Below are 272100 nucleotides of genomic sequence, written 5' to 3'. Positions count from 1 at the left end.
CTCTTTCACTCTCCATCGGACTGTAAGAAAGAGCAGCAAATCAAGCGGAGCACGTACTTGAGCCGGAACTGAAAACTCCGTGGCATACGAGTATCCTCAGTTCTGTTGGGTGGTGGGGGCACTCAATCTCTCCCTCAAATAGAGATGGAAGCGTAAATAAATATTGAAAAAGGCGTCAGCGTGCCCTCATTGCCCTATTGTTATATGGATCTGATGCACCACTCTCAACCATCCAGCACTCCCCGAATTTTTAACCGCAAATGGCCATTGGAATTTCTTTTACACAATGGAAAAGAAAACCGGCGACGAGACGGCAGCACGTTTGAAAATTGCACAAAATCGATGGCGAAGAGTTAACGGAAAATAAATAAATAAATAATATGGGTGTACGAGTATGTCTTTCCGGTTCCCAACGACGACTGGCGGCGTCAATAGGAGTGCCGTTCCCCATCCCCATTCCCTTCAAGGAAGTTGAGCAAAACTCTATTGTTGTTGTCGACAATTTTTGGCACTTGACACTTAATGTGCATCATTGCGCAGCTGACAATTTCAAGCCATTTCCGTGGTGCCAGCCAGAGCCTTCCCAGGCGGCACTGGCCACCCTTCTACACGGTTTCCTCCGCTGACATGCCAGTGTCTGTCATTCTGGAAGTTGAAGTTTTGCATGGCCATATAAAAATCGAAAAAATCGAATAACAAATTGCTCACAAACGCAACTGCAACTGCAACTAGCTTGTAAGTAAGGAGTGGGGTATATGGGGTTGGGGTGTTTGTATCTGACATTTTTATGAGCAGCTGCAGAAGATTTCTGGCGTTCGTTGGATTTCCCCCGCTGTCTTGTTTTCCACCAGCAAAATTTTGTTGTGCGTGAAAAGTTGTGTGCAGATCTCTCCATATAGATTGGACAATTCTCAGATTCTCTATCTCTCCTTTTGTATATGTGAGATTTGATGTGACATTTGTGTGGGCTTGAGTTGCATGTGGCAACTTTCTGACACAAAAAGTAAAAATATTGTCAAGAGTCTGGCCCGGACAACTTTTGATTGACAACGAATTTATTGCTAAATGGTATATAAGTTAGTTAGTTCAATTAAAATTTGAGACAATTCACAGAAATGTAAATGCAAAATCTCTCTCTTGCAAATGCAGTTACCTGTTCCTGCCCCAAGACCTCAAAGTGCAGCAGCTGTCGCTAATTTACAGCCTGGCTGGGAACATAGTGTGCGTTCGGGGCAAACTTTTGGGCTGCCTTGGCCTGAATGGCCTGGATGAGGTGAGGGCCGAACTTTCAATTAAGCTTAAAAGGACACACAGAAGTTGGCGTAGTGGCCGGCCGCTGCTGCGGCATATTTCAATAAGTTTTCGAACTCAGGAACGCCGCGCTAAAACAACATAACTCATACTTAACTCACCGAAACAGTTTCCCGACACCCACAAAAGCGGCAGTGGCAAGTGGAATGTGGCAAGGTCTGGCTGCAATGAAAAATGGTAGAAATAGAAATAAAATTACATTAGTGGTGCGTACACTGAGACTTAAACTTTGACTAGAAGTTTGTTTCACTTAAGTTTATAGAATATATACGAGTTTTTCCCTTCTTTTCCCAAATTCACAAATGAATGGAATCCTTGAATTTTCTTATCGGAAAAACTGTATTGTATTGTTGAAGATTTTTTTTTCGCCGTGTACATAGATTTCATGGTGTGTGGTAAAGTTCTCAAAGATGTTGCTGGGCCGCCTCATAAAATGAAATCAAATTTATGTACAGTTGCAAAGTTGCACACGGTGCGGAGAGGGGGGCGGCGCAAAACTTTCAAAAGGCAACCAGGAAGTGGATCTAAACACGCGGCCAGCCCATCCTGGCCGTAATTCAAAATTCGAGTGGCAGTTGCAGTTGCCGCCGAAAAGCCAAAGGCGCAGGATGCACCGCGCTGCATCCTGTTTTTTGCTGTGGGTGGGATCTCTCTGTTCATGCTTGTTTTCACTGGGCCGTAGCGTAGGCCCGTGCCCGTTGCCCGAAACTTGGCCGTGTGCCCTCCGGGTGTTTGCGGTATATGGGTGGGGCTGGACGGCCACAGCCACCCTTGCCTGTCATTTGCCGGCGGCTGCAGCGGCAACAGCAGATGCTAGGGCCGACAGTTGATGGTTGTTGTTGTTGCTGTTGTGGTACCTTGAAGGAAGTCCCAAACTGAACCAGCCCAAAAAAAACAACCATCTCGCAGAGAGAACTCTGTAAGTGTAAGCGCCTGGAGGCGAATGCGTTTTCGAATTAAGTTATTGATTGGCTGCCAAGGGATTCCTCAACTGTGATTTTAGCCAAAGACACTTGAATGGGATTCCTTCTCCCTTGCTTTGTTTCCTTCTAATCCCGCAAAACAATTGGCAGCAGCAGCAGTGGCAGCGGCAGAATCTATTTTAATTGAATTTCCTGCAGAATCAATGCTGCAAAGTAAATACCGCCAGAGGCCAAGAAAATCCAACTAAACTCTGAGTGGATTTTAAAGAATGTGCCGGCGAAAAAGTGGTAAATGTGGGTAAACTCCCTTTAAGTTGAGACAAAAATACAAATAGACGTATGTATGTATTCAAATAAATTGGTTGAGAATCCTCATGTGAACTTATTTTTACAGCACTCTTATCTGATATCTCTAATCTAAGTGCCAAACTCTTTTCCGACTATTATTTATGGAACAGTTTACCAATTACAAGAGAATATTTATGATTTAAGTATACATACATATACTACATTTATTCATTGAAACATGCTGCAATGATATGGTTGATAGTCCTGACTGAGGAATACCCATTATAAAGATCTACAACCCTCTCCAAATAATTTGAGGAATTATTATTCTTCTATTTATCCTCGATAGTGATAAAGCTGAAGGACTAAAGGACATACAAAAGACACGAGAGCCCTGCAGCCCAGTGGGCACAAAAAAGGGCACTGATTCACTGTAGATGCCATAACTACGGGCAATGAAATGAAGTAAGCCCGGACAGCAATGCGAACTCAAAAGAGATACCAGCACGTATATTGGTTGGGTATTGTAAAAAAAGGGAGTACAAGTCCGTTGCCGTGTCCTGGCCCAGGCATTGGGTCTGAGTGTATGTGTGTGTGCGTAATTGGCAAAGAAAAGGACTTCGGAGCTGTCCGTATGGGAATTATTGATAAATTCCAATGTACGAGTCTGCCAGTTGACAAACATGTTGTCCTCGTTATTGGCCCCAATCGCAACCCACTCTCACAGCTACCCACTCGGGGACGTTTCAATTGTAATTACGTTTATTGCATTGTTTTGGCTTTTGGAAACATATTTTTTCTTCATTTCCTTCTTGTTTGTACCATTGACTGGCTCTCGTCTTGGTCGAAGAGGAGCAATAAATGAGCTTCGGTAGGCTCCATCCCAGACGCAGATACAGATATACAGATATGGTAACAGCCAGAGCCTGCGATACCGATACAGATACAGAAAAAGCCACAGGCATTGCCTACGAACGAGCCAAGCATATTTGCAACATTCTGTTCGCAAAAGTATGCAATGAAGCAACTTCGGAGCAGCTGAGATTCTGTTTTTAAATGGTGAGGGTGTACTCTGGAGAAATACATCGTGACTCTGGGAATGCACTGTAAAGGAGTCAGGAGGAAACCCGATTTTGAATGACATAACTGGACGATTTGATCAACTAAATATTAAAGGTACTTTTGTTGGGATCAGTGCAGAATTTATTTTTCCCTTAAGAAGCTTGTCTTATGTATGGCATTTCATAACCTGAGAACGGTTCTGTCGTTATATTATAATGAAAGTGATATATGATGCCCAAGCGTATGTGCTCCTCTTTGCAAATAATCTTACACTTGAAAATAAAGAATAAAGATATAAAGAAAATATGGTATTCTTATATGTCTCTGTAACTAATCATAAAATTCGTAAGTCTTAACATAGAATTCAAATCCCTAAAATACAAATTTTCCGAGAATACTTGTCGGCAATTTCCAAGAGTTAATAGCTATTTTTGCAGTGTAGTAGCCAGAGTGTGCGTCTCTGTCCAACTGCTTAGGGGAGCGAGCACCTTTTTGGCATGCAGTCCGCAAAAGTATGCAAGTGCGAGTGCGGTGGAATAGTTTGTCTGGCTTGTGGCACGCAGCAACAGTCCGGATTCAGGGTCCAGGGCCAGGGTCCAGGGTCCGAGGCGTTGGTCCACACTCGAAGAGCTTCTTGAGCAGCTGGGATTTGCAGGCTGGAGTCAAGAGGATCACTAAGGTACATACATATGTGCCCCGGTGAGGGGTAAAATCTGGTTTCGGCTTCAATTGGAACGTGTGTGCTCAGGAGGCATGAGTGCAGACCCAGACTTTCGGTTGGTTTCGGTTTTTTTTTGTGTTTGTCTGCTGGCATAAATATTTCATAGGGAATTCCATAAGATTGGCCAAAGTGGGCCCAAAGCAAATCAAAATGAAAATGCTTTTAAAAATTGCATCTCCACTGGACATTAAAATTTAACCAGCCCATATAATATGTTTTGACAACTTTGCTGTGACAATGCGGGGCCGGGTCTCGTCTGGCCGGACCATTTGTGGAATTGCATTTAAAAATCGTTTACTTTTGCATGAGTGCCCCACAGATAGCACAGACAGCCAGCCAAGGGGGCAGAAAGGGGAGAGTGCTGATGCTTGGAGTGTTTATGCTGCACTTTGTTGCAAACGCACGTAGCAATTCCATGGCCCTGGCAATCCAATTGGCCAACAACATTGTTTTTCTTCATTTTGCTTAACTTATGAAAAATACATTCGTGTTCGGCAGACACAGAGGTATATACTACACATGTATATACTCGTACTCCTACTTTGTTATATACATTTTTGGGGTCATCTTTTGGTCAGGTGTCCCTGTTGTGTATTTGCAACATTGCTGAGAAAAGAGCTTAGGATTCTGAGTTTTTTCCTTGGGTAAAAGCTGCTGAAAGAAGAGCCAACGCACAAAAACTCATCTGGTTGTGCGAGTGTGTGTTTGCGGGGAAATTGTGTGTGAAGATGTCAACAAGCTAGTTAACTGCATTTGATCTGCACTTTCCCGGCAACACAAACACAAACACCAAGCCATCTCTCATTGTCATGGCCAGTGTGTGTGTGTGTGTGTGTGTGTGTGTGCGTGCGTGTGAGTATGTGTGCGTGAATCTATTATTCCTTCAGTTCTGGCACCGGCTCCGCTCCGCTCCGCAGTTATGCCACACAAAGTATGTTAGTTTTGCTTCGTTTTCCCATTTTTCCAACGTTTTTTCCTTTGTTTTTTCTTCACTCACGTCGCCTAATACTCGGGCTTCACCATGATAGTTTTCTCCTAGTTTCCCCCACACCCGCTTTTGTCATTCCATGGCCAAGACTGAAGCAGAACTAATGCATGTGTTTGGGTGTAATGATGTCAAAATGACAGAACATTTTGCTGAAGTTTAAGTAGCATGAACACACACACAGAACGAGTGGCACGCATGTCTAGGTTTTGTTTTTGGGTAGTGCATGACACGCCCTGTCATTTGCAGAGACTCTGAGAGGTCTCAGAGGATGGTTCTTGACTTATCAAAACCATTTAACATTAAATTGTAATGTGCTAAATAGATAAACAATAAAAAAGCGGAGTATGTTTACCATTTATCAACTAATTCCCTCTGAATAGTATACTCTGCCATTATATCTGCCATTTAAATGAAATTTGCCTCAATTAAAAGTCTAAAATGCTAGATAAAATTCTTAGAATATTTATATGCATAAATGAAAATGAAACGAACACGAATTGTGAAAGTCCAAGAGCTTGTAAATTATTTGTGTATTGCTGTGTGTGTTCTTGAAGGCAAAAGCCAAAAATTATTGCCCTCCAGAAAAGATGGGTTTCTGCCGAAATAAATTTCAAATGCAAAACTATTTAATAAGCATCAAACTGGCCGACCATAAATAAATAAAGCCATGAAAAGTGTGCTTAAAACATTCAAATGTTCTCAAGAGCACATTCGACCAGAGCAAACAAACAAGAAAATGTGTGGCTCTACTTTAAGTTAAAGCTTTTAATTGCTTTGTTTCTGCAGCAGGCTCCCTCATCTCTTTTTTGGGGCATGAGCTGCAACCGTTTCATGAACACAGAAAAGAATTGAGTAGAGAATATATAAAGACTAGGGCATACGCTTTACTCAGATTGGTATGTTCAAGAAAATAGCTGCGATTCAGAATTGATCCTGCTGTTCATCCAGACAATATGGACATCGGTCGGCCGATTCTCAGATAGAATAATCATACTTACTCGTGTGCTGTTGAAAAAACTTTCGTGAGGCTGTTAGATTAATTTCAACTGGTTCCAAAAGCCCCTTGGCTCTGGCAGTACTGGGTATAAAAACAAAGCCTAAACGGAAGTGTCAGTGGGCTACTCTTCTAATGTCTGCTCAACTGAGGCAGCAGCAAAGGCAGCAACAAATGCAGCAACAAAAAGCTGTTTGTTATGCTCTTGTGCCTCACTCTCTGCTATTTACCCCCATCCCATTCCTGCAGCAGACACATTTGGGATCCTCAAGTATGGCAAAAGATGAGAAAGAACTCGTGTCTCTCCACTGCTATCCCTCTCTTTCTGTTGTAATGAATAAGCTCTCGTTAGATTGAGCACTGGGCGGCAGGAGGCTGGGTGCAGTATGGGGCTGGGCAAAGCCCCTAGCAGACAACTTATTTATGCTCACGAGAGGGCAGGAGAGGCTGCCGCCGTCATTCGTCTGGTCATGTGTCCAGATGTCTGACTGATTTGCATCTTTTCTGCATGCATTCATACATATACGTACATTCAGCCTGCCCACTCACACAGATACTCAACACACACACACACACACACACAGAAGCGCACAGATGCAGCAGCAATTATTGCATTTACGAAATTCAGCTGCTGCTGTTGGTGTTCCTACTTCACAGATACTCGCTCGCTTTTAGATGCTTCTTGCAGTCTCCCTCAATTATTGCACTCTCTCAGAAGGTATTGTGATTTTACCTACAAAAGGACTCTATCCAAGCAAAAGTACAAACATGACATAGATCTATCTTTGTTCCGATTAGATACATATAATTGAACACAAGCAAAACACTGTATCGATCAGTCAGGGTATCTTAATATTCGGCCCGGGGGCTAACCTTTTTTTCTTGTTTCGTTCTACAGCACGCTTGGTTGATCTCGTCCACCCACAGCCAGGGCAATTATCATTGGCCCACAGCAGACCACCATCTCTACACTACTTCCCTGCACCTCCATTCCAGTCCCGACGAAGCCCCTTCACCGACCGGGTTCCCAGGCTCGTTCAGTTTGCGGCTTGGTCTTGCGGCAGACGACCCTTTTCGGGGGCCCTTGTCCGGGGTCATAATTTCTGAAATGTTTTGACTTGCATTCGCCTTTTATGCTGATTTACTGGCTGTTGTGGTTTTGTGACAAATCTGTTTTGCTCACTTCTGATGTGATTCTCATTCTTTGGAGCCTCGTTCCCGCCCCGTTCCTTACCCTCGATGACATTGCCATACCGATGCTTTGGGGCTTAAATCTGCCGAAAAGTTTTATTTCAAGCAATTTAGTTTTGCATTTGTTTGAGTTGCTTAATTTGCATATGTATTTTGGAGAGCGAGGAATGGATTGTGCAAAGGCGGAACCGAGCGGCAAGAGAACAATTTAGGCTCAGTCATTAGGCATAAATCAGTGTCTGTAAAACTCATTAAATCACGCGCTTAGCAATGGAGTGGGCGTGTTCCTTTTGGGCCTAGACAAAGTCCGCCCCTACGGAGCGACCTACAATACATAATCGTATCTTTTTTGTAGTTTATGGTGGTTCAGGCAGTTCCTTTGATCTCTGAGGGCTTTGAGTTGGGTTATCGGATAGTTGGGAGGACCCAGAACTTGATGCACCACCACTCGAAGATGGATGCTCGCTGAGTTGCCCGAGCATTGGCGTTTAATTCAATTTACGCCATCCACACCTGATGCCGCCGCTCATCTCTCGCTGACCAGGACAATAAAAACCTTACCAAATCGCTTTGGTCTTTGCTAATTTATTGGCCATGCTCTTGATGATGATGAGGATGATGGCAGGGCAGAACCGAAGCAAGGAACAACAATACATGCCCCCAGAGGGCATCACGTAGCCACGGCCAGGTGCTCTTCAAGGTCGTCTTTTGCTGTGGTCGTTGCAATCTCGCCGTGGCGATAATAAATATATGCATTTTGTTGTTGCCGATGCCCCGAGAGACCCTGGTCCAGACAGGTCCAGTGCCGACTGCGGCTTTCTGCACTGAAGAAGTTATAAAAGTTATCTTTCTGTGCGCAGGTTCTTGGACTGGTGTTAATTCACGCAAATTGCTGGCGGGTAATTGTCGTTGTCGGTTGGATATTGTGCCCATGTCCATGTGGCTCTGTTGGTGCAGGTCTGGGACCCATCTCCTGTCGCCCTTTGCTTACAATGAGGCTCATTTGTGCAACAAACGAGGTTGCAATTTTGTTACCATTTCTGGAACCAAGGACAAATCACAGTCTCTGTGAGGGCCAGCAGATACGTCGCACATACGTCAAGTAATTGGTTTTTGCTAGCCATAACCAGTGCGTACCCAAAATCCCACCCCAAGACTGCAGGCTCTCCAACCAGGCCCCTGGAGCTCCTTCCCAGTTCTGTTCTGTTGTCATAATTGCGGTTTTCGGTTGCCAGCCTCGTTGTCGTCCGTGTCCTCGTCGTGGGTTTTGGTTTTGCATTTTAAGCCCTTAAGTATTTACACATCGTTAACTTTGAATTACTCTGGCATAAAATGTATTGAGTGGCTACTCCTGCTCCTACTTCTGCAGATCCTTCAGATCCGGATTTCGGGGTCCTCTTTGGCTGCTCTTTGGAATGCAGGGGACAAGTTAGTTGGTGTAATTCTCTTTTTTTCGGTCTGGTCAGGCACATGCCGTAGTAGATTTAATATCACAGTTCTCTTCAGCTATCTATCTGTCCTCTCCTCTGTCCCGTTGCCATGTCATGCTTGAGGTTTTTGTGTAATGAAACCGCAATTTTATGACCCATGGCCTTGCATATTCTTGGGCGATTTAAAGCGCTTTTAAATCCCATAGTTTTGCATTGATTTCTCTTTTATATGATTTCTCTCTCGCTTTGCCCGGACTCGCATCTCTTTCCCGCTCATTCTTTATGGGATATATTTTTTAATAACATTTTTTACTGACCATATAAGGGTGTTTCTGTGTGTGGGTTTGTGTGAAAATCGGAATTTGTGGCATCTGCGGCCTTGTGTCCTCCGAATCCCATCCTCTGACCCGTTCTGGTTTTGGTCCTGGTCTTGCTGTTTGTGCGCTAGTTATGTGCGTTTTATTATGTCAACATCGGGCCATTGTTCACCGGAGGGAGCTCTCTGGGATCATCGCGGGGAGGAGGGGCTATCGTGGGGTATGAGTCTATCCCCAGTTCGGCTCTGCCCGCCAGCTGTTTTTCTGGTATTTTGCGAATGTTCCAGGCTTTTAGCTTTGATATATTTGTTAGTCTGACCATAAGCTTTATGTAATAAAATTGTTGCATTTTGAGCCCGTAATTGTCTGGTTGATGGAGTGCATTTTGATGAGTACTCGTACGATATTAAAATTGCGGAAAAAATAAAGAATTGAAGAGCACACAAAAGGACATCTGATTTCTTTATCAGGTTTTTATGAATTCGCTAAGCATCATATGCCTTTCAGCTTTATTTTGTTTGAAAATTGGTCATTAAAATAGCTTGAAATTTCCCTTAAATCTGTTTATTTTTCAATCATCAGATAATGGAAATAATCTATTCTAATGGGAAAAGCCTAGTGCCAGGTGGAAACACTTCTTTCTTTCTGTCAATGTAAAGGCAATTTCCTTTGCATATCTTTTATTTATACGAGCATTCATCATGCCGGAAATTAGGAGCAGAACAGCATCGAAATCTCTCTAATCTGTGCATCTGGTCCCAGGCGATCCATTTTGTGGTGACTCATGTCAATGGACATAAATCGAAATGGAGCTCTGACAGAACAAAAATCAGGCTTATCTACGGCCTGCCAATGTGACCATTACCACCTGGGCCGGGGTCTGAATCCCCCCAGAATGGCAGGGGAGTGGGTATCGTACAAGTAACAAACAAACAAATGGCAAAAGCAAGTAACTTAAATGTCATGCTTCCATTTTAGAGGCATCGTCAAGAAAAACACAGCAACAACGACAAAATCTGCAATTTGTTTTATGTAATAGATTAAACTCTTCTTCCAGATACCTATGGCATGCTCGGATCCCTGACCCCGGCAAACTGCCAACTGGCATTGGCACTGTCCGTGTCCCGTGTCCTCCGCCCCAATCAAATTGAAGAAAATTGCATTTGCACGAGAGACAATTCCGAAACAATTGCAAAACTGTTTGACATGCTGTCTCTGTCTCTGCTTCGGCCCAGAGCCAGAGCCAGAGCCAGGGCCAGGGCCTGGCCCAGACCGGCCTGGCTCTACCTGTGATGCTGCCAAACAGTTTAGCAGGTAATGCCTTATATCGATATCGGTCGACACACACTGACTGAAACTGAAACGAGGAGTAGCCGAGGGAGAGGGCAGGCGAAACAGCAGCCGCTCTTGGCAGGCAGTTTGATGCAGTTTAGTTGACTATTGACTGCCAGGCAAAGCCAGAATCCACTCCACTCCACTCCCAGCCTCGACACCGACCCCGGCTCAGAAGTTGAGGTTGGAGATATCACGTCAGTTGCAGGCATTGAAGTTTTTGGCACATTTCAGTTTAAGCCATTTTGCCCGTTTTGTCCATCCTTCCGCCTCTGCTTCCGCTTCCGCTTCCACTTCCAGTTCCGATCAGGAGCAGCAGCAGCAGCACCAGCAGCAATTCGAAGTCCAGAGTCCCTGGCCATGTAGTAGCTATAATTTAGTTAAAGACAAAACGTCGCTGTGTCTGCAAAATCGAACATGATGCCAATGGGCCAATATTCTCTCCGTCAATGGCAGCTTGCATGGCTTGTGTTTGAACAGGCCATTTTTGGGGACATCTGGCCGAAGCAGAAGCTGAAATTGGTATTGGTATCTGCATAAGGCCAGGGACTGCGACTACTACTCGACTGGGTACTGGCTACTGGCGACTGGGACAATGTGTGCCGGCTGCTAGCCAAAGCCGGCTTAAATGGAGTGCCAGGAATGCACACTGGGCTTGGGTGGTGCATGGTAAAAATGGCAAGTCAAGTGCATAATTACTTAATTTCCTCTCTAGGTTTATTTCGGTCACACATGGCTACAGTGGCTGTCCTGCCCCCCGATAGGGAGCCTTTTCATTTGGCTAATTTTGAGTGTGGCCCTCTCTGGTGGCATTTCGGGGCTCAATACAAAACGTGTTTGTCTTTTTAGTGTCGAATTTGATGGCACAATCTCGAAGATTTCCCCAAACGACTCCACTCAACCCAATACGTTTGGCGAAAAACTGTAAATTTGCACAATGACAAGACTTAAGAGGCCGGGACCCTGCACGTAGCAACCTCACCGTAGGACAATAACACACAAAAATTGACAGACGAAAGCCAACGGCTTGAGCTACAACTCGTACAGAACAGAACAGAAGAGCCAAACAGAACAGAACAGAACAGGACAACTGGGCAATAGGGACCAGGGATCAGGCACCGGGGATGACCCAAGACCGTTTCCGACTTCTGGGCTACCGAAATTGTCAAAGCCAAGCTAAGACCTGGTCGGAATTGGAGGAGCACGTGTTCAGGGATCCGCTTCACACTCGCTTTCTGTGTGTGTGTATTTCTGTCCTTTGTGCTGTCAAGTCGTTGCTGTTATTAGATAAGGGCACAAGAACAAGACCAAGACTGAGACTCCGACTAGGGCTAGGGCGAAGGCCAGGTCTGCTGGTTTCTTGGCTCACACACAGCTTGGCCTACACCTGTTGCCAATTGTTGTCTGCCCGGGCCGGCAGTTTATGTTTATGTTTATGGCTCTGCCTGACAAGACAACCTCTCGGCTTCCGCCTAGCAGAAGATATAGTGTCCACAGGATTTTGTGCATTTTCTTTCCTCTACCACAGCGTCTCCCTCTCCGTCTTGCTATTGCTGCTGCTGTAGCTTTTTTTATTTGTTTTAAATAAATTTTACACGGAAGCTTTTATGTAAATTTTATGGTAATTTGCCTGGCAGATTTTTGCCACTGCTCGTTGCATAAGTCTGGGGCCTTGCCCCGAAGATGTTGCCCAGCAAAAAGCCGGCCGAGTTGCTTGTCTTTTCAGCACTTCACGAATCCGAGAGCGGACCACAGGCGGATTTAAGTGTAACACTTTTTATTTTTATTTAAATTTGTATTTCTTCTCTCTCTTCTTTTGTAAGCTGGCAATGCTGATTCATGGGGCAAGAATTGTGGCGTTGTCTGAGTTGATCGCATAGGAATTACATGACCAGAAGTCTGCCTCTCATTTCGCTTCAAAGCGATCTTGACTTTCGCCCATTAGCAAAGTGCTCGCAAAGATACAGATAGAGATACTGAAAGAGTCACAGCTGCGGTGTGGAGACCTGTTTGCGTGAGTGCCTGTGCCTGTGCCGGTGGCAGTGCCGGGGCTGGGATAATGGCTTCATCTAATCGATTACATCATTGAGGGTATCGCGTGCCGTCTCAGCAGTTTGCGGAGTTCAAGTTGAAGTTGAATTGTTTAATTCGAGCGTTTTGCTTATTTGTCTAACATTTTTTCACTTTGTTTTCTTACTTGTCTCATTGTTTGTTTGTTTGTTTGTTTGCCTTTTGTGCGCTTCGCCTCGTTTTAATTGAAATTGCATCATGAGCGGAGTCATGTCATGGAACCCAGATCGGGCCGGTCTGCCTTGAGGCAGAGAAAGCCTTTCGCTGCCAAGTGCCAAAATGTGAAATGTGTGAAACTTGGCACTTATTCGGAATGTTCTATTGACTGTTGATGGATTTCGAATGGATTTTGGGCTAATTATAGCCTCATCTATGATATCATAGAAGTCCACAATAGTAGGTCGATCTCGGCAAAAAATATAGTAGATGATGCATTTTATGGTCTTACTTAATTGGCTGCGTTGCTGGCTTTTTCTGTGTGGTCTATTTTAAGTTCCTGTTTTATTTTCGTTAACCGAATTCATCGCAATTTGCATAAAGCAAACAAAATATGCAAATGCCGGGCAAAAGACCCAGAAAAATGAAAAGAACTTGACCACTTGACTGGCACAAATCATGTTTACACATGAGCAGCAGCAGCAGCCACTTCAGGGTTCGTCCCCATTTGACCAAGTAACCCAAAAAATTATTCGAATACCCGGCACCCCCTGCCACAGACCCTCTTTTGCTCTCTCTGCTTATTGGCAGATAATTGACACATAAAATTAGCATAATTTGCGAGCAAGTGAACTGGTCAGAAGGCAGACGAGCAGGCGATAGCCATCGGAATGCATAATGACCAACAAACGATATCATTTCACTTTTCTTTCTGGTTCTTCTTTGGGGTGTGCAAATATTATTAATATTTATAGTTGTTGTGACTGTGACTGTGGTTGTTGTTGAGTTAATGGATGGAATTTAAATTAACAAATTTTCACAAAATTTTGGGGTGTTGTCCGTGCGATTCTTATCTATGCAGATGGTTGGCCGTACCCACGGATATACGTATAAAGAAAGTGTGGTATTGTTACAGTTTGCTGTAAAAGAGAGACACAGAGTGGACAGTCCTCTTTCCGCTTTTGATTTTTATTGATTTTACAGGTTAGAATTGGACAGCAGATATCTGAAATCAAGAGGGTTTCACTCTTTCCCGTTCCTGCTCTGCTCTTCATTGACTTTGATGCATTGTATTGCAATTTGTTTACAACAACTCGCCATTGACGGAACTTAGCCGCCTATTAGGGCCACGCCCACACATAAATCGCTGGGCAAAAGTTGTCAACATTTAACGCTGCCACTGGGACTGCCACTGACGCTGTCAATGTTGTCCTGTGACAAACAATTTAATTTATGGGAATCGTTGAAAACTAAAGCAGAATGCCAAGCAAATTGACAAAGTGAGCATAAAGAGGATGGGCATGAGGGCCAAAGTGAGAGCCAGAAGAGCTGACAAGAAGTCAAGTTGAAATGCAGAACGGGACCGCGTCCGAGGAGCACCAGGAGGAGCAGGAAAGAATCCTCCGATTCAAGTGCAAGTGTGTAAGTCTTTTTTTTATGCTTTTTTTTCCTTTATCTTTCCTACATTTGACACTTGAGTGCGCTCTGCTTGTTGTTGGTGTTGTTGTTGATGTTGGGCAGTTTGCGCAACGAATCAAATTTAAATTTCTTGATTGTGTGTTCGAGTGGCAGGCCCAAGCAGTAACTACTACAACTGTCAGGGATATAGACACGGACACAGACACACACCAAGGATAGATAGGGAGTGAGTGCGGAGTGGAGTGGAGTGCGAGATCCTTTTGCGATTTTGCGCATAATAATAATTTGAACAACGTGCCTGGAATTGATGACCGGTCAGCGATGGCTGCTCCAGCTCCTGCTCTTGCTCCTGCTCCACGCAGAAGTGTCGCGCCGGCCCCGAGTGACTGATGGACTTGTGCACTGACATGGCTCAGACGGAACCATCTCCCCCACTGGGTCGCCGCTCGTTATCTGCTCTACGTTTTTTTACACCCCCACCGCTTTTTTTTTGTCTGTCCTGTGCGTCTGTCCCGCTGACTGCCAGCGCACTCGGCGGCAATCTATGGCTGTTAAATGGAGCAAAAAGTGTGGCCCGAACAATGGTGTCAATTAAAGTTTACATTGTTGTAGCTACATCTGCGGCAACAGTGGGAGCTCGGGGAGCTGATGGACTGGAAGCGACCTTCAAATTTTGAATGCGTGTGCGTAAAATTCACAACCCTAGTTCTGCACTTCTAAACAATAAAGCACTCTGGTCAAGTGCTTGAGGATTCTGAGGTTTGGCCGGTCCCTTTTCGGACTGCTTGGCCATTTGGATTGATGTAGGTCCTAGAGTGACATAAAAATAGCAAAGAGGTTTCAACCTCCTTCGAAGAACTGTGATTTGTCTGGATTGTTTCAGTTAAAAGTGGGACTAAATGAATCAAATTTGTTCGAGGACCGATGCCCAGGCGTGGGACTCTGGGGAACTGAGATTTCGTTGAAACAGTTTAAGCCTCGAAACAATGACCAATGATTCAAATTGATTTTCTATATGAATTTTATTTATTGTATTTATTGGTAATAACTTTGTCAGTCCTTGATTTATATTTCAGGTTTTAACCGAATTTATTAGCTCTGATTGCATTGACATAAAAAATGTGCATATACGGCTATAGTCGTATTTTGCAATTTTCGATTTGCATTGAAATTCATTTTTAATATTTTATATTTATATACAGATATTTCAGGCGGGACTTCTTTATGGCACTCACCACTTTTTTGATTGTTTTTTTATTGGGTCTTTTTTCGAATTGTTTATCACACGCGTAATACTGCTGATATGACCTAAACGGAAAACACTTCACTAGTTTTGGGGGTTATCCTGCCGTCAGGATAGTTCTCACCGAGCGCTGCTGCAGATTGCGCACGCGTAACCGAATCGAGAAAGATTTGCTGCAATGGTCAGTGGGGCCGGGTTCTTTTATACCCTCGTGTCCCTTGTGGCAGAGCTGAATTCTGAATTTCTTCTGCCGCCGCTGCCGCTGCCGCCGCCGCTAATGAACGTCATGATGATGTTCCATTGCGGCAGCGACGGCTACTCCGACCGCGACTGCGAGAGCTTTGCCGATTCTGGGCAGAATTCGCGCTGTAATGAAAGCCCAGCCAAGCGTCGGCGTCGGCATCGGCATCGGCATAAATTGTAAGCGAACCTCTGCCGAGGGGAGATTCTCCAGACGTCGACGTCGACGTCGCGGCCGCTGCCAGTACCACTGCCGCTTTTGTCTTTGCAAAATTGTATTTGCGGACTGCTCTCTCCCTCTGCCACTCTCTTTTTGTCTCACAGTCTGATTCTGGTTTTGGCCAAAAGCGTTCTTCTTTCTGGCCCAGGCGGCTTCTTTTTTGGCCCTGTCTCTTACGATTGGCCAACTGGAGCTGCCCTCAGCTGTTTGCCAGAGTTTTTTATTCGTTCGGGCATTGCGGTTTTTGTTTTGTTCGCTCATTTGCTTGATTTATGCCGGAAAATACGAGTTCTCGTATTTGTTAACCGTTTGTCAGAGCCGCCACAGAAGAGAGCAGAGCAACAGGTGATTCATGAGCCTCCATTTCGTCGGATGCTTTTGTTTCGGGCCAAGAGCTGCTCATTAGCTCCCATCCCACTCCCAGTCCCGATTTGCCACTTCCATCACTCGACAGCGGAATGTTTCAATTGCCAATTCAATCTGAGCCCTGGCTAAGGATCCGCCCCAGAAAACAGAAAATTTGCCATATCAGCGATGAACGTGCTCTGATTTTCGCCTGGATCCCCTGCCATCCCATTGATTGGGAGAAATTGAAATCCTCTCGACGATTTTGTCATAAACATGAAGATAAAAATGTATATAAATATATACATATATATATATTTATCTGAGCGAAATTAATTCCAAGAGAGCTCTACGGTGAAAGCTTTTGACAGAATACATTTCGTTTGGTTTTGGTTTTTGTATTGCTTTTGGTTTCTTTCCACTGAACCACTTCCTTGACTGCGTATAAAATTTAAATTTGGCTTGATTTTGATTCCCCCTCTGTGCCGCCGCTCACAGGCAAACTCATAAACGCCCACACTTCCAGCTGGCCTAGAAGAGTCGGCAGAAAGTTCAATATCGGTGTCAGGTTCAATGGAGCATCATGGGGGAGGAGGCTGTAGAGGCTGCTGGGTATCTCAGTATCTTTGTATCTGTATCTGTATCTGTGTCTCGAAGCCCAAGACGCATAGCGCAGGTGTCGTCGTGTCGTCGTGCCGTCGTGTGTCGGTGTCAGGCGGCGCCAGAAGGCGGACAGCCCAGACTTCTTGCTGCTTCTGCTGTTTCTGTTGCTGTTGCTGCCCCGCCAGTTTATGCCCGCACGTGATTTGCATTCGCAAATGGCCAAGACAGCACTCGGATGGCAGTACTCATGAGTGGCTGTGTGAGTGTTTGATATACAAATGCTAAAATAATAAATTGCCTCGAATTATTGGCACTTTCGCTGCGATGATAAAAAGAATGTGTCTTGGTAATAACAATAATAATGCGACAACGACATTGCCAACATCTTTTCCCCTCGACTGCCCAGAGAGCAGCCCCGTATCGCAACGCATCGCATCTCCCATCGCACGCTCCTAAGTCTCCTAAGTCCACCCCCGGCCCAAATGTGTGAGCCATAAAAATATTATTATGCTTTTCAATAATCACACGCATTAAATTATCATAATGCGAGCATTTTCAATATTTCCACGCCCCAGCAACTTAGGGAGCGGGGGCTCGCCGTGGTTCGGGTTGGTTGCCGCCACTGATTTTCCAATTTGGCTTTCTGAAAATTGAAAATTCTGCTCCCGGTGGGGGCCCACCCGGAGTTGCTGGCACAAAGAAGATGAGCAAGCGTATTATTTTTTATGAATATTATTTAGCGGTATCCAGACTAATTTGTTGAGATTTGTCTGAACAAATTATTGTCCAATCCCATTTGACTATCATTGAGGAAATTGCATCCTTAAATTCAAGGTGATTTTTCTGATATTTGCTTTAGGGAAAGTTCTTTCTGGTTATTTTTGATAGCAGTAATCAGCAAGGAAAATTTGTTGGGCTATTATTATATAGGTCTACTTGTAACCGTTTTTTATTTCTTAAAGAAATAATTTTACGAATTTACTAAATAAATATATATATTATTTAGGTTAATTTCTGGAACTTCCAGAAGAATCCCTTTACATTAAAGCTGTGAAATATTTGGGCAGATAATTTTAGACTGGCTGCTGTGTCACCTCCTCAGGTAGTTTACCTGCCAGCCATCCCCGATTAACGTCATCAAAGAACAGTCGTGCCAAAAGCCTCAAAAATACTGTAACCCCATTTCCTCCAGCCTATAAACAATTCAGTTTTACAGGCACAACAGAACGGGAAATAAAATATAATAAAAAGTACAAATAAGCGAACGATTTCTAAGAAGAGAACTCTTCTTGGACCACAGCTGACAGTGACTCATCAGAAGCGGCTTTCTCGACATCTCTCCTCTCCAGACTTCTCAAAAATACAAATAAAATGAAATCAAAAGAATGTCTGACAACAACAGCGAGCCCTCTAGATACATTTAAGTACATTTTGATGTTTTATTTCCCTGAAATCCACTCGGATGGGAAATCCACAAGAAACCCCCCCAAAATTGTTCTTATCGAGAACTAAGCACTCCATCCAGCCTGCGAATTTGAGTGTAGGCCCACACACATTGCGGAACTGGGCTCCATATCAGCACTTTCACCGCTCGACTCGACGCCTTAAATGCATGCTGATGAGGACCAAGACGGTGACGCGGACAGTGGCTAATAGAAAGTTCTTTCCCCAATTAATTGTTATTGAGAAATTGCCAAAAAACAAAACAAAGCAGAGCAAAGCAAAGCACAACGAAATGGCACAGACTTATATGGATGGTAGGGGACTGCCACTGGGATACGGTCAAGGCAGGCCATTAAAAGTAAATCCAGTGCAAGAAGCTCGCCCCGGCCAGGCAGGGCCCGGGACAACATCTGAATTTTTATAAACTTGTTGCAGACGTGCCGCACAGATTCCCCTCCTTGGTGCTGTAATTGTTTATAGTATTGTATTTGTTGTTTTATTTTTTTGAATTATTTTGGGTTTTGTTGTGGTGTTGTTTTGTACCCACACCCTGTCAAAAAATTCTGTGCCAGTGACCGAGAAAAATTGGTTTTGCCGGCAATGTTCAGCCGTGCCGACGCCGCCGGCTATGGCGGGGCTTGAGCTGGGACTGGGACTGTGTCTGTGGCTAGAGGGATCGTCGCTGTCAGATACAATTGGGCATGGGCTACCAGTTTGCTGATTGATTTAGCCAAAAATATTTTGCGCTCCCACTGAACTGCTTGAACTTGAGCAGTTGCTGTTGGAACGGTATAAACCGGTTGGCGCTGTAATTAAACCCGGCCCGACTTTGTTTTGTTTTAATCAAAGAAATATCTTAAATTGGGGTTCTTTAGTTGGTCAACGATCACAGCTAAATGGATAGAGTCATAAAACAACTAAAAAGGAATTTAAACATTTCTTTAAAGCATTTTCTCTGCGTTAAACTAAATAGTGGGATGAATCTCTCTCAATAAATGTATCTATGATTATTTTTAAGCTTTTCTTAGTTATTTAGAACAAGAAAAGTCCATAAGATGACTCTAGAAGGTGTTTAAATCGTTATATATCAATCCAAGTGCGTTCTGATATGATTCGGGCAGGTATCATTAAGCCACATAGGATATAATGCTCTTATGAACCTATGGATCTTCTATACTTAAAGAGTATTCCACGGTCATATAACTTTTATAGCTCTTTCTCCAATCTGCTGTCTTCCTAACTAGGCAATATTCAAATCATTCCCGAACTGAGGCTTAAATGTTGTGCTAATTTGCATGCTTTAAATCAGAGTTCAAGCGAGAGAAAGAGCTGGTGGCCGGTCGTTCCTCATTCGATGCTAATCAGTTCTCCAGCTGACGACAGCTTCCAAGAAGCCAAAACCAAAACCCCACCTTGATGGTCACGCTGTGATAGGAGTCCGGGGTTTTTGCATTGGGAACCGATACGAGGAAGACCTCGCCCCTTGTTTTGTTCTTTTTATGGCATAATTAATAAACATAAAAAATTATGACGTATTCATGCTAATTGCCTTTGTCTAGGACCAGGTGATTGCTTCATTTCGCTCAGTTCCCCACCTTTCTTTTTCAATAATTTATGCAGAATGGAATTTGCATTTAAATCGCTCTCGCTCGTGTTGAATACCCGCATGTTTACTTTTACTTTTCCCAGTTAGTGATAATGTTGAGGGATACATACACGAATTATGCGGAGTTGTAAGTAGTAGACTATCAGCTAAATCAAAGACAGTGTCTACTTAGTCCAAATTACAGCAATTTGAGCAACATAATCAAGGCGTTTGGTCAGGTTGGGGTCTAAATATAGACACAAAAGACTCGAAAACACCAATTATAAACGTTGGTTTTGTGAAGGACGCTGTAGATGCTACAAGAGAATCTTACGGAACGCCTGAAAGACGCTGATGATGATGATGATGTAAAGAAGGAATGCTAAAGGACAATTAGCGTTGGTCAGACTCGAACTCGAAAGCGAACGCGAGCCCAAACCTAGCCAACGTTTGCTCCAAGATCAAAGCCCATAAAAGGCGCAGTCGGAGCAGCAGCTGTATCTAAATTTAGACAGCCGCATTGCGCCTTCTGCAGATACTTCTGCTACTCCAACGGATGCTGCTTCTGCTGCTGCTTCTGCTGCTGCTCCTGCTTCGGGAACGAACGTCAGCAGATGTCATAGATTGTCATAGTTAGCTGATGATGACTGCTGTCTGCCAACCCCTGGGACTCGACTCGGTCGTGAAGTGTCGACGAGTGCGGACGAGTGTTTGTGGCATTTCCGCACTGCGGACGGCTAACTAAATTAGCCAGCCGTCTTTCCGCCCCCTTTCCGCCCTCTTTGCACAGCCTGTTGCAGTTGCAACTTAGGCTATAATTAGATGAAATCATTAAGTTTTCATTTGCAGGCATTTTTTGATTTCATTATTTTGTATTTTACGGCGCCTGGCTGGGCCCCTTAAAGCCCCATTTTACGAGCCTTATCTATGGTTCCCATATCAAAATATCTCACAAGTGACTTGAGTGCATCTGAAATGCCTGTAAATGGCTGTCACAGCGGCTTTTGTCGGTTGTCAGATGCAGCCTGGCTCTGGTTCCGTTCCAAAGGAGGTTTTTTCAGTCCTCAGTTCTCAGTAAGTAATAAAATTGTGGTCTTATCATAAAATGGATATTCTTATGTGTGTTGATTTGAATTTGAGCATTTTTCTTTGGTCAGTGGGTTCTGCGGCTTTGACTGGCTCTTGGCATGTAATGTGCCCGACTGGCATTTAAAAATAATATCTTAAGTGTTGTATTTACGATGCATTTTTATGCCCTAACGTTTGTAATTTGCAATCATAAAGATTGTTATGTTGGCGGGATCATAAAGCTATGATTTTTCGCATGTTATGCTCCTCGTTGTTGGGGGACCACACTTCGCATTCGCTTACCTGAGAATTATTCGAATATCTGCAATTCATTTGTAGCTCAAATCAACGAAGCGAACATTTTTTTCAAAACGATTTTGCCCAAAGGCATTTTGCCCATTACCATTACATTGGGGAGCCTTTGAGTCCGTGCCATGACATATCCCCACATATCTGTTTGTGGTATCCACTTCCCCTGGCGTGCAAATGATTACTTAATTAGCTTTTCCCTTTAAAATTGTCCTCATCTCATTGCTGGTTCTGTATTCTGTTTTTTGTTGAGTGTTATCCCCTGCCACAGCAATTTTTCAAATGCTCACCGAGGAGTTGTTTGTAATTTATTAAATTAAATCATGATAAAAGGCGACGTGCCCACGCGGCGCAGGCAGACCATAAATAGAAATTATGACACATTTCGTGTGGACACGGAAGCCGTCTATTGGTCGGTTTTTGGGCGGGTTGTCAGGTGGCTCTGTTTTGGCTTATTAATTAGGCTAAATTTGTGTGTGGTTACAGATTGTGGTCTCCCATCCTGCCACATACAGCACTTCTTTTCCTCAGCACGCATACGCTAGGTTGTCAGGTGGGTTTTTCAACTCCATTTCCATACAATTCGCATGGTTCTGACCATCCCTTCGCATATCCATACTCGTACTCGTACTTCACTTTATTTAAGGGCAGAAAATTTATTCATATGTATTCAGATATTTCATTGCAAATTACATCTTCTGTTGTGGATGTGCAGGTTGATTAACTGTTCCGAAAAATATTATTATCGTGTGATGGTTGAACAAAGAATCGGCCCGTACATTGCACATGAAAATACATTGTGTTTTACTCTCCGTGGGGCTTCACTCTCTTCTTGTTTTCTCTGTTAAAGATGTGTAAAGATTCGTTGGCATGGCTGTGACAGGCTAAACACAACTTTTGATTGTATTTTAATATAGTTCACAATTCGTCAACGTTCTCCCTTTCATTACCCGCACATTACCCAACTCATTTGCAATGCTCTGTGAGCCGGGAGCCTGGCCATAGTCATCGCCGTTGCTGCCCTGCAAATAATTAAATTGTTTTTTTTTCACTTTATTTTTTATAGTCAGCACGAGTGCACGAGAGAGCACAGGGAATATTGGTTTCTTCTGACTAGATATAATAGCAAATAAAGTCAATTTTAATCATATTGAAGAGCATCATTTTGGTCTGATTCTGCATCCTAAAGCACATCTGTCAGTCTCTCGATAGGTTTATTTTCTTATTTGATGATTTCTCCTTAATGAAGTGCTGCTAACGGGGTATCTTCCGATCGAGACTACCGTTGAACGTGCTCCAACTTGTTTTACGCTTACTTAATGACATCACTTCAATGGGCACGCGACAGTTACGAGCCCAGTGCTGTCTCCCTCGGCTCTGCCTTGGCTGATTCTTTAATAATGTTGTCATTTATATTTTCACTATTATAGCAGACATTTTTTGTTGCTTCTGTTATTGTCATTATTCATTATCCTTTTCGACTGTGGCCGAGTGTGTGTGTGTGTGTGTGTGCTGTTTGTGTACCTTTGAGGTGTGTCTCTGTAAATGCGAAATATTTTGTAATAATTTCCAGGAACCTTTTGAATATTTGTTGCGCAAATACTGGGATCCGTGCCGCGTCGGCACATTAAGTGAGCCATTACCATTAGTTATGTGCATGGGTGTGAGGGTGTGTGTAACTGATGGTCAGGACTCCTGGCCATCCCCCAACCCACTCTTGGCCGAGTTAATGTTAATGAGCCGCAATCACATCAGCATCGGGGCTGCCAGCGGCAGAGGACAATGTCAGCCGTCAGCAGACATTGTTTGTTTGTTGTTTCATTTTGCGGGGAGGTTAATTTTAAATTAATTAAAAGTTGTTTGTTTGTTGTTTCACTGTACGCTTTTTGATACGCCACCGCCGTGAAGAGTTAAGAGCTACGACAGCGGAAGGAACAACTCTTGGGATTCCGTGCATCGCGTTTCCGAACAATCAAGTTGAGAGAGAGATAGGATCCAAGGAATTAACACAGTACAGTTAAAAGAATGGATGGTCCGATGATAGAACTAATTTCATTAAAATATAATGATTACTCATTGAAAAATTCCATTCAAGCTCGCGCAAAAAGGTATTTTATTATTTCGAGTTGTATTATATTGCTGAAATGCACTGTATATCGCATGCAAATATGAAAATTACTCTGTCAATTTTCGGCCTGACAGAGATGCCATCTCTGCAAGTGTAAGTGTTGAATCATTTGAATCTTTTCATATTTTAATTTTATTTACGGCTTCATGAAACTGCCTGCGATTGCTCTTTAACTGTAAAGAGAGTAAACATACATATTTCAGCTTGGCCGTTTTCTGGGGATTCATTCAGATACGGCCTCAGTCAACGCTTGTAAAGTTCTGCCCCTCTTCTGCGAATCTTTCATCCCAATTTATGCCAAAAGTTTATTATTAAAATCAATTTGCATACCTCACACACACACACAACACAACTCAGACACTTGATTGTCTGTTGCTCATTTTTGGTAATTACGATGACACTTTGGTCTTAAATATTCCACAATGGTCCGCTCTGCTCTCCTCTCCCCTCCCCCAACCGGCCAACGCCCACACAAAGGATCCCGAACAATGGGAACAGGTATGGGAGGGGGGCCTGGGGCACCTTTTTGGTGTATTTGCGCTCATTTATCATGCGGCAAAGTTGTTAAGCAGCATTTTAATTTTTTAACAGTTTTGTTGGGGCGCAGTAACAAAATGTTTTGATACCCTTTCCTCCAGAGGGTATTATGTATGTATATGAAGAAAATTTTTGGAAATAAGCCAATTCAATATTTTTTGTTTTTTTATCCTAGTACGCCTTTAAGAACAGAGCTGCTAAAAATTCAATATTTGAATATATGTTAAATTATTTCCTTTCGTTAGTAATTCATTCAAATTATACCAATTGTATATTAAATTTTTTTTAAATACATATGTATGTGGCAGCAATGAGTGTTCAAGGGTATGTCAGGCTTCGGGCCATCAAGCTACCATTCGTCCTGGCATGTTTTTGTTTGCGGCGAAACGAAATGCATGAGACAGCTTAAGTGAGCTCCACTAAGGTGGTGGTGCTGCTGCTGCGTTGCGGGGCAATGCGGATGTGGATGTGGATGTTGACAAAAACAAAAGGGCTGCCAGGAGTGCCTGAGCAGTGGGGGTGAGGGGGGGAGTGTGAATGGGTAAGTTTTCCCAGTTTTTGTCTGAGTTCGTTGCTCGCCATTTAAGTGCAGAGACGAGCGTTGTCCTGGTTATCCCCATCGTCCCATCATCCCCTCGACCCATCATCGCATCCAGCTCTCCGGTTTTGTATTGTTGTGATGAATGACGCTGCATTCGGTCGAGTTTTTGTCCCGTCTCTGACAACTTACAAGACACGGACATTAGCAACAGTACAGGACTCGCAGAACACACCACCCAACGTGAGGTGACCTTAATGGTTTTATGCAAGAGGAAAGGATTAGTTTGTTGTGTCTGCCACAGACACTGGGCCTCCGACACTGAATGCTCATTAATTTCTTGGTTTTGTTGGTTTTTTGGGGGAAAATCAAATCAGGCCACCAGAGATCAGGCCCATGCATTGCCAAAACAAATGCCGGATCATTCAAATGAGTCATTGTCAGTTTAAAGTCGCATCTTTGGCACACATCTGTCGGGGACTGATGTCTAGCACTTTGCACAAGACATTTAACACCTGCAGCACCAGCGTCCCTTGGTCACGCCCCCAACTGGAGCTATCTCTGCTCGGGTCCAATCAGATTTTTCAGCAGCAGCAGCGGCTGCAGCTGGAACGGGAGCAGGACAAACGCACATCAGAATAATTTATGATGCACATCAGGCAGAGCAGTAGACCAGCGGGGGAGCAGAGTGTTGCTGCAACACCTTTATACACGCAACGTGTGGCAGTGTCCAGGTTGAGCTACAACTTCGATGTCCATTTTGTGGCCATAATGCTTGGCCATAAGTTTTGCCCGGCAAAAACATAAACAAGCTAAATCAAGTCAAATGCGCCAATAAATCTTTGAGACCGTCCGACGTTGTCGACGCTGTCGCTGTCGCCGTTGACGTTAGCATGCAAATGCCAGGCGTGATTCTGGGTCTCGGCTTCCACCCTGCGTATACTTGATATTAAGAGCCATAACAATTTAAGTTGATTTACGCTGCAGCTGAGGCTGAGGCTGAGAGGCGCAGAGCGCGAAAAAAGTTAATTGAGCTTGGGTCCGCCTGACCTTCTAATTGCTAAGCAAGACTGGAAAGTCTTCTCCGGGCTGGGTAATTGAAATGTACACGCATAATTAATTCCCCTAGCAAGAAATCTAATTGTCCTCCAGTTCACCGCCCCAGTGTGGAATCAATTGGAGTTCTTGTGCTCGCCAGCGGAGGAGCGGTCTGCGGGGATGTTGATGTTGGAAATTATCATTTCATTGCTGGGGACCGCAAAACTGGGGTATCGGGCTGGGCTTTGCAAGTATTATTGTTGGCACAGCGGCTACCCAAGCAGCTCGTTACCATCAGCAATAACAAGCTGGGCAGATCCGAGCGTAGTGGAGAGGAGTGGAGCGGAGCTGAGGACAGCTTAAGTCATATTGACAGCGACGAATCCGATTCCGGAGTTGTGTAATCCGTCGCATCAGCTGCCAGGAAATGATCTGATCTGAAATGTGTGTGCGTGTGACTGCACTCCCGGATGGATTGCGGATATACAGTGTTTTGGCAGCATTTGCATAAAGCCGTCTTATGTCTTTAAGGTTCTGGGTCAGGCCACATCATTGGTAATACTATAACTGTAAATGCACTCCAATCACCTCTGCCCCTCTGCCGAATTCGGGTTAAGTCAATGTTGAACAGGAATACGCGAATATTTTGAGTAAATTCTGTTTGTTTTTCTGGTCCTTCTCAGAGCGTGTGTCCCCCCCCATTGTTTGCTGCTGAATGAATCGCTTGTTCTGGCGCAGCACCAGCACCAGCCAGAAAATGTATCTACAAGATGCACGCCCGGCCACCGAAAAAAAAACCAGTCGGCTGCCACGGATTCGCTGGAGTGTTGGAATTCCCGCACGTTTGACGCGCGCCCGTCGGTGGCTCACATAAATTCATCATTTTATTCAAAATTTCACATTCGCTGACAATTTCATGGCCTACGAAATGAGGGCTCGATTCTTTTGTTCTTTTACTCTCTCTCACGCTATCACCCTCTGTTTTGATACCCTTGCATGGAGTATAATGATTTTGGTTGAATTGTTTGTTGATATGATAGCAAGAATGTAATAGGAACGATTTGTGGAATTCTTTTTAACAATTTAGACAAATATTAGACACTTATGTACTTGCGAGTTCACCAGATTTGTATGTTAGGACTTGTTTGTATACATTCGCCATCGCATGGAGGGTTCCGCAAGGGTATCTCAATCTTCGGACACAGAGGACATCCTTGCCTCCCTTTCTCGTTCAGCTTGTTAATGGCGCAGTGTCTCTGGCCATTGTTTTATGCGAGCGTAAAAATATTTGCACAGTTGCCTTTGCTCTTTAAATGACGTATATGTAATATCAGACTCAGACTCAGACTCAGACCCGTGCCCGTGCCTGTGCCTCGTTGGTGGGTGAGAGTTGTTGCCAGGAGGAACCTTGGCAGCGCCTGGCACTTCATTCTGATGCCGCACCGCGTGATAAGTGGGTCAGTAAAACGCGCAATTCAAAAAGAAACGGAGAGAAGAAGAGCGAAACTGAAACTGAAATAATAAAAAAAAGTGTCACACCTGCTTGGGCCGGGGTGGGTGCTCGCCCGGGAACTTTACATAAATGTTGTAAATATAATAAAAATAAAAATCTTATTTACACGCTTTTGAAAAGAGAAAGTCCAGAACAGCCCGCGCATACGGATCGTGCATTCATTTACTTTCGCATTTGGTTTTATTTCCTTGCTCTCTCAGCCCCGCCTTGCACCCCTTTCGGGGTAAACACTTGATTTCGAGCAATTTATATGTGAGAATTTCGAGCAGGCGGTACACCATGTACCTCGGGCACCCCGTGTACACGGGCAATAACACAACTTTTATGGGCAATTTTTTGCTTGCCTCGTTTTCGGGTTACTTGATTTGTCAAACGTGTGTTAAATTTGGCAGGCTGAATGTTGCCGGACCCGGAAAGTTCTTTGTCACAGTGGGATCGCAGGTATTAAATATCTTAAGATTACAGTTGGGCGATGGAGATCGGCAAACATTTGATGGTTTCCCTGTTTTCTTTTCTCACGCAAAGTTTCTAAGATGGAACTGTGAAAGAAACGATAAATAAACGGTTATATAAATAACATAAAACTAGAAACCGTACCCAAATGGGGATAGTCGCCGATTTTAATACTCTTGCTGCTTTTTATTAGGGTAAAATAAATCATTCGGAAGGCCGTCTTGCTCTTATTTAGACGGTTATTGCTTTATTTGACCAAAAATAGTTCCAGAAGTTATTTTTTCCAACATCTGATGACGAATGTAGAGGGATTCTTTGATCTTTTTTAGAAAAACATTAAGATTAATGTTTTCTTACATTAAAAAAACACCGCCTTGAAGAATCAGTTGTATATTTAATCAGTTTTAGCATTTTTAGGGTATACAAATCGTTAAGCGTATGCGAATTTTTAGATTTGGTGTTAAATAAAACATTATAAAAGTAGAGTTTCGGTCAGTGAACTTTAAGTGGGTGATTCTGTTAGCTCTAGTCGTAAAGAACTTTAAAGGCAAGGAAATGCTTTTTATTAACATTTGGGGAGTTCTTGTTTGCCTTTGGAAGATTATATGCAGATAAACAACAGGAAATAGTCCGCTTTTCTAATGAGAAAAACGTAGTTGATGAAACTCTTCTTAGAGTCTAATCTAAGATAAGGGATCTCAAAATAACTTAACAGATACTTACTTTGCTATCAAAAGGTTAGAGTGTTTTCAATTTCAATCGGCAATTTCAAGCAGGTACCATTTCAGGGTTCCATTTCAAGTTGAATTTCAGCCATGAGTATAATTAAATTACTCTTCTATCTTGTTCTCAATCGGTCAGCAGACACACCCAGCGTCGTTGACATTGCTTTCGGTTTCAGTTGCCATTTCGATTTCAAGGTTGATCTCGACCTACATCCTGCTACAAATAACTCGCTATAGCCGGCTTGGCTGCCGCACATTGCACTCTGGTTCCCAGCTCCTGTGGCGGTGCCTCGGTCCGGTCCAGAAAAAAACTGTTGCACATTTAATGAAGGCGCCCCGCCGCTTCACGCCGCCACTCTGCCCTGTCATTCGTAATTTATGCTTATCTACAGACCGCACATAAGCGGCACATAAGCTGACAAGAGTCCGAGCTGCGGAGTGCGTGGATAGTTGTCCAGGCGATTGACAAAATGACATTTTAAATGCGAAATGCCAGTAGCCAGTAGCCAGTAGACGGCAGGAGTCGGCGGACAGGAGCAGTCCGCTGTTGGTAGCGGCAGTGGCAGTCCTCCGTCCGCAGCCCGGTGCAGTTAAATATGACAGCGGGAGCAACAAAAAACTAGCGCCGATTAAAAAACAACCTTTACGTGAGCTCCATTCTAATTGGCATATCAAGCCGAGCCATGCAATGTGCCCCGTGTGCTGCTATGTGCGGGGCCAGAGCTCAGTGTGGATCCCAGCTTACATCGGATCGGATCGGTGACGACCTTAGAAGCATGTTTGAGTCACTGGCACGCGTTCCCTGTACCGGCTCCATTTGAAGTGTCTGGAAGATTGACAAACGCCAGTTGGCAGTGGGAAATCGTTTCAGCCCGCCGCATTCCGTGTTAGAGCCAACTTGATGAAGGTGTTAATAAAACCAAGCTGTCAATGCTCTGCGGTGCAGCAAAGGCCGCGGTCAGACACAGTCTGTGGCATTTATTCGAGAGCCCTCAATTAGCTTACAGCTGAAATCACTTAAGTTCTCATTGCCTTTTGCGCATAAATTGTTGCCAAAATATGAGTGGATGGATGGCAAAGCCCAAGCCCTGCTTTTGGCTCCGTTTTTCCTCCGTTCCTGTTGTTCTGGTTCGGGCTGTTGATGCTCGGTTTGGCCTGCTCAGCATGCAAATCTCGTTGCCAAAGAAGTGGGGCAAAAACTTAGTTACAAATGTTTCTTTTTAGTCATTTTAAATGCCCTTGTCGAGGAAGGTCTATGGATTTTGAAAAGAAGCATGTTCTAAGTGCTATCATTGTAAATAAAGAATTTATATTCTTCGATTCTATACTAGATCTTGCATAAGAAATGCAGGTATTTTTGAATTGATAATACGTACTCCTGCATTAAAGAAGGGCATTCAAAAATTTTGTATTTTCCATTGCAACCTCTACTCTTTTGGCATTTATTCAAATTAGCCTTTAAAACAAGCAAAAGCAGAGCATTAAACATACAGTATCACAATTGTGTTTTATATACTTACATATTTAACTGTTAAGGTTTCTCTGGCTCAACTCTCGGCGGACGTAGAGGCAGAGGGGGGCTAATTGAAATGCAACAAACGTTATCGCAAAGGGGAGCGGAACGCCAAAGATGCTTAACTTATTACTGGTATTATAAAGAACATTGGCAATGCGAATTGGTCAGAGAATAAGTTGGTTTTTGTTCGGAAACCCCATTAAAAAGCAATTTAAGGCCGCTGTCTGCTTAAATTGAAAATGCTTAATTAAATGTGCATTTAACGTCATTTAGTTTCATCAAATATTATAACAAATTGTCATTACTTGTTGTTTTTGGTGGGAGCAGTCTGCTTTTGCTTGTTGTCCAGTCTTCTTGGGTCTCCATCTCGTTCCCGGTTCCCAGTCCTCGGTCCAACTCACGACCTATGGCACTAATTACGTGCTGCTGTTTGGTTGCCAGCTTAGACATAGTGACGGCAACGACAAAGTCGCCAGTCGCCTCCGTCCTCCATCCCCCACACACTGTCGGCTTCGATGCGCGCTAATCTATTACCAGAGTCATTAATCTAATGAGCTGCTGCTGCCCTGCCGCTTCCACTGCTACTGTCAATGCCCGATGCTGCCACTGGTGGCATGTGTCGAGTTTCTGCCCACTGCCTGTGCACTTGGCCATCGAGTTGTGTGCTCCAGTTTACTTCCACATGTCAACATCATGGCCATCGTCCATCACCTGATCCCTCAATGTGTTAATACATAGATATGCGATTGTGCGAACACCACCCCCCCCCCCCCCCCCACCCACCACCCTCTAACCCCATCTAGCTCACGTTGCTTTGTCTTCTGCTACTGCTGCTGCTGCTGTTGTGGCTCGCTCGTTGTTCTCTTGTTTGCTTGTGGCAATTAACTGGGGCTAAACTGTTATCAGCTAGTCGTTGAATTGTGGACTGGGGATTGCGTATACGCCACGTTGGCTCATGGACATCGATGCATGGTGCACGCACACCATTCTGTCGAAGTTATCCTTTTACTTAAAGAGAATAAAGTTTTGGTAGAGAAAATAAATTGCAATTCTTGCTTCGACAAACATGTTAATGTTGATTGAGCGAATTCCCAGAACACATGCACAGCCAACACTTGAGCTGCTAAATCTAAGTCCCTGCACTTACCGCTCTTCCTGCTTCCTCGACGAAAAGTTGCTCCTGCCTGAATAAAATGTTGTGTCGCCGAAATGCTTTTCTTTAATTTTTCTGTGATTCAAAAATCTTCCAAGTATATGTGTATGTATGTGTATGTAAGTATAGTTGTGTACACTTATTTATATGTATTTTCGTTGCTTTTTAGAATTCTGTACTTTCTATTTATTTTGCGTCTGTATTCAGGCTTGGAATGTTTTTCTTTGGCGCTAGAAAGTTTTGCGCAGGAGAAACTTCTGGCCAGTTGCAATTTCTGGTGTTTTGCTACAATACGATTACACATAAATACCAGCTGAATACAGTCGAAATTCTCCAGTTCAAACAAACCGCAGCCACAAAATACTAAATCCCCATGAATCTCCAAGTTATTGGGAAGCGTAATCCTTCTCTGTTATACAATGAATGTATTTGAAAATGCAATACAAAATTATTTTTATTAGTAGAACCTATAGGCTATACTCGTACGTTATGTATAATTAAAGTTTCATAAAATAATTTATAATTAGATTTAAATCAAACTATTTGTTAAAAAATCAGAATAATACCATTGCATATATATGTATGTATATGTCTCCATCTGCGGCAGTTATTTTTGGTTCCATATAATTTTTCGTTTTGTCTTTATTATTTGTATTTAGTTTGGTACGACTTGCTTGTTTTCATTTTGCATCCGTATATGAATGTTTGTGTAGTATTTTAATGCAAAAGCATGATAAATTCGTGCTGATAGTTTTCAAAGACACAAAACGGCGTTATTTTTCTGCCTTGCGAGCTTTGAATGACCGTCGCCATGACAGTAATCGAAGAGTACAACTCTGCTTGCCGTTAGGGTTGTAAAAGAGCCCTATCGGAACTTGTTTACACCGTCGTGAAATGCAGCTGCTGTCAATGCTCGTGCCACCTGTTTTTCTTCGGCATGTCAAGTTGTGTCGTGAACGTTTAAATTGATTAATTTCCGGCTTCAAATATGGAATGAAACCCATTGAAAGATATTCCCTTTCGCAAGAAGTGCGCAACTTAGGGAAATTCGACTGTATAACACCACCACCACACATTTAGTGGAAATATATTCGAAATTTTGGCTGTACAAATAAATATATAAATATGTATAGCAAGATGTAGCTTTTTGCGCCCATGTTGTTGCTGGCAAGCATTTCCGCACTGGTCCGGCGCAAAATTGGAGCATTTCCGGTGTTCCTGCGAGAGACAAAAACAAAAGCAACGCTTACTACAAAAACAAAATGCAAAAAAAATTAGAAAGTAAAATAAAAGATCCAAAAATGTTCTCAGCTATGTCTTGCCAACTTTGTTGCAGCTGCATTTCGCGTAAACTTTCAGCACCAGACTGAGGAGTGAGAACTGGGGACTGGGAGCTGGGGACTGAGCTCTGAGTCGAGTCTCGAGTCTCGATTTCTTTGATGAAGAAACAACAGCCACAACAACAACAACGAACCGCAGCCACCGCTTCAGAGTTCTGTTGAATCCGTGTTCACTGTTCCAAGACCACTCTGAAGGAAACAAAAAACAATTACAGCAACTAATAAAGAAACATTTAAAAAGCAAAAGTTTATGCTGCAAGAGCAAAGCTGCCGCTGCCTGAGCGAAGATCGGACGGTGTCAGGAGGAGCTATGTTGATGGTCGGGGGGTTGGGTGGTCGGGGGTTCGGTGGGTCATGGCTGAAGTGCTGAGCCTTGGGAACAGAGCTGAGCTGAGCTGAGCTACGCTGTCCTGTCCTGTCCTGTCCTGTCCGGCAGCAGTTTTCCTTAGCGGTACATGAATAAGCAATTAAAAAGTTGTTATTAAAATTATTATGTAAAATTGTAATGAAAGTGTTGTGTTGTGTTGCGTTGCGTTGTGTTGTGTTGTGTGTGTCCCAAACACTTCCCTACAGTGCAGTGCAGTGCAGTTTAGGGCTTTCTTGTAGCTTCTGATGCTGCCTCTTCTTTTCAATCAGTTTTCCAAGTTGCGTATACGATAATTAAAGGGAATTAAGCCCAGGGGGTATTTGAAAGGTCTCCGGCTGATTGTTGATAATTGTTAAAAGGGAAACTTTTGCCAGAGTTCAGTGTACTGGGTAGTCCAGCAAATTGGTAACCGCATAGGTTGGGCCCCGGGGTATGATCTGCATCAGAGCGTGTCAATGCCAGACCTGGGCAGGTCACTTCTATCCGCTATTTACCGTTTGCTGCTCGGTGTGGTTGAAGCTCAACCTTGTGCCACTTTCCTCATCCAACAACCAGCCGCAAACTGACTTTCCTGTCCCGAAGCAGGGATGGGATTGCGTACCTGGCTGCCAGTGCTGGCCAGTTGCGGGTTTCTGGCATTTTGTTTATTTTAATTAGTGGAAAAAATATGTTCTAGGCACACGCAATGGAGTGCTCCTCTCGGCCAGCTCGCCTGAATGCGTTCCACACAGCCGCAGGTCGACTCAACAATGCAGCTTTGTCATGCAGCAGCAGCAGCAGCAGCAGCAGAAGCGGTAGCAGTAGCAGAAGCAGAAGCAGGAAGAGTGCCAGCAGAAGTGGGCCGTGGGTGTGGGAGAGCCGGCTCGGGGTCAGGCCAAGCATGAAAGATGGCAGATGCGTTAACGTTTGTGGTCTATCTGTCCCAGCTGCAGCTCCCTCTGCATGTGACCCCAAGTCCCACCGACAGCGACAGCGACAGAACCAAACCCAACCCCAACCCCAACCCCAACCCCAACCCCAACCCCATCTCATCTTCAGCGCACATTGTCGTAATGAGCACACCGCAATTTGTGTCGTGTGCTGCGGGCCGTTTGCCATTCATTTGGTAAAAATAACAATTAAATGTTTTCGTAATGGCCTCTGTCCCAGACTGGGTCGGGTCCTGTCCTGCTCCTCGACGCTCTGGCTCTGGCCAACAATTCACTTTTGTTTTTGGCCTTGTTTCCGCTGCTATGAAAATAATTGCTGTGCAAATATTCTTCTAAATTACAACGTTGTGTATTTATTTTAGTTGGCCTGACGAACAGTCGCCGCCGGCGCTCCCCAGTGAAGAGTCCCTCTGCAGATGCTAAGGTGCTCCTGCCAAGGCTACTCGTACTCGTACTCGTACTCGTACTTCGAGATGTCATACACATTTCCTTAAAGACTTGAAGCGGCCAATAAAGCAAGTCGGTCACACCACACCTGTTTGCTGTGCCACGCCAACCTCTTCTCGGGTAACCACTTATTATGATGATGCATTTGCAGCAGCGCACCCCACATGTGAGCTTGGTTTCTGTGGAATGGGGTGGTGCGGCTCGTTGGATCCAAACGAGCGCAATTTTGTTTATTTCCGGCACAAAATAAACTTTCAAGGATAAGCAAACTTTTTGGCTGCCGCTGCCGCCGCTGCATCCTTAAGCAAATTCCATGAAATAATATTTTAGTGGCGCCATGGGCAATATGTGGAGCCGTGGCACACACATCCGCAACCTGCGGCATCTGCCCCCCCCCGCCTGCCACGTCCGCCATCACTTCCTGACAGCCGTCAATGGGACGGGACGGTATGGGAGTAGAGCATCGTCGGGGCCAGGCAACCGCACAATATTTTTAAGAGCATTTAGTGTTTTATGCACCTCTCGTTCCAAAAAAATCTTAATTTATGCAGCTTGGAATGAGGTTTTTATCTGTTCACCGCATCCTATAATATTTATATAGCTCCCTGGCTGGCCAAACACTGCTCAAGTCTTGGGAAAATATTTGGCCGTCTGCATCCGTTGCAAGTAATTAAAAAGGGGGTGGAGGCACCGAGGATCCAAATAAGGTTAATTCAAGAATCAGCAGTTAAATAACAGTTTTTTGTTTGCCAGGGCATACTCGGATGTTTGCTTAAGTATTCATCAGCTTAAATGCTAATTCTCCGCATCACCATCAACGGTTTCGGCCGCATCCGATCTTCGGTTCTACCGCAACGCACTTGAAACATTTCATTTGCTAAATGTGCGGTGCGCTGTGACACGCGTCGTCCCACCAGCCGCACCCATCAACTGTGCCTCTTCTGCCATTGTAGTTCTGTTTGGATCTCCCCCTATGCAGCCAACCCCCATTCAAATTTCTCTCTGCTAATGAAGTGTGATTGAAATTTTGTTAATTTGCTCAAGTGCTCTCTCGCCCATACCCCACATCCACATCCACATCCTCGCAGGCATGTGCTTACAAGTATGTGTGCTCTTGTAGATTTTCTTATTTACATAATCTCAAGAATTTAGCATGAATTTCTAAAGATTCGCTTAATTGAATGCAGAAATAATTTGTAAGGTCTTCCGTAAAGTTGTTCGCATAATTTGCTCTCCGAACGCAGCATCTACAACCGTAGGAACAAGTATTTTCCCATATAATCGTAGATGCCAGGAATGAAAATGGAAATATTAGGTTTGGAAAATATGCATAAGCCCCTGAAATTATTTGAATAATCTTTGCATCCATCAGAGAACCAGCTAGAAACGGATTGGTTCGGATTTCTACTCAAATTATCTCGTAAATGGTAAAACCCCAGGTAAGCCCAAGACACTACAACTATGAAGTATTCTGCCCAAAGTTTTGTTTAAATTCATTGAAAAATTGTAAAGGAAATCCCTTTGTGCCTTCGGGCCACAAAGCATCGGTTACCTCATTGGTTTGCTTTCAACTGGAAGGCGAAGGCTACCGTTTCATATCCTCGTCAAATTAAATTTGCCAGCAATTTTGGGGGAGAGCAGTTCGGCTTTAATCGAATAAAATGCGTAAATAAAATTTGGTAAAGGAAGAAACCAAGCAAAGCGGAAGCCCACCACAGAGGGGAAGACAAGGCAACGGAGCAAGTGTGCAAAACACACTAATATTTTGCAGAAATGTTAACAAAAAACTAAATCGGAATTGCACGGGAATATTTCACGTTTTTTGAAGGTAAGAAGCGCAGGGCAGACCAGACGTAAAAAAGGAAATAAAAAACAATTACGAGACGCTAAGCACTGGCAGGACAATACACTGCCGTGCAGGACAACACGTTGCCCGGGCACGGAAATGAAGTTATTATCCTTGTTGCCGCTGCCACTGCTGCTGGCAGGCAGGACTGTAGACCATGTCCTTACGGCTGAATTTAGTGCGGCCTGGGAGTCTTGTGGGGAATGTTTCTTGCTCTTTTCTTTTTGTATATCCTGTCGCGCTGCCCATTACTTAGAGGGGAGTATAAGCACTGTTCCTCTGCATCTTGTGCAGCTCATTTTGAGGTATCAAAAATGTACGTTCTCCATGCGCTGGCTGCTGGCTGCTGCAGAAGTTTCTGTTTCTGTTTCTGCTTCTCCTGACCAGAATAGAATTTATAGGCAACGGAAAGGCGCGCAAATAAAATAACATTGACAATTGCCAATTGAATTGCCAAAGAAATACTCGCTCTATGCAATTTCAATTGGCTTAGACATGCCAGGAGAAATTCGCGCTTATAAATTTGCTCATGAATCGATCGCCTCTGAGACGGCGACACGCGCTTTGCGTGGATACGTGGTTCGGCTTTATTGTCCATGATAAATCGTAAGGATGCCAGCATTCAGCTGACACCATTCAGCATCCAGCAGAGGCAGCTGCAGCTGCAGGTGCACCTGCGACGCTGTTGAACTTCAACTGAAGGTTAGCCACCGACACCGCCAACGCAGTAAGCAAACATGACCCGGACAGGGCCAGAGACTGGGGCAGGGGCAGGGGCAGGGACTGATGCAGGTTGCAGAACCAAGACCCGGACAGGACCACGTCATGACGTGCATGGCGAGGCGAGTACGTGTTTTGGTCGGGCCTGCCAGCGAGCCAAAACTCCCTGGCAATTGCCACGCATTACAGTTGCTGCTGCTGCTGCTGCACTGCAGTTACTTTTGCGGAATGCTTAATTCATGCGTGCGACTGTGGTCCCATCGTTTATGATGTGGTTATGCTGCTGCTGCTGCTCTGGATGTTTCTGTCTTCATCCTCGTTCATGGCATTGTTTGCTCCGTTGTCACACGGCGTATGCGTAATGAGCTTACGTACCTGCATGCGTGGGCGGGGCTGCTGGCTGCTGCATGTGCTCATGCCACAATTAGGCATTCCGACTGTGGCACTTGCATTGAGTGCAGACAACTGTCCACACTACGTGATCCTGCACGCCGTGATGGTGGTGCCCCAGAACGTAAGCATGTGCGTAAATTGAAAACTTTAAAACGCTCCGGATCAGCATTGGGCATCGGTTGTTGCTGCATTTCGTGGTCGACTGGTCCGGACCTCGAGCTCCGGAGTCCCGACCTTTGACAGCTTTGCCAGCATTAACTGTCAACACTCGCCTTCCACATCGTGTGCCCAGAGGCACGGCATGCTGCCATTTCCACAATTATGACAAAGTGGAAAATAAAATCCAACATTTGTCCGTCTGTGTGCCCACACAGAGAGGCGACTGGTGGATCATCCTCTGGAATGCACCTGGTTGCGCGGAGTGATGATGTCACCAAAAATAAGAGAATTATTCGGACTTAAAATTAAAATCTATTCTGAAATAAACAACCTTTTTCCAAACCCATTTCGAATTATGGAAAAATATTCCTAAGCTAATAATTTGTTTTGCTGTTATTCTCAATTTTGAATTAAGTTCCTCAAGATATTTGTGGCATCTTGTTTGGCTTCTTAGCTTGAAAGAGCAAACTGAATTCGTTGACAGCCGCTCAAAAAGTGTTTGTTTCTGCTTGCGGTCTTTGGGGTCGAGTACTTCCATGACTCAGACCTGTCCTGACATACTCGTACATACATATGTATATATCTGACTGTCCCCGAGAGTCTGTCCATTTGTTCGACTGTTGATTACATGCTACTGCTGCGCTGCGGCTGTCATCGTCGTCGTCATCGTCAGCGTCAGTCCCCGTAACCGTCCCCGTCCCCTGGCACCCTGACAGGTCGATGATGGGCCGCAAGTCGAGCGGGCTTAAACGGCGCTTAAATACTGCGGCTTCCGCGGCATTTGGGCGGGATCTGGCCGAGGGCCCTGGGACTGATGCTGGTTTTATCACTTGCATGGCCAGCGATTGCGATTGTGGACTGAACTCGCATTTATGTCTATTTAATTAAATGGGCTACCACACACGAGTCCCAATCGTTGGTTGTTGTGAAATATAATTTAAAATTTGCATAAAGCGAAATTAAATGCAAATTACTAGAGCAAACACACACGCAGTACAGCACAGCACAGCAAAGCACAGCACAGAACAGAAATTAGTACGCTAGCTAAAGCTAGCAAACAAGATACATAGATGCGCAATTTCGGTTTATTAAATTACATTTAATTTTTCCAGAACAACAATGAAATCGGTGTGTGTTTTGAGTATATATTACATTAGCCTGCCGCGATAATACATTTTCGCAAAGCTTTCTAGCGGCCTTTGTCAGCCTATTTTTTTTTTGGTACCAAATAAAATAAATTAGGTTGTATAATTAGCTGGTTGGCTATTTTTGGCATCGGAATTTATGCCGTGTAATTACTGTTTTGCGAAATTATTAATTAAATTGCTAGTTTTATTAGCTGTCATTCCAGTTTGCTCATACACTGAATATTTGCTTTGTGTAGCAAATTGCAATTAAGTTTCAATTCCATAAAATGCGAAATGCGAAAAGAAGAAACCCAAAAGGAGAAAAATCAAAGCAAAATTACGTGGAGATATAAAAATCGAATTGTGTGCCTAAATAAATTGAATTTTGATTGCCGTTCCTGCTTCTGCTGCTGCTGCACTAACGAAGCGCCATTGTTGCCACGCCCACAGAAAAATAGCACACCTACATACACACTTTTAGTCATTCAGTCACTCAGTCACTCTTCTAGGAGGGTTTATTAATGACGATTTGTCAGCCGGCTGCACGTAGCTGGCCCCAACAATATCCAATGCAAATTTCATGCGAAAATCTCATTTGCCCAATTCAGGCTTGGAATTATATAAAAAAAAAAAAAACTGGAGTCCCCTTCGATCCCCCTTACGATCTACTAGTCGAAGTGGTGTCGAAGGGTGGAGCGTGCCGATGTTAATAAAATATTCATGGCATCAATCGGGCCCTGACACATGCCCCTTGTGTGTGCCTGATCCAGGACTCATCCCATAACAATGGCTGGCCAAATTTATGCTAATGTATGAACCGGCACTGGCGTAGTTGAATTAGTAAAGTTCAAGCTGATGGAATCATCTGGATAAGTATAGCTTCGAGCATTAGAAGTCCATTTCTATGGGCATACATATGTATATACCTAATCCAAAAATTGTGTCATACAACCATTAGGAGGCTTAACCTAACCCCCGTTTGTGGACCACGTCACTCTACGAGTATATGACATATGTATGTTATGCATTTAAAATGAAATGAGCGTGTTTTAAATTCTAACGAAGCAATTGTATGCACAAATGGAAGAAGCATTTAGACACAACTTTCACTCACACTCACAAAAAGTTTCTAAACGAGGAGTGGGTACGGATCAGAGGCAAACGGAGAGATTCATTTGCCATTAAAAGTCAAATTCAAAAGGCCGCTTGACCACTGCCATTGCCAGAGCCATGAACTTCGCCAGTCGAATCAAATGCCTTTCACAATATGTCATTGCATGTGGATAGGGATTCCCTCCGTCGCCATCTCCATCGCCATCTCCATCTTCTCCCAGCTTGAGTGCCTAGTCCTGGTCTGCTGAGTGGCTCCTGCTGTTGGCTCAGTGATTATAGCAATTCATTTTGTTGGCTCGCCATCGTTCTTCCCTTCCCCGGATATGTGCCCCTGTGCTGTCCGGTGTCTGTGCTGCTTTCTCTGTACAATACGAGTGTGCTCAGAGGATGGTCCATTCAATTTTATGGCCGTATTGTGGAGCAGCTCGGCTATTTTTTGGTAGGCTTCAATTAATTAATTGACCTGTAATGAGGCTCCGTTTGTCCAGGAATGTGACTGACACTGAGTGGTATTTCCCAGAAATAAGGGAAGGAAGGGAAATATTACAATTAAGTTCTTGTGGCAGTAATTACAAGTTCAGGGAATTTACTGGGGGAATTGAATGTGTTCTTCTTCAAAAATTATATATTTCGATTACCAAAAGCCATTCAAGTACTTGAGCTTTCTTTCGCTGCTGAAAAATGGCATTCATGGCCAAATCGGATCTCCCTCCTTCGCATTGCAGCAGCGCTGGCTTCATTACGAGCAGAGTCTGGCCCGGCTTTATAATGTTATCATCCCTGTTGCCTTATGAAGCATATCGTATGACCATATATCAGAACTGCTTCCTTTTGAGTGTACCAATTTGGGCTTTAATGCTGTGGCATAAATCATTTTTTCGCAATTCGTTTCAATTGCATAAAAATATTTCATGCTGGTGCTGCTTCTGCCTCTGCTTCTGCTTCTTCTGTTGTGTACATTGCCCGAGGGCGTGGCTGAGAATGCGAGCGGAACTCGCTCGGTTGGCTGCTGTCCTGCCCCGAACCTCCGGCAAAGGATGAGGCTGATGCTGTGGCAGTGGCAGAGGCAGAGGCAGCTCGCCAGAGGCTCGAATGATGCACGTTAACATACAAGCAAATGCATTTGCCATCTACCATCAACCATTTGGCCATTGCCTGCCGGGGCCACAACTTGGCCGTGGGCCAGTCGAAAGTAATGAAAAAATGCGTTTGCCAAAAAACCAAATACATGGCCACCAGTAGCAGCAGCAGCAGCAGCAGCAGCAGCAGGCCACGCTGTTGGCCAAGTGGAGGAGCTGATTTCTGCCCACTTATGCAAGCACCGAGGCGAGCGAGTGTGCGGCAAATAAAGAGCCAGCTCCAGCACTGTGGTAGCTCCAGCGCCAGCTCCAAGGCGAGCACCGCAAAGCGGAAACGGAAATCGGAAACTGTGCAACTGTGCAACTGCCACCATCAGAGGCAGAGGCAGAGGCAAAGGCAAAGGCAGAAATAGGCGGCACCGGCACCGGGACACAAGGACAACAGCAGGCGGGCCTGGGATGACGATAAAAGTGTTGCAATTTATGGTCAGGCTAGATGGCGCCCAGGCCTGGTCCCAGTTTCAATTTCGGCCCAAGCCCCAATCTCAACCCCAAAACGCAAGCGAAGGCCCAGACCATCCATAGACAGAGACAGAAACAAAGTCAGCTAAAGTTTCTGGCTAATTGATTTTGTGATTTTATCTTTTAATGACTTTTTCGGAAAGTGCAAAACTACTCTGCGCGGCGCCTGCCTCGTATATATTTGATTTTAATTGCATTATATGCACTGCTTGCGGACCGGCCCCCTCCAATCAACTTCTGCAAGCAGTTTATTTAGAAGCCCCAGCCTAAAAGTATGCCCCGCACTTTCATTCAACACGCAGGGGCGGCTAAAAACGCGTGTGAAACGCGTCGTAAATTGAGTTGTAAATGAGGCAGCTGCTGCTCTGTTTGACAATCGATTGAAAAAGTCTCCGACTTGCAGCTGAGCACGGTGTTAAATCTTAAAGAGCTCAGCTGAATACTGAAATTACTCTTTCCGGAAATGGATAGAAATGTTGACAAATATTTGTACATGGTTTTAATTAAAAAATCTTTTTAACCTTCGGTCTGACTGGCAATACTTGACTGCCTGGAATTTTCAGCTCGGACCCTAAATTAAAAGTGCATTGCTTTTGTTGAGTAATAATTTTAATTTTAAAAAGCTGCAACAAATACCAAAAAACCTTGTATCACATACGGGAGCTTTTCTACTTTGGTTCCTTGGGTTGCCGAACATAAGTCGCATGCAGGAAGAGGTTGACTACCCACACTGTAGGAAATAGCATCTACCATCAAAACATGCCCTTCTACATTTGTGACAATGCCGATGAAAAGCCGGTTGGTATTACAGCAATTGACCAAGAGCATAATGATAAAAATAACGCTTTGATTCAATAAATTTTACCGTTGAGGTAAACTGAAATACTTAAATTGAACCATAACGAACAGAGCCAGCAGCTTTAGTATGTCCAATCAGTCCGATCGAGAATGTTGCGCCTCTGGTTGCTTCTATTGCTGCTTGGTGTAGGTGCGGGTAACAGACAACGGAGGCATGGAAAAGACAGGCCTGATCCCGAGGAGGTGACTAATTACAGCAGCATCAAAGTTAAACACTATGGGACATTTCTCGACGACTGCACAATGGCCAAGAAGGATGGCCTCTATACAACTTTCTTTAAGGGCCAAAAAAAAAATTCAACAGTGCGGTGCGTGGCCAGCTTCTTTGGAGGTGGCTGGACGGTGATCCAACGCCGGAGGGAGAACACTGTGGACTTTCGGAGGAATTGGGTTGACTATCAGAACGGATTCGGGGACCTAAAAAACGAGTTCTGGTACGGACTGGAGAAGATCTATCGCATCACAATGTCGGAGCCCACGGAGATCTTTTTTCTAATGCAAAACACGGAGGGGACTCGAGCCTATGCTATGTACGATCGCTTTGCCATTTTCGGCCTGAGTAAGAATTACACTATCCGCACCCTGGGAGAGTACAAGGGCGAGGCGGGTAACGGAATGCTGTACCACCTGAACATGCCCTTCTCCACCTACGACCGGAAGAACAACGGCCCAGGCCAAGATAACTGCTCGAAGCTCTTTTGGGGCGGCTGGTGGTACAACAACTGCTATACCAGGTTGGTCGATGTGGCTCAGAACTCAGATGATCAGTTAATATGACACGGATTTCTTTACAGCAACCTAAACGGCAAGTATCCCGCGAAAAAGGAGATGCATACCAAATGCTATCGATGCATTGCTTGGACCTACTTTCAACAATACCGACCCATTACATTTGTACAAATAATGATGCGTCCCATTCGTGTAAAGACCTGATGTATGGTTTGGAAGAACACTTTCAAAAGATTCTGTGAACACCCTAACATTTATTTTGCCTAAAAAGCCTACAACGATTAAAAGACTACAAGATTTAGTAATAAAAACACAAATGCTTACCTTTATCGGGAATAGAAAGTTGTGTAAATGCCATGTCCCTTCGTTTCGGCTCTATTTTCAAACTATTTTCAAAGTAGAGATAAAATTCAGGCGATTGCAAATAAGTGGGTCCGCTATAGTTTAGTTTCTTGGCTAAGCTCCAAGTCCAAACATTTGCTCAGAATATACAAAAAAAAGTCAGTGGCGAAACTAATTTGATTAATTATGCTTGTTTATTCTGGTTTGAATGTATTTTGTTTGTCTTGACATTGGCATTTTTATTTGTTACAATTGTTGTTGCATTTGTTTTTTAATCGTTTCGACGATTTTCATGGCTTAAACTTTAAGTTGATATTTGCTTGTGTGGAAGCTAAATGCAAATGAAACATTAATACTTTATCCAATATTTTATGCGTCATTAAATAATCCATTAATTAACAATTAGTCGTACATGTATGTGTCTGTGTTTCAGTGTGTTTTTGTGTGTCTGTGCGAGTTCATTTACGTGTACCCGTTTACATCATTAAAGCAAATATTTACAGTTTTATTGTTTAATGCGCGTGTGTACTCAACAGGAATCGCATGAACATATACTCGTGCATACTGCTGGATGTGTGTGAGTGTGTGTGTGTGTGTGCGCGTGTAAATCAAATGGCATTCACGAGAGATAATTAATGCGGTTCACGGCCGAGAGCTCTAATCGTACGCGCTATCGATAACACCCATCACTTAGGCTATACACTTTCCATATCCGGGCAACATCCGTGTCCCGAACAGACCCATAGCCAATTCGAATGTTCTGCATGGGGCTGCATGTCACCTGCATTTAGCTGCTTCGGCTGCAGTTAATCACGAGAGCCAGCGTGCAGAAGAGCCAGATAGTTATGCCCCCTTGCCAGGCGACAGCCGCCGTGGATGTTGTGAAATAGGCCTCCAAGAAGCTGCGCAGTCCCGTGCCCGATGACAGCGTCACTGAAATGGCCAAGAATATGCAATTTCTACGGCTGCTACATGCTGTTGCTGCTGCTGTTGCAGTTGTGGCTTACCTCTAGCCGGCACCGGATCCTTTTGTGGTGTGCCCAACTCGATTTCCTTGTACTCTTGATAGAGATCGCCAATTTGCGCCGTACAACGCAGTACGAGGCCTCCGCCAGACCCACTCCCGCTGCCGGTGACCAGTGCGTTCGCTATGCCATTGGAGTTCCCGTTGCCGTTGCCGTTGCCATTGCCATTGCCATTCACATTGCCATTGCCATTGCCATGGCCATTAATACCGGCCACAAAGTGCACCGCCTGCAGCTGCAGCTTCAGACTGAGCCGGGATGCTATTAAGTTGTCAATCGTTCGTATGTACTGCGTTTCCTCCGTGGGTATCTATCGGAGAGAGGGAGGAAGAGACAGAGTGCAAAGAGGACAATCAAATCAATCGCAGCGTCCACAATATTGTTTTGGTTTTTTGTCATTTGAATACTAATCAAAGACTGCCTGAAGCTCGGTGCCGGTGCCGGTGCCGGTGCCAGTATCGGTGCCGTTCCCCCAAAATGTGCCTTAAATTATTCATGGCGTGCTTCCAGCTGCAATTGCACTTGCAACTGATTTTCCCTACCGCTTCCGCCCCCGAGCACAAGTCAGAAAATAATGTTCCAGCATGCATGCAGCAAGGAAAAATAACAAAAAAAAAGAAAAAGGGCATGAAAACAGTACGAATACTGAATGTCGAAATAAATATACCCTATAAACTCCGCATTCTATAATGCACCTAAAATAGAGCCACTGAAAAGCTATAACCTCAAATATCCCTCTCTATCATACAAAAATATTTGGGATTGGGCCCAAATTACAGGGTTATCTGCTCTCGTTCTGATGTGATTTATTGGATAATGTCTCTCGATATCGATCAAAATTGGAATAGAAAGGGGAGGGGGACATGCCTCGATCGGCAGGGGTTATAAAGCTGATCAACATCAATACGATTATATGGGAGGGCGGGGAATGGTCCCACTCGCCGGTACTATCATCTGACCTCAGCTATGCTTCCTTTTGATAGTGTATATAAAACGTAATGTTTCGCTCCGAGTTTTGTCCGACTGCATATGAATGGCAATTTGTCGTCTGTCTCCTGGTCCCCCCCACTCGCAGTGGGTGTGTATGTGTGCGGAGGGGTTATTACGAGCATGTTGCACTTGTGGCAATGGCTGGCTGCCAGTGGCGAGCCTTGGCCGAGCAAAACAGAGTCGAGCCGGACAGAGCACAGCTGAGCAGAGCCACTTGGTGAGTGGGAGGGAGCATTCGCAGGGGCAGTGGCAGGCGGCAGGGAAGCTGGCAATGGCAACTGCAATGCTAGCCAAGGAAACGGACACTGAAAGCGAGCGAACGGACATGGCATGTCATATTTTGTTGTTGCTTGTGGGAAGAGTTGTTGCTGCTGCTGCTGCTGCTGGGCTTTGCCATTTAAAAACGAGTTTTCAATGTTGCACCGTAGCAGAAACAGCAACAACAGGACGACAACGACAACGACAACGACAACAACATCGAGAGACACTTAGTCACTCATCCGCCTGGTTGGTTTTTTTCGCCTCTGCAAGTGTCCGGCGTTTTGTTTGAGAGTGTCCCTGTCCCAGTCCCTGTGTCCGTATGTGTGCGTATGTGTGTGTCCATCTGAAGTTTGTTTGCATCGTGTTCTTGTTGCTGCTATGCAAACTGTTTATTTGATGCTTGCATCACAGCCTGCCTGCGTGTCTGTGGTAGCGCTGAAAATTTCATTTCCGCCATGACACCAGCAGCACCAGAAGATCTCTGCCTCCCCCGCACTGACATGCGACATGCGCCTCGATTGTCGAGATGTACTATATGCACATATAGTTGGGATATATGTATAGTTCGCTTATGCGTCACTCCTGTGCATTCTTTCCGCTTCATTTGGCTAAGCTTTCCCTCTCGCACACACACACACACCACGATTTCCGTTTAGCGCATCTTTCCCGCCGAGTGCGAAAAGAAAACTCTAAACTGCCGTGCAATGCTTTTAGTCGCAAATGGCGCATCGTCCATTGTTGCCCTGCCTGTTGGCAGTGGAAATGCAGACGCCATTTTGAAAACGGTCGTGTTGCCATTTCCGTTCTACTGCATGTCCTGTTGTTGACTCATCCTCAGCACCAGCCTCCTGCGTCCCTGCCTTCCGCTCACAGCTAAGTTCACATGACAGCCTGAGCTGTGCTCTAAGGCCAGCGAAACTCGTTGGCAATTTAAATACAATAAATATGCATTTCATTTCCACTTACAAACTCATTTGAGCTCCATTTACTTATGCATGTATTTTGGCCCGCCTGCGCGCCCTGCCCGTAAAAAAGGTGTAAGATATTACAGGTCTGCCTGTTTTTGGGTCAGTTAGGGTACACTTGGAAAAAACGTCTAGTCAGTTCTACTGAGTCATCAACAAAGGAGCTAAAGAAGACAGTCATGAATCTTACCATTTACAAATTCTATTTTAAATGCAGAATAAGTTCTGTTGAATAATATTGAATTTATTGGAGGGGATTGGCAGAGTTTTTCCAACAAACATTCCTAATCTAGTTTTGGCAGAACAATTTAGTTCTAATTCCAATAAAATGTGTAAATTTGATCGGTTTTTTGTTAGTGTAAAGGGCTCTCAAGGATATCTCGCACTGCCTCTTCGCCTTTGGGCCCACCTTGCCCCATCCACACACCCGCAACATTAAAAGCAAAAGCGCTTCATTGCTGTGCTTCGTCTCGCCTCTCGCTCGGTCCCTGTTGTTTTTGCTGTCGCTGGTCGCCTTTTAACCCTTTTTACAACAGCATCACACACACACACACCCACAAACTTACACGTTCGTACATATACATTTTGTTTCGGGTTTTGTGCGTTTTTTGGCTTAGCCTTTTTATTTTATTTTATTTGAATTTTATTTTTATTTTTATGCTGGCTGGCACAGGAAAAGCCGAAACGCAGCGACATAAAAAGTCGTTTTCAGTTTTCTCTCGCTTTTCCTTCTACCTTACCCACACCCACACCCTCACCCTCGCCCTCAACCCCCTCTGCTGCCTTCTTCGTATCCCTTGCCGCTACCAATTTAATGCCGTGTAATTTACGAGAAACTCTTAAGAAGCCAAGCGCTTTAATTAAGCATGTGGCTGGGGCAGCGACCCAAAAGTGAAAATACCCTCATATTTCTTGTGATTTACCTTTATGGGATCACCGCCGCCGCCACCTCCGCCGCCACCTCCGCGGACCACCCCTGCGGGCAATTAAATGAACATTTGGCATTTGCTGGCCTAAACATTTTGCCAGCAAATTGTTTTCCAACAGCATTAGCATGGCCCAGTGCCGAGCTTGCAGAAACTTTGTTATTTTCGTACATTATCTTCGGTGTGGTCTGGTCTGGGCCGGTCTGTGCTTCGTTGGCCAAGTCTGTTGTGATGCCCTGGCAATTAATATCGACTTGATAATTTCTGCCAAGAAAGGATTATGCAAATTGAGGGAAAAACTTTTGCCAGAACGCAACGAAATATGCAACTCAACAGAACAGTCTTCCACCGAAGAGAATACTATATGAAAATTAACAAATATTTATACAGACCATAAATTGCAGAAGATTTTTAAAGTTTCGTCTATTTCGTTCAGTTTTCGGTTGTATCGATTTCCCTTCATGGGACTGGACGGGCCATCCATTAATCAGCAGCATTGAAAGCCTCGGCTAAGCTAAGCTTTAATTATGTTCTTAGTTTTCTGTGCTCAATAAATAATTTATCAAAAATCGATTGCCACACAAATCCAAATGTCTAATGGCCCCCGTATCGTACCCCCAATGCTGCTGCTGCTGCTGCTGGCCACGACAGTCCCTAATCCCAACTAATTCCCATGAATCACCCAAAAAAGCACGAGGCAAGAAGACCAACACATTTTGAGCCACTTTTCCATTAATATGACAGAAACTTTTTAACAAATTATGTTGGTCGTTAAAGTTTTTTCTTCCCCATCTTCCATCATCCCCATCCCCACCCCCATCCCAATCCCCCTGTGAGCCACCCGTTGTCTCAGTGGGTCACACACATGCTCTCTCTCATGTGCTCTCTCCCTGTCTGCCTGACTGGGCTGGGGGTACGTTGAGGTTGCTTTAATCTCGAGTTGGATTCTCGCCTCGAACTCAACACGTGCTGGGTCAATGCTTTCAGCCAGAATTATTTATTGCATTGTTTTGTGTGACAGCAGCCACAGTGGAGAAGAGATAGAGCATTATCCCGGCCTTTCCATCTAATTTAAAGAGCGTGAACAGCTCCAGAAGCCAGATCATAATTCAATATCAAAAAGGCATCTAATGCGAGTATACGTACACGAGTATGAAACTAAATTGCACGGCCATTGCCGCGAGAATGGATGCTGTATGGTGTACACGATGGTCTGTCTTTTCTGTCTGTGTCTGGGCCAACATAAACACAGTAGATATAAAATTTTATGTGACAAGACAGACTGAGGAGACCCTACATTCCCAATCCCCAAGAACCCCGATCCGCCGCACAGCAGCGTACTTTTGTCTCGGCTTTTGTCATTAGTTGGCCTGGCTTCAAAGAAAGCGGCAAGCGCCAAGCGCCAAGCGGCGTCTAGATAAAATGTTAAACGGCCTGCATATGAACGGTGAAAGCATGTGTGTGTGCCCCGAAAAGTAGACTATTGCGGAACGACAGATATAAAGCGACAGGATAAGACACACACACAGAGTAAGACAGAGAGAGACAAAGCAACAGACCGACTCGGGGCAGAGGGCGAAGGACGAAGGACGACGCAGGTCGCCCTGCTGCACGTTATGTCTGATGATGTGGGTAGACATAATATAAAAATTTATGAAGCGTTTAATAAGTTTTCTGTTAGCTGGGCCAGAGGAGAGCGAATCCAAGAAAGTTGAATTTGGGGCGTGTCAACTGAAAATTTGTTCATCTCGTAAATTCATTTGAAACCGTTGTCTTCTTTGTTCTGTCCGTTGTCCTGTCGTCCATTGTCCCGTCCGGCAAATTCGTTTTTGCACGAAGTTTAACGTAATTTATTTTATGTCGTGGCTATGATTAATAACAGAAAAAAACGCTTTCGGGTTAGGACTGCCCGGGGTCTGCATTTGCGTCTGCGGTCAAAGAAATGTTACGATTATTTGGAAAATGGCGAACGCCTTGATTTGCTTTAAAATGATGCCCGGGGGCGTAATGTCCGGAACGGGACGGGACGGGACTGCCATTCCACTCCTGATTTATGCAACTGATTAGCGGCAGTCGCAGAATTGATGCAGAAATGGAAACGCTCTCGAATGAGTAATGATGTTCCAGCCCCCCATATCGCACGAGTATATGCATATGACTCTGCTGTCACATGTTGGGCTCCACTCCACTCCCCCCGTCCATTCATCCTGCACTCACCCTCAATCTTTATGATAAATGACAGAAGGGAAATCGCACAATCAAATCAGAAGACAGGCAGAGGCAACCCTTTTTGGTTTATTGACTTCATTTGCCTGGAAGGGATTTGCGTTTGCGTTTGGGCTTGGGTTTGAGGTTGAGGCTGAGGTTGAGCCGCTTCTTGCCGGGAGACGACTTTTAATTAAGTAGGTAAGATGAGGAGTCCCTTCTAATTCGGTTTCTTGGCTCTGATTAAATTACACCATATTCATAAATAAAGAACAAATTTTATGAGGCACGTCGCCCGAGATTATAACCGGAGCCACATGTGCCCGAAACGAGCACAGCAAGTGGTAGATGCCATTATAGAGGATTTACGATGCCGTTAGGCTGTTCAAAGCTGTTTAATTAGGCACATCCCTAAACTTGCTCCCCTTCATGTTTGGAGAGCCAAAAGTGGAGACAACAAAACATTAATTAGCAATCAATGCAATGCTTGTGCATACATGGAATTGAGGTCTTAATTGCCAGTTGAGCTGGCATTATGTAAAGCGTTTGGCCTCCAGCCTTTAGCCTCGAGCTTCGTAATTGCCAGGGGCTGGGGCAGACCCCCACTTACCGGCACGTTGTTGATGGTGAAGCGGAGCTCGGACCGCGGCCGCGAAGGTGGCGTACTGCAATTGGCGCGCAGCACATCGCCGGGCTCGTAGCGGGTGTGCTCCGTGAACAGCTGCGGTCGCTTCTCCGGGAACTCTGGAAGGACGAAATGAAAGAGACCTTCTTTAAACGGTACACTTGACTTTACTTTGAAACGCAAGACAGCGGAACGAGGGTTCGGGCTGTAGAGTGTTTATTCAGGATTTTAATTGCTGCCAGCGGAACAACAGAGCAGCTTTGCACCATTGTCGAGCACTAGAGCACTGCTTGTGGCTGTCATGTCAATGCTGTGCTGTCCCCGGAACGCCGCTAATGAGACAGAACTCTGTCGTCGTCGTTGTCGTCGTTGTCGGATACTCACCCACAACTTGCATCTGGGCATAGGCCGTGGCCGTGGAGTAGAGCGGCGCATCGGCAGTCACCTCGCAGCTGAATTGACCGGACAGGCCGAAGCTGACGTTGCGTATGAGCACCAGGGTGGCGTTTGAGCTGCCCTCCTGCAAGGATAAGAGCAACATTTTCATTTCGGTGCACAATGGCCGGTCAATGGTCGGCACACTTGACTTACGTCCACCCTGATGCCGGGGTACTGAAAGACCTTCGTGTGCGGATACTCCCCGGGCGTGTAGCGGTAGAACTCCATCTGGCCGCGGTAGAACTTGATGGAGTAGAGTGGCGCTCCGTCCAGCTGGTAGTCGCACCGCAGAGCCACCGACTGGCCGCGCCGCACCGCAGGCGGTTGCACCAGCAGATTGACATCGCGCAGCGTCGCCTGCCCGGCATCTGAAAGAGTGCAAGAGGGAGAGGAAGGAAGGGCGTCCCATGAGATTTATTCAAATTGATGCGGCGTCATAAAGGATATCCGGGCAGGCTCTGGCTCTGGCTCTGGTTCGGGTTCAAGTACAGGTAGCTGTCGGCTGTAGGCTGTCGATATTGCTACATACTGAAGGGGGTTCCCTTGTTTATTTTAAAAGCTTTCGGTGTCGGCTCAAACGGCAGCCTGACGGCCACAGCATGGACACGCATTTGCATAGTCGTTCAGGAGCGTAAAACAATATTGAATCTCTGGCTGCATCACCATAGTTACGTTATGTTACGTCGTTGTCGTTGTCCTCGTCGTCCTTTTCTCGGTTCTCGCACACAAATCCATTGGATTAAGAATTGCATCCGTTGGGCCCGCCCAGCAAGTGCAACATGCAAACTGTAGCATGTAGCATACTTTTAGGCGCTTAAAGCCTTAAGAGTTCCCAGCCAGACCAAGCATCAGCACCGGGCAGAGCACAGCACAGCACACCATCATCATCAGCATCTGCATCGATGATGGCAGCAGGCAGAGCAAAGTTGACTGACTACATCAAAAAGCAATTTTCCATTTGTTTTACAATATGCCCGACCCCTCTGCTTATCCCCCCCCCCTTACACGCACACACTCATACTCACACTCACAGATTGTCGCACACATAGCCATCTGGATGTACGACTTCCATGTGTGTGTTTGCGTTCAAAGTGTGTTTGGCTTTCCATAAACTCGCAAATCGCTTAAGCCGCCTTACGAGAAGTTGTAAACCTCTTTGCTTCCTTTTTTTCTGCTCTCTTACTCTGACTGAATCCTTCTGCCTCTGAAGCAACCCGCACTCTGATTCCTTCCCTTTCTCTGCAGCCTTTTCTCTTTCTTGTGTTGTTTTTCCACATGTGCCTGGTTTCAAATAGAAATCGTGATAGCAACGCAGCATAATCAATGCTGTCAAGGCAGTCTGCGCCTCGTGTCTGCTTCAATTTCGTCACAGCTACTAGGAATCGTATGCCTACACCCACGTCCACACGCCCACATCCACGCCTCTGCCACACCCTCTCGAGAAACAATATCCGTTTGACTGCTGCTTGTTGCGCTGTTCCTGCTGCTGCTCCTTCTACTTGTACTTCTCTTTCATTTTCATCGACAGCTTCCACAATGTTTTCTTTCTCTGTTCTCTTTCATTTTATTCCTACTATTTTTTTTCGCACTCCTGGCCGTAGTTTAAGCCCGGCCCTTACGGCCATTTGCCTTTCGGAAATTAGGCCGGGCTTAGGTTTACGGCAGCCCCTGCAGTTTGAGTGGCTGATGCAGATTTCCACATGGAACATATGCCACATATGGCAGACCCACTGAGGGTTCCGGCTAGGCGCTGGGAGCAGAGCGATGATGAATTTTTGCGAGTAGTGATTTGGTCTGGCAGCCAGAAACAAACGGAAGAAGAAAAACTTTATGGCCCTTCGATGGATTGCCAGGGATATGCCCTAAGCGAGAGCATCAATTCAGGCTTACCAAGGCACCAGCAGCTTATCCGGATTTAAAGCCATTCCATCCCAACTCCAACATCAACTTCCACCCAACCCATAATGACCTTAAATTTTTGCAATGGCTCTCAACGGTTTACCGCCCCCTGGCAACTTTTATGCAACTTTGCCACGACAAAGGATGAAAAAAACGAGCAAAAAACGAGAGGAAAATTGTGAAATATGTGCAGCTGTGATCATAAAACGTTTATTGACTGCAAAATTCAATATATCATGCATTCACCATTATGACAATATGCAGTTGCACAAACACACTCGGGTATGTGAGTGAGCTCCACGGGCGTAGCTCTAGGAACTGATCAAGATGACTATCCCTTATAGCTTATAGCCTTATAGAATCCATCCAAAAGTCTATTATTTTGCGGACAGTATGACTTTAGAGTACATATTATAAGTCTTCTTTGTTGGGATATTTTCGCTTGCCAAGTAACCGTGTACCCCTTTTTGGGAACAGCAATAGCTACGCCGCTGGCTAACACACTCATACATATGTATGTATGAACGTATGCTAGTAGTAGGTGGGGGGCTACCCGCACACTCATAAACTTTCAGCCACGCAACTGAGTTGAGCTCGCACAGATTTAGTTACAAATGAGCGCGGTAAATGCAATGGGTGGAGACGTGGGTGAGATGGGGGAGCAGCTGCTCGGCAAACTAGAGGCAGACGAACTTTTTACAGACACACGAGACCGGTTCTGGGGGCACTCAATGGAGGAGCAAGTGCAAGCCATGTGATGAACTCACTTGTGATAATTTATGGGTAATATTTTTATTGTCATATAGAGCGGCAGACGCTGGGAGCAGGAGAACAGGAGAACAGGAGCCTGGAAGGAGGCAGGAGTACTGTGGCAGACGCCACGTCGCTACCAAACTAATTTAACTTATTGTCTGGCTCTCAGCCCTGTTCCTGCCTCTTTTCTTGCTGCATTGGTTACTGCCTCGACTCCTTGCCAGCTGCTTATCCCGTTGCGGCTTTCTGGAGCATGATGTGCAATAATTTCAAGGCGAAAAAATTCCTTGCATACTTCCCAGCGCCACGATGAGCCATGAGGCTGGAGGCTGGAGGCAGGCGAACGAAGTCGAGTTTGCATCTTAAATATTTTATGTTAGTTTTCAAGTTTTGTTTTCTCCGCTCGGCTGTCAATTGCCGCAGTCACCCCTAAGCGCTTTCTCGCACTCTCCCCTATTTGCCCCAACTGCAAATTGGTTTTCCGGATGATAATACGAACATCCAATAAATGTTTTAAAGTTAAACAATTTACGCGCCAGACAATAACAAACTTTTACACATGAATTCTTCATGTAATTACGCGTGGCCAAAAACGAACAAAATTAACAAAAAAGTATAAATTGCGCGGTTGCACAAACAAACAGGATCCCGCAGACACACACAGTCGCTCATGGCTCTGGGGCAGAGATATATGTACAATATATTGTGGGTTTTTGTGATAATTAACGCAATATTTCTGCCGCACAAAATGCTAAAAAGGACCAGCAATATCGAATAACTTCCGCGCCAACAACAGGCACAACAAATTCTTGCAATTATTTAGCATAATGCATAAGCAAAAGCAGTATACCATTCCATGTACGAACATACATATGCACAAACGTATATACAGAAAAGCGAGAATATATTTGCATAATTTTAGAACAGCAAAATTTGAGTTGAAATTACAATTTGAAGTGGGTGGAGTGCTGGAACGAAGTGAGGAGGAGTCTGAGAGTGGTCTACGGTCAACGTTTTTGTAGACAAATTGGCGCTGTTACAGTTTTGAAAAGTTGCTGACATATTTCGCCAGGCCAGGCCAGGCCAGACAGGGACAGAAAACAGTGAAAGATAGAGATAGAGAGAGATAGAGAGAGAGCTGGGCACTGCCATGATATAATTATGTGTTGAATTATGAATTGAAATGCTGAAAAGTTTTTATAGTTTTTATGCGCTCTGAAAACTTGCCATTCAACTAACATTTTCGGTCAACATTTATTGCTAATTCTAACTTCTGCGTGTGCGAAAATGTTTTTAGATGATTTTAATGCACTCAGATCCTATTTGGGCAGAGTCAAAGTTTATCGAGTGGCACAGAGCATCCGAGAAGATGGCGACTAAAAATAGCAAAAAATTCAGGGACTTTTCTTCGTTGTTTCTCCGATGATGGAGTATTATAATTTGATTAAAAGCAGAGCAGACCAGCTTTCAGCAGAAAAGAAAATGATAAATCATACATTATTACCCAAAGACACGGACAAACTCGGATTTATTTGCATTTCTAGGACAAAAATGAGCTGGTATTTACTTGGAAATACTTGTTGTGTTGTCCTGCTTCTGTTTTTCTGCTCATTTGGTTGCCTTTTCATATTTATATTTATATTTTCGTATCATTTTTATTAAAGTCGAGCGAAAAACAGGAATTTTTGCATTGGGCGAACAGTCATCAATAAGCTTGTCAGAGGACATGTGCCATCCGTTTCAGTTCCAGCTCCATCTCGGGCTTCATCTTCATCGTTCGCTTCCTCTTTATCTGCAGCTTTTGAGCTTCTTCGTATTTGCATGTGTCCGTGTTGCCAATAAACATAAAAACGAATGCCTGCCATGTGGGTGTCCATTGTTGTCCTGGCTGGTGCTTCAGGATGCCGACGCCCCGCCAGAATGTTTTCGTATCAATTCAATTATATTTGATATCACACAGTTGCCACACAAAAGCCTGCATCAATGGCTGATGCCGGGTTTAATATTGCTGACAATATTATTGCTGTCCCGTGGATAGTTTACGAGACGAGTATGTGCTGCCCCTGGATTGCCCCTTTGAACTCTGCTGAAGTTTCTTGAGATGCTTCAATCAGTATTCTATCCAACTGAACCGTTTGATTCGCTTGGATCGATCCCGGGGCCGTTGATTATCCCAATCCCAGCTGTTTTATAAAATTGATTGTGTGGCTAATTGTGCAGCAGCCGCAACACTTGCCACACAGATTCCTTTGGCCTAATCCCTTTAATTTGGCCCAAAAACACACTCACACAAAGACAACAAAGGTGTAGCGTAGTTTGGGCGTCAGTAGGTTGCGTGTTTCGGCTCTGATAACAAATTGCAGTGCAGGAAGGGGTGGGGATGTGTTGCGTGGTGGGTTTCAGGGGTGTTGTCGGTGGGTGAGTGGTGGCTGAGTGCGGCTGATGAGCCAAAAATAAACCACACGAACCTTTTGTAATTAAATGTTGAAAGCAATTTCACGCCCAAAACCAATTCACGCAAGCTATAATCAGGTGTGGGTCTTTTTCGCTCTCTCTCTCGCTTTCTCTCACTCTGTATGTGGGTATATGTGTGTGGTAAGGGGCGTTGTTTGGGCCGTTGGTTTAAATAAATTTCAACAAAATGTGCGTAATTAATGCGCCAAACTGGACCCAACAGCATGAGGGCTCTATAAATCGTTCGCTATCAATTTGTCTGTCTGTCCATTCGGTCCAGAAGAGTGTCTGAGTACGTCAGTGTGTGCATGTGTACGTGTGCTGTGGTCTGCCTCATGTTGCACGCACAATCAGTCGCCTTTCGGCTCTTATCGACTGGCACTGGCCATTGATTGCAGTTCATTAAGCACGCGCAGGCCCAGGCACTTTCCATCCAGGCATCCCTCAGCGGCTCGCGGACCCAGAGGCACTTTTCCCAGGCGCCAAACCGACCCCGACCCCAACCCCAGCCCACCCCAACATCGACACCTGATAACTTGGCCAACTCATTAGCTGGCCATCTCTTTCGCTCCTTCGCTCCTTCGCTGGATACTGCTGACCGTTTGCCGTTGCCATTGCCATTGGCATTCCTTGAACGTCTCCCGTGCCTTAACCTTTTCGTTGTGCATATATTTTCATAATATTGCCATCTCGCTTCCCACCATTTCTCTCGATTCCCAGCCTTCTCTTTCTCTTTCGCTCTGCATCTGTATCTGTCCGTCTCTCGTTGCTTTTGGCCATTATTGTTGATTGCTTATTCATGCATTCATTCATTTATTCATATGCCCGAGTCTTCGGCGATGAGCACTTTACTTGTTTGCCTTGTTATCAAAATGAAAGTTTTTCCCCAACCCCCAACCCCCACCCCCAGTCCCACCCCATTAGCATCCCCTCCAATCTCCACTGGCAACAACTGGCCAAAATTAATTGCGGCTGGCTTCGGTTGGCTGTTTATATTTTAAATTAATTATAAATATTTATTTATCCTGATTAGTTAAGTGGGTGGTGTACCCCTTCCATGCTCTGGTCTGGTATGGCTTGCCATGCTCTGCTGGAAGATGGCTTAACCAAATTGATTTCAGTTTATTTTAGCATTGCACAGCACTTTTGCCCCACCGCCTCCATGGATTACAAAGCGCTGGCTTTAAAGCCAGGCCAAAACCGAACCGAAGCCAACAATTCAGCCAGCGGCCAGCAGCCGTCCATTACTCTTGGCCGTGGTTCCATATCTGTTCCCCGCTCCCGGCTTCTTGCTAACCGAATTCATTTCTCCCGTTCTGCTCTTCTTTTGTGGTTTCCTATAATTGATAGCAGCATCAATTTCCAAACGAAATAATCAAGCAATCCAGTGCAGCAGATACACAGATGCACAGAAAAAAGATACAGATACACATGAGACCAGCTCACGTGGCTTGATTTGCCGTGCTCTTGCCTCCTTCCTTCCGCTGCATACTTTCGTGGGCCAAAGTTAATTTCAGGTTTAAGTGGCAGCAACAGCAACGTACAGGCAGTGGCAGTGGCAGCTGCTGCTGCTGATGTTGCTACTGCTGCTGCTGCTGCTGCTGCTGCTGCTGCAGAATCAGGCAAAATTATTGAAGGCAGCCAAGGAGGAGACGTGGATGGAGACTGGGCAAAACGTTTAAATGAAAAACACGAGTCAATTTATATTGCGCTGCCATCGCTGCTGACGTGCCCCTTTTCCTAGTCAGTCCCTGCCCCACTGCCAGCCGTTTAATCTTCCTCCGTTTCTTGGCGCTATTTTCAAATGTTTTTCCTTTGCTGTTTAGCCATTTTTTCGTGCTGTGGCAGTTGTAGCGTTTTAGACGTGGCACAAAAACCAAATCCAACCACACACACGTCGCCTTCGTTCATTTGGCCATGTCTGTATTTTTATTTTTTGTTTTGGCCAAAGCTCTACAAAAATCTGCACAAAAATGCACGGAAATTCATCTTGATTTGTGTTGAGCGTTTTTATTTATTTTTTGTTGCTTCTTCTGCCCCACTCTGTGTCCTTCTGTCTGCGTCTCCCACTGTACGGGTATCTGTGTCTTATTCAAGGGCCCAAACTGCTGCAGTTTTTGTTCCTCCGCACATCCCAGTATACTTCAGTTTTGCGGTTTGTTGGTTTGTCGGTGTGTCTGTCCCTTTTTTGTGTGTTTGTGGGGCGTGGCGCACTAAATCAGAGACATTTAAGCGCATTTTGTTAAAAGTCACTTACTGCGCTGGGCCATGGCCATGGCTGGCTTGTACTTACCACAGAAGACGCAGAGCAGCAGCAGCCAGTGCAGGAGGCTGCCACCGCTAATGTTGCTGTTTTTTTTGATAGTGTGGCTATTGTTGTTGTTGTTGTTGTTGTTGTTGATGGTGATGGTGATGTGGCTGCCACAACGACACCTACGCGCGACGGTCGCTGCTGTCGCGATGTCTGTTGATGGCAACATGTTGCTTGTGACTCTGTGACTCTGCATTTCCGCGTGGTAAGTGCTGGCTTTGGCTCCTCGCAGTTTTCCCTTCTGTCGATGCACCCCGCACCTGCAACCGGGCGGGGTCGGGGACTGGGACGGCGACGGGGGCCACCCCGGGCCAAGGATAGCCGCCGTGAGTGATGTGGATAGAGTTGATAGCGTCTGCCACATTGTCACCGTTGTTTTGGCCACTTTGCGAGCGTTTGTTGTTGCTGTTGTCCTCTTGAATGCCGCCCGACTGCTCTTCAAATTAGACATTAATTAGGAGGGAAATTTGTTGTTTCGTTTCGGTTTTTGATTCTTTGCTCTCTCGGAGCTGTACTAAATAAAATTCCCCTTTACTTTACAAGCACTTGGTTACGTATATCTTTTGATTTTCTTCGCTAATTTGATTTGCTGTTTACGTACATATGTATTTTCCATTTGTTTTTCACACTTGAGCACTCGAAACTTTTCCCGGTCCTGATACTCGCGTCATTTCGTTCTTTCTCTGTCTTTGTCTCTGCTGCACAGCGAACGCGTCACACAACCGTCGGAGTCGAATGCCGCACGAAGTTTGCTTGCGACACGAAGTTGTTGTTGCTGCTGCTGCTGCTGCCGAGCGGGGCAATGCCGCAAATGTTGCTGTTGTCAATTGCCGCGGATGCCACTCAGCAACATGTTGCCTGGAAAGTGTCGGTGGCAGTCAGTCGCCTGCTTGGGCCTCGGCCTTTCCGCGAAATTGTTTGTCACTCGACATTTATAGGCGTTTTTAGTGTTGCCCCTAATTGCTTCATATGCCTCATCTGCTGCATCGCACTCGCACACGCCCGACCAGTTCTTTGGCTTCTTCCTGCCCTGCAACGGGATAGAGAGAGGAGAAATGTTTCAATTAGTTGTTGACAAAGCGGGGGGCAGGCAAAATATTAATTTTATTGCTCGTCGTAAAGTGTACAAAGTTCCTGATAAATAATATACGACTACTCGGCAAATGCACCAGGGAGTCGGTCGAAGAACTCGGCAGCACATTCTAGCGATCGTCACGTGCCGAGACCTTGCCGCTCCGGACTGATTTATGGGGCAGTGTCTGTCGCCCGCGATTGGGCCTGGCCTGCCCATTGACCTTACTCAATCGCCGTGGCGGAACGTGCCCCGGGGCCAAGAATGCGACCCAAACTGGAGAGTGCTGGCTAATTAGCAGCCAGTCAGTCGTCCGCCAGTCTCACAGTCTGCCACTGTCATCCGCAACAATGGCATCCAATTTGGATTTGGATATTGCGCCGGGGGGCTATCAATGGGGTTTGCATTATTTATGGCATTCCCGATTCCTGAGCTGCTCCATTATGCGCGCTTCACTGCCGGAAATACACTATTTCCAATCCTTCAGTCGCTCTGTGCGATCCCCAGCGCTGGAAAAAAGAGTTGCACGCTTCCTGCCTCCCATTGTATCTCAATTGCAGCCCGCACACATTCACTGCTGCCTGAACAAAGATTCGGGATTGGTTCTGGCCCCATAGAAAGTTTGGCTAATTGCTGAGGGTGGCAGCACCGCCATTGTCTGATCCCACCCATCCTGGCAACAGCCCATCATCCTATTTTCTGATGGAAAATCGTGCACTGAAACCAAAAATCACTTCCGCTTGGTCATCAATTGGGGGGAGACTCATCCTCAACCCCTTGAATGGGATCTGCTGCACTTCACACATCATTTCCTCTGCTCAACATTTATTATGCCATTTGTGTGAGACCAAATTGTCACAATTAGTCGGCAGGAAGGAGGGCGGGGCGACAAAGGCGCACCAGAAGGGCAACAGCGTTGCATCTATATTTAGTCCCTGTACCTCTCTCCATCTCCCCGTCTCCTATTCCTCTTTCACCCTACTATATGCCTCTGTTACATTGTCGAACCTCTCTCCGATTCATTTATAATATTTTGTCATTGTCGGGGTCTGTGTCTGTGTCTGTGGGTTGCTGTTGTTGCATTTTATTATTAATTTGTTTGTCATATTTTCACGTTTGTTTATTGATTAAAATGTGCGCACAGGCGGCTGAAAAGAGGGGATTTTTAAAGGTGGGGGACGGGTGTGTAATGTATGCTGCCAGCCGTTGTTATACCCTGTACTCGTTAAGCCTAGGGTGTATTGTATTCATGATAGGGAACGCGTTTGGTATATTGTTTGGTATGAAATATGAACTTAGAGATAGAAGAATGTACTTTTAAGTATGAAATTCGTCGGAAATTTAACCTCAATTATAAGTATAAATATATGCACATATATATCAATTCATCAATAACCCTTGATTCGAATTACGCCTAGAAATTACAAGGCAGCATATCCATCGCTTTGGTACTTATTCTAAGAGTGTTTTTAATAATCTTTTGTACTGGTTAATTTCCATTAAACTATAGGTACCAAGAAAAATATTAAAGCACTGGGTATCTCATAGTCGTTATGCCATCTGTAGCGCTCTACTTGCTGTTTCTGCGGTGGCAATGCTTCTTTCGCCGCTGATGCTGCCACTGTTGTTGCTGCTGCCGAAAACATGTGTTGCCAGCAACATTATCACTGCTGTTGCAGCATTGTTATTTTTATTCCCCGTCTGTCCCGGCTCCACCTTCACCCGCTATACCCGCTACCCGCTACCCACTGCCGCTGTCTGGTATTTTAAATAAAACATCATTTTTTGTAATTGTTGCCTCTGCGTGAAACATTCTATTGCCCCAGCAGTCATCTGTCGACCCATTCCCAGACCCCAGACCCCAGTCCCATCCCTAGTCTTTCCTTTGTTCACCTAGCCTCTAGGCCCGGCCCCCATATCTGCGCCCCTCGCCACTCAGCCCAGCCCCTTGGTCTTGTTTGTTTGTACAAATTATTATGAATGATAATTTTGTCTGTCGCATTTTTCATACATTTTTCCATCCTCTGACGCTTTTATGGCTGCCATTGTTGGTTTTTTGTATGCCTGTGGCTTTGTTTTATGAATTTCATAATTAATTGTGTTTGACAGGGACCTAGTGTTTTTACAACGACCAACCATTTTTACATTTTGATTGATTCTACATGATATTTTGCCATTTATCATCATTGTGTACCGTAGTTTGGAGCAGAGCAGATTGAGATGGAACAAAAGCTGGAAATATTTATAAATACTCCAAAATGAATGCGCATAGAATGCTGGCCAACCGTACTCAATTCTATTCATTTTAATTAGCCAATTGCGGCTTTACTTGACATAATTATTGGTCTTAACATTTGCCTCTCAGCCCCAGCCATTCCCAATGTGTCACTGTCAGTGTGGCAAAACATTCGTATTGTAATTGTCATTCCTGCCATTCTTCTTGGCAGAAAATTGTCACATATGTATCTGCATGCTTGTCTTTGGCATATTTCGGGCCAGAGACAAATGACAAAAGCCGCCAACGAAAGACAATTAGCCAAATGGAGACGGAGCGAGCGGGAGAAAGCCGCTTAGAGTCCTTTCATTCCGCGTTGCTTTTAATTAAAAGCAGATTAGAATTGCGCGTGCAACGTATTATTGTGGGGGATGGGGGGAACCCAGGTCAGGGCCTCAGCCCACTCACCCCCTCGCCTCGCCCCACTGCTACCCCAACCAGTAAGAACGCTTTCTTCTACCATTCCAGGCGCATTTGTCTGTAGACATTGACAATGACAGCAGCTCAAGAGTAGCTCTGACTGAATGTCGTGTGTATCTGTGTATCAGTGTCTCTGTGTGTGTGGGGTTAACTGTCTCAGACAACTGCGGGAATAAAGCCAACGCCATTTGGAGTGCCACACTCCACCCCGCACTTCAGTCCCAGCTCTTTCCACTCTTGTCGTTACTTTTAATTCGAGTGCTTGAATGAAATATTTTTATGCATACTTCTTGGATGCACTGCTACTGCTACTGCTCGCGGGGAGGAGCCACTTCTGGGGCGGACAACAGGGAGCAAGAGGGTGTCTTTGCCTTCAGGGCCTCGCCTTGTTACTCGCCACATCAGTCACCGCTCACTTGACACATTTCGCCTGCCATGATGCAATTGGCACCGAGACATGCCCAGCACATGGGCAATAAAAGTTGCCGTTGTTGCTACTGCGGGGTGGATTTTGCTGCCGCCGCTGCTGCTGCCACCGTTGTTGATGAGTTAAAAATAGCTACAAGTTTTTCACACCAAATTGCCCGAGATGCAGCCTTGCTGCACAGCCACGCGATGCGTCGACAACAAATTGAAATGTTGATTTCAAAGTTTCGGATCTTCGCGCTGCATCGACAGGCCTTCCAGCTGTCAGGTGAGACCCTAGGATTGTCATAAATCTGTCGCCGCAGTCGATGACATTTTCGGCATTGATCTGCGGAGTGCAGTCGGTTAAGCTTCCTGTATTTGGGGGCTGAAATTTAATTGCCTGCTCGCAATGTTCGCACCAAGTCAAAGATTTTCACATCAGCTTAATTACGGCACGGACCACGTGCTATCCGTGCAGCATTCCCCATCAGTCCCATTCCATCAGCATTTAAATTCAGACATGCACACACGGACTCGGCAGAGCAACATGAGATGGGGGCTGTAGCTGTGGCTTCAGCAGCTCGTTGCCTCCAATTTGCTGCACTTAATTGCCACAAAATGCGCATAAATGCGTTTTTATTAAATTCGCTTTAAAATTGATTTTGCACGCCCCACGATCGGCATGTGGTTGCACAGTCCTGCCCCACATCCCAGCACTTTCCCACATTTGCGGTTGGTTCTGCTCTGAGCCTTTTGCATGAATGGCTTTTATTCATAATCATATTTTGTGAATTCATGTACATTTTCTCTCTCTCTCTGTCTCTCTCTCTGTCTCTCTCTCACTCTCTCTTCTGTCCCGAGCGTTTTGCTGATTTCGTTTATTGCATGCCGCGAGGCAACTTGACTTTGAATCTTTGGTGCCGCTTCTGGCTTCTGTTTCCACTTTTAATGCCGCGAATTAATTAAAAGCCTTTCGCAGAAGCTTAGAGAATGATGTGCATTGTTGCTGTAGCTCCGTTTTTCATGCTGGTATTGCCGCCACGCCCATTTGCATTTAATCTTGGGAAAAATTAATGCGAGCTGCGATTCGCCGAGCGTGCGAAATTTATAAATGAGGCAAGAGAAATAAGATGAAGATTAAGGGTCAGAACAGAAACAGTGTGTTGTATCGGCATTGGGTTCAGAAAAGGGATTGCAGTCGCTGATGGAGATACCAAGGCCTCAAAGATGCTTCTCCTTCTTCGGAACAATCTCTGACCCCCAGCTAATAACATTTGGCATTTTCCTTTGCTTCTTTTCTCTGCCCAAATCTCACACAAAATCCAATTACGTAAAGAGGAAGAACCCCAGCGAAGGTCACAGCTCGACCTCTGCCCACCTACCCAAGCACTCACTCACTCTCCCACCTAAACAATCCCCCCTCCTATTTCCACCCACAGAGAGCACTTGAAATCCAATTTTCATAATAAGCATGAAAGGCAAGCGCCAAAAAAAAGAGGATAACGGATGCGAATTTAATAATAATATAATTTCGGCACAATTATCTCAACAAATTAAGCCAAACCGCCGGGCAGTTCAGTTCAAGTGAGCAGATCTAACCTTGTTGTTGCTGGTTTGCTGAGGGTGTTGCTACTACTTCTGCCCCTGCTGCTGCTGCTGCTGGTGCTGCTGTTGTAGGCTCTTTGACCCAAAACGACAGCTCATTTTGCGGGCAGCTCTCGAGCACATGGGCCTGGGGTCGGGTCGTGCCTTTCGAGTATGGCCCGCTCTATGTAATTAAATTGAAATTTCAATATTGCGAGTGGCTCAGAGGATGCCAAAATGAGTGCTGGAGGGGCAGCAGGCAGCTGGCAGCGGGCAGCGGGCAGCGGGTGGCGGGCGGCCAGAAGGCAGTCGGCAGCTGTCGTCCGTCCCTTCGGCGGAACTCTGCTGATTTATAAGCCGTGGCCAAAAATTGCTGCAAAATTAAAGTGTAATTTATGGGGCAGGCTCGCAGGCAGACTCTGCATATCCTGCGGATCCTGTTTATCCGCCAAGTGCGTGAGCCTGCTGCTAGGCGACCTTGCTACACACCTCCCACCCTCCCTTCCGTCCACTCACCCAGTCACACCGAATCAGCGATGTATGCGAAAAAATGAAAATACTTGGCGGGCTTAATGTTGCCTGGCCAACTTTGACCCGCCCCGGCGGCTCTTCACCTGCCACCCTGCCACCCTGCCACCCCGCCAACCCAGCCCATACGCAAAGTGTTAATGTGTTTATGTGGATGGCGATGGCGATGACTCTACCATACGTCCATGTGCCTGATCCTGGCTGACTGCCTCTGCCACTGCCACTGGCCCAGTAAGAGCAACAGCCCCTGCCATCCTGTGCCTACTTCGAGTGTCCTTTGCTCTTTTGCGTCGTTTGCCACTTGAGTTATTTAAATTGCGAAAGTGGCGATGGCAGCAGCGGGGTTGTTTTAAGGCCCGGCCAGAACAAAAAGATTGATAAAATATGTTAATTGCGCTTGTTGTGTCTTGTGTGTCGGCGGACCAGCCTGGCGGCAAGTATCTGCTGCAGCAGCCTCCAGCCTTGCTTGAAATTGTCGCCAACAATGCTGAAAAGTTAATTTTCTTGGCATTCTGTAGCGTAAATTTAAGGCGTTTTAATTATGTTTATTGCATGCTTCAGGACCCCGGCCCTGGGCTTGTGATTGTGCCTTTGCCTGTGCCTGAGACTATGCCTTTGTCAGGACTTGGTTAAGGCCGACCACAGTTGCCATGCGGCTTCTTTGTTGCCCCATCCAGAGGCACTGTAGCCAATGGCAACACCAACAACAGAAGCAGTCGCGGATTTCCCGTGGGCCATGGACTTCAATGGAATGGGCATCCATATCCGCGTTGCTCACCGACCATCTAATTAACCCAATTATTAGTTAACGCTGGTCAAGTCCCAATTCCAATCAATTCAACGGAATTGTCGTTTGCGGGATGGGGTTGTCTTGTATCCACATTCGACTAGCCACAGATACATATATTTTCTTTTACAGTACTACAAGTAGCAGTATGACTGCGCGGTGTGGCTTATGTTCCCAGTGTGTGTTCATTATAATTTATAATCATTTCTTTGGCAACAGACGTGTAACTGTTGCCCAAAGTTTAATGAGCCCAGCAGGGGCTTCCACAGAACAGCTGCTCACCTGCTGCGATTATTGTTCCAAATATTAAACAATTATTTCAATTATAACTCAATCTCATTGCAATGTCTGTTATCCCTCGTTCCATTGAACATTACAATAGCGGGAGGTTTCTCTGTTAAATAAGGAATTCGTAGGAATGGGAAGGGGAGCAAGCGAAATGCTCCCTGGAGGAATTCATATAAAGGAAGGCTACCAGAGAGAGGATGGTCCCACAAAAATCACACTCAGCGAAAGAATGCTACAAAAGAATAGTTTGAGAGAATTTGACAAGCTTGAACTATAGATCTATAATTCTGAGTTTTCTTTTATTTTCTTTTGTTTTTTCTCTGCGTTGAAACCAACATTTGAACCCCTTTATATTCCCAGTGCAGCAACAGAAACATTTGCACAAAATCAACAATTTAAATATAGTAATGCGAAGTACGTTTTGACCGCTTTCACGCTTGACCCACAATCAACACATTCTCCCCAGTTTAACCTTTGACTCAAGCACACGCTCACACACACTCAGTGAGTTATACACACACAACACATGTACAAAACAGACCGGAAAGGGACAGCGCAGGGCATGGACAGGGCAGCGTTGCTATGTTTCTCTGTTATTGGCAGCCAATCGAAGGCAGTTCCCAGAGCTCTCTGGGGCAGCAATTATTCGTGAGGTTTGCATGTGTTGTGCTTTGGTCGGTTCCCAGCCAAAGGTTACATAATCAAGGCTCAGGCAGGGCAAGCTGTAGCACGGGCAGTAGCAACAAAAACGAGTAACCAATTCGAGGCATCTTTTATGTGGCTTGACTTTTGCAAGCGACCCCAACCAGGCCAAGCAGCAAGCAATGCCAAAAAAACTTCCGACTTTTGGAGCTTTCTATTCACGTGTGAGACTGTGTGTGTGTGTGGGAAGTGCGTTTGTATTGGTGGCTTGTGTATATCCTTCCTGCCTCTTTCCTGGCGTCTTTGGCTTTTGTTGACTCAATTTCCGCATTTAATGACCCGTTGCCAAATATGCCTGAAATTTTCAAACCGATTCCAGCTGCTGGCTGCCTGCTCTGCTGCCGTTTTACCCCTCGACACGCTCCACTGAGAGTGTTAGTGTGTGTGCGTGTGGGTGTATGTGGTTTCCTGATTGAGTTCACCCCCGACCTCTGCCTCTGGCCCATTCGAGTGGGGGTAACTTTAAGACTGCACACTTTTGGAGGGTAAATCAAGATTATACATTATGAAGCGCAGCAAATGCAGAGGCTCAAGGGCTCAGAAGCTCATCAAAACATATTGCAACATCAGGGGTGCCGCTAATGATATCCGAAGCATTTGCCATTCCGGAATACATATAGCCTATTCCCCATTAGCGGGTAGCCCGGAGTCACTGTGGACGTGGAATGGAAACAAATAACCGAAATGCGATACGCAATTATAGCTTAATCCCTGGCAATAATCAGATGCTATACGAATGGCCCCGGCCAGATCAGCTGGGTGAATAGCACCAAGACCAGGACCAGGACCAGCGCCATAAGCAACACGGTTGTGTGTGTGAGCGTGCTCTCCTTAGCCGTATCAGTGTGGGTGTCGCATTGCTTTTGATAATGGCGCATAAATGTTTTTTAACAACAGCAAACAAAGGCAATCGAAAAGCCCCGAAAACGAAATCAAAGGAGCCTGAGGATTGGAAATTGTGGGGAAAGCATCATGGCACATAAACAACAATAAACACGCATGTCCGTCCCCTGCACTTCCCCCCCCGGTCCGTGCACCCCCTTCTATTGACCATATTATATTGGAAAAAGGATATGGCAACCAGGGTATTTGGGGATGGGACATCGACTTTCGCATGCATAGGGCGTCGTCGTCTTTGTCCTTTGGCCGACTCTTGTTTTCAATCCTTTGGACAAATAAAGTTTTTATGATAGCTATTTGTAACCTTTTTGGATTTGCCACCGCCGTCACTCTTACCACTCCGCACTCAATATGGCCTAATAGCGGTTAGGTTTCTTAAGGTTTGGTCCCCCCCTCTCCCCTTGTGCTCCCTTTGCTTTGATTTAAAAATATGTTTTATCCCCACATTGGTCTCTCCGATCGGACATTTAAAGCCCTTCCTTGTCTCATTTTGTCCCTTCTCTGTTTGCCGCCTGACTTTGTAGCGCATAATTTCAACATAATAACGTTGTCTTCGTGTTTGGTGTCCTTGGTCCTTTGTTTGCACTTCCCTTGTCATGACCACTGCGATTCGAGATGTCTGTAGCCAGCCGGCAACACGGGCTTTCAACACTTCAAGCCGAATGCGAAGGCCGTTGTTTACATTGCAAATTACATTTAACAGTGTTAATTTTTACCTTTCGCTATAAAAATGGCATTTCCATTCCGTAATTTATTTACTCTTTATTTCAAAAGTTGAACACACAATTATTTCGTATTAATTACCATTTGTTTGGCTGCTCTGCATGTCATTTCTGATTAATTGATGAAATAAATGGCGTAGTCTGCTGATAATTTTAGCCCATTTTTGCTTATTCAATAAGCAAATAATTAATCATAAAAAATGTATATGAAGGGAATATAAAGTTATGCTGTGCAATAAGTTATCTAATGGGAAATACGAGTGTATCCTCTGCAATGTCTCACATATCATGAAGCTCTTAAAACTCTTTGGTACACACACCAACACACACAGCAGAGGCAATAAAATCCATGTTAGCCATCATCACTTGAGGCAACTTTTTATGTCTGAGCCTCACTTAATTTGGCCATAAAACCATGTTTTTTATACCGTCTATTGTCTATTCCACCTACGTCTACGTCTAAGTCAAAGTCAAAGTCTTGCCTCGTCTCGAGTTCTGCGATGATGTCCGAGAATATTTATTTCTTTACAAATTACGCCTCACAAAGGAATTATGTGCTTATGCGATAAATTTTGTATGTTATGCCCAAAGTTTTTTGTTACTTTTAACATTCTCATGTAACGCTACATAAAACGGATGGAATGCTAAGAAGAAAAACACTCGGAAACTACTAAAAAGTCAGTTCACATGTCACCGAAATGAACAACAACTAACTAACAAAACCAATGACGGGGCCAGAGTCTTAGGCAAATGAATAAATGAATTGTTAGATGGCATATCAAAATCCGTCGATAAAAAACCATAAAAATATGATTCAAGTCGTGCATGATGAGCAGAGCCCCAATCCCCAGGCCCTTGCCACCGCTCCATCGATATCTCCTTCCCAGTTGGTTGCTTCATCAACGACGACAACATGAGCATTATTGTCATTCGCATTTGAATCGAACAAATATACTTATGTGTGTATATGTGTGGGTGTCTCTGTATGTATATACGGTAGCTTGTTTGTCACACATATCCAATAAATTTACATTTTTATCGAAAAAGTTTCTCCCTTATGTTGTTGTCGCTGCTGCTGCTGCTGCTTCACCAAAGCGGAAATATCAAAAATAAATCTCTGGCTTGTTTCCGTTGTTAGAATGCGAATAACAGCGTCTAACGCTTGTAATTGGCACACACACAAACACAGGGACACACCCAGCACACATGCAAAGACAAACACACACACATACACACACACACACACACGATGCCCACGATGGCTGACACATTTGAAACAAAAACATCAATTTGCGACTTTTAATGGCATCATCATTGACTCAATCAGTAGTGAAACTTTCATTTCATGTGCCACATCTCTCCGCTCAGGAGACAGCTCTGGCTGTCAGCAGCTCCAAGGACCCACTACCCATGGCATTCATTGTCTGCAGCTCAGGTTTTCCTCTTTATTGCGTTTTTTATAATTCCGCATACACAAATGAACGAGAAAATAAATGAGTTCGTGGCGGAGGACCACATAAGGAAACTCCTGGCGGTCTTCTTATTAATTCAGACTCAGAATCAGGTTGAAAATTGCCAAGTTAATGGAATTACGCAAGAACCCATCGAAATGTTTAGCTCTGGATGCACTGACCCAGGCATTCCTATGCGACTGTCAACCCTGCTCTTAAAATACTTTTTCGTATGGAAAATTAAATGATTTGTGACTTTTGTGCGACTTTTTCTTTGGTTCCCTCTTACGGATCGGATGTTTTACGACTCCCATGTGGTTTCTGTGCCACAAAGTAGGCAAAGTATTCGCCTTTGTTTTGCGCTCTTCGATTCTTGAGCTAGTGGCAAAGTATGCACATCATGTTGTGGTTGATTTTGCTGCTTTATTGCGTATTGTCTTCGGCTAGTTGGGGCACACAGCGTGTCAATTGAAAGCCTCTGTATTAGTCACACAACTCGTTCTGGCACCACCACCACCACCTGGCTGCTTCGGTTTACCCATTACCCAGTCCAGTCCGCAGTAGGCAGTCCTTGCTCCAGCCATTCATTGCGCCTGTCATTCAGCCATTCATGGCTGGGAAAACTACCACCCTGCCGCCCTCCCGCCAGCTCTCTGCTAGTGTCATGGAAACTAGTGTAAATGATGGGTGGAGTAGAGTCTGGTCCTTGTTGTTATTTTCCTTCTCTCCGTTTGCCACTTCTTGGCGGTCGATTGCGTGGGCGTGAATGAGATGAGTGAGCTACATGAAATGGAGAGCCCACTGTTTTGAGGCGTAGGATCTCCAGACACTGATGGATTAAGACTTGGAAAAGAGTTGAATTTTGCCCAATAATAAAACTAAAGTGAGGAATTTCGTAAAGTTTTTAAGCGGCAAGTACTGCAAGGGGATACCATACCCAAAAAGTGGCCTTAAACAACTTGGCGGATGAAGCTTAATCAGGGTATCAGGGCGGGTAGTATCCGCATAGGAGCCAGAAGAGAAATTAAAAACACTCATGCATAGATAATACCGGAATCGTGCTGCAGTGCACCCCTCCGGCCCCCCAGGTAGAAGCCAAAGAGTTTACCTGCCACCAGCGCAAGTCGATAAGCCAGCTGGAGCTGAGGATGTTGGCAAGATGAGAAAAAATACGAGTGTAGGGGAACGAAGAGAGCTGAAACCATGGCCATATTTACGTAAGCTTAAATCGCACCATGTGTCTAACTGGGAGTGTCTGTGGGGTATTTTCGTACGAGTGCTTGGAGGAGGACGCTTCGTCCGCCATGTGTTGCAAATTTTTGCAGCCCTTAGCTGCTCCCGCTTCTTGCTCCTGCTCCCTGCACGAATAAACTATGCGGCGGTGGCGGGCGAAAGTGCCGCCACTCGACTGCCAGCCAGTCCTGTCCTGGCCTGGGCGCGCCACAGTGCGTATGAGTTATGTAGATAACGCCCGGCGCAGCTCGACTGTGGCTGGCGGGCGGGCGTGCGGGCGACCGCAGAAAGTGTTTTACTCAAAGGCATCGTAACTCTTGCGCGGCGCGGAGCGGCGCTTTCTTTCTGACTCTCTCTCCTGGTTAGCATCTTTCCCGGAAAGAACTTCAATTTCTGTATCTGTTCTGCGACCCGCCCTGAGTTATTGGCAACTGGGGGAAGAGGGACAAAGAAAAAGAGAGCCGAAATCCCACTCCCCGCGCGAGATCATATTTTTTATCTGTTCTGCGCGTAGCTGCTCAAATTTAAATTAAAACTTCGGCACTTTAGCATTTTATCCTTGACTTTATAACTCGGGGTTAACATGGCAATGCGTGGGACGTCTTGTTTCTTGCTACTCCTACGGGGGGAGGGGCGCGGGGTCCCGGGAATGCGTGTGAAACTTTGTGTCCACATTTTGCGGTTGTAAAGCGTCAAACGCTTAAAACTTAAATAGTTATTTTTTCCGCTCTTCTTGTTGCTTCGTTATTTTTTATTGTTTTATTTTGCAGTCACTGCTGAAACGTTCTGGCTTTTATGGATCAACTTTGAGGGTTTGGTTTTCCATTAGGAAAAAAGTTTGGCTGAAATTTCAACACCGCACGGCGCTGATCCCACCCCGCCCCGCTTTCTGCATTTTGCTTAATTTTATTAAAATTTTGCATATTTCCGTAATTTTTTGTGAGACACTCTCCCACACAGCCGCAGATATTTTTTATGAGTCCAGGGCTGGTAGAGGGCATGCGAGTACTCGTATGAGTATTTCCGTATCGTGGTGCTAAAATGTAAAATGCTTATTTGAATATTTTATAAATTTTTCATTCGCGCCTTATTTCGCAAAATATTTTGCTCACATTCTTTGGAAAACTTTGACATTGGGGGGCGTGGCGGGGCGGCATGTGTGTGTGGCTATACGAGTATGCTAAATGTCTGAAACACGTCTGTCTATTTTCGCTAAGGGCCAGCACACATTATGGTCTGGACCAGCAGCTCCTGCACTTGCCCCAGGCTCGGTCACCATTCTCCAGCCGCAAAGTAAATTTGCATACCCATACATACGCGTGTGTATATGTGTGTGTATGTGTGTGTGTGTGTGGGTGGCTTGGCATTCATTTCCGGATGAAATTTATGCAATGGCTTAAATAAGCGCAAAAAATGCCATTTTACCCTCAGCAAGTGACAAAATGTGTGTTTCGTTGGGCATAAAAAAATAATTATGCAACGAAATATTTGGGAGAGGAGGACGAGAGGAGAAAATCATTTCCCAAGAAGCAGAGAAAACCAGAAGCAGAAACCAAAAGCAGGTGCTCGAGTACTTTGGACAAAATGAAACTTTATGCAATTGGAAAATGTTTTCAGGAGCATTTGCATGTGGCCTTTGGCAACTTTAGCATCAGCAACGAGTATTTACACATCCGTCAGGGGCCGGGGCTGGGGCTGGGGCTGGGGCTGGGGCTTGGGCTGGGGCTGGCATTTCTGAACAAAGCCCTGGGTCAAAAACACCACTGACCGACCGCATTTAGTTTTGTTGTTGATTAAGTGCTAGAGTGCAAGTTGCGGCTAGGGAAACTTTGCCCTTGCCAGTCCATGGTCAAGACAGAGCTCGGACGAATAGTTTTCAATGAAAACAAGATGTGTAGCTTAATCTCGCATCTTGCTGGGTCTTCCGTTTGAAGTTTTTGCCACAAGGCGGCACAACTCCACGGGGCAGAGTCCCCCTGTCAGATGCTTGTAGAATACACACAACGTGTCGTACACTTGATTTGATATGCAAAGTACTTGCAGCGTTTTATGTGAGATTCAATTTCATACACTTTGAGCCGCAGCTTGCTTGCTGCTTATGCAAAATCAATAAGGAGCATGAGCGAGAGGAAACTGTGAGGAAACAGAGTGCAAGAAAAATATTTACGCATGTCAAAGGGGTTACAACACCTAACAGGGGCCAGGGCTCCGGGCCAGGACCCCCACTAAGGCAAGGCCGTGACGCAATCGAAACGAAAACAAAAGCAGTACAAAGTGTGTTGTCAAACGCTCTCCCTGAAAGGGTTCCATTTCTTAGAGGAACGGAGAGAGAGTTGGGCCCATCAGAAATCAATTTCCTGTGGCAGAAAATAGAAAGCGAAAACTTTGCCGAAAAGTTAAAGCCAAAATGAAGGAAAGAAAGTCTTGGAAACTTTTTCTTCTTTTCGTGCCTCGTGTGGGTATAACTTTTACCTGTCGCTTTCGCAATAAAAACACTGGCATCTGCTGCCACAATCAGTCAAACCATCAATAGTTTGATTAGGTCTCTGTGCCACATGTTGACTTTAAGCAAAAAATTAGCTCTAAGCTCCCAAAGTTGCCTTGCCCCAGCAACAAATAAACAAAAACGAAACTTTGAACTGTTGCTGGCTATCTCGTAGAAAACTTTGACAACAGCCAGAGATACAGATACAACTACAGCTACTGGAGCTGGCGCTGGCGCTGGAGCTGGAGTGGCACTGGCTACATATGGTTACTGCCCCAAGCACTCGAGTTGACATTTAGCACTGCGTGTGCAACAAGGAAAACAACTCAAAGTCAGAATGGCCAAAATATGCACATAAATTTCATGGCCAAAAGTTGGCAAAATAACAGGCAACAACTGGTGGGGCATCCAGAATGGGAGAAGAGCAGAAAAAGTTGCAAATGTGCAGAGATAAGCGCATACAAGGCAATGGCAACTGCAAAACAACATCAGCGACAGTGAAATATAATGAAATTAAACAAATTGCTTGGATTTACCTTGGCTGCTGATGCTGATGCTGCTGCTGGGAAACTCTTGCTGCCGGGGCCCGAATCATTGTCAACGAGTGGCAAAGTTTTGCCCTTCTGACAAATCCCTGGTCGCCCTGCGACACGCCCAACCCCAAACCCGGCCCCCTGTACAAATGAGTTGTACTGGAGAAAGGTGGATGGGTTGGGCTCTGCTGCATAGCAAACGACAATTCATGTAAATTGCTTAATTTATTAGACTTTTTCAGAGGCAGCCCGGCCTGCGCCTTAGCCCAGAGCCCTGTCTGGTACTTCCGCCCGCGCCACGCGGCTTCCTGACTTTGACAGCGTCTCGCGACTTTGGCTTAAGCATTTCCAATTGTTGTTGGGGCTTTTCTATTTGCGCTCCGCTACAATTTCCCGCTTGTGTTCTGTGCTCTGACGGGCTTTTGTTTCGGCACAGAAAAAGTTTCGCAGCATTTTCCTAACGCTGTTTTACTTTGTTTTCGTGCTTATGTTTCTCGCTTTGGCTCAGATCGGCTCTGTTCTGCGAATTTGTTATCTTAATTCTTGTCATTTAAAACAAAAACACCAAAATAAGCGAGGAGAACCTGCCACCATTTGTTTTTAAATAAAACTCAAGGCAATTGAATACATTGGAGGAAGGCGTACAACTTTTGTGTAATACGCGTACAGATTAAAACTTTTGGCCCATGCACGCATACGCCTCGTGCGCCATTCGCCCGGCAATTTCTGGTCTCACGTTACGCATTCGCCCCGTTGCCGTTATAAAAACAGGCAGGCTGCTGTTGCTCCTGCCGCGGCACGTAATGGAGGACCGTGCCAGGGAATCGCTGTCGTTGTGCTTGTGCCGCCGTCAGCTTAATGGCAGCATTCATACAAATCACAGAGTTGCTCGCCCGCCCGTCGTTTCCTGGCTGCCATTGCACTTTTCCGAGCTGTTTTCTTGTTTTCTGTGCTTTTTTGGGTGGCGGCATGAATAATATACGGAAAAATCCAAGAAAATGTAATGCACACACAAATACACCGAGAAAACTGGCGGAAAACAGCGCGCCAACGTAAAGTGCAAGAAAAGCGCGCCAGGATGAACACGAGCACGCACACTTTTGCACACAGCAACATGTATACGTAATACGTACATATATAGGGGAACGTACAGAGTCTAGAGTCTGGCATTACAAAAAACTAGGTTACAAGTTGAAACTTGAAACTTGATGGCGTTACTTTTAGTGCCGGTTCCTGCCACCAGCCATCCTCGAAAAGCTGCTGCTGAGATGCCGCCTCCTCCGGCTCCTGCTTCAGCGTCAACAAATCCCAAATGTAAAATGAAATTCATGTGCAACATACCCGACACAGTACACAACAATCTTTCGATGAGCAAGTCCCAGATGCGGGACTTTTTTCTGTGAATCCTGGTTCCCTTTTGATTATCACATTAGCCGGGATTCGGAGGAGCACAAACAGAGGATTCGCGTCACTTGCTACTTGCCGGCTTTCGCAGACGAGGCTCTGGGTCTGGGCCAGAACTGCTTCACTTTGTTGGCTGCTGGCAACTGGCACGATGCGCTGGCCACCGACGGCAACTGGGTGACGAGGCGACTATTGCCATTTGCCGGATTCGCCGCAAGGGCATCGGCATCGGCATCGCCGGCTGCCTCGGCTGCCTTGGCGGAAACGAAACGAAGCGAGTGCTGCGAAAAGAGAGAGAATCTCGGCTCTCTCTTAGCTCTTGTATAACAGTTTCCATCGTTTGGCTGCTCCAGTTTGCCTCGGTGTTAGTGTGTGGGTGCGTATTTCACCCGAATGTGCCTGTGTGAGTGTGAAATTGTGTCATTAGGTGCATTTGTTTTCGTTGTCCTGTCCACCTTGTGCTTCATACCCATACCAACACCCCTGCTGTCCCGCTCTTTCCCTAATGCAGTCCAGCTCTTTCCCTGTCGCGTCCCCTGCTCGCCACAACATGGCGTATTTGCTGCCTCTTGTGCTTTTGTTGTTGCTGTTTATTTGCTTCATCTTCATGCCGTGTCACTTTTCGAGTGCCAGAGTGGGGCTGTATCCATGTGTGTGTGCGTGTGTGTGGATGTGTTGCACTGGTGTCTGTCAACTTGGCGCCGCTCATCTAACTAAATGCCAACAATTATGTTTTGGAGTCTCATTAGTTGCAACTTAAAGTGTTCTAATGTGTTGCCGTGTGTGAAGAACGATGCCGTTAATGATGTAAGCATCCGCTGCCGCCACCAGAATCAAGTCAAGTGGCGGGCTCTGCTCTGTATGTAATTTTTGGGGTCGAGTTCGTGTCGCACGGCGTTTTGTTAATTGGTATTACCTGATACTGGGACGGACTTCTCACCGTGTGGTACGAGTATGGAAATTTGTGTTTTTATTTGTATTTGTGCGCTGTGTGCCCGTAACCCCAATGGACCGATGACAATGCCAGGCCAGGCCAGAGTGAGCGAGAACAAAGCCTGCACAATGTGGCACAACTAATCACGCTGACGTTGACAGAAAATACACTAAACAAAGAGCCAAATAAACACAACCCCGAACCAACTAACCAGCCAACACATACTCGTAGCGTCGTGAGAGGGGAGCAGCAGGGCCCGAATACGAACAGGGCCAGAACACGGCCACGCCAAACAATGTGAACGGGAGCTATAAAAATCGCATGCGAGCAGGCGAGCGAGCTGGTTTAATGAAAGCCCAGGTCCAGGTCCAGGTCCGAAACGGAACCAGCACACAGGTTGGCAGGTCGGAAGGTTCGCAGGTCGAAAGGTTGCCAAGAGTTCAGGTTGCTCATGTAGCTTCTCTTCTCTTCCCTTCTCCCGCTCCAGCCAGGAGCACATCCAACTAATTTAAGCTGCGCCTTGTTATAATTACAGCGAGCAGCAACAAAGCTGTTGGAAAATGATGCGCACGTGACATCCGGCACTGTCTCTCGGTCGGACCCACTCCTGTCCTGTCCCTGTCCAGGGGTTGCGCGGCACCATCGGTCTCGCTGCTTCCAGCCAAGTCAAAAGGACAAAGTGCACGGAGGAAAAAAAGGGGAAGCAGAAGAATGCGGGGAAATCAGCCATCAGCCAACAGAGAAAGCCACAGCGGCTAGAGAAAAAACAAAGGCCAGGCGAACGAGTCACACGCGCCAAAAGCAAACAGAGAGCGGAGTGCATTCTTCTCCGTGGGTGTGAGGGTGAGGCACCAGCACCAGCACCATCCACCCACCTCCCATTCCACTCCGTTTTTAGAAAATTATGAGTGGGAGGGTGGCCTGGCTTTTTGCATTTTTTATACAATTTTCTGGGATTACGGAAGAGGAAACACGAGGAACGAGCGTAGGACTCAAGAAAATTAGTCGCGCTTTACGCTCGCGTCGGAAGGGAATAAAAAATATTACGAACTGAAGCTGAAGTGTAAATTTACTTCCGCTGCAAAATGTGGGCGTGTGACCAGCTGACAGCTGGCTGGAGGCGTGGCCAGTAGGTGGACAGACAGGGAAAGGGCGCCGCTGTTGCAGCAAAAACCGGAGGAGGAAAAAATGCAACTTTTTCTAATTAAGCGTACGTGCGGCTGTCAGCGGCATCAGCAGAGGGCAGTGGCAGCCGCAGCGGCAGCGGCAGTGGCAGTGGCAGCGGCAGTGGCAGCGGCAGCGCCAGCTTGCTCTTTACTTGTATAACTTATTGTCGTTGACAATAGTTTTAATTGAAAAGCACCCGGGCTCCATTGTGGAAGTACGTGTACGTGGACGTGTACGTAGTAGCGTAGTAAAGCCAGCTTCTGCTTCCGGCCCTGGGCTCACCTCTAACAATTCAATCAACGCTACAAATGCTGACTAGTTTATTTTTCAAGACGCCCAGACAAGTGGGCGCCCGGCAGCTACATCTTCAGGTTTCACAGAGAACCATCTTCCCTCTCGACATTTGTCTTTGTAAGTGCGTCTCGCCTGGAGCACATCACTCGGCTGCCACTTGGCTGCCTGCTGACCAGCTGCCACTGATGCTGATGCTGACGCTTCCAGCAAAATCTTCAACTGTCCTGCCAGGGAGTCTGCCCTAATTGAAGTCCTCATTGACGTTGCTGCTGCTGTTTGTGAGGGAACGGGCGCTCGGGGTATGTTCGCTCCGATTAGCGCTGGGAGGGGGGTCGCATAACTCAGCCGCATGCTAAATCAAGGAGCAGCATCTCAGCTCGGAATCCATTTCCCATAGTCATGCACTAGCAGCGCACATTTATCAAGATGATGGCAGCCGGCACATGCACAGTTTACCTGTGTGCCATAAATAAGTAAGCCATCCCCATGCCCAGACCTGCCACACATCCCGGCGATGCAATCAGCGCCTGGTATCCCCAGTACCCCCCAATACCAAGCCATCCCTCCTCGGGCCTCTCTTCCTGTCTGGCTCTGGGTCTACGTCTGAGCCTGAGTCTAAGGAGAGATGGCTGCAAGTTTCTTAATTTTCGTTTGCCGTAAATTTGCTCACACACTCGCCTCGTCGTGAACGCCTACTCCTGGATATTGTTGTGCAGCTTGGCGTAGCAGAAAATCGCTTAAGATGCAGAGGCAATGGAAAGTTTACCCTTTTTTGGAGCTCCACCTTGGAACACTGCCTCTGCAACTGCAACTGCAATTGCGAGTGCTGCCTCAGTCATCAGTTTTGAAGTTTGTGCCAGGTTTTCACGGCGTCTCCCATTTGGCAGCTCGTATCTCTCTCTCTCTAGTTTGCCCTTCGGGTTGTGCAGCTCCAGCTCCAGGTCTGCCGCTGGCTCAACTTTATCGACAACGTTTACTTTTCGATTCGTTTCGTTTCGTTTTGCAATCTGTAATTACGAGAAGCAGCCGCTTTTGATGCTTCTGGTTTAACTTTCAACAGCTGCCAAGCAGTCCAGGATATTCCTACTTGTTCCTCTCATCTCAACTCAATTCCCATCCAATCCGATCCGATCCGATGCCTCCTATCCTCTGCCAAAGTGGAAATATAATCGACAATGTCGATTGGTGCGTTTGTTTTTGTGGTTTTTGCGTTGGAAAGTTTCTTTAGTTTTGTTAGGCTGGGGATTTCTAATGCCTGGTGGATGGGTTTCTGATTGCGCCGCATTTGCGTGCTCGAGCAGATTGCATATTTCATGCTAGTGTTTCTCTTGCCACGCGGATGAGAGAGAGAGAAAGAGTTCCGCGAGGCGGCTCATTAAGCCGCGTTTGATATGCATACGAGATCCGCAACAGGCTTCGGCTTGAATTCTTAAGAATCCGCTGGCTGACGCTAATTAGAAAAGTTGCTTCAATCAGGGGTAACACTTCCGCTCGGCTCCATCTCCTTGTGGGCCCGGCCGCCATTAACGCAACATTGGCGCTAATAGAGTCTTCGACTTTATTGAGGACTTTGGCAATAAGAGTTTGCCAACAAGTTTAAACTTGTCTGCCCATGCCCTTCGACATTCGCCAGGAAAAAAGGGGTAAAAAATCAAGGCGCAAATGACGGTTCACTTAATTTGCATTTAATTACAAAGTTCTACAAAGTCCTGCAAAGAATACAAAAAAAAAAGAAAAACCAAAAAAAAAAAAAAAAATAAGAAATGAAATGAAACCCAAGCCCGGATCAATGGCGGCTCCATGGCCGAGTAAATATTGCCACAGACAGGCCAGAGATAAAACATAAAATAATAAATAAGCAGAGATATATTTATATACATATACGAGTATATTCTTTATTTGAGTTGGATGTTTGCCTTCCTTTTGGATTCATTTTACTCACATGCAGCGACGAGGCTTGCCCACTTATTGGTTCCGCGGCACTCAAAAGATTAAAAAGCCATTTGATGCGGATCGCGTGGGGTATGGGTCTGGGTCGGGGCATGGGGGTCTCGGTATGGGGCAGTGGCAAGACCAGTGGGTAATCATCCCCGGAGCAAAGTTTTGCGACCACACCAAAGAACAAAGAGCAGTGGGCGGATGGAGAGGATGGAGAGGGGCTTCGTGCCACACTGTACAATGAAACTTGATAAACAGCTCACGCAACAGCATACTTGTACAACAAATTGAAGTATAAATGAAAAGCAACCAGTGAAAACATGAATTTCGCTTAAATATATATTGAAAAAGTTTTGCTTATGATATTTTTTTAGAAAGCACCATTCAAATTGGTTTTCGAGCGCCTCTTCCTCCCCTGGCATGGCTTCTTAATGAAGTGGATGCTGCTGCTGCTGCAACAACTAGGGTAACCACAAAAGGCATTCAGAAATTAGCATTAGCACGCATCTCCATCTCCGTATCCATCTCCATTACCATCTTCTCTTCCTTGACCCACATTGAGCCGGGGCCCCACTCCCACTCCTACTCCCACGCCGGCTCAAATTCGAGTGACGTGCGTGAACTTGCGCATTTCGTGCACGTCCTTGTCGTGTCCTCAATGTTCCTGCTCCTGCTCCATCTCCAGCTCCAGCTCCAGCATCTGCACCCATCACACTCCATCCCATCTTCTGTCGCTCTGCGGCTTGCGGAATTGCGCTGGCAAAATGGAAACCATTAAACGAATGTACCACCCACCCACCGCCTACACCAGGCTCTCGTTCTCCTCGGAATAAAATGAATATTTTTATGCTGCAACTTTGGGCGAGTTCCGCTCCTCATTGGAGTTTTGATTGATAAATGTATTATTTTTTATTGCCGCGCTTTTCGTTTTCCACTCTCCATTTGCCGTTCGCCGCTTTGGTTTGGTTTTTTATGAGTCGACCTGAACGTGAATCTCGCCCAGCAGTTAATTTTCAAATTAGCTTGGCCGCCCGAGAGGTTTTTAATTACAAATGCCATGGAGTCGCTATGTCGTGGGTTGTGCCCCACCATCGACCGAGTGGCAGTCCTTGCCACAGCGACAACGGCAGCGACAGGGGCAGCAACAAATGGCAACAAATGTCTGATTAAATAAATTGACATAAATTAAAAGAATATGCTGCCATGGCAACAATTAAATCAAAACTCTCGAGTAGCACAGCAGCCGGCCCGCCCAGCCCACGGCCCCCACCACTCCACCGGAGTCTCTGTCGTCCCTACTGTCTTTGGCTGTTGTTGCTTTTGATTGCATAAAAAACAAGCTAATTATGTAAGCAAGGAAGCGGTACGTTGGGCCCAACCATCCATCTGTCTCGGTACCAGCCAGCTCCTTTGAAGTCTGTTCGGTTCGTGTGCGGGGAAGACACTTTGGCATATGTTTTAATGTCAATTTCCATTTAAATTAGCTGCTAGGCAAGGGCTTGTGGCTGAGCCATGTCGGCGATGATTGAATACGCTCCGCAGGAAGGCTCATTGCCGGCTGCCTTCATATTTCGTATTTACAACGAATTTAAGCAATTCTCGCGTACGCAAGCCGATTGCAAATTGACTACGAAAAACACGAATAAAAACTCCTGCATACCAGGAGCGTATGCCGAGGGGGAGCGAAAGATAATGGACCGAATGGTAATCTTGGGGCCAAAATGATTTCATGTATATTTTCACAGTTTGTACGAGTATGTGTATATTTTTATTTTCATTATGAACTTGTACACAACCAACCAATCCCTCTGTCGGATGCTGTCCACGCTACTGATGCTTATTGTCCATTTATTTACGGATATTTGTATGGATACCTTCATGTATGCACAGGAGGAATAATCGACGAGGCAATGGAGCGTTCTCCCAATCGATTCGAATGGCTATAGCTGGCATAGTCTACTTTTGTGCGTCCAGCGTATGAAAGTTTTTAATTGCCAGCCCCGGGCCGCTCCTGGTGCTCGACCTGTGAGGCTGGTTCTTGGGTTGGTCCTGGGTCTGCCACTTAAGCGCACAACAAGCAGCGAAATCAACTCGTGCACAAATCATAAAAATATAAAACGAGGCCAAGCATTGCATACTCGTAGTAATATGAACATGCAATTATAAACAACATGTACGGTACACACATAAAGGCATCTATAGCTGGGTGGGTCTGAGTGCACATTGTTGTAAAATTCGACTGCGAAACGAGCAGACGAATGCCAGGGAGAGAGTCCTGCAGCGACTTCCACCTGGCACAATGCTTAATGAACTAAAAGCTAAGCAAATGAACAAAGAATTGCATTAGAACCGAATGCAAAAAGTTTGTTTCTCTTAATTTGTTTTTGTGCACAAGGGCTGGAGCACAAAGGCCAGTGAAGGACACGGCCCTGGTCGGTGTCCAAAATCTCTTTGGCAGTGGAAAAAATTCAATTTACATTAATTTCGCCCGCATACAGACCCTCAGATGAGTCAGGTGTATGGAAATGGTTTGTCTCAATACTGCAATGTACGTAAATAAAGCCGTTTTGACTACTCGGAGATGGAAAATATCTGACACATGTAATAATCCTCGTAATAATTGTGGGCACAGAATATACAAACCACACTCTTATATATGAGTGTGCCACATGTAAGCATTCGGAAAAGGCTGCTCTTAATGGAAAAGGGGTAAAGTTGATTGGAAATATTCAATCACCCGTTAGCTTTTGACTTTTTCTAGCAGGTTTGTGGCTGGATGCAGAAAATGTTCAACATTTGCCAATAAATGATGTGCTGGCAGGAATTTTAGTGCCGGGAGTGTCAAATATGCACCTGTGTGCATTGCCCAAAGAATGCTTTTGGCAATGGTGCGGTGCTGACTCTCTCCTGGCCGTGGCATATATCACCAATAAGCAGAAAGTGGCTGGCTTGTGCGACTCGGGGCTCATTGTTATGCCACTGGCGTGTGGCTGCCGTGTTCATGCTGACAAATTATGCTGTTTTATGCGTTTGTCGCCACCGTCAGCCTCAGCCTCAGCTTTCGCCCAAGCCCCAGCACCTCCGCACACACGAAAGACTATACGCACACACAGCGAGGCATCTACATAGTTAAACGCACGCATGAGGCATGGCGACCCCAGACCGTAACGATCCGGATACGGGTGGCTGGGAGCATCTTGTTTTTCTGTGGCCTGGCTGTATTATTCTGCGCCTTTCCTGGGCCTTTTTCTGGGTAGGCTCAGCCAGAATCAGCCTCTGAGCGACCAGTTCCCTGGAGTATTATCTGTCTGCTAAAAATATGATATACTCGCAGGGGGCCAGGACATGGGGCATCATAGGAGCTGTTAATATTTCAGTTGCCACAAAGTCACAGAGAGCACCTACGGCGACAACAGCCAGCGACGCGTAAACAAATTGACAGCTTATAAAAACCTGGACGTCATGTCCCCACCAAGCAAGCGTTTTATTATGCAATCCAAGTTATGTGCGACACGTATTGAATACGCCGATACTCTTACCATCGAGGGGTACATTATAGTCGTGGATAAGTAAGTCTTACGGTGGAGCTAATATAGAAACGTGGTAGGATACCAAGAACCATAGATAGCTGGAGATATCTTACACTAGCAAGTTTCTGTTATGTAGAGCAGATCCATGAGATACCAAAAATCTGTGCAACAAGATACTTTTGATAAAGACATTAAATATCCAATTTAAATGATACTAAAAGCATATACATAGTATTTAAGAAGAGAAATCTCAGAGTCGACTACAGTTTCTTTACAAAGACGACATTAATTATTAACAGCATCAGGAACGTGCCCATAATCTGTTATAAAATCACAGGAAGGAGGGAATCGAGTCTGTTGACGCGTTCCAATTGAAGTACCCAAAATGTAGTTAAATTCCAGCATCTGTAGAGGAGAATTTTTAAAAGTCTTGCTGATTTAATTATGCCCACAATTCGTCTGCAGCTGACAGTCTTCATTTTTCTACCTGACGATTGTTAAATATTGCAATTTCATTAACGGGAATGCATTGTTGCATCACGCTTATGCAGGGATTATGGTTTCAGCGGGCTAGCAGAGGAATCCCCGCAATAATCAGCTTAATTGGTTGTAAATTAAAGCGGGCTCGTTTGATTAAAGGCTGCATTTCTATTGCGGTTGGACTGGAGTTCCTGCCGTGCAACATCGACCCCTCTCAGGCACCTGTTCAGGATGGAGATGCCAAGGGCTTGGGTTCTCTTTGATCTTGGCAACTATTGACAAAGGCTTGGCCGGGCCTGAGCAAACATCTGAGCGGCTGTGGGTGCCATGGGAAATGCAAACAGATTTCCAAATGGGAAAGCAAATAAATAAATCGCGCGTGCTACCTGCCCGAACACTCCGAACACCCCGATCCCCGATTCCCTATCCACTATCCCTTCTGGGGGTTATTTCATGGTTTATTATTTATGTTTTGGCTTGCACCCTTAACGCTGTGCTGCTGTGCATTTGGCCGGTAAATATTATAAATCTAATGCCAGTTTGTGTAATTTAATACCTTCGACTAACAGCATTTAATGACAATCGTTTCTGACACTTTGGGTGCGGCGCGGCGCCACTGAAATTTCGTTCGGTTATATAATATTTGATTTTAGCTGCCGCATGAATTTGTAATGGCCCGTGCAAATTGCTGGGGTGTGGTCGGCTCATAATTCGAGTAATTATGCTAAAAGTCATCGGGGAACACTCATATATAAATTTTAATATGATTTTTAACACCGCATTACAATTGTTTGTATGGGTTGCTGTCAGTTATTTGCCAAATAAAATAATGTGATTTAATGGAATAAATTGGAGCACAGCCAGAGTTCAATGACCGCTCCCAGCAGGCGGTCACAGCCTTTGAGTCGGTTAAGGCATATCCCAAATTGTGTAGAGTCGAGGCCCAATCCCAATCCCAATCCCAATCCCTGTCAGTGCCACACGAAACCAGGCAATATGGCCGCTGACGAAGCCAGGACACTGGTTCAAAGGCCGTCTAGACGTGAGCATATTAGATTTGACATTATGGGCAAAGGATTCTGTTATAAGCCCTTTGTCACTCCTTTGTGCTGTTAATTTTTCGCACTCCCCGAGCACGTCGGGCCAGAGGTGCATTGCCTTTCGCTGCAAATGTTGAATGTAACTCGATAGCTTTATTGGAATGCCATACATACGACTATGTGCGAAACTGAGATCTTTGCACAGTGTGAGGATGAGGATGGCGCTCCCCTTGTGGTAAACTGTATTCCATTCTTCCATTGAATTGATTGTAACCCACTCCAACCAGCCCCCACACGCATCTCCATCAAGCCGTCTACTCCAACGTATTTGTTTTCCAAGTCCAAATACCAGACCAGGCCAGAAAGAAAAAGGAATGTTTGTCTATTTATTAAATAGGCTTGCAAATAGGCTACTCCGTCCTTGCCCTCGTCCGCGTCGTTGGTCCGGTCGCCTCGGCGAAAATGTATTCGTTCAGCTCGGTTACTTATCAAATGCTCACTTTGATTTGTTGGCTCCCGAACAGAATTGGCCACAATCAAATGGACCAAGTGCTTGGGGCTGGGACTGGGGCTGGCTCTGGTCCGGCCTGGCCTGGCCGCAAGCTGTTAACCCAAATAATTATGGCTTCATTAACTTTATTGTGTGTGTAAGTGGTTTTTTGATAAAGCTACTGAGTTATAGCCAAAGCACTTGCTGCCTCACCCGCTGCCGGCAAATTAATTGCCACGAATTGGGCCTCCACAAAACGAACAAAAAATCGAAATCGTTTTGCTAAATGACACAAATTTAGCAAACATTAAACTACAGATTTTTATATTTTACTGTTAGTGTGTGTGTGTTCCCTAAGCAAAAGGGTTTTTTTCCGTATCCACAGTCAGACAGCGGACACAGGGTGCCGCGGGCAGGATCATAACAAGGCTCCTGTCATGCTGCCGTTCGTGACACATGGACTTGGCTACCCACTTGTCGGTCCTCAATATGCGAGTATGTATGTATTTGCGGTAGGTTCCTCCGAAAAAAGCCAAAAAATATCAAGGTAAAATGTAGGCAACAAAAGCCGTCTATGCTGAGAGGACAAACAACCGCACTATTATTTTTAATGGCCAAACATTACAAGCCACGTGGCCAGGGCAGGGATGGGTAAGGATGGGTAAGGATGGGTAAGGAGAAAAGAGAAAGGAGAAAGGGATCTGGAAGCGAAAGCGAACATAAAAATAAATAAGAGCAAATTGGCAGGCAAATGTTTAGTTTGTGGCAACATGTTGCCAACCAGCGCAGTCCTCATCCTCTCCTGCAAGAACTTAAAAGTTGGCACTGCCACCTGCCTCCCGTTGTCGCCATATGCCCATCGCACTCTCTGTGGCGGCCATCCTTTGAGTTGCCTTTGAGCTATTTTATAATTAGTCCCAGCCATGACAAAAAGTTTTTGGCAAAACAACTTAAGCGCCAGCCGCCGCTCCACGGGGTCCGTTTAGCTAACCAACCGCATACGGCGCACGTGAGCCGCCCCAAAAGGAGTGGAAATCGTCCCAGCCACAGCACCAGCACCATCACCAGCACCAGCAATGAGCTACTGTCGCAGTCCATGTGTGGGTGGTGGGTGGTGCCTACTGGCTGGTGGCTGGCTGCTGTGGGTGGTGCACGGCGGTGGCTGCGTAGTTTGCCCCACATTAAATTCTACGGAAAATAATTCTCGACATATGTATGGCAAAAAAAAAAAATCTGTGTAAAATCAGGAAAAGTTTTCCGCATGCTCCACTGCGCCTAAATTAGTTTGGGGAACAGCCAAGGTTTGTGGGAGGCTTAGTTTTTGATTTCGCCCTCGGGGGATGGTGGTGCTACCAACTCCCCTTTCCACTCAACACGAGTCGGGCTGTTAAAAATTTGAAAACTGCTAATTGGCTGTGGCCAAGCGTGGGCCATATATATGCTCGAGGTTTTGATTTTTTTGCGCTCTTTTAATAATTGGCAGCAGCTGCGTTGAGGTCTAGATCCGCTCTCGGGGCTTTGGAGGTGGAATGCATCATTGTGGTGAGAGCTGGCAGTGCAGCAATTTCCCAGAGACTTGGATTTCGATTGCGATGAAAATAAACAGGGTGATGGGGATGGGGATGGCGATGGGGTGGGGTGGGATGAGCAAACTTCTCAGTCAAATTGCAGTTGGTTCCTTTCCTGCCCCGTATATTTCTGCAATGGAATCGAATAATTTAAGAAATGCATTACTTACTTAGTTCGGCACTCCTTGGGGTCGTGTCTGTGCTCTTCCTTTACAAATAAGGCATGGCATGACTGTGGGGGTGGTTCCGCTTAAGTGTATGAAATGCATCAAGTGTGTCAAAATTGCTGTAAAACTTGAAGCCAGAGCACCCACGGACAGAACCTGAAGCTTGCAACCTGCGACTGCAGGGATAATGTGCACATGCCATACATTGTCGGAAGGGGAAACAGGACACGGAGATGGAGATGGAGAAGAGAACGGACCACTCCCCACTTTCTGTAGGGGCTGCTGTGGGTTTGTCTATATAAATTGCAACATTTCATCAAGTGCTTGGTGATTACGCAGACGACTTTGCTGCAGGGTTGCAGGGTTGCTGGATTGGATTGGTGAGCGCACAGCACTTCGAATGTGATTACGTGTCTTATGAAATTGAAAGGATTTGAAGGTGCAAAAGAGCATTAAATTACAATTTTCCTTTACTGCTGCTTTACTGTTGCCTTACTGCTGCCTCTGCTACTGCAGTCAGTGACTTTTCCAGCATTTTCTTCAATCTACAGTTCACTTTTTGCAACGTGCATATGTGTCCGGATGGGAGTTGAGTTGCGTTAGGAGTGTCTTATTCTTAGGGACAGAATTGATAATTTATTGCGTCACTTTTGCATTCCATTAAAGAAATTTTCAATTTTCTTCTCAATTAGGCAGCTGAAAAAGTTTCGACAATTTGTCTTCGTTACCCGACGACGACATATTCCGGTAGATATGTACATATGTATGTGTATGCTGTGTGTGCCCATGTCCTTTTCCGCATCCGGTCCGTGTCAAAAGACTTAAATGCTGTTTACGCATATCAAGAGCGTTTGACGATAAGTTTGTCCAACTCTTTCAGGCTCCAATCGAAAGTAAACAGACAAAGAAGATGCCTTTAAACTGCAGCTCGGGTGGCGGCGAAGGGATACGAGTCGAGTACCTAAAGGAAATTGCTGTTGGGGCCAAACTTTTGTGGCTGAAGACAATTTCCTATAAATTGCCAATTAGCAAAGTCAATAATTAGTGAGACGACAGGGCCGTTTCATGATCTGTGTGGAGAACTCATATCCCCTGCTGGCGGGCTGGCTGTCTGCATATTCAATTCTAATTACACTTTCCTCGTGCTTCGTATGGGTGTCTCTCCCTTTCTCCTACTGGCAAACTTCTCTCGGAGTGTGGTTTTGCATACACATTGACTAAAAATTGATAGTTTTGCATATACGACAACGCATATCCGTGCTCCTTACGGTCCTGCACTGCTCTCCTCTCCTCTGCGTTTGCTTTGGCTTTTCCTCCGTTCACTCATCTAGTCGAGCACTGTGCTCCACTCGTTCTACGTTTTTGGTACCCGATACAGTTGCAATATCCTTTAAGCTATTTCCGCTTGTTGCTGTTCTGTGTCGTGCATGGAACGGAAATAACAATGCACCAAGTGGGACTCCTCCGGGTTGGAAGCTATCCTCTCCATAACAATGCTGCCTTGGCACATGGCATCATGTGGGGATTTATTTGTCGAAAATTGTCTGGCTTGGACGACGGAACCCACACCAGTTCGAGGCGAATGGAGATGATCTGTGTATCTGTGTATCTGTGTATTTGTGCGTCTGTGTACTGGCAATTAGTGCATTAGGTGGCACAAGGAATTCATAAATAATCATGAACAGCACCTTCAGCAACTGACGTAATAATTATACGAGTAGCAGGCCCCCCTCCTCCGCCTGCTCCTCCCATCGGAAGGATCTGCGACTACTCGCACGATGCGTGTCAGAAAGTTGGCAATACCGAACAGCATAAAGTAGAGTAACTTTCGGGTAGTCAAGTCGGATGGAGACTCTCTGTCCGGGCACCGGGGATGGCTCTGGTCTGGCAGAAGCTGGCGCCAGTCAACCATTTTGCTAATTGTCTGCATTTATCAAGCGCCAAACAAGGCGGCGCGGCACAAAAAAGCACATAGAATTTATAACAATTGTTTTAAAATTTTACAATGAAAAAGGAAAACAGCAGAGCAGAGCGAACAAGAGGGATGTCTCCACTTAGGCATTGTTGTCTGGCGTTACTTTTATTTTCGGGCGTGGCGCCACTTCTATTTAATATCGTGGAAATTAGAGCAGAGCAGCAATCCGGCGGAAATATTTAGCCAATTGGCAACATTATTTAACGGCAGGCCCCGATGCAGGCGCCTTGATTTATGCTGCAGCCTTTTGCTTTTCTTTTCTGTTTCCCCTATTCTGTAACTTTTTGTAAAAACTTTGCCTGTGCGTGCCTGTGAGTGCCTGTGAGTGTGTGTGGCTGCAATTGTGCACTAATTTGCAGTCGGTTTAATAAATTTTTCACTGCGCCGCGCCACATGCGTGTGCGGAAAAGTTCTGCGAGTGCGAGTGCGGGTCGCAAAGTTTTAATTTCTTGTTTTGGCAGGGCCATTGTGTCATAAATTCTTACCGCTCCACTGGCCAAGGCAGTGTAAAGTATGTGTGGAGTGACCTACAGTGTGATAATTGTATTGGTAATTAATTCCACTGGCAACAAGGCCTAAGCTGGCCCCATAAATACGGCCAAGTCCGGCCGAATGGCAATTAAGCCACGGAAACAGTCTCTGCTCGATAAGAAGGTTGACGCTTTTTTCCCTCTTCCCCGATTTCTATGCAAATTAAGTGCAATCAGCTTGCAGCAGCAGCAGGAGAGGAAGCAGCAGTTGCAACAACCAACAAGAACGAGAACGAGAACAAGAGCAATAACAATGGCGAGGAGAGGCAAAAATGTTAACATGAATTAGCCGGCAAGTAGTATGCAGCCGAGATGGCAACAGGAAGCGGATGCAATAAAGTATGCACCAGGAGCAATAAAAAGCGCCAGGACGTGCCCCAAGAAGCTGGCTGGCCCACATTGAACTCCCATCGAGCTGCTGCGTGCAGTTGGGCTTTGGGCGTTGGGAAACAGAAAACGGGAAATGGAAAATGGGAAACTACTAGAAGCACTGGGTGCAGAAAGAGCGATAACAGAGCCCGAGAAGAACCAACAATTAGATGGCAAACGAACGCCTTAAAGGAACTTGGGGAACTCTTGAAGAGAGATGACTCCGTCCTGATGCCATACCATACCATACCAGTGCAAGGAGTCGGGGCAAACGATTCTCGTATGCGACACTTGGCCACATCCTGAGAGCGACAAACACAAGGATTATGCAAATGAAGTAAGGGGTCCTTTGAAATTCATAAACATTTAATATTTCATGGGGCATTCATGAACATTTAGGCGGCCCTGCAAGTGCGTGTCGGTGTGTGGCAAAAACAATTCCTAGTTGTTGTTGTTGTGTTGTGTTGCCATTGTTTGAAACGGTACTGCTGCCTGCGTGCATGTTTATTTGTTGTTTTTCGCTCGAAACTGGAGGCAGGAGACGCAACACACACACACACACACACACACAGAACAGCGCAGCACAGCACAACACAACACAATTTATGTACTACTATGTGCCCATGCACACATACATATGCATACATACATATATGCACACACCTACAACCATATGAATATCAAAGTGTTTTGCATGAATTTCTTGTGCTCCATTGGTGAAATTTTACTTGTCATTGTTGCGTCTTGAATAAAAGATGAGGGGCTTGAGGATGCAACCGGATTCGTGGAGGGATTACCAGTATTCCCTGTCTCTGCTGAAGTCCACCTTCACCTCCACCTTCACCTCCACATCCATGGGCTAATCACCCAATTCCGTTGCAGAATTCAATCGAAATAAAAGTAGCAGAAGCACAGTAGAACAGAGAGAGAATAGAGAGATAGGTCCCGACCCGACTGCCATTCACGCAATTAACTAACTTGGCCCAAATGGCACTAAAGCTTTTATCTTATTATCCTGGCAAAATACCCAAAGCGCTGACAAGCAAACACAAACAAATGAAGCAGGCAAGATGGCAAATAGTCAAAGCAGCAGACGGCGGAGCGGCGAACCAAAGGAAGAAAAACAGAAGGCCAAGAGGGGCCGTGGCCGAGCTGGGCTACAACCAAACCGAAAATGTCCGCAGGACACGGGGAAAAAAGCACACCGAATCGAGAGCGAAGCGAGCGTCTAGTTCCCTGCCCAGGCCGGGACGGGGCAGGTCGGGGGCCGTTTGGGGCAGCAACAGCAGCGGCCAAAGCGCATTATGTCCTTGTCTTTGGCTCCTTTTTTCCGCTATCTCTCTCCTGTGGCCGCTTTGTTATTTCGATTTTATTCTCTAACGATTTTCCGCCTTTGATTGCGCACCTTTTTCTAGTTTTTACTTTTCACCTTTCTTCCTTGCCTTGCCTTCACTTGTCTTCACCGGCCCTGCTTTTGCCTTGCGTTGTCATTTGGGGGGGTTATAAATATGAGCAAACATTTCGCAAGATATCCTTAATTAAAGCAATTTCCTTCTGTCAGGAGCGGCAGAGGGCAAAGGCGACGCTTGAAATGAAATTTGCAGAGGACGGCCAAAGGAAACAAGCTGCCTTGTCCCCGCCATAAAGGTGCGACCGAAAATGCCAGGACAATGACCTGTTACGCACACTTCCACACTCACACACAGGCCAATACGGACACACTCGCACACAGACACGCCCCCGTGGCAAAAGGGTTAAGAGCGAATCTTCGTGTGGCCATTAACATGAAATTTTTACCAGCAGCCGCAAAAAGAGTGCCCGAGCGGCAAGGATTTCGGTGGGGTCACGTCACGTGGCCCTCCATTGTTGCGACTCCTCTTCTGTGACTCCTGCTCGTGCTCGTGCTTGGGATCGGGCTCGTCCTCCTCCACCATAAGCAGCGCCGTAGGAGCTGAAACAGCTTTTGTCTCCTGGTCTCAGCCCGGCTCCCTCCGCCTCTCCCTCCTGTTTTCAGGAGCGACAGCGAGAGCGAGCGAGCGAGCAGACATGGTTTTTGTTCGTAAGCCCGCTTTTTCATAGTTCCTCTTGCTCCGCTTTAATCCGGCGCGTATGTCCTTGCACAACATCCTTTGCATTGTTTGCGCTATAAATACACGATGCTGGAGGTGCGCAACGAGCAGCACCACAACGTGCACCACCACACCCACCCACACCCACGCCCACACCCACTCCCACGCCCACACCAGCCACAGCAAAGGCTTATCCTTGGCGTCTTCGACGGCGTCGCACAGGATGCCCCGCTTATTTATCGCATTTTTATGTGAAATAAACGATTCGGAATTGGCTACGTAAAACATTAATTTTATTGTGGGGGAAATTGAGATTGCAAAACGAAATAACAACAGCAGCGGCAGCATCCTCCACCTCAGCGCCTTGAAAATTGCGAAAATTCCAATTCCCTGGAAATGGATTCACCTTGGAACAGATCAGCTTCCGCACCCTTACCGTGCCTCAAAGATGTCTCACTAGCCCTGGCATACACCACAGCTGGCCGGGTCGAATTGGTTTGTCACACCTGATTACTGCTAATACCGATGTAATATCCATCCCGATCGTGCCTAAAACAGTCTTCAATATCTTCCTCAACCGGATAGTTATGGGGTCTGGGCAACTTAGCTTGGGTTGCCTGCTGCTGATTGTGAGCTTCACTGTCCACACAGTTTCAGGAGCGGTCTGCAAGAATACCCAAATTCTGACTGAGAACAAAGGCTGCGTTGATCGCGAGGGCTACTTGGAGCGCGTCCTACTGCGCACCTGGGTCGCCGAGGATCTCGATGATGCCAAGAAAGACGCTGGGATAGGGAAACACGTTCGCTGCAATGCGGACGAGATTTTGACGGCTACTGGGTGCAGCCAGCAGACGGAGGCCCCGCGTCAAGCAGAGAGCTTCCGGGTCCCGGCTTCCCACAGCAAACTACAAGGCGATCAAGTGGTCAAGTCGGATAGCTTTGTGGGTGGTGGTGGAGGTGGAGGTGGCGGTGGCGGTGGCGGTGGTGGAGGTGGCGGCGGTGGCGCCTCTCACGTCAGTGCCCCGGCGCCACAACCGGCGCTGGCCCCGCGCACCGACCAGATCCAGGGCAGGACTCAGATGGGTCGGCCAAAGGTCATAGGTCACAATCGGCCGCGTAAATTTGTCATCCTGCCGGGCAGACAGCTTGAGTCTGGACGAAAATGTCGCCCCTACGAGGTCCACGCCAAAGACAATCGCTGTGTGCGCAAGGCTCCCCGCAAACCGACTCCCATCTACAGGCACAAGGACCATAGGTACGGACTACAGCTGCGACATCGTCATCGAAGCAAATCGGGCTGAAAATAGGAAAAAATAATCAGTTTGATGGAATAGGCCACGTATTGCATTAAATATATTGTCTCTTGAGCCCCAACCCCTTCTGAGAGCCATATTGATCCGGATCGTATTCAATTTTTCTAATTCGATGTGAAAATAGCGATTTACAGGCAATTTTTGCGGTCGTAACTTCTTGAGGACTTTCTCGGACCGAAATTTGGCAGTGAAAATTCATTGTTCACATCTTCCACATATTGCCATAGACTTAATGGGCTCTGCTCTCCCTCTGCTCGTCTAACCCTTGGCTAATTTAATTAAAATTTATATTGTGACTGGTCGTTCTATTTAACGAAAACAACGACAAACCCTTTCATGAGGCCCATTGAGAGCAAATTGCTTCCTGGCTCCGAGCTGGAGACATTGACAATGGATTAATCAAAATAGATAGTTGATCCACGTACGTGTGGGTGTCTGTGTCTCCTTAAGAGTTACTGGTGTTTTTGGGAATGGAAAACATGGAAAAGGATTATGAATGTAAGGCATAATTAAACGGGATTTGCGCCTTGGGGTAACAGTTTGAAATTGTTTCCGGCCCAGCAAGGCCGCAGCATATGGATGGCTTTGACATGCTAATTAGTTAACCTCTCACGTAGCCGTAGCCACAAGCCAGTCAACGTACAAATGTGAGTGTGGGTGAGTGGTTTTGGGCCGCATTGCTCATACGCCGCGTTTGACGGGACAAAAGCGCCGCAACTAAGTGGCTGCCACCCAAGAGCCTGAGCCTGAGGGAAGCACCTCAGCATGATGAATAGTTTTGCAATAATTACATTACATGGCAGTTTCACGCTCAACTCGGCCGAAAGAAAGTCACACGTGGCTGCCGCTCGCTGTGCTGGAGTAACCGAATCGGTTGAGACCTCGGTTTGGGTTGAGTTTGCTTTGTAAATTCCCCGGCATCAACGAACAGGCCGCATTAATCATATTCGGGGCTAATTAGCAATTAATAACGTTTTGGAAACTGTAAATTTATCGCCAGCTCAGGGCCAGGCGAGAAGCCTCGTCTTTTCAATGTCCCATCATAAATTAGGCTGCCCAACTTATTAGAATTAAAGTCATGGGCGGGCTGAATGTATTGAAAAATGATCCAATCTGACAATCAAACGTCACAGCCCTCGAAATGTGTCTGGGCCAATGCAGTTTTCCAACTATTTCGCCTGACTTTTGCCCTTTCTGAACTTATTGATTCGTTTGTCACTCTCTGACACGGCCTGCGCATTCCCAGTGCATGCTTAGAAAGTGTGCGTGTGCATTTGTTCGAGTATGTTTGTATTTTTTGTCACAAATTCCAAGTTAATATGATTGATGGCCTAATTCAATGTTGGCTTAATTGCGGTATCTCCATTTTCGACATGAAGCTTTTTGTAAGCCCATTGAATTGTCGCTCATCAGAGCTCTAAATTTAGCATAGGAAATAGTAACAGACAAACCTAATTTAGGTAATCATCCAAATAAAGCGCAAGTAAACTTAATATCGGATTATTTTTTTTACCTACTTTGGACCGCTCCTAAGCGGCCAGGTTTGTTAATATATCGCTGTTAATTATTTTCTATTCGTATGACCACTACAACATACATATTTTCACAGATGCTTTCCTCCCTACTTAATAATTATAACCATTACGATATCTTTTACCAGTTCAACAGCTTAAAAAAAGCAAGTTTTGCTTCTTCACAATTAAATGCACACTAGGTGGGCCGGTGTCTTAAGTCTTAAATCGTTTAAGTCGGATGCAGTCAGGCAGGAGTCGGGGTACACCCTAATTTATGGCCTTTGTAGGGTGCGAGAGCGACGCGTGAAATTGGCTTCTAATTGGCAGCGAATGAAATGTCACAGCCTTTGGAGAAGACTGCGACGCGACCCGACTCGACTCCATGTCGAATGGGAAGGCAGAGTGGGACAAATCAGCCGAAACTCATTTCGATACACTTGAGTTGAGTTGATACGATTGCGGTCAGAAGAGGCGGCAGGGAGACGGTATGTATTTCCATTTAAAATTAGACATGGATTTGAAACTGGTGGCAATGCCAAATCTTGTCATAAATTCTGTGGCCAATTCAAATAAATCAGAGCAGTGATTAGTGGTGGGACCTCTTTTATTTATTAATGTATGCACAAAGAATTTATTTATAGCGCCGCCTTCACTCATTCATGTTGCAACATTTCCAGTTCCAATTCCATCCCACTCGCATCCCCATTCATGAAATTCACTGAGCCACTTGGCTGGAATTTATGCGTCATTGCACCTGCCCGAAAAAATCGAACATGCAACACTCGAACTGCTCCTGTATGTGGGTGGCAAAGAAGGGAAAAATACGAGTATTACTGTGTACAAGTATATAAAAAAGAGGATGCACATGACACTGGCACTCGTTTGATTTATACACAGTCGCTTGACACGACAAGTGGCAATTACAAAAATCAGTTGGCAATCGTAGTCACAGTCGCTGCTCATTTGGCATGCCACATTGAGTGGCATTAAAATGTTGCCGTTTCCCTCTGCATTTACCATCACTCTGGGCCACGTATGTGTGAGACCCAATTACCAATTCCAGTATATGTCCCAGTCCCCGCTCAAGATTACAGTTTGATACGGAACTCAAATCAATTTGTGCTTTTCGGGCTTCCTCCCCTCAATGCATATATTCAACCAAAATATGCTCGATTAATTCGAATTATGTGTGCTCAGTAGGTGGCTTTTGAAGCAACTTCAAATGCCCAACTAAGTATTTGGGCCAGTCCTCCGCTTTCGAGCAGTTCCAATCAGCTTCAATTAGCAGCAGATACTGGCCGAGCAAGCTCAGTCTTTTTTATTGCCTTATTGATTCAATTGTTTGCACGTGTAATTAAGTTACCAGCACAGTAAATGTGTTGATGATGTGAACAAATTTATTTATCATAATATTTGCATGTGTTTAAGCCGAGTATTTTTTGCCGCCCTTCGCTGGCGGTTATTACTGTTATTATAGCAGAGATTCGTTGTTGCTGCAGATGGGACTGGGACTGGACTGCGAGTGGGGCTCAGGGTGCGGCTTTGTTCCTGGTTTTCTCGTAAATATTTATGCGGTAGCTGCTGTATTATTGTCGGAATTAAAACTGCAAACATGACACTTGAAAAAATAATAAAGCAATCAGTTAAGCGCAGCGGGGGCTATGCGGGTAATTATATAAACTGTTTGCCTTTTCCGTAGGCACTCTGTATGAGTATGTGTGCCTGTGTATGGGTGTGTCCGTCTTTATTTGCTTGTCTGAGGGCGAGTGCAATGAAATTTTATGTGCTTATAGTTGTGCTTAGCCTTACATTAAAATATGTACAAATATTTACAAGTGACTCCTCCATGGCGATGATGTCAAGTGCGATAAAAACACGCTCGTAAATGTTACGCATACGACATGTCGTGCATGCCAGGACGACGCCATTTTGCCTAGATGTTGTCAAACATTGTCGGACGTGAAGCCGGACAGGAACACCTCACTCGTTGGCTTAACCAGAGAGAGAGAGAGAGAGAGAAGAGCCCTCATATACTTGCGCCATTTTGAAGTTGTAGATTGTGGACGTTCAAAGGGGCGATGTCGTCCTGCACGGATCGGGACCAAAGCGTGTTCCGTGTGGCTGTGCAGATAATGTTGATGATTTTGATGTTCGTGTCATTGTCATTCGAAAGCGTTACGCGTGACGAAACGGAAGCTCTTAAAAAGCACAATGAATAAACGGTCAAAATGAGGCCAAAAGCCGCCCAAAAAGGACAGAAATGGAGAGAACTGAGAGTTGGTCCTGGCACTGTCAGTGGTTCTGCCCCTGCCACTGCCACTGGCTCTGGCACTGGCACTGGTCTGTGGCCTCCAGTGTCCCAGCATTGTCCTGCTGCGGTTCGCCATGGCACATTAAGAAGGACTCGGCTTCTCTTTCTGGTTGTAAATTTCACTGTTTTATGCGCATTTCGTTACGCTCAGCTGCCGACAAAGCCAAACTGCCTTGGCCGGAGCCGGAGTTTCCGGCAGCGCAATTGCCACGCCCCGCAAATATTTCCGTCAAAAAACAACCTCGGAATACAAAACGTGGGAGGTGGGAGAGGTTGGGGGTAATCATTATTTTAATTAGATGCGAGCCCGGTCGGATGATGACTTTGTGTCAAGTGGATTGGGGTGATGGCGATGGTGATACGAGGGACAGCTGCTCCACATCTAATTGAATTAAATCCCTATGTGATGTGCTAGGTCCTGCCTTAGCTAGGTCTGCCTAGCTAGGTTCGGCAGAAGGTTAATGCATTTTTAATACACCCAAATGCCAAATTTACATATAAGCACTGAACAACCAGCATTAGCATAATATATAAGCACAATTTACACATACTCGCAGCATACTTTTGGCCAAAGGCAAACAGCCGAGCGATGGCAGGCAATTTGCTCGGCTGCCATTTAAATATCAATAATCCAGTGCGAAGTCAGATGCCCGCTGACCACAGAGCCATTCCTCACGCCGCCTCTGGCCGAGACTGAGACATATTGTCCACGGTCCACACTGCCACACCACCACAACTCCACACAGTCCCATCCGGCCATAAAAAAATCACAGGACAGGCACAGGACTGGCACAGGCAGGGGCTGACGGCGTAGTCTATCTGTCAAATACATCAAATCTTGCTGGTCGGCCCCCCTGAGCAAACACAGACCAGGCAGCGAAAGGCAACCAAACGGAGCTGAGCCGAGAACTGAGAGCTGAGCTGAGCTGAGAACTGAACCAAGTCTGAAATGTGTATATCATTTGGATTGATTGCTGGGGCCACCCGAGCCAAACCCCAACCCCCAACACCAACCCTAACCCCAACCCCAACCCCAACCCCAACCCCAACCCCAGCCTCAACTCATGCCATGCCATGCCACACCAGAGTCGGGGTCGGTTCGGTTGTGGTGTCTTTGTTTGTTTGCGTCTGTCGGTCTCAGTTTGCGGGAGTTTGTGCGTGCGTGGCGGATAGGACGGGATGTGTTCTCTACAAGCGTACGGCAACGGCAACGGCAACCGGAAGGTATACCGCCGGCCACCAGACGCCGTCGGGCGTCGTCTTCGTTGTCACACTCAGTTTGTTGACACGTGCAGCGGCCAAAATGAGTTATGGGAAGTGGGCGAAATGGCCAATGGATCACTGCACAGTCATAGTCACGGCTTAAAGTTGGGCAACATTCGAGTTTAGCAAATGATCATAGCGCGGCGGAGCAGAGCAGCACATCGGGCCGCAAATAAAAAGCCATAAATAGTCAACTTCAAGTTGGAAATTTCGGCTTTACTGCAGAACAATGCACACAGAGCACACAGAGAGACTGCACTGCTCGACACTGAGCCAAGGAAGAGCCGTGCTCTGTTGTGGCTCTCGAGGAGCAGCCCGAAAGATGTCGACGAAGTGCAAAGCGCTTCAAACGATTTTCCGCAAAGTTGACTGCCTTCTGCAGTGGAAGGTGTTTTGAGTGTGCACTGCCAACCACATCCACATCCCCATCCCTATCCCCATCCCTATCCCCATCCACATCCACGCTCTCTGTTTGTGCGTTGTATCTCTGTGTATTGTGTGGGAGTGTGCATGTTTATGGCCACAACAGCAGCGGAGGCGACTGAAATAAAATTCTCGCCGAAAGCCTTAAGGTATTCCGCACCAACAAAATATGCGAGCATGTAAGACAGACCGGAAGGAGAACGGAGAATGGAGTAGAGAGCAGAATGAAGGAGCCAACGGAATGGGTTGCCAACTTCACACCCAATGGCGGCAAATTTTTGGCAACAAACTTTTGTGGGAGCTGGAGCAGCAGCAGCGGCAGGAGAAGTGGTAGTGGTAGAAGGAGCTAAAGAAGGAAGAAGAAACTGAAGACAGCCAAACTGAAGGAGGATAGGGAATGGAGCGAGGAATGGTGATGTGGCCGAGGCTTGGCGGAATGCGAGTGTGGAGGAGAGTGCTGTCTTGTAGGTGTGCCAGAGTGGGTGTGGGTGCGGGCGAATTTATTGCCTAGGGAAGCATATCTTGGCGCGACGATGCTTCTTCCGCTTCTGGGACCTCTGCCCGAGGCAGGGGCCGGGGCCGGGTCCTCGGCGGGGGCTGCAACATGTCGCAAACTTGTCGAAGCGCGCTGCCTCCTCTAGCAACAGCAGGGAATAGAGAGTTTCAAGAAGTTGTCGGCTCCGAAAGAAATAGGAGGAGCAGCGGCAGAAAAAAATTAGAAGCTGAATATGTTTTAGTGGCGCAACTGCGCTGACAGTTGTGTAAAATATACGCTACGCTCATAATTTATATCAGTTTTGTTAACTCAACGTGACTGCGTCGCGGGATCGCCAGGATAGGCTGCCAAGTGTCTGGAGTCTGGAGGCCGGAGTCCGGAGTCCGCGGTCTGCCATGTCCCAGTGCCAGTTCCAGCCACTGCCGCGGATACCTCAAGCGGATTCAAGAGCAACGGCCGCACGTTCGTGCAATTAGCCAAATGGCACCACCATCTGACTTATTGCCCTTCGTGTGCTCTTTTCGGCCCACTTGTCGGCTAGACCCAGTCCACTGGCACTGGCACTGCCACTGCACTATGGCTATGGGTATGGCTATGTCAAAAGCAGATGCCAGGCATTGCAGGAGCAAATATTTGCACTGCCTCAGGCCTCAGGCAGAGCTAGCAATTGAAACATTTTTGCTGCATAGCTTCCGGCTGATGCCAACCTGGCGTATGCGTAACATAAAATGTTCATTTTTGGCAGCAGAAACCGCAAAATGCGAACGAATAGTCTTTTCTCTCCTCCCTGCCCCCTTCAGAGACCAGACCATAATAACTGCAAATCCCAAATGCCTGCCATTAGTGGTCTCGACCAGAAACCTCTCCCATAGTTTCTGTTTAATTAACTAGCATGCATAAAGGCGGTGGGCCACCGCCCCTCGCCCCACGCCTCTCGACCCCCTTGGAGCCACAGCCCCCATACAGGCATTGTTAATCCACTTTGAGAACTCAAAATGCTGTAATCTTTAAATTTGTATGTGGGGGGATGGCCGACCACAAGAGCCACCGCAACCCATAATGACAAAGGAGAGAATTTGTGCTCCTTAACACCATCCCTTGCCCATCGCATTCGCATCCGGTTGGTACGGCCCTGGCCAGGGCTCGTTTGGGCCCGTTACAGGGCTGGCTGCTAATCAAATTACTTTCATTAGCCAGTACTGGCCATTACATGCCCGGGTCATGTGTGGCCGAAACGGAGCTTTGTTTGCGGTTGTGCAATCAGTCCCAGCCGAGATTCCTGACACCAGTCAATCAGGCAACAGGAATGCCAGTCAGAACCAAAAACCGAATCGAAGTATGATGGAGAGCTGAATACTGAAAACTGAATACTGACAAAATGAAATCAGACACAAGAGTGGGTGAATGCAATAAGGAAGAACAATAACAGTAAATCTCATTATTCTTCATTTGATTTCACATTCGCAGACTCTTGAAAGCAGCCATGAGAACATCCGAGCATCCAAACAGCCAGCAGCCAGAGAATGAGTCTTGCTTTTCACACGCAGCTCGGTGCTCTCACGGCCCACAGATCAGAGCTCTGCTCTGCCACTCTGGTAATGTTATTTACCCAGCCATTGTTGTTATAAATTTCAATTAAATAAAAATCAAATTAAATTATATGATGGCTATCGATGGGAATCCAATGATGGTGATGACGAGCCGGGATAATGTGGCCATCATTCTGCAGCCAGTTGCAGCGGGCCCGATGTCGATGTCGATACCGACTCATAATTGAAATCTTCAATGTGCTGAACTTAATGGTCGGAGTTCCCATTGAGCTGCTGTCATTGCAATTACTCGTACCCCGAATCCTCCGACTCTCGTCAATGGCAATGATGGACCCGCCTTATTTATTGCTTTGTCTTTGTCTTTGCTTGGTTTTGGCCAAGAAGGATATGGACTGGTAGCTGTAATGAGGAGCTCTCTGGGTTAATTACTTTATATACCGATAGACGATGGTTCTGCACTCAATTCTATATCGATTTGCAATCAGGCTGAGAGCCAGAGCCAGAGCTAGAGCCCGACTGACTCGACTCTCCTCTCTTTTTGTGGCATGCAGCCTTTGTCATGTTTTCGTTTTCATTTCCAGTTTTGCAAACCCAATTCGAATTTGATTTGATTGCTGGCATTTCTATCTTCTCTCCGCCACCCTTTCGCCCTTTCGATGGCGTTTGTTCCGTTTTCATCTTTTTCATTTTGCGGCAACAATTTAGTGCATTTTACATTGTTGGTAATGGTAATGTTCAGCAATGACAGTGGATGGTGCTCCAGATGCAGTTGCAGTTGCAGTACGAGTAAATGTCCTTTCATAATTCGACCCCAGAGAAACCCCCAGCCAAAACATACCCAACAAAGTTGACATTGTGCCAAGTGCAATTAATATTTGATTGCGCGCTAAGACATCGCGTGGACGCTTAGTACGTGAAGGCCTGCCTGCCTGCCATGTATTCGGGGACTCCTGCCACTCCCCGCTTGAGTAACTTTGACTGCTTTGATATTTTAACTGAGTGAATGACGGACTTTCGGCAACAAACTTTTCCATTTAACGGTGCCGGAAATTATCTCGTGGCATAAACGCAAAGCGCTGCTCACTCGTAAATCCTAATAACTCTGCTCAACCCACTCCTCACCAGCACTCATCGGACTAAGACCCCCGTCAAAGCAGAGCAGAGCAGAGCAGAAACGACACAGAACAGTAAAAGGACATGGAGGGGATAGACAGTCAGGGTTCGCATGCCCTGCATAATGGCAAAGTTTTGCATTTTGCCAGCTCCGAAATGAATTAAAAATGATTTTATAGTTGCATCCAACACTGCTCCGACACTGCTCTGGAAACTGTAGATAAACATGGGCATACTCGTGCCATTCCATGAGTGGCCCAAAACCAAAGCTAAACATAAACTGCGTGAAGCCGCACAGCCGTAGTACGGTCTTCTTGTGGGTGGACGTTGTTCTGGCACGCATGCCATTTGCCAAATGAATTTCCTTGCAAATAAACAATTGCGTTGCCAACTCAATGCCAGACCAGTCCAGTGCAGCTCAGCTCCGTTCTTCTCCAGGTTAGAACAGGTCAGTTCTGGCAAAGAAATGCTAACCAAAGAGCATAAACTTGCTCACAATTTTAATGCAAGCTGTGGGGGCCCTGCACACGTCTCTTCCCGCTCTAAGCTGCTGGCACTCGCAGCTTCCGACCAGGCCCGCGCTTGATGTATTAAAGCAGCTGCGGTGCTGACGACATACAGGGCGTATGATTCATATATGCACCGATGCATGCGGAGAGCAGATAGCTGCTATATTCCGAATTCCATGAATTCCGTATGCGAGTGAAACCAATTAAAGGTCTTGCTGATGGACCGGAAAGGCCACGTTGAAAGTTTATTGCTTTGACTCTGTGCCGTTCAATTAAATAAATGTCAGAAGCAATACCGAAACCCTTTGCCCCAAGGGTGTGGGTGTGGGTGTGGGTCCCTCCATCGTTGGTGTATGAGAGTGTCGGTGTCTGTGTGTGTGCATAAATGGCCACAAAGTTAACTTATTTCAGCTGTTTGGCGTTGGCGTGCAAACGTCAGTTTGGCGCACTGTAGGAGAAATTCTGGTAAAACTAATTAAAGGCATTTAACAGGACTGGGCTGGCCATTACGGGACCATAAGGCAGAAATTCAGACTCCGGAAACCCTGTAACGAACCAACAGGATGTACAACAAGTTGCCCTTAAAGTTTCCAGAACTGCACTCCAAATCAAATGCTGGCCAACATTCGGTCAAAAGTGAGTGGACTCGCTGAATTAATTGTTAAATCAACGATAAAGAGAGAAAAATTTCAGCAAAGGGAGAAATATTTCTGGAAATTGAAGCGAACATTTAATTCCCAGACAGAAAGGAGCAGCGAAACGACACTCCGCGGGAGAGGAAGAGGCACTGGGAATGGGAGTGGGAGGCGGTGGTCCTTGCAAAGGATTTTGGACTCGAGTCGAGTCGAGTCGAGATTGTTGCCAACGCAGCACCAGCTGCCACTCGTCTCGTGCTGTTGGCACTGCCACTGTTGCCGCTGCTGCTTCTGTGGTCTCCCTGCCGTTATGCTTTAACTAAATTGCGGTGTTTGCGGCGAGCTGGCTCTCGCCCCTTTTAATTCCTGCCTCTCTCTCTCTCTCTCTCTCTGCGTGTGTGTGTGTGTGTGTGAAACAAACACTCAAACAATTAAAAGTAAAAATTCCGCAAAAGTTTTCGCATTAGTTTTACGTTGATGATGCGCCCGACCATGGCGGAGGCGGTGGCAGCAGCAGCTGAAATTAGCAGCAGCCCCAAATGCGCAATACCTAACTGTATAAGTATGTATATGTGCGTGTAAGTGTGTGGGTGTCTGTGTAAATGTCTGAACTTATGTGTGTGTATTGGTAGGTGCAGCAAAACGCATTCGCCTGTGCTTAATGCGGCGCGTCAGTGCTAAGTGTCGCGGTTGCGACATAACGCTCGACTTGCCTCGACCGATTTCGGCACTGCGCACTGGAAACGCTTGCCACAATTTTTGTGCTCTCCGAGCCACCTTGCAGCCAACCGCTGGCCTACCGCAGACTCCGCAAGTCTTAAAGTGGCCCACTGGCTGGCTGGCTGCTTGGCTGCTTGGCTGCTTGGCACACCTGAAGCATCAGCCTCATCTGTGGTGAGCCCGAGTGCGGTAGCCCAGGCATTTAGAGAGAGAGGGAGAGAGCTGCCACGACTGGCAACCGGCACCGAGTTGATGATCGATACTGGCCAGCTCGGACGCCGTGCATGAGTGGCATACGCAATGATGGGACAGGACCAGGGCTAGGGTCATGGCCAGGAATTCAAGCCAATCGTTGCACGCACCGCTTGTGGACATGCCTTGAGTCTAGGATTGACTCTGATTCTGCTTTGTCCCGTTTCAATTAAGCTAATTAGATGTAGGTAAACATAATTGCCCAGACCAATTTACGACTCCTGCTCAGCCACTGCCACCAGATGCTAGCCAACTGATTTTCCCCCGGAATTTAATCCGAACTGGGGGCGGTAGACATTGCTCTGTGCAACTCTGCTCACGTAGCCATCAAACTGGCCACACAATGACACATCGATGACATTGACAAATTTTAAGATTAGTGCAAGACAAGACAAGACACGAATAGGGGGCAGGCAGCAAATTTCATTAATCTAATGACAACAAATTGAGTCTGAGTTTAGTGGAGCTGGTGCCAGAGCTCTGGTATTATGGTGGAGACTGAGCCTGAGACGGGCATAAATTGCATTGCATATTTATAAGCGAATTCGCACTGGCAGGTGAGACAGCTGGGTGAGGGTCCTGTCATAATGGGCTTACTCGTATTGCCGATAATTATGATAATCGAATATCTCTTGACAAGGCCAATCGGCAGGCACTAATTGCGCATATTGATGGTGCACTAATTGCTGAGAATTCGGGCATATAAAGTTGCAGTGTGAGAGCGTGATGTGATTTTAGCTTTGAACTTGCCATTTGTCGAGGGCGGGCTAAGGAATGAGGGCTCTGGGCTTAGGGACACGACGATGCGAAAATAATTAACGATTTTACGACTGCAAAGCAGATTGTAGCCGGGTAGTAATTGCAAAAGTTTTAATGAATTTTAACTATTTACGCTACACGTATGAGTCATTTCATATTTAGCTTTGGCAACGGCACAGCACAGCACAGCACAGCACACAAAGTTTTATTGCCATTTGCAGCGTTGATTTCCCCGCTTTGAAATGCGCACTCACACGTACACACAGATATATACATGAATTTCGAGGGGGAAGGGGCAGAAACGAGAGCTGGCAGGCAACCTTAAATGCAGTTAACGAAGCGTTCAAGGTTGGCCCAGAACAAGTAAGCAGGCGCAGGAACATGAGTTGCAATTCAAGGAAATTTATTTCGCACGAACTGTGTGAAGACATCCGCACAATGCTCCACAAAGTGGACAAGGCTACTACAATAGCAGTAGGCCTGGTCCAAGGCTACTATTGGAAGGGATGGGCGGTGGAAGAATGAATGGTTTGGTGAGTAAGCAAAACCAGGAAAATAGAATGAAAACGAACTTGTACTAGTAACAAATATCACACAGTAAGCGCCAAATGAGCGGATGTATTCTGCATTTCACTTTTGTTGTGGATCATAGAAATTGTGCGTCCCGCTTAGGGATAGTGGAACTAATCGCTTTCTAGGTATGAATATATACAAAGATTATACTCAAAAAGATATTGGATGGACTTAACGATACAGCTAATGTACGGGAATATTATTTAGCTCGATAGGGTTTAGTTATAGGTAGATTATGTTTCCATTAAACCCATTCAGGGGAAAGAAAAGATAATTTGTATCTTTCTTGTTGTCAAATTAATGCGAGTACTCGTAGAATAAAACTACTTATAATTCGTACTTCGAATGCATTTTTTCATAATTTTCTCGTTGCAGTTTTCAACACTAATAAATTGTATCCTGGCGACTCGTGTAGCACTTTGAGAAGTTCATTCCACTGTACATGCACACTTGTATTTGCACACCTCGCTGCTTTCTGGGCTCCTCTTTCCAGCTGTGAGAGCTGGGTGTCAGGGCCATATTTTCGTTATCATTTTTCCAGCATTTCATTCTGCCAGTCACGTTGCTGTCATTGCCTTTCTCACAATAAATAAGGCAGAGCCAGAGCCAGAGCCAGAGGCAGAGCCTGCTCCCTGGTGTCTTATTTCTACTGTTTGTCTTTCTCTCTCTCTCTCTCTGTCACTTTCTCTCTGTCTGTCTGTCGCTGTTTGTCAAACGATTAATTTGGCAGCGCCACTTACGAGTGTAGGTGCATTAACTACAGGCCAATAAATATGAGTGTGCACAAGTGCGTGGCCAGTAAAATGCTCATCAAATTTTATTGGTTTCGGACATTAATTGCGGCCTTTCGCAGTACGGGTGGCACTACGGTTTGTGTGTGTGTGGTGTGTGTGAGCCAATGAGGCTAATGGAAATTGGTAGGCATAATGAGTAATTTTCATTTGCCAGTTGGCATTGCGGTAATCATTAATTGCATTCGTGTCCTGGGGAAAACTTTCTGTCAGATGTCTCCGGGGCCCCGCCTGACAGAATAATTTAAAAGTCGAATAGAATTTGCAAGTATTTCGCCAGATAGTTTTCGTTGATTTCTTTTTGTTTTTCCATCGCCGTCGCCGTCGCCGGTGCCGGTGTCGGTGTCGGTGCTGGCCATTCCCGAATGTCCGTCTGGGGAACAGAGCAGAGGGCAAAGCAATATGCGAAATTGCCAGACAGTTCGATAGATAGTTAAACTGGCAGCCAAAGGAGCTGCAGGCAGGCAGGGGCAGTCGGACAGGACAGACAGCTAGATTTGCGTGTCGAAAGTTGCTGGCTTTTTAAATTGGCGCTTAAGTTGAAATTGATTCATTTGGACAACACCGATCCGATCCCCCAGTTCACGGCAATGCCAACTACTTTCATGGAACGGCGTGATAATTTAATTTATTTTCAAACTCAATTTCAGCAATTTTTTTCGCACGCCCGAGCATTTTACTTGATTTTGAGCATCTCTCTCCCTTTTCCTAACCGAACAGAACAGAACTGAACTGAACGGAACAGAACAGAACTGCAGTGGACTGAACAGGGAACAGGGAACAGGGAGCTGGGAAAAGGGAAAAGAGCGGTAGATAGAACAGAGGACTGGACTTAATTATGTCTATCCGGCTGTCGGGCAGATTGTCTGCCCCAACCATGCTGCTGCATACCAGTGCAAAGCGGAATTCTCGCTAAAACAGTAAAAATTGCAATGTTTTCCCGGTCCCGAGAGGGAGTTTCTGTTTCGATGCTGTTCGCTCGGTGGCCTCGAGACGCGATTTCATACAGCGGGTCTGTCGGTAGCGCCGGCGAACCCCGAAATGGAAATATTTTCGCTCTGATTTATTTCGCCTCTCTTCACCTGGCAATTAGTTGGAAATCATTGAGTGGGCCTTGAGCTTGGGAACACCGGTCCAGTCCAGTCCGGCCGGGCCGGGCCAGTCCGAGCCGTGCCGTACCGAGCCGTCAACGCCTGCGGCTTGCGGGTTCATGTGTGTTGGCCAAATTGAATTCGCCATTCACATGCAAACACCCACAATGTGAATGCACTTTTCATCGGGCACTTACATACATAAGTGTTGACCATGGTTGGCTCAAAGGAGTGGAATTGAAATTGTGAACCGCACTTCTGCGTGGCCAACTATGGAGCGGTATCAAATCAAAATTCCAATGCAATATACAAACAAGTGTGCTGCCAGTTTCTGGTAAACGGAAGCAGCCAACGGCCCTCGAAGTTTTCCCATCGGTAGCGACTATTTTCCGCTGGTTTCCGCGAAGTTGCCTAAAGTTTCCGTTTATCAATCAATTAACATTGGAAAATTTATTCGAACAAGTATTCGAATCATTTCTCGCCCAATCTGCATTCGATTCAGGGTGGCCACAGAATATTTCAGACATTTCTGGAGTCGCATTCCTTTAAGATTATATAAGCTTAGTTGTGGATTTCTTTTGGCGTGTATTTTGTGGGGGAGTGGCGCCTAAGTCGGTGTGATTGATTGCCTGTAAAATGTATTATATTCGCGTATTAAATTTATTGACATTCGAGCGCAAATAAATCACGACTTGGTGTGACATGACAGCGGAGCGGAAGTGGTGTGGATGGGTCTGTCTACCGCAGTGTGGGTGCCGATGGGAAAGGATTTCTGCGCATTATCGAGACAGACAGAGGTAGAGAGACAAAGAGAGAGAGAGAGACGGAGAGCGGTAAAGTAATTTTCCAATTTTCACTACAAAACTTGGCAGCAAATTAGATTTTCCAAATGACACGCTACACGCAAAACTTGTCATTAGTTTGTGTCGGGCTTAGCCCCGGGCCGTAGCCCTTTCAGTCCGTTAAAAACTTGATTATGCCAGGTCATGGAGCTCCGCAAACAAACCCATAAATGCTCACTAACTTTCTTGCATTATTTGTTTTAATAGAATTTCACATACACAAAATTTGTATTACCCTTCGTGCACACTCCACACCTCTGCCATCAGAGCCATCTGCCACATTCGGCTTTGACTGGCTGCAAAATCCGCTGGCGGCAAAACCAAAAGGCAACCATCGTGCGAGTGCGAGTATGAGGCAAGTAAATCCAGGCAAATGGGACTGACTCCTCCTCCGAGCAGCAGTCCGGCCAGGGTCCGGGTCCGGGTCCGGGTGCTGCTGTATTTGTTGTTTCGGAGCATTTCTCAGCAAATTAGATTTGGCAACTTAAACTTTTCTATAACTTTACTCATGTAGAACTTAAGCCTTTTTCGTGTAGTTTTCCAAGAATTTCTTATTAAATTAGCTACTTTTTGAAAAGAAACGAAGGAGCCGCACCACAAGCGGATGGGTTGGAAAAAAGGCCAAAAAGATGTAAGAATTTTCGGGGGCGCTTTCACAGAGTTTCCTCCCAACCCCATGCCCTTGCCAATGGAAACCCGAGGGCTTCAGTCATGAGTGGTGTCTGCGGATGTGTGTGTGTGTGTGCGTGTGTGTGTGTGTGTGGACTGGGCCTGGCTGAATGCTGAAAAGTTTATTACACGATTTCGGACACACGCAAAAGTTGCAGTGACAAGAGAGCTTCGAATTATCAGCAGCATTCGGATGGAGCCTTGCACAACTTTTGGCCAAATTGAATAGCTAATTGATTATGTAAGCCAGCTTCGAGAGTTGGAAATTAACTTTAAGAAGATGGGTGCCTCAGCGCTCCGCTCCGCTCTGCTCCGCCTGCTGCCTACTCTCTTCTCTCAGAGCCCTGTCCTCAACTTGTCAGCTGTGGATGCCTGGCTCTTGGCCGAGAGCCAAACCAAAAGTGTCCTGTTTTGTGGTGATCTTATCTCAATGCCTGCACACAGCAACAACAATTCGCTGTGCCATATTGTGTTGTCACTAGCTGCCTTTCTGGATTGCCTTTGTATGGGTATGGGTATGGGTTTAGTGTTGGGAGAGTACGCCGACGAGTGTACGAGCGTGTGTATATGTGTGGGGGCAGGCTGGCCTTGGCATCTTGACTTGGCCCCCACCAGCCCCTTCAGCTTCAGTGTCTCTTGGGCGTTGGCCCAGGCGCAATTTGGCTGCAACTGCTTGGAAAATGACAGAAACCAGAAAGTGCGCCACTGGAGCATCTGCTGCCCCGTTGTTGTGGGTCAGAATTTAAGTTGCCTAGCAGGCAGGCGCACTTTTAGAACGCATAATGATAACCCTTGACTTTCACATAAGCAGCAGAACCAGAGGCAACAAAGCCAGAAGAGAACAGGCCAGGACAGAGCTGAACAACATGTGGATATGGTTTGGGGTAATGGGGGCGTGCAGTGGTGCAGGCCAGAGCAAAGCAGAGCACAACAGTCAAACAAGTGAGGCCTAACGAGTGAGCAGCTTTTTATGCGTAAAGCTCAACAAGCGGCCACTGACTGGCAAATGATGTCAACGAGAGGTTGCATGCCACAATCTGGGAGAAGATATCCAAGCACACAACACAGACAGAGAGAGTGAGAGGGAGAGAGAGAGGGAGAGAGAGAGATAGAGAGGCAGAGACAGAGATAGAATGAGAATGAAAATGCCAGAAGGGGAAAGAATTCCAGCAAACAACAGACGCTCAAGTGCCTTCAGGCATTGGCAAATACTTGTAAATCACGACACAGCCGAACGGGTTCGTCATGGTGGGGGTTGGTGGTGGCATCCCACTGGGATGGTGGTGGCTGGGTGGCATGGCTAAAAGCATGCAAATGCCTTTGTAAATGGCGCTAATTTGAGTGACAGCAACAATTGCCAGGCACTCAGCCGCCCCAGCCGATAAACAGGAATCTGAAATCCGAAGAAAGAATAATAACCGCATCGCTTGTACTCGTATGCAATCCACTTCTGCGGCTTTATTTTCCAGTACGGGATTTCTGAAGAATGGCGCAAATGGGCCACCGTCATTCGGGAGAGTCGGGAAAGGGAAAAAATGAACCCACTCAATGGCATGCCATATAATATTTTATGCTGATAAATTGCCTTTTTTATTGCATTTGCTTTTGAGTGAAAACATTTTCTTCGGCGGTGTCGGTGTCGGTATCGGAGGAAAAGCTTGAGTGGGTGTGGGAGTGAGAGTGGGCAGGTCAATGGTCCTGCTGAGAAATATGGCAGCCCAAGACCCAGAACCAGAACCAGACCCAGAACGAGACCCAGAACGAGACTCAGAACAAGAAGACCCAAAGCGTAAGATTGGCTGGATGGGATGGCAGGGACAGCAGCCACATTTTGGGTCGCCTTGGTCGTTTGTTATGTTGCTGATGTTTGATTATTATGTTTGATGGCATTCGCCGGTTGGGGGGCAGGGCGGCTTGCTGATGGCTTTGATGAATGATCCAACACTTTGCTGCAGGCAGCCAGTGCCGCCAGTGAAACTGGAAACTATCCGGAGCAGCAGCAGCATTCCGGCAGTCCGGCAGTCCGGCATCCCGGCGGTCCGGCAACTTGTCCAGATCCCAAGTGCATTTCGGCGTAACGGGTTGCTGGATGCTTTAAACCGCCAAACCAAACAAAACAGAACAGAACTCGAGCTAAAACTCAATACAAAAGCGGGAAAACAGAACGGCGAGCGAAACAAAAGTAAAAGGACACAAATGTAATAATATCCACTTTCAATTCAATTTACATGCCAAGCTCCGCACAAAAGGCACAAAGTAAATGAGCAGCCCAGCGCAACAACTGCTGCAAAAATAACAATGTTTGCCCCACCCCCAACCCTTCCCCAAAAGCCAGTGCTCCAAATCCCTGATGCGGACCCAGTACCAGTCCCACAGAAACCCCTTCGTCTGGCTTTACGCTTTGTCCGATGCTACTTAAAACTAACTTTTGAACAATTCCAGCAGAAACAAAAATAAGCGAGTTGAAACGGCGTACTGCCGTCACTGACAACGTTCGTTTAGCTGGCATAATGCGCCACTTTCGAGGCGGGACGAGCGAAATAGATTTAGATCATTCACATCGAAAATTCGGAGAACCCATAACATTTAAGAATTCCCCGTACTCTTACGGAAATGAACAAATTCAATAGGTGGCTTCTAGCATAAAACAAAGTTAAGCTTCCATTTGTAGGAAGTTTACTCAATTGCTGTTCATTTGGCGGGTCTCACTGGTCAACATTGGACTGCGCCCTATGGTAAATGATTGCCTCTAAAAGGTGGCTTCTAACGTACAGTCAAGTGTCCTTTTTTGCGCCTGGTTAGCTAGAGAAATTTAAATGGTAATAGCATTTACTTTGCTATTGCCATTGCTGCCTGTTCTCCTGGCCCGGCCCGGACCGGCGCGGCCCGGCCCGGTTGCTCTTGTTGTTGCCCACTTGTTTCAAGTGACCATCAGGCCAACCTCAGCACCAGCACCGACACCTCCCTTTCCCTCTCATCCTCGCCGCGACTGTGGTCACAAACGCTAAGCGACCATCGCAGTGGGTAGTCGGGACATCTGTGTTAGTGAGTATCTGTATCTGCATCTGTATCTGGTATCCCCGTGTGTCTGTGAGTGTGCGCGTTTTTTGCCGCGCCAAATAAACGCAAATTGTTTTGGCATGAAATATGCACAGTTAATTTTCAATTTAACCCAAAACTCTCTGGTTTGATCGCACAGCATAGCGACACCCCACCATATCCATGTCCCCATCCCACCACTGCACCGCACCGCACCGCACCGCACCGTACCGCACAAACAAAACAGAAAAAAAGAATAACTGAATGGAACAGAACCGACTGTTCCACTGTCTGTCCGTCTGCCAGTGGACTGGGCTGACATTTTAATTGCTGCGGCGTCTGACAATCAATTACGGGGTCAGTGGAAGTTGAGACGATTCCTGCTCCTCAGTGGAGCCCCGCGATGGCTTTTAAAAGCCACTTAAATATGCATTCCAATGGGATGGTAATGGTTCATTGCGGGGGTTGGGTTCGGTTGTGTCGTCTGACCGAAGGACAGTGGACAGATACAGGACCCATTCACAGTCGAATTGACAGCAGCTGCAACGCTATTCAATTAAAAATCTTCATTTGGCCAGAGGGTGCAACCTGTCCGAGGCGGATCCCCTCCATCTCCATCAGCCTCCAGCCCCATCTACATACCCATCCCCATACCCAATTGCGTTGCTCGGTTAAATGCAAAAGCAGCAATTTCAATAAAAATGTGATTTATTCTGCCGCCCTTTGCCCTCTCCCTGCCTTTGCCCGTATTAAACTCATTTATTTTATTATCAACAACGGGGTCGGGCATCGTAAACATAATTTTAAATTAACGACACACCGCCAGGGCAGGCAAACAAATCGCAGCCGTGCAATGCCGCGCCGCCATCCGACAGCCGCCAGCCGCCAGCCCGGCGTATGCGCAATATTACATAGTTCTTCATTCTTCTTTCCTTCTGGTTCCTTTTCCTGCCTTCATTTTTCAGCATGCTCGGCCATATTTCATGTTATTTTTGCTTAGGTGGAATCGCCGGGATATTATAATGGAGCATAAATTGCGCTTAGATGAGGGCCAGCTACGCGAGGACCAGCTCCAAGGAGCCGCAGCCGCAGCGGCACGGGCAGCGGTAGCCGCAGACGTAGCCGCAGCCATTGCCAACAATTACTGCAGGCCAAGTGCTCATTTAGGCTATAAATAAGTGGCAGGGCCACTTAAGCTAAAGTTCCTTCTGCCCAGGCCAACAAAAGTCAAATAAAATTAAATGGTTTTTCATACATCTTCGCGGCCCCTGAAACATTGAGACATTGAATGTCTAGGGCAAGGGCAAACCAAATTGAAATATTACAAATAAATCAATTTATTTTACCGCTTGGGCATCTAGGTGGCATGGGCGGCATTCCCCAGAGATGCCCGTGTGATAAATATAAAGCCATCGCATGACAAAACATCCAAATGCCAAGTCGACAACATTGTCAATCAAATCTTTTCGACAGCGGCTGGTACAAGGCGGAAGTGGGTATAATTTTAATGGATAGATCGATTACAATAGAACGTTTTACAGCACCTAATCCCCTGCAGAAAAAATCACATTTCGAAACGATCAATGTGTCTGCCAAGGGGATTTACTGCCGACGGCTAACAGTCAACAGTTAACAGTTAACGGCTTAAATGAATCCAGCAAACAATAGGGGCAGTGAGAGAGTAATTTATGTAAAGAGCAGTATTTATGCTGTTTCACACATTTGCCAGGCACATTTATTAAGTACCCGATACGTGACTTGCACATAAATAGGCCTCAATCTGGATGGCAGTCGGCTATAGGCTGTTGCCTAAAGGCTGTTACAGGATAGCCAGTACGAGCGTTTAATAAACTCTTGTCGCAATTATTACGCATCGTAGTGTGGGATACATTCATTAACTGCCAGCTGGTCTTACAATTGGTAGAGCGGGACCTCAAAACAACAATATGGAAAAGTAATTTAAACTTTATATGGCAGTAGGGCTACGTATGTGTACGGATTACGTACGTGTTAAGCTTCAGCAGGGTTTCTTTTTACAACAGACAGCGAAAAAGGTGAGTTATCTACGAAATTTGAAATGTCTGGTGAATTGGGCCATGCCCCAATGAATGAAAAGCTCTGGAAGAAGTGCTCCTCTGACTAATGAAAGAAGTTGTACAGAGTTTAGTTGCTTTTGTTGTCTCGCGCCTTCGAAATTCCACTTCCCGCTTCCAGTTTCCTTATCGTATTATGCAAATATTCAATAATTTGAGAGTATTTCAATAATGAAAGTGCTCGCCATGAGGACAGAGAGAGAGAGAGAGAGAGAGATAGAACCCTTCGCCCTTTCCCTCTTCAATCTCCCAAGCTCGGCCAACGTTGAAAATGGCGCAAAATGTGCGTATAACGAGGTCTGCTTTTTATGCAAATCAATGCATATTATAAGGCAGTAAATGAGCCAGGTTCTGAATGGGGATTCGCACGGGTAGGGGATGAGTGGAAGGTTGGCTTGAAAACTGAAGCTCTCAGCGCTGTTGCTGCATTGAAATGCAAAGCACGAATCGAACAAATTTCATTTATCCAGGAACGAGGGCTGTTACTCAGCGAGTGGCAGTTGTATTGTGCACTCGGCTGGGCGGGCAGGCAGAGGCAGGTGATATGCAACTGACTCAACACAATTTAATGGGCAGAGTGCAGTTCTCTCTGCGGCATGTTTCAAGGCGGAAGCAGCTCGGCCGTGTCGTGCTCTATCAGCCGCTGCATCATCATCACTATCATCAGACTCAGATGCCAATGAACGAGCCGAGTCCTCTGCTTTGTCCTTAAAAATTGTGTCAATAGCTAACGGAGATTGCTTAACATTAGCGGGCTATGGACTATGGCTGATGGCCTAGGGCCAGGTCAAAGTTTACCCCTTAACAAACTCTAATCGGCCGTCAGCAGCGCATTTACTAAGCTCATATTTCAAGTGCAGTCTGACGAGCAGAAATTTGAGGTGCAACACGTCAAAGAAGGACGAAGGAAAGAGGCGCATAAATACTAACAACATGCAGCTATTTCCTGCTCGAGTATACAAATCTGCATTTATAATTCAACATTCAACACCTGGCAGCAGTGAAGCTGAGCAGAAAAAATGCACAAGAGCAAGAGGCACAAAGCAAAGAGCAAAGGACACAAAGATGCTGATGAAGTGGGATGGGACGGGATGCGATGGGAGGGGGCCTAGAGGATAGTGCAGCGGAAGCCAGAGCTAGTGGAGCATCAAGAGCGCCCAAAGCACTTACACACACGCACATACACACGCCACACACAGACACACTTTGGAGGATATTCCGTGAAACAGCACTACTTTGAGGGCCAGGAATGCTTTTTCCAGTGACTTTTCACTCTCAAAGCTTTGAGAGAGGCCCATCTTTATCTTCCTTCGACACGGTCGAGTCACGCATGGGGCATGGGGTAAGGGGCATGTGTGACGACTCGGAACAAATTAACAGAAACATTTGGAGAGGTGCTAAGGCGCAACAATGGCAGCATCCAGCATCCCATCGAATGAAATTTTGCATCGTGTGGTGTGGTGTCCCTCACAGTCGACATTTTCCGTGGCAGCAATAAAACTATCCACACAAAATGGCAAAACAGTTGCCAAATATTTTCAGACACAGGAACAGGACATACAGAAAATCGCAGCACAGGGCTTGCCAGCACTGCCAGACTGTGGTCTGCATGGGATTAGCAAGGACATTACATGCATGCCTGCCTGACTAGCTGCCTGCACTTGTGGCCAAATGAATTGGCAACATGCAACATGTCAGGGGTAGAGTCAGGGGCAGGCGAGAAGTGTAAACTGCCTCCCTAAAAAGAATGCAACAAGAGAAAGGATAGGGACCAAGGGACAGGGGGGCTTGCGGCGCTTGGGGACCCATGCGAATCCCAGATAAGTTAAAGCCAAACCAATTTTTGAGCGGCTTGCGATTTTGCATATCAAAGTCATCAAATATTTATTACAAAATGTCAGCTTGTTGTTCCCAGGACACATGTCACTCCCACAGAAGCTTGTGGCCTCTCTCTCCATCTCTCGCCCTATTCCAATCTCTCCATCCATTCATCTCTGCCTCTCTTGTGCTCTGCCTCTTTCTCTGACCCTCTGGCACCACAAATATTTATGAATGGAACTCGAGCTGCAGCTGATGATGAGCATGCTGACAACATGGCTGCGACAAGGAAAATGAAAACGAAAACCAAAATGATGAAGGAAAATCGAAGGAAGAAAAAACAGCAACTAAAATCTCAAAGGACATGCAAATCGAAATGCCAACACAAAGGCAACGGGCCAAGATAAATTATTACATGTAAATCGAATTGCTGAAGGAATCCCAGGATTCCGAATTACTCGTTATGGAGAGGGTTAGGAACACTCTAACCCCAAGCTAGTCTGCAAATTATCTCGCTCCTCTAAGAGTGTAATTCCAAATTTCACGCCTGCATGCAACAGGGGCAGGGGCGTTCATGGGTGTGTCAGTGCTATGTCCTCTCCTAAGGCAGGGGCACGGGCACGGGCACGGGCACACAATCCACTGTCATCGCAGTAAAGTTCATAACTTGGCACAACACAACACGACTCTTGTGCAGCCTGCCCGGGCAAGGAAGCGTACGGCTGACGAGTGGTTTCTGTATGCGATCATAATCCAAAAAAAAAAAGGAAAACAGAAAAAAACGTAGTAAAAAATTCCAAAAACACTTCATGTGTGAAGCACTTTTCACATGCGATTTGTGTTGAAAGGCGTCGTGGGACATTATTTAAAGGTGACAGGCGACACGAGATCTCCAACGCAACGCTCTCTCCGGCTGCAGCCTCCGCACAAGCAATGGCCGTGGCTGTGGCAGCCACAGCAACAGCAACGGCAACGGCAGCCCAGGGAAGCATCTCAGGCAGTGTGCCACAATGTTTGGCCATGCCAACCAAGGTACCATCCAGCCCGAGTGTCTGCCCCTACCCCTACCTCTGCCTGTACTGTGCCTCTGCCCTCCATTCCGCCACCATTCCATCCGCCTGCCAGTTGCATGCAGGCGAGGGCGAGCCGGCCAAAGTTGGACCAGGTTGGTGCATTCTAGCGCTCACAAAGGTCACTTAGTCAACGAGCAACTATCAGGGCAAGCGATGGTTGCAGATGGAGAGGCTGATGCTGAGAGCGAGGCGAGGCGAGGCGAAGCAGGGCACGGCTGGGCTGGGCTGGGCTTGGCTTGGCTTGGCGCTTGTCAACTTGAGTGAGGCTGCCTGTCGGTCCGGCAGTCGTGGGATGTGCTGCTGTGCTGTTGTGCTTGCCGAGGCTAAGGCTAAGTGCTTGTGGCATTTGTTGCTGCCCCCGAAAAGGAAAACGGAAAACGGAAAAATAAATAGAATAGTTGGGGGAAATGGTTAAAGCCGCATGCGAGTTTTAAATTTGCAGCACTATTCATTTGCTTATGCAAATGCCACGGCAAAGTTGCAACAGATTTGCATTTGTTTGCTCATTTGAAGCTACCATGGAAACCGAAATGAAACCGCACGAGCCAGGCTTTATTAGCATACGCCAGCATCAAGGACCCCGACCAGCAAGCCAAGGTGCAACTGTCACTGCCACTGTCACTGCCACAGCCACTGCAACAAACTTTCGCAGCGTGGGTGTGACACGGCAAGGTGAGAGAGAAGGCCAAGTCAAAGTGTTTATTGTTTGTCGGCTGGATGGGGGGATAGAGGCGGCTGGCTGATATTAATATTTGCCAAGATTGCATTCCCACATTGCCTTCTCCCCTGCCCTCCCGACTTGTGGTTGCAGCAAGGTTTCGGCCTGGTAGTTAGACAAAGAAGAAAACTTCGCTTCTCGTGCTCATGTGGCAGCCTCCTGCCATGCGTCTAACTTTCTTAATATAATGACATTCGCAGGCAAGGCAGCAAGCTGCCCAAATCAATGTCTGGCCCAAGTCCGAGGCACTATATGGGGTCTGAGGCTGTGTTAACACGTGCCAACTAATAAAATCTTTATGTGCCTGGCCCCCGGGAAAGGATTGAAAAGCGATAAAGCGACCCGGGTCACGCATTCGGGTCGTAAGTTGACGATGATGATGACCCGAGCACACATTGATACGAGTATCAACCCTTTGATACGTATATTTGTTTGCCATTTAATTTATGGGCCAAATTTACGATATTTGCCAACATTAAAAGCAGCACAGCAAAGGTCTCTCACTCTCTCTCTCTCTCTCTCTCTCTCGCTCTCTTTGCCTTTGATTCGAGGTAATTTAGAATCATTTGCAACCCAGAAACGGAGAAAAAAAAGGAAACACCAACAACTTTTCATCAACATTTGCCAAAGCTGCCAAAGCTAATGTGTTATTTGATGATTATCCGCTCTGCCGCTGGCTGCTTGCGTATTCTGTGAGTGGGGCCCCGACATCCACTTCCACTTCCCCTTTAACTTCCGCTTCCACTTGGGACTTTCGTTGGCAGTGTGCACCTCTCAATTTAATTGAAATTGTTACTAGTTTATGGAAATTGTTGCTGTTTAATAACCACGCCCAATGCTGCAGCCCCCACTGTGCTTGGGGCAAGCGAAACATATCACAACAATTGAGTGTGCAACGCAACACTAACCAGGCCAACGGACAAAAACGAAACGTGGTCAGAAAAGTTGAAACTAATTATGTTAAAAGCTTTCGGTTGAGCCACGCCAAAAATTAGTGAAGTGTGCAGCGCCAGGGCCAGGCCCGGGGAGCAGGGCCCCCTGCTCTGTTCTGTTCCGTTCCGCTCTGTTCTGGAGTCATTGCCGGTGGTAACTAACAAAACATGAAGCAGAGCATAATATGCTAAATTAAATAAAAACACGCGAAAAACGGAGCGCCAGTCCCCGCCACACCCGGAACCAGCCCCACCCACAGAGCGAACTCCGCGCACGGCTCCGCAGAGACACTGAAAGGCAGAGCCAAATGTCACCGTGCCATCACCATCACCGGGAAGCCATCGTCGCCTCGCGTCGCGTCGGCCATTGTCAGCCACCCAGTGACTGCCCCGTGACTGTGACCCTCTCCTGTTGTGGCGGCAGTGTACTAAACTTTAATGAGCTGTGGCTGTGGCCAGGAAAGGAAAGGAGATCGCGAGCGCCGAGGACTGTGGCTTGCTGATGATTTTCATAAATTTAATTTGCGACGCGCCCTCAACAAATGCTGAGCAGTGCACGATTTTTCACAGTACAGTAATTTGCATTTTAATTATACAAATTGGAGTTGAAGGAGCTGGCCAGCGAGATGTCGGATGAAAATGTCGAACACAAATAAGTAAAAGTGAGTGAACCACCATAGCAATAGATACTACTTGCTGTACCGGACAACTGATTCTGCTTTGCCGAAATCAATTTCATTTTGGATAAATCAAACTCGGATGCATTCTCTGTCATGAAGCCGAAGACCCTGGGATCCAATTCAGAATGTTCGTTTACGACATGTTCGGTGTACGAACTGACACATCTACATTATGTTTGGTTAGTGCTGGAACCCAAAGGACACGAGTACGACTTACCCCATTTTGGCAAACAAAAAATAGAAAATTTGTATGCAAATTAGCAAAAAGGGCAAAACTGAAATTTCTATTTTATTTAATTTGTATTCGTTTTAGTTTCCGACTGAAGCAGACAGTCAAACGGAGAGACTGGTCGGCAGACGGATGGATAGACACACAGACGAAGTCCCAGTGCCACTGCCACTGCCAGTGCCATTGCCAGTTGGGGCAAGTCGACTTCCACTTCATTAGTTTGAAGTTCTGCTCAAAAGCAAATTTTTCAACTAGTTTGCAGAGGTTTTTGTGCAGCGCGACTCTCCTCCCCCGATGGCCATGCCATGGCCCCAGCACAGCCCGGCCCGGCTCGAGTCGAGTCGACCAGGGCCAAAACGCAAACAAAAAGAATTCATTTTGTAGTACAAAAGAATTTCAATTGCAGTGCATACAAATTACTTTGTGTAAACTTTGTGCAACTTGCTTGTGCATCTACTTGTACCCTGCTCTCGGTCTGAAGAAGCAGAGATTCGCGGCTGTCTCCGGCCCCAAGCCTCAGCGCATTTCATATTCGGTCCTGGCATGGCCGGGGTGCCGGGAGCCAAATGCGATCTCGTTTAAGCCTGGGTAGCAACATGTGGCTGATGATGGTTTTGTTATGGCTGTGGCTGCTCCTGCTGCTACCTCATAAATCCGGGCCTGCTCTTCATGTGGGCAAACATCACATCACAGAATTCCCAACTAAACTGAAACAGAAACAGAAACAGCAACAGAAACGAGCAGCAAATGTGGGCAAATAAACATATGCAGACGCACTTAAGCCAAACACCCGGCTCGGCACCGCACTCAGTCACACACCTACCCCAGGCATAAATCATTTATTTGCAAATATGCATATTAAATATTCTATAAATTTATTGCCCGGCAGGCACATAGGCCATAAAACAAAAGCCAAAGCAAGCCATACAAAACCTTGTCAATGGCCCTGTGCTCTGCTCTCTCTGCTCTAGTCCTACGTATATCTCCTGGCGCTGGCCTCCTCCCCAAAGAGCCGCAGCCATAAACAACTGGACAATGCAGCTGCTTGTAACATGTGCTTGTATATGTATCTGAGTATCTTTGTGCATGTGTATCTGTGCGTGCAGATGTGTGGGAGTGCAGGCTGCAGGCTGCAGGCTTGCACTTGCATTTCCGAGATACTATATCCAGTGCCCATAGCATTTAAACATTCGGCTTGAGCTATTTGTTTTATTTAACGCTTCAAGTGCAAAATGTAAATTCAAATTTACTGTATTGCGCCTACGGTGGCCAGCAAACACAATCACATACTCGCATGCCTGGCAATGTGGCATGTCTCAAGGCTGCTGAGAGGGCCCAAAAGTTTGCAACAAAATGCTCAAGTTAAAAGTTGTTTGTTTCTTCTGGCCCTACTTTCAGCCGGAAATTGCGTTAAGTGTCCACTTAAGTTTCATACAATTAACTTTAACTTGGACTTTGGCAACTGCAACGAGCATCAAAGGCAACTGCAACAACTGCAACAACTGCAACATCAGCAGCAACAGCAAAATAGCACCAACAGAGCCAACTTGTTGGCTTTCGGGCTGGTTCAACGACTCCAGTTCGTTGCATTTTTCAAGTATTTTGTGTGCTATTCGTACGCTTTTGCATGTACCGAATTAAGCTAAAACTTTGTTCAAAAGTTGTTGCTCGTACTCGTAATTTGTTTGTTTTGTGGGCCAAGCACAAAAATCATTAAAATTAAATTAGTCCAAATAGTTGCAAAGTCGAGTCTGCAGTCAAAGGAAAATAAGTTATTAAATTTGTACTCTTCCAAATGGAAAAACGATCCCTTGAGCCAGGCACTCTCGAAAAGAAAGGCGCTTCGCAAACTCAAACTTAAAACTAATAAAAAAAAAAAACCCCTAAAGAATTTCGGAGCTATTCAATAAAAATAATGAAGAACGTGAGACATTTGCTGGCTCTGTTTTAGTTGGCATACAAGGAAGCTGTCAGTGCCACTGCCACTGCCACAACCTCGGGCTCTGTCGTGCACATGATACAGATACAGGCACATAAAACCAAATTTTATGACAAAAGTTTCATCCTCATTGTTCTTACAGTGTCAGATGCGTGGAGGCGAATGAAAAACCAAACATAAGTGTAAATAAATACAAAATAAATTTGATGAAAATTGTGGAGAAAGTTCATTTAATATGGATTAAAAGTTTTCCTCTTCTGCTGCTGCCCATTCCTCGTGCCATTCGTGGGGAGTCTTCAGTGTCTGTCCTTTCTGTGTCCCCGTTCCTTAATTCGATCCGATTTGATGGGTGTGCAGTGTGAGGGATTCAGAACTGGCTACCTTATGATGATTGGAAATGGCATGCGGGACATTTGCTGGTAATTGGATTTTAAAGTAGTCAAATCCAACTCCGTCTGTCTGGGCTGGGATACATTTGCCAACGAACCGGCGATGACTGAACATGTCCATTTATCTGACAAAATTAAATTATATGGAAACTTTCTAATAGTTATTTTGGGCTTTCTGCTGCATAATTCATTATGGCTGGCCAGCAACTATGTGAAAATTTCGATAACTCACAAGTTTGAAAATTTGTGCGCAAATTAAATTAAGCTGTCACTGCCCACACCCACGCCGCCACCGTCCTCAGTTCCTGGCATCGTTCGTCGCCTCTCACCCGTGTAGTGGTGGGAGAAGTTGAGGGCACAACACTCAGGCCACAGAAACTTTCTTTGCAAAGTGTCAAGTTTTAGTTGTCGTAGACGTTTCCGAAATTATTTTTTGAAGTTTATTACAAGAAGGCGTGCGCGTGTCCAAGGATATACTACATATAAGAGTATACGAGTGGCTCTGAATGGAAGGGAGTCTCCGACTGAGACTCGTGTGTGCTCTCTGGCGCATAAAGATCATTGACCAGCCCCAGCCCCAGCCCCAGCCCCAATCCCTAGCCCCAGCCACAGCCCCAGACCGTCCGAACTTAAGTCAAAGTTTGGTGCAGTTTGAAATTATGCCACCCCGGCCAGCGGGTGCTCATTTGAAGCATTTGTCCAGGACATGACAAAAGTTCCTTAGTGTAAATTCAATAAGGCAACATTTTGCATAAGCGAGCCAGGTCCTGGTTCAGAGGCACAACTTTACTTCTAGCCCAAAAATGTAAAATGTTAATTTAATGAACCCCTTTTTCCTTCCTGCCCGGCCAGAGTTCGGGATTTAGCCCACCTTTTGTATGATAAGTAGAGGAAAAGTTATGAAAGCTGGAACTTCGTTTAACAGGAAGTCAGAGAATATGTGGCTGAGGCTGGATCGATGTGTCCTCTGTCTGTCTTCCCATAGAGGTACTGGTAATTCTGAAAAGATTGATGCCAGCTTCATTTTGTCGGCTGCCTCACTTCCGCCACACCATTCTCGACTCGACCCTTCGGAAGTGCACTCAAGGAATTGGCAACTGACAACTGGCTTTTATTTCGACCACCTCCAACTTTTCGCAGCCGAGGGCAACATCTCATTTCACTGTTTATTCATGAGGCAGCAACACTTTTCTTAATAAGTCTGCATGCCCAGGTCCCATGCCCATTCAGTGTCCCAGGTCGAATGTCCGGCCTGGTCGGCCTGCAGTGTCCATCTCGCAATTGAGGTTTCCCCATTCCACATCCATATACCGCCCAGAGCAATTGCCAGTTATGTGAAAAGTGTCACATCTTCTGCTCCCGCTTCTGCTGGAGGAGACAGCTGCTGGGGCCGGCTCATTGTGTTGTAGCACAGTTGGCCGGCAATTGACCCACGCCTCGCACTTATTTATTTGCATTGTGCACTTTACAGAAACGAGAATATTTGTGATAAAAACGGACCAGCAGAGCAGTCCAAGCAGTTGCTCTGTGTCAATTTAAATGAGTTCGAGGCGTGTCAAATCTCCCCAGGGCCTGCAGCTGGGTCTGGATGGATTGCTCCGGCATCGGCAGATCCTGGCTCTATGAGAGCGAGAGAAGGATGTACGGATTGGGGCCAGATGCATATGCAGCAACCGACCGAATCGCTTATCTGCACTGCATGGCATTGTCAGTATTTATTATGCACTCAGGCTGCCTCATTTGCGTTCAGTTCTGTTCAGTTCTGATCTGCCTTAAGTGATTGCAAATTTGTTTGGTAGCAGCTTTAATGCGGTCGCCAGCCGGATCACACTGAGTCCCTGCCCGATTAATCAATGCACTCATGCACAATTAATGTACATTTTCGTTAATAACGCTCCGGCTGCTCGTCAGACGTGCCAGCACATTCAATGCAATTTCGTCAGCACAAATTTCCCCATTAAGCATCGGTAAATAGTGCATTTTGGAGGGGGTCAGGCATCAGCTCAGGGTTTCTCAAATTCACTGGGAACCCCATAAGAATCCTGAAATTATGTTTAATAACTAAGCAATGGAGAATGAATGGGAAAATCAGCAGCATGGCTGCAACCTGCAGCATGCTGCCCCATTGGCGACACCAAAGCGTGAGTCAAGTGCTGGCACCTCCGGCGTCTGTTCACTATAAATTTGATAGGGAATCAATGGAATCAATTTACGCTCCTCGCCAGCACAATGTCTGGCTCTAGCCGTGACTGCAGCCATGGCCATGGCCACGGCCAGGGGCGATGACGATACGATGGCAATGGCGATAACGATACGGTTAGACTTGGTGCACTAGGGAGTAGGACGACGACGACGACGACCACAACTTTAGTTGGCTATTGGAAATGCACACTTGACATCCGACATCCTGCGACACGCAGGTCAGAAGGATATCGTGAGAAAAACAAACAGAGACACTGCTCGAAGCAGGAGCAAAAGTAGAGCCAATCTGGAGAACACTCGTCAGCCCCACCACCGCACCGTACCGCACCGCACCGCTGATTGTGATTGGAGGAACGAGGAGCGCTGAGCGTTCAGGGGATGAAAACATCATAAATAAATCAATTTGTAATTCGATGCGCGTAGCTAATTGATTTTAATTGTGCTCTGCGGTCTGTCAAACTCAATTTGGGGACTTTACTCTGCACTACTGGACTGTACACCACATCGCATCACATCGCAGGAAAAAGGATATGTCCCTGGGCAGGAACAACACGTTCCCTGCCCAACCGGCTAATTGCACGTAAATAAGCTGCGGTCCAATATCCGAGATTCGGCACGGACACGGGCCCCCAAACATTGCGACATGTGCCTGCCTTTTCCGTGTTTCTACTCGCATCTGCAATGCAAATTAGTTGACTTCAATTAGCAGGCCCTGCATCATTTCGCTGCACGCCCTGTTCAGAATACGAGAACTTGTACTAGGCCATGTCCCGGTAAAGGAAACAAAAAAAAAAGGTATCTAATTGGCCCTCCCGCAAGCCCATTCTGTATCAGAGCCATGTGAGCACCGATGTTGTTGCGGTGCGTAGGCAATGTGGATCGAGTAATTGAAGGATCTCATTGTGGGAGCACGACTACTATCTCTGCTAATTGACGAATGTGTTGGCGAACAGGTTTCGTTTCAAATTACGAACTGAGTTGAATTCTCCTCCCCCGATAGCTTCGACATTTTCATTGTTGAAAGTACTGCAAATTTTTAATTGCATTGAATTAGAAGGGAAAAATGAAATAAAAAAACAACTAGTATTATGTTGCTTTGTCCGTGATCCTTGTGTTGTGGCAGGGTGAAGCAGACAAGGATTTTTCGCATTTGCAACAATCAGAGAAACCAACCGCAGAGCCGAGCTCCTGTATTCTGATATATTTTGTTGCTATCCTCTGCAGAGTGGTTGAAATTATTTTTGGTGCTTGTTTGTTCGCAATTTAATTTAAATACACACAGAGAGCAACTTTCCAGACGCTTGGCAAACGAAACGGAATGCGAAGATATTTATATATTTATTTTCGCATTTATTTGCAGAAATATTTTCTATGCAAAATCACGCACAATTCAAATGTTGCTGTTGCTGTTGTCGTTTCCATTGGCATTGCCGTTGTTGTGGGTATTGCCATGCATCTCTAAAAACACACTTTTATACTTATACTCGTATATGTTGGAGTGTGCGCTCTCAAATACATTGCGGCAACGGCACATGCGAAAAAGGATCCCTATAGTATATTTGCAATTATTTGTGACAACAGAGTCGGAGCGGAATCGGAGACCCCTTTGGCTCGTCGAAAGTTTCTGCTGGAAGACGTTCAAGGAGCAGCTCTCGGCCGCTATTGAAAAGAAATAACAAAGCGCGCTTCAATAATTTTCCTACAACTCGTTCTAGAGATTCCAGAGGAGTGCGAGTACGAGTACGAGTACGAGTACGGGACCAAAAAATATAATACAAAATGCGCATGCAGAACGGAAACGGCAACGGGAACGGCAACAGCAACGCCAACCAACAAAAAATGCTTGCGAAAGGAACGGAACGGAACGGAACGGAACGGGCGGAAAGAACGGAAAGGGCAGCAACGGAAAAGGGGGTATGCAGTGCATTGTACTAGATTCTTTCTTTTACATTTCTTTCAGCTCTTCCGCTGCGTAACGGCAAGTTTTTCACACTTTGGCAGGCAAACTAAATGCAGACAATAACCAAAACCCAGTCTGGAGAGGGCAGGAGGCAGAGGAACGGCTCGGCCTTTGTTGCAAGAATGTTCAGAAAGATTTCTTAACGCCAAAAATCAACAGTGGAAATTTGTTGAGTCGGAAAATGCATGGGGTCACCGGTCACATCATCACACTGGAAAGTACAAAATGAAAATTTCAGCAAATTCCAGGCTTCCTTCCGAAAGGAATAGAACTAGACGGGCTGCGTTTAAAATTAACACACACTTTTATTTAATTTCACCACCATTTACAATATGCCCATACAAGGCTTTGATTTATTTACTTTAAATTAAATTAATATTATTTTAATTTGGTTTTGCTATAAATATATTTTACACACATTTTCTTATCTCTTTGATTCTTTGTTCTTTGTTCTTTGTTTTTTGGTATTCCATTTTTCTCATTCGTTCGTACATGTATGTATGTATTTCTGTTTCTGTTGTATTTTTCACATTTAAAGTAGATTCAGTAATTTTACGTACTCTGCATATTTTCGTATTCTTCATTGGGTTCTCGATTTTCTTTAAGTTATCTTTGGATTTTCCATGGGTTTCGTGTAAACATTTATGTACGGATTGTGTATGTTCTGTGGACCACAGAACAGGAGTGCCAGGCCAGGCCGTGGAGTTCACCCAGCTCTTTCCTCTATGGGCTATAGACTCTGCTCTGGTTTATCTTGCCGTTTGGGTTTTAAGACTAGGCTAGTTTATAAATTTTCGCTTAACTCTAGTTTGTTTTTGGATTTTGGTTTCGGGTTTGTTTTGTTTTGTTATCTTTTAGCTCGCTAGTAGACACCACATCTCAAAGTGCGGGGCAATGAAATGAGAATGAAAAGCAGTCATCAAATGAAGATCATCGAACCGAACGACAAACGCAACTCAGGCTTGCATAAAAAATATCTTGAATTACTCGTACTTAAGGATTTAACTAACTGGTAACCGGTAACACATGACCATGCCCATGCCCATGGCGGACAGGACTCGCTTAGGCCTTGCCCGTCCGTACTACTGGCCCGGCCAGACGCTGCCTGTGCGCCTTGGAGGCGCCGCAGCTGGACAGAAGGGGACGCGGCTGCTCCTTGGAATGTGTCATCAATGTGGTGGCCGCTGCTGGTGCCGTTGCAGCTGCAGCTGCAGCTTCCTCGCGGGTGTCGGGAGCCGGGTGCTCGTTCTGGCCACCGACAATTAGCCCATGGCCCAGCAGGGAGCTAATAATCAGAGCTGCCAGGGCGCCCATTACGAGGGGCGCCACGCAGACGCTGGGACTAGGTCGGGGCGAGGGCGAGGAGGACGATGTCGAGAAATACGAACTGAAAAAGCTCGTCAGGCTCGTGTCGGATGAGAGCGTAACTGCAGTCCGGAAGCAGCCAAACAAAGAAAGAGAAACAGAGAGGGAGAGCGGAAACGGAAGGCAGATGGATCAGTAACGTTATTGCATAATTGGCTTAGGCGACCGGACGGTCAGATGGACTCACCTCGTGCCGGTATCGGATCCTTTTGCGGAGTGCCCAATTCAATTTCCTTGTACTCCTGATACAGGTCGCCGATTTGTGCCGAGCAGCGCAGCAGCAGGCCGCCCGGATTGGGATTGGGTGCGTAGACGGGCGCGCCGTGGCCGTAGACAGAGTTCAACCCGTACACGCCATTGTAGATGGCCGGATTGACGCTGGAGAAGTGCACGCCCTGCAGCTGGAGCTTCACGGAGATGCGGGAGGCAATCAGATTATCGATGGTTCGTATGTACTGGGTCTCCACATTGGTTATCTGGAATGGGAAACATATAGGGTTAACGAAAGATTGAGAGTAGGCAAGGCGCAGGGATTAACATTTTTCGACGGCTCCTGGGTCTGTTTGTTTTACGCTCGCAAATGCATTTGCATAATTTAAAATGCCCAGACGGAGGGGACTCTGTGGGTGGGGAGGGGGAGTTTCAACATTTGGCAACGCTTAGCCCTCACGCTGGTAATAGTTTTGTTTGTACTCCTTGGACAGAGAAAGAGAAAGAAAAAACTTTTGCCAGCCAGCATCTTGTCGCCATTTGCAAGTTGGCACAGTTTGCCGAAGAGCCGAGCCGAACGGAGTCGAGGCGGGGGACTGGAAACGGGGGACAGGACAGTTGCCACATGTGCTGGGCGACACTTGTGTATGCATGGAAATTATGTATCAAGGAACTTTATCTGTGTTAATGTAATGCAGCAAAAAGCAGCGGCGTCTGAGCCAAACACAAACACACAAAGCGGCCGAGAGAGAGCGGAAAAAAGTGGAGGATCCCTGGCCGAGCAGGAAGCCTCACACAATTGCACACATTAGTGGCTGCGGCGTCAGCAGCAGGACATGCTTGCTGGTAGAAACAAGGACACAGACATGGACATGGACCAGAGCCGAAACTGCGCCAGACGACACATTTGACGAAAGTTTTGCCAGTTTTCTGCAGGCCTTGCCTGCCAGCCGGGCACTCTGCCTCCTCCTCCTCCACTCCGCCTTCAGTCCTGTCTTATGCGCCATTTCTGCCTTTCATTTGACTTGCATCTGTATTGCTCTGTATCCGTATCCGTATCCCTATCCGGATCCATGCCCATGCCCAAGCTCATGTCCTCGCTGCGTAAGTCCACTTTATTTTCGCCAGCTCTAAGACGCTTAAACTTGCATTTGGCTTAAATGCTGCCAGCAGCTCCTTCATGCGAGAACAGCTTTTATGCTTAATGGCAGTTATTTAGTGCAATTCACTGTAAAATTGTTGCCATAAGAGAATCTACCGCTCGCCATCTCCAAGTCTCTTTTTCTCTTTCCCTGCATCTACGTCCACGTCTTTATATCTCTGTGCCCCGCTTTGTGCACAAATGTGTATGTGAAAGGATTTGCGCTTTGATAAATATTTTTTTGTTCCCCTACGCATGTGCATTGCATGCCAAAAAGCAGATGTTTAAGCAGCAAAACTTCTTTTTGTATTCCCGTATTTTACTTGCAGCTTTTCCCTTTCACATATTTTCCCTTTCCTGTGTTGTGCATACAAGAGAAATTATATACTTTTAATAGTTCTGTGCAGTTTAGTGTCGGCCCACAGAAAATTTGTCCCCAAGTCTTGCAAAGAGGCTCGGATATTGGGAGAGAATTTCGAAAATTCTCGTATTTCTCGTACATGGCATTGCTTAGTACAAAGGCTTAGTAGCAATTCTAAATAAACGACAGTCGATACGATTAGAGCGTAATAAGAATGCAGTAAGAGTTGGACTGTGGCAGAGTTTCAATGCGATTGTTGCAAAATTCAGAAATTGGCTGTGTGTGTTGGAAAACATCATCAAACATCGACTGATAGCCGGAGACTCATTTAGAGACGGCTACGAACACTAATTTTGCGTTTGGTCTATCATGCTATCTCTCTCTTCCCAGCAAATTTAGCAAAGTCTGAATCGATATCGCGAGTATCGGGTGTAAATGTAGAGTTGTGGCCCTAGCTATCGATATATTGTTATATTGTTTTTCCGCTTGGTGTTACCGCTTTTTGGCAGATTTTTATGAGACAGAATGGACTTTCTGTGTTTGGTACTCTTATTTTTATATGTATGCATTTTGAACACAATTTCCAATTATAGCCGATACTTGAAATAAAATATCGATGTTTTATACAGAAAAATCATCCCTGTTTTGGTGGATTGAAAATGGTGTCGAAGTGAATTAAATTTGTCAAGCTCTGTTACAATATCTATTCTGCTGTGAGTTCTCCCATACACATAGGCGAAGTGTGAATAAATACATTTGGAAAATTAGTTTTTGATTCAATTTTATAGGTTTATTGGATAACAAAAGGAAACAATGACGCCGGCAAGCAGGATGAAGCTTTTTGGTGGGCGCCACATGGGCTGCATTGTGGAGCTCATTGAGTGGAACAATAAAATGGATCTCTTTGCCTACGCTACGGAGAAAGGAGAGGTGGTAGTGCAGCGGCTGAACTGGCAGAAGGTCGCAACCTTCCCCACGCCCGTTGAAGAAGTCAAAGTGCGCTCGCTCAGCTGGCAATTGGACGACTCAGTCCTGGCCGTGGGCTACAGCAATGGAAAGGTTGCTATACTGGATGTCGAGAACGAGACCGTGATCTCGAGTATAATCTACGACGACGACGTCAGGAAGGTATACTTTAGCAGCACTATCGACTGCCCGGAAACCTTGGGAGGCCACACTTTCAACGCTAAAGACAAGCACAAGCTATTTCTACCCAAGCCATGGCCGCTGCCCGAAATTGACCCATCCCTGAGAACGCTAGAGCAAAAGTCTTTTCCCGAAGGTTCTCCGCGCTTCCTGATCGTAGTCCTATGCAGCGGAAAAGTGCATCTGCTGCTCTTTGCTGCCGTGCAGACGGGCAGCATCGATCTCACCCAGTACGTACTGCACCCCGAACAGTTCGAGGTGTTCGATGTGCAACTAAGCGGCGACTTCAATGCCATTTACGCCCTGCTGCGCGACGGTCAGCAGCTGAAGATGCTCCACTTCCGAAACCAGCTGCTGCAGGATTTCAAGGCGCCCATACTGGGGGTGGCCAGGCTCTGTGCTCACATACTCGAGACGAAAAACTACATAAATAGAACCGAACAATGCCTAAAGGAGACCTGGGAGGCTGTCCAGCTGGTAATGGAGAATAGACTGACATATTATGCCAATGCGCAAGCATACGGAAGTACATCCGCAGATTTGTTGGAGCTGCATATCTTTGGCTTTTCTACGTTGGAGGTGGAGGAATTTCTTACAATGTCAGAGAGAGAGCTCAAGAAAATAGCCAAATCTGCGGAGCGCGGCTTCAGGGACTTGCATGCCCTGGTATTCAAGCCCCTCAACGAAGCGGCCATTAGTATGTTCTACTTTCTGAACGCGATAACCGGCTTGGCTCGCATGCCCCATTTCTATGAGTCTCTCCTCTTGCCGGAGGTGGCCGTCGAGGCGATGCGTGCGTGCGGATCCTTTTATCTGAAGGTGTTCGAGCTACGAGAGAGAATCGATACCCTGGCAAACGATTCAAAGCTGTTCCACAACTGGCTGCTTTTTACCATATTGCGGCTGTCGCACCAGGAGATACCCGATGAAATGGTCCTTAGCAAGAAGGAGAACGCTGCTCTGGCTGACCTCCTTTGCTCGATGGAGCCGGATTCAGATGACAGCAGCGATGATGAGGCGGAGCCTAAACTCGGTGAAGCCTTTACTTTGCCCTCTCCCAGATCCACACGTAGCCTGTTTAACATGGAGCGAGTGGGTCAGTACCTGAAGAATGCCTTCCTGACGCAGCCCCACCCGGTGGACCCCAATCACCTGTGGGACGAGATTGAACGCGAGAGCAACTACATGGGCGCGTCCAATGTGTTCGTGCCGCACGACAAGAAGCTGTCGCTGGTGCAGCAGCGCGAAAAGATGTTCAATGCTATCGATGGCATCCTCTACAGGCCCACGGAGAGCATCAGCGCCAGCTTCAAGCTCAGCTCGTCCATTATCTGTAGAGAGTTTCGTACTGTGGAGCCAGAGAAGGATCAGGACTTTCTTGCATTCAGCTACCGTGCCAACGATTCAGCTAAATATGATATGTTCGCCCTAACTATCAGCTGCGAGGAGGCCATGATCCTGCAGTTTAGTTGGGCCGACGATTGTCTTTTTCGCTGCACCCGCGTCCACTTGAAGCCGGGCCCCTTCACCCAACTACTTGACGAGGAATACAACAACCTGCGCCTCGTGGACCTGAAGTTCTACAACGAGTCCATCCTCTCCGTGCTGACCCAGAGCATGTCCTACCCGAAAGGTGTGCGTCCCCACAGCTGCCTCATTCAGTTATCGTTAAGCGAGTTGGAGAATCAGTGCAGCCATCACCATCTGGCGGCGCTCGTAAATCTGCCGGATGTGGCGGAATCGCGCAGCATTCACGACATCTCCGATGAGACCGCCTTCAAGCTTTTGGATGGAGTGTGTACGATGCTCGCTGTCTCCAGCGGCCGCAGAGTGGTCACAGTTCTCTCTGACTCCAAGCGCAAGCTGACTATCTTCGAAACAGAGGTCGAGGAGACGGACGACACGGACGCGTCCCAAGGATCGTTTCTTCAGATCAGCCGGGATCAGATCGCATCCATCAGTGACGCTGAACAACTCGATTCAGCTCGGCTTTGAATCCTTCCTCCTTTGTTTTTGTAATAACGGTAATAAATATATATAAATGTAATATATATATCTACAACAAATTTGATTAAAATGTACCCCTTTTAAGGTGTTTCTGAAGATAGTTCGGGCATTCTTGGAGCCCTGAAGATAGATATTCAATCAAGAAAGTGTAAACTGGAACTGAAACGGACACATATCTGGAAGATGGGTTGGGTATTGTCTGGTATTGTCCATAAAAACTCAGTAACACAAAACAGAGATGGTTTGACTGCAAGCATAAATTCCCTGCACCAGGCACTCATTCAGACGAAGCCAGACAATGCTAAAAACCAATAAATATATTTTATACGAGTACTCCATCGAACATAGTGTGTGTGTGTGTGTGTGTGTGTGTGTGTGTGTGTGCAGTGCATTGCCAGCGTATCAATAACAAATAAATTGTGGATAGCACTGCAATATCTTTCGGGCCGATACGTTACTGCGCTCGGTTACTGTTACTGTTGCCAAGAATACAACAAAAATAAAAAGTATGGCACAAAAGAGCTGCCAAATAATGCTCCGTTAGGGTCTGCTCCTGGGCTGAGCAGCTTTTTTCAATTTTCCGCTAAATTTGGCAGGGCTCAAGTGCTATTTGTCTTCATTAATGCGAATGCGAATGCGCCTAGAAGTTGGCAAATGCCTCTCGAAGATTCGGTTCGTTCAACCCCGGGCCGGCAAATGCTGCGTAGCATTTTTAAGCCAACGCCAAATGACATGCAGCAGTTATTAATTGGCAATTTACATGCCAAATGATTAATGCCCGGCCGGGTCGGGCCGGATCCGGATCCGGATCGGTCGGAAGCAGCCAGACCCAAAATAGAGCCACAGCAGCCTAAACCGAAGGCACATATGTCACACGGGACACGGGGGATGTGGATGTGGATGTGGATGTCGGTGTGTGATGCTGGCATGTGCTTGCTTGGCTTGGTTTCAGGAACGGGAGTGTGGTTGGGTCGGGGACCTATTGCAAATTACTGCTGTGGCATTTCACCGCAAAAACTTTTGTCAACATAAAGTTCTGTGGGGGCCCAGGTCTTGGTCTTGGTCCTGGCTGTGCCGAAGATTTCGGCTCCTTGCTGGCGCACCTTTTAACGTAAACTTTGCTGTGGCACAGACCATGCTCGAAATGTCGGAAGTGCCGGAGAGTGTGGGTGTGTGTGTGTGTGTCTCTGTATCTACGTGTGCAGCCGACATCCGCATCCGCCTCCACCTCCACCGTTGGCTCCCCTCCGTGTTGATTTGCACAGCATGAAATATTCATTTGTTTCCTGTGATCGGCAATTGTAATATATCTTCCTCCTGCGGTATCGTTTTCTACTCAATTTTAGTCAATGTCTGCCACGTTTGCTTACTGTTTGTTGTCTTGCCATTGCCGTTGCTACTCCATTTGCCAGTGCCGAAATTTCCCGATGTCCTTGCTCCATGTGGCAGCCGGAGGAGCATTGCCGATAAGCTATCATTTCATTTCCAGCCAACAACCCGTTTGAATATTCTCTTTTCACAGAGTCGGAGTAGCAGCCGGAGCCGGAGCCGGAGACGAAGCCGACGTCGCAGCCTTGTCCTTGCTCCTTGCTCCTTGCTCCTTGCAGTGCTCGCTCGAGCATCGAGTTATTGCGGTGCAAATGATTTGAATTCATTTATCATGTTTAATGCGGGCGCTGCCAGTGCGCTGCTGGAATGTGGCAAGGCAGCCATTTTTCAACGGCATTGACAACCCTCGCCACTCTCTACTTTAAAGAGTCGACGGCAAGTCAGGCTCTAGCATAATGGAGAGCTTTTCTTCAACCAGAGACCAGACCAGGCATTCTGGTTCATGAAATCATCGGAAAGCAGTAAATTGTAAGCCAGCCAGGATATTCTTTTGTTTTCCTGAACAATATGCTCTGTGCACCTATCGAGCTGTCAGGTGCCGTTGAGGTTTTTTAGTTGGTGAGCTCATGGGTGGCAAAGATCATATTTCTCAAAGTTTTGCGCTTTCATTACAATGGAAGCTAAATCCGATGCAATCCAGACTTTAGTTTCATCCCGCATACAATCCGAAATCCGGAATCCGTATCCTGATCTCAAACCCAACCACAAATTAATACGAATATTTTCCTATGCTAAATTATGCATCAACCCAATCCAAGACACATCTTAAGCATGGCAAGCAGTCCGGAAATCAAATTTGAGTCAATGCAGTGCTTCTGCAAACCTGTACAGGCACGTGGCACTGACTCTTCCACCTTGTACCTTACAGTGGCGAAGGCATGGGGCGAAATGGGGAACTTTGCCTTGACCAATTCAACTGCTCGTGGCATCGGAAGGGTGGATAGAAATTATAGCAGAGGGAGTAGAGGTGCCCCAAAGAGCAGGGAGAGCCGGAAGGGCAGGGAGTGAGAGAGACAGTACAACGAGTCGCATGTGGCATGCATATTCATAAAATTGCAATGGGAAAAAAACCGTTATTCCGACAGCTCTGGAAGGAAGACGGAGGCAGGGATGGCACAATGGCAGCAACGACAACGACAGCAACCAAAAGTGAAAATCCACACGGCATGACAGCAATGAGAGAGGGTCTTGGAAAAAGACGGCTCACAGCTGCGACTCCTGCTCCTGCTCCTGCTGCTGCTGCTGCTGCGGATCCCGCTTTTGCTGGCCGGGCATCCATTCCCATTCGCATCCCCAGTAGTGGTGCGACAAAGGATCTGGTTATGTTTGCGACCGCATAGAAATCTGTATTTCACAGTAACTAAGTGACAAAGGAGGCGGCCACAGATGCGGCTCAGCCTTGGCCTCGTCCTCGGCCACACAGACTATGCATTGTTAATACACATGACAATTCTCACTCTCTCTTTCGCGCGCTGTGGCAGGCTGTGAAATTGCGCATACACCACGTTGACGGATGGACGAGCCCCTAAGGCAAATGGTGGCAGAAAACAAGACACACAAAAACAGAAAAATAGGAAGGGAACGAACCCTTTTGATTAAAGTCCCATGTCCCAGCCCATTTTCATGCTCATTTCTCAGCAGAATAGACAAGGACTTCAAAGGATTCGGAACTGCTTTGAACACAAATAGCCGCTGACCCGCTGTCAGATTTGTTTTTCTTTCCGCAAAACATAAAATAAATTGAAGTGGACTCGGACCGAAGCCCAGCCCAAGCCCAGACCCGGATCGGGACCCAGTTACAGACTTCAGGCTACAGGCTACTTTACTGTAATATTTCACTGGAATAATTCCGTAATACAGTAGAGTACAGTAGAATGGAGTACAGTAGAGTAGAGTACTTACCACCATGTTGTTGATTGTGAACGTGAGCTCGGCCCGCGGGCGAGAGGGTGGAGTGCTGCAGTTTGCTCGCAGAACGTCGCCGGGCTCGTAGCGCGTGTGCTCCGTGGACAGCTGGGGACGCTTCTCGGGCAGCTCTGCGAAATACGGAAAGGTTGGAAAAGGTTTAGCTTCAGCTTGTTGACTTTCTAGGACAATTCAATTAGTTGGTCTGACTTGGGCCGGCTTGGGCACTTCTCAAAACACATTAATAGGCGCATAAGTGGAGACAGGAAACCCGTGTCCCCCTGAGCTCTTCAATCACAACCGCACCGCCGGCTCCGCACCAGCGGAAGGAGTTCGGAGGATCTGCGGAGCTGCAGAGCTGGCCACGCTTAACTTTTTAATTAAGTCAACCGGGGCGGGGCCCCGGCCACCACAAGACCGAGAGCAACAAAGTAACTAATGAAGAAAGTAATTTCCATGACAAAGGCGGCGGCAACTTTGCTCTTCCCTGCTCCCTGGCCGGGCATGGCTCAAGGCAACTTTCTCCCTGTGTGTGTCTCGCTTTCTAATCCTGACCCTCTTACAGCACCCCTCACAGACTTTTTGCTGCCTTGGCTTTGTGCAGATTTTGACCTTTTTGCCAGGCATCGCCCAATACAAAATGCCCAGTGCCTCTTGCCTCTGTCTCTGCCTCTGCCTGTGCCTTTGCCTTTGCCGTCAAATTCCGTCTAATGAGGGTCAGTTTGTGCCGCAAGTTTCGAGTTTAATTTAGCAGCTGACCAGCCTACTTTGCACTTGGTTTTAGCTAGAACCGCTCCTCCTCCTGGCCCGTTTCGCCCCGCCCTTTTCGTTTGACTCATGTCATTAAGTTATTAAAGTTAAGGCTGCCCAAATGTTTGCCAACTATAAACTTTTGACTTGTGCAGAAGGCAGAAGGAGCCCGCCATTGTGACTTAATGAAAGCCAGAATTAGCATAACTTTTGCGCCAGGCCATCCATTGCCCTTTCTTTCCCTTCCCTTCCCATCCTTTCACTCTCCTTTTCTTTCGCCCCTGCCTGTCTTGGCGTTCAAGTAACAGGCATTTTCGCTGTTGTCCTTGCCGCGACGCGTATCGAGACCGACAGGGCGCGGCACAGCTCGGCGCAAGGACAAAGTGTTTATTTTATGTGCCTCGCAGACTCTGCGCCACAGCCAAAGCCAGAGCCAGACGCAGTCTCAGCCTTTCTGGTGGCTTCTTGGCCCGCAATCTGATTGCCACTTGAGCTCATTAACACACGATTAAACCTCAGAGTTATTTGCACCAAGGACAGCGCTTGCCACTGCATAAGTGAATGGGTGCGCACGGCTAAGCGGCGGCCACAATAGTGATGCATAAAACATAAGACTCACAGCGAAGCCAGCACAAAAATTATGCCGCAAATCAATGAAATTAAAGCGAAAGTTTAGGCAAATGAGTTCTCTGATCTGTCCGTCGTGTTCAGTGCCTCTGGTTTTATCTTAAAGCATACATACTGGTACCATTTGCGCTGATTCAAGGCATGTACGCAATATGGTTTCTGTTGCTGTTCAGCCTCGGCTTTGGCCTCGGACTGTTTTGCTGGTGGCTGGTGGCTGGTGGCTGGGGGCTGTAGTAATTTATTGTTTAGCCAGCAAGTTATTGGGGTTTTAGTGTCGACGACATTAGGGCAAAGCCGCAGAGGCTTACACACACACAAACACACACACGGGCCAACAGAGCTCCCAAGACTTGAGGCTGGCTCCTGTCAGTGTGTCAGTCCCCGGCTGGCTTATCTCGCATTGATGTATGTCCTACTCTAGAGCCCCGAGACCGAGACTAGCCATACAACAAAACAGTAGAGCAGCCAATTAAATACCACAGCATTTAATGAAACTTTAATAACTTAAGAGGCAGCCAACAAAAGGGCGTTGCGTGGCTTGGCGTGTTGCGACGCGTCCTTGAAACACTGCGGGGCATTTGCCCGAACCGAAGACCTCATGAATTTAAAGCAAATGCATGATCAAAAGCCCTAATCCCTTGATGCTAGTTAGGCAAAAGCGGCCAATTAAATGGGCTAAATGCGGCGTTAAATATAAAGCAGACGGGCACGCAGGCGGGAAGGAATTCAAGAAGCGCCAACCAAGCCCGCAAGGGCAGGAGGCAATGGCAATCTAATAAAGTCGGCCAGGACGCGGACGCGGCAGACATCTAAATGTTTAATGCTGGGCAACAACCAGCCAGAGAGCCAACCAGTCAGGCACTCATCCAGGCCGTAGCCCAGACGAGCTCTCAATCATACGCACGCACACAGCAAGACTGTGTCGAAGGGGTTGCTGGCTGGGGTGGATGGCTGGCTGGCTGGCTGGCTGGGGTGGATCGGTGGATGTATGGAGGAGAAATAAATCGCTCAGCAAGTGGCATAAAAATCAGCCACTAAAGCAGAATTTAGCTGTCGGAGCGAATTTCTCGAATGCTTAAGGCCAAGCGGATATAAAGATTAACTCTGACAAGCGCTGATGCCGCTGCTCGACTGTTTGTTGATTGCGCAGATGAGCTGCCGCCTCCTGACTTCTGCGTACTGCCTGATGCCAGCCAGCATTCCTGTCGATTCAGGTCGCATTACACATACGCCCCATATGCTGCAACGACCCACTAACCCACAGCACAAGTGGATGGCCAATTGTTGTGCTCTTGTGCTGGCGCCTCCCTGCCATTAATGGCAGCTGCTAGCTGCGCATCAACTAAATAATTGTTAAGCCGAAACGGACTGGCGCTCATTGCTTTTCATGACCCTGCCACGCTGATTAAATCCGTAATTCAGGGCGCGCCGTGGAACGCTCATTTAAAACGCATAAAGCCGTGAAATGCGTGGAGCACAGGTAAGACTCCCAAATGACCCCAGACAACACCACCACCATCCACCTACCCCCACACTCCACTCCATACAACCTGCTTATCTGGCAAAGTCGAAATGGCCTGTTAATGACGCAATTTTCAGCGGAAAAGTTTCCCGACCTGCAGCCGGAGCAGCCGGAGCAGCTGCCGTGACCTTGGCCCCCCACAAACGAATTGCCAAAGAGCCAGAAAGTTTTCTACGGTCGGGTCTGACCCTCTCCTAAAACAGCACCAAGTTGACGTAACGCTCTTAGCGATCAAAGGAAGGAGACTGTCAAAGGTGGCCGGATAGCTGATACACTCACTCTCTAGCATGGCTAGCATGGAAGCTTTTAAGCGCACTTTAGGCCAATTTGGAAGAATCAGCTTAGACATAGAGTGGAGATGTGGAGGGGAGGGGAATGGGCGTGGGCGTGGGCGTGGGCATGGGAGCTACTGAGATGAAAGCGAAACGAACTGTATGAGACTTACCGACAACTTGCATGGTGTCCACTGCTGTAGCTGTCGAGAAAAGTGGGGCGTCGGCGGTGACTTCGCATGAAAAGTTTCCAGAGAGGCCGAAGCCAACATTGCGTATGAGCACCTGGGTGGCATTCGAGCTGGTAACCTGTTGATCAAGAGCAGATAGTAAGAAAAATTTAGTTTATTTAAAGTTATTCCTTCCCCGTTTCCTCACACAAACCCCAAAATAACAATAAATCGTCTCTACACCTGCCATCTCTCAGCTGTCCGCAATCTGACATCGAACCCCACAAAGAAATGCACTTAAATTTATTAAAACAGCTTAAAAAATAAACAAATACATATACACAGTCCGCAGGACAGGAATAAACGACAAGAAAAACTGTCTGCTGGCTAGGTAAAAGTTTTCCACGGCAGGAGCACAAAAAAAAAAGAAAACAAAAAACCCAAAAAAGTACAAAAGTACAAAAAAACTAAAGATAAACTTGCTGGAACAAACTCAATAGCCTGGTGAAATATTTAGCCAGATTCAGAGCAACTTTATCGAAGCTACGAAATTGCAAGGACCTGCATCGCCTCCCAGCTCCCAGCTCCCAGGCTGGATAAACTTTTTCAATAATCTAGCCAAAGTAGAATTACCCGAGGCCGAGACTCAATTCTCCGACATCAGCCCCAGTCCCAGCCCCTGCCCCTGTGACAGCCCCGTCTCATTCACAGCCTTCTCGTGGCTGCAGTTTTTGCAGGTGGGCGACAAAACTCCGACGCAGCATTCAAAAATTTAAATGAAAATTGTGCCGCAGATAGCTGCGCGTTGATAGCGCCCAGGACCGTCGGAATCCTCACGGCCAGACCGCCGGACGGCCGGTACTGCAGTCAGGTGTCCCCTGGTATGCCTTGGCGTTTTTTGAATAACCGCCAATAACAATAAAACTGCCAAACTGAATATGCATGAGCGAAAAGTTTAATATATACAATATAAATAAATGCAGTGTGCGCGCAATTAAGGACTTCAAAGTAGAGGGGGTGGCAGGAGTGGTGCCGTACGGTGCCGTATCTGGTTTGTTCGGTTCTGTCTGGTCCTTTCAAAGTGGAAGCCATTGACTGACTCAGTGGCCAGAAAAAAGTGCAGCCATCGATTGCGAAATGCTTTAATGGTTTATTCTTTTGAAAATTCGACTTTCCCAACCCATTCACTCACTCAATCACCCACTCATTCGCTCACGCGTCTCTTTGAAATGTATCTTTTGTCTTTTTGTCATACTTACATCGACATGAATGCCAGGAAATGGAAACACTTTCGTATTGGGAAATTCACCGGGCGTGTAGCGGTAAAACTCCAATTGACCGCGATAGAACTTCGCCGAATAGAGCGGTGCCCCGTCCAGGTCGTACATGCAGCGCAGCACCACGTGCTGGCCCCGTCGCACCGCCGGTGGTTCAATGATTAAATTGACATTGCGCAGCGCGCACTCCACGAGCTCTGCAAAGGGGAAACAAAAGCGGAAAATGTTGATGGAATTACGTGTGAATGCAAAGCTGGGGGAATTCCAATTTAGTTTTTTTTTTTGTTAAATAAATTATTGAAATATTGCACGAGACCCGGGCTCGGTAGCGGCACTGATAACGCATAAGCCACCGCTTAACTGCACCGCAATTGCTTGCATTTCAGTTATTACATTTATTTGTTGTATTTGTTGGTCTGTGGTACTCCGTTCGCCTGCGCCCGACATACCTCAAATGCCATGCAAATTCGGTGAAAACTCAATTCAGCTATTCAAATTTATTGCGAATACCCTTGGCCACTCTCATTTTTGATGCGATAAACACAATAAATTTGGTTTTCGAGTTTCCCGAGTTTCCACCATTTTTGTCTAGCATTTCCGGAGGAATGTATCCTCAAAGGTGGGATCATTTCAAACATTTTACATTCATAATAAAGATAGGAATCTCTTCTTTTAATCTCTACACTTTCAATATATTATTTCTAAATACAAACATATCATATATCAAGAGTATTCAAAGCTTCGACCTCTGCAGAAATAAAAATTTTTGTATCACGCTGTTTTTTTCTCGTCAAATGATTGTCATATTTGGTGCTTAAATGATTTATAAATATTTTTTCAACCATGGGAAGCTTGGTGGTATTATGGTGGTATTTCATAGGCGCCCTTGTCCGTGCTCATACGCATAAAAATAATATTTTAAATATTGAAACATGGCACTATATATGTATCTCTGGTAGGGCAGATTGATAACTGAATAAATAATTTAAATCTGAATATACGGATAATAATAAACACCACCTCTTGGCACTGCAAAAGTAAATCAAGCTTAAAGCTAACCGAAAATTTCTTGAAATATACCAAAATTCTACATCTGCATTCGCCGCAAAAAGGACCTTCAATTACTTTTGCAATTTTCTTGTTTGCTTGCCAAGATTTATTAATTACCAAACAATCAACGCCAATTTCCGGCAACTTTACGGCCGCCCATTTCGGAGTCGTTTGTCAACAAATGCGTAGCATTATTCAAGGCACCGCAGCGGAAGCTGTCCCGTCCCTCCGTGCCCCCCACTCGCTGGTGTGATGTCGCTGTTTTACAAGCATTTGCAGCGCTTCCAACGTAGCCTAACAAGGCACTCAAAAATTTTTTATATCTTATTTGGGTCACATTTCATGCGGCTGTGCCCTTAAGAGTAATGGCACATAATTTGCGGCTTTGCCGGCCCCCCATCTGAGGCAATGGAGAAAGGATGGATGTCCCCATGTAAACTGTAGAATGGAGATTGTGGAATACTTATGAGGCAAGAATTCGGCAGCCTTGCAAATCTCTCGCGAGGCGAATAAAATGAAATTGTTTTCATCTTTTTATATGCCGTCTGTGCGGAATTCATTACCTTCGGGAGTTGTTCGCAGACTCGTATATCGGGTGATATATCTGTTACTGAGGGAATCTGAGGGCAATTGGTATGATTTCCATGATACCATGAGTGCCACAGCCTTTGCCACTGCCACTCGAGTTGACCTTTCCCATTTACTTCATTTGCAGGCTGTAGAATGAATTTTTGCACATTGACCTTAATGACCAGCGGGGCCTGCCAGCATAATTGGCCGAAAGTGTCCTTGCCCGGGTCCTGGGCCATGCCAGTGCTCGACATAAGCAGTACCTTAAAGTCCGGCCCTGCTATCCCCGCATAAATATTTGCACACTGAAATCGAAAATGCCGCTTGTTTGCCAATTGAAAATTGGAAAGTGTAGTTGAAACTGCACACAGCATGTAGCCCGAGCCCGAGCCCGAGCTCGGAGCATCCCCAGAGCAGCCGGGACAGGTGTGGAAGGTGTGGCAAGGGCAACAGCAGGGCCTGGTAAGGGTTGTAGCAGCGAAATGCAACCGCAAATACTTGCTTATTGCTGGCAAAACTTTGCTTGTTAGTGTTTAGGTTGGAGTGCAGCAAGAAATCATAGCACACAGCCGGGTGCACAACTTCCAATAAGAACCAAACAATGTCTATAAATCCACACACACACACACTGGCACACACTGGCACGAGGGAACGGAACTATAGTCTGCTCGCAAGGCAAAGATGTAGTTGAAAAGGTAAAAAGTTTGTGCAAAAGTCACATATTTGTTCGATTTTGCTAAGTGCCAGCTTACAAGTGCCTTGTCCTTATCCTTCTGCGATTTGTTTACATGGCAGGCAACAAAGAGAGAGAGAGAGAGATGAAACAGAAGGGAGCTTGAGCTCCACTGCTCGCTCCCGATGTTGCCCGGCTAGCTGGAAAGGAAGTAGTGTTTTTCCTTCGCCCTGCCCCCATACTAAATATCAATGCAGCTCGAATGCCCCCTGCTACTATAAACGCGCCCTTAAAGAGGGTATAACGAGCTTTACGAGTCCTTTTCTAGGATAACAAAGTTCACAGAGAGCACATAATTATTTGATGCATCCGTAGGTATGTTTGTAGAGATATACATGCATACAGGAAGCACACATTACTATATAATATAAGTAGATACATTGATCTGTAAGGGTATTTCCAGTTTCGAATACCTAGACAAGCGTTCCTTTCTTCCTTCCTTGTTTGCTTCTATGTTCCTGTCGTGCTCCCAGGGCACCGCTCTCATTGTCCAGGAGGGGGGCCGAAGCAGGAGAGTAAACACTTTTCACGCTCCTTTCACCGCACTTTCTTTTTAGAGCAGCAGCAACCATCCCCAATCCAACACCCAACCCCCCGGCAGTCGCCTTGTTTATTGTTTTCCAATCTCTGGCCAGAGTGCGTCATTGCGGGAATTGTTCGGTCGGAGGAAACATCGGTCGTCGTTCGCCGAAACCGCAAGTGATACTAAATTGAAAAGTTAGATGCCATTTTTTGCTGCCCTCCCCCAGGGAGAGGTCGATTTTTTGTTGGCTATCCATTGGATAGTTCGAAAAAGTTACCAAAAATTTGCTTGTGCTTTGCCGCTGAGGCAGTTTGGGGGTTTTGGGATTGTGGAACTTCTCCAATTGACCGAATGGTACTCTAGTACTCGCTTTAAACTGTATTACAATCGGGGAAGTTGGAATTTTGTACTCAAATGTTTTCTCCGTTTAGATGCAAAGTCCTTGGAGTGGTCCCCGAAATCCTGAAAACGTGGCTCCAGCAACAGGCAGCAGGCAACAAAGCAAAAGCAAAAGCAAACAAGCCCCAAAACTGAGTGGGCATATTTATCACAGCCCAATAATTTGTAGAGTCGCTTATGTTCCCATGCCGCCCCCCTCTCTGTCTCTCTCTCTGGGTGGGGGTATGGCAAGCCGAAAGCAAACAAATGTCGGGGCACCAGGCATGTAATACTCGTGCTCCTATCTGTGTGCATTCATGGACGTGCGTGTGGGAGTTTGAATGTGCTTGTGTGCACGTGTGGGTGAGTATTGTTTCGGTATTTAATAGGCATTTGTTGCAACTTGAAATGGAAATTGCTAAGGTTGCCGCCGCTGCTGCTGATTCTGCTCTCCTTGGCATGTTTACCAGGAGCTCCTTGAGCCTGTGCCCGTGCCTTTGCCTGTGCCTGTGCCTGTGCCTCTCTGTACCTCTCCGTGCACTCGTCGTCACCCTCATTGCCTGGCTGCCAGGCAGCCCATTGAAAGATTTATCATTCACCATAAACAGAAACTGAAACAGAAACAGCACGGTGGAAAATGAGTAGGGAGTGGCTCTGGAATCTTACAGGCTAAATGAAGCAATGGGAAACGCATATGACGACCCACCTGTCTGGGCCCGGGATGCCTGCTTGTGTTGACAGAGCCCACATAAGCAGGCCGTACATACATATGTATAATGGAATTTCTAATAACCAGCCCCAGCCAGTCTGCCTGCTGGGTCAACAGCATTTAAGAACCGTCAGCAGGCTCCAGCAGTGACAATCAACGCAGCAGCAGTTCATTTGCTCAGACCCCGGCCCCGGAGTACAAGACTGGTTTGGGGTCGGTTTGATTGTGGCCGGGGCTGGGTCTGGCAAAGTTGCAGTGCCCAAGTGCACTTAGTCAAGCATCGGCTAACATGCACTTCAACAGCCCCATCCATAGCCGTAGCCACAGCCCAGCCCAACTTCCGAGAGGTTCGGTTCATTCGAAAGCCAAAGCAATTTAATTAACATAAAAAACGCAGCTCGCACAATTCGAAACCATAAATCAAAAGCCCGCACACGCCCAACACTAAACTAATACCAGGGCCGGCCAGAAAAGGACCGGACCGGACCGGACCGAAAAAAGCATACATTCAAGCATGCCCTCCTGTGTATGTGTGGAAAAAAGTCCAGCAAAAAGTGCAATAAGGAAGGGTCTGGGAGCAGAAAAGAAAAAACGAAACGTTTCTAATGAAACACAAACTGCCAGTTACGGTCTACAGTTACTGGCGGCTCTTCTGGAAGTTATGCTTCACTGGAAGTGGATATGGATACCCACCAAAATTTGTTATTCTGCTATTTGCACCCTTGAAGCGGGTGTTATCAAAAAGCCGAAATGTTTCCCCCTTGATCATGCACTTCATTTTGTTGCCGGTCTATTTAAGTAGAAATCGTTACCACTAGGATATGGAGATTGTAAATCTTTTTACAATGCTCTTTAGGAATACAAAGTCGAGAACTTCATTAAAAACTGTTTAATTTCTGAAATTGTTCCGCTTAAAGGGTATTCGAATGTAGTAAGAGCCTACCAAAGCTAGGGGTAGCTCTTCTTTCCTTTGTCACAGCTCAACACCCCACGCTGTGGGCCCAACCCTAGCCCACACCACACCACGCCCCACCGCAAGCATAACCCGTTCGTGTCGTGTCCAGAGGGCATCAGCATAAACAAAGAGCCCAAAGAGCACGCCAACATAATTTAGTTAAAATTCCATCGGTCCGGGGCGTGGACTAAGCCGCACACACCTCACCGAAGGAAATGAAAAATGCTGATTATGGAAACGCGAAGAGTAATTTGTTGTGTGTTATGGCGGCGCTCATTTGGCTGTTTGGCTGTTTGGCTGGACGGCCCAAAGGGGCGGGCGGGGATTATTAAATTCGGTTTTGATTCGGATTTTCACAATTTTCATTTGCTAATTGCATGATGGTTAAATTCAATTATAAATTAATTATGTGTAAGTTAATCAAATGACCAATCAAATAATTTTAAAAAAATTGCCAATTGAAAAAAGTGAAATAATTTAAATTTCGTGTTCTACTAATCGTTAGATAATACACGATGTAACCGTTCAAAGGTTTAATTACCAGAACAATGTACATATATATTTAATTAATATTTTTTTGGCTGGAATTGGGGACAGGCTGCACGGAACACTCCGAGGACAACGCCTGTGTCACTCGGCACTGGTTTATAAAAACAAAATCCCGACAAACCCGAGAGACTACCCGAAGGAGCAAGAACAGAGTATAACAAGTGGAGCCCTCAGCCCTTGCCCTTGTCTCCTTTGGACAAACAGACAACGGACAGGACAAACAATAAGAATATATGCGATAAATGAAAAAATAATAACAAACATTAATCCGAGTGTTGGTTGCCGAGGGCTGGTGTGCCGGAGTGCTAGAATGCTGGAGTGTTGGAGTGCTCGAGTGCCCTGCGAGTGGATGATGATGATGGTGATGGTGTGCCAAAACGCCGCCTCTGCCTGCTCCAGGACACCAGGATTGTAGCCGTGCTCCTGCTCGCTGGCAGTCCTTAGTCTCATGATAGTCTTTCGTTATTTCTTTCTTTGCACAGAAGCGCTAAGCAAATAAAACAAAAAGGATAACAGTGCAAATACGAGTATGGTGCAGACGAGCAGCCGGGGTGAGCAGCGCCAAGGCAAACAGTCACTGCTAAAAATATAGGTATGCATGTGTGTATCTGTGTATCAGTGGATCTGTGTATCTGTGTGTGTTCGTATTAGCAGGAGTATTTTTATTTTATGCTGGTGACATTGCAGTGCATATAAGTCTGGTTCTGGCTCAGGCTCTGGCTCAGGTTCTGGCTCGGCTCTGGCTTGGTTGCTTAGTTAGTTATTCCGCCTTTTGCTATTTGCCAATTTTCATTTGCTCTCAACTCTGCCCCCACGCACACACACAGATACAAATTTGCTTGCATGTATTTACTCAGCTTGTGTGTATGTTTTTTTTCTCATCTTTTCCGCTGCCCGAGTCTGCTCTGCTCTGCTCACTTGGCGTATACGCAACGTGAACGAAAACGACGACTCAATTGAGGCAGGGCAGCAAACATTTTGTTATCTCGGCACCAGCATCGATGCCGAATGGATTTTTAGTTCTCTATTTCCCCCCCCTTCCATGGCTGCGTTCTGTGTGCACGCCGACTGTGCTTCTTTCTTTTTCTTTTTCATTTTCTTCGCTTTTTTTTCGACTTCATTCAGTTTTTCCATTTGGCCCCACCAGTCGGGGCGGGACGCGGCGGTGAAGCGCTTATCTCGCATGCCGCATCGCGAACTGCTTGTAAATAGCATTCATGGCCTGACACTAATGGAACTTTTGACCGTTTGTGCTATCCGTTGCCGTTGCCGTTGCCATTTGCCCATTGCCCGTTGCCCATTGCCCGACGTCCGCTGCAGGCCGTGGCCAGCTTAGATACCATTCATAGACTCAACTGGGAGTCGCTTTACCACGAGCAGAAGCAATATTTTGATACCCTATGCTGAGCTAAAGGTTCGAGGATCCCCCCTTTTTTATGCTCAGATTTCACTTTAGTTTCTGCTTCACAATACTTCCACTGCTGAGAAATCTAAATACGATTTAACCCTTTTATTTGTTTGTATTTCCTGTCCATTCAACTAAAATAAACAATTATAAGGTACTGCCGATTCGTTCCATAAAAAATAGTTTCCATTTTTATTTTTGGTAAGTCGAACTCCCGCAAGTTCGATTGTTTTCTTCTCTTTTGTGGGAGTTTTTTCTTCCATACCTCGGAATTTTTTAAATTGTGCGTTTTTTCATCACTCTGGTGGTATCAATTTTGGGATCCAACAGTTTGTCCAGTCCTTCAACAAGTCGCTGGCAATCGTTTCTGGGAGATGGCAGCCAGCAAAGCAATCACCTGCCATGACTGGAGGCCAAAGGTATTGCATTTTTTTTTAGTTGGCTCTTGCGGCCAGATGATCTGCGAGTGGACCCGATAGATGTGTAACTTAAAAGCTAACTAATTAGCAGTCGATGGTGGATATTTTCCTATCGCAGATCCATTTGCAACTGCACTCGAATGGAATTTGGTCTGGTAGGACAGCACTGGACTCGACCAATCCGCAAAATTGTGTTTGATTAGAAAATTAATCTGAGCCCTGTTTTAAATGAAAATACGGCGAATGGAGAGGGTGGGCCAGAGCAAAGCGGGACAGCGGACGATAAGCGACAATGACATTCGGAAATTTCATTTTTGGTAACTGCATTTCTCGACACAGGCACTGGCACAGGCACAGCGACAGACCCCGCACAAATGTGGTGCCAATGGGCCAAGAGGTGCCTCTGCGGGCTGCTGGGGATTGGCGAATGCGGGGGTGGTGGCAGGAATATCCATTTCGTTTTATGTTTACAATTTGGCATGGTTTTTGTGCCATGTGATTTATGCATAAATTGATGCTACTATATGTTTGTTTGTTCTTCTCGATGGCAAAAAGCGCATTTGCCATGGACATCCTGACTGTCGCCCGTTCGCCCGCTCCCCTAGCCCGGCCTGGCTGGTTTTTGGTCATGCCACACATCTCTGGCATGTTGCAGCAGCGGCAAAAACATTCATAATTTTAATTAAGTCATAGAAACGTGCCGCACACAAAACGCAGAGATACTCGTATATTTGCCACGCTTAACTTTTGTGCTAGTTTTTCCTCTGTCTCTGTCCTGATCCTGTTTCCCAGTTCATCGGGCGACTGTATACCCTGGCACAGAGTGTTGTGATTTTCATGTACATATATTCCTTTAAAATTCGATAGACCTCAGTTTATATACTCTCTCCTCAGTTGGACCGAAGGAGAGTATCTACCGATATCAAAGCAATATTCTTTTGGAAAGGGTATCCAGGACTTCGTTCGCAACATGATTCCTTATTGTTTGCTGCATGTTGTGCTCGTAGCATTGTATTTGGTTACGATACTCACCAAATTGCACTTGAAATTTATCCTCGAGCCTTATTAGTTATTTACGCAGCAGGCGCTCTGCTCTGTCTGCACATCCCACCACGTGTGTGTGGCTGTATCTGCAAGTGTATCTGTATCTGTGTGCGGCTGTTTGCCTTTGTATGTGTAAATGGGTTTATGCAAACGCCCTTGCTGCTGCTTTTGCTGTTGCTCCACCTACCCCCATAGCGTACACCAGGAACCCCACAGTCATTGCAGATTTATAGCCCGCAGCCGTTTTCAGTGTTTTCTTTTTGTTCGGCCCTCCGCTCCGTTTTGTTTATTTGGTTTTGCAATTGTTAAAAGTTTATGTCGTTTTTGTTGCGGCTGTTGCACTTCGCACACAGTTTCCACTCGGACTCTGCAAAACAACAAGTTCCTGTTATTTGGAGGAGTGGCAGGGGTCCTGGTCCTGGCAGTCAACAAAAACCAACACGAAAAAACAACAAAACAAACAACAAACAAAACTAAAACAAAAGCAACGAAATTTTTCGTCCGATGGTTGCGATTTTGTCGCTGTGATTTGTCCTAGATATTTTTTGGCAACGTTGCTTAATTAAACGTGAACCATTGCCAGATGGAGTTTAAATATCAGAAAATTTCGTTACCAGCCGCCAAATATTTGGTTGAATTCGCAAAAAATATGGCAGAGTAGCTTGACGCTCCAATTGATTGGAAACGGGCAAAAAATAACACTCGGATTAATCAGTTTTTCCTAATTATGCATTTGTACGAGACTAGTTTTTAATTAAAATATAATTTTTCCACTAGAAGCTTAATTGTATGCCAATAAACTATTTTAGATTATAGAGAATTAGAATTATCCATACTTCGTATGGCAGAAAATGGCTCCGACTCTGAACTGGCAAACTTTTCCGATGATTACCAGATTACATCAATTTAAAGACTTAATATCTCCTTTGTTCTCCCTCCGCTTCTTGCGGAATACTTTACCAGCTCCAAGTACTCTGGCATTAATACCAATTTGCACTTGTCAATCAAGGCAACACTCAATGGGAGCACTCGAGCTGTAGCCCGGCCAGAAACCTACAAAAGTTCTAATGAGCCTAATTATTTCAACTATTTAGCCAAATACACAGACACTTTCAGCAGCGGCGGTAACTTCTTGTGGCAGTCGGCGGGAAGAGGAGCATACCAATGCTTGCCAAATTTTGCTAATGATAAATAAATTATGCGACAGCAGCCGCACAAAACACCACCCAAGCCACCAACCAGCCACCCAGTCAGGCAACCACAGGCACAAAACAAATAAACTCGCTTCGCAATGCCAAAAGATAAGTATGCGCCCCATTGTCCCTTGCCCCGCACACATTAAAGCCGCTCCTGGGTTGGGCCTGGATGGCGCAGAATGGGGCGGGATCGCATTACTGAGAGAGCAAGCGCACATGCGTTAATAAACAAAATCTGTTGCTAATGTACAAAATAAGTTAATTATGGGAACGCAAATGCGAAAATGCGAAATGCGAATTACGAAAATGATGCCGGCTCTGATGCCGGCGACAACTTTTGCAGCTTTTCCGAAACTCCCCAAGTGGGGACTCTGGTAGTGAAGCAGTCGAAGTGGGGGCAGATTCCGGTTGCAGTACGTAGTGTGGCGGAGGGGAGACTGTGACCCCTGGCTGCGTCTCGCTTGCACTATGCTTTGTTCTTTGTGCGCGATAATTGCGTTTTATGGCAAAGGCAAAGGCAAACAAATAAACAAACCCAAATTCGAGAAAACAAACAAACAGAGATACAGATCTGGGTGTACGCGTGTGCTGTATCTGTGTGCAGGCAACAAATAATTACAAATTGCATTAATAATATACAAACACAAAACGCGGTGGCTAAGCTTGCCCCAAGACCCAAACCAGAGCACCATCTGTACGACTATTTGCGCCGCTCCCCCCCTGTCACTAGCTTCGAACTATTTACCTTTATGCAATTTTTGCATGACTGGCATAATTTGTTTGGCAATCGAAAAATGTTGCATCGCCTGCCCACCGGCCCGTGCCGCATTGGTTTTGAAATGCCACTGCATGTGCCACAGGCCGAATTTACACAGCGGAGAACCGCAAGAAAATTTACATATTTTATTTGTAATTTGTTTGCCGCTTGTCAATATTATTTTTCAATTAATATTTCAATGATAAAACGAGAAACTTGTATCGCTGTTTAGTACCCATTTTATCGCTGAGGATAAGGATATACATATGTACTTATTCATGTTCTAAAAACATGTTTTAGCAGGGAAATCGATGGATTTGCCAATTGAATTATTCACAAAATTCCACAGGCAGCTGTTGAAACAATGGCAGTAGGGAATATTGATGGTATAAATAAATCTAATTAGTGGGTATCTACCAGTCGTCGCTCTCGCTGGAACCTGTCCGTACTGCCATTTATATTCCACTCATTCTGGGTGGGGGAATCCATGAAATTGATTTGGGCAGAGCAAAACGCGTTTTTAGTTCATGTATTCGAATGCATTTCAAAATTATGGTTGAATCGCATTTCCCTATATGGCGAAATTGATTATAAATAGATCGCGGCATTGTCCACCGGATTTTATGGAAATATGGCCAGGGCCAGGGACTATGCAGATTCAGTGCAGTTCGTAATTGACGAATAAAAGTTGTTATGCAGTCAGTGAACTAATAAACTCTATAATCGAATCAAATGAAATCTATAACTAATCCGAATCACTCTTTGGATCGTGATTTATGGGCCTACTCTAGAGAGTTCCTTGGGGAATAGTTATTGCCCCACTCAGCCATACATCACCACAATTGATGCCCATTTGAAGTTCTAATTCACTTTTACAAATACACCACTTTGCTGCTAACCCTAACCCTAACCCATTAACCCCCATCCATTAGAGGAGCCCGGGCCCGCACCTCCATCTAATAAAGCAGTGGCGATACACTCCCCTCCTCCTCGACACCCCAGTGCACTGGGGCGCTCTGCAAATCTTCACAATACCCTGAGTGCCAAAGACCCAACGCAACAACATTTCCGAACAAGTCACGGATCACGGCACACAAATCTCTCCCCCATTCAATTCCCCAGCTCCGCGATAGCCGAAAAATGCACTTCAATGGCCGGGCTGGGGCCGGGGCTGGGGCTGGGGCTCGGCTCCCATTGAAATGCGATGCACATTTGGACGGGTTGCTGCTTAAGCTGTTCATTAGCGGCCACGTCGACACTGGAGCTGGAGTAATGAAGCAACAGCCTGACACAGATTTGCTTTGGCAAATGTGGATACGGAATGGAATGGAATGGTTCTGTTCGAATCAGAACGGGCAACGAAACGGCAGGAGGGAGCGTCATTAAAAACTTTTTACAAGCGTTCAGCATCAGCATTAGCGCTCCGGCTACAGCTCCAGCCTCGAATGCGACTCCCGGCTACGGCTCCTCTTGTCACCATCGGGCGACAGGCATTTAGAAGTGAGTGTACGGAATCTGATTCCGTTGCTGATTGTCATTGACAGGCATTCGAGTGGCTGTCCCCTGTCTGTCCGTGCGCCTGACACCTCTCCACCGCTTAGATACCGCCGACCGACCGCCTCGGGCTGTCAATCCTTTTTATTGCTCCTCTCGCCACTCCGTTCCGCCATCGCTCTCAAGTAGATCTTTGCCACTTCGTCAATCAATTGGCGTCGGATCTGTGTGGCTGCTCTTGTGCCCCTTTTATTTGTATTTTATTATGCCAAAGTGTTGTTTCGACTGTCATTTTCTGTGCCGCCCCCACCAAGTATTTCAAGTATCGATTGTCTGTATCTATCTCAAAGGGTGTGTGAGTATCACTCACACCCCTCCGGGCCGGCTGCTATTCGATTTTTATTGGAGTTGGCGCTGGAGTTTCGAGCTGCTGAAAGTTTTCCGCTGGCTGGGAATCTGGCGGACACACTCCAGGCATTTAATTGAGCAGCCACAGTAGTGATGGTGGCTTTGACTCTGCCAGCGGACTTTGGCAAAAAGTGGAGCAGTCAATTGAGTTAAGGGCTCGAGTGTTGGTGGAATAGGGCCAGGCAATGTGATTGTGGTTGACATTGTCCCTGCCTCCCATGCTCCCAGATGCCCAGATACTACTTGAAAAGGGATGACAGGTCCGGAGTGGGGGTAGGAAGCCAGACAAATATACTTCATTAAATTGTACAAATGAAACTCTTAAAATGTGTGTCGGCAGTCAAGGGTCTAAGATCGTGCTTGATGATTTGAAATTTGTTTCAGCTATGAGCGGAAAATATTTAAAAAACTTTGATGGCTGGAAAAATATATTGGCCTTGTAGCAAGAAACAATGTTATTCTCACTGAAGATGGCTTTCCAATATTCGACTTTGATGTGTCTGAGTAAACACTATTTTAAACTTAAGACTAAACAGCGTTTCGACTTACCCATGCTCAACAGCAGGACGGCGAGCAGCACAAGGCAGAGACGCGTCTGGAAGGCCCCGTAGTTTGGCTCGCGTCTCCGGCGGTGCTGTCTATGGGCCGTATCCAATGCCTTCTGGTGTCTCATTTTGTGGATATCGGCCGAGTCCGCTGACAAATCTTTGCGCAGTTGCAGCTCCAACATGATGGGGAGTAACTCGTGAGCTGGCGGTGGAGGGGGCAGGCACTGTCTTTCGCTCAGAAGACGCCCAACATTTGCGGGAAGACTATTTAATAAACACTTCAGCTTCACACGCCGCGCTGTCTGTTCTGTACGTGTGTATGTACGGATATAAGGGGTAGTGGTTGTGGGGTTCGACTGGGAGTGGGATGCTGTGGAATATGCAAATTGTAGATGTCTCTCCTCGCTTCAGTTTGACGGGGCTTGGGTGGGGCTGGCAAATTGGCTCATAAACAAAATGTCTGCCTCTTGGGCTATGTTCCGCTAACAAGCACTGCGGTAATTAATAATTTTCTTGGGGCCTCAATTTTTCACTTTCACTCGAGTTTGCTTTTGATTTGCACTCCACGGATTTGCACATTTTGCCGACAATCAATCGATTGTTTATTCATTTCGATTTCCGCCTTTTAATTATCGGTCTTGCTTTATTTTTTTGCGATTCGTTTAGACGAAATCCATTTGGCTAGAGTAATTTCTTTCAGTTCGCACTCTCATAAATGGCTGGATAGTACTGTGTGTGTGGGTCCAGCTGCTGTTGCCGGATGTGAGCTGCAAGGCGGAACGAATAATAAACAATGTTTAGTTGTTGTATAATTAAACAGCTCTCAAAATGCATGGCCCTCTCAAATCTCAAATCTCAAAATGATCCACAGCTGTCACGGTCGCGAACGCTACCGCAAAGACGCGTTATTTGGCGTGTAAACAAGACCCCGGCAGCAATCCCGAAGCCGTCTAAACACGGACCGAAACGAACCGAACCGAACCGGAGAGAAGAGACAGAGACAAAGACGGGACCCTACAACAGAGAACAATCCGTGCCTACGACAAGTTGACAAACGAATGAAAACTCATCAAGGCTCGACAGCGGAGGACAGCCGCAAGAACACACCCACCCCGAAAACAAGACACGAGAACGGGACCGGGAACGAGAACGAGCATTTCCAAAATTAGCGCGCTGGAAAATGTTCTGGAAGCAACATGTTCGGGAAGCCTGGCAACATGCTGCCAACGACCGCCCGCCCGCCCTATGGACAATGTTGCCAGCCTGCCGCTGTCGACAGGAAGTGCAGCCCTAGCCCTATCCCTATCCTATACAAAGCCAAAGCAAATATGATAAACAATATCAAATCATCAAAAACAGTAGCAGAAAAAAGGAGTAGCAGAAATCCAAGCACAAAAAAAAACGAGCATAATAATAATGACAAGAACAAAACGGGCTCTTTGTGAGTGCAAATTTTTTGTTTGTGCTAATGAGGCTGTGCACAAGTGGCAGGCACTTGAGCCTGAATGAGCATGTCGATCTCCGCTCCGCTCCGCTCCGCTCTGCTCCGTGTGTATGTGGCCTCATTCATGCTGCATGCTGCATGCAACTCCCGGCCGGCTGTGAAGCCGGAGTTGAGGATGCGGCCACTTAACCCGTTCCGTTACTGTTTCTGTTTCGGTTTTTTGCAACTGTTTGCACTCGGCCCTGCGGTCGCTGCTCCAGCACTCTGTTTATTTAAGTTTCAATTACTTTTTGCTACCCCTGGATTGGCAGGCGTTCAAGCAACACACAGACCATTTTCTTGCCTTTCATTGCAGCGTTTTGTAAGGATTCCCGGCTGGGCAGGAGCAGGGGGTGAGGTCTGAAGGCCGCTGTCCATTAAGTGGACTGCATGAGGCACAGGATATAGACGATATAGTCGACTGTAGTAGTTGATAGTAAAAACTATCAAACTAAACTCTCATAGTCATATATCCTCGACTGCTGAAGGCTAGCCTCAGTTTTATGTACGTCACCTACAATAAACGAATACAATATACCCTGTAGCCCTCCCAGTACCGAGTAAGTAGATCAACTCAAGTGCAATGACATCAGGGAAAGCATTCATAATGCTCATTAGCTCCGCTGGCCCTCACCCTCTTTACGGGACCACTCGGTGGCCATGTCAAAATGCCATTTTTATGTGGCACACGCGTTGCACTGTTTCTGGCAGCTTATCGATGCCACTGCCACTGCCACTGCCCTTTTCCCTGATCCTCCACACACTTCTCCACTTGGATTTTATGGCCTGCAGCATGCAGCACACCTCGATTAATACGTACAGAAGCTAGATGGAGCTATATGGCACAACATGCCCATGCACTTAGCAGTTTTATTGTATTGTATGTCTCCATGTCGTGGCAGCCACAGCAGCAACCCCTTGACAAACGCAACACGTGCGATTCGAGAATTTTATATAAGTGTTTATTAGCCTCTTCAGACTCTTGTTGGTGCTCCCCACCTCTCCGTGTTGCTCCGGATTGCTTACTTCCCCCTTGAAGAGGGAGACCAGATGGGGTCTGACTGACATTGACGACGCTGACATGTTTTTAGTGCTCCAATGAAAATTAAAACACATAAAAATTGCTGAGAAACCGCACAATTATATGTGAGGATTGGCGGCTGAGGTAACACGGGAGTGGAATGGAATGGAATGGAATGGGTGTGGCATGTTGTTATGTTGTTGCGCCTGAGAGCTATAAATGAATGAAATTCTGCGTTACGGTTGATTCAAGGCCATATTCCTGGGCTAAACGCTAAATTATCCTCAGGGACTAGCGCTTAGAGCGCTCAACTAATGAGTTTCCCGAGAAAGGAGTGTATTGGGATTACGTGGTATAATATGTATTAATTAGACAGATATAATAGAAATTATTACACTCTGCATAGACCTGGTTACAGCCTAAATGCCACACTCACTCATTGGCCTGCAATTGCTTTTCCCTGTGCATTTAAAAGTTTGTATCTGTGTCACATTTGCTGGCAGCTCTCATCTCATTGTCAATGCACATTGTTGCTCTATTTTAGAACACACAGAGCCTCCAGAAGGACACCCATGCCCATAAGGACGGTCGTGCAATCTAGCACCTTGTCAGTCTATTGTGGCAGACAATTTGGTATTGGTAGCGCCGAGCACGACGAACACGTTGACATTGCACCGCAGAGAGCCATGTCGGCTACTGCCAGCCACACCTCTCTCCTGCCTCTCCGATGCCTTGGTTGCCCCGGCTGCTGTTTGCCGCCCTTTGTCAGACCGAAAAATGCAAATTTTCTTTGACATGGCCAAGTACAAGATAATAATTCTCTCGCACATGCCGAGTGCGGCCGTATCTGCACTTCCCCCGTGTCACCCCCCTCCATAGAACACTCACAATTTCCGGCTTCTCGTAGGCAGTCCCACTCTTTCCATCCAGCTATCTTTCTCTCTCTTTCTCTGGGTGCTTCTGTATCTTTGTCACACATGGAGGAGCCCCAATTGAAATTTATGCGTTACCTTGGTGTCAATTAAAGACATTTCTAATGCAATTTAATTTGTGCCCCGCCACGACTACACTGGGAAAACAAACGTTTTAAGAACCAGAAATAGATATAGACTGCTTTATCTAGATCCATTTTGAAATAAATCAAAACTTTTATGGCAAGTTTAATTGAAATTTGATTAAAAATCAAACAATTTTGGAAGGAAAAAACGGTTGGGTTTAGGTTTTTTCGCTTAATGCACAAACTCGTAAACATTGCCCTGTAAATGAAACCTTTCGACGCTTTTTCCAATCAATGATTATGGATACGCGTACAAGAATGTGCCCCAAGTATAACCCTGGGATGATTAGTTGCCTGCCAGGCCAATGGGTCAGGCATTTGCGGCAGGGATAATGGCCATAATGTGTAACGACGAAGCGTCCCCGTGCGAATGTATCTCAGACAATGCCTTGGCATGTTAATCGATTTGGCCGCTGGCTGGGGCACGATTGCGCTTTGATTGGGGTTGGACAATTATACGCATGCTGTAATCGAATGCACCGAATGCGAAAGCGAATGCGTCTAATGAATGCATCTCTCGGATATCATACCCGTATCTAAACCCAGCCCCAGCCCCAGCCCCAACCGCCTGCTGCAACAACGCACAATGCCAAATCCGAATTAGATGGCAGTTGGACAACGAAACTCTGGGAGGGGGGCCGCAGCCGTAGCCTTTGGAATGCAAATGTAACATGGTCATCATGTTGGCCGTTGGCCTTTTGGACATGGGCCCCAAAAGAGCAAATGCTTGCTGCCGTTCCAGGGGCGCAGAGGCGCGGGCTCCCCGGTTAATCGCCTGCTATTGTCGGGCATTATTAAATACATCAAAAAGGAGATCGGATAAGAAGGGGATATGATGGCGGCGGTTATAGTTTTAAAAATACTATATGCAAATATGTTAATGTGTCATAAAGAGGGCAACGTTTTTAATTATGCGCACATTTAATGTTTTTAATTGCAGTTTAAGCGCTACAAAGTAGGCTTTTGGCGAAACATGGAGCAAAAAGGAAAATGCCAAAATGGAAAAATGGAAATGGAAAATGGTGGGCAAACAAGAGCGGATATTCAGGCTGTGTTAAATGTTGATTTATGGCAGGAAAGGCGAACGAGAGGCAAATGGCAACCAATTCGGAATGTGAATTAAACTGCCAGCAGACCAAGACCCAACAGAGCCGGACAGAAGTTTAAATTTCTGCTTCTCGATGCTAACTATTAGGGCCAATCAGTGCAGTCTATGGCAACGGGCACGGGGTCGCTTTGAACCTGAACGAAGCACCACAAAAATGCCATCAAAATCGAGACGATGCGAGGCGAGACGAGGCGAGACGAGGCGAGGCAGCCACTTCAGAACCGCCTCAATGCCAATCCAAACAAATTGCCATGTCCCGTGGATGATGGCTCCGTACTCCGTACTCCATGTAGCATGGAGCTGTCTCTATTTTTGGCCACTGTCTGCTGGGTGGCTAGGTGGCTGGGAGTGGGAGCACTCCTGGTATTTCGCATGGAAAACATAATAATCATTGACCTTTTTATGGCTGCCTGACGCGCCTTTTAATAAATTGAAAGCACCGAAAATGTTTACTTCCTACAACTGTGCCCCACAAAGGCGGGCAACAAAGGGAAAAAATCAATGCCATGCCCCAATAAGTCAGCGGCAATAACCATTCAAGATGTCGTCATGCCACGCCCCAGAGCCGACCGGCGTCTGCCGGCAGCTTCAAGAATTTTGAGTGTAGCAAAAGGAAGAAAGAGAGAGAGTGGCAGCGAGATACAATTGAATTTCAGTGTTGGCAATTTAATTTCTTTTGTTGTCAGCGGCATAAACATTGATGAAAGAGAGATACGCGTAGGTACGCTGGCGGAGTGGGCAAGAAGAGGAGGCTGTGGCTGTGGCTGTGACTATTGCTGTGGCCACGCCCACTCTTATAGTTATTGTTGTTGCTGTTAGCATTTCGTTGACAGCAGGACAATGGGAAAACACGCCGGGATATCCGGCATACAAAATTAAACAAACAATGACAAGACAAGAACTCAACATCAGCCAAGGAGCTGCGTGCGAAGACCAAACTGAACTGACCCCAAAAAGGTTGCCCAAAGAGAGAGGCAGGAGGTGGCACTGGTGAGAGGGTGGGCGTGTCTGCAGCTGCCATGACGGAAGTGTAAGACACAGCCGGCAATGCTGCTGTTGCTGCAACAATGTGTATGCCACGTAATGACACATGGGGCAGGAGCCAGCATCAGCCAGAAGAAAGCCTGAACGCCGAGCTTCAAGAAACATAAAAGCAATTTTCTCACACATACACACAGACACAACAGGCAAGAAAAAGCAAAGAAAAGCAGAGCAAGGTCACGTCTTGTTGACCAACATTTCACTACAAATGAGTACCTATTGTGGCCGAAGCTGCCGCAGCCCCACTGCAAGGTATATCAAACAGAAGTTGAAGCCATTAGACCCTATTCGGCACCACCCAAAATCTTGTTCCCTACCTTTTACTTGTTATACACTATATTGGCCTGTCACTGCGGCTGTTGCTGTTGTCACAGCTCGGAGCTCGGAGCTCGGACCAGTCTCCAAGTGGCCGAGAGGTGCTCTTCATTCAAGCCGAGCAAAGAAAAGCACAAAGCCACCTTCTCGGCTTCGTCTACAGCCTCACGGCAGACTGCACAAAAATGAACTTGATTTTTTAGTGTACAACCAACCAACAGTGCCTGACACTGTGAAGGCTAAGGCAGTTCATAGCCTACCTGCCGCTTGGCTGGCACAACAGAGGCATAAAACAATTGTTGTCCCAGGACCGGGCTTGACCCAATAGGCAGCCTCAGGCAGCTCTGGTTGTGGCAGAAGGCAGAGTGCAAAAAGAAAGCCACTTCAAGCAGAGCAGCATCAGCAATCAGAGTGTACGTTGCCGGCTTAAAGGCAATTGTTTAAGTTGGTATAACAACTTCCTCAGAAAGCAGTCAAGAAGGTAATGTAAATGAGCTCGAATCGATAACTAAATAAAAGATGCACAGTCACAGCTGACTGCGCGTATACTCAATTACCAGGTAAATATTAACGTTTGCATATTCCTACTCAATTTCCACGGAGATCATATTCCTAGAAAACCGAATACGAGTAAATGCCAGGCCCAGTACTTCAATCAACTTCCTTGAATTACTTGGAACCTCTTGAAACCAACTGAAATCATCCCAGGACCAGTTGGAAATAATCTAAACTGGGACCTGCTTCATTTTCCCTTATGCGTTGTTTGATTTTGGGTTTTTGGACCACGAGGAGGGACTCCTCTAAGTAGCCAAACCTGAGACCTTGAGACCTCAGTCCCTGGTCCAATGCCTAATGAGCGTCAAGCCGCCAATCTTATGACTTTATGGGTCTTTCTCCATCTTCAGCACACACACACACACACACACAACAACAATGGCGCCATTAGCATCATCTTGCCCCTCTCCATGGCACCTTGCCTTCGCAGCCCCCCTCTGGGTGGGGCGGATGTTACGTTTCCGGGAAATGGTCGGAAATGGCATTTTCAAAACGAAGACTTCGTGCCGGCCCCATCCACCCATCCAAAGCCATACATTGATATAACGACCATGATGATGATGGCGATGAGAGCGGCCAGCTGCCGCTGCCTAGCCTCACCGGCCCTACTTTGCAGCAGTATCTCAGGACAGTGTCCGTCCACCCCAGCCAGCTGTTGTTTGTATAATTTTTAGCTCAGGTAGAACGATGTTGGCAAACAACAGAAGCCAGAAACAGTAGGTGGCCCCAGCAAGGGGCATGGAGCATGGAGCATGGAGTCGTCTTTAAGCATCCCGGAAATGGCGACAAAGGCGCTTAAGCGGCTTTAAGAATGTCCTGCCCTACGAAATGTCCTCTCCGGCACCCACTTGTCGCCTAATGCAATCACAGCCAATGCCAATGCATTCGAAGTTTAAGTGCCAAAACACTTACTTAATGGAAATTACTTGAGATTCCTCCTCCTCTGTCGTACTCCGCTACTTGACACGGCCCAGTACATCCATCGATAGGCAGATGCCAAGAGCTGAGCAATCACGTGCTCTCTGAAGATGCAAAGGATGACGGAGAGTGGGAAACGGATTGGGTGGTGGACTGGACTGGTGTGGAGTGGAGTGTTGGGAGGAGTGGTGGCATCGGTAGCCACTTGAGTGTGTCATGTCCGCACGATTTTTGCTAAAAATCATTTAACGGCAATGTGCCGGAAATGCGAGACATCCCCGAACACACAGACACAGACACAGACGGGCACAGACAGGCACAGTCAAACAGGGGCAAACATCCGAACAGATGCGAATTTCTGCCAATTGATTGACTCGGCGCCAGGACATGCTGGGCGCACAGAACACAGGGAACAGAGGGAACACAGGGAACACAAGGAACTGTTTAAATTTCAAACTGGCTCGTTGTCAGCAGTAATGTCACCAGCACGTAATACGAACGTGTAGTTGTGCACCACTCCCACTAGTGTCTGTCTGGATCTGCAGAGCTCTGGCTCTGTTTTTGTGTTCATGTGTGTTTAGCAATTTCAAAATTGTTGTGTTCAATCAGAACCGTTTTGCCAAAGCCCAGACAAGTATCAACCTAAATCGATAGAAGCATCGAATCATCGTCACCGTCAGCTCTCAAGGCTCAAGTGGTGCGAAGGCATCCAAGGGAGAGGCCCTGAGAAATAGAAGCCCTAATAGTTGTTCGAACCAGAGCCCGAGCCAGAGCCAGAGCCCGGTGGACTGTGAGGCTGACAGTTGATTCTGAGACTTCAGTTGGCCAAACATTTTGCCACTGCACATTGTTTGCTGTGCAATCTTCAGAGAGATGTTTGATAGATATTGCAAGGATATCCTGTAGCTCTGTGAGAGGGAACTGACCAACCAGAGGAATAGCAGCAGTGTTTGATAGAAAATATCGTCTTAATGATGAATGTAAGCAGATTAAACTATAATAAATAATATTTAAAATAATACACAGAATAAAGGCAGTAGATCATATGGTACTCAGAAAATGGAAACATTTCAATATCAAAATTTGCAATTCGCAAAGAACGAAAATCAAAAATTCGACCATCGTTAAAAAGCCCGCAAATAATGGATCTCGTATCATCTTAAAATGCATCAGTACCCCCCACTTTAATGGTCAAAGTACCATTAGGGTGCCATATTACAATATAGTACTACCCACTGACCCAGAAACACACAAACACACACACACACACATAAACGAAGCGCACGCAGAAAATGCATAAGAAAGCGCCAAAAACTTTCTCCATAAATAAAAATTGAGAAACATGGAAAAGGCGAGGAACGGAGGAACGGAGGACCGGAGGGCAGGTCCAGGTCAAAGATAATAATAATAAAAAACCGCTCAAAGATGCTGCCAAAAGGCAAGATGCAAAAGAAAAAATCAGCGAAAAAGAAACACGCACACACACACACACACACACACTCACAAGGGTACAACAAGAAGAAAAACAAAGGAAAATGGAAAAGAGGAAACTTGAAATCTTTCTTCTTGCCATTCTGAGCATTTTTTTCTTCTTATTTTTATTTCATTTTGCGTGGAGTTGAGTGAGTTAGCGTTGGCATTTGTCAGTTGCTGGCTGTCAGCGCTCACTTCCTTGGCTCTCAGCGTCTTCGTCCTGCGGGCCAGAGTTCGCACTGTGTCTGCAGCTTGCCGCAACTTTTAATAAACTTGGCAACCATTTTTTTCCCTCCTTTGTTTCGCTGTTGCAAAGGTTACGCACGCACACACCCAAATACTTCTACAACGAGTATGCTATATATATACGTGGGGTATATAGGGTAGGGTACAAAAAGGGAGAAGAATCTCGAGAGTAGCGAAAAAGTTTTACAACCAAACTCAAATTGAAGCAGTTAAATGGCGTATTGTTTTGCAAAATACTCGTACTTGACCAGCTTTCGTCTCTCTCCCCCTCTCGGCCTCGTCCGGGGCTGGGAGTGAGAAGTTTTGACCAACAAATTGTCAAGTTTTACGAGTATGCATGGCCGTTTAGCAAGAGTTCTTTTTTATGTCTCGCCTCGGCTTTGATGTGATTTTTATGGGCCCGCCCCCGTTGTAGCGTTTTGATCAGGAATCAGGGAACTTTCTATGGCAATAGCTCAATCGATTCAAGAGCTCTAGAGGACAGAACTTGGTTTATTATTACAGCACTTTCGCTGGCGCTGCGGTTTCCGCTGGCGAAGCTGCTGCATTAGACACTAATTAGTAGCAGCTACAAAAACAACGACTTGCAAATTAGTGTAGCATAACTTGAGGCACTGCAAGTGAAATATTTGCAAATTTGCGAAAGCAAGCCGCCAAGTTATTCCACCAACGAGTATCTATGTGTGTGGGAGAGTGCCTCTAACATGGCAGGCACACACTCGTATATATTCATTTATTATGCGTATGTGTGAGTGTGTGTGTGTGTTTAGTTACTGTTGCTGCTGATGTTGCTAGGTTTGCTTTTGCTTTTGCTGCGGCTGCGGCTGACGCTTCCAAAACTTTCAAATGAGACGCCTGCCGTTGCAATTATGCTGGAAATACCATTACACCTACACAACCGCACCCACACAGAGACAGCGCCCACTCCACGCCACGCCACAGTTCCCGTCTGTGCCACAGTTTGGTGCACTAATTAAAGAAAACTCCACCACAGAACGCCGGGCTGCAGCTAGAGGGATACAAAGCTGAACACGGAAAGCATACGTATACGTATACAAGTAGAACCAATCTGCCTCAACGATTGTTCAAACATTTGCATAAATTGCTGCACAAACTATTTAAAGCAATAACTAAAAGTAATTTGTTTTGCTTCGCAAAGCACAACGACGCCTTGTGGCTGCTCCAAATATTTGCACAGTTGTTTGTTGCACAGCCCAACAGAAAAAAGCCGAAATGAAATTAAACAATTCCAAAGGAAACCTAACCACACCAAGATTAAGAGCCGGCTCTACAGACATCGCCAGTTGACATCTTCAATTATTTATTTATGCCTTCGCCAGTTGATTTATTTATAACATATTTAATTTTCCAAAATCCCTGCAACAGCCGCTCCGTGTTGCCCGGCGTTAGGGGCAAGGGGCTAAGCTGTTGCTTTTATCTTGGACATAATTTAAAAACGAGTCCAAAATTCATGATTTTCCGTAGATATACTGAAATACACTGAGCTCATTCTGTGCAGAATTTCGTGTGCCAGGCACTTGTCACTTTCTGTTTGCGTAATTAAGCAAATTTTTATATACTTGTTAAAGTATACTCTTGAAAAGGGTCCTATCGAAAGACAAGAACAGCCGTACGCCAACCCCCGGCTCACTCGCTCGTGATGATACGAGTATCGGACGACGACGACGACCCAAAGGCTTTATATATAGTAGGGAGACTGCTTATGGCTGCCTATCTGCCCGATTCTCTCTATAATTATCTAGTCCATATTCGTTAACAATGTATTTTAAATTTTCTACTACAGAATTTGACTTCACGAAACTTCAGTATCGGATCACTATATCAAAAAAAGTAGCTCCCATAGAAACAACCAATCATAGATTGAATAAATTTAAAAACATTTTTTAATAAAGCTGTCACGGGGTTCCAACTGCAAATTGAATATTGTACAAAAAATTGTAGTTGCTTGGCAAAGTGGAAAGGGTAAACGGGGGTAAAATCCCAGGAACGCCCCCAACTTTATGAATTTTTGGGGAACTTCTTGAAAAACTTGTCATTTACATACAAATTTGATATGCAGGAGCATGCCACACATGTGTCTGCCTGTGCGGCTAGACGCCGGCACTTTAATAAGCAACGCCGCAGAGGGCAAGGCCCAATTTAATTTTGTTTCAGCTTTTTTTAAGTGGGTTACCCACTTTCGTCCTGGAGGAATGCCTTTGATGTTGGGACCTAAAGTTCGGGATTTGGCTGGAAGCGAGTCCGGGGTCAATGGAACCCTTTTTTTGTTTGTAGGAGGCTGCCGCTGTCACGCTGTCAGATCTCAACATAAGAAGGTGGTATTCGGTTTATTTTTGTGCCAAAGTATGTTTCGAGTGCTTGGAAGTGGCTGCCAGATACTTATGACGAGTAGCTGGCTCTGGGATTCTACATTCAGCAGGCTCTCATTTAATAATTCACTTTCATTAGGCGAAAAATAAGTGCGAGCGGAGCGGAATAAAACTGTACGACCGCAACTTAATGAGAGCACCCCCACCGCCCACCGCCGACCGCCCTCCGCCACAGTGAAATGTTTTATGCCACGAGCCACGCCCCGCTCATTAAAAGTAACCAAACTGTTGGGGACCACAAACCCAATGACAACGACAAGAAGAATAGGGGGAAAATGGCGCCAACAACACATGAAACGCGGCCAAAAAGGCAGCCAGCAAGGAGCTTTCAGGTCTCCCTGTGGCACTCTCTCCTCCAGAGTGCCTGTTTGTCTCAGTCTCTGCTGCCACTGCTTCACCCACTCCCCGTTGCCGTTCCCGTTCCCGGTCCTTTTGCTGGCTTCCTGTTCACGTTACAGCTATCAACGCTAATGACGAAAGCGCGCAAAGTTTGCATTTACTGGGAAAGTGAAAGGACACTAAACATGCCCACAGGGTGTGTCCAGCACAAAAATCACAAAAGAGCATAAAATTAGCGAACGATGTCGCCTCTCCTCTGCCTCACTCAATCTCACAGCGAGTCCCTGCCTCACCCTCTCTGCATCTTCCTACAGCTACACTCAGAGAAACAATGCGTCTTCACGATTTGCTCCAGTCAGTGACCTATAAAACAAGTCTTGGGTCGTCCGTCGTGCCCCGATATTTTACTCATATTGGAGCGAGCCAGGGGTTGCGCAGAGTGCTTGCCCTCTAGTCTGGATTATGATCTTTCATCTGGAAGGATCTGTTCTGCAGCAATTATTATCTTCGCTGTCGTTAATATTATCCAATTATATTAAACATAAACATACGTATGTTTTTTGCGAGTGTAGGAGGACTATGTTTCGTTACTTTATTTTAAATTTCCCCCTCGACAAAGACCTAATGGAAAGGGCGGGCAGCCGGGAATTTCTGGGACAGAGTCCCACCAGTCCAAGCTGGTGGCTCCACAAGCACTCCCATGATGAATTCATGCCCATCATTTTGCTTGTAACCAAACTTGTGATTGTTGCTGTTGTTTTTTTTTTTTTGTCTGTTGCTCTTTTTTCGGTTGTGGTGGTACACTGAGCCGGGCTGTCCTGATTTTTCATCCTAGTCCCCCCCTAGTCACAGCCAACCATCCATCCATCTATCCAGCGCACTTACACGAGTTGGTCATTAGCTACGCCTGCCAGCAAATTATTTGGCTGGATGCGGCGATGGCCAAACCATATTGTTACTGCTGGTGGTGCTTCCCTTGCTGTGGTTCTTGTCATTGTGGCTCTTGTAGGCGGTTATGATAAACATCAGCAGGCAGCCACACTGCAGCATCAAGGGCTGGGATGGGTGGTTGGGTGGTTGGGTGGCTTGGGTGACTCCCTTTTGTTGGCCAGTGGAGCACAAATTTTCGCGTGCGTTGCGCCACAAGTTTAATTTTACAGATGGCCATTGCTGTGGTTGTTTTTGTTGTTGTTGTTGTTGCCGTAGGTTTGAGGTTTGTTGAAAATGTTCATGTCAAGTACTTAAAATTGTTGTCCCTGCCTCTGTTTCTATTTCTGTCTCTGGCGCTGTTGTTGCACGAATCACCGGGGAGCCGTAGAGCTTTGTGGAAATAGAAAAATTGTTGGTCATGCAACATGCTAAAAAATTAACGCAATTTTTGTTATATTTTGTTTTATTCATGTAATATGGGGGGAGTGGTTATGTCGGTGCGTGTCTGTGTGTGTGGGTGTGTAGCAAATAACAGGAATTAGTGTAAGTGTGGGGGAGTGGTGTGGTCCGCTCAATATTATTTTTGGTATTTTTCTCGAAAACTTTTATGATTTATTTCGCTGGGGTCCCTCTGCGACTCTATCTATGTATTTCTCTATAAATAAAATCTCACCCTAACGATATACTCCCTATTTAATAGACAAATAAATTCCATTAGCATTTTAATGATGTATTTTCCAGACGAAATTATATGAATATTGTATTAGCAGGCCAGGCCTTTCGGCCTTTCGTGCAATTTCATGGGCATTACCCGTACAAATAGTACACAAGGTAAGCCCACGATGAAATCCAATATTAAATTGTGGCCGCGTCTGGTGTCCGTCCTATGGCCCTCTATTGATTGTATTGACTAACGGTTTCTTTCGGCTGCTGTTCCTATAAAAATGTAAATTTCCTTTTATTGTTGCGAGATTTATTAGACGAACTGTATGTGTCCCCGCAACGGGGAAAACTGCTGATTTGCAGGGATTACTCGGGCAACAAATGTCGAGGCCATATATCTAGCTATATGTATTGCTGTTCCTATTCCTATTCGTATGCATGTAAATGGTTTGGAGAGGCTGCAGAATGCAGAAGGAAGAGCCATTTTTATGCCACGTGACACAGTTTTTATGCCTTTCTGCCAAATTTATGATCGTCGCTAACTGTTTTTATGATTCTGTTTGATGATTGTTTGGGTTTTCGGTCTTTCCAAGTTTTTTTTTTCGAGCCTTAGCTTTCCTCTTTTTCCCAGTGAAAACATAAATAAAATTTCGCTCCTCTGGCAATGTCAGATTTGCATTGTTTCAGGACCCCGTCGCGTTGTCAGGGACTTTGGTGCTTAGAGAGCATGTATCTGGAAATAGATGAGAAATCAATCGATTTTGCCCGAGCCCAAGCCCTGGCAGTGGCTGCGGCCGAGTAAACAATGAAATAAATATTATTATAGGCATAATAGAAATGTTAACAACGGCACGTACTAATCAAAGGCAGGCCTGTGGGCGGCAGCTCGACGAAAAATTCCGACAGGCTGTCTTTCTGTCCGTCAAGGCCAATAGGGCGAGGAATTGACAGATTCCCACTTGAGTATGCCAAAAATGTAGTCGGGAAATTGCATAAAAGCATGATTTAATGAATTTCCGGCAATAAAATAATTTAATTTTGGCCTAGTCAGAGTCCGTGGCGGAAGGGGGAGTCTGCCTAGGGGAGCGAAGCAGTAGCCGGAGGACTCTCCGGCTCATCATTAAAAATGTCAAGAGGCTTTCCCTTCCAAAAAAATCTAAGAAAAAAAAGTGCGCAAATCTCCGCATAATTTAATAACGTCAAAGTTGTGCGTCTCTCCCTCTCCATCACCCCCCAGATAGGTGGCCAAGGAGGCTGCGTGTCGCATAATAAAATTCAAGGCAGCAGGCTGGCTGGCTGACAGGAAGAAGACGCTTTTTGGGCCCGGTTCGGCATGACTTGGCCCGGCATGCCAGTGAGTACATGGCAGCCAGGCTAATCTATGAGATGTGCGAGCTGGCACCTAAGCCAGCAGCTTTGATATTTCAGCATTAGCTCCATTAAAGTCAACATTATGAATTTTAATTTCGTGCACTTTATGGCGGAGGCCACATAAGCCGTGTCTGTGTCAATTAAGTGGCAAGACGTGCCAAGGACAGGGACAGACCTGTCAGGTCTTCCTGCATTTGTCGGCTGCTGCTAATGCTGCTGCAGTGTCTCCAGCTACAGCTCCTCCAGAGCAGCCAACAATTGCTGGATGTCTGGAAAACAAAGCCACAGACAAAAGTTGAAAGTTGAAAGCCAGCTGAGGGGCAGGGCAGCTGTGAGGGCGGGGGGATTGGGACTCATTCAGCAATCGCCTTACAAGTGCAATGTCAATTTGTGCACAAAAGGATAATAAGGATTTATGTCAAATGCTGGCGCTGTTTGAGTCTTGCCAATATTTTCACAGATGACTGCACTCGCCCCGAGCGAAAATAAAACGCGGCTTAGGCACCAGCAGCAGAAGGAGCAGCCAAAAAATCAGAGAGAGAGCTTTCTCAGGGGGGATTCCCTGAGACAGTCGTGTGTGTCTGTCTAAGGGGCGTATGCTCGATCTGCTGGCAAAATTCGTGAAAGTTCAACGATTGAACTTTGCACTCAAGCACCTAATGGCTACTTAACTTATTAATTTCCTGTATTAGTAGCAACATTTCCACAAGCGACTCTCATTAAAACTGCATAAATTCGAGGAGTCGAGCCGAGACTTGGCCAAGTATCTGAAAGCAATTTTGCCAATAGTCCGATGATGCCCTAAACCAAGCCGCAAAACTCACTTGAAAAGTTTTTAACTTTCAACAAAACGAAGAACAACAACAGCAACAACAACCTTAATAGCTCGAACAAGCCCAACTTTGGCTCAGAGCTCAGAAAGTGCGCTTTGATGCTTTTGCAAGTTTTTAGTGATTTTTTGTATGTAGCCAGCTTTTAGGGTGCTCTACAGACCCGCACACACACCCAAAGGCAGACAGGGACAGGGACAGGGGCAGGGGCAGGGGTAGGGCCAAGGACTGGGACAGACGAGGGACCACCAAAAGCAATCAGTTTGCGGTACACAATGTGGGCCAGAGGTAGGATACAGAGGAGTCCCCAGCTTTGATAGAAATCATGCTGAGTTGTGAAACGTAAAATTGAATTTACTTTTGCCGCACACATTACCCACCTCTCCCTCTCCCTCTTGCTCACACCAAGATCCTGTGATTTTCCATCTGGCAGACAGTTTTTCACGCTTTTCACCACCAATTCCGAGTGGACAGAACTTGGCCGACTCCAACTCCAACCGAGTCATAAATCATTAGGCATTTCCCATATGCAAACGGTCTGGACTCGGCCTCGCTGTCTGTCTTGTCCTTCTGCCTCTCTGCCTGTCCATTGTGCCATCTTCATTGGTGTTATCACTAATCCCAGCATTAAATTCGGCTTTGACTTTCATTTACTAAAGATATAATACGAATTTCCCCACCATCCTTCCCAGTCTGGTCTGGATGGGGTTTGGTGTTCTACCCACATCAAATGTACAACATTTCCTTTCACAGCAAACGGCAAAGTGGAAAACAGAATTAGCTGGTTTTGCAACAAAGTTAATGATTCTCTTTTTGTGTGTGTGTGTGTGTGTGGCAAGGCAAACTCATTGAAAATTATAACTCTATTCGGTTGAGGCTTCCTCTGGAACTCTGAATATTTTCCCCACTGCTGTAATCAGCTTATAGTAAAATAGCCGCCGAGACCAAAGTGGAATTGAGTTCAATTGAATTGAGCTGTCTGCCTGTTGTTGTTATTGTTGTCTTCATTGTGGAATTGTTCATGTAACTGTTGTGGCATTGGTCATGTTTGCTGCTATTCGTGTTTATTTAAATGTAATTAATCTGCAGAGAAACAGAAACAGAAACAGAACTTTGCTCCCCAGAACTCAGGTTCACTCTGCGGTTAGGACTTAGGCAATTAGTTGGGAGTGAGCTCAAGAAGAGCCCGGGGCTGTCTCTGAGGGGCAAGCAGATGATGGAAAATCTCATTTCCCACACTTTGCAACTCAAATGATAATCCCTGTTTGCCATTACAGACTAAGGATACTCTGTCCATTGTGGCTAGAGTAAACTTACTAAAGCAGCTTAATTAATAATACACCTAAGTAAATAAACATCTTTCGAAAATTTCCTGGAAGCTGAATAAGATACAATAAATGTTTTAAACATCCAAAAATACACGACGGTAAAGGACCTTTCACCTAATTATAATGCACAGCAATTAAACTTGTTTTTGAAAGAGTAATGCATTCAAATGGAAACAATATTAAGCAACAGCAAAACATTAAAGCAGTAACGAAAGCACAGAGCTAAGACAGATTCCAGCTAATAAGATTGGTAAGAAAATAATTTGTCTCTTGGCACATTCTTGGAAAAAGAAACAGCGGACAATAATATTCTCGGTAAGATATGCGCAGTGGAAAAGATCTTGACCAACAATCAGAAATTTAGCAGCTTATAATATTATTATCGATTATTATTATCAGTCCCCGTAAGCTCTCGGAATATTATTAATTGTCATAGCAATTTAATCTTACAAATGAATGATTAAATCATGCAAATTCAACGAATGAAGAGCTTTCACGTCAGATGGCGGTTGGCTTTTAGAGTAAATCAAGCCCAATCTAAGCGAACCCCAGTGTAATTAATCCAATTTCCTTGTACCATATTTCACACTTAAAAATCAAACTCTGGCAATTTGTTACACTCACTCGTACTCGGGTAGTCGTACCGCACGCACCCAAAACCGACACCGAAACCGAGACAACGATACACATGAGACGCCATCAAGCGGAGGGGGTGGATGTCGAATGGATCCAGGGGAGCCTCGGTGAGTGCGGACTTTACTCGGGTGTTCGGTTAGTACGTGAGCCCCGCTAAAAGTTGTGCAAATAAATGGCAGTGAAATTTTATAGCACACTTGATAATTTCAGCAATAATTCAGCGCAGCTAATCACCGCATAAATAATCTTAAGGACAGCCAAGCTTAGTCTTCCCAGCCACCGAACTCCTCTGCACTGGCACTACCAAACAGCTAAATATATATAGATTTGTATACATATATTTATATGTATCTATACATGGACAGTTTGCATGGTGCAAGAGGCGAGAAAAGCAAACATTAAGAGATTCGGGGACGGACAGACGGGGACAGGAACTGCGACTGGGATTGGGACAGAGACTGTCCTTGTGACTGGGGCAAGGACGGGGGACAGTGCGCTGGCTAAGCGGCGGAACGGAGGAGCAAATAAAAGCAACCAGGACCAGCAAACAGCATCCAAAGCTCATGAAATCGAGAACTCGGTCGAATGGAACGTGAGCGAAATTTTTGCTAACGAATGTTGACTTTGCCAAAGTACTAAAATCAAATAACAGCAACGGCGACGGCAACGGCAAACGCTACAACAAATCAAACAAAATCAACAATCACTTGGTAAAAGTTAGCCCAAGTTGATGAAGACAAACGTTATGTATACGTAATACGTATGTATACGGACCAAGTTGGCCGGTCCAACTATTTGGCCATAATAATACAACAAAAATTAATAAAAATGGCCAAACAACAAGCTGCCTGCTGTCTGCTGTGTGCCGCCCCCCTGGACTTTGCAGCCAACTTGTGGATCTTTCAGCATTTAAGCCAAGTAAACAACCAACTCAAATCCATAAAATTAACTCGCCGCAGATGTGACAGCAGCTGGCAACGTCAGCACCAAAGTCAGTCTCCAGTTTCAGTTTCGCTTCCAGGCTCAGGCACAGGCTCAAAACCAGAGCCAGACCCAGTCCCACTCCCAGTCCCAGTCCCAGTACTGAGTACTTTTTGTCTGTCAGAGAAACTGACAGAAATGTAGGTTATACACACAGAACACACAATAAGAATGGATACATTGCGTATACGCCGCATGTGCCACGCGAATAGGAGAAAAGGAAATAAAAAGCGGCAGCCCACAACAAAATAAGAAATTTAATGCGAACGCTGCGTGAACCGAAAGTTTTAAAGCAACAAAAAAGCATCGGGAATGGCTACAATTTGTATAACTTTATGGCGGTACAGGATACAGAATACAGGATACAGGATAGGAGGCAGCAAAACACCAAAAAAGACAAACAAAAAGGAGCAAAATGGAAACTTGCTTGAATAATTTACCAGAAAACTTGAAGACTCCCAAGAATCCAACTCGAACTTAATGTATGCTTATAGTTTAACTGCGGATTACATTTAGTTAATTGGAGTGTCACAGCTTGCACAATTTTCTTTGTATTTATATTCCTGGTAAAGTTGTTTATATCTTTAGGATTATTTCACTTTAATTTTTTTTTGTATTAACTTTTTTTTGTTTTTTTTCTGTTTTCAATTTTGCGCACAAAACGATTCGTTAGCTCAATGCGGTGCACCGCTTTCTTTCCACTTTCACTGCCAAACCGACCGTTAAATTCAACGTTCGCCACGCATCTGACGGATTCGCTCGCTGGCCATCAGATATGCACGGAGGCTGTGCACGCACCCAAGCCATCGTCGGAGTCCTATTCGGGTCTGGCTCTCGCCTTGCCTCGTCCCGATTCGCCTGCTCCATCTCTCGTTTCCACTCGGAATTCGAGAGAGAGAGAGGTGGTCTCACCAATTCGCCGCGTGGGTGGCAAGCTATCCAAAGTTGGCTATGGTCAGGGCTAAGAGAGCGTGGCCACAAAAGAGCACAGCGGAAACAGCTGAGGGTAGAACAGTTTCAGAAATTCAGTTAAAAAGAGATCTCAGTGCAAGAGATAGACTCGCAGAAGTAATGGATAATAATGGGAATTATTTAAGTTAAACAGCTGTTTCACACGCCAGTGCGCAGAAGCAGTAAACATGTTTTGAAGAATACTGGTACTGCAAGTGGGAACAGCTCACTCCAACGTAATTGTGATAAGGGCAACTACGCCACTCGAAACTAAACAAATTTTGTAAATAAAGTTTAGGTGGAATTTAATGAATGGATTTGCAAGGATGAGAACCTGATTCGTCTTCGAGATGATTTAGCTATCACACCATTTTAAAAGGTTTTATTGTAATAGATTGATGCTTCTTGAAATTATTTTTGTTTTGTTTTGATTTTTGCTAGTGCGACAATGACCCGTGTTTATTCAATTACATTTTTTTTTTTTTGAACAGATTGAGACAAGCAATGTCTCGTGGAATGACGAAAGTCAAGGAATACAAAAGGACAATAAATGGAGAGTGTCGTTAAATTTAATAGAGAGTTTTTTATTTGAGTTTATTATATGATCTTCGTGATATGTGCTCTTTGCGTTACCATGTCTCGGCTCTGAGTTGGACAATGATTTACACCCATAACATTTCTTTAAATTACTATAAATCTAAAAGCACTGATAATAAAGGTTAGATTTGGTTTATATCAAAGTTTGTTTGGGATATCTTCAAATGGAATCAGTTTCTCTCACATCTAAATATTTTTCTGTTCCGATCTCAGTTCAGTTCCGAAACACTCATTTACTACCTATATCAACTCATGTACCCATGTAAAAATCGCCATATAAGTTTTCTGATTGAATTACAAGATATATCCACAAAATCACCTGGGAGAATAGAGATCACTGTTAATATCACTAATTTGATAGTTTCCTAATGGGAATTGAATTTGAGACAAGACCTTACACGTAAAAATTAAACCATGCTGAGTTTTAATCCCTCAACCTCTCACATACTCCAGTAATCCATTTGTAATTGATGGTTTTATGAAATTGTTTTATGGGCCGTCAACAACACACCCGTTCGCACTTCGGTTCCGGGACCGCAATGTTTATCAAAACAAAATTTCCGGGCCCCCACACAGGAATGATTGTGCGAAAGACACAAACCAAGCGTCTGCCCTAAACGGGCCAAGTCACAGATCAATATAATGAACCGAAAACGTAAGCCGAAAGCCGCAACAAATTGCCAGTCCGGAATCTGGAGTCCGGAGTGCGGCGTTCGGCCACCGCTGCAGTGGCTTTTGATGTGGATTTTGATTTAAGTTTTAGCACAGCCGCGCACTTATCGAGCAATTGAGCGCTCCAAGGGATAGATATGGACCACATATAGAAGTTGAGTAGAGAATTGATGATTGAAGGAGTGTGGAGTATGTCGTGTGGCGTATGGCCAGGGCATATGCGGCATTCCAATGAGAGACGAAAAGTTATTTGCAATATAAGAATCGATACGAGTACGGCCACCCATAGATGATATACGAGTATGTATCGCATGAGGAGTGTGTGCAAGTGTGTCTGTCGGCTCTGTATATGGGTATCATCCCAAAGTGCACATCATGATTTTATTAAATGGACTCTGATGTATTTATTGTCCAGCAACAACGTGACTTGTGAATTGATTTCATTAAACTGAAAAAGTTAACAAAGCAGCGCTCTGCTCCGCTCGGTGCTGGCAACATTTTTTGGACAAAGTTGCCCTGATAGAAGGGAGTCAGGCTATATTTCGCTATATAGATAAATATTTTTTTATAGCTATATGGGTGTATGAGTGAGTGTGTGTGTGTGTTGGCTTAAGGACATCTATCGTTAGTGGCCGGGAGAAGAGCGGGCGAGTGGGAGGACAGCGGCGGTCGAGCTTCAATGACCAATGGCAACAGCAGCGGGCATCGAGCGTGGAATATCAATGTGGTCGAGTGGATGAGCAGCCAGGCCATGACAGGCACAGGCCAGGACGGGCCAGTAAGAGCCAGGCCAACTAACTGACTGACTGTCAGGCTGGTCAGGATGGTCGGGCTCTCAGTTCGTCAGTCAGTCAGTCAGTCAGCTTTTTGTTGACCGCTGCTTGCCACAAATTGCCAAATCGTATACGAGTATGTGCGTGTGTGTGTGAGGAAGGGAGCATGTGCGGCTTTGGCCGCCTTCATTTTGTACAAATAATGATGATAATGTTGATGCTGCTGTTGACTTAACGCACATAACGCTGATTAGCCGTCGTCCAGGAATACGTACATATACGCATTTGCAGTCCGACCTTAGCCTTTAAGACTTAATTGAAGTCAACCCGCAGAGATTCGCCAGCAATTTGTCAGGGCATTGAGGCAATGCGACAGAGAGGCTTTCAAACCATCCACTGAAGCCGCCAGGAAAGGTATGAACAACATTTCAGGGCTTTGTACTCGGATCGTCCTTGGCATGCGATTGCACTCAAACAATTTATATTAAATGCGCTTTTAATTGCAGTCGAGAGTCTCCAAAGGCATTTCAATGGAACGCTCTGCTGTCCCCTGCTGCCTGTTCCAGCGCCTCTGCCTCTGCCTGTGCCTGTGCCTCATCCGCGTCCGCGTCCGCGTCCCTGACTCTGACTCTGATGCGGGACCAATGCGGCGTATGCACGATGCTTAAATGAAAGCTAATTCTGCATTAAGCAAATTCCACCCCACGCTGCTTCTAAGCACATGGAATTATAAGTGAAGGGCGGACTGAAATGGGAAATGAAAAATTGCCAAGTAAAATAGAAGCTCAGACTCCTCCTGTTTGCAATGGACAGACATGGGCGTCTGCTCGAACTCCTTTTCCCCGTGCCACCCGTGCTCGATGTTGTTGCTGTTCGTGCATTGTAAGTTGTCCTGTTTTATAAATGTTGGCGGCAAGAACCACTTACATGAGCCATTTGCATCATATTTCTGTTGTCATTTGTTGACATTTTACTTGCCTCGTCGTCTGAGCATGTCAGTCTGCGAGTGTGCGAATGTGTGGCTGTCCTCTCTCTATCTCTGTGAAGACGCGCCCTTAATGTGCAGCCATTATTTTTCAAGAAACAAGCTCAGTAGCAGGCCGCACGAGAGCATAGTGCAAAGGCAGCAAGTAGCAAGTACCACGCAGGGCAAATAAAAAGCCAAAGCAAAAACGTTTTGCACACAAAGCAAAAACAACAACATAAAATACTCGTAAGTACGAAAAATAAGGATGGATTATGAGGACGAGGCCTTGGATACCCTTGCTAGCACATAATTGCTTTGGTAGATTCAATATATGAAGAAATAGGAATGAGGGGAAGATCATTTGATGGAATAAATTTATAGACTTAATTCTTGGCGTATTCCGATGACGTGTGCCGAGAATGGCGTCTCAAAGCTTTATACTACTAAGAAAAGTATGGAAAATACTTAACCTTACTCTCCATAAAGTATTCTCCAATAGCAAAATCTAATTTTTCCTTACAATTCCAGCTGGAGATCAGAATTATAATGCCCTTCTCAAGGGTATACTAAACCCACTCCCACTCCCATCATTTGTTGTGTGGAGCAGCAGCTCCGGCAAGCAAGCCAAGAGCCAGAGCCAGAGACAGAGGCAAGGCAGCTGCAAAGGGTTCTCCTCATTGTTTGCTTTTGGCCTGGGCCCAGAAGTTGGCTAATTGCCTCGGCCCCGACTATCGTTTTTCACCAATCAGGCGAGTGAGTATTAATTAATTATCTTACCATATGCCATGCTGCATTGAAAGCTGAATTTTCGCTGATTTTTATTTAACTTTGCACGCTAATTAGCGTCCATTTTGATGCCTTCGGTACGGTCGGTCAGGGGTCTGCTGCTGGGGCTGGGTCGGATTCGGGTTCGGGCACGGGCTGGTCCGGCCACAAACTGACTGTCATGGCTCAACTGGATGTTGGCTCAACTTGAGACTGAAGTTTTTCTGTTACATAGGTCGGTCCGAAGATGGGATAAAGTTTCTGGAAACTTTTACTGAGCTCTTGGCTTGTTTTTTCAGTTAGCAAATATCTATTGATAAACATTTGATTTATACGACTATTCAATGGAATGTGCAAGTATTTGAAGTTCTGCAGAAGTTTGATACCTCTGCAGGGGGCATATAAAATTTACGTTGCCACACTTTCAATGTTAATTAAACCTACTAACAGTACTTGAACTCTGCACTTTAACTCTTACTTTAATGAATCAATTTTTGTCGCACACAACCGCCCTTACAGCCCTGATATATAGCATATCTAAAAAAAAGCATATGCATTTCAATTTACAATAAATTGATAAAAATCCATTTATTGACCAGAACAAGAATCTTTTTCATTTGCATACAAAATTCAATTGAGTGTGTATGAATTATTTAGATACAGAGCAAAAAGACACCCATTTTCATGGCTATCGTTTATCTGTGTTTGCTATGTCTCCATTTAGGGCGACCAATTTAAAAATAAAAGGACCCTTAACTATGACTATTTGAACAATAAGCTCAAGTGCAAAATGATTAGAAATGAAGCTATAAATGAATACCCAGCTCACTTGTGAATATTGTGCAATTTAGAGAAAATTTATTGAAAAAAGACTGAAATACTGTTGATGAATAATATCGAAAATTATACTTTTTAATAATAACTACTCAGCCAGTGGAAACCGCCTATATTTTAGAGTAAAATATGATACATTTTGGCTGAACGAAAATATAATTGCGAAAATACTTTTCATGTGATTTGACAGATCCTGAACATTTTTTTCGATTTTTTCAATCAATCTATTGGGTTGTTAGCCCGACTATACCAATTAATACATAGATCATAACACATTACCATTTCCTTACATACGTATATATTCTCACTTATATATGTATTCTCTCTCATCTTCATCCCGCGCCTTTCTTTCAATCCTCTAGATAATCCTTGTACTTTGGTGATCTTTTTGGTTTATTTCTTGTCGCCAGCGACTGACATTGTACTTGTATTTATTCATTCAATTTATAACGCGGCAACAATTAACTAAATGGCTGTCCAAACTTTTAGCTAATTTGGCCTGGCGTCAGCGTCTGGCTGTCCCCCTCCCCTTCATTCGGCGACAATTTGTTTCATTTCGTTTGGTCAGCATCGGCGCCGAAATGCCGTTTGCATTTTTTTCCTCTATGCCCTGAAAAAAGTGCAATAACACTTTTTTCCGCCCTTTCTGTTAGCCATTCTTCCCTATTCCCTTTAGTCTTTGCTCAGGGTTGTGTTTGCTTTTTCAAGCTGTGTTTTATATTCTATTAGCAGGTCAATTTATGATTACAGCGAGCTAGCAACCCCCTCCCTTCTTAGGTTATTAAAGTCGATGTCGCTTATCTCTGCGGCTGCTGAGGCTGAAGCTCACACTGTCATAATCCTAAATATGCTCGGGCCCTACACATTACGCAGTGTTGCACTTAAATTTCACACTTAAATAAACAACTTCCAGGCTGCTGGCTGCTGGCTGCTGGCGCTGCTGCTGGTGTGCCTGTGCTTCCTCTGGCGCTGCCTTCGCTTAGATGGTGCTACTACCTCTTGGCTGTTGGCTGTTGACTGTTGGGGCTTGCACTTCGGCCAGGTCCGGGTGCTTGGCCTACTTTGGCGCCCACAAACTGCTAACTGGCAAAAAGCAGAGAGCCCCGCGCCGGAGAGGCTGTGAGCGAGAGCGAGCGGAACAACAAGTATAACTCCCGAGTGGAACACGCACACAAACACGCATAAATTGAACAATACAGAGGCCCCGGGTCCTGGCCTCATCCCGGACCCCATTCCTGAGAGCCCCCTCCCACCCACTCTATGACACCGCAGAAAATGCGCCACATGTTATGGCCCCGTAGGAACTACGGAACTGCTGTGGTCTACAGGGGAGCGGCAGCAGACCGGGGTGTTGGTTTTGGTGCTGCCATTTCGGGGGAGGGGACTTGCTTAAAGTGCTTTTACTACGCTTAATTCGCATAATTAATTTTGTTAGTAAACTTTGGGGGGCTAATACATATTTTGCCACCGTTGATGTTGCTGCTGTTGTGGATTGTAGTCGTTGCTTATTTCGCGGCAAACACCCAAACTCACGCAGCTGCTCTTTATCTGTATGGGTGTGTGTATGTAGACACCCTGTGTGTGTGTGTATCTGCCTTTTCCGTTTATGTTTATTCATTGAATTTATGACATTATCGTTGCCTACTTTGCGGCACCAGGCATGGCTGCCAGCCTGCTTACGTTTGACAGTATGCGTGTATGCGTGTATACATGTATGTATGCACTGCGGTTGACTGTGTGTGCATGCGTACATGTGTGTGTGTGTGTGTGAAGCCTGCAGGCCAGGTAATTGCACTTGTGTTTTGCAATCATGCCTCGCCCAGTTTGCCCGGCACTTTATGTTCAATACCGCTGCCGGCCATAGATTCAGCTCTACAGGCGACACTCGCTTGACTCGCCTAACTCTTCGATTGGCATTAATACATATATTTCTTCAATATTTATGAGTTGTAATTAGTCGCTAGGAGATATAAAACACCACAAAGTAATCAATCGATCAATTTAAGAGTAATCTAGATCCTGCTAAGTATTTAGAATTACTTTATAAATAGACTCAGAAGTAAACTTGTATTAAAGTAAAAGACTGCTCTATTTATCCCTAGAATATCCCTATCATATACGTTTCTCTCCTCAACTACTTTCTACAAATATCATTACTCAAGGAGACATATCAGCGGAAACTATATTTAAATGATATTTTAATGGTATTTATATTCAGACTTCACTGTGATTGGGCCCTGTTTTTGCAACTAGCGGCTTAATGGTGGCTGGCAAGCGTTTATTTACTTTATTATTGCATATTTGCATGCAGGCCCAAATGTGCGTGGTTTATGCGTGTGTTTGCGTGTGTGGAGGAGGGAGGGCTCGACAATTCGAAATTGTCTGTTAACTGCATTGGAGCTCCGCCTTTATGGTCCTAGAATCTGTGTGTGTTTGTATGTGTGTGTGTGTGCGTGAGTGTGTGCTCATTTGAGCCTGCTTCCTCAGATGCGACGCCTGCTGCTTGACTGCTGCTTATGGCGCTTACCTTCTGCTGTTAATGCTGGGTCATTATCAGCAGTCGCCAATCACCATCACCTGGACGCCTGCATCCTGACCATCTTGTGGCTGTGGCATTAAGCAAACACACTCCAGCGATCGCATGATTGGGCAGGTGCCTGGACCTGGTCCAGTCTCATTTCCGTGACCATTTATACATAGACCGACCGCAACCAGGACAAGGTCTAGGCACGCTCAGATACACTACTGTTGCTAGAGTTTAGATTAATTCGAAAAGGACGAGCACTTAATGGCGATACGGTACTGAATCAAATTGAAGCACACTTTGTCATGGCCCACTTTTGATGGCACTTTTAATAGCCCCGACAAATTACTAAACAAAACATTTAGCGGCCTAATTAATGGGCTCGCGGGGAGGGCGCGTTTCAATTATTCATGAACCCGAAACAACACTCGACAGCGAAACACAACATAATTAGTGCATAAATTAGTGGTCACACCAACACACACACACACAAATGTATGTACCATATACCATATAAATATACCAATACTTATACCATCACAAATCAAATGGCATATCGAAGGGCGGGTTTAAAGTGCAGCCTACTTTGGGGGGGGGGGGTTCGGTGCTCGCCTGACGTCTGACAAAACTGCACTTAATACAACTAATTTTCCCCAGGCTGGTGGGCCTAATTAATCAGATTTTCCGCGCTTAATGTACATTTAATTGTGGGCACGGCTGTAGCCACAAATATCGAGCAGCAGAAGGGCTTAGGCGAACGCTTCGTATACGTAATGCGAGGCTCTTTAAGCGTATTAAACGCTTATTTCGCAGCTTCACGGCCATCGAATTCAACAGCCTCTACAGGAGGCACCCTAGCACACAAGTTATTTTAATTAAAACCATTATTTTTGTATCTCTGCTCTTAACGATGCCGTGGCCGCTGCCGCTGCCACTGTCCTTGTTTCATTTGTTTCCTTTTATTAAATACTTTTCAAAATGGTCGCCAGCTCCGCCGGAGAGCCGCTGACCATGCCATGCCAGGTTGCGGGCGCTGTATTTAATAATAAAGCAGCCAAATCCGCAAATAAAGTGTAAATGATAAAATTGTCATTGGGATAAAAGGCGAAAAAAATGAATGCAGAAAAAAAGGAAACTACAGCTACAAAAACTTCTGCAAACAAAATCCCCGTGAACAGTGAAATGACCTCAACTTGGCACATTTTTAATTAAACTGCATTAAAATAAATTGAAAGCGCATCCAGTATATATCATTTATATATATTTATATTGAATTTTAGCGGCAAAGAACTATTTTTTAATTAATTTGTCGCAAGTGACAGACGACACAGCGGCAAGCAACAAATTATGGCAAAACACCAGCCACCAAAGGCTTGGCAGATCAACGAACCCTTGATGCCCTGCAAGGGTGTTTGCGAAAATATAAAATTAGAAACTCGTGTATCTAATATTTATTTCAGGTAATAAAGAAACTTTACGGAAAAGTGGTCAAGTCTAATAGATCGTATATTCCCTTCTATGCTGTTTGCCTGTCCAGCAATCCATGTTTCTTATCCCAAAAAATGTACTTTAAATCACTCTAAAGGTCGTAAATTTTGGCTTTCATCCGGCAATACAAATACATTTTTTCTTTCAATTCCGTTTGTGAATATACTTTGTAAATATTCAGTTTTTTACTAATTTGTCATTTTCAATGCACAGACAAATTCATCTAAATTTTGCCACCTTGTTGAGAGCCTAAGAGAAGAAAAACTATCGAGGAACTCTTTAAAATCAATCAATTTTTGAATATACAAATGTTTTATAAGATGTCGAAATTCTTTATTGTTGATTAACTTTTAATTTAAAGCAAATATAATGATTTAATTGATTAATTCATGTTAAATATGTAAACAATGCAAACATTTTTTTATTAAAAAAGTATTAGCAATGCCTGTTTTGTACGAGGTGTTACTATTTAGAAAACATCAATGATCCAATAAAAAATGCAAGTTCTATCTATATTTGCAAAATAAATTTCATAGTTTTAGTCCCAACTACCATGACACGACTGATGGACCTTGACAGGTCTGCAAACCCATGGAAAAATCAGTGGAGAAACCAAGCACAAAAGTGTTAAAATGATATCACAACGGATTAATGTGCTTAATAGGGCAATTATAGTCATCAAAAGAGCAACCAGCGATTGCCGGAGCCTCCAACCCGCCCCGCCCTCACCCACACTCGTACTCCAACTCAAACTCAACCTTCATACCCAGGCCCAGTTCCGCCCTGGCACTGCATAAATTAGTTGCACCACTGACCAATGGCCAGACCGAGGCCAGGAAACTTCCAAGAGCCTGGGCCTGGGCCAGGTCAAGTCAAGTTGTCTACTAATTGCCGTTTTACTGTCACATTTGCTTCGGGGATTTACATGTGCATACATTTGACATTAATATTTCCAGTTGGTCCTGCTCTAAGCCTGTCCCAGTGCAGGGCTACATCCACACCCACATCCACAGCCGCAGCCACGGTCAGCCCATCAGGATTGTCGAGTGGTTCGTGTGCATTTTATTAATAACTATTCCCCAGCCAGCTGTGGGCTTATGCAAATTAGCGAACGGACATTAAGTGCAGTTAACTTCAGTTTGATTCGGCTGCGTTTTTGGGGGGCAGGAAAGTTTAAAGCCCAAAACTGTGCAACACTTTATGGCTGCTTCGCTGGGGCTAAGAGTTAAGAGCTAGGGCGAGTACTAGTGCGATTGCGAGTGCCTGTGAGGGACGGAGGCGGAGCCAAGTAAATTAACACTAATTACAACATAATAACTATAAAATCGCAAAGACAAGTGCTCGGCAGTAGACTGAACAGCTCATTGCCGGGCACTTGCCACTCAACAAGCCGCCCAGGCCGTGGAGTCGAGCCAAGTTTCTTGGCCTGTCTGCCTGTCTGCCTGCCTGTGCCGTGGCATGACTCAGGCCGCCTGCAGTGCCGTGCAGGAGCAGAGTCCGGAGAATGGCGAGCAAAACAAAGTGCAAAACATGATTAAGAGTGAAATATTTATTTGCAGCACTTGGAGGCGCGCCACGGCAGCACCAACAATTAGAAACAAGCTACTACTAAACCCGCTGCCAGGCTGCCTTGCTGCCAGCCTGCCCCCACTCGACCGCCCGGACTCCGACATGGCTTAAACATGTAAATGGCTGCGCCAGGGCCGCAGGGCACAAGCCGTGAAGCAGCGATGATTTAATGGCTGCCAACTCGCCAAAGGAGCAGGAATAGCACTACTGCAACAAGTGCAGGCGGAGGAGCACAACAGGGCGAAGGACTTTGAGATTAATTTAATTGTATTATTATTAGTAAGACGCATACTATAAAAATCTGTGTGTATCGTATCTTAATGGCTAAAACGCTGAAAGGGCTAAATGCAAACTTAAGTCTAGTAGTCCTCCTCCTCAAAGCCGTAGCCAAACTCGTCGTCGTCGTCAGCGCCCTTGTACAGCATGTCCTGCAGCGAGGCCTCTGGCTCCGCCTCGGGCTCCGGCTCTGCCTCGTCTACCTCGGCCTCGTCCTCCAGGAAATCTGTGGAAGAGAGATTTCCATTAGATTGCAAGCAGTTCCATTGGCCCAGCGCTACTTACCTGCTTCCAATACGGGCTTGGTATCAGGCTGCTCTACCTCCAGCTCAGGCGCCTGGCTGATAGGCAGGCCTGCCTCAATCTTGGGCCGTTTCCTGCTGGGTCCAGGCAGATCGTAGGCTGGCTTGGACCGACTGCCCTTAGGGGCAATGGGACCCTCTTCCACAATGACCGGCTGCTGCTTCAGTTCCTCCAAGGTTGTGGGCTTAGTGTCCACACTGGATGACGGGGATTGGCCCGTCAGGCCGGCAATGCTGTCAGTTAGTGTCTTGAGGATGTCGTAGTTGATTTTGCTGGAGATTTTCTTCTCCTGAAGCATCTTTTCGATCGCCTCGCCAGCCGTAGACGATGGACCGATGACCTTCTTGCGCGGCTTTCGTTTTTTCTTCTCAGGCTTGCCCTCCTCCCGCTCCTTGGCCAGCCGCTCGTCGCGCTCCTTCTGCTCCTGCAGATACTCCGCATTCATGTTCTTCCACATTTCCAGTTTGGTCACAGCCTCATCCTCGGTCAGCACATACTGATCCAACTCATCATCGTTCAGATCGTCGATGACGAGCTCTGTTTCCAGTGGCTGCTTTGCCCTCTCCACATCCTCCAGTTCGCTTTGAGTTACCCGACAAATGGCCTCGATATCGGGCCGCAGGCCCTCAATGCCTGCCATCAGGCTGCCAGGCTCCGTCTTTTTCACATCCTCATTGTGCTCAATCAGATCTTTGATTATCGCAGCATTGGACTGCTCAATGAACTGTCTGGAGTCCTCCATCTCTATGTCGTTCTCGCAGACACTTTTCGGTGTGCCAGGCTCCGAGCCAAATGAAGTGTCGCCCTTGATTTTCGTCAGTTGACGGAACACGCTGCTGGAGTACTTCCCGAGATCCTTTTCCAGATGTGCATCAATCTCCTTTTGCAGTTCCGTCAGCTCGTGCTCGCCCATCTACGGGAGCGATTTATAAAATAAATAAAATATGCGCGAGAGCTCCACTGTGTATCACTTACATCCTTGATCCTCTCACGATCCTTTTTCCGTGCTGCCCTGAAGGAAGGCGGATCCTGTTCTCGCTCCAAGTCCACGGTCATAAACTCCTCCAGCGTTAGACCGCCCGACGGCGTCTCGGCGAACTCGGAGAGGCGCTTGCGCAGCGTCGACTCATGAATCTTGACCACACCGATCACATCAACCATGGTGCGGCTAAAGTCATGCATGCGTGCGGCAATCAGGAGTGCTTAAAGGAGGGATAGAAAATTGAATATGCATGAGGTAACCGTTTTCGCCATTCACCTTTAACCGAACTATAATCCCATCTCACCTGCTCCACAGAGTCCAGTGGGTCGTCGTCCCGAGTGCATGCAATCCTTCTTCATCCGCTGGACAATCCTCAGGGCCGTCATGGACACCTCATGGGTCTTGGCGCCCAGCTGCAGGCGATTGGCAAACCGCATAATGTACAGGCAGGGATCTGTAAAAATAGAAGAGCAATAAGGAAGCAATGAGTATCAACAGATTTAAATAACATTAGCAAACCAAACCACTGCAAGAGCATCAGCCGAAGAACTTGTTCGACGACCTTGAAGCCCGGCTCGGCTCGGCTTTGCTGCCCAATGAAATCGAAAACATTCAATAACCGGCCCCAGACAACCATGGACAGCCAGCTGCCGAAATAAACAGTCTTGAACCCGAACTTCAGGTATATACGAGTATGTTTTTATTCAATTCATTCAACTTTTACATGAGGCCCACAGTCAGAGAGAGCGAGAGAGCGAAGAGTGCAAGAGTCGGAGAGTGGTATATCAACTTTATAGCATGCGATAAATTGTGCGCGCGCTCTCCATACAGACATCACGCATCCGTCACGTAGTCCAGCGTTTATCCCCCTCGCATAAGTTTGGGGCCATTCGATGGCCCATTAAACCAATAATTAGTTGTATTTGAACTAGATGAAAGATAAGACCAGACCAGCCAAGGAAGCCGCCGCCAACCGACAACGAACAACATCGACACCAACCTGTGCAATTAACACTTGGCCCAGTCCCAGTCCCAGTCAGAGACCCAGTCCCAGCCATCCAACAACACAGCAACGGAACAAAAGGCAAAGCCAAACGCAAACAACAATTAACGCACGGCAAATATCAGCTCGACAACGCAATGGAAAATCAAAAGCCCCAGATCCAGAGACGCGACCTTGCCAACATATTTGCTAGCGTTTTTTCTCTTTTTTGTTTTTGTTTTTGTTTTATATATTTCCCCTTTTTTTGCAGTTGGGAAATGTCATAGAGTGAGGGGAGATTTCCCAAGAAATAACAAATACTGCCGGCTGTGGCTGTGGCTGTGGCTGTGGCTCTCACACAATGGGGTGAGAAATTATTAATTTCAATTTTACATAATCGTTTGAATAATTGTCCAAGTAAATGATAAAATAATTTTGAGTATAATTACTCATTTAATTACAATTAAATGGTTATTGTTTGGCCAGACCAGCGAAATTATGTGAGCGCATACAAAAGCGAGAAAGAAACACAAAAGAAACCTCTTGTTTGTGTGTTTATTTACAGGAAAATAATCTACAAAATGTCACAGTAAATACAACATTTACAAAACCTTTTTTAGAGCAATGCAATGGTCATTTCCCACAGTTCAGCATCATATAAGCCATGATATGCCTCGCTTTTCGTGCACATTAGCCGCCGTCTCCATGGTAGTCCTCCGCACTTTGTGCCACCAGCTTGATTGTTTATGCCGCTCCACTTGACACACAAAGGCAGATGGCTGTTAAACGTCAACCACGGCTGCCCCAGCCATCTCCTAGAGGAAGCTTGTCAAAGTCTCGCTAACTGCACTTGACAAAAAAAAGAGGAAAAAAGAAGACCAAGAACTAAGCAACAAGAGGAAAAAAATTATTTATTAAACCCTAATGAATGCGCACATTTGTGGAGGCCCGCTAGCAGCCTCCCTCCAGCCAGCCAGCCAGCCGTCCATTCACCATCCCACCATCCGAACCCTCGGAAGCAACTGCCGTTGAGTGCCCCACTTGAAAAATGATGCCGCCACTGCGGCTGTGACTGGGAACTGCGATTGGGAACTGAAAGAGTGACTGGGGACATGCTTCATTGACCCTTCAGCACCACGCCCACACATCTAGAGCAGCTGTTACTCCTGGGATGCGATGCGAGATACTGTTGGGGAACTGCTACTGCTCGACAGTGGCCTGCACGGCTGCTGCTAATGGTTTCTTAATGTCTCCCGGCCCAGCCCTACTCTGCCCTGCGGACAGTCTGCAACTGCAGCTAGTGAAATTATTATTATTTAAACTTTATTTTTGCGTTTGTCATGACAGCAATTATCATTTTGGGTGCGGTTGGGCCGCTTCTCCCCGCCACTCTCCCCACAAGGCTGCCTTTGATTACTTTGCGTTTTCTGAAAAATGCCGGCAATTTTGGTTACTGGCTCGGTGTTTTCCTCGACGCAATTAACTGTAGTGCCTGCTTTAATTGTTTTGTAATTGACCAAGAATTCGTGATTAATGATGAAATTGGAATCTTGGGAGTACACAATACTTATTGTGTGCCCAAGAGTTTAACTAAAAAAGGTCTGTGCTGGAAAGACCTTACACTACTCATATTACAATCCATTTAAAGAAGAAAAATAGTAGATGTACATAGGTCCAAGAGCACACTCTTAAATTTGATTCATATTTAACTGGATTCGTCAAATACGAATCATATACTTTGGATTAACACATAAATCTATCCAATGTGAAATCTAGGTTTTCGAGTTAACAAACACAAGTCTGTTTGCGCTCTATAAACATCAATTCAAGTTCAGGGACGACAATCGGTATGACGAGCTGGTGGAACCAGGCTAAAGGTCTCACCTCATGAATGAAACATTCTAAAATGTAGATTCGAAACTTTTCCGCGCAGTGTAGGGGCACTCACGAAATCTGTTCGCACTCAATAAACATACAATCAAGTGCAGAATATGGGCACAGTTATCGCATGGGATAAGTGACCGTCTCAAGGCGAACAAACACGAAGACGACGAAGGCGGGCAGAGCCGCTCGGCTGTGATCTTTAGCTTCACCGTTGGCTCGGTTCGTCTCTCACTACGAATTCGTTCGTTGGCTCGCGCGCACCTCAAGCCGCAGTCGCAGTCACAGTAGCCCCCACCGTCCCAGTCCCAGTCTCAGTCCAGTCTCAGGCCCCGGTCGAAACATTCTGCAACAGAAAAAACCACAACAACGTGGCCGGTCGACGCGCATGCGCAGAGGCAGCTGGAAAAAAAAGAGTCCCTCCTCACATGTAAAAAATCTTCTTTCAACTGCTGTGGTTTCTCGAGAGTGTGAGTGGTTTGCTTTTTGCGGCTGCTGCTGCTGTACAAATTACCAAAGTGTGTATTCGTACGGGTATTCGTACAATTGTTTGTTAAAATAATAATAATCACTTGCAGTGTGCGCGTAGCTCGCTCGCTTGTTTGTTTGTTCTCCTGTTGACGTTTTAATTTATGTGCAAATGCCGGTTGGGGCGTCAATTACTGCGAGTGAAGTGCAAATATTACACAGATACAAGGAGGAGGGGTCGAAAAAAATACCCAAAAATTCCATGCAGATAATTGCTTATAATGGCTTTGGATTAAAGCCCCGACGAGAGGCTCTTCATATTCTAACATTCAACTCCAGTGAAGTGCAAAAAAAACCCCCCAAAAATTTCCTACAGATAATTATTCTAAATGATTGTGGATTAAGCCTGTATGATACACTCTTAAAGTTCTTCTGAATGACTGAATTAATGTAAAAGATGTCCAATCAGCTGATTTTGAGAGTCTTCACAAGTCAATTTTACAAGTGAAAAGCAGTAAATTTGTAAGGTGCTAATAAGATAAATTTAATACAATGCTCATATTTGGCAGAAGTTAAATCTGTGTATCAAAATATTTAAATAAAATCAAATTATTCGTTTAGCACAGAAGCAGTTCACATAACCTTGAAAAGCAGTGCTAATCCTAGAAGCAGTTTCTGCTGCTTGGTGTTCTTTTTAATCTAAAATTGAAAGGCAGTGCAATTTGATAAGCAGTAGACTAACCCGACAAGCAGTTCCCATCTTAGAAGCAGTTTCTACTGCTTGCTACCAGTTTCATCTCCCTCTAATTGAATTAATACAGTTATTCATTAGAACTAATGAAATTAAGTGTCATACAGGCTTCAGCTGTCTGTCTCTCTTTCTCCAAGTCACGCTCTCAAAGTATCCATATTTTTCTCTCTCTCTCTCGAATGTGTCACGTGTTCGGTTTGTCTTCTTTATTGGCTTCAATCTCTGTCCCATTCAGTGCAAACTGTATAAATGATACATAGATATTCCATCGATAACAGCCGCGAATGAACAGTTGCAGCAGTTAATTGATTGCCCAAATATGTGGATAAGCTATTAAGCCACCATCCAGATGTGAGAAGCAAGCAAATGCTGTGGCTGGTGTGATGAGAGCCTTGCCGAAGGTCACCTCCCCCCAAGATGGTGCAATGAAAGTGCTAAGCCTTGAATGGAATCAACAATCAATCAACAAATCAAAGAACACTTGAAAATACTTATTTAATCCCACCCGAAAAGCACATGGCAGTGCATTAACGATCAGCTGATTCTCAAGGGTGCTAATGGTGCTATCTTCAAGTGAAGTCTCGACTCTGTTATCACCTACGGACTGAGTAGATCGCCGGTTCTGGCCGTATAACTATCTGTGAAATGCACTTCTCACTAATTACTAACTATTTAGCTATAATTTTCCGCTCATAACTATGATTTTGATTATTGTTTCTGGAGGTGATTTTTTAATGACTGTCCGTCGGTCCGCCCTCTGTCAGTGTTTGCCAATAGTCCGGGGTTCGGACTGAAATTTCCCTGCCCTGCCAGCGCAAAGATCAGTCAAAAGCTCACCACAATTTCTTGTTTGTTCTTTCAACTTAAAGTCAACAGCAACAGAAACAGACACAGACACACCCTGGCGAAAATAAAGCTTACGAAATGGCATAAATATATCTTTCTATTCTGGGCATCGAAATGCCATTTAAAATTCCACTCAAGACTCCAGCGGACTGGGGGGACATGAATATTTAAATATTAAGTAACGCCGGGCACAGAAAGCGTTTTTGTCCAAACCGACTGACTCGATGACAATTTGTTGTTGCCACCCAGCAGAAGATTATTTAAAAACTTGAGCAAAGAAACGAGCAGCCAAAGAATCCAGAACTGGTTCCAGACTCAGCAAAAAATGTACGAAAAAAACCATAAACATTTCACAAAGAATATGTCACAAGAATTAAATAAAACCGAATCGAATTTAGCAATTCATTCGCACTCGAATTCAACGCATTCAATAGGGGGGATTTTACTGGGCCAAGCAATAAAAAAGATTCGAAAACAAACAGCAGCAAAAAAAAAATGTATTTTAAAATTTAAAAAAAAAATGTTAATTCGTCAAGTCATTAGACAAAATGCAGCATGACTTGAGTTACCAAATAATCTAAAGAAATATGAAAAGTGAGTGAGAAAAACTGCATGTTAATGTCTATAAAATGATCTGCAAATTAAAGCGTCTAAAGGCGCAGACGCCAGGCCGACCCAAAGACAGAGCCCCCAACCGACAGCCGACAGCCGACAAGCCGAGTCTGTCTGAATAATTGCGAAACAACCTAAGGGCCCTCGAAACGAGGCATAGACTTATACGAACACAAAACCCCACTCCGGCATCGAGAGTCGCGTCGAGTCGAGTCGGACGCGGCAAGTGACTACTGCCAGATGGAACTCAGACTTTTGAGCGTGACAAGAATGGGATAGACTCTGGCCGAAAAAACCCCCAACCCGGGAGGAAACAATGGGAAGTGGTGTTAACTTCCTATATAAAGCCTCCCCATTAGCATGGAAATATTTGTTGGCTTGAGATTTTGGAATATCTAGAATTATTAATGGCACTACTGTGCCTTGACATGTAGGTAGTTAATGGCGATGTACCCCATATGGAATGCATTCAGTATGGAATTCCTTATCAGTATTACTTTTGTTCAATCGCTGATTTTCGCTCAATTGATCTGCTCAGTGAATCCTTTCATAGGAACCTTTCAAAATAGGCAATATACCATGATCTATATAGATGTGATCTAACCTCAAGCTAAATGCATTGCAACCCAAGAACAACCCGTTTTGAAAGCCTCGTTTTTATCAGATTGCAGTGTTTTTAAGCTGACCCAAAACCATTCCATCCCAAGACAAAAAGCCTCGACCACTGGGGCAAGTGTCCAATATAACGAAGAAAAAAATCCCAACAAAATACAGACAAGAGAGCACATAATTAAAGTGCAAAATCGACAAATCAACAAAACTGCTTGACCGACTGATCTGTGGATCGACCGTTCGACTGTTCGACCGATCGACAGTTCGAGCGTTTGACCGACGAATCGTGGGTTCGAAGGCATGGGCCACGTGAGCGAATGGTTTTTCGGCCAGACACGGCCCAAGCATATACATATGCGAGTGTGTTTGTGGGGACCCTGGAGGTCGTTGCTTTGCCAGCTTTAGATGCCAGGCTTGGATCTGGAAGGGAGGAGTTTTGTAGGGAGGGTTAAGTGCAGGCAGACCCCCGTTTTATGAGACATTTTGCTAATCAGTTATATGCGTGGCGATTGCAAAATTGTCTTAAAATGAAAAATGCAACAAAAGGAGCTCGTTAAAAGCAAAGAGCCGAGAAATAATGAGAAACCAAAAGGCAAAAGACAAAAGACAGAAGAAACAGCCACAAAAACAGAAACAGAAACCGAAACCGAAACACAGAAAGAGAAACACCAAAGAAAAGACAACTCTTCACTTTTTTCTCCGAATAGCCGTCGCAGTCGCCATCGCTTACACCTCTTCATGCTCGGACATACATATGTTTTCGCTGGTGGCTTACTTTTGGGGGAGGAGAGTGTAATGAGGAAACAAAAATCGAAAGTGTTACGCGGGCGTTGCTTTGAGGGTCTGGTGCCTGGGCTCTCTCTCTCTCTCTCAAAGTATGACCCGACAGGGCCCCAATGTGGGTCACTCCATTTGCAATTCAAGAGGCAATGAAAAATGAAATGAAACACAAGCCCCCACCAAGACCACAAATAAATTAAGAAAAAGGCCGCCACAAGTCAATGCAGGCGGCAAATTTGAAATGCGTTTCATACTCGCACAAAGTGGAAAGACTGTAACAGTGCGGAAAAAACCCATTTAATACGAAAATAAACTTGCACATAGGAACAAATTTCACAAAATGCTGAAAAACAAAAACACCACCAAGCCGAAAATAAAACAAAAGCCTACAGCTGATGAATAATAAACGTGACTTGATTGTTAAGCCAAGAAATTAATTTAGCATAAATTGAGTGTGTGTTTTGCATGGCAGCTGGGACGGGGATGCGGACGGGGATGGAGATGGAGAAGGAGAAGGGATGGGACGATGGGGCTGTCTGGGAGCTAACAGCTGCACAGATTTATGTCTGCCCAATTGATTCCCATTTGACAAAGAATATATCCATAAATTCCAATTAACCAACAGTTAAATGGTCGGTTGCCAGCCCAGAGCATCAGCAAACAAATGACAGCACAATTTGCACGAAAATCTGTCATAAGAAATCACTTAAGGGTGAAACTGATAATAAAAAACGAAGTTATATTCTCTATTTCCTTTGTATTTCCGTATAAGCGGTTTTTTTGAAGTTCAATGTTGTCCATAATTACAGCTTACTAACTCACATTGAATTCACTCAGAAATACATTAAGCACATATCATTTTGACATAAAAACTATAGAAATACATATACATACACTAGGAGGCAAGTTTGTTATATAAAAAAGCACAAAAGCAAACCGTGCCAAAAACAAACACATACATTTTTTATAAAACTACAACTTTAAGAGACAAATTCATATATCTTATAGGCTATCAATAGCACTGACCAAATCATTGATCGCATTGCGATTCGACCAAGTTCAAGAGCCGGTAATTAAGCTATCACAAGTTTTTCACAGTTACTCAAAATAAAACAGAACTGCCAGAAATTTCACTGTAATTGGAGCGAACTGCTCTTGCAGCCTGTCCAATACATCCTTATTCTCATTGGGGATACAATTGAGCATCCTTCAATAAAAACATGAATACCTACGTTATTTCGTCAATTAAAAGTAGTTTCGGAGTTGTCACCCCACCTGATTTCTGTACGAAGCTAAGTTGGCTGCGCAAATGGAGTCCAACTAACGGTATTTTCCCGCAACTTTTGAGGAAACTATCTTTCAAGGCAACGCAGTTGACCTTACTTAACTACTTAAAATCAAGTTCAAATTAAGGGCAGTAATTTAGCCAACACTAATTCTCGTCAAGGTTATTTTGCTGTTAAATAACACTAATCGCAGGTAAACAGAACAAAGATCAGACACGAGACAATCGAAGCATGAAGAACTTCATTAGGCGTCAACAGCAAATTGCTTTGTTAATTTGTCAAGTCATTTAAGGAGGAGGCGTGCCAGTGCGGGGGGCGTTTTCAGGTATCGTACACACCGGCCCATATCGGAGAGTCGCAACAAAGTTGTTGATTGTCCAAGACACCCGACAACCGGGCCGTCGTCATCATCCGCGCGGAATGACGCGGACAAAAGAAAGAGAGAGAAAAATTATGTTCATGTCTGCGGCCGTTTTGTTTTGGTTACGGACTTCGCCGTGCTGCCAATTAAAAATAGCCGCTTGCATAATTTCCTCTCTACGGGCGGAGAGGAGAGTACTCTCAGGTGCACAGAGGAATGGGTTCTGCTTAGGCGGCTGAGAGACATCAGAGGCGACCCCAAAAGAGTTAAGCCAAAGCCGAGATTTTGGGGCGGAGAGCAGACCAGACCAGACCAGATTTAATCCACTTCCTGTAGCTGATAAAATACGTCAGATGCGTGTGGAAATGGTTGGGGAAGTGGAAGTGAAAGTGCAACCGCAAATGGCAATTTGTTAGCCATGCCACAGCATCTTTTGATACTCTTCCAAGGGGGTAAAGTGCTTCAGAAACTCCTAAATTCTGGACACTGTATTCATACATCATATATCATATTGTTTTAGGGTCTTGGCAGGTCATCCGACTAACCTTTATATAGTATGTTTTCTTGTAATCTTTTTACAAAAAAGGAACTTGCAAGAGTATAAGATCTTCGGTGATTGGAAATGTTGTAGCTTTCACGCATTTTGTCATTCGTTACATAATCCCAAGCGCTTGCTCTCTTTCCGTTTTGTTGTTACAGTTGTTGGTGAGGGCGGCGTGGGCGAGAGGACAGGTGTAGCGATGACAGCGATGTCGGCTCAAAGATGATCGAGGCCTTTGCGAATCACCTGAGCAGTCATTTGGGACGTCACCTCTTCTACTGGTCGATTGATACGACGGCACCGAACAGAGCCAGCAGCGGCAGTGGCAGCGGCAGCGACGGTGGGAACTACGGCCTCAATCTGCGTCTCTCCGAGCTGATCAACAAGTTCCACGGCCCCCTCGAGAGGGGCGTGCAGGTGCTGGATCATCTGCTGACCCTCGAAGAGGACGACTTCGCCGGCCATTGGGGCAGCGCCTACGCGCACAACTATGAGCCGGAGTACGCGGTCCGAGTGCCGGAAAACGAGGAGATGCCCCCGCCCGAACACAGTGAGTATTAGGGGGCATGGAGTGGGTATCGATCCACCAAATGACTACAAATTAGTTTGCGCAAAGGTCAACAACATTATTTGTTGTAATTTTCGGCACAAACACCGCTCTCTGCCGGCTGCTGCTGCAGCCCCAGAAACTGGTTTAGATCGTGGTGGTCGACGTATGTATGTGCGTGTGTGTGGGAATGTGCTAAGAAATAAACAAACCTTCGACGGGCGACAGACACGATGGAGCGGATGGATGGCATCGGCGATGACCAACCCAAAACAAGCAGCCATGCGATCCATCGAATCGATTTCAAGTTCAACACATTTTATGGTCGTTTTAAATATGCACAGGCCAAACTAAATAATAAATAATCAACAAGACCAAATATGAGTCAAGTTTAAATCAGTTTTGAGTACATGCAAATACCCACAGAAGCAAGGCTACGAAAAAGAAAGAGATTGAGACAACGACAGCGATAAAGACTGTTGTAGAAGCTCTAAGATCATCCCTTACACGTACGCCTTGACGTTGACGCGCGTTTATGGTGGGCCATGACGGAAATACATATTAGCCGCGAGTGGCCGTGATATAATCAATGAGTTGCGAAATTGGAAGCACAGCTCATTCAAATTCAAAACATGCGCGCGCTCTCCTACATTTTGGGCTGTTAGCCAACACTGCAGCAACACAGTGTGACCAGCTCTGATAACAAGGAAAAACCTATCGTTATCGCTTCAAGAACAAATCAAACAATAAAAACAGCAGAGAAAATAAAAATAAAAGAAAAACATAAAAACAATGGCAATTGGCAGTGCACTATCCACTTAATTGAAAGCAAATGTTTGCATTTCACTCGATTCGCTAAAAGCCAGCTCAGCGCACTGCCAAAGGTCGGTTCGGGGCGCGGTGCATTTCGCCTGACCTCCAGATAATCGCGTTTTTCACATTTCCACTGCGACATGGCCAGTAGCAGCAGCAACAGCAGCAGCAACAATCACGGCAGTAATAATAGCAACAATATAATGGCCCTGAATCGGCTATCCCTAAAGTCGGCCAACAAGCGCAACCAGGAGTCAATGTCCCATTCGCAGCCGAACGGCGGCTGGATAAACGGTAAGAAAAGCGGGCAGAGGGGGGGAGCAGTGCAGGTGCGCCGTGTCTGTGAGTTATTGATTTTCCACACAAATCGCACTGCCGCCGCCGAGGAGGGGAATGGAATGGAGTCGTGTCTAAAAGTCGCGCGCGCGCCTCTGCAGACAGCGCGAATGCGTCGCTATTTTTGGACGCTCCACTTTTTCCCGGTGGCACGGCTTTCATATTCGGGGGAAATTTAGTGAGAAAAATAGAAAAAGGGGGAGCCCGATGGCAACGGCATTCGTTATTTATTATGCGAACGCGACGGTAATCAACGGAAGTCGCACTTCCGAACGCACAAATGTTACATCGCATCCAGCAGACGCTGTCGGAATTGGGTGGGACCTTGCCGCCAATATCACTTGTCACAGAATAACCTTATAACGTATTAATATCCTGCCTTCCAGTGGAGACGCTCAATAATGGCAACATTCTGCTGCACTCGCCGCCGCACAACCATCAGCAGCAGCAGCAACAACAGCAGCGGGCGGGAGCAGCCCTCTCGCCACAGGCCGGAGGCGGCGCCTCGGGCAGTGCGGCCGATCAGAATATCCAGATAACCCAACCCATAAGCGCCCCATCCTCACCCCTGGCCTCGCCCGGTGCCCTCAACATCAGCAGTGTCGGCAGCCCCACGGCCTTCTGTATGCCCTCGAGCTCGGCAGCAGCCGCTGCCATTTCGGCTGCCTCTGCCGCCGCTGCCTCAAATTCAACCCCCACTCCCACTAGCGGCAGTGGATCGTATGTTTGTTCAGCTGGCGGCACCAACTGGCACTATGCGGCTGTGGGCGCCTCCAATGCCATCGACACGGCCGATCCCAACTGGCAGGCCAGCAAGGCGACGGTGCTGGAGCGGAACGCGGCCATGTTCAACAATGAGCTGATGTCGGACATCAAGTTCATTGTGGGCGAGGAGTTCGGTAAGTTCGGCATCCGCCAGCATCACTGATCCCCCGATTAAGTCTCGGTTTTCTCTTCGGACAGATATCGATCCCGTTCAAACAATACCCGCGCACAAATACATCCTAGCCACGGGCAGCTCGGTCTTCTATGCCATGTTCTATGGCGGTTTGGCCGAGAACAAACAGGAAATCAAAGTGCCTGATGTCGAGCCCACTGCCTTCCTAACGCTGCTAAGGTAGTATCGAATCCACGAGTATTTCAGAGGCTATCTATTATCATTGAACTTCTCCTTCTGACACTGCAGGTATCTCTATTGTGATGAAATCAAACTGGAACCTGAACACATCTTGGCCACTCTGTATGCGGCCAAAAAGTACATTGTACCGCATCTGGCACGGGCGTGCGTCAACTATTTGGAAGTGAAACTGACGGCAAAAAACGCCTGCCTACTTCTCAGTCAATCGCGTCTTTTCGAGGAGCCCGAACTGATGCAGCGTTGCTGGGAAGTGATCGACGCCCAGGCCGAGATGGCGGTTAAGTCCGAGGATTTTGTGGACATTGACCTCAAGACGTTCGAGTCGATATTGTCGCGCGAGACCCTCAACTGCAAGGAGATCCATCTGTTCGAGGCAGCCCTGAACTGGGCCCTCAACGCCTGCGAGAAGATGAGCATCGACAATACGCCCCAGAACAAGCGGCGGCTGCTGGGCCAGGCTCTGCACCTGATACGCATTCCGACCATGACACTGGAGGAGTTTGCCAACGGTGTGGCCCAGACTGGCATCCTCTCATCGCAGGAGACCATCGACATGTTCTTGCATTTCACCGCCAAAATGAAACCGAATCTCGGCTTTCCGACGCGTTCGCGTGCGGGCCTCAAGACCCAGGTCTGCCATAGATTCCAGTCATGCGCCTATCGCTCGAATCAGTGGCGTTACCGCGGGCGCTGTGATTCCATTCAGTTTTCAGTAGATCGCAGGTACATTAAAACCCCACCCACCCCACACAAATTGAAATTGAATCAATATCCCTAACTGCATGTCTGATCTTTGACAGAATCTTCATTGTGGGCTTTGGTCTGTACGGCTCGTCGACGGGCGCCGCCAACTACAACGTGAAGATTGAGCTGAAGCGCCTGGGCAGGACACTGGCCGAGAACGACACGAAGTTCTTCTCGGATGGGTCCAGCAACACGTTCCACGTATTCTTCGAGAATCCCATACAGATCGAGCCGGAGTGCTACTACACCGCCTCGGTCATACTCGATGGCAACGAGCTGAGCTTCTTCGGCCAGGAGGGTATGTCCGAGGTGCTCATGGGCAATGTGACATTCCAGTTCCAGTGTTCGTCGGAGAGCACCAACGGCACTGGCGTGCAGGGCGGCCAAATACCGGAACTGATCTTCTACGGACCAACCACAGTGACGGCCTTAAACTCGCCCACCAATTCGGTGTGTGCCACGCCAATCGCAGGAGCGGGTGGAGGCACAGCAGCTGGATCAGCGACTGCCGTTGCAAATGGCAGCAGCAGCGGATCGGCATCGACAGCTGCTGGCAACAATGTAAACAGCTCCGGGGAGGAACTCGGCGGCGGTGGCGGCGCCGGCGATGGAAGCACCTGATGTGCACAGCTCTACTGCGCCGAATGGCAGGGATCCTGCTACTATCGCCAGCAGCAGCCGCACCATCAGCAGCAGCAGCAACAGAGGAGACCAACACAGCAATATAAGACACAACCACAAATACAAAATAGAAACTCATGGGTTTTCAGTGCAACACAACAAAGCAAATTGGAGTTTTAGAGGAAACGATATAGCAGATATAGACGTATATACAGTACAGTTAGTACATATAGAGTGCTCTAGTTTTCGTAATAGTCCTATATAGTCATATATACATATATACACAAACGTATATAACCATACAGTCCTATATATACATCGCTACAGTGCGTTTCAAAGCTCTTGGACAAGGAGAAATGGTTTGGATAAGCTCAAGCCAATAATTATTGGTAGACTTCCATCGGCAGAGAGTTCTAGTTCGTTAAATATTTCATAGATTCGTTTCGTTAACTGTTTCAGCCGGCCCAAGGCTCTGAAACGCACTGTACCTAGTTTGTTGGCATATATAAAGATATTTTCAAAACAAAACAAGTTGAACATATACACCCAGACCTACATATATATAGATACAGATACAGATACGAAGTAGACTCGAAAACTTATTACGTTCCACAACTTGAGAGGTTTGCAGAGGGCGAGAGGTGGGATATAAAGCGGCGCAATATATACTGACATATAAATGCAATAAGCAAGGGAAAATCGGGCAATCAGTCAAGCTAAAGTTAATCAATATTCTAAAGTTGAATGCGAAAATGAATAACAGATATTTTTTGCCAGCATATACCTAACATATACTATACATCTGATCTGATACTGATACTGATATATACACATAAAAACTATATATAAACTATAAAGATATACTTGAAGAGGAAGTGAGGAAGGAGAAGCCATGTTAAGAGTTGCATTCGACGAATTTGACAGCAAAGTTAACCAGGTTTATGAAATACGACAGAGGTCTTGTATGCGCAACATTTCTCGATATATTAATAAACATTGTAGCATGCATTTGTTCTATATCGTAGTTATTTCCCCTATATAACGCTCATACCCAACATATATGCCTTTCCACTGATATCAAGCCCCGTACTTTTCACCTATCTATCTATGTATCTATTCTATCAATCCTAGGCTGCTCTGCGCAACAATCAACAATTTTATGTTCGACTTAAAACATTTCTTTGGAAATTGTACTGATTTTTTGCTTTTGATAAGAATCCAATTACTGTTTTTTATATATATATACATTATATATATGTATATATCTTTTTGAATGAAGCAAGTGTTATCCTATATTGAATATGAATCTATTATAATTATGTACTTTAATCAATAAAATATATTATTAGATTTTTTCGAATTTATACTGAAAGTGTGCTTTCAATTTGGATTGAGATGAAGATTACATATACGTATGTACTATATAGAATCCATTAGAATTATTGGGTATTAACGTTTTGAGCCATTCGCTGGTGCGAGGGAATCGAGAATCGATTTGCTGTGTATTGTTTTTGCTTTCTTGGGACTGACACTTGGCAGTTGGATTATGGGAACCGACTCAGCCCAAATCAATGACGAACAGACGACGCCAAGTAGGCAAAGCAGAGGTGTAGAGAGAATTGATAACCCGTGCACGCTTCTCCATATAACATCTTTCTGGTGCGTCATGCAACATGTTAGTAACCGACCGGTGTCTACAATCATAGTATGATCTACAATCGGACAAAATATACAATAATTCCTCGATCATAGCACGATCTAACAGCGGATTTGCTGTGGTAGCTCCACCATGATATTAGCTAAAATCCACATTAATTTTCCTTTTTAAATCCTTAGTTTCTGCATTTGTGAATATCTGATCGTTAAAATCGTGGATTTTCAAATTTCATTGGTATGGAAATACCATTGATTGGATATCATTTCAGAACTCAACTTAAACTAGTTATTCAAATTAAAGTTGGTCAGTTTCACTCACCCACAGACGGTATATTGATGCACAAAGCGTGTGACAATTTCAGATATGTGCGTCCCAGCTCATACGAGCAAATCTGCTGAACATCGCTTATGTCGATGAGGAGATCTACAAATGAAATTAAATCCAATTGAACCACTCCGTCTGGCGAGCTTCATGGGGAAACGGGTGACTTACGAGAGGTGCCCTCCGTGCGGCATGTCATGTACACACAAGCAGCGTAGATGTGGGTGCTTTTACGACCACGGGTCAGGTGACGACTGAGGGCCATCTTGAAGAAGTTGAGTGCCGTATCGGCATAGTGCTGAGACAGCTGCAGCTGCTGGCAGAGAAGAGTGATATCCTTCTTGGCCTTTTTGATGGTCACCTCGCGGGATTCCGTGCCCGAGCCCACTTGGAACTTGCCGTAGCCGTAGTTTGTGGCCCCACCCGATGATTCGGCTGAGACAAACTGTCCAATGGCTGCGGCGCCATGACCCACCTCCTCGAACTGCACCTCCGAGACAATGAGCGAATCCTCCAGCACAGAACCACAGTTCGTGCAAACTACAAAGGAAAATGACAGATGACACATGAAAAATGGAGTCACTATTGAAATTCCAGAGCCTACCCCGATCTCCTCGAGTATTGTCCTCCTCGATCTCATTGGATCCGCAATTGCGACACTTTAATCCCGTCGACATCTTGTTTGAACAGAGTCTTCCAGCTGTGGTCAAATCTTAAGAGCTGTGCTAGTCTAGGCTCTTCGGTAGGCAGCGGGAATCCAAGAAAGCAGCTCAAGCAACTATGTTTCTCTTCGGTATGGATGCATTTTCTTTTATTTTTGATTAAAAACAATTGTTAGTTTATTGTCAATGCACGCTAGCAGCCAGCTGACCACAACAAGCAGCGATTTACAGCACTGCCGATTGAGTGATTTGCAGCACTGAAGCAGAGGAAACTGTGGAAGGTGGCGCAACAAAAATATCCGAAAGGTGTTAGTAAAAATCGGCTTGTTTTAAAGAAAAATTAATTTTATATGACAAAACTAACCTCATATTGCACATAAAAAGTACGTCTTTTTGGATTTATTCAATTGAAAAATTGTATTCCGGGTATTCCATCAAAAACATCCGCGTGACGTCACACAGCCTCACATGTTTTCGTCACCCGATCACAATCACACTTTGTTCGAGTAAAAACCAAGAAATAAACAAGTTAAGGCGGCATCGAATTGCGCTTCATTTACATAGCTAAAGTATAATATAATTCTAATACACAAGAGCTTCCGTAATGGGTGATGCAGACCGAGCAATGAATACAAATAGTGAACCCGTTAAGCCACCGGTTGGCCTCCAGGTGATTGCGCCCGAGGATTTGGCGTCCATCGAGGAGACAATCACAATTGATCCAGAGTGCTTCGAATTGGATCTGAATCATCGCCGCATTGAAAAGCTGGAAAATTTCGAGCCCCTGACTCAGATACAGCGCTTGTTTCTCCGCTGGAATCTAATCAAGAAAATCGAGAACTTGTCGATGCTGAAGACCCTCGTGGAGCTGGAACTCTACGACAATCAGATAACCAAAGTGGAGAACCTCGAAGAACTAACCAAGCTCGAGATGCTGGACCTCAGCTTCAACCGGCTGACCAAAATCGAGAATCTGGACGCTCTGGTCAATCTGGAGAAGCTTTACTTCGTGGCCAACCGGATCACGGTCATTGAGAATCTCGGCATGCTGACCAGCCTCACCATGCTGGAGCTGGGCGACAACAAGCTCAAGAAAATTCAAAATATAGATACACTAGTCAATCTGCGACAGTTGTTTCTGGGCAAGAACAAAATCGCCAAGATCGAGAACCTGGACACGCTGGTCAATCTGGAGATCCTGAGCCTGCAGGCCAATCGTATCGTTAAGATTGAGAACTTGGAGAAGTTGACCAGCCTGAAGGAGCTGTACATATCCGAAAACGGCATTGAAGTAATCGAGAATCTGGAAGAAAACAAAAATCTGGAAACACTAGATCTTGCCAAGAACAGATTGAAGGCCGTTGGTAACCTGGAGACCTTGGAGAACCTGGAAGAGCTCTGGTTGAATCACAATGGCATCGATGACTGGAAGAATATCGAGCTACTCAAGGGAAACAAGGCTCTTCAGACGATCTACTTGGAGAGCAATCCGCTGGCCAAAGACGTTCGCTATCGTTCCAAGTTGCGCGACATTCTGCCACAGCTGCAGAAGATCGATGCTACCATGTGCGTGATGCCGGGCCAATAGGCTCCAAAATATATTTATGTAACCGTTTCAAAGACTCATCCCCCCATCCAAAATGTTATATCAATTAACCATCAAACCTGGCGTTTAAAAATATACAAAATTACATACACATACATTTACAAGAATTTAATGTTAATTTTCCACATTTGAAAATTTCCCCTGATTCGGTGGGGCCTTAACTGATAACAGACAGCACCTTTGAATTATTTTCTTTGTGCAGTCAGAAAAAAAAAAAAACAATATGCTTATCATGACATTTGTTGGTGGAATGCTCAACTGAACAAAGAAGTGAGGCATCAAGCTGCTTCCTTAGCGTATCGTCAGGTGGTGGTGGGTCATCACACTTGAACGGCGTAATAGTCGGAGGCGGTGACCTGATGCGGGCCCCCATAGAAGTCCAGCACAAAGATATTGCGGATGATCAGCTCGCACAGATAGAAGTTGTGGGCTACAATCGGCGAACGGAGGTAAGTTAGATAAGCAAATCGAATTTATTCTGAAATTCTAATCAATCCACACACCTTTTATCCAGTTGTTGGCGGACGGATGCCGTTTTATATATGCGTCCAGCGCTGGCTTGTAGCTGCGATCACTCTTATCGAACTACAGATGGAATACGTTTCTTATCTAGATACATTATCTGGATGCACGCATACTCACCTTCTGGACTTGACCGCTGATCATTGAGCGGGCACAAGTGGGCTCCATGGGATCCTTGCCGTGATTCTTGCAGTTCAGTGTCTGCTCTTCAGTGAACATCAGTGTCACCTTGTTGTTCTTCTCCCAGTCGGGACCTGTAAAGTCCAGATCGGTAAGCAGGAAGCGTATCTTTCCCGTGGAGTTGCCATTGGCGTCACTGTCATCGATCGATACGATATTGACCATGGGATAGTCCTCCACGATCTTGTTGGTGGAAATGCTGCCCACCGCCGCCCAGTTAGCGCGGTGCACCAATTGCCGGGCGATCTTCGCATGGTTGAGTTCCATTTCACGCTTGTACTCCGCTATAATTCTGGCATCCTCGCTGGCGGAATATCCTTGGGTTTGGCTGAGGGCCAGGCAGGCAAATGCCAAGGCCAACAGCAGAGCGGGGCAGGTGTTCATTGTGGCTAAAGATTGGCGGCGATCTGTAAGTAAAACGGTTCACTTTCAAACGCCCACTGTGCGGGATTCAGGAAATATGCAACGCATTTATACGATCATCTGTGGGCAGCCTTCATCTTTGTAATGCATGTTTTACAACTTTCTCAGTGCGTGATTCCGTGCGTGATTCACTCGATTCATAAAGAACAAAGCGACCGTTCGCTCATCCGCAATTCCCATACGCATTGACCTTTGGCGCCTTTTTACTTTCGATTCCCTACGTACCACTTTGCACGTAGCTTCTACATATGTATGCTTGTATATCGCCTACCTTTTCGATCTAAAAAATGTTTGTCTCTCCTTTCGGTGGACTGCTGCTGTTGGGATTTGTTTGCAAAATGACTTGCCCTGCCTGCTACTACGTCTTTGTTATCATCACCTGCCCGCCCGAGGTACAAAGACAGCCCACAAAACAGCTGCTTTGAGCTGCTACCTAAGCCTCTGGAAAGGGTATATCTGTCTCACACCAGACGTCGCTGATTTACTGTACAGGTAAATGGTTACCAGCCGGCTTTGCACAAAGCTATGATCGCATGATGCATTATTTTCTATTTCTGCTTCATAAAACTATGAAAAGTTATCTGCGAATATATGCATAGAGCTCATTGGGGGTATCAGGTGGTCGGTACCAGAGGCAGCGGCGATCGACAGGTTGTACGCACGCAGCATTGCCAGGCCAAAATTAGCTGACTGCTACGGAAAGCAGGCCAAACCGGAACAAACTGTTATTTTGAACGCATTGGCTAACAGCTGGGTTTCTTTTATTTTTGCAAATTTTTACTCCATAAATGTATTTGATGTTAGAAATATATCATAATATTTAAAGTTGTACATTTCGTTTTCCATTAACTTGACTTGGTTTAACATTTATTGTGGCAAATTGTGATGTTTTGTCCCTTGATTGATAACAAAAAGAAAAGTACAGACAAACGTTTGGTATTCCATTCTATGCAAAAGTACTTCTGTAATTATTACAGGGTGCGAATATTGTTTAACATTTATTTGTATTTTGTATTTGTATTTGAATTACTGTTACTGTTACATTTACGTTTTCATTTTTGTACCGTTGGAAATATACGCTTTTGTTTGGTTATTACTCGTATTTGTTGTAATTAAATTACGTTTGCCAGTTTAGTTTACCCTGCCGCATACAGTTTGTTTGAAAAATATATGTAAATACTATGCCTATCTTATCCCATTGAATACTGAGATAAATACATACGAGTATGTGTAGATTTCAAGTGTTACGCTTTCGCCTTCACTTGTCTTTGTCCTTGTCTTTGTTTTTTTGTTTCCTTCTTTTGTTTTGTTTTGATTTGTTTTTTTTTTTTTCAAAAATAGATGTGTAAAAGTACATAGATCATATGATGCGTGTATGTATGCATGTATGTATATGTGTAAATATGTTTGTTTGGATGTACAATAGTTAAAGTTAGTTTCGTTGATGGATTGGTTTTACATTTTGTTAAAAGTTTATTGGAGCGTAGCTCAAAAATGTCTTCTTATCTTCTTCTTTCATTGTGTGTGTTTCAGGACATGTAGCTTAAGTCTTACAAAATTATAAATCATCGAGTTTTGTTGGCTTTGAGCGGTTTCAAATGTATGTTGCACCAGTATGAAATGGCAAATCGGCAGATTTCTATGCATCTTTCCCTCAAAGTTGATCAAAAACAGTATTTGGTCAAGAGGCCTCACAAGCAAGTGTGTCATAAGAGGATATATTGTACATCCACAAATCCACAATCAGACCTGCTTATCGGCTTTCTCCTGCCATAAGAGGACTTTCTTAGTTTGTATGTATTTTGTGCTTTGTCTGCCGTACAGATATCGTTGAATCTATTTGGAAATTCAATTTGCACGAGACAAAAATGAGGTGGTTGTATACCACATCCCCATACTTGGATTTTCGGGAGTGTATTGCAAATTCGAAGCAAGGGAATGCTATTTCTGTCTCGTGCAAAGTACAAAATTACTCTCGCCCAGTGTTTTGGTTATGATAAATAAATGCATTGATGCATTTATAGTACTCAAACCTATACTGAAAGGTTGTACAGATATTCAACATTTTTGTTTTGTTTGTTTTTTTTTTGCTAGTTTAACACCTTTTAAACACGTATAGGTTTAGTATTAAGTTGTCTGATTAATTTACGTTTAGACTAACATACAAAAAGCTGCGTGGGCTGGCCCAACAGCAAGTCTGCTCGGTCTATATAGTGGATATATCTGTGTGGGTTGATAGCCGAGAACTTGCGTGCTGGCGCCACATATTAAAATAGTTACATACATACATATATGGTTTATTTAAACCTAACCACAAGCATACATACATATACAGTTCAATTAAAGAATATTATAGAGGATATACATATATATGGGTACTAAATACTTCTCCACTCTTTTCCCCCTTGGGAGGGGGGGCGCTCAAACGAAGCATTTGCATTTGTTTCTTCGCATGATGTGTGTATTATTAATCACAAACAGTACATACGAGTAGTATACTCAAAATACAAGTTGCAGTTCATAGAAATTTTCGGCTACGATTTACATCTATAAACATTAATAATTTCTTATTAATTTTTTAATTTTTAATTTCATTTTGTTTTTGTTTCTTCAACTTTCAAACAATTCCTTGGCGCTTGCGTATTCTGTGTAGTTTTTTTTTTGTTTTTTTTTTAACATTAGATTTTGCTTTTCTAAGACCAAAGTTCGAACAAAAGGTTTTAAAGCTTTCAATTCACTTTCGATTCGTTTCGTTTCATTATTTCTTTTAGTGTATTTTTTTTGACTAGCTTGGAAGCATGAGTTAAACTAGAACCTAAAAATGTGTGTGGTGTGGTGTGGGTCCAAGCAGCTTGGGAACTGTGATCTAGGATGGGTTTAACATAAGGTAAAAGCAAATCGGGGCAGTATTTCAATACGCGGGACATTGGTATAACACGTTAAAGCTATCATTTTGTCGACCAACGCACTCCAGTAGGTTTTACTCGGGATGCTTGGGTCGGAGGAGAACGTGAACCTGGACGAGGACAGGGACGGGGATAGGACTCGCTCATCAATCGCACCATTAACGCCGGTCGTTGCCGCCGCCAGCTTCCGGCTTAGGATCACCGGGCGCCTTTTGCACCGCCTGCAGCTCGTACTGATAATAACAGTCGCTGCCCACGTAGACGGTGCGCCAGACGCCGTCCACATCTCACATTTGCCGGTAGGGCGAGTGCATCTTGAGCCACTGCAGCACCAAGGACGGACCACCGGCCTGGATTTCGGGCGGAATGGTGCTCAGCGGGCACTTGTCAATATTCAAATACTTGAGGTTTTGACAGAGGGCCAGCTCGAACGGCAGCTTCTCCAGACCGGGATTCTGGTTGATATATAGGTTCTCCAGGCCCTCCAACGACCCAATCTCCTCGGGCAAAAACTGCAGGTTGTTCTCGCTGACGGACAAATGGGTCAGGTTGCTCAAGTGCCCAATGCTGCGCGGTAGCATTGTGATCTGGTTGGTCTGCAGTATCAGGCGCTGCAGTTCGTGCAGCAGCCCAATCTCGTGCGGCAGAACCTCAATGCGGTTCTCCTCCAGGTCGAGGATGCGCAGCTTGCGCATATTTCCAATCGTGTTGGGGATCTTCTTGAGCATGTTGTTCGACAGGATGAGTATCTCCAGATTCTGTAGGTTCATGATGTCGTCGGGCAGCTTCTGCAGCGCATTGGTGGCCAGATTCAGCTCCACCATGTTCACCCACGTACCAATGTCCAGCGGCAGGGCCGTCAGCATGTTCTCCTTCATGTTCAGCTTGGTCAGGCCCTTGGCTCTCGAGAATATCCCGTACGGTATCTTGTCGATGCGGTTGTGCTCCAGATTGATGCTGTACACGTTCGTGAACTGCGCCGGTCCGCCGGTGGGGTAGCTGGTGAACTGATTCCGCGACAGGGTGATGGTAGTGAGGCCGCTCAGGCTCGCGAGCATGCCGTCTGGCAGCTGTGTCATCCCATTGCCCTCCACATTGAACTCGTCCATGCTCTTGCAGTTCTTCAGCGTGGCCGGTACGCTGCTCAGTCGATTGTAGCGCAGACCCAGCCGCACCAGGGACTTTAGGTTGCCGATGCTGTCGGGTATGTCCAGCAGCTCGTTGTGCTGCAGATCCAGGGCACTCAGGTTCACGCAGTTCCCAATGTCCTCCGGCAGGTGCTCCAAGTGATTGTGCGATACATCGAGCGTGGTCAGATTCACCAACGCCCCGATGGCACTGCCCAGCTCCCTGATCTTGTTCTCGCGCAGACTGAGCATCGTCAGATTGACCAGCTGGCGCAGATTGTCCGCCACGGCGGTGATGCGATTGAAGCGCAGATACAGCGTGGTGAGGGTACGCAGTCGATAGATGACGGGCGGAATCTCCGCCAGCTTGTTGTGCCGCAGATCTAGCACTTTCAGCTGCTTGCAGTTCTGCAGCGACTCGGGCAGCGAGGTCAACGAATTCTCGTTCAGCGCCAGATTCCGCAGGTTCACCAGGCACCCAATCTCGGCGGGCAGCTGGCCAATCTTGTTGCTGTATAAATACAGCTCGGTGAGGTGCACACACTCCTTGACCGTGCTGGGTATCACCGTGATTGAGGATTTGCTCAGGTCCAGTCGCTTGATGCCTGCAGGGAAATCAGGGAGCAATGATTGAGTCTTGAGTTCATTTTTGGGTGGAAGATGTGAAAGACTTACCCTCGTCCCGGCATCGTTGCAGCGCCTTGATCACGTCCTGGTCCGCCTGGATGGGCTTGCTTTTCTTGGTGGTGGGCTTGGGTTTGTTGGATTCCGGATGCTTGACCGTCACCATTTTGGGACGCGTCTCGGGCGGCATAGTTGCGTTATTTTCGTTGTGTTGCTGGCTGTGTCCGTTGCTGCTGCCCCCGCCGCCGCCGCCGTTGGCTGTGCTGTGACTGTGGCTGGTGTGGAAAACTTCCTCCGGGCCGCCACCACCTCCGTTGCTACCAAAACAGTGAATGGCCTCTGAGGGTCCGTCGTTGCTGCTATTGCCGCCGCCGCCGCCGCTACCTCCTCCTCCTCCTGCTCCTTCTCCCCCTCCTTCAGACGTGCCGCCGTTCCTCTGACCCGTGGATGATAACGATGTGGTCGATGCCGTAGCGCCCGAGGAACACAAGTTCATAATTTTGCCCAGTTTTGCGGTCGGCGGCGACAAAGCGTTGCCCAGAAGTGTGCCAAAGCAACAGCAGCAGCAGCCGCAGCCAGAGGGATTCGTTGCGCTACCCTGTAGCACGGACAGAGAGAGAGAGAGAGTGAGAGTCAGTAAATGGTAAATGGTGGAAAAGTTGATTACTCGTTTATTGCTGCACTTTATCAATTGTGCGTCAGACGATGCACGGAGCCCCAATCGGGACGTGCGTCATCCCCGCACCACCATCGCCCCTCCCCTCTCCTAACCAGGTCTTTATTACTTTTGCTTCTGCCTCTGCCTGTGTCCGGCGTCCGGCAGCCAGCGTAGCGCCTTATTAACATTAACAAGTTGACCATAAACCATAAACTTTTCAGAAACTCTACATACACGCAAATCAATAATTAAACATTCCAACAGTGACGTCGAAGTAAAACTGAGTAGATATTCCAACTATTGGATACCCTATACATCTATCCCTTATATACATATACTGTGGGCACACACACAAAACCATACAAGTCCCATATCTTTAACGTTGTGCCAGAACTTTGCCGCGATAACGGAACGGAAGAAGCAACAAACGCGAAATTCCCGGAGATTAATAAAGAATAAATATCGTATGGTCTTTTTTGCAGAAATCTTATAAATTTCAAAACGATTTTGAATGTATTACCGAGTGTAAAACGTTTCCTATTTAATTCGGAAACAGGGCAATCGAATTAACTTTCAAATGCAGATAGAAATTACAGAAATCGTAATAAACCTTTGAGGATTTGAAGGACCTGAAACACCCTTTACCAGTATCGGGTACGTCCAACAGGCGACTTCTACCTAGGAATGTATTACCCCAAAGCATTTCCAGCCATTTCCACTCCCACTCCCATATACATATGTATGTATGCAGGTCTTATAAAACTTTCGAGAGCAGAGCTGTCAATAGCAGCAGCAGGATATGTATATGGGGGAGGAGGCAATGGCATCGCATGGCATTGGGTTGCACGCCCACACCACAGCCGAATACCCCAACACCCACTCGCACGACAAATGGAATGCTCCTGGTGTATTTTTGTGGTAAATGTCAAGGTCAGTTCAGTGTGTGGCAGGCAGGGCAGTCAGACGATGATTCCTGGAAAGAGCCAATGCCAGTGTCAGGGCCAGTGTCACCACAGCAGTCAAAGGTTGAAAGTGCACGCATACATTATCATTACCGTTATGCGGTGGCCAAGAAACATGAAACAAGAGACCACAACTTGAACCCTCCCCCCCCCCCGTACACCACACAGACAAGTCTCATGGAAACTTGAGCTTAATTATTATGCACAGAAACAGAATTTAAGACACCCTAATCAAATTTCGCAGCATTGTGCACATCCGAACCAATTGAACGGCCGCTCCCTTGCTCAAGTGGAAGACGCCGCCGCGGGGCATCAGAATATCTGGACAAATGCAGTGGAAGTACGGGAGCTTACGATAAAGCCACCCAGAATGATGGATGGATGGGATGGGGGGTACGCGCGCTGGATGTCAGTCTCTGATTCATGGTAAATTTCCATTTCTTTGATTATTTTTATAGCCGCATTGTACTTGACGCATTGTTGTAGTTTTATTTGTTTTTGCTTTTGTTGTTGCTGTTGTCAGTGTGCCTCATAAATTGTTGCTCTTTTGTAGGCAAACACACAAATTGCGGCACACAAATGCATACACCAACGCACGCACACTCGTATAAATTTAAACAAATCACATCGATCCATCATTTAAAGTACTAACTTCACTTAATAAGCCATCAGTGGAAACTCAATGTTGATCTCTTAATATTCCGGACTCTGCGCATTTTCCTCACACAAGATTTGTTATTATTTAATTTTTTGCACACATTTTTTGCTTGTTGTGACCGCGGACTATCGATATCGACCCTCAGAAATATACCAAAATATACCGTCTCTTTCTAAAATATACCGTAAATATACTGACTGATTCAAGTTCTTTTTACATATTCCTCAATTTTGATCTTCCGTGGAATATTACTATATATACAGCACATTTAGCCATGCCCACATAATTTTACACGATTAATGCATCAATTTTCTACACAATTGGCTAGTTTTTAATCCTTGCTTTTATTGGATTTTACGTAAAAAAAGGTTTAAACGAAAAAGTTCAACAAAAAAAGAGTCGCAATGTTGCTGGTATTTGAAGACGTGATGCGTGTATAGCTTTTGTACACCCTATTTCGCTAATTTTATATGAAGATCAAACGTAATTTATTAAGACCTTTTGTCAAATTGATATTCTTTAGGCATATTCAAGTACATTGTTAGTATCTTGTATATATTTATGGCGATCCTGATACCTACTGAGCCTTGGAAGACAAACGTATTCACAATTCTATAACATCCATTTCCCCCAGGGTATGTGTGCATGGAATGGGACTCATTGTTCTGAACCGGTTATGACGACTAATTCTTGGTTAATCTTTCTTCCGTCGAATATTCCTAGCTATATAGGTCTCTCAGTTTTGCCCAGATAATTTTATATAATTGCTTAATCAATTTTTATCAGGATTAACTACTTTTAAATACTTGCATGTTTTTTGTTTTGACAAAAACACGATTTCAACAAAAGTGTTCAATAGTCGCAGGTTGTGACGTCAATGTTGCTGGTATTTGCAGACTCATTTCTTGTCAACCAGGGTATGGGAGTTTGTATACCCTATTTCGTGAATATAATATAAAGATACTGTTTTCCAAGCTGCTTTAAAATGTAATTAATAAAGGCCTTGGTTTAGATTGCATTTTTTTGGTCTATTCATGCATTTGATTAGGTTCTTGTATATAAATACTGATCCCTATACCAATTCTTGGTCTCTGTAAGAAGACCACTAATTGCAAAATATCGTTTAAAATAGATACTGACTAGTTTCTGCATTAATTAGAGCATGGGATGAAACACATTTCCGCAATTCTATATCATCCATTTCCCGCAGGGTATGAGTGCATGGAATTAGCAACATGTTTGTGTATGGAATGGAACTCATTGTTGCTAAAGCGAAATTGCGGCGAATCGGGTATTGCCAAGCTATATAGATTTGCCACTTAGCTTTATCGCATAGATAAATACATTTTTTACATTTATTTATATACATTTATATAAATACATACATTTTACAAGATTGCTTCTTTAAATTGCTTGTAAGTATTTTATTTTGACCAAAAAACGGTTTTCAAGTAAAGGTTGCCGCAACATTGTGTATGGAATGGGACTCATTGTTGTTAAAGCGAACTGCGGCGAATTAAAATTCGATTAAAAAAACGACCAATTCTTTGTTCCGTTGAATAATACTATCTATATGGTACATTTAGCCATGCCCACTCAATTTGGTACGATTGATGAATCAATTCTATACATGATTGGCCTATTCGAAATACTTGCATTTATTGGATTTCTATATAACATTGAAAATTAAATTAATAGATTGATGAAATTGATATAAATACCATGGGAGCGCGGCGAAAACCAGTTTTTACAGTATGACCCTCAGAACAGCACCGAAATATACGGTCTCATTTTCAAAATATACCGAGTGGTGCGCGCCAAATATAACTTTTTTGAATGTGAGCGACAAGGATTTAAATGTTGTCAACCAGGCCATTACCGATTCAACATATACGACGATTCCCTCAATTTTGATCTTCGACTAACCATACAGTATAACCATACTGTATGGTTAACTAATAATATTCAGCGGAACATCAAAATTGAGCCACTAACCATACAGTATGGTTATAGATAGAACCCTCATCCATGCCCACATAATTTTAACCGATTGATGAATAAGTTTTCTACAAGATTAAATACATTTAAGTTCACCCTTTTGACTAAAATAAGGTTTAAACAAAATAGGTCGGAGCATAAAACGTAAGTGTGCACGGAATGAGACGTAAGTGGGTGCGAAATGCTACGTCAATGTTGCGGGGCAACGTCAATGTTCGACGGAATATCAAAATCGAGGAATATGAATAATTCGTCGGTATATTTTGAAAATGAGAACGGATATTAACGAAATAGGGTATACAAAGGCCTACACTACGGCTTACAAGCAGAATGTCTTCAAAAACCAGCAACAATGCGACTGTTTTTTTGTTGCATTTTTTTTTAGTCAAAAAACAATTAAGGCAAGGACTAAAAACTAGCCAATCTTGTAGAAAATGTATTCATTAATTAGCATCAGCATTATTATGGAAAGACCGACCAGATCGCGTGTGCCGTGGGGAATGTGCCCTACTCCTCTTCTGCCAGTATCGGCCTCGCGACTATGTCCATCGACTGTGAGCTGGCCAACGACAAGCGGACCTGCGTGGTGCCTGCCGCCTTCCTGCTGTTCTCTCGCCAGGAGCACATTGGCCGCATCTCGACCGAGTACAGCGAGGGAAACGGAACCACGACGACGAGCGATACCTTTCAAGGTGGCGGAGCGGCGCATCTACTCGATCATTGCGGGAGCCCCACCCACTACCAGCCAAGGCCAAGGACGTGCCCTGCATCCCCCCCCAGCTACGACAGACTACGACAGAATATCCGTGCCGCGGTGAAGCTCTCTCTCCTATTTGGCTCTGTTCTAAAACATGTTCTCTTTTAGTTTCCTCGGTGAACTCGCAGAAGCCCCGCAACATTGCCGTGCATGCCATGAAGGCGAGGCGTCTGCTCTTCTCGACAGATGACGGCAGCCATCAGGCCATCATTCGGGCTGGCCTACAAGCTACTATGATCTACTACAAGTAAGCAACCAATATGGGGACCCTCTGGACACATGTGTAATCCCCTGCTCCCTCTCTACAGGAAACTACAACAGAAAAATGTTAATGGCGCCTGATCATATACATGCATTAATCGAAGTAAACTTATTTAAATTAATTATATTTTGTTTTCCCTTTCAAACAACAACAGCTATGCCGTCAAATGTATGCTACACAAAATGAGACTGCATACACACAAAATACACGCACACACACACACAGAGGCAAATGCATACTAATACTGAGACACCCCCCACACACATACACCTACATCAACACGGGATTGTTATACATAATTTATGATGCGCAATTTGCCAACATTGCAATGCAGAAAAGGAAACGAAAAGGAAAGGGGTTTTCCGCTCGAAAAGCAACAAATGACAGACAACGGAGAGTAACAAATACCAACCTGCAAGTAAATCGCCACGCGAGAAAAAGTTTTCAGCGCGTCCTTGCGAGCCCCGTTCACTGGAATTCACTTTTTTCCTGCGCCTTTTCCTGCCCGAACACACTTTCGCTTGACCCTCGTTCTCCTCCTCTGGCTGCGGGACTTCTGTGTCTGCTGCGACCGTTTTTTGTTTCTTTTTTTCCACACTTGATTTTCACACTTTATTTTACGAAGAGGACGTTGTTTTATGGCTTAATGTGGAGACGGGAATGAACGGGATGAGCGGGATGTAAAACAGTTTAACTTAATCCGGAGAAAGTGACTTAAAGCTTTGCAGAAAAAACTAAATAAAAACTGGCGATTTTCCTTCTCGGAGATGATGTGACGCGCTTTCAGAGTTGAGGTTCGCCAGAGAGTTGCAAAGGATATATACATATATCATTCTTCTCGAACTTTATACAAATACAAAACATCCAAAATGCAGTCCACACACGTTCCACACACACGTCTGCGCACTGCGCAGTCTTCAGGGGTGACAATTACATGTAAAAGTCATGTAGAACTGACAACGACAGTAGAATTGACATAGCCGCCATTAGCTCGTGAAATTTTTGAATTTATAAATCCGATACTCAAAGATATTAGTTTTATGGTGGATGTGGAAGAAAGACTTCTTGTTTTAAATATTTTCACATTATTTTTTATATTTTTTGATTACTTTTTGGCTTTTGGCCGTCAACAAGAATTTTTCTGTCGGATACAAGCCAAAACAATGCTCTTGTCAATTGGCGCGAATAAATTTGAATGAATTACAGACTCTAGTGTCCATCTATTAATAAGTGCTGCATCTAGAACAACTGGAAAATTCATGTTTTTCAGAAGTTTTTCAAGAATTGTGGAAAAGAAACCACTAAAGATGGAGTGTATGAATGCACATACAAATGTGCTCCAACACAACTGTTCACCGAAGAGATTTTGAAAGCCATAAAATCATCGAATTAATGTTTCATCCACCCCGTAGCCATCTTTTAAAACTCTTGACTGCTTACCAATATTAGGTCGGGGGACCAACAATATTGTTGTGAATGTTATATTTTGAGAGGATCCTGAAACTAATCGTTAAAAAATACATACATACATATAACCTAATAATATTTTAATTATTACATTAACAATTTGTATAACATTTCAGAAACTTATTTCTCGAGCACGTTGCCCAGCAGAGTATTTAGCTCATCGTGGGTTATGATCTCGCAGGCCCGTTCCGATAAGATGCGGTAGTCTGGAGTGTAGGATTCAGTTGAATATTGAATGGGAATCTCAGGATCATTGGATCACGATCTTCTTACCCTTCTGGTACTTGCAGTTGTACATCCTCATGACACATTGGCTGGCGAAGGTGCGCAGGCATCCGTCTAGGGCGTTCAGAGCGCAGACGACACGGTACTTCATGGGGCAAACATCGTGGCACTTTTTCTGACCTGCACATAGAATGTGGAATATGGTGTAAATTTCCTTCTTAATTTTGCATTAGTTTCGATTTTTGACGCACCTGTCAAGGCAACCAGTGGGCCCACGCCGATCCCGGCCAGAAATGCACAAATGACGAGAATTTTGTTGCCAAAGGCAATTTTTGGCATTTTAACTGTAGACCTTTTACTCTGTCTGTAATTTTGGTAATGTGAAGGTCGAGTCGAAACAGTTTCTGTACTGCCAGAAAATGGTTTTATATATTTCATCTGTCAATTGTGTCAATATTTGTACAATTTTATAAAAATATTCATATCTGTTATTGCGCTCAGCCGTCGGTGCCCTTATGCTGCTGACCTTCTCCTGCTACCAGCTGGTATTTCCCCCTAGCGACCACATGCATCCGAGTCTCTCGTGCACCGACCTGTCGACGTCTTCCTCCAAACTGATGAAATAATATGGAAATTTCAATTGGAATGCTCTCGACACGCACTCACCTTCTCGCTTCTCACAGCCATGCCTATCCATGGCGCAAGGATTCCTGAAGGTGCACTCGATTTCAGTCCCATTTCGCACCGTCCTACCGCAGAGGTACTCGATGCGTCTGTTGCACGGCAGGTTGCATTCCTGGGCCATCACCAAAGCCATCAGGGCTAATATCAGTGCCAATATCATGATCAGCTTCATCGTGGGGTAGAGGCTCTCCAACTGCCACGCGCAGTGCACGAACTAAAGATTTTTATATGACCAGATTTGGGACATTCAATGAACTCGTTTCGAAAACCGCATTGTCAATCTCGGACAATGATCTCGCTTTGTTGTTGTTATTCCACATGCATGTGTCCATAATGTTTACAATATCAGTTCATTGATAAGAAAATTATGGGCATATATGGGGCATAGTATAATGCATTGCATTATTGCATTGGGAACATTTTCGGATATGCTATCGGATGACAAAAACATAAAACATCTACCGTTCAGAAATAATCCCTCAGTTCAGTAACTGGAACAGGTAGCAGAGATGGTCTCATCTTGTCCTCGACCATAGATGGGGATGTAGTGTTGAAGCTGTCATCTTAGAAAAGCGTCTTGATGCGCGACATCAAATCTGTTACATATTCAGCGTCCGATGGGTCGCACAGCAACTATGTAAGTTCCCATTTGCCTACTTTTGGGGCACACTATAATGTCGCTTGTGGAATAAGTAATAATTCTGCTCGCAGAATATTTTGTTTTTAAGGGAGTTCTAGGCACACCCACCATATAGCGGTTTCACTCATATCTTTTTAATTTTGGTTTTATCTTTATTATTTATACTCAAGCCCACCAAGAGTCCCACACAAAAATAACAATTTCCGATAAGGCGAAAAGCACCCCGTAAAAAAATCGGACAGGACTGAAATTCTTTTTAATAATCGACAGGATCCTGCTTTTTCATCAGCAGTACGATTCGTAAAATATCTTCTCAAGATAAGAAAACTAGAAAATACGAAGCTAGAAATTAACGAAATTATGTCTGTAGATTGGATAGAGAAGAAAAGAATTGAAAATTCCAGGTTCCTCCTACAACTGCAAATACGTACAGATGTGCAGAATGGAATAAGTTAAATCATTCATATTTATATATAGAAATGTATTTCTTGTGATACATTGAACAGTTCGAAGTTTCTTTGTCGACATTTTACATGAATTTGCAATGATTTGATTCCATTTTATTATTTAGGGACAGGCTCCAATGGTTGGTTCTTCTACATATGCTGTAAGTGTACAAAATATTATTTAAAATAAAATGGGTCAGGCTAAATATATAGAAATGCATTAACAAAATAAATCAAATCTAGCGGGTAGAATTACTATTGAAAACTGTTATAACTTTCGACACCAATGCACTCTAAGTATTCAGGGAAATCTAAGACCAACTCCAAGAAAAAAAGGAGTGCAACGTCTAAGGTGCCTGTAAGTTAAAAAAAAAATGTATCGACTGAAAAAAATCGATTGATGTGTCGACCAAAGCTATTGAGACGATCCCCGCCAACATCTGGAATCTGATGTTATTCCGCTTCATCGCTACAGGCCACCAGAGAACCAATAGATCACGAAGAAGAAGTCGCAGAAACCCACATCAGCGGGTCAGCAAAGAAGCGGAATAGCAGCGATTCCAGATCTTGTAGAGTTTTAAAAATAATGAATATTCAAAACTTCTTTCTGCATATCATTTTTATACCCTGCATTTTGAACGATCTCCAATTTGAAAACATATCACAATTAGGATTTGTCGTTAACATTTCGGCATACGTACCCACAGCATTCTCGCAGGCATATTGATTCAGCATACAACGATTTCCGAAGGACAAATACCTTTCCCTGTTGACTCCGTCGCTGTCGATGTAGGGGAACCTGCCACAGACAGCCGGACCCTCACGCGTACAACGCTTCGGACAGTACTCCTTACACTTTTCCTGGGACGTGGCAATCATCGCTAAGGGAGAGGCGTGAAGTTCTTCATTCAACAGATGGTGATGGTGGACTCACGTGGCAAGCATTGGTTTGCTCTCATGCAGTTCTCGTGTGCAAAAAGACAGCCGTTCTGAAAGACGCGACAGACGCAATTTACAACTGCCCAGACCAGATCCTTGTAGTAGGGCGAGCATTTGGCAGTAAAAATACAACTATTCGAGCAGTCCCTTTCCTGGGCGTTACCAAGTTGGAGGCCGACCCCCAGCAGAACGATGAGAAAAAGAAACTTGAAGATACTATTCATACTGAAGATGGGGCCGACAAAAAGCAACTGAGGATTCTCCCGCATCCATGCTACCATATATAGAAATGAACTTCAGATAATCAAACTTTGTAACCAGCATCAGAAATGCTGTGCAAATAGCTGATATACTCGCAACAGCTGCTTTGCTGTGTTTTTTAAACATAAATTGTGGGAAGATATTATTGTAAAAATATAAAAAGTCAGCTTATCAACTTCCATAGCAAAAACAACATATTTTTTAAAATTGTATATTATTCAGAAGCTCTAATATTTTTAGAGTATAAGCGTATTCGTCTATTGACACCATCTTTGGAGCTCAGGGCGTTAATGTCAATGGCCGAAGAAGCCGAAGTGTCTCAAACCGTTGTCTATATGTGTTCTCTGGTGCATATTTTTCGCGAGTGCATCTCAGTGCGAGAAACATCGTACAACCGGCATATGTACGTACATTTAAATTATAATAGTAATATTCAGCATTTAAAATAAGCATAATTTATATTGATTTCTGTCTACAGCACATTTTATTGGCAATACTTCGTTTCAGATAATTTGTTTACGTTGAGCATGTTTTTAGGGACAGCTTCCAACGGATGGTTCTCCTATATAAGCTGTAATTGGAAAATAACAAACTTTATGAGCTTAAAGTAGATAAAATAGAACACAAAGGCAGCAGACTATAAAATCTTCTGACCTTTTGCCATGATCGTTTTAAGTTATGAGCTTTGTTAAACAATACTGATCTTTAAATGTTAGAGATTGAAATGGCTATTTTAAATAATATGTGGACATGAATTGAGTTTGATTTAAAGCTATCTCGGAGATACTGACCTATACCATTCCGGCAGGCATATTGATCCAACAGACAACGGTTTGGGAAGGTCATAGAGCGATCCCGGTTGACACCGTTAACGTCGACATATGCAAACCAGCCACACACCCTTTCACCAGCCAGGGGACAGCGCTGAGGACAATACTCCTTACATTTTTCCGGTGATGTGGCGGCCATGGCTGGGCGCGAATGAAAAATATGTGCTTAATTCAGAGGTGAGTATGAACGGTTGCTAAACTTACGCCTCAGGCATTGATTGGCCCTCTGACAGTTGGCTGATCCAAAGAAGCATCCGTTCTGAAAGACGCGACAAACACCGCCCACAACGGCCCAGAAGAGGTCCTTATGGTAGGGGTTACAACGTGCCTGTAAGGTACAGGCACCAGAGCAATCCCTTGTCTGGCCGGAACTCAGCTGCAGGAAACCTACCAAAATGGCGATGAGTAACGACAGCTTGTAGATATCCATGAATACACTGAACTGAGTGATTTCCCAAATGGATGACACCATACTTATATAGCAATAATCTTCAGATCCAGAAAAATAATTTCTGTTTAAACAGCTGCTATACTGATGGCAATATTTGTTCTTTGTTTAATCGAAAAGAATACAAATATAGAAAAAAAACGTACGCTACTACCCAAAAATTAGGAATATATTCTTCTTCTTGTTCTTTTGAGAGCGATATTTGATTAGGGACAGGGTCCAAGGGTTGGATCGTATGCATAGGCTAAAAATAAAAAAAAATTATAGCTGATAGCGGATAGAAAAATCTATGAAGTGTACAAACCGATATCATTCTGGCAGGAATATTGATCGAGCAGACAGCGATTGGGGAACGTAATGTAACGATCACTGTTTACCCCCATGTTATTGATGTACGGGAACCAGCCGCAAACTTGACCATCACTCGGACAACGCCTGGGACAATACTCCTTACACTTATCCGGTGAGGTGGCATTCATTGCTAATGGGAGAAGATCTTGTATACTCTATACAAATTGGGGAAACGCAGAACTTACGTGTGAGGCATTGATTGACCCTCGTGCAGTTTTCGTTTCCAAAGATACAACCGTTCTGGTAGACGCGGCAAACGCCATCCACAATCGCCCACACCAGCTCTTTGTAGTAGGGCGAGCATCGAGAAAACACATTGCAAGTCCTGGCACAGCCCCTAGTTTGGGCGTCACTCAGATGTAGTAATCCACCCAGCAGGACGAGGAGAAACGGCAGCCTGCAGATACCCATGCTGCTAATTATGATGATAGCAGAGAACTGAGATTTCTTCGGTGTAGAATCCCATAATATATAAAAATAATCTTCAGACCCATGTATAATGAAACTCACAGAAGTTCTGTGTAAACAGCTGCGATACTTGTTTTGCTTATTATGCTCTCTATTTAAGTGAAATGAATTAATATTTAGGAAATATATAGGTATGTATGTATGTAATTATTGGAAAGAATTGTTCAAATAATTATAGAAAGTTGAACCTTAATGAACTGACTTGCAACCACGAATGAATTGGAATTCTATCTAAATAATTTGTGAACCTTTACTTCATTTCTTCATCAAATGGCCATGGTGTGAAGGGGGCAGGGTCCCAGGATTGGTTCACCTACATAGGCTATAAATTAGAAAATGTTTCAAGTTAGTCAAGGCTTTACTTGGAATTAATATTGATACAAAAATAGACAAACCCTGAGAATTTTGGCAGGCATATTGATCCAACAGACAACAATTGGGGAAGGACATGTATCGACCGGCGCTGTCGCTATAGGGAAACCATCCGCAAACTTGTACACCCGCTCGAGGGCAGAGTCTCTGGCAAAACTCCTTACACTTCGCCTGAGAGGTGGCAACCAAAGCTATGGAATGGCATATTATTTGTGAAAAAATAGAGATCTGAACTAGATTAGTTACGTGGCAAGCATTGATTGGCCCTCGAGCAGTTTTCGTTTCCAAAGATACAACCATTTTGATAGACACGACATGCACCATTCACAACTGTCCAGACAAGATCCTTGAAGTAGGGCGAGCATCGTACATTGGAAATACAAGTGCCGGAGCAGTCCCTGGTCTGGGCGAGAGTCAGTTGGATAACTCCCCCCAGCAAAGCGATGAGAAAAGACAGCTTGTAGACTTCCATACTGATGTTGACAGATGAGTGAGTGTTTGTGTGTCCTCATGTGCACATATATAGCTGAGAATCTTTAGTTTTTCGTGATCAGCAACAGAATTGTTGTGTGAACAGCTGTGGGAATACGTGGGATCTTTGTTCTCTCTTCATTATGCCACCTGTTGAAATGAAAATAATTACAAATTTGCAAAGAAACTGATCAAATTTATCACTTAACTGGCGACAGCGATTGTGAGGCGTCCAAACACGATCTTTGGTGCATCTTACTCGATATATAGACAGCAGAGTGCGTTTGAATCGATTTATTCTCGTGAGGTTTGAGCTGTGAACGAGACAAGCCGATAGCAGAACAATGATGCAACACAACCAAATTAAACAAGCTTTCATCTTGCTTTATGCAGCTAGAAAGCTAAAGAGATTTGCAAATGAACCAGCCACTTCCAACCATAATAATTCCCATTTCCCGCCTGAAAATTGCAATTTTCCAACGACTTAAGCCAGTTCGAAATAATTAGTACGCTTAGTCACTTTTCGGTTACAACAAAAATCTAGAGAAGGAGCTGCAAAAAGATAGTCTTCGTGGGGTGCGTTTCATACGATTGAAATTTTGAAAGTCATTGTTACGGATAATTTCCTGGCATTTATTTCATTTCGAAAGTAAAATCAACGCACGCTTATGTTTTTGTGTTTGTTTGGATTTTTGATTGACTTTGTCTTTTAAAGGTGTATCAATTTGGACCAAAAAAGCAACAACAAAATGTTCAAACTCCTCAAGTAATAAATCTCCGGGACTGTCAGCTCAACGACACCGTGTGAGTGCCAGTGTGCGTATCTGGTTGACCAACTTCAACGCCCACCCGTCGGTCTGGTCTGGTCTGGCTATGGCCCGGCCTGGTCCGCCTGGTCCGGCCTGCTCTGACGGGGCTGACATGACAAGCGTCTCGAAGCCAAGTGAATGTAAGCCGCTAGTGCTAGGATTATTTACATTTATTTTGAAACTCTTTTAATAATGTGCGTCTCCAATCACCGAGCAAGCTTCAGGACTCCAAAATTACGCTTGTCCTTTAGGCCGTTCTTAAAGGCCACTTTTACTTGTTTGTTTGTCTTCGGGTTGAAAAGGAGGTAAACAGTTTGATGGCATTTCCTTTCTCCCGGTTTCTTGGGCACCACATAATATATTTTCTTCTTAGTCGAAATAACTTTCTTCTTCTTAATTTTTTCTCGTTCATTTGGTTCCTTTGGTTCTTTTCGATTATTCCCTGGCTGAACTGATGTAGCGGGCTTTTTCAAATATTTTATGTATACTTTGTGAACCTCAGATGGATGATGATGGACAGTCATACCCGATGGCCGCATAAAGACATGCTCTTTAACGATCCATTGGCTGAATGTCTGTTGTATGAGCCAATATAGCATCCACACCCACACAGCCGGCATGACCAACTTTCAATTGCAACTGGATTGATCTGTTGGGGAGGGAGTTCAAGTCGTTGACGAAACGAATCGGTTTGTAGCATGAAATGATCGCTGTGAATTGAAAATCAAACATATAATTGTTAAGCTGAACAGCACGTTTTCTGGCCAGACTCCGACCATTTAAGGCGATCCATGCCTAGCGCCAGGGAATTGTAATGCCTGAAGGTTAAAACTCTTAACCAGTTCAAAAGTATGAATGGCTCGAGTGGGCTGGGTGTGGAATGGGTCTGGCTCTGGTGTGTGATAAAGGGGAGGGAACTTTGTAGCCTCTCAATAACAAAACCGATTGATTGACAATCTCCAAAAAGCACTTGAACTGCAATTAAAACTGAGCTATGTAAAAGCGTATGTAATATTTAAATTTAAATGAACTTTAAACAGCTGTTTCCGAGTGCATTGATCTGTTGACAATTATAGCTCATCCCACTGGGGCTGCCCTATAAAAGATCGTCTGACAGCCCGTGATCATCCAGAATATCTCCCTCATCATTACAGCAATGAAGTCGTTTTTTCTGCTCCTTGGACTACTCCTGACCTGTAGCCTTCTTGAAGTTCAATCAGCGGATCTCTGTCCCACCGTCTGCCCGGCAATCTACAATCCAGTCTGCGGAGAGACCCGAATAAATGGTCGACTGGTGCGCTGCCAGTTCAGCAATAGCTGCGTCATGGGAGTCAGCGGTTGTGTCAATAGTCTGAGTAAGTTACAGATACCTTTATTCAAATTATTATATAAGCTAATACGAATTAATATTCATCTGTACGCAGACTGGTGTGCCACGGACTTGAGAAATTGCAGAGTGAATCCAGATATTTGCAAAAGATTGGGAGGAACAGGCCCAACTGTGACGTGAGTTTGCTCTGCAAATATTGTCGTCTTGGCAGAATAAAAGTTGATTTTTTTGTTTGTGCTAAAATACAACCGATGTCAGCAAATTTTTGACGTCTTCTCGGTGTAGGGTACTCGTATACGCAAAACTTAAGACTTAAGAGTGAAGTGCGTTGAAAATAAAAACTTAATGAAAAGAAAAATGGCAAGCTATTAATCTACTCGTATGTACATGTAGGAGGGAAGGATCCAATTTCACTTAAAGGTTGTTTATTTCTAGAGTATTCGATTTGTATCTTAAAGTTAAAAAAATTAATTCTTATATTAAGATAGATAATATTTTCCATCAATTTTTAACTGACATTGTTGGGTATTTAATAGACTCATTTCCATCTGAAACCTAATTTTTGCAGTTCAAATATTTAAAGACGAAGATTGTGTGTGCCATGATCTATTTTTAGGATCAATTGTCTTTTATATGATCATTCTTAGAACCGTTGCTATTTACTTTTTCTCTCACGCTGGTAGGTGGGAAATTCCTACTCTTCAGCAGCTGTTTCCCAGTGACCTTGGCTGACAGTCTCAATTTTAGTCTAGGCCAGCGACTATAAAACCAAATCGGATAGAATTACTGGGGTTAGTGTTCCCTAAACTCTGGCTTACTGCTTTCCTTCGAATAAGTTTAAAAATGCGCCCGAAACTTCTGCTGTTCTGTGCTCTGGTGTGCCTTATCGTCGTCCTGACCGAGGGCAGGCAAAGGAAGGTAAACAGCCGTAGATCCCTGGGTCTCAGGCAGCAGAGGCTTCAACGTAATGTGCGTCACGGAAGCAGGCTGGCTGCCAGAGCAAGACCCAGCCGTGGAAACAGACTTAGTGCCGTCAATAAAAGAAGCAGGAGGAGTCAGCGAAACAGGAAAACCAATGCCAATGCAAAGGCCAAGGCATCAAAGGCCAGGGCGTCAGCCGCTCAGTCAGTCAGTGACGGCTCTGGCTATACCAGCCTGCCGCTCGACTTTCAACAGAACTTTGTACGCACTACAAACAATCTCCGATTCGAGAAGTCTTTCCTGGCCAGCCGATATGGCCAGAGCTTTGCCACGACTACGGGCAAGACTACGTTGAGGAACACGGCCAATATGGAGTACACCTGCAAGATGAACATTGGCACACCGAATCAGTCGTTCACGGTCCTTCCCGACACTGGCAGCTCCAACATCTGGGTTCCGGGCCCCAAATGCACCGACAAGGCATGCAAGACCCACAAGCGATATCATCCGGGCAAGTCCAGCACCTATATAAAGGACGGCAAAGCCTTCGTCATCACCTACGGCTCGGGCAGTGTCAAGGGAACGCTTGCCAGGGACACCGTGCGGGTGGCGGGTCTGGCTGTGACCAACCAGACGTTTGCAATGACCAAAAAGGAGCCGGGCACCACCTTTACGGCATCGAACTTTGATGGTATCCTCGGCCTGGGCTTTCGCAGCATTTCCGTGGACAATGTGAAGACTTTGGTGCAGAATATGTGCTCGCAGAACGTCATCTCGAACTGCGTCTTCAGCATCTGCATGAAGGGCGGCGGGAGCTCGAAGCGGGGTGGGGTCCTCGTCTTTGGCAGCACGGACACCAGTGCTTACACTGGCTCCGAAGCCTACACGTACACGCCCGTCACCAAAAAGGGCTACTGGCAGTTCGACCTACAGGGCTTCTATATGGGCGACACTAAGGTGAGCGGCAGCACCCAGGCCATTGTTGACTCGGGCACATCGCTGATCGCGGCTCCCAAGAGTATCTTTAACAAGATCAACAAGATCCTCGGCTGCACCGTTACCTCCAGCGGCGAGTGCTGGATGTCGTGTGCGAAGAAGGTGTCGGATCTTACCTTCGTTATAGGTGGCAAGAAGTTCGTGCTTGCGGGGAACAAGCTCAAGCTCAAGGTGAGGACCACCAAGGGCCACACAATCTGCATTTCGGCGGTGTCTGACATGGGCACGAACTTCTGGATTCTGGGCGATGCCTTCATCAGACATTTCTGTACAGTGTTCGATGTGACTAGGAATCGCATCGGATTTGCTGCCTCATCGTAAACTTAATTTCCTTGCGACTTTAATGATTTTCGATTCAAAGTTTTCTCTTGAGACTGATCTCAAATAAAAGACGTACGAGTATTTATTCATGAAAATGAAAACACACTACTTATGCATTCTGTATTTCATGACAGCCACCAAATTGGACCTACTTAAAGTGCAGTCACTCTACTAAATCGCCTGCTTAACTAATGAGTTTTACTGCTCTTCTTAATTACGCCTAACAGATGCGCTTACATGAGCGAGTGCCTAGGAGGGCTCTCGCGAAAATGGAAGATTAGCTGGCTCAGTACTCGGTGTAAGCTCATCGAAGATGGCTCGAGTTATGTTTTTGCTGTTCATCAGCTTTGCTGTAACCTTTGCCGGCGATCGTAGGCTACGTATTTCGCTCCATGCCATGGAAAACCCCATCGGGACGGGGCTGGCAGACCGATTCCTCTCAATCAACACAACCACCAACCTGACTGATAGGATCCGTCTGCCGCTGCGGAACCGCAATAATGTGGAGTACTTCGGAATCGTAAGCATGGGCACGCCCAAGCAGATGTTCAAAGTGATGCTAGACACGGGATCCTCGAACACGTGGCTGCCCTCGAGCAACTGTCCGCGCAACAATTGGGCCTGCCGAAAACACAGGCGCTACAACTCCTCCAGATCCAGCAGCCATGTAAAGGACGGGCGCAACTTCACCCTTTTCTATGGTGTTGGCAGTGTGATAGGCTACCTCTCCAAGGATACACTGCACTTTGGCGGAGCTGAGCTTAAAAACCTGACCTTTGGCGAGGCTATGTTCCAGTATCAGAAGGTGTTCGACTCGGTGATCTTTGACGGTATTGTGGGTCTGGGCCTGGGTCAGAGAGCCTGGGTCAACTCGACGCCTTTCCTGGATCTGCTTTGTGCTCAGAACCTGGTGGAGGAGTGTGTGTTCTCTGTGTACCTACGTCGTGTGACGGGATCTTTGCGAGGCGGCGAAATCATGATCGGCGGCACCGATAAATCGCGCTATAGTGGATCCATTCACTACGTGCCGCTCACAGAGTACGGATACTGGAAGTTTGAGATATCTAAAGTATCCGTGGGCTCGGAAAAAATCGATTTAGCAGTGGGTGCAATCCTGGACACTGGTACTTCCAATATCCTGATTCCCGAGAACACCTTCGACATCCTGCACGAGGCTCTGGGAGCCACGACTGATTATGGTATAACCTTCGTCACCTGCGAACTTGAGCAACTGCCCAATATCAAACTGTTGATCGCAGGCAAAACATTTCCCATTACTCCCATGGATTATGTAAAAGAAGTAGTACTTGAAAACAATCAAAAAGTTTGCGCAACTCGGTTTGCTCCAATTAATCTGGACTTCTGGATACTGGGCGATGTCTTTCTGGGGCGCTACTATACGGTCTACGATGCTACAGAGAAGCGGGTTGGTCTAGCCAGGGCGGTTCCAGATGTTGCGACAAAAGTGTAGAGTTCAGTGTCCCAGCAACAGTAAATTAGCGCCAGTGGGTAATGTTATACTTAAATGTATCCAAGTATTCGAGCGTTGATCACTGTCCTTTTTCTATTCGAAATATATAAGTATGTTCAAACGTATACATGATTTTTTTTAGGTTTACGAAACTATCCAATAAGATATACAACCTATAATATATAGTGTAGTTCCGACACTTTTATGAGCCAAACTGTTTGTTCCTTTAGAGTAAGCGATAACTACGAAAAATCCACAAATTCGATTTAAGCCGGAATATAAAATACTGCCGTATGAATCGGTCTATGTAAATAGTAAATTACCCAATTAAAATTAGAAAATATATACGATGTGGAGTGAGTTATATTCTTTCTCACTCATCCAGTGAAATTTTGTTTATAAATTTGAATGACTCGGTACCACTGTGTGGTGGAACCTAATTTGTTGGTGATTATTCGCTGCTTTGTTTATACGAGTACGAGTATGTACAATTAAATGAGCTGTTTATCTACCAAAACATTGAAATTCGTTCAATTTCAACATTAACCGATTCATTCGTCCGATTCGAGTACCAGACGGACATGGGCCATAAAATTGCCGAATTTATAGGCAGTATAAAACAATCGCTGAAAGAATCTGACTCAATTAGTGGAGACCAAGTCTACGGTGCGTGCGGTTGATCAATAATGTTGTGCCTCCTTTGGCTGGTGTCCGTTTGGGCCCTTTGCTGGGCCGGGACCCTATCGGAGGGTCAGCTGATACGCATCCCCATGCAGCTCCAGGCATCGTTCATGGCCACCCGGCGACAGCACCGAGCAGGAAAACAGTTGCTCTACGCCAAGTACAATCTGGCCAACAGTGAGGCATCGCAGAGCAGTGGCGGTGCCAGTGAGCCGCTCGACAATCGATTGAACCTTGAGTATGCCGGTCCCATCAGCATTGGCACCCCCCGACAGCCCTTCAATATGCTGTTTGACACGGGATCCGCTAATCTGTGGGTGCCCAGTGCGGAGTGCTCGGCTAGGAATGTGGCCTGCCAACACCATCATCGCTACAATGCCTCTGCTTCGAGCAGCCATGTGCCCGACGGTCGGCGATTCGCCATCGCCTATGGCACCGGCAGTCTATCTGGCAGGCTGGCCCAGGACACGGTCTCTGTTGGGCGTCTGGTGGTGCAGAATCAAACGTTCGGCATGGCCATCCATGAGCCTGGCTCCACCTTTGTGGATACCAACTTTGCGGGCATTGTGGGTTTGGCTTTCCGTTCCATTGCGGAGCAGCACGCCACTCCGCTCTTCCAGAACATGTGCGACCAGGGCTTGGTGGATCAGTGCGTGTTCTCCTTTTACCTCAAGCGAAATGGCAGCGCCCAGCAGGGTGGCGAGCTGCTTTTCGGCGGCATCGATGCCAGCAGATTCACGGCGCCACTTACCTACGTACCCCTCACCCATGCCGGCTACTGGCAGTTTCAAATGCAGAGCGTGGAAGTCGTTGGCAAGACCATCAGCCAGGGGCGTCAGGCTATAGTGGATACTGGCACCTCGCTGCTGGCGGCCCCGCCGCGAGAGTATTTGATCATCAATAGCCTCCTCGGGGGTCTGCCCACGGCCAGTGGCGAGTACTTGCTCCGGTGCTCGGACATCGGTCGCCTGCCGGAGGTTTTTTTCGTCATTGGGGGCCAGCGCTTCGGGCTGCAGCCGAGGGACTACGTTATGCAGGTGGCCAACGATGACGGCTCCTCGGTGTGTCTGTCAGCCTTCACCTTGATGGACGCGGATTTCTGGATTCTTGGCGATGTCTTCATCGGGCGCTATTACACGGCCTTCGATGCGGCCCAGAGGCGGATCGGCTTTGCCCCAGCCGCCTGAATAACACGTTTTGACTTTTATGAGTAAAAATTTGTAGTTTTGTATTTCATTTCCTACAAAATCTTGGCCACAAAATGAACCAGAGAGAGAGATAGAGAGTGTTAAAGAGAGTTAGTCAAGGGGTGACATATGGAGAACAGCTAGAAACCAGTTTGCGGCTAAAACAGCTGACTAAGTCACGTTCAAGTTCGGCGAGCCCATTGAATATATTAGCCACGTTATTCATTCTTTTCGCTCTGGAGTATATTTTGTACACTCCAATCTGATTAAATTTGTTATTTAACAAAGACACGTTTTATTTTGCTACGAATTCCCCTAACTCGAGAGCGTTCCGCCAGATATATTATTATTAGTTGTTTCCAATCGCAGAGCACCTCCGTCGGCGAGCCCTCTCTATTGCTCTAGCATACGGTTTTTTAGCACCCAAAAAAAATGTATATATTGAACAACAACACGGCAGAAAATTCTCCCACGCACGTAATTAATATTTCCATAGCCCTGGTCAGGCCCCCCTATATAAGCTCATCACAGCACACACCTGGTGGTAGTTTGTCCGCTATCGTAGCTAATAAATATACTAAAAATGAAGTCATTTCTCTCGGTCTGTGTGCTTCTGGCTCTGGCTCTGAGCCAGGTCAAAGCCAATTGTTCCGGAGACTGTCCGGACACGGAGGAGGTTGTCTGGGCTCTGAGCCCTGGTGGAGGTGGTTGCAGTGTCTTCCGGAATAAGTGCTACTTTGACAAGGCGAACTGCACACGCAAGCCACGTAAGCAAATCAGTGGGTCTCTTCGATATGTTCTACAAATATAGACTTGTTATAGCTCTGACCATCACTACCAAGGAGGAGTGCCAAAAAAAGTGCGCCGACATTTGCCCCGCGATATATCAACCCACTTTTGGCATTTACAAGGGGCAGACCCGAAACTTTGGCAATGAGTGCGAAAAGATTGTTTACACATGTCGCACTGGCGAAAGTAAGTGTACCTTACAAACCGTTTAAAAATGATTGTACAATATTTATATTTATAATTTATTCACTTACAGCCTTTTTGTAGAATAATAAAAAACCCCTGGAAGATTATACCTATTAAACATAAAGACGTTTAAAAGAAACTTGATTCGTGTTATGCATATTAAAATGAAAGAGCCGTTGAAGACTGTTCGTCTATGGGTTTCATATTTAAATTGTATTAAGAGATTTATCACAAGGGTATCTCGTAGCCGACCATTATTTTCACTGCGTCGCCAAAGCCAAAATCCGCAAAGAAGAGTTGAGTTACGTAGCCGCTAGTGTTGGTTCTGAGAAACATTTCCATGGGCCTAGACAGAGCTGCGGGTATATAAGCGCATCATTATGTTGGGGAGGAGTTATGTAGTTATTCCGCAAATTCTGCTGCCAGTAGTTGGAAAGATGAAAGATGAAATCATTCTTTTTGGTGTCTCTGTTACTGGTCCTGGCTCTGGCTCAAGTCAGCGCAAATTGTTCCGGGAACTGTCCGGACACGGAGCAGGTTGTCTGGGCTCTGAGCCCTGGTGGTGGTGGGTGCAGTGTCTTCCGGAATAAGTGCTACTTCGCAAAGGCGAACTGTGTTCGCCAGGCCAGGCTCGCAAATCAGTTGATGTCCAATAATCATGCTGTAAATAATTGTAATTCCCATAGCCCTGACCATCACCACTAAGGAGAAGTGTCAGAGTCTCTGCCCCGAAATCTGTCCATTGTTGTATCGCCCCACAACGGGCAATTACAGGGGTCAGATTCGAGAGTTTAGCAATGACTGCGAGAAAAATGTTCACAGCTGTCGCACTGGCGAGAGTAAGTGTGCTTCGGAATCACTTTAAGAAAATCCTTATCTAATACATATTTTAATTTCGTTACAGCTTTTTTGTAAAGCACTTTAAAAAGCTTCAACATTTGAATTACTTGTGGGTTTAAATAAAGCGATTCATCCGAAATCTGTATTTGTTTTCGGGAAAAAAAATTTCGGAAAATCTTTGCTGTGGGGCGATTTAACTTTTGTACCGATTTAAGGTCAGGAATATCTCTTTATTGAAATATTTTTGGGAAAATGACAAATAAAAACAGTTCTTCCACAGTTGAACAAACGATGCTCTTAAAAACAACTTATTTTTATTTATTCTACTTCGCTGTGTATTTTTCCATATATCGAATAAACATCCGATAAATGGAGAGGTTCGTTTATTTATACAGATTTATACAGATCGCTAATGTGGAGCTCTTGGCAATTGATACTTGCCATATTTTGCTCAATTTGTGAATTATAATTTTCGCAGATAACAATTAATTAAATATTTATAAGAGAGACAATAAAGGCTTTGTTTGAAGTATTTTGTTAACATTTCCATGGAAATAATATATGTATATATTTCATTCAGAGTGTAAGCACGTTGTCTGTCTATCGTAGATCTTCACAATAATTACAAAAAAAAAACGAGGGGGAACGTTGTGAGTTGCTGCGGACACCGCAACTCTAGAGTTATACCCGATACTAAGTCAGTATGGCTCTCCTCCGGCAGACGCCGCTAATATTTAACGACACGACAAAGAGTGCGTGCGAGAGAGACAGAAAATCAGTCTGAGCGTGACGTCGGGCGCTGCGTAGCCACTGCAAATTGATTTGTTCCTTTTGGCTAAAAAAATGGTCTGATCTGATCCAGATTCAGCAATCTAATAGATATGGTCATTATCTATGATTCTGCGTTTTTAGTTTTCTCAAATCTGCAATATTGTGGATGCAACAGATTTTCGTCCTTTGTGGGGGCGGATGGGGGTGGGGCGAAATTCTGAGATATACGTTTTATAGTGACATCTTAAAGGAGTGTTTGTACCAAATTTGGTTACTCTAGCCTTAATAGTCTCTGAGATTTGTGGTTGCCTCAGATTTTCGTCCTTTGCGGGGGCGGAAGGGGGTGTGGCGAAATTTGGACATGAAACGGTCAAGGTTCGATATCACAGGAGTGTGGATACCAAATTTGGTTGCTCTGGCTTTTATAGGTTCTGAGATCCTTGAACTCATATTTTGCAATTGGCAAAACCGACCATGAAACCTGTGTGTTAGAGTGAGACAGAGCGAGAAAGAGTGAAATTGTTTTCGTGATTCTGGCTGTAATAATTATACGATCTGGTTCAGATTTTGCACTCTAGAAGATATAGTCATCTTCTACGATTCAGCGTTTTTAGTTTTCTCGTATCGTCGAAATTGTGGATGCCACAGATTTTCGCCCTTTGTGGGGGCGGAAGTGGGCGGGGCAAAGTTTTGAAATATTTTTGGAGCAGTGACATATCACAGAAGTCTGGATCCAAAACATCATTGTTCTAGCTCTTATAGTCTTTGAGCATTAGGCGCTGAAGGGGACGGACAGACGGACAGACGGACAGACGGACGGACGGACAGACAGACAGGGCTCAATCGACTCGGCTATTGATGCTGATCAAGAATATATATACTTTATAGGGTCGGAAACGATTCCTTCTGGACGTTACACACATCCACTTTTACCACAAATCTAATATACCCCAATACTCATTTTTAGTATCGGGTATAATAAATAAAATAATTAAATTCCCGAGGTCAGCACTAATAAGCAGTTTGCTTCATCGGGTTGCTATTCTTAACCCGAAATTTAAAAGTAACTCATATGTTTAATTCAAATTTAAAATTTTGAATAGATGAAATTCCTTTAACTATAATGAAACAGAAAATTTATTAGGATTATAATTCAGAAAATAGTTCTTAAAATAAATTGTATTTGGTTATGAGCTATGTATGTATATATTATGTACATGTTTTAGAAATATAAATGTGGATCATTTTAATGAAACTATCCTTATTATGATAATTATTACTTAATGATAATAATTATGTAGGTATATTATATTATATTTTTATTAATTTCATTCATTCATTCAATCTTCATAGATTGGGTCAAAAAAGCCCTAGTAGACAAATAAACGGTTAAGCTATCAAATCATGGGATATAATCATATAAATATTGACAGTAGTTGAGCGCGCTGATCAGTCGCTGGACATGCAAACATCGAATTAGATGCACGGAACCATGCAGCTTTTGAAGATTTTGTCGCTGGGCATCCTTCTCACCGTGTTGGGATGCATTAGTGCAGAAGAGTACACCCTTTTCGACTGCAGCGTGAAGTACAAGTGCTCGGGGGAAAAGGCACTGGTCTGGGCCACAGCTGATGAGCGATGCTTCGTCTTTCACAATAAATGTCTAATGATGGTGGAGCAGTGTGCTCGTAGTTTCAGCGGAAGATCGGAGCTGATCGAAACGGATAGGGAAACCTGCAAGCCAACCTGCACCAAGGACTGCTTGGATTTGTATGAACCGGTGTGCGCGCAGATCTTCCAGGAGGAGTACATCACGTTCAGCAACGAGTGTGAGATGCGCAACAACCTTTGCGAGAATGAGAGACGTGAGTAGCCCAATGACTAGTTTATTATTTTTCCCTTTAAACAACAACTTATTCTGAATAGCTTACTCCTACTTTGCCATTGGGGAATGCGTTGAGAGTCCAGTGGGATAGCTAATGACGAACAAAAATATGTGTGTTGTAAGCAAATAAAGCATTCTCTGATACTAAATACCTGTTTGAGCACGTTTTACTGAGTTCAGTTAACCCCAGTCCGACCTGCTGGATAGGGTGGAGGACAAAGCTCTTGGAGCTCGAAGAACAACTGGATCAATGGGGCAACTCCGGCTGAGTCATGGTTATTTTGCTTGTGATTTATGTGTTTCGTTCATTTGCGTACTTTTTGGCGTTTTTGCTTGGTTGAGATGTCTTTGCAGTGCTTATCTTTTAATTAATTCTGGAAATGTTTTGATAATTGTCACTAAGTTTTGTCTTTGCCGTCATCCGACTATGAACTGCGGCTATAAAAGTGCCAACCTTTCCTAAAGCAGCATCATTTGACTTTCAAGAAACGGTTGGGGATCTCCAAGAATCCAATCTTTAAAGGCGAATTGAAACAAAATGGCCAGTTTAATTGTCCTTCTGAGTGCCCTGTTCGTACTTGCTCACGGATCGCATCTATCCAATGTCCATCATGGATCCTTTCCCGAACCTCATGAACCTTTCTCCGTGGGACATGGATCTCATTCAGTGGGACGTGAATATCTCCCGGTGGAACATGGATCTATCCCTATTGGACATGGATCTGCCCAGCACTATGGCTTTGCAGCTCCATACGGACACCATCCGTCTGTGACAGGTTCAGGCTTTCCTCATCATCACGGTCATGTAATCGCACATGGCTCAGTACCGGCTCAGCATGTGGTAGGATCTGTCGCTCCAGACTCATATCATCAGGTGGCAGCTCCGGGTTCCTCCACTTATCATCATCATCTTCATGGGGCACTGGCGCCAATTGTGGCTGGAACTGGACATGCTCATGTGCATCAGAATCGCAATTGCCATGCCACCATTCACTGCCCCAACTCTATCAGTCGGACCTATGCCTCCGATGGACATTACTGCTATAGGCTTAACAACCCCTGCGACCTGGCCATAGCGAACTGCAAGCGTCGCAATGAACTGAAACCTAGTAAGAAGTAACTTTTTCTTTGTCCTCGCAATTTTGTGGCTAATGTGTTTCTTTCCTTGCAGTCCTCAGGCATATCAGTCATGGTGAGTGTCATCATCTGCCCAGAGGTCAGAGACCCTACTAAGCCTGCACTTGACCCGATTAATAATCTGACCACTGGCCAAACAAGTTTCTCGTAGGCGCTACTTGATGTTTTTTTTTACATTGGATCGACACAATACAAATACTTAAAGGCATTTTTTAAAGAATTTTTAATTGTTTTTGAAGACCAAAGTTCTAAGAGCTATCTTCCATTTTGTATTTCCTTTTCAGACGAGGGGTTTAACGGCTGGGAGGTAGAAAAGAATTTTATATGGAATTAGTTCTGAGTTTACGCTCGAAAAACATGCATGGTCATTACCTTTAGAGAATTATATTGATCGTAGCTCTCTTTGGCTCTTCTTTTGTGCTTTCTGTGTGCAGTGCTTGTGAGTGTGTGTGGGGAAGTGCAATGGCGAGCGTGTAATGGTGGTAGTGTGAGATTGAGATTCATGGAAGGTGACTGTGGGGTATGCCCAGTTTTTCCATCCAGCACTTGAGAATCTTTAACATCTGCTCGTCGCCCTGCACGATATCATCCAGATAGGGCGAAAAATGGTATAGCATGCCGAACATGCAGTGCTTGATGCCCACAAGTAGCTTATGGTGTGTGCCACACAGTCTGCCGTTCCTGACTATCTTCATATTCTGGGCCGCATTTAGCTGCTTCTCCACCAGAACCAGGGCGCTCAGGAAGCGCATCAGATCGGACTGTATAAACCCGTATTTGTCCTCCCTCAGCGACCGAATGCAGATGCGGACGAGCCCGCGCAGCACATCGTCCAGGTGCTCTGCGCAGCGCAGTGCGTGATTAATCTTCGCAATGGGGTCCGTGTCGAAGAAATAGTGTATCCAGGAGGGAAGCAGGCATTCCCAGATGGGACGGGACCAGGTGGACGGCATCTGGGAATGGTATTCCCAGATGCAACGGAACCAGATACGCAACTTCTGTGGCACGTTGCAGCATCGACACATCTCGTTTTTCTGCAAATGGAATCCGTCTATGGGACCTGAGGGTCGCCCACATTTCGAACACTGTTTTATGGGCTGGCACAAGGATGCACCCGTCCTCCGGACTTGTTGCGTCTGTTTCCTCTGGATAAGATGATCATGAGATGGTAAACACTTTGGGGTAGTCTTTATGGGCAGCGTAGCGGAGAGTTTTCTCATCCCTTCCTTCCGGGGTTTATCCTTTGCATTCCTCTGGAACAGCTGATCGGGGGATGTGGTGTCTTCTATTGCGCTCTTCATATTGGCCACGAACTCGTCCACCATTCCCATTATGACCTCGCGCAGTTCCTGCCAGGATATTGGGTTAATTTTAGCCAGCGAAAAGAGCGTCGGGCAGAGGAAGTCGCATTTGCTGGCTGCTGCTACGTGGAATTCGTGGGCCGCCAGTAGGTGTAGTCCGTAGAGGCACTTCGTATCCAGGGCCATGTGGAATGACAGCTGCAGCTCAATCATTTCCTCCGGCATCGGCCACAGATTCTGCCGGCAGATCCACAACACTACAGGATCCCAGAGTCTCTCGTTGTCTCCCAGGTGCACTCGGGGAATTAGATCCAGTGGCAACTCTTTCTGCATGATCATCTCGTAGATATTCTTGATCATGTGCAGCTTGGTCAGGACAAGGGTGGTCAAGACCAAAGCCCAGAACATCTTCCCAGCGCTCCAGGACGATTGGATCAGGCCAGAGGCGAGCGCTGTCCCGACGACAAGTCCGACTTTTCGGGAGTTACACGTGTTCTGGATTATCGATTGCCATATGTCCAGGCCGCCATCCTTACCAGGCAAAGAGAACCGGCGGAGACATCTCCCACGTTCGGCAAGGAAGTAGGCGATGCCGCAGCAGCAGCCGTGGATCAAGAGAAAGTCAAGACGATCGTCAAAGATGTCCGTAATGAAGCGGGCGTACATCCAGTTCGTGAATATACTCACGTAGAGCACTATGCCTAGCAGCAGAAGTTTCAGCGGGATCTCCATAAGCAGTCGCTGAATTCGTCTCTGATAGTAGATCGGTGGCTTGTTGTGATTGTGGCATAGCAGCAGTCCATAGGCTACCACCCCTGGCTGCACAATAACGAGCAGTACAGTAGATACGAATGTGTCCTCCAGGACACCCAGCAGGTAACTCTGGCAAAACGAGTAAAGCAGGAAGAACAAGTCGAGATAGATGCACAGCAGCGTGGCAACAGAGAAGCGGAATAGCAGCAGATTCCAGATCTCTTTGGGAATCGCCTCGTATTGGGGCATCCACTGAGGACGACAATGCAATTCAATTTCCTTCATATTTTTATTCATTTTACTATTTATACTATTATTTATACTATTATACTATTTTATGGGATTAAACTTTAGCTCTGAATGGAAAGCATATTCTTGGCCCTCTTGGATGAATAGAAATTGACATTTGATAAACTGACTTTCTATTTATTTGCCCCGTTCTTCGAGTAATTTCTACATTCACAAAGTTCTGTAATGCCAAATGGAAGGGACATCAATCTGCTTAACGGATGCAGTCGCAGCTCCGGCACACCGACCCTGGTTGCTGTTGGGCCTGAGGTCAGGTGCCATTAACAGGGACACAACATCTTTCTTTATGGGATTTGCACTGTAATCGATTAATGTAAAATGTAATATTAAACGAAAAGTCCACAACTGAAGTCAGATGATCACGGATAGAACCAGTGAAATTAGCAAACTATTAACATGTTGCATTTTGCAGATAAATTAATGCGGACCATTATAGTAATTTGGTAAGTTTTTAGCCAGTTTCGACACAAAGAACACTCCAATAATGACGCCAACCAAAAACAACCATAACTTTTAGTTATGTCCTGAAACCAATTTCAAATGTACTCATATTCTATTCAAAATGATTTTTAGTTGCAATAAGTTTATTAAACGAAAATTGTGTACACGACTAAGAATTGTTTTGTAGATTTGTAGACAAATGAAAAAATAACATCAAAAAGTTTGTCCAGCAGTTCGGTTCAATGGTTTCCAGGCTGTCTTAGTAGGGTTTCTGATTGCGATTCTTTTGGATACTACCAGATGCAGCCTGAGGCTGACGAATGGGTGAAACTGGTGCCGCAGTCAGACGAGGGCGACCGGCGATGGCTGGCCCAGCAGCAGCCCGTTGGTAGGATCCAGAAGCCTGTTGGCGAGGAGCAGCGACTGGAAGGGCAGGATTACGGGATCCAGACACACGACGAGTGGTGGCGGCAGCTGGAGCTGGGAGAACTGATCCATGGGCGGTCACTGGACGTTGAGGCTGGGGACCAGCTGATCCAATGACAGGTCGATAGCGCCCTGGAGAAGCAGCAGAGATACCACCATAGCCAGATGAAGCGACGCCTGAGTTACGAGATCCCACGGCTGATACTTGTCCAGCGGAAGGAAGTTGCGATCCCTGGGCCAAGACGACCAGGACACTGAGGACAGCAACAATTCGGAATGCCATATTTATTAAGGATGCTTGAGGGAGATTGATTGAACAATAAGATGTTGGAGAGACAACTGATGCTACAACTGGCAAAAACGATCAGTTTTATACTTGATTCAAGAAACAAAATTCAAAACAGTAAACTAATTATTTTAAAGATAATCTCAAGAATGTGAATAAATTCTAACTGGAATTTCCCCATCGACAAAGCACTTTACACTCAAGTTGCATTTGAGTTTGTCGAACTCAAGTACATAAGTATACATGATACCAAGCTGCAGAGTGCAACCGTTATAGAACTAATCCTTTCTACCAATTTTAATAAGCCAACGAGAGGGAACTTTGTGAGTTGCTGCTGCGACCGCAACTCTACATTTATACCCGATACTTAGTCAGTATGGCTCTCCTCCGGCAGTCGGCGCAGATTCTGCAGAACTTATAGTCATTCTCTGCGATTCTGCGTTTTTCGATTTCTCGTATCTTTAAAATTATGGATGCCACAGATGCTGATCAAGAATATGTATACATATATATATATATATCAAGAATATGCTTTATGGGGTCGGAAACGCTTCCTTCTGGACATTACACACATTCCACTTTCACCACAAATCTAATATACCCCTACACTCTTTTTTAGTATGGGGTATATAAATCAGATTGTCATGTTAGAGAGTTGAAAGGACAAAGAACTTGGAAATGTGAACAACTGGATTAATGGGAAATCTCCGGCGTAGCTTTACTTGTTTGTAACCACATGCCGCATCAATTATTTATTTTTACTTATACTTTTAAAATCTTTTATATTTTATATTTATATTTATTTTCAGCTTTCAGGAAAAAATAAAAAAAACCAAATGAAGTTTAAAGTTTAGGCTCTGGAATAAAGTATAAAAGATCTTACTTTTGTCGGAAGTAGCATCAGTTGTCTCTCGAGCATCAATTAAGCCTTTTATAACTCAAGCAATATCCCAAAATTTACTAATAATATCAATATGACATTCCTAATTATTTCTGTGCTCAGTGTCCTGGTCGTCTTGGCCCAGGGATCGCAACTTCCTTCCGCTGGACAAGTATCAGCCGTGGGATCTCGTAACTCAGGCGTCGCTTCATCTGGCTATGGTGGTATCTCTGCTGCTTCTCCAGGGCGCTATCGACCTGTCATTGGATCAGCTGGTCCCCAGCCTCAACGTCCAGTGACTGCCCATGGATCAGTTCTTCCAGCTCCAGCTGCCGCCACCACTCGTCGTGTGTCTGGATCCCGTAATCCTGCCCTTCCAGTCGCTGCTCCTCGCCAACAGGCTTCTGGATCCTACCAACGGGCTGCTGCTGGGCCAGCCATTGCCGGTCGCCCTCGTCTGACTGCGGCACCAGTTTCACCCATTCGTCGGCCTCAGGTTGCATCTGGTAATGTCCACAAGAATCGCAACCAGAAACCCTACTAAGACAGCCTGGAACCCATTGAACCGAACTGCCAAGCATATTATATATTTCTTAAATATTAATTGCAAATAAAATACAACTGTATTTACACGAGATGGTATCGTGAAATAGAATATGACTGTAAACAGACCCAAAAGGTATAGATAATGGTACGTTAAATTCTCTTCTATCCACATATGAAGTGTAACTGGTCCAGTCCGGCTACAAAGTAGGCAATACCTTTTAATAGAAAACATTGATGGATTAATTGAAAACGATGCACTTAGCTTGGTGATTGTTTCAGTTGTTTATTTGAATGTGTTTTATATTATAAGCAAACATTTTAATTATTCGCAAAGTTGATCGAAGTAGCTTACAAGCCTAGTGGGATTTGTAGAGCCGCGAGCCCATCGCAACAAAAGCCATCAAAGCCATCGCTAACTTATTCAAGTAATTAAAAGTGGTTAAAAGTGTCACAAGAAGTCAGCAGCTTATGTGTGTTTAGGGGTAATTGGCAAGACACATTTTGAAAGTTAATTAAAGCAAGTCCAAATAACGAGCCAGTATAAATATCATGTCAGCAAATTTAACTTCGATGCACTACATGTCTTGCCAGATTAACCACTGCACACTTTTTTGGCCAGCTCCTCTAGCAATGTATAATACATGAAGTGCTGGCCAGCGCAGGCACAGAAGCCTCTTTTAATACAATTATGGCATATCTATCATTACTAGCTGCCATTGGTTTAATTGGCATATAGAAGACTTCATTATGGTTTCCATTTTCCATTTGGATATTTTCGAAAAAAAGAAAACCATTTCTTGACTTGGAGTGAAATTGAACATTTGCTAAAAAGCATTTCAACATAGGCTCGAAATAATATGAAATGAGTACGACATAGAGTTTTTGGTAACCTTGCCATATACGGCTCAGGGTCAGGTTATTATCCATAACAATGAAAGCAAATTAGGCTTACGATTGTCTAAGAAATTGCAAATCCAATTGCTTTGATGGGTGAGCAATTGTAAAAACAAATCTGCAAAAATGATATGTCATGGTGGCCAGACTTGAATAAAATTACGTGAATTGGTCAAACATTGGCAATTTGAAAGTTTACCTTTCCTTATGTATAAATTCCGAACAAGATTCATATACTCCCGTTTGGTCTCTGCGGTAATTACTGAAAGCCTTACCCATTCAACTTTGGTGTAAGCCCAATTGGTTGTCTTGTAATTTATCTAATCATATGTGAAGTGTGTGTTTGCCCATTCGGACTCTGAAGTTTAGCAGACCAGAAAGCACAGAACAATCCATGGAAACCATTTCAATCTCAAGTGAATTACTTTCAACCAATCAACACCTAACTTCACAAAAGTACAAAAGTTAAAAAATATCCCATTTAACTTGAGAGCTTACTCGGGGTATTTGATATCATGACTCATACGCAGTGTTGTCGCCAGCTGTGCGATCAGAGTGTGAACACTTTTTTGATTATTTATTTGTATTTGTTAGGCTGACATGCAAGCGTTTCGGGTTTCCAGTTTCTTGTTTTAATTTTAATTACAATTTTCGTATACAATTAGCTAACAAATCAATAAAAATAAGACAAAAATCAAACGACAGATATAAAACAAATAAGAAAAAATTGTGCGAGTATATCAGCAATTGCTCAATCGCTTCGATCAAATAACAAATAACTTTGTGCCGAATATTGACATTTCGTAAGCATTTGAAAAGTGAACGCAGCAGCAAAACCAACCGAAACACACACGAACAAAAAAAAAAAGAAAAAACCTAAATGCAGTGCGTTGGTAAAAATCTTGAACATGTTAAGAATGCTGGCAAGGTTGTCTGCCAAAGCAGCAGCTGCTGGCTCTGCTGTGGTTGTTGGCGTGGGTCTTAGTCTCGATCCTCAAACTCCGTCTCAATCCGAGAGTCCAACTTAATTAAATTGGGTTTTATGTGCCGGACTGGATCGGATCGGCCATTTGGGGCCTGCTGGTGCGCTTGGCCCAGACGACCATGGCGAGGTGAGGCTAATCAAATGGCCAAATTGTAGGCGCGTTTACCATTCAATCCGTTGGCCGACGAGTAATGAGCTTTTTGTCGGCTACACGACTCCATGGCACTATTATGATGTACATGGACAGGGTCCATCGAACGATAAATATCAATTAAGGCACCATCAAATGGCTCAATGGCAGCAAGAAAAATTGAAAACTAATACCGCAGACATGCTAATGTTTTGCTCTACATATCGGGGCTATGCGTAAACAAAAATGTCACACGCCATTAAAAATTAATAGCATGTTTAAAAAAACAAACCGAAGAAACAGCAAATCAGGCGCAGTAAAAAGAGAAGCAGAGAAAAAGGAGCAAAACTCGATGCAGTCAAACCGGGTCGATAATACAAAATTTCGGTGCCTAATGCTTAGACAACAGCGACGGCCCCAACAAAAATTTTAGTTAAATAAAAGAATAAAAACGTGGCACAAACAACTTTTCCAAAAAATGCGTGGTTCATACATTGTTAATACGGTTGTTGTTGCTGTTGCTTTTTCTGCTGTGGTCCAAAATTGTTGCACAATATTCGTGCGTTCATGCAAAGCAATTGTCAAATACGACAAAAGCCCAAAGCCAAAGGCCTCAAAATCGATATGGATTTTGCTATGGAGAATGAGCCCCTGCCACCACAAGAAAAATCATGTTGCGGTGCTTAGGCAAAATTAATTTCAACTGCTTCGCGTTTTGACGTTTTTTGCCCGCATTCTGGCCTATGTTTATTATTGTATCTCTCATTTTATTGTATGCTCGTACTCACTCCCAACTTTTGAGTTATGCTGAAGGCTTTCCTGATTTGTCTATGCGGCTTGACAAATTAAATTAATTGGCTCCAACTGATATGCCTTGGCTCGGACTGGGACGAGGCTCTAAGTGATTGGTCTGCTGGAGGTGCAGCTTGTTTTGGCAAATTGAAAGAAATATACGAAAAATACGTAGCTACAGATTGAGATTTCCTTTAAACATGGTCATGGAAGATTGTGGATAGTGAGTTGTTTTAGCGGTTGTTTTGGTTTGGTTTGGCTGTCACTAAAAATTAATTGAGTTTCTCGGAGGTTAAAATGAAGATTAGAATGATTAGATTAGAATCCGAGAATAACATTGTAGATACATCCTTTTGAAGAATCATAAGTCAGAACAGATACATGTCTTGTACCCTCTCAGTCTCAATTTTTTGAATTAGGTTCATATCCAAAAATAAAAATATTTTTATTAATTACTATTATTTTGTGTCATAAATACATAATAAATGTGTTACCAAAGTCGGATAATAACCTCGTTTATCGACATTAAAAACCATTGAGCAGCAATTCCCTCCCCAAATGACTTTAAATTTACAAAATTTTCTTTGCTAAAAATAAAAATTTTCGAAATCGTCTTGTTCTCTTCTTATTCTTACTTTAATGAATCTTTACAGTCGAAACTTAAAAGAATTTCTTGACTATTTTTGATAATTTATATCCATTGGATTGATTCATATATCAGAACAACATTTCGCACAACAAATTAAAGGAGTAAATAATAAATAAGTTTTATTAGTGATTTGAAGAACGAGTTTAAGCGTAGCGCTTTATATTCACCGTAGAGCTATAAATCTTAATTGTAATTTTAGTGCAGTGATTAATGCCGAATATTGATCGCCATAAAATTGATTTGTTTGTGAGACACTGGGTTAGCATTAAGTTTCCTTGACCAATGATATTGTTTCAGTTTAGTTATCTGCCAACTAACGGAATAGAAAATCAAAAGACTTAGGGAACGAACTTCACACTAGAAAACACTCAACAGCGCAGACTTCACCACACCACAATCCGAACTCAACTCGACTCAAATATAATCAACTTTCACTCAAGCCCGACGATCAAACCAAGCTCAAGCTTCGGCGCTGCTCTCGTCTTTGGGTGTCTGATCGTTGAGTTTGCTGCTCTGCTTGCCGATGTTGATGCCGATGCCAATGGCAAGCCGGCAACTAGCCAAGTGATAACCAAAGAAAAAAGCCGTTTTATTGACTGCTATCGCTGCTGCGGTCGCTGTCGGTGCTGACGCCGGGGCCGGCCTCTCCGGTCGCTGCTGTGCTGCTGCTGCTGTTGCTGTTTCTTCTTTTTGTCTTTTCTGTGGCAGCTTCGACCGGCAGCGTTCAGTTAATTTTTGGACACACTCCGAGGCGGTTGTGCAGGCGGACAATACATGGTAGAAACGGTACTCAACGCCCAGTGCATACAAAGTGATCTTCTGTGTGTGTGAAAGTGAGGCCGCGACGCAAAGCAGGAAACGGGCCGCTAACCAGCAAGTGTTTTCGATCAAAAATAAAAGAAAAGAAAATAAATAGCCAAAAGGCCAGTGACAAAGGGTGAAACTCGAGAGTAAAAGTTGCTGCAGGGAAAAGCCTTAGTAGCGGACAAGTGCTCCCTCCATTGGGTTCTCAGAAAGTGCAAAAGACTCTGGCAACGAACTCGCGGCTAACTCTGCGGCTGCCGCGCCGTACCAACGCACCATCGCACCATCGCACCAGCCAAACAAGGCTTAAGATTAATTAAGGCCAACACAGTCTGCATCGAATATAGCGTGGGCCATCGTCTCTACTTTATTGCCTTGTCGGCCATAATTGGATTAATTTGCAGCCTTTAGCCGTTGCGTGCGAAAAGTATTCGGTGACCAAAAAAAAAAAAAGGCAACAGCCAAACGCATTTAAAGAAGTCATTAACAAGTCGAACAACGGCCAACGGCCAAGTGGCAACGTGCAACGTCAACGAAATGATCTTAAGGTATGTAAGGTGTCTTGGCTTGGCTATTTTTTAATGAGCTGCATTCTCATTTTTGGACACAAATGTTTTCAGTTAATTTTCCTAGAAGCCGCCCCACGCCAAGCCGCGTGTGTGGCAAGTGGTCAGCGTCGACGCTTAGTAGCAAAGAAATGTCTGCCACAGTCAGCGACTGGTTCTTGACATATTTTTTTTTTCCATTTTTATGTAATTTTTACGCGTCTAGCGCGTTTTTATGACAGCTTTCTGTAAACATTTCTTCGAAATATTTGTTTTTTATTTTTTATTTTTGTACCGAGCACTCCTAGAACACAGGGGTATGCTGCATTCTTGTAGAAGAAAACGTTTCCCTTTGTCATCTCCGTTTGTCTGTGTGAACACCTGAAGACCCTAAAGACTCTCCGGAACTAAGAAAAAGAACTACAAGAAAACCTTTTCATGTGCAATCAAGAAAAACATTTTCTACCCATATCCTCTGGAGAAGGGGGTATCCCATAGTCGAAAGGTGTACACTGGTGTTCTTACTTTATGTATTTCGTAAGCGTGTGTGTGTGTGTGCGTTGGTAACTGGAAAGTTCTGACTCGTTGGCACAGAAAGTTTTCGTTTGGTATGCGGCGTTCTGATGATTTTGGGTTGCATGATAAAACGGCGTTGCGCCATATTAGTACCTTGATTCTTCCATTTATATTCAGGTTGAGCCATGAGCCATTGCTGGGATGAGTCCGCTGAGGCGTCAGGCATGTCTTAATGAATGTTAGCTCTGTCTTGGTGTTGTCTAACAACATCCCATGCTAATGGTTTCCTGCCACTTTCTACGAGCGAGTGTGTTTTTTGGCCCCCGGCCACGCGCCATTCCCAGCCCGTAATGATGAACAAATCAGCACCAAAAGCGGCGAAATTAATGAGCATACAGGTCACGCTCTTGGCCGTCTCAGCTTCCGCTGAGTCGAGCCGCACTGCTCCGAACTGATCCGCCAAAGTCACACCTCAGATGCGGGCTTAATATGGGGCTCAGCTGGGGTTTTCGGTTTCGGTTTCGATTTAAATAGTAATTAAGCTAAAGGTGAAAGATAAGTCTTTAAGCAGGCAATATACGTATAGTAATAATATTTAAATTGTTTCTGCTTAGTATCAACAATCAATGATATTTGCAAGGCAATCCGGCTGGGGCTTATCCGCTTTGCACGAAGGCTAGGCAGCCGCCCTCATTTAAATCAGCCAGCCAGGCAGCCGGGCGTGTCCAGGCTATTTGTCATTCCTGGGACCTGGGACCCGTTGTACTGTTTTTGTTGACTTGGCCATAATTTGCCGGCATGTTCTACCGCCTAACGGTATTATCTGGTGGCGGCTCACACCCAACTGGCCAAGAAACATACTAACGGCTGCAATAAGCATAAAACCCGGCTTGCCGGGAATTAGCGAGTAGCTGCTAATTGACTGTGCTCTGCTGGGTCGCCTCGTTCGTTGATTTGTTTTTTCGAATCTCGACTGCAGGCCACCATAAAATAGAGTTATGACCAAGAACAGACCGAGCTCCACTCTTTTTTTTACTCTGGCCAAACGGGGTCATTAACATTGAATGCGAAGTTCAAATCGGGTTGCACAATTGGTCACAATTGTGTGTGTGTGTGCCCCGGCTGGATGTTGAACTTCATGTCCAACCAGTTGCCAGTTGCTGAAATCGATCAGGCGGCGGCAGGCAACGTTTTACTTTCTCCTTAAATGTAGAAGACGAGAAACGGAGCAGCAAACGGGTTGATTTCCTGACTGCCAGCCGGCAATTGTTGGCTGCATCTGCCTCGTGACTAGTCAGAAATCCAGTCCAGCTCGTCGTGCCTCGGTTCGCCTTGCCACGGCTCGGTTTGGACTGGCAAATGTTATAAAATGAAGACATAATTGTGGCCATGGAGAGCCAGCCAGCCAGCCATCCAGGCAGCTAGGCCAGGCAGCCAGGCCAGGCAGGTTGGTAGGCGGGAAGCGTTGATTGCTCTCCTGGTGAATTTGTGTCAAGGCTGCCAGCACTCCAACTTGCAGTTTGCCGATTTGCATGCACATAAATCAGACAATCGGGCCGATCCGGTGTTGGGCTGGGCGTTAGTGCCAAATTGGAAAGCGGCAAAGTAGCGATCGCGCGAAGTGCATTCAATCGAAGTACGAGTCGATGTCGAAGTCGAGATCGGGACTGAGCGATAAAGAGCCGCATTGGGCTGCGTATTAATGAGTGCCAAATCGATCAGTGTGGGGGCCTTTGTTATGGCCAAATAACAGCCAAAGGCTACCAGGCTATGACTGCCTCCAACTCTATCTCTGCCTCTGGCCGCTGGCTTCGTTATATAAACTGCCATAAAAGGTCCACAAGACCCAAGCCAAGAGCCAAGAGCCCAAGCCAAGAGCAGTCAAAGTCATGACTTGTGGTAGCATATTGCCGTTGTTTTCCTCTTTTTTTGGGCATAATGCCTGCCTGATGTGTTTGCCACAATTACTCGCACAACTCATGCAACCAACTCATGCCCCATCCCAATGCCTCGAACAGAAGAAATATTGAAACGACTTATTGCTCAGCCTCACATTGATGGATAAATGGAGGCAGTACATCGACATCCATGGACGTACATATGTATGTATATTGAATGTAACTATATTTTGCAACTGCTCGATTTCTTAAAGTGAATGTTGGTCAACATTCACTTTTGACTTAAAGATCTCTTTCGGCTGTGGATGATGCTGATGCTGATGATGCGCTATTAATGCGCTACATTAAGGTAAATTACTAAAAATCATTTCACTTTCAAAAGCCCGATTCACGTCATGCCTGCCCACAACAACCTTTTGAATTGGTTTCCCATTTTCGATATATTTTTTTAATTAGATTTTTTTTGCATTAGCTGAAGTTGCTTTGATTTCGCGAACTTTTTTGATTGATGTTATAACAAAAGAAAGTCGAACAAGCAGGGATCATGAATAGGAAGGTGATGCCTTGACTGAGTGGACTCGTGATGAATGGAAGAGCGAAAGAGTGCTCTTTATGAATGGGCGCCAGAGGTGGGCCTCTTATTACATTGATGTGATTCAGGTTCAGTGTCGAAAGGGTCTGTGTACAACACATGTTTGAGCCACTGAAAAGTGCTTGAGTTTCAAGAGTCTTTCATTGGTTTATAGCTGACTCACGGGGCGAGAAAGTGTTACAAATAACTATGACAAAATGAAACTTTATTTATTGGGGCCCACATGTACGAGTATCATCCATCCACCTACCAGCGTGAGAACCAAAAGTGAAATGTGCGGTGTATTCACTTCCAACACCGACTGAGATGAAGGCAGCCCTTGGCGCTTATCAGTGGAGCCCCCTGCTAATTGAAATGCAAAAGCTGTCGACGCAATTCGCTGCAAATTGGAGCCTCAACTCGGAACAGATACAGATACGGCTATGAATCGGATCGTGAGAGCCGAGGCAACCCAAATGCACCCATCAAAATTATGTGGTAACCGACGGCAAAACTATGCGGCAGGCTACCTAGGGCAGAAGCAGCAGAAGCACTTTAAACAGAAACAGATGCAACTGCTGGTTACGAGTACGTATCCGTATATATACCTATATTTAGTTTTGAAAATACACACAAATAACAAATAAAAAATGGTATTTAAATAAAGCACAAGCGCACAAATATGCTGCATGTTGGCATGCTGGGCTACGCAACACACAAATTCAAACAAACCGAAAATACCGAAACCCAAAGTAAAGCAAACCGAACTGAACCCGAATAATCACTTGGCTCATTTGTAGGCAGACCAAGTGGAGTATTTCTCCGTGTGTGCTTGCAACATTCGCACTCAAATTGATGATGATGATGATGATCAAGACGATGTGCCAATTGCCAGGCATCATCAGACATACCTGAGCTATGCTATTGAATGCACGAGCCCAGGTAGGCTACAAAAATTTGGTAATTGTTGCAGCTATTTTCGGGGGAAATCTGGGACTCGGCCTGGTGAAAGGCTGGTCTGCGTCTGCGTCTGCGTCTGCCTCTGGCTGCGGCTGTGGCATCACGTGGTGTACTCATACGAGTAAAGCCACCTACATTGTCATTGTCTGAGGATGCTCAGCCGTCTCATAGAAGTGCACTTCAAACTCCGCTAAGAAAGTCAAGGCGGTTGACTTGTTAGAAAAGGCGAAAAAAGGCATTCAAAACAGACATCAGATGCAAAAGTTGTTTTCATTTGATTTATGTACAATCAATGGCAGGTCTGGACAGCAGCCAGTTTTGCATTGAGCTGCACTTCATAATGCCGCCTGAACATTTTGGTCAATAAGTTGGCATTGAATCTATTGCCAGCTATGAGTATGAGGCTGACTGGCTGTTTTACTGGGACCAAGCAGGCCAGGCCAGGCCAGCCAATGCAATTTGTATGCAATTAGCCGAGAGTTTGCCTAGTATAAATCTGCAAGAGGCGGTCTCTCAATTAATAAGCTGTTAAAAGCGTAAAATGCCGTCAGATTGCCAACTTCGGTTATCAGTCAGAGCAAAGATCGGCGGCGTTTTGGCCCCCGATAGCGGCCCAGACACTGCTCAAGTTAGCCAGCTAGCGTTAGCTGGCTACAGCTGCAGCTCGGTTACATTCTATTCGAGCCTAGTCCATAAACTGCACGTAAGCCGTGTCCGATGGCTATCTGGATTGCGTGCGTCGGCCGAGTTGGCTGCTTTTTGGTGATATATCAAACCCTTCACATGCCGAATATCCAGCTTGTGAGTGGATTTCCTCAGAGCGATACGATCGTGAGCGCTTTGTGGGTCAGAGACCGAATTAAGGCAGCTTTGGACCGCTTATCTGGCCCATAACTGTGTCCCATCAAATCTGCATTGCCAATTTATGGCCCAGTAAAAAAGAAGGCGACAGTAATGGCACATAAATGTGCGTCATGTTGCAATTGCCATTGCCGCCGTCTGCCTGCCTGTCTGTGTATCAAGTATGCGCCATGTGATCTCTATTGATTCGATTTGGTTTCAGCTTTTTACACCGCTGCATTCGAAATGCCAAACGGATGTGAAGACATCAGAGCTACCTGTCTGCAACAGACTCACAGATCTGAGAATCAATTAAACAATTGGCCGGTGCAAAGCGTTGAGCAAAGCTAAGTGCAACAATTAAAAGTGCCTGGGGCAATGGCATTAGCAATCAGCAACACAAACGAGATTCACTCGGCATGGGATCGCTTCATTGGTTATAAGGAGAGCTGCAGTGCCGCTTGTTGATCTTTACATATAGAAACTTGTTCACACCTGTGCTCTAATCTTGGTAGGAATTGCAATCCAATAATGTTGTTAAGTGGATTGCCATAAGGAATTATTAAGTGGCAAAAAAATATAACTTTTTATGCAAAAGAAACCCACAAGCGATCTATAATTTTTTTTCTTTTTTTTTTAGAGCAAGCATCGTAAAGCTAAAAATATATTCTTGACTTATGATTTTTGTTGGTCAAAGCAATTTTGACTCATTCGTTCTGGATCTTGAGAACATACTTATTGTGTTTGTGATTTTCAACTATGTTTCTCAGCTTAGAATTTTACCTGTGAAGTTTATTATGGGGTTAGAATAAAAGAATGGAAACGTTTAGACACATTTCGAAAATTGTTACTTGTATGCCTTAATAGCAGAGTTCTTAAACTGAGTGCTTAAACAGAATTCTTCGCCATTGAATTATAGCAAAACAATGAACAAATAAAATATACTAACATCTATATTATAAATGTATTTTAAACTTCGTGCATAATCACAGATTCCACTCGGCTATCAGGCAATCCCAGGCAAAAGTCTGAGCGAAATGGTGCGAACATGTATTGGAGGCCTTCCCATGAGCGTAGCTAATCTATAAAAAATTTAGAGTTGAATGGGACTCAGAAGCCGTGAAGTATTATTTTCATATGCAATCAGATGATCATGATAGACCCCAAAAAGATATCAACTTAATCACTTTCAATAAAAATGCCGTCAAGATAAATTATGAATTTCTCTTTAGTGCGTTACCAAAGTCATTTCGACACATTTGCATGACAACCAACATCAACAGCTAACTCGAAGCCAGCAGCTACATGCCGAGCAGCGGATTTCCATACAAAACCCGGCAGACAATGCGAGCGATGTGGCAAGCAGCAGCGCCAGGCAGTCGCAGCAAACAAAGAAAGAGGCAAACAAAAAGTCCTATGCACTTGGCACGCCCCTGGGGGCCTGGGCAGGGTAGAGGTTGGGGTAGGTAGGGGCCCTCGCTCTGGCTCTGGCCAGGGACGGAGGTATTACGGCAAAGATGACATAAGTAGCAGCATCAGAGCAAACCTATACGAGTACGATACAATCAGCAGCCATATGCATTGTCTAACAATGCATCGGGCAATTAACGTACGGTTGATGCAGAAAAATATTATAAGCAAATGTCAACTTTAAGATGCGCTTCAAAATATGCACCGATCTGGTTAGCGACTGGAGTGCAGGACCTATATCTGGATGGGCTTCTCCCCAGTTGGCGGCTCTAATTGGCCAACTGCGCCCGTTATTTGTTTGTGGTTTGTGGCGTTGATCATGGGACATGCTCCGACCCCGAAAGGTTGGCTCGGAAAGGTGGCGGCTATGGTCACACAGATGTGTGCCATCCAAATATGTTGGCTTCTCCGAACGAGTGACTTAGATAAGTCGAAGCTGCAATTTATGTAAAAGTCGTTTGGCCAGCCACCGATCAACGAGCCAAAATTAATTGACTCTTGCGGGCAGGTGTAAAGACTCCATACATATTTATATACATGTATATTGTGCATATATCGACATGCAGGTGAGTGTGAGTATGCATAAATTGTTGGGTCTGGTGCTGAGGCTGGTCGGCCAGAAGGACGTTGCGTGCAGGCCTTTCACAAAAGTTGTCGCCCCAAAGGCGAGCAACAATTAATTGACTTACGCAGTGGCCTGCTGGCCCGCAACTCTGATCTGCATCTCTGACTTCTGCGTCTGTCCTGGCAGTCAATTAAGTCAGCGGTCTGCGCCATATCATATCCCCCCCTTCTGTTGACCAATTTGTGTGCCGCGCACGCGTGGCAGTGTCTGGGCGTGGCAGCATGTCAACCCAAACTCTAGTCCGTGTGGGCGAATGCGTTTTGTTGGCATTCTAATTGCCCTGTCATGATGGCTAATGAACGAAGTGCCATTTGGTGAGCATTCCACTCATAAAGCAAAATACTCATATGTTCCACGCTCGACGCACTTTGTGGGCCATACAATTTTGATTTGTGTGAAGTATTTAAAGGGCAACCTTGAACCAAATTCATTTCTGTGCGAAAACAAAATGAAATGAAATGAAAGCGGCTCGCCGCTCACGAGTTTTAACAAGCATTTAAGCCAGTTCAGGCCCAAAAAGCATGGAGTTGCAAATCATGTAAGCTTTAACTGAAACTTATTACTGTGCAGTGGTCAAAAGTGTGCAAATCTTCAGTTAATTTATGCTCTCTTGATTAATCACGGAAATATACCAGTTTATTTACTTTGGCTTTGGCAACACAAATTCAAATCCATTTATTGTCGGAGAACAATACAGTCTCTTGTTTCCCTAATGCAGGCTGAATTTGTCAGCAATCTCCAATCTGCAAGAAAACGAAATAGTAATTCTTAATAAAAAAAAAAATAGTTGACTTACTCTGATTGCGCTGGCAAATCTGTTTTCGTAAGGTGCATGCATTGGTGAAAGTGCAGACATCGGTAATGCCACGACGTGCCCAAGAGGCACAAACAGGACTAAATATCCTGGTACAGACCTGGGGGCATTGTCCCTTAGCCAGAGCCAGGCAGCCGAAAGCAACCAAAAGAACGATGAAAACAGATCTCATGATGTTGACAAAACTTTTGGGAATGATCGTTAATTCTGGAGATGGCTCTTTATATGGCAGAGCCCTGAAAAAGTTCTGAACAAAAGAACACAATGCAATTATTCATAAATTATCTGCGAAACATTTGTGCAAATACTGTAATATTCCCGTAAAATAAGATTCATTTAATTGTACAATTTAAAAGATGTACTCTCCGATTATAATCAGATCCCCTCCACTCGGTAATGGAATACAGGGCCTAAGTTGTGACCCGTCCAACAAAGGATCACATTTTGTCTATAAATTGTAATAATTAGTCATATTCGAGGGATGTAGAGTCTTAGGACGTCGTGCTACTTGAGGATGAGGAGTAGTGCTCGAGCTGCTTTGTTTGGATGATTAAGGAACCAATCATGACTTCGACTATTGTGGTGGTTTACTTGATTCCCAGCACCCGTCATCACCCTTAGGGTTTGATGCTTGCCACATTCTTTAACCCTGGAGTCATGCTTCCCAAGTCATGTGTCTGTCGAAGTGGACTTCTAAGTAGCAGTGACTATGCTCGCACTTATTCCGTGCACAAAAAAGATCTCCACATTGCTAAAATCGGGACTCAAGCACACCATCACAATATTCAATGTAATGATAGCACTGGAGGATGGGGCTCCGGGCTAATATTTGGTAAAGGCATGTCGTATGTATATAGAATATACAGAAGTGGTCTAAGAAGACTGCTATGGGGTACGCCAGCTCTGATCATGTTTATTTCAGATATTTCGTATTTGCTTGTAACGATATATGTTATTGGACTTTTTAAAGATTATTCAGCTTAAGAATATTCTTCCAAATATCTTAGAGAATACTGAAAGGAAGCTAATAAATAGATCTGTATGACTCAAGGCTCCCGATTCCATGGTGTGTGGATTTACCGATGCGTAGAATGATGTCCCTTGCGAGGAAGCAATTTTTTAATGCGGTTATCAATTAAGTCGTGCCAACAGCAGCTTTATTTTTCACAGGGACATTAACTTGTGCTTCGACTGCAGAAGGGGAAAATGGCTTGGTTAGTAATGACGGTAAAGGCTTCTTAATACAAGGACGCTACTCCCATGCGGTTTTGAGGTTCTATATCGGTTGCAAGTGCTTCTGCTTTTTCCGAGTCTGATTTGATCCACTTTCCATCGTCACTCCTTAGCAGAATACTTCTTGATGCCTCGACGCACTTTGCGGCTCATAGCTTTTTGGTTTGAAACAAATCAGTTTCTGTACGGTAAACAAAATTAAACTAAATCAAAGTAGCTCGCCCTTCACGGTTTGTAATAAGCATTTAAGCCAGTTAAGACCCAAGGAGTATGAAGTTACAAATCATGTAAGCTTTAACTAAATATTAAGACTGTGGTGAAAAGTGAGAAAATCTTTTGTTAATGTGATTAATGGCGAAAATATGCCAGTTTATTTATTGAGGTTTTGGACAACGCAAATGCAAATATTTTTACTGCAGGAGAGATCTACAGTTTCTTGTTTCTACAATACAAGCTGCCTCTGGCAGCTTTTTAATCCAATCTGAAAGCAAACAAAATAATATTAAATGCTTCGAAAAATATCGTTTACTTACTCTGACGACGCTGGCAAATCTGATTCTGTAGAGTGCATTCATTGCGGAAAGTGCAGGTGTCGGTGATGCCACGACGTCTCCAAGAGGCACAAACAGGACGATTGATGTTGCGACAGGTCCTGGGGCATTGTCCCTTAGCCAGAGCCAGGCAGCTTAAAGCAACCAGAAGAACGATGAAAAGAGACCTCATGATGTTGACAAAAGTTTTGGGAATGATCGTTAATACGGGAGGTGCCTATTTATACGGCAGAGCCCTGAAAAAGTTCTGAACAGAAGAGCTCAATGCAATTATTCGTAAAATATCTGCGAGACATTTGTGCAAATACTGCAATATTTCCATTCAATAATATGCATACTATTGTACATACTTAAAGATTTTTTGAATGAGGTTACCTTTGCTCCCCAGTTATATTCAGACCCCCTCCTTTCTGTAATGAATACAGGGCCATGTTGCGGCACGTCCGACAAAGTATCACATTTTATGTGGTCTCTCGAAAAGAAAGCCTCAACTGTGTCAAATGAAAAGTGAAAGGACTTAAGTGCGTTATTGTTTCTGTTTGGGTTTTTACTTATATAAACGAACCTGCTGCCCAGGGAGCTTTGCCCTTTTGTGGGTCTTGTCTTTCAATAAAAAGCGAAGTACTTTCACTCTTTAGTGTATTTACTGAATGTCAGCAGCATCAAAAGATACTACTATACACATAAACAATATTTCAGCATCATTAAAAATTATATTTTTCGTCTTCTCGTCCAAAGCGTGCGATTGTATGTATGTAGACTCTACGTATAAAGAATGAAAAGATTTTGGAAAAAAAAAACTAAAATCCTACCTACTCATGATTTTTTTTCTAAAGACATAACAGAGACATCATTACGAAAGAACATCGAAGATGGCAATCCTGTTAGCCATTTTTATTTTATTATGTCCAGGCACCATTTTCCTACATGGAAATATGATATATCATACAACTATGAAGATCCCTTTTCGGGATATTCCCCAAAAAGCCCGTAGAAATAAGAATTCTTTTTTAATTGATATAATTGATAATTTCCAGCCAGGTGTTTCAACAAGTGGCTAAAGTTTGGGTACTCAAATTTCATTAATTTAAATATATGAGAAATTACTTTTTAAGTTGCAATTAAATATTTAAACTGCCGTAAATTGGTATTAATTGTGTGAGCTTTAAGGGAATTCGATGCAATCTATGGTGCGATTTATAAGAGAGAAAAGCAACCCATTGGTTTCGAATTGGGAAGGAGGAACACTGAATAGGTTGTAAATTAAAACAAAGTACTTTCACTGATAGCTGCTGCCAGAGCCAGAAATAACAAAAGCAATCAATATCAATAATTATCAAAAGGCGTTAACAATTGTCCGAAAATGTGTTTCTGTTGCTGCGTTTTTTGTTGTGTAAAACCTGGTCGGGCGACAAAAGCCAACAAGGCATTAACACGAGCCCCGAGTCATAAATCGGAGCGCATTAAATCGAAAAATAAAAGCAAGGTTGCCAGATGTCAGATGTCAGGTTCTCCTACCATGCCCTCCCCCTGGCTGACAGTAACCGAAACGCCCAAAACAATGGCCAGTCCAAATGGAATATTTGGACTTATGTATGTATATACCCATACCCATACCCATACCAACACCAAAACGCAAATATCCCATTGGTAGCAGCAGCAGCTGCCACATGTGGCGTTGCCTGTTGTATCTGTGGCTGCTGGCTGATTAATACTCTTGGCCACGGGCGTGTTTCTATTTGTCAAAGAGGCGTGTCGCCTCCACTGCATATATGCATACATAACGTATTAATTTGTTTTTTTGCCACTCGTCTACTTCCAGAATACTTCTGCTCTCCCTTCTGGCCGCCGCGCAGGCGCAGTATCATCAGTTTGGCGAACAACTGCAGACGGCCCACGGATCGGAGTGCGCCCTGTTGCTGGCCGGACCTGGTCGCTCCTCCGTCTACGACTACAATGTGAATCTATTCCGCGGCACTCTGTAAGTACAAATAGAAACTGTGCTGTGGCTTTGCAGAAAAAGTGGCTCGGCAGCATTCTGGGTTATGTTTGCGACTCAAATATTTGAACGTTGACACCGAAACGGCGCAAATGCCTGACTGACAGCCATAAATCTTGGGTCTGGCTCTGGCTCTGGCTCTGCCTGGGGCTGTGGCAGTTGTTGTTGCGGTTGCTGCTTGTTTGAGCAGTGGCAACATGGGGCTGCTACCTGTCGATGCTCTACACCTACGACAACATGGCCTAACACAAGCTTTGAGCTAATCATTATCAACAGCAGCAGCAGCTACAACCTATGGGAGAGTCGACTACTCATATCTGACATTGCAGTGGCATTGAGTTGGGAGGTACCCTGGTGAGTGCGCCTGCTGAGTGATATGATGGGATCTGCTGCTGCATAGAGTAGTTACCACATTTGACAGCAAACGTCTTCATTCAAGCTTACAGGGAAATAATTAGACATTTGCCGGAAACTATGTAGGTTTTATTGAAACATAGTCTCCCTTACATCAATTTCTGTTTCTTTTTTGGGCTGAATCTTGGCTCTTGGCTTGGACTCTGTCTTGCGATGTTTCTTGCCTTTCGATCGGGATTGCCTACCACGCCTCCTCCAGGGTACGGGCTTTTCGGTAGTGTGATGATTATTTTCCAATAAGGTCCAACTAGTGACCTTTGGGATTTTCGGTGTTTCAGAGCTTCGATATATCTGGTCGCTTGGTGTCACTTTAATAGGGGGTAGGCTTGAGTCTAGTAACTTCGGACCTTCTTTGCTGTCCCGTCTTTCTGTCTTGTGATGCTTCTGGACTCTTGAATGTTGCATTGACTTCGATGCATTTTTATGTGCTCCTAGCCTGCGATGTTTCTTGGCTTTTCGTGAAGTTAGTGACGTACGATGCCTTTTTTCGTTCAGTATTTGGTGACAATCATTTGTCGGCCACTGGCAAGGCTCATTACTCTCTATCCGCCAATCTGCCAATTAGAGAAATTTTTCTTGCAGTATGGAGTAAGTATGATTTTTTCCCAGCTCACCATTTTGCGTTGCCAAAACAAATTGGTCATAGAAGCACATATTGAGGAAGGTGCAAACGGTACGGCCGCCTGCATATGGCCTGTATCCGCAGATTGGCAAAGCCTCAAGAGAGCAGTTAGTATTAATAGAACCGACTGTTGGGAACTCAGTACTAGTACTGAGAGGATAAGTCTGATTCGCGGCCTTGCTGAGGCCAATAAACAAGAGCAGGATTGCTGCCGATCTCATTCTGGCGAATACGAACTTTTGAGTAGTCCAGCCGATGGCTGGATGGGTCTTATATAGTGCCAGAACTGACTTGAAGAGGTGTCAAAACAGACTGCGCAGAATGGGTTCCTAGGTGTAACAGGCACGGTGAATACAGGCATGTATGCAGCAGCAAATGGTTTGTGGCCTCGAACAGGCCTCGAGCGATGACAGCGGCGACACAACCAACATGTGATGCAGACAGACGCATCATGAAGTCACCTGACAGACCAAAGCGACTTATTAGTAATGGAAAAAAGCAAACCGCACGACAAAAAGCCGCAAACATAAATAGCAAAACAGCAAACCAGCAAACCAGCATTCAAACAAATGGCATTGCAACACTTGCAGATGTTAAAGGAAAAACGGAAAAAAAACCCACCTGTGCGGCGGAGGGACCGATACCGCCACTGTGATGGCAGACTTTTATCTTGAAATGATTTCGAAAAGTGACTTTGAAATACTGCCAAGACACAATGCCTCCCGACGTGAACTTCAGCTTCAGCCAGCACTCATGGCACTTGGCCGCCAGCAGATATCTATATTTTAAATGTCACACGATCCAGATCGAGATTGATCCGCTGCAAATTGTGTTCGAGTATCTGTGGATCTGTGTATCTGTGTGCGGGGGTCATCTGGAATTGGAGCTAATTTGGGGTCGCCGGGCATCAAAACGTGAGTCTGCAAGATCGTTAAGGCTGACTTTGGCTTGGATGTTGAACCTGGCTGCGTTGCGGTCAGCTGGGAAAAATGCAGCCAACAATTGGCAACCAAGCGGCAACCTACTTAAAGTTAAATACAGGTTTTGCACGGGCACTTTCATTGCGGCCTCTGAAAAACTTTTTGTCTACCCCAAGTCTGTATTTGTATCTGAGCCTCCATCTGCAACTGCATCTCCGTCTCCATCTCTGTCTGTGTCCCCGTCTCTGTCCCCATCTACGTAAGCGAAGTAGCCCCTGAGAGACAACGATCGCCTCCATGGTTATGCCATGGGGCCCCCGAAATGTTGAGAAAATAGCAGAAATAGAGACCCGCTCTCGCATAGATAAATGATATTTGAATATTTTGCCAGCGCGTTTACGACACGCTTTTGCAATTATTCACAATATTACGCATACGCCGCAGCGGCCCATGCAACTCAATACAGTTTCGCTTCGATCAGGAAGTGTTGTCCGCGCACCTGCGAGCGCATATTGAATTCACGATCCCCGGCCCAAAATTCGTAACATTAGTTTTTACTTTGCAGCAACACAATCAGGATAACAAGTACAGGTACAGCTCCAGGTCCAGCTCCAGGTCCAGGTCCGAGCACACAGACTGTGGCAGTGCGTGCCGCATGCAAGCAACTTTCTAGCTGGCCCAAAACTCTCCGGCTATGCGCACATTGAACTTATCAGGCGCAGTAAATTTTGGTTAACTTTGGTTTTTTTTTATTTCGTGTACTTTTGGAAAATTAACTGGCAGACCAGTTAAGTGCCAGGCATTGCCATTTTCGATTTCGATTTGACAAATTTGCCTAAGAAAAATGCGGGCAAATTGTTGCCTTACCATGGCGAAGGTGAAATGCACTAACCATAAGTATTGCCAAGCACCTTAAAAAAGCTTATAAATATATTAAAAAGCATTGAACAGTACATTGTTTAGTCCGAAGGACATACAAATAAGTATGAAACATTTAATATCTAAGCAAAATTTCACTGCAATTTCTGAGGTCAGCAGAATGTTCCTACTTAGTAGGACACCTGCTGTCAGTCTATGCCAGTCTAAATATGACATAAATTAATTTAAGGTAATAGTAATCCCGAAAACATAAAAAAAAATGTATATTTGGTAAAGAGTATTTATTGTAACTATTTTAATTTAATTACTTGCAAGTACAGTATATCAATATTTGCATCCTTTTGGATCCGATTGAATTCAAAATTTCTTATTACGGATACGGATACGCATTCAAACATGATGCCTTGGTGGGTATGCTCTGCTCCATTAACGGGTACGCATTTAATGGCTGCAAGTTCGTGAAAAATGTTGCTTTTAGCTGAAATGGTTTTGCATTGCGTGTGTTGGCCATGTGTCTCTGTCGCTGCTATTTGTTGCACATTTTTGTTGTTCGTCTTGTGTTGGTATGTTGCTGCTGTAGTTGCTTCTACAGTTGTTGCTGTAATTACTTAATACTTACGCATTGTTAACACGCATCGTTGTCGCCTGACACGCGTTTTACATGTCGCGCCATTCGAGGAAGTTGCTGGCCCCCATTTTGGGGGAGATTTTCTCGGGCAGCTGCCCAACATAAGAAATTTGCGTGTTTTTGGCATTTAATTAACAAACCGGCTGGCAAACACAGAGAAAAATATGCAATATTTAAGTTAAGTTTGTTACTGTAACAGTTACAGATACAGCCACAGTTGTCCAGTTGTCCGTGTTTGTTTTGGCCACAGCGTCGGAGATGGAGATGTCGAGGCAGCCGTTTCCTGTTGGGCGGAAAACCCGCCGCGAGCCGGTTGAGTCTAGTCATATTCAGCCCCGATGGTTAGGCTGATGGCTCCGGGCTGGACAAAGGTCTGGTGGTACCATTTGTTGGTGTCCAATACAACTGGAAGAGTATCGATTAGCTATCGGCCAATATAATCCAATTTGTACCCACTAATGTCACCCTGCCGCACCACAACATCGAAGCTGCGGCATTGGAAATAGCACTCGGGTGGGGGCACCAGCAGCCAGCGCTTGCTTCCTGCCAGCTGCGCTTGCCACGAGGGCAATCTCACGTTGTCAATCTGTATGGGAATGAGATTCTATCAACCAATAAGTGCCCAAAGAGGACATGCATACGCACATGCATCTGTGCGCCCAGTCCGGATGTTCCAATGAAGAACCAATCGACTGCATTATTCTCCGAACTTTCGGGCAAAAAATAGGGCCTTCCGTAGTGCCTGCGAAACTCCTCCGCCGTTTCCGTATGGCAATTGCTCCAGCCAAAGTACCAGGGTTTCTCTCCCTCTTTCAGCTCAACCCGCTCTTCCGGCATATCCAGAGCCTCGTAGATATCTTGGAATCCAGTCTTATACGGCAAAAACTGGCAGTCCCTTATGCGTTGCTTCCGCATAGCCTTGCCATAGACATCTCGAAAGTACCAGTAGTTGAAGAGCTATTCCAAAATGATCACATGAACTCACATTGAGATCTTCAACGACATCGAAAACGTAATACCCACGGTAATTGCTGTCCAATTTTGGGTGGCATCGCTGACAATTACTGGGGCCCCACTGTACGCATATTTTCTCTCAAACTCATTGGGACTAATGTCCTGGAGGCGTGGCACATTTTTGATGTTCACACAGAACTCACAATTCTCGGGTGGACGAAGAGCATACCGCAAGGGGCGAGGTAAGGAAAGGAAACAATTCTAGAGAGATAGAGGAAAACGAATGTATTAGCCCGGATTTCTCTCTAGCACTTACAAGCTATTCTTTCCAAAGGAAAAACTGATTCGTTATTGATTTTATCAGAGCATACGATCACTTTAGTAATTCCCTCACCTGTCCCTGTAGCTCCTCGTTATAGTACTTCAAACTGAATAGCAGCACTATGATCCCCAGAAACCCCTTAAGCCATTTGACCAATTTTGGACTCCATTTCGAGGTTTGGCCTGACCTGAGCAGCAAGTCCTGAATATGCACACCCAGATAGTTGGGCTTATGGCTTTTCAGTATTTGACTGAGTCTGCTGTGTGCCTGCTCCAGATCCATGCTGATGATGTTGCCTCGACCAAGTCACGTTCCGCACTGTGGCCAGGAATTGAGCTCTGTTCGCCTCATAGCCGCTTAATGCAGTCGCCTGGCAATAATTCGATTATCCGTCACTGCGCAGGCCTCTAAAGCAGGAGGGAGAGGGGGCTGGGCTTGTGGGAGCATGTGATAAGGCACAAATTGCCTGTTAATACCAATTGGAATCACTTTCACATCAATCTATTGTGGCTCTTTGCAGGAACCCCTACAACAATGGACCCGGCACTTGCATCACCTACGATGCCATCAATGCCGCCTACTTGGATGCACGGAAGCGTATACGTAAGTGGGGGGCGATGGCGATGGGGATTCTCTGTAAAAAGAGTTCATGAAACGGATAATATAATGTCTCATGTATTTTGCAGATGTGGCACAACCCAAGTCGGACTGGAAGCCGGAGGAGCTGGCAACGGTGGGCGAGCTGCTGCTCGACATTTCCATCCAGTTGGCCCGCACGTAAGTAATCCACGCTAAACGCATTTGAAAGTTGCCCTGGCACGCCCACCAGCTCCCTCGGCACTAATAACCGTTGCCAAATAACGCATGACAAGGCAGTTAAGTCGTGCAACACGGTTAAGACCGCCTGCAGTCATCGAATATGTATGAGATTCGGCCTGTCTTGTCTTTTCTTGTCTTGTCTGCCTTCACAGCCTTCAAGGTTCTGTGCTCCGCCGAAATCGGAACATAAAAGCATCTGCGGGATATGTATATGGTGTTTTTTGAAAGTCTGGCACATGCAAATGCTAATTGCACTGCCGAAAACTATGCTCTGTCTGCGTCTGCGTTTGCGGATCTGACTGATGGACAGTCACTGGTGCACAGGCACTTGAAGTGCACACGAGGCCTTCTTCCATGCGCCCGCTTCCCCCACTGGCGCAACCGCATTTTTGCCATACAAAAATATTTGCAGCTATTTGCTGAGCTTGCAGCAGATGAAAACAAACTCGGATTATGCAACGAACCACAGTGCCAGACAGCCCCAGTGAGAGTGCGCGTGACTATCTTCCCCGACACTCCGATCCAACCCGCTCTCAGCGGCCACCCCCCACACCCAGACCAAAGAAGCTGCGGAAGATGCCACACAGCATTTCCAGTTTTATTTCTCCTTTTCATACTCCGTACTCGTTGAACACTGGGGTATATTGCATTTGTTCACAGCCAGAAGGAGACGTTTTGAACACAGAAAACTTAGTCGATAAAATAATGTACGATACTGAAACGCCAAGGAAGAATCACTAGGAAAACAAGAATCAATGAATCCTGACAAATCTGTAAATAAATCAGATCACAATAAGGGTAGAGAAGTTGGTGATAAAAGCAAGTTTCGGAATTAACTCTGACTGCTTGATACATCGCAGAAATCGCATATCCAAATAGCATGATTATATCTACAAGGGTATCTACAACTTCGACCCCGAAGCCTTTCTTTCTGCGCTTTGGGGTTGGCCAACGATTGGCTATTGCACTGGAGTGGAGTGATGCGGTATCTGGGTAAGCGGGTTGCCAAGTCAGTTGGCCACAGTTGGCGGCCAGGCCAGATCATGTGCTCAAAGCTTGTCCCCTCTGCCTCTGCCCACAGCGCAATGTGTTTGACTTTCACTCATCGTGTCTAAGGCTGGCTCGGGTCGCATCTTCATCTCCAGCTCCAGCTGATGCAGCTGCGACTGGTTCAATTGCCGTTGTATAATCTTTTGATTATGGCTTATAACATGTTGTAAACGGCAGAGGCGGCTGTTGCCTGTTGCCTGTTTTGTTTATGATCATTCTATAAAACAAAGAGTCGGCTGTAAACAGGATGGGATGCAAACGAAAAGATGCAATCCAATGTAATGTAAATCAATTATAGACGATTGATTTGTTGCCGTGACGAACGGAATATCCCTATCTGAATATATCTGTTGCCTTGTATTTTCGCGGGTTTAACGACCTTATACCACGGGTACGCTCTAAATTGCAGACTCGCTTTAAGACCCAATTGGCTGTGAAGTTTTACAGCTTTCCACTTCCCATTTCACCATCACATCACACAATAGCCGGCCAGAAACGATTTCCCTTCGGCTTTTCTCGCTTTCTCATTCACTTGAGGAAGAGTCTACGTCTGTGGCGGTCCCTTTGGATATTTATGTGCCGGCACTGCGGTTTTCTCCCCATTTTCTGGATCTTTTAATTGCCCACAAATACATGTTTGTCAGCATAAAAATCTCGGGCCAAAATTGGAAAAAAAGCCGGGTACCAATTGAAAAAATTTGCCACTGTCAACGTCAGACATCAACATCAATATCTGTCACTGTTAGCCAGACCAAAAGCGCGTTAATTACAGGCCGTTTGCTAACTGGGCTAATACGTTAATTTTGCAATTTTCCAATAAGCATTTCGAGTGTAGAGAATCGCCCGACTGGCAGTCAGGACAGACAGCGACACAGGAAAGAGCCAAGTTTAGCGATATCCGCAGTTGCGTGAACGTGAACGGCATTCAGATGCAATTACTAACGATCGTAGCAGACTGGCAATTAAATTCCGTTTACTTTCTGTTCCAGCTATGGACTGTCCTATGAGGAGATTGAGAAGGGTCTTCCCACGATTGACACTTCAAAGACGATGATTCGGGAGGTGTGTCCGCCCTTCTTTGCGGGCGTCGAGTGCCGACCAGGAAAATACCGGCGCTTCGATGGGCTGTGCAACAACATTGAGCATCCCACATGGGGAGCGGCGAATGCTCCCTTCCAGCGACTGATCGGCCCCCTCTATGCGGATGGTATCAACGCCCCACGGATATCGGTTACCGGCCGGGATTTGCCCTTCTCGCGTGTCGTCTCACGCACCATGCATCCCGACGATGGCTATCACGATCACGCGGGCACTGTAATGGTCATCGCCTGGGGTCAGTTCATGGATCACGATTTCACGCTCACAGGAACTCCGCTGGGTATGTCTTGAGCTGCATTATAAGCAGATTGAAGCAGCTGCAACGTAAATACAATCATAAACCCCCCTCCCACACAGATCCCATCAACCGCAACGATCCAGAGGAGTGTTGCAAGCGTCCGCTACATCTGAAGCACCCCTACTGCAACGAGATCCGCGTGCCAGATGATGACTACTTTTATCGTCTCTTTAATGTCAAGTGCATCGATTTCGTGCGCGGCTTCCCATCGCCCCGACCCGGCTGCCGACTGGGTAAGTTTCATTCGACCTTTTCTGTGAAGCCCTCCTAATCCTCTGCTTAATTCCATTACAGGCTCGCGCCAACAGTTCAACACTCTAACCGGCGTTATCGATGCCAATACTGTGTACGGAGTGAAGGAAGCGTTTGCCCGTAAGCTTCGCACTGGCTACGGTGGATTGATGCGCATGAATCCCGTGTTCCAGGAGTACGGCCTGAAGGACCTGCTGCCCCTCAAGCTGGATATACCCGACGAGGGCTGCACGCGACCCAACAAGAGCATGTACTGCTTCGAGGGCGGCGAGATTCGAGTGAATGAACAGCTGGTCCTGACCTGCATGCACACGCTGATGGCACGAGAGCACAATCGCCTGGCCACAGGTATGGCGCAAATCAACAAACACTGGGACGACGAGACCCTGTTCCAGGAGGCACGACGCATCAACATCGCCATTGTCCAGCACGTGACATACAACGAGTTCCTGCCCATTCTTTTGGGCAAGGAGGTGATGGAGAAGTTCGGCCTGGTGCTGCAGAAAGACGGCTACTGGGATGGCTATGATTCGGCAGTGAATCCGGGCATAATTGATTCCTTTGCTGGTGCCGCCTTCCGCTTCGGCCACTCCCTGCTGCCCACCGCCGTGGAACGCTGGTCGAAGGCCCACAAGTTCATTGCCTCGAAACGCTTGTCGGACCTGATTCGTCGCCCCTACGATCTGTACCGGGCTGGTGTTCTCGATGAGTACTTCATGGGTCTGATGAACCAAGTGGCCCAGGCCATGGACGACTCCATCACCCAGGAGGTGACCAACCATCTGTTCAAGAAGGAGGGTGCCCGCTTCGGCATGGATCTGGTCTCGTTCAACATGCAGCGTGGTCGAGAGTTCGGTATTCCCGGCTACATGGAGTTCCGCAAGTTCTGTGGTCTGCCCACCTCCAACACCTGGGATGAGATGTACGGCTCGATGCCCAATGAGACTGTTTTGCGTTACGGCAGTATATTCGAGTAGGTTTCACGATGATTCATATTCGTATTTAATCAGTACTTACGGTGTATTTATCCTGTAGGCACCCGTCTGACATTGACCTGTGGTCTGGCGGAGTTTCGGAGAAGTCGCTGCCTGGCTCTATGCTGGGACCGACCTTTGCCTGTGTCATTGCCACCCAGATGAGTTACCTGCGCCGCGGCGATCGCTTCTGGTACGAACTGCCCAACCAGCCCTCTTCCTTCACCCCCGAACAGCTGCAGGAGATACGCAAGGCGAAGCTCTCCCGCTTGATTTGCGATAACACTGACTTGATAGATACCGTACAAATCTATCCCATGGTACTGCCGGATCACGAAATGTAAGTGAATCATTTGGACATATATAGAGAAAGTATCTTAATCTATTGGAAATTTTTTAGTAACCCTCGAGTACCCTGCAAGAGCGGCATTATACCATCGATTGACCTTTCGAAATGGGCCGACTTTGGCAATCACGGCGTGGATCCCTCTCTCTATGTAAGTTATCCGAATTGATTTAAATATTATTATTTATATCTTGTATCTTTCAGAATTACATTAATGAAATACCCGATACGCTACTCAACTTTAGGAAGTAAATGCCATTTGTGTTGGTTAAGGCTTGTTTAACAATCTGGATTCAATTTTTGGCCTCCATACACTGTCCATTCTCCTCTGCAGTTCTGTACTTCTGCAAATCTCCTCTTTTCTACTACTGCTTAGTCTCTTTACTAGTCTGTGCTCACCATTCGCCTCTCCATACAGCATTTCTATAGCCAGTCAGTAGTTTGACACTGCCATTTTCTTCAGTTCAGAGTTCTTTCTTTCTTCATACATATTTTTGTATATATTATTATTAAATAGCAGAAATAGAGCGATTAAGTTAAATGATATTGAAGACCGGAAAACCGAACAAGAAACCTTTAATAATTATACAATTTATTTTGATGTAAGATTTTGTATATGCAACTATTTTTTAAATAAAAAATAAAAATAAAGAATTTGTATTGACTTGAAAGGTTACGCTCAAGAATTCAAAGAACATACCGAATGGGATGGGAAGTCCTGCATTAAAATCAGGGCCCGGCACAGGGCATAGGAGAGTGTTCTGCTGCTGGGCTGCCTCACGTACACACTGTTCCGTTTGTGCCGACGCCGGATCACAATGATTTTTTGATTTTTTGAAGTACCAGCAGATAACTATCTGCTGAATATAGGAATCGGTACCAGAAAGCAACCCTGAAGCATCAGAGTTAAACGTATGATCGATAAGTTAATAACCGGAGTGTTTTAATGGAACGGGAAACCCCCTAGATTCAAACCGGAACTTTTCATTTTTTAAGTTGAATGAAAATATAACAGTCTCTGAAATCCCACTTACGGCCAGATATAAAAGACAAGCCCTTCTTGAGGATTAAGACATAATTAGTTTAGTTTATTTACGATAACATTATACCTAAGTTAATAGGAACTCTTTGGTTACGTGCTGGAAGTTCAATTGTTTAGCAAAAGTCAGTTTCATAATCTTTGTGGTCGAGTCGAAATCAGCAGTCATGATCGTCTCTTGTTGAGCATCGCATTGACCCAAATCCGCACCTGAGTCACAGGCCATACAAAAACACACACACACACTCAAAAGCACCCCTTGGGCCAAAAGACGCCTCTACGGCGGCTCTACTCGAGGGCATTAAGGAACGGAGCTATTGAGGCGATGTCCTCACAGTCGGGTATGGCTTTGCCTTTGAACTTGAGGCAGGAGAGCGCACAGGTCTGGCCCTGGAAGTAGTCGCCGAGCATGGTCTTGCACTGGACGCAGTTGTTGAGACACACCTGTTGCAGAAGGAGTATGTGAATGTGTTAATTGGCCATACATCATCGGTTCAAGATGATTTATTGAGACAAACCTGAATGAAATCAATGCCGCCCATCGCATCTGCAAGTAAGCAATTAAAATTGATATTGAATACGCCATGGAGGAGGACTCGAGCGACTGCAGACTTACCAAATCGCTTGCCATAGTGCCCGATGGAGGGCAGGGCATCCCCGAATTGCAGCAGGGAAAGGGCAACTACCACAACGGTGCACAGTACTAAGGGCTTGGTATTCATGATGGATGGATTCTGTGTTGATAGTATTTTTGTGTCTGATTTGTCGGATACGACCGGGAGCTGGCTGGCTGGCTTGCGACTTGGCTGGTCTAGAGCGGAGTTGAAATAATTATTATCGCTCGTTTGTCTTCTTATTTTATATACATATGCTCTCGGCCCAAACGCAGATGCGAAAGCTTAATAACGTAAAGAAGTCTGAACAGAAACAACAAAAACAACTATTGCTGAAGCCGGTCTCTGAAAGCGCAGAAGCGAGGCGAAGCCGTCGGACCACTGACGGACAGAGACACTCGAGCGCCCAGTCCCAAGTCCCAGCCCAAGTGGCGCTAAGCTACGTCAGATCTTTCAACGAATCGAAATCAATACAAATTCAATAAAACTGCCATTATAGTTGCTAAGCGTATGCAAATTTCGATTTGTACCGAGCGATACGCAAAAAAATGTTCCTATTCAGAGATCTGTTTTGTGGCCATTGAATTTTGCATAGCTATCAGGTGAACAGATTTAATTTCTGCTAAATGGATGTTCGGCCCATTAAATGAGTTAGAATTTATGGAATGCCACTGATAAGACTTCAAAGGAGACGCGACAGAAATGTTTTGTAAGGCAATTCAAAATACACATGTTTGCAGACCCGTCTCCCGCGTAAATTATTTACAGATCTGGCATGTCATTTTATCAATGCTGTTTACAGCTGGCGAAAAATTTCCCCCACTTTCAAGAGCACAGCAAAAAAGTCACCGAAGTTCAGAAGGAAAGTAGCACCTAAAGAGCTTTAGGAAAACTTCTCGGAAAGCTACAGCAACAGCAGCAGCAGCAGGAAGTGTCAAGCCGCCGAACTGTAGCTGTAATTAATGCAAATTTTATGCGAATGGCAAGCGCCGGGTCTGCCGATCCGATCCGCTCCGAACCGATCCGATCGCTCATTAATTAATGGTGCTGTGAATGCATTAAAAATGTTGTAAAACTGTGGCGTGTAGAACGGGGTTGGGTGGGCCTGGCTATAACAATAAGTTACGCTCCGATATAATGAGCATTCTTTTGTCCTACACGGATCTGCCTCCAACCGGACACGCTACTAAGGCGGCTAGGGCAAAGGTACTGCAACTGGTTTTGGGGCGCCTGCCTTTTCTTTAAACGATTTAAATTGATGCCATCCAAGCGAAACAGAATGTGGAGACTAAACTACAAAATATATACATATATTTGTGTATAAACGATTCAACTGTATCGTGGGAAAAGTTTTAGTTATGCTAATTTTATGCGACACAAATTGTTTGTTTCCTAACTAATAGGCAACACGCGCCAGCATATGAGTAATAAGCCCGCGGCGATTTATGCCGCGAATACGTCACAGCCCAGCCGCTTTGTGGGCGTGACACTTGAGCCGGGTTTTAACATATGATTTTGGCCGAACGATTTGATAATGACGTATGAACGGTACTCGACACTTACCGGTAGTTGATTGTTTTGGCGGCGAGGTGTGGGCTCCGGTCAAAAAAGTGTCGGGTCGGCGTTGGCAACAAGTTTGTTTGCTGGAAACTGGTTCTAGAATAACTGCTGTCGGATTGAAGAGTTCTTTTCGTATTTATACAAAGTCCGTCGTTGGGCTTTTGTGCGAGCAAATTAATCAATTTATCTCCACAGTAAATCCACATAATTGAATATGTGCTCGCCAGCAGCAAGCTGGCAAAATGTCACTTCCGCTGGCAGTAGAGTAGTCAGCCACTTTCTTGAGTGCTTTTCACAGCAGTTGTTCGCTGGATGTAACATGTAACTTATCCAGTTTAATTGCGTTTCTTTTTGGCGCAGCCGTTACACGAAGTACTCGTAGAATTTGGATTGGTACAAACAGGAAATGCAAACAGCGCAAAAGTTTCTCTAACAACTATGAAAAGAAGCTGCTTTTTCTGTAGTTCTAAATCATGACATATTGCTTTGATTTCCTAGTCCCTGGACCAACTCGCGCTTGTGAACTCACTTCACCCCTTGCATAACAATTCAATCAAATATGGCTCACAACACAGATACAGACTTTACAATCTTTACTGAATACAAGTCTCAACTAATAATGTATTGCGACGTATGCTGTTGTGAAATTATCCCATTGACCATAAGCTACACATTTTCTGATCGGTTTGGTGTGGTTTCATTCTGCTTTACAGGACATTTCCACCGGTCTGAACTTATGAGCCGTTTTGAGTCGGCTTTTCTATAACTACGGTGCTAACAACCTAACAGATCCTGGTCTGGCTGACAGCTTTAGCCCATCCTCAATGGAAATAAAAAGGTCTAGCTGAAGAAACATATTTAAATAACAACAATCATCTAATAAAAGTACAGCAATAAACGATGTGGATGGTCTGGTTCAAGCCGTTCTGGCAGTGCGCTTAGGCACCAGCAAGGGCACGGACTACTGCCTGGTGCAGAATTCCTTGTCCACCAATTGGGGCAACGAATGCTACATCCTGATGTCAGCCCGCAACAACTACGGCGTAATGACCATTCCCACTTATGTGGAAATGTAGAACAGTCTTCAATTTTTGTTTTATTTTCTAGCCCCGCGGGCTCTAAATATGAATTACACTTTCATTAGCTGATGCCATTATCCTCTTTTGTAACCCTAAAATATTTAAACTCCAATAAAAATAGATAGCTTTTATGTTCAACAATTTCCGTTTTATTAGAGTAAAGTAAACACATTTCTTAGGCGCATTTAAAAATTTAAATTAAACTTAACCGAAGAACGGCTTATTAGCAGTGCACTGCTTGAAAACTGTAACTTTTTTGTCAGTATGGCATCACTGCATCTACAATTATCCAAGCAGTGGAGCATGTTACTTAGCTCCGCTAGATGGCGCGTTAAAATACTTTCGAAAATTTAAATCTTTTTGCGAAATTATTACTAAAATGGAATAAAACAAAGCATTCCATTCATGAAAATGTGTTTTCAAAGAAGAGCAGAAGAAAATCTGTTACAATACAGCTTGGCGTGACCCTATTACAAGGATAGTAGAAGTGCCACAGAGTTTCAGAGCAACATTAAAGGTTCCTGAACGTAATTCTGTTAAGAATATATTTTAACGATTCCCAGCTTGGAAAGAAGTCTCTCGTCGTTGGATATATTTCTTAGTCCATTTAATGACTCCCATAGAGGCAATCAATTTCTCTTCAATATAAATCTCATTATTAAAGTGCCGGGCAGATTAAGGTCTTTTTTTTGACGCACCCTCCCCCCCTCCCCAGGACGTGCGTTGAAATTGCTGAAAAGCCACAACAGCAAACGTTTCCACCGATGACCAGCCATCGAATCGGGTGTATGGGTGTGGCACACCAACATCAACGCCGTCGAACAGCGAAAACTTTTATTAGTTGGAGCAACGCTCCACAGAAGACCACACCGAGTAAATCAGTAAACGATTTTCTTTATAGTGCAGCATTTGCGAGGCAGCTTTTTCGTTTTTGTTGCAGCGGCAAGAAACTTTTATTTTAAACCAATCCCCAAGCCAAGGCAAGCCGAGGTTTTCGGACGCTTTATTTATGAACTTTGCCGGCACAGTCGATGCGATGCGCCTCACATGCTCCAGTCCATCCATATATTGCAATCGCTTCCTTTGTGCCTCGCTGGATATTTCAGGCACGTAAGCATTAAATTTTTTAGCCATACAATATGCTCATTGTGGCACTGATTTTAGCTCCAAGATATATGCTGCCAGCTAGCCGGGCATGACAAAAGAGCAATGAAGCCTATTTTGTAGCTGCAAACTTTGCCAGGTCGAACAAAAAACTTTTATTTAAATATCTCGTTAAACCACTCCTATCCCCCCCGCTCAGCAGTGCTCTGAGCTGCTACACTGGCAATCCCCAATAAGCAGAAAGTATGCGATGGAAGGACAAAACTCTTAATATAGTTGTGGCACTTGTTAATAATAAACCTTAAAGTATTTTTAACTATGCCCCCGAAAATAAGAGCAAGCCAGGAGTATAATTAGTATATGTAAGCCTTTCACATGCCTCAGTGCACACGGGATGGTATGGGGCCAAACTAAAGAGCTAAGATCCCGTTCCACTCCACTCCCCGCCGCACCAGCCATCGTCGCGTATGCGTAATGAAGCTTGGGCGCCTCACTTGCTTGGGACACACACACACACAATCCCAACGGTCCCATACCTTCTTCGGCCACCGGCATGTGAAAAACGTGTTAATCCACAAACTAATTTGATGTTAATGTGGAGGGTTGATGGGTCGACAGGTCGGCGGGGCAGCGGGGCAGCGGGGCAGCGAGGCAGCGGGTAGCCGGCTGCCTTAATTGTTTTTCAGCTCACTTTACAGTGTGCCTCGCCTCGCCTTTGTGGGGCTTTAAAAGCCATTCAAAGTGGCCGGGCCATTAGAGCGTTAACAAATTATACCTGTCCCCGGCTAGTCCTGGCCTGGACCTGGCCCCGACCCCCAAAGACAACAGCCGGAGCAGAATTAAGCGAGCTGCGAATTAGTTGCATCTCAAGGTCCTCCTCCTTCGCTTCTGCATACTCAGCGTTCGGGCGGGTTTGTAAGGCGGCGACGGGACAGACCTCATCTCGGGGGCGACCGCCTGGCGCGCTCAATGTGCTCGAAATGAAATCAGTGAAATGCTGGAAATTAAAAAATAACGAGATAATTAAAAGCTGCCCCCGCAGTTATTTGCGTGTGTGTCTCCTTGCTCACGTAGCGCTGCTTAAGTGGCGGCATTGAGGCTGAATCCAATTGGGGAAGCGTTTGGTGGCATGCCCATGCCTCTCTGTCTCTCTGTCTGTCTGCCCACAATTGTCTGTGCCAGTGTGTATCTGTATCTGTATCTGTATCTGTGTGTGGTCATGGAAATGTACAGAGGGCGACCCGGAGCGAGTGAAAGAGCCGTTTTAATCCTGCCGTTTACTTTGTCCCACCAATGCTCGTTCATGTTTAATGTCCTTTCATTTTGTATTTGACTCCAAGTTGCCTTTGTTTCTGTTGTTGTGTTTTTTCCATCGTTCTTAGATTTTGCTTTGTTTTGTTTTGGTTTTTGTTGCTTATTTGTTTTCGGCTCACGCTGTGCCAGAAGGCCTGTCTCTGCTTTATTTGCTAATTGCTTTTTGAGGTTTTTTGGCTTTGGTTGTTGCACAAACACATTTTCAGGTTTTCTGGAGCGATACTCGTATACCTATTTTCCGAAACGGGTTCAGTTTATGCGATTTGTTATTGGAATTATCCGGAACAGCATAATCCGCATTGATATATGGCAATTCGTGGCAGTGGCAGTGGGCCAGGACAATCGGCGAATTAGTACACACTTTGCTAATTACCTATTCAAGGAGCTGATTAATTATTTGCCAATACACATTAATTAGCGGAATTAATGCTTATGAAGAGCTGCCCACCAAGCTTCCCCCGAAAGCAAATAAGAAATTACCTGAAGAGTCCTGGCAAGGCTAAAGAAGAGCCCACAAATTAACATTTTTCGCACTCATTAGTGAATGATTTAATTTAATAGTTTTGTGGCCCACCTACATAAAGCCAGCCTCAATATGGGGACAGGGCAGCAGACAGCAAAATATTCATTACATTAAATGTGCATAATTTATACTGATGTTCGTTTAAACGCTGCAATTATTTGAAATTTGTCCATCATTTTTTTGGCCCTACACTCATGCGGATCCATTGGCCTCCTGGCCACAGAGTTTCCTATTGGCCATTGAAATAATTTCAAATTATATTTATGGTACTCGATTCATTGTAACGCGAAAAACTCTTAGCTGGAATGCTTGTTAATAAATATTGAAATGGAAATCAGTACGACTCAAATAGCCAGGGGGAGAAACGATGGCAAAAACATTTTAAACAGCCATAAAATCAACGAATTGTGGCATTGCAATTAAACAAAATCATTTTAGCGGGTTTTGTGTTTTATTTTTTGTGTGTTGTCCCACGTTTACCTTTTCAATTGTTAAGTACTATTTACATATTGAGTCGGAAATTAAATAAAGCGATTTACCCTCCGCTGATGAACTGACCTGTCATCTCACTTGATTACGTTAGTCACAGTGTAATTAGTCGCCTGAACGCCGAAAAGCGGCCAAGGCTCGGAATTAGACCAAACGTTTGTTAATTAGCAAGACCAAACACACGAGTGTGGGTGTGTGTATGGTGTGTGGGTGTGTGTGGTGTGTGCGTAGGGTGAGTGTGCCCGTGTGACATAAATTGAACTGACGGTGAGCGCTGGATGTCTGGATGGCTGGATGGGTGGATGGCTTAACTGGGCCACTAGAAGGGGTGAGGAGAACGAGAGAATGCACTGACATGCACATGTCCAAAATGCATAGCTCGACAAAATGTCAGCCAGCACATCCGACCGTACCACCTTCTTTGGCTATGTGCGGAAATGTGTCGAACTCTGCCATGTTGCGATACGACAAAATTGGGTCGCATTTCAAAAAATTTTCGACTCCGGATGGTCAGTGGGTGTCTGGGTGTCTCGATGAATCTCTGCCTTGGTGCTTGTGTGTATCTGTATGACTTTGCGTTGACATTTCAACTTTGCCCGACCAGGCTAATGCAATGAAAACTTGCAGTTTGCCGTAGAGCTTGGCTTCTCTTTTTTTTTTGCTGCTGTTCAGATGTTCAGAGAGTCGTCGTCTCTTGTTTTGGGTCACATAGCTGGAGACTTAAAGTCGAGATGCTACCAGTGAACCTGAAATCGCCATTAGACATACACAGCTTCAAAATCGAACTGCCAAACGGCTGATCCTGGATGGTAACGAACCAGACTTTATA

The 272100-nt window shown here is 45.3% G+C and overlaps 27 protein-coding genes across 34 annotated transcripts; 13 read left to right on the top strand and 14 right to left on the bottom strand.

Moving 5' to 3' along the window:
- The first annotated feature begins 41848 nt into the window (after positions 1-41848).
- LOC6587623 (ficolin-1) lies at positions 41849-42794 on the top strand. The gene is made up of 2 exons (XM_002013076.2): positions 41849-42493; positions 42554-42794. Exons 1-2 carry the CDS (start codon positions 41850-41852, stop codon positions 42690-42692), a joined length of 783 nt encoding a protein of 260 aa, XP_002013112.2. The 5' UTR covers position 41849; the 3' UTR covers positions 42693-42794.
- Positions 42795-43025: 231 nt separating this feature from the next.
- Positions 43026-74587, bottom strand: LOC6587621. Of its 2 annotated transcripts, none has more exons than XM_026984216.1 (7): positions 74412-74587; positions 57665-58712; positions 50410-50633; positions 50212-50347; positions 49813-49946; positions 43838-44165; positions 43026-43763 (listed from the first exon to the last, which is right to left on the bottom strand). In XM_026984216.1, the coding sequence occupies exons 2-7, from the start codon at positions 58131-58133 to the stop codon at positions 43618-43620; spliced, it is 1437 nt and encodes a 478-aa protein (XP_026840017.1). In that variant the 5' UTR covers positions 58134-58712; positions 74412-74587; the 3' UTR covers positions 43026-43617. The 2 variants fall into 2 exon arrangements, with proteins under 2 accessions (XP_026840017.1, XP_026840019.1); XM_026984218.1 differs by having other exon boundaries at positions 50419-50633.
- A 16989-nt stretch (positions 74588-91576) lies between these two features.
- Positions 91577-92421, top strand: LOC6587585. Its single transcript, XM_002013074.2, has 2 exons — positions 91577-91988; positions 92019-92421. The coding sequence occupies exons 1-2, from the start codon at positions 91613-91615 to the stop codon at positions 92324-92326; spliced, it is 684 nt and encodes a 227-aa protein (XP_002013110.2). The 5' UTR covers positions 91577-91612; the 3' UTR covers positions 92327-92421.
- Positions 92422-125357: 32936 nt separating this feature from the next.
- On the bottom strand, positions 125358-171220 carry LOC6587610. Its single transcript, XM_002013071.2, has 7 exons — positions 170927-171220; positions 151803-152568; positions 139046-139260; positions 137790-137925; positions 134443-134576; positions 126474-126762; positions 125358-126348 (listed from the first exon to the last, which is right to left on the bottom strand). Exons 2-7 carry the CDS (start codon positions 151981-151983, stop codon positions 125984-125986), a joined length of 1320 nt encoding a protein of 439 aa, XP_002013107.1. The 5' UTR covers positions 151984-152568; positions 170927-171220; the 3' UTR covers positions 125358-125983.
- Positions 128784-131478, top strand: LOC6587617 (anaphase-promoting complex subunit 4). The gene is made up of 2 exons (XM_002013073.2): positions 128784-131168; positions 131237-131478. Exon 1 carries the CDS (start codon positions 128812-128814, stop codon positions 131137-131139), a length of 2328 nt encoding a protein of 775 aa, XP_002013109.2. The 5' UTR covers positions 128784-128811; the 3' UTR covers positions 131140-131168; positions 131237-131478.
- Positions 171221-181856: 10636 nt separating the features above from the next.
- On the bottom strand, positions 181857-199330 carry LOC6587573 (transcription factor IIIB 90 kDa subunit). Its single transcript, XM_002013068.2, has 7 exons — positions 199089-199330; positions 198656-199024; positions 198482-198586; positions 183492-183641; positions 183181-183407; positions 182188-183118; positions 181857-182128 (listed from the first exon to the last, which is right to left on the bottom strand). The coding sequence occupies exons 1-7, from the start codon at positions 199159-199161 to the stop codon at positions 181986-181988; spliced, it is 1998 nt and encodes a 665-aa protein (XP_002013104.1). The 5' UTR covers positions 199162-199330; the 3' UTR covers positions 181857-181985.
- On the top strand, positions 186316-196740 carry LOC6587605 (BTB/POZ domain-containing protein 6). Of its 2 annotated transcripts, XM_026984806.1 has the most exons (6): positions 186316-186520; positions 192466-192857; positions 194390-194902; positions 194967-195120; positions 195190-195864; positions 195942-196740. In XM_026984806.1, the coding sequence occupies exons 2-6, from the start codon at positions 192530-192532 to the stop codon at positions 196504-196506; spliced, it is 2235 nt and encodes a 744-aa protein (XP_026840607.1). In that variant the 5' UTR covers positions 186316-186520; positions 192466-192529; the 3' UTR covers positions 196507-196740. The 2 variants fall into 2 exon arrangements, with proteins under 2 accessions (XP_026840607.1, XP_026840612.1); XM_026984811.1 differs by lacking the exons at positions 186316-186520; positions 192466-192857 and adding an exon at positions 194161-194320.
- A 373-nt stretch (positions 199331-199703) lies between the features above and the next one.
- Positions 199704-200847, top strand: LOC6587601 (protein phosphatase 1 regulatory subunit 7). Its single transcript, XM_002013067.2, has one exon. The coding sequence runs from the start codon at positions 199751-199753 to the stop codon at positions 200732-200734; it is 984 nt and encodes a 327-aa protein (XP_002013103.1). The 5' UTR covers positions 199704-199750; the 3' UTR covers positions 200735-200847.
- On the bottom strand, positions 200846-202234 carry LOC6587571 (protein CREG1). The gene is made up of 4 exons (XM_002013066.2): positions 202149-202234; positions 201395-201861; positions 201256-201337; positions 200846-201182 (listed from the first exon to the last, which is right to left on the bottom strand). The coding sequence occupies exons 2-4, from the start codon at positions 201836-201838 to the stop codon at positions 201073-201075; spliced, it is 636 nt and encodes a 211-aa protein (XP_002013102.1). The 5' UTR covers positions 201839-201861; positions 202149-202234; the 3' UTR covers positions 200846-201072.
- A 2472-nt stretch (positions 202235-204706) lies between these two features.
- On the bottom strand, positions 204707-208886 carry LOC6587566 (leucine-rich repeat protein soc-2 homolog). Its single transcript, XM_002013064.2, has 3 exons — positions 208807-208886; positions 206586-207132; positions 204707-206515 (listed from the first exon to the last, which is right to left on the bottom strand). Exons 2-3 carry the CDS (start codon positions 207028-207030, stop codon positions 205071-205073), a joined length of 1890 nt encoding a protein of 629 aa, XP_002013100.2. The 5' UTR covers positions 207031-207132; positions 208807-208886; the 3' UTR covers positions 204707-205070.
- A 4513-nt stretch (positions 208887-213399) lies between these two features.
- Positions 213400-213864, bottom strand: LOC6587586. Its single transcript, XM_002013062.2, has 3 exons — positions 213773-213864; positions 213570-213701; positions 213400-213502 (listed from the first exon to the last, which is right to left on the bottom strand). Exons 1-3 carry the CDS (start codon positions 213858-213860, stop codon positions 213417-213419), a joined length of 306 nt encoding a protein of 101 aa, XP_002013098.2. The 5' UTR covers positions 213861-213864; the 3' UTR covers positions 213400-213416.
- Positions 213865-214076: 212 nt separating this feature from the next.
- LOC6587217 lies at positions 214077-214377 on the bottom strand. The gene is made up of 2 exons (XM_026984396.1): positions 214188-214377; positions 214077-214135 (listed from the first exon to the last, which is right to left on the bottom strand). Exons 1-2 carry the CDS (start codon positions 214375-214377, stop codon positions 214077-214079), a joined length of 249 nt encoding a protein of 82 aa, XP_026840197.1.
- A 1035-nt stretch (positions 214378-215412) lies between these two features.
- On the bottom strand, positions 215413-216454 carry LOC6587582 (salivary glue protein Sgs-5). Its single transcript, XM_002013060.1, has 3 exons — positions 216226-216454; positions 215993-216172; positions 215413-215450 (listed from the first exon to the last, which is right to left on the bottom strand). The coding sequence occupies exons 1-3, from the start codon at positions 216452-216454 to the stop codon at positions 215413-215415; spliced, it is 447 nt and encodes a 148-aa protein (XP_002013096.1).
- A 513-nt stretch (positions 216455-216967) lies between these two features.
- LOC6587579 (salivary glue protein Sgs-5) lies at positions 216968-217789 on the bottom strand. The gene is made up of 3 exons (XM_026995420.1): positions 217526-217789; positions 217283-217462; positions 216968-217062 (listed from the first exon to the last, which is right to left on the bottom strand). Exons 1-3 carry the CDS (start codon positions 217749-217751, stop codon positions 217025-217027), a joined length of 444 nt encoding a protein of 147 aa, XP_026851221.1. The 5' UTR covers positions 217752-217789; the 3' UTR covers positions 216968-217024.
- Positions 217790-217843: 54 nt separating this feature from the next.
- On the bottom strand, positions 217844-219969 carry LOC6587574 (salivary glue protein Sgs-5). 3 transcript variants are annotated; one of them, XM_002013058.2, is made up of 5 exons: positions 218777-218832; positions 218306-218679; positions 218074-218250; positions 217916-218013; positions 217844-217853 (listed from the first exon to the last, which is right to left on the bottom strand). In XM_002013058.2, exons 2-4 carry the CDS (start codon positions 218529-218531, stop codon positions 217976-217978), a joined length of 441 nt encoding a protein of 146 aa, XP_002013094.1. In that variant the 5' UTR covers positions 218532-218679; positions 218777-218832; the 3' UTR covers positions 217844-217853; positions 217916-217975. The 3 variants fall into 3 exon arrangements, with proteins under 3 accessions (XP_002013094.1, XP_026849647.1, XP_026849652.1); XM_026993846.1 differs by lacking the exons at positions 217844-217853; positions 217916-218013; positions 218074-218250 and adding exons at positions 218984-219151; positions 219207-219581; positions 219641-219969 and having other exon boundaries at positions 218601-218679; positions 218777-218910; XM_026993851.1 differs by lacking the exons at positions 217844-217853; positions 217916-218013; positions 218074-218250; positions 218306-218679 and adding exons at positions 218984-219151; positions 219207-219581; positions 219641-219969 and having other exon boundaries at positions 218711-218910.
- An 84-nt stretch (positions 219970-220053) lies between these two features.
- On the top strand, positions 220054-221888 carry LOC113566767 (vasotab). Of its 4 annotated transcripts, XM_026993824.1 has the most exons (4): positions 220054-220080; positions 220147-220380; positions 221395-221595; positions 221665-221888. In XM_026993824.1, exons 2-4 carry the CDS (start codon positions 220305-220307, stop codon positions 221748-221750), a joined length of 363 nt encoding a protein of 120 aa, XP_026849625.1. In that variant the 5' UTR covers positions 220054-220080; positions 220147-220304; the 3' UTR covers positions 221751-221888. The 4 variants fall into 4 exon arrangements, with proteins under 4 accessions (XP_026849625.1, XP_026849621.1, XP_026849629.1 ...); XM_026993820.1 differs by lacking the exon at positions 220054-220080 and having other exon boundaries at positions 220105-220380; XM_026993828.1 differs by lacking the exons at positions 220054-220080; positions 220147-220380 and adding an exon at positions 221052-221064.
- Positions 221889-222413: 525 nt separating this feature from the next.
- LOC6587570 (lysosomal aspartic protease) lies at positions 222414-223808 on the top strand. Its single transcript, XM_002013057.1, has one exon. The coding sequence runs from the start codon at positions 222414-222416 to the stop codon at positions 223806-223808; it is 1395 nt and encodes a 464-aa protein (XP_002013093.1).
- Positions 223809-224146: 338 nt separating this feature from the next.
- Positions 224147-225482, top strand: LOC6587568 (cyprosin). The gene has a single exon (XM_002013056.2). The coding sequence runs from the start codon at positions 224206-224208 to the stop codon at positions 225277-225279; it is 1074 nt and encodes a 357-aa protein (XP_002013092.2). The 5' UTR covers positions 224147-224205; the 3' UTR covers positions 225280-225482.
- Positions 225483-225965: 483 nt separating this feature from the next.
- Positions 225966-227147, top strand: LOC6587516 (lysosomal aspartic protease). The gene has a single exon (XM_002013055.1). It carries the CDS (start codon positions 225966-225968, stop codon positions 227145-227147), a length of 1182 nt encoding a protein of 393 aa, XP_002013091.1.
- A 583-nt stretch (positions 227148-227730) lies between these two features.
- Positions 227731-228261, top strand: LOC6587249. Its single transcript, XM_026995221.1, has 3 exons — positions 227731-227914; positions 227970-228122; positions 228193-228261. The coding sequence occupies exons 1-3, from the start codon at positions 227731-227733 to the stop codon at positions 228201-228203; spliced, it is 348 nt and encodes a 115-aa protein (XP_026851022.1). The 3' UTR covers positions 228204-228261.
- Positions 228262-228566: 305 nt separating this feature from the next.
- LOC113564932 lies at positions 228567-229037 on the top strand. The gene is made up of 3 exons (XM_026984442.1): positions 228567-228741; positions 228809-228961; positions 229027-229037. Exons 1-3 carry the CDS (start codon positions 228567-228569, stop codon positions 229035-229037), a joined length of 339 nt encoding a protein of 112 aa, XP_026840243.1.
- Positions 229038-231198: 2161 nt separating this feature from the next.
- On the top strand, positions 231199-231767 carry LOC6587559. Its single transcript, XM_002013053.2, has 2 exons — positions 231199-231598; positions 231660-231767. Exons 1-2 carry the CDS (start codon positions 231214-231216, stop codon positions 231707-231709), a joined length of 435 nt encoding a protein of 144 aa, XP_002013089.2. The 5' UTR covers positions 231199-231213; the 3' UTR covers positions 231710-231767.
- A 1196-nt stretch (positions 231768-232963) lies between these two features.
- On the bottom strand, positions 232964-235058 carry LOC6587555. Its single transcript, XM_026984438.1, has 2 exons — positions 233128-235058; positions 232964-233055 (listed from the first exon to the last, which is right to left on the bottom strand). The coding sequence occupies exon 1, from the start codon at positions 235056-235058 to the stop codon at positions 233256-233258; it is 1803 nt and encodes a 600-aa protein (XP_026840239.1). The 3' UTR covers positions 232964-233055; positions 233128-233255.
- A 7418-nt stretch (positions 235059-242476) lies between these two features.
- LOC6587544 (peroxidase) lies at positions 242477-264030 on the top strand. The gene is made up of 10 exons (XM_026992507.1): positions 242477-242499; positions 253797-253955; positions 259233-259315; positions 259399-259489; positions 261571-261959; positions 262037-262210; positions 262272-263202; positions 263265-263543; positions 263604-263700; positions 263754-264030. The coding sequence occupies exons 1-10, from the start codon at positions 242489-242491 to the stop codon at positions 263799-263801; spliced, it is 2262 nt and encodes a 753-aa protein (XP_026848308.1). The 5' UTR covers positions 242477-242488; the 3' UTR covers positions 263802-264030.
- Positions 254435-255227, bottom strand: LOC113566515. Its single transcript, XM_026992525.1, has 2 exons — positions 255002-255227; positions 254435-254941 (listed from the first exon to the last, which is right to left on the bottom strand). Exons 1-2 carry the CDS (start codon positions 255039-255041, stop codon positions 254457-254459), a joined length of 525 nt encoding a protein of 174 aa, XP_026848326.1. The 5' UTR covers positions 255042-255227; the 3' UTR covers positions 254435-254456.
- LOC6587545 lies at positions 257556-258999 on the bottom strand. The gene is made up of 5 exons (XM_026992516.1): positions 258785-258999; positions 258460-258651; positions 258082-258393; positions 257893-258022; positions 257556-257841 (listed from the first exon to the last, which is right to left on the bottom strand). Exons 1-5 carry the CDS (start codon positions 258992-258994, stop codon positions 257756-257758), a joined length of 930 nt encoding a protein of 309 aa, XP_026848317.1. The 5' UTR covers positions 258995-258999; the 3' UTR covers positions 257556-257755.
- A 646-nt stretch (positions 264031-264676) lies between the features above and the next one.
- LOC6587540 (eclosion hormone) lies at positions 264677-266779 on the bottom strand. The gene is made up of 4 exons (XM_002013045.2): positions 266766-266779; positions 265205-265399; positions 265107-265135; positions 264677-265032 (listed from the first exon to the last, which is right to left on the bottom strand). Exons 2-4 carry the CDS (start codon positions 265308-265310, stop codon positions 264877-264879), a joined length of 291 nt encoding a protein of 96 aa, XP_002013081.1. The 5' UTR covers positions 265311-265399; positions 266766-266779; the 3' UTR covers positions 264677-264876.
- Between the last annotated feature and the right edge of the window lie 5321 nt (positions 266780-272100).

Source organism: Drosophila persimilis, unplaced genomic scaffold (assembly GCF_003286085.1).
Source record: "Drosophila persimilis strain 14011-0111.01,24,50 unplaced genomic scaffold, DperRS2 tig00000000-arrow-pilon, whole genome shotgun sequence".
In the NCBI taxonomy this organism is placed as follows: domain Eukaryota; kingdom Metazoa; phylum Arthropoda; class Insecta; order Diptera; family Drosophilidae; genus Drosophila; species Drosophila persimilis.
The sequence above is the reverse complement of the archived record's forward strand: the minus strand, read 5'-3'. Positions and strand labels throughout refer to the sequence as shown.

Excerpts from the sequence above, each read along its gene's own strand:
- LOC6587566 (XM_002013064.2), bottom strand. The coding sequence starts at position 207,030 with ATGAACTTGTGTTCCTCGGGCGCTACGGCATCGACCACATCGTTATCA. Across the intron at positions 206,516-206,585 it reads GCAACGATGCCGGGACGAGG|GCATCAAGCGACTGGACCTG; the intron begins GTAAGTCTTTCA and ends ATTTCCCTGCAG.
- LOC6587585 (XM_002013074.2), top strand. The coding sequence starts at position 91,613 with ATGGGGTCTGGGCAACTTAGCTTGGGTTGCCTGCTGCTGATTGTGAGC. Across the intron at positions 91,989-92,018 it reads GGGTGGTGGTGGAGGTGGAG|GCGGCGGTGGCGCCTCTCAC; the intron begins GTGGCGGTGGCG and ends GTGGTGGAGGTG.
- LOC113566515 (XM_026992525.1), bottom strand. The coding sequence starts at position 255,041 with ATGTGCTTCTATGACCAATTTGTTTTGGCAACGCAAAATG. Across the intron at positions 254,942-255,001 it reads TGTTTTGGCAACGCAAAATG|ATTGGCGGATAGAGAGTAAT; the intron begins GTGAGCTGGGAA and ends TCTAATTGGCAG.
- LOC6587217 (XM_026984396.1), bottom strand. The coding sequence starts at position 214,377 with ATGAAGCTGATCATGATATTGGCACTGATATTAGCCCTGATGGCTTTG. Across the intron at positions 214,136-214,187 it reads TGGCTGTGAGAAGCGAGAAG|TTTGGAGGAAGACGTCGACA; the intron begins GTGAGTGCGTGT and ends TTATTTCATCAG.
- LOC6587574 (XM_026993846.1), bottom strand. The coding sequence starts at position 219,432 with ATGGAAGTCTACAAGCTGTCTTTTCTCATCGCTTTGCTGGGGGGAGTT. Across the intron at positions 219,152-219,206 it reads GGCCAATCAATGCTTGCCAC|CTTTGGTTGCCACCTCTCAG; the intron begins GTAACTAATCTA and ends GCCATTCCATAG. Across the intron at positions 218,911-218,983 it reads TGCCTGCCAAAATTCTCAGG|CCTATGTAGGTGAACCAATC; the intron begins GTTTGTCTATTT and ends TCTAATTTATAG.
- LOC6587573 (XM_002013068.2), bottom strand. The coding sequence starts at position 199,161 with ATGTCGACGGGATTAAAGTGTCGCAATTGCGGATCCAATGAGATCGAG. Across the intron at positions 183,408-183,491 it reads CACTGGACTCTGTGGAGCAG|CACTCCTGATTGCCGCACGC; the intron begins GTGAGATGGGAT and ends CCCTCCTTTAAG. Across the intron at positions 182,129-182,187 it reads CAAGCCCGTATTGGAAGCAG|ATTTCCTGGAGGACGAGGCC; the intron begins GTAAGTAGCGCT and ends TCTCTTCCACAG.
- LOC6587545 (XM_026992516.1), bottom strand. The coding sequence starts at position 258,994 with ATGGATCTGGAGCAGGCACACAGCAGACTCAGTCAAATACTGAAAAGC. Across the intron at positions 258,394-258,459 it reads AAAATTGGACAGCAATTACC|CTCTTCAACTACTGGTACTT; the intron begins GTGGGTATTACG and ends ATTTTGGAATAG. Across the intron at positions 257,842-257,892 it reads GGTGCGGCAGGGTGACATTA|TTGTATTGGACACCAACAAA; the intron begins GTGGGTACAAAT and ends ATACTCTTCCAG.
- LOC6587544 (XM_026992507.1), top strand. Across the intron at positions 259,316-259,398 it reads GGATGCACGGAAGCGTATAC|ATGTGGCACAACCCAAGTCG; the intron begins GTAAGTGGGGGG and ends TGTATTTTGCAG. Across the intron at positions 261,960-262,036 it reads GCTCACAGGAACTCCGCTGG|ATCCCATCAACCGCAACGAT; the intron begins GTATGTCTTGAG and ends CCTCCCACACAG.
- LOC6587555 (XM_026984438.1), bottom strand. The coding sequence starts at position 235,058 with ATGCCCCAATACGAGGCGATTCCCAAAGAGATCTGGAATCTGCTGCTA.
- LOC113564932 (XM_026984442.1), top strand. The coding sequence starts at position 228,567 with ATGAAATCATTCTTTTTGGTGTCTCTGTTACTGGTCCTGGCTCTGGCT. Across the intron at positions 228,742-228,808 it reads CGCAAAGGCGAACTGTGTTC|CCCTGACCATCACCACTAAG; the intron begins GCCAGGCCAGGC and ends TAATTCCCATAG.
- LOC6587579 (XM_026995420.1), bottom strand. The coding sequence starts at position 217,751 with ATGGATATCTACAAGCTGTCGTTACTCATCGCCATTTTGGTAGGTTTC. Across the intron at positions 217,463-217,525 it reads GGCCAATCAATGCCTGAGGC|CCATGGCCGCCACATCACCG; the intron begins GTAAGTTTAGCA and ends ATTCGCGCCCAG. Across the intron at positions 217,063-217,282 it reads TGCCTGCCGGAATGGTATAG|CTTATATAGGAGAACCATCC; the intron begins GTCAGTATCTCC and ends TTCCAATTACAG.
- LOC6587570 (XM_002013057.1), top strand. The coding sequence starts at position 222,414 with ATGCGCCCGAAACTTCTGCTGTTCTGTGCTCTGGTGTGCCTTATCGTC.
- LOC6587571 (XM_002013066.2), bottom strand. The coding sequence starts at position 201,838 with ATGAACACCTGCCCCGCTCTGCTGTTGGCCTTGGCATTTGCCTGCCTG. Across the intron at positions 201,338-201,394 it reads TCAGCGGTCAAGTCCAGAAG|TTCGATAAGAGTGATCGCAG; the intron begins GTGAGTATGCGT and ends TTCCATCTGTAG. Across the intron at positions 201,183-201,255 it reads CGCCAACAACTGGATAAAAG|CCCACAACTTCTATCTGTGC; the intron begins GTGTGTGGATTG and ends CGCCGATTGTAG.
- LOC6587559 (XM_002013053.2), top strand. The coding sequence starts at position 231,214 with ATGCACGGAACCATGCAGCTTTTGAAGATTTTGTCGCTGGGCATCCTT. Across the intron at positions 231,599-231,659 it reads CCTTTGCGAGAATGAGAGAC|CTTACTCCTACTTTGCCATT; the intron begins GTGAGTAGCCCA and ends TATTCTGAATAG.
- LOC6587605 (XM_026984806.1), top strand. The coding sequence starts at position 192,530 with ATGATCGAGGCCTTTGCGAATCACCTGAGCAGTCATTTGGGACGTCAC. Across the intron at positions 192,858-194,389 it reads GATGCCCCCGCCCGAACACA|TGGAGACGCTCAATAATGGC; the intron begins GTGAGTATTAGG and ends CCTGCCTTCCAG. Across the intron at positions 194,903-194,966 it reads CATTGTGGGCGAGGAGTTCG|ATATCGATCCCGTTCAAACA; the intron begins GTAAGTTCGGCA and ends CTCTTCGGACAG.
- LOC6587623 (XM_002013076.2), top strand. The coding sequence starts at position 41,850 with ATGTTGCGCCTCTGGTTGCTTCTATTGCTGCTTGGTGTAGGTGCGGGT. Across the intron at positions 42,494-42,553 it reads TACAACAACTGCTATACCAG|CAACCTAAACGGCAAGTATC; the intron begins GTTGGTCGATGT and ends ATTTCTTTACAG.
- LOC6587610 (XM_002013071.2), bottom strand. The coding sequence starts at position 151,983 with ATGTTGGAGCTGCAACTGCGCAAAGATTTGTCAGCGGACTCGGCCGAT. Across the intron at positions 134,577-137,789 it reads GGACACCATGCAAGTTGTCG|AGCTGCCCGAGAAGCGTCCC; the intron begins GTAAGTCTCATA and ends CGTATTTCGCAG. Across the intron at positions 126,763-134,442 it reads TCACAATCAACAACATGGTG|ATAACCAATGTGGAGACCCA; the intron begins GTAAGTACTCTA and ends TTCCCATTCCAG.
- LOC6587617 (XM_002013073.2), top strand. The coding sequence starts at position 128,812 with ATGACGCCGGCAAGCAGGATGAAGCTTTTTGGTGGGCGCCACATGGGC.
- LOC6587582 (XM_002013060.1), bottom strand. The coding sequence starts at position 216,454 with ATGAATAGTATCTTCAAGTTTCTTTTTCTCATCGTTCTGCTGGGGGTC. Across the intron at positions 216,173-216,225 it reads AGCAAACCAATGCTTGCCAC|CGATGATTGCCACGTCCCAG; the intron begins GTGAGTCCACCA and ends CCTCTCCCTTAG. Across the intron at positions 215,451-215,992 it reads TGCCTGCGAGAATGCTGTGG|CATATGTAGAAGAACCAACC; the intron begins GTACGTATGCCG and ends GTACACTTACAG.
- LOC6587586 (XM_002013062.2), bottom strand. The coding sequence starts at position 213,860 with ATGCCAAAAATTGCCTTTGGCAACAAAATTCTCGTCATTTGTGCATTT. Across the intron at positions 213,702-213,772 it reads CCCACTGGTTGCCTTGACAG|GTCAGAAAAAGTGCCACGAT; the intron begins GTGCGTCAAAAA and ends TTCTATGTGCAG. Across the intron at positions 213,503-213,569 it reads CAACTGCAAGTACCAGAAGG|ACTACCGCATCTTATCGGAA; the intron begins GTAAGAAGATCG and ends CCTACACTCCAG.
- LOC6587601 (XM_002013067.2), top strand. The coding sequence starts at position 199,751 with ATGGGTGATGCAGACCGAGCAATGAATACAAATAGTGAACCCGTTAAG.
- LOC113566767 (XM_026993824.1), top strand. The coding sequence starts at position 220,305 with ATGGCCCGGCCTGGTCCGCCTGGTCCGGCCTGCTCTGACGGGGCTGAC. Across the intron at positions 220,381-221,394 it reads CGTCTCGAAGCCAAGTGAAT|CAATGAAGTCGTTTTTTCTG; the intron begins GTAAGCCGCTAG and ends TCATCATTACAG. Across the intron at positions 221,596-221,664 it reads CGGTTGTGTCAATAGTCTGA|ACTGGTGTGCCACGGACTTG; the intron begins GTAAGTTACAGA and ends ATCTGTACGCAG.
- LOC6587516 (XM_002013055.1), top strand. The coding sequence starts at position 225,966 with ATGTTGTGCCTCCTTTGGCTGGTGTCCGTTTGGGCCCTTTGCTGGGCC.
- LOC6587249 (XM_026995221.1), top strand. The coding sequence starts at position 227,731 with ATGAAGTCATTTCTCTCGGTCTGTGTGCTTCTGGCTCTGGCTCTGAGC. Across the intron at positions 227,915-227,969 it reads GAACTGCACACGCAAGCCAC|CTCTGACCATCACTACCAAG; the intron begins GTAAGCAAATCA and ends GACTTGTTATAG.
- LOC6587621 (XM_026984216.1), bottom strand. The coding sequence starts at position 58,133 with ATGTCTAATTTGAAGAGCAGTCGGGCGGCATTCAAGAGGACAACAGCA. Across the intron at positions 50,348-50,409 it reads TCAGGGTGGACGTAAGTCAA|GAGGGCAGCTCAAACGCCAC; the intron begins GTGTGCCGACCA and ends TTATCCTTGCAG. Across the intron at positions 43,764-43,837 it reads GGATCCGGTGCCGGCTAGAG|TGACGCTGTCATCGGGCACG; the intron begins GTAAGCCACAAC and ends TGGCCATTTCAG.
- LOC6587540 (XM_002013045.2), bottom strand. The coding sequence starts at position 265,310 with ATGAATACCAAGCCCTTAGTACTGTGCACCGTTGTGGTAGTTGCCCTT. Across the intron at positions 265,136-265,204 it reads GCACTATGGCAAGCGATTTG|ATGCGATGGGCGGCATTGAT; the intron begins GTAAGTCTGCAG and ends GCTTACTTGCAG. Across the intron at positions 265,033-265,106 it reads GCGGCATTGATTTCATTCAG|GTGTGTCTCAACAACTGCGT; the intron begins GTTTGTCTCAAT and ends CTTCTGCAACAG.
- LOC6587568 (XM_002013056.2), top strand. The coding sequence starts at position 224,206 with ATGGAAAACCCCATCGGGACGGGGCTGGCAGACCGATTCCTCTCAATC.